General features: G+C 40.6%; 6 protein-coding genes, 2 long non-coding RNA genes and 1 other non-coding gene across 16 annotated transcripts in view; 5 read left to right on the top strand and 4 right to left on the bottom strand.

Moving 5' to 3' along the window:
- The first annotated feature begins 11,192 nt into the window (after positions 1 to 11,192).
- Positions 11,193 to 27,747, top strand: LOC127361023 (pyruvate dehydrogenase (acetyl-transferring) kinase isozyme 2, mitochondrial). Its single transcript, XM_051395590.1, has 11 exons — positions 11,193 to 11,430; positions 21,338 to 21,479; positions 23,690 to 23,761; positions 23,886 to 24,073; positions 24,186 to 24,275; positions 25,023 to 25,100; positions 25,189 to 25,265; positions 25,554 to 25,652; positions 26,556 to 26,666; positions 26,762 to 26,875; positions 26,992 to 27,747. Exons 1-11 carry the CDS (start codon positions 11,301 to 11,303, stop codon positions 27,133 to 27,135), a joined length of 1,245 nt encoding a protein of 414 aa, XP_051251550.1. The 5' UTR covers positions 11,193 to 11,300; the 3' UTR covers positions 27,136 to 27,747.
- Positions 27,748 to 31,907: 4,160 nt separating this feature from the next.
- Positions 31,908 to 35,967, top strand: LOC127361033 (uncharacterized). The gene is made up of 2 exons (XR_007884023.1): positions 31,908 to 31,985; positions 33,221 to 35,967. It is a non-coding gene; the product is annotated as an uncharacterized LOC127361033 (long non-coding RNA).
- Positions 35,968 to 39,354: 3,387 nt separating this feature from the next.
- On the bottom strand, positions 39,355 to 120,332 carry LOC127361032 (potassium voltage-gated channel subfamily C member 1-like). 8 transcript variants are annotated; one of them, XR_007884021.1, is made up of 6 exons: positions 119,646 to 120,332; positions 85,080 to 85,211; positions 82,667 to 83,528; positions 79,298 to 79,510; positions 49,220 to 58,217; positions 45,392 to 45,428 (listed from the first exon to the last, which is right to left on the bottom strand). XR_007884021.1 is itself a non-coding variant. In XM_051395598.1 (5 exons), the coding sequence occupies exons 1-5, from the start codon at positions 120,186 to 120,188 to the stop codon at positions 45,415 to 45,417; spliced, it is 1,764 nt and encodes a 587-aa protein (XP_051251558.1). In that variant the 5' UTR covers positions 120,189 to 120,332; the 3' UTR covers positions 39,355 to 45,414. The 8 variants fall into 8 exon arrangements, 6 of the variants coding, with proteins under 6 accessions (XP_051251558.1, XP_051251553.1, XP_051251556.1 ...); XR_007884022.1 differs by having other exon boundaries at positions 45,393 to 45,428; positions 47,356 to 58,217; XM_051395598.1 differs by lacking the exon at positions 49,220 to 58,217 and having other exon boundaries at positions 39,355 to 45,428.
- Positions 120,036 to 132,046, top strand: LOC127361034 (uncharacterized). The gene is made up of 4 exons (XR_007884024.1): positions 120,036 to 120,119; positions 120,791 to 120,901; positions 129,367 to 129,775; positions 131,506 to 132,046. It is a non-coding gene; the product is annotated as an uncharacterized LOC127361034 (long non-coding RNA).
- A 12,695-nt stretch (positions 132,047 to 144,741) lies between these two features.
- LOC127361036 (apoptosis regulator BAX) lies at positions 144,742 to 151,368 on the bottom strand. The gene is made up of 6 exons (XM_051395601.1): positions 151,144 to 151,368; positions 150,967 to 150,997; positions 149,034 to 149,195; positions 148,788 to 148,932; positions 148,049 to 148,153; positions 144,742 to 145,498 (listed from the first exon to the last, which is right to left on the bottom strand). Exons 1-6 carry the CDS (start codon positions 151,169 to 151,171, stop codon positions 145,355 to 145,357), a joined length of 615 nt encoding a protein of 204 aa, XP_051251561.1. The 5' UTR covers positions 151,172 to 151,368; the 3' UTR covers positions 144,742 to 145,354.
- Positions 151,369 to 161,576: 10,208 nt separating this feature from the next.
- LOC127361035 (membrane primary amine oxidase-like) lies at positions 161,577 to 167,009 on the top strand. Its single transcript, XM_051395600.1, has 5 exons — positions 161,577 to 163,143; positions 163,273 to 163,391; positions 165,216 to 165,382; positions 165,555 to 165,687; positions 165,801 to 167,009. Exons 1-5 carry the CDS (start codon positions 161,577 to 161,579, stop codon positions 166,095 to 166,097), a joined length of 2,283 nt encoding a protein of 760 aa, XP_051251560.1. The 3' UTR covers positions 166,098 to 167,009.
- A 5,260-nt stretch (positions 167,010 to 172,269) lies between these two features.
- On the bottom strand, positions 172,270 to 181,052 carry aoc2 (amine oxidase copper containing 2). Its single transcript, XM_051395602.1, has 5 exons — positions 179,394 to 181,052; positions 178,006 to 178,124; positions 176,239 to 176,405; positions 174,995 to 175,127; positions 172,270 to 174,883 (listed from the first exon to the last, which is right to left on the bottom strand). The coding sequence occupies exons 1-5, from the start codon at positions 180,952 to 180,954 to the stop codon at positions 174,599 to 174,601; spliced, it is 2,265 nt and encodes a 754-aa protein (XP_051251562.1). The 5' UTR covers positions 180,955 to 181,052; the 3' UTR covers positions 172,270 to 174,598.
- A 13,154-nt stretch (positions 181,053 to 194,206) lies between these two features.
- Positions 194,207 to 194,278, bottom strand: trnaq-uug (transfer RNA glutamine (anticodon UUG)). The gene has a single exon. It is a non-coding gene; the product is annotated as a tRNA-Gln (tRNA).
- Positions 194,279 to 202,732: 8,454 nt separating this feature from the next.
- LOC127361019 (sodium- and chloride-dependent betaine transporter-like) overlaps positions 202,733 to 203,047 on the top strand; it is an 8,443-nt gene continuing 8,128 nt past the window's right edge. Inside the window, exon 1 of the mRNA XM_051395583.1 lies at positions 202,733 to 202,883. Within this exon, the coding sequence (XP_051251543.1) occupies positions 202,733 to 202,883 (151 nt within the window). The remainder of the gene's footprint in view (positions 202,884 to 203,047) is intronic.

The following is a 203,047-nucleotide window of genomic DNA, read 5'->3' as shown; positions in this document are numbered from 1 at the left end:
GGAAGGGGGTTACGCCGTCCTGCTGCTACTTTCTTTGAAGGGTCTTTAGATTTTAACACTTCTTTCTTAGAAACAGCTGGTTGGTAGGTTGTCTTTGTGGTGGAAGTTTGACCGAATAAAGGAAAAATCAAACAAAGAGAAATTTGTCTTTGTATATTTATTCAAGCTTCTGCGCAAAAGGATCGACATCAACAAGTAACACTCAGTGTCTCCCGATGAGTCGATGAAGAGTGCATTAATACCAGGGTTTTTATATGCATAAGAACAAAGAGTTTTGATGTTCATAAAGAGATAGATGTCAGGGACAAATAAGGGAGGCATTCCCAAGTGAGGGCCCACTCCCTTCTCAGACCAAAGAAAAGGAAAAAAGTTTAGATGTTCAAGCCAGGCTATAAATGTGTCTGTCCTTGTATACAGGTGGTTATTATGTGGTTTATCAGACATGTGTAGGTTGGGCTATCTTTAAGCCTGTCATGTATTACATGAAGCAAATGTGGTTTGTCCTCGTATTAAGACAGCAAGTTAATTTGCAGTGCAGCGGAAACAGCCTTCTACAGAGTGGTGTAACACAAAGAATCACAGTCAACACAAAGGTTATATACTGAATGATAATAATAAATATTTTTTCCTCTACAGTCTTCAGCTTGTCTTCACTGGCTTCATGGTAACTCAGCTCCAATTTGTTGTGATCCAAGTGTTTTTTCATCGACTGAGTCTGAGTAGTGCCGAATCTGGGCAAAGACTCCCCTGTGTTACCACAGTATTTGGAACCCTCTTTAGGAAGGGGGTTACGCCGTCCTGCTGCTACTTCCTTTGAAGGGTCTTTCGATTTCAACACTTCTTTCTTAGAAACAGCTGGTTGGTAGGTTGTCTTCATCTTGTCTTCACTGGCTTCACGGTAGCTCAGCTCCAGTTTGTTGCGATCCAAGTGTTGCTTCACTGACCGAGTCTGAGTAGTGCCGAATCTGGGCAAAGACTCCCCTGTGTTATCACAGTAGTCGGAACCCTCTTTAGGAAGGGGGTTGCAAATGAACTTTTGTCCACAAAGTTGATGTGTTAGAAGCAGAAAATGGGCAGGTTGAGGATTTGAGTGTCTTTGACTAGGGCAAAATTGTGATTGCTAGACGACTTGGTCAGAGCATCTCCAAAACTGCTGCTCTTGTGGGGTGTTCCCAGTCTGCCTTGATCAGTACCTATCAAAAGTGCTCCCAGGGTGCCCAGCTGGTCATAATGTTATGGCTGATCGTTGTAGAACAAAGCACAACAATGTTTTTATGTATGAAGATATTCAATTACTTTAAAGTAGCTTTCGCTGGGAGACTCCCAGACACACCAACCAGGGTTTGTTAAAAGGTCTGATTGTGCTGAATCCAGCAACATATTAAACATAACTGTAGCAGGTATGATCAATAAGAATGTGCCATCAAAATGGGTTAGGGTTATGGGGTATAGAAGATGAACAAGAAATTGAAACAAAGGATGAGAAGAAGAGGTGCAGGAAAACATTGTAGGGAAAGGAAGAAATAGTACAAAAACAGACATTTAGCAGTGAGCCTCTGTGTTCTTCATACACATATACATATACAATAGGAGATTATATGACTAGGAGATGTTACACCAGACGTGCACTTATATCACACTGCAATAACCAGTGATAGGCAAGCTACTTCCAAAATGTAATATATTTCATATTACTAGTTACTTGCATTTGAAAGTGATAATTTTCTTTTATTTCTTGTCTTCCGTGAATGATTTTTCCTCAGACTCTGACACACAAAACTCTAGTGACTCATAACTTTATATATTTCTATCCATATTTTTTCTTAGTGAGGGCTTCGTTCATTACCACCCGCAGTCTCATTTATGAGTATTGTATTTACTTAACTGTTCAAGTATACTGAGATGATGTGACAATAACAACCATGAAAATCCCTCTGAAAACACAACTGACTTAACAAATTAAAAAAAAAAATGTATCATTGAATCACCTCTCACACCACCTGTAGTGTCTCATCTTAAATGAACTATCTGTGTTTATACCTTAACAATAGGACTATATCATTAGAGATTTGTTTTTACCTTGTCACTTGATTGAACAGGGATTTGCTGACAAGTTTTTGAAACGCCGGCGACTCAATTGTAGAAAAATGTTCGGCAGTTCAGGAAAAAAAATTTCAAATCTTTGCAATTAAAAAAAGTAAATTCCTCCTCACATTTTATATTGCTATACACTCTTTATAATTACATGTCTATTTGAAGATAAATGTTTTTATTGTTAGATATACACCGATCAACATTATCACCACCTGGGCATTGACTGTGGAGCAGCGTGCCTACAGGTTGGCCATCTTGGAACAGGGCTAGCAGAGGCAGCGATGCATCAACCTACGAAGGAAAGAGGAACTCCTCAATCTCAAAGTAGAATTATTCGCTGAATTTTGGACCGATTTCCAAATGTATTGATTTGTTAAAAACGTCACACATGTAGCTATGATACAGGGTGCTTGGATATTTTAAAATGCTGGTTTTACTACCCAAATACAAATTCTACTAAATGTTATCAGCAGACGAGCTTCTGACAGAAGATTTGTGAATGAAAAGATGTCGGACTTCTGTGCCGTGTATGGATGCTCTATTGAGCGGAGCATACAAACCAGATCTCGTGACAGCAGATCCTATGTCTACAACAATAATAATAATAATAATGATGATGATAGTGATATAAGTATAATAATAACAATAATAATATAATGTTATTATATATAATATAATGATAAGAATAATTATAATAATTATAATATAATAATATTAATATAATGATAAGAATAGTAATAACAGTACCAATATAATAATTATTATTATTATGTTATAATTATTATATATATGTTATTATTATACTCAAATGCAATGTATATACCCTTCAAGCAATACTTTAAATAAAGACCTGAGCACACCTGAATGTTTTCTGGGTTCTTTTCGTTCTATCTCTGTCTGTCTGTCTGTCTGTCATGTCTGACGTTTGACAAACAAACATTGTGAAAATAGCTTGACAACTGAGCGATTTATTATCACTTTTATTGTGTAGAAACACCATTCCTCCATAGATGTAATCATAGATGGATGCACTGTAGGAGCGAGTGGCCCTGTTCCAAGATTATTATTATTATTGCTATTATTATTATTTCTATATTATTATTATTGCTATTATTATCATTATATTATTATTATTATTATTATTATTATTATTGCTATTGCTATTATTATATTAATATTATATTATTATATTAATATTATATCATCATCATTATTATTATTATTATTATTATTATTATTAACTAGTGTTCTATCGTTACCTCCGGTTCACGTCTACCATGTGAACAGCAACAACACACATACACTAGGGGGCTTCAGTATAACAACAAAGCTAACGTTTCGTGAGCTCACGTTAGCTCTTCAGTAAAAAGGGACAGTTATTCTCCCTCCATATTACAACATAAAGTTCGACATCAGACTTAATAATATGAGTTCAATTCCATTTTATTTGTATAGGGCCAATTCATAACAGAAGTTTTCTCAGGACACTTTTCAAATAGAGCAGGTCTAGACCGAACTCCTTGTCAGTGCTATTACTGCATTTATGCTAACGGTATGGATCAAAGTTTAATCAGTTGTGGTTTCACAAACACAGCCAGTACAGCTGTACGGTGCTAATCAAAGGTACACAGCCTTACTAAACAAATACTAAACTGCTTTCTTAGATATAGCTCTATCGTTACCTCCGGTTCACGTCTGCCATCTGAACGGCTTCAACACACATACACTAGGGGGGCTTCAGTATAACAACAAAGCTAACGTTTCGTGAGCTCACGTTAAAAGATTATACATTTACTCAACATAGAATTTCCTAAATTCTAACACCATACTCTGTTTTATTGTATTGCCTTGCATTTTGTCCTATTCTATTATTTTGGTTATAGACAAATTATAGACCTCCTTGATAATGTTGTTACTTATGAACATATCCCAGGCATCTTTCAGTGAAACAGCTGCTGATCCAGGTGTAGGTCCTGGGCAGCTCCTCAGATTGTTCTGCCTTAAGTGCAGTAGTTGAAACCTAGAAAGAGGGTAACGCCGATCCTGCTGCTACTTCCCTGGAAGTGTCTTTGGCTTTTAACACGTTTTGCTTTGACCATTTAAGTTTTAACAGTGTCTGTGAGCTCCTCAATGTCTGTGTGGTTGTTGAGTGTGGCTGCTTGCCTGAACATATCCCAGTCTGAAGAGCAGACATGGCCTCCTCCGGCCACCGGAAAAATTGTAGTCCGTTGTATTCGTACAGTATTTGGGACCCTTTCCAAATACTGGAACAGTATTGGCCCTCTTGTCTGATGTCCTTCTGTGGCTGGGTGGTGGCTGTGTTTTGTTTTTTTAACCCACATCTTCCCATTGCCTCAATAACATGCTTTTGGAGTTTGGGTGTGCCCTCCATGCGCCTCTTCATATGTGGCATGACCAGCTCTTTGCCTAGCTCCTTGATGGCCTTGTTCATTGGATTTTGCAGTGGATCCCCAAACAGCTCCCGCAAGGCCACATCCCAGCTCTTCTCACCCCCTGCAAAGAGAGTCAAACCAATGAAGGCCATGAATTCTTCTTCATCAATGCTTCCTTTTCTCTCCTGTCTTTGTACTTTAACATGTTTTTCTTAGAAACAGCTGAAAGGCATTTGACCTTTAATTGAGGAGTTGACTCAGGGAAACCCATGAAAACATCAAGGAATTTGGCATTTTATTCGAGAGGCGGAGTCCTCTGTTGGGGGCGTAACACGGATGTGGCAGCCATCAATGCTGTCAACAACCCTGTTTAATATATAGGATAGCTGATGGTTGGGTCTCATTCCCGGTTGTCAAATATTGATGCTGGTAATAAGACTCACCAATGATTGGTTGTTTTTGTTCAGGCATGGTGGATTTTTGCAAATGCTGTTAGGATCACTAGGAGGAGCCAGAGGAACCAGATTTTTTTTCACAGATTACCTGTCTCGTCTATTACTGTCAGGATATAGACATAGAATAAGATAAAAACACAACTTATCTAGAATAAAGAGGATATTCATGTATAAAAGACAAATACTTTTAAGTAGTTACTTTTAACTCCACGCCACTTTTATGTTAATGAGCAGCATCACATCTCCTGGCAAATCCTAATTTGATTCAATCTAAATTATATCAGATTCTCCTCCACTCGCACCGGCGGCGGCCGCAGGTCTCTCCTCCTCCTGCCTCCCCTTCCCCTCATCCACCTGACAGCCACCTCTGCCATCATTACCTGCGGCTGCTTCGGATGCTGCTGCTGCTGAAGATGAAGCTCCGCCATAGCCACCAGCAAACATCTTTTAGCTCTAATTTTTTCCGCTTCTCGCTGTTCTCCATTTTCGTGATCTCCTTTCTTTCTGTATGATTGATTGATTGATTGATTGATTGACAGCCGAGGCCCAAGAGGGAGAGTAATTGGTCCAGCCCAGAATCAATCATGGCTAATGGGCCGATCTACCAGTTTTGTGTACCAATAGGTATCATGACTAATACCATTACTGATACTAGTACCATTGGTAAAAAAATAAAAAATAATGGCCCAGCCCAAAATCACCATCCAGCGCTGCCTTTAAGATACTCTTTAATATCTCTTTTCTCTTATATTAGTTGTAAGCCTTGTTGTTTGTTGTGTTACAGTTCAGTATGGTCTAAAGTCTGTTCATAGTGTTAAACTTTACATCCATGTTAAAGTGCACATCAATAATGTTAATACATTCCCATCTGTTATATTATACTGCAGTTTACTGCTTCTTTGCACTCTGCTAATCAGCATTTCACTGTATTGACAATAAGATTAAATCTAATCTCATTTGCATATCAGACAAAATTGCACTGTATATCATTCATGTACAGTACAGTGAAAGTAATGCATCTCTTAGGTTTTTCCATTTTATTATTTAATTTTATTGTTGGAATCATTTCTTTTATTATTAGACTGTAACACCCAATGGTGTCACTTACTCCTCTTCCCTCTTCCCGCTGTTGAAATATCTAAATCCACCTCCTGCAATCCTGGGCCATCTACAGTCATCAGCAGCATCAAGTGATCCTCCTGTCGCCTCCACCGCAGAAGAACCCAGTGATATAGCATCAGGAATAGAGGCTGCACCAATAGACCCTGCTGACTGTCCATCTCCTCTTACTGATGACGTACGAACAGGGTTAGTTCACAGAGGTCCATTTCAAATTGAAAACACCTTCACATTCCCTAAACAAAAGGACGGATGAAAGTATTTTAACAGACACTTAGTCAATGGGGAAAAAATTGGAAGATTCTTAAATATCTTATTTTGTGTAGTGCCTTATTTATATTGTATTTATAATTCATTTTATCACTTGTTTGTAGGCTATTTATATTACATTTCTTGTATTATGTATTTCTAGTTAATTATTTTCTTGTCGACTGTTTGGATTGAGCAACTTGTTTCTCTAAAAATAAAATAAAATGTCAAAGACAAAGCTGTTCAGTTTCTTGCGTGAGTATATGTAAGTAATAAACTGCCAGAGGAATTTATTGCGATGCAAGGGGGGCGCCACCTAAAATCTTGCCTAGGGTGGCAAATTGGTTACAGCCAGGCCTGGTGCCATGCCTCAGACAACCCATCAACCTCATGCCTTACAGACAGCCTCTTCACAACCAACTTCAGGTTTGTTTCAATGATCACCTGTTGAAAGCGAGATGTGTTGTGGAGATGGCATCCTGCAGACCAGGTGGAGGTCCATCTTTCTGAAGGCGCGGGAGGTGGACATCCTCTGTGTCCCCGAGCTCATCGCCTGCTGCACGATCCTGCACAACATCTGTCTCAGCAATGGAGACATGTTGGAGCCAGCAGATGTTGGAGGGAGCAGCAGGGGACTACCCAGAAGCAGCAATTAATTATTATGGACCAGATCATGATTATGTTATGAAATCGATTTTCTTTTAGAGACTGTATAAGATGTAAGTACAGTAACAAATAATTAACATTGAACATTTACCTACATTGATTGACCCTTTGATGCACCTTCGAAATTGTTACCTTTGCACAAAAATGTGCTCCTAAAAATGAAGCTGTACAATATTGTAAATTAATTTAATTTTCTACTGTCTTTGAATTTAAAGCTGTATGTAGAGATCATCTGAAAAATAAACGAAGATGATGAAAACTGTTTTAATATATAAGAAATGCTGAATAGTAAACATCTCAGACAAGCACATAAATTCTGAAAAAATAACAGAAAGTTCACCTCTGGGTCTCCCTAATGGAACGGACAAGAGGGGGAACAGGGGATCCACTGTAAGTCAGTCACACCGCTGTAGTACCTCTCCATCGTGCCAGGTATGAAATGAGAACAGACCACACCCACACAAACTTAATGCCTCAGACCTTGTGTGGAGAGATGAGGGGGAGGATATAGTGAGGGTGCCCTCTATTGGAAAAAGCAGGTATTTTCTCCATTTGCCATACATGGTAAAATTACATCATCTGGAAGGGAATCCCTCAGGGCACGCACTTAAAAGCCTCAGGCCTCAAATAAAGCGACAAAAAGAGAAGATGCATGTTGCAGATGCAATCTGCACATTTTTGTGTGTAGGGACATTAACAGGTCTATTTCCGGCCACATTGTTTACAATAGGCTAAAAATAATGAAAACAATTGAGAACACTCAAACATACACAACCTTGCTTAAAGCAGCAACAATATACATGAAAACAGAAAAATGTACGCTAGAAATTAAAAGGCAAAAATGTACAAATGTACGTGGGTGCATCAAAGAGTGAAGAGTTACTAAATATGCGTCACAAAGTGAACAGAGGAACCTGGAGAATTGTTATGCAGATTGACAGGCCTAAATAAAATACAAAAATTAAATATGTAAATAATAAAAGAAAAAAGAAAAAAAAAGAAATGTATACCCAGAAAATATGTACAGTATGTAGTAGGGGTGCTGCTGCGGTAATGACTCCACCTGCATGGACTCAAATGCCCCCCCTTCAACTCTCCGGCACCGGCCTGGAGAGGCTTTTAGCTTTATCCTGCTGAACAGTGACGTGTATTACAGACCACATCCTGTCATTCCCCCATGGTAAAAATGCCATCTGAAACAATATGCTAAATTACAAAAGAACACGTGAATATCTTACACCACCCCTGTAAGGTTAATCCCATCCAAATGGGGCTGAAGGTGAAGTTGCTTTGTGTGTGTGTGTGTGTGTGTGTGTGTGTGGTGTGTGTGTGTGTGTGTGTGTGTGTGTGCCTGGCAGGGGTCTGAACTGTAATGCATTCCTGCTGTTGTCACCCACCCTCGGGTGAGCTTCCAGAGTGTAAACAAGCTATATTAGAGAATGGTGAAGTGGTGGGGGTCGGTTGGTTGTTGGATGCAGAAACAAACGTCAAACGTTGATGGATTAATAACGTCTAGAACAACAATAACAAGAGGGTGAAAGGTGAAAAGGTTCCAATTTTCCAAAAATGTGTTTCTGTCTTCCTATATTGATCCTCATATAGAAAATAAGTGTATTGCCTCACCAGGGCAGGAAATTTGTGGGGTTTCTTTTACCGATCATAATTATATAGTTAGTTATTTTTAATATGTACACAGGGAGCTTCAGCTAGAATGACGCAGTGAGTAAATGCCAATGGAAGTGCAACAACAGGCTGTCACTCAGGTTACAGAGTGTTTCCAGACACTGAGCAACTGATAGTCGCTGTGGAGACATACAATAGGAAAGCTAGAGCTGGTGGATTCAATATTTTGGTTTTGATGATTAATATTTTATAATGATATTATTTTCTGCCCTCACTATGTGTGTAGATGCACAGCTGTGCAGTGAGCAGACCATATTTCTGTTTAAAGGTCCAGCGTGTAGGATTTAGTGGCAGATCACACCACCCTGCCTTCACCTTCCCCTTCCAAGCACCAAGGAGAAACTACATTGGATGTGAAACACACAAAAAACACCAACACCCCTATCCAGAGCCAGTGTTTGGTTTGTCCCTTCTGGGCTACTGTAGAAACATGGTGGTTCAACGTGGAGGAGTCTATAGATATAAAAGGCTCATTCTAAGGTAACGAAAACAGGATTCTTATTATTAACACTCATTATTTTCAGGTGATTATACAATAATGAAACATACCTATGAATAGTATATTACATTTTGCCAGTAGATCCTCCTAAATGTTACACACTGGATCTTTTAGGACTTTTTATTCCAGCTTTGAAGGACTGAAACGTGTTAAATCTGTCTTAAAATAATGACTGATCATTATTTTGGATTCAGCTACTCGAGTTAGACAAATCAAGTTGAAGTGATAACCTTTTTAATACAGAATTCTCTCTTTTTGTTACTCTCCCTCCACTGCAGCTCAGTATTAACACTGCTCAGGGGAAACAGACAGGACAACATGTACTAAAAAGACTACCTCTGGATGATATCCACTTGATTTGAAGCCTAAGCTTGAGATTAATAACCCAGTCTATACAGATTATTATTCGAGGAACATGCACTGTGCTGAGGAATGCAGTGACGTAATCACTGTGCTGTGACTGTTGCTGTTTCCCTGTCCTGTACTTGATCATGTTATTGGTAATAGTGTGTTCTCTCGTTCACTGCTGTATTATAACTATAAATATACGTGTGCGTGAGAGTGATGTAACTCTCTGTGTTGCATTAAGGACGCTGGTACACTGGGACATGCAATGAAGCAAACAACAACACTGTAAAGGTACAAGCTGTGATTTGGTATGAAAGTTACGACTTGATAGTTTCAAACTAGTGATTTACTAAACCAGGTTGTAGCATTACAACTTAAGAAATGTCTTAGCTGGTAGTAATGGAAATGTTGCTACACTACATTTTAATTTGGCAACTTCCTCCATTATTTTCTTTAGTTTTAAGTCAAACTCAAATTTCTGTTTTTAAATAAACTAATAATAATTAATGATAATAAGTTGATACGTTTTTAGGTTTTGTAAGCAAAAAGAACTGTCTATATAAAAAATTGTTAAAACAATATCAAAGTGAAAAACCTTTTTTTGAATTGCAACTGTTTAATTTTCAAGCACCAAACCAAACTTTAGTGAAGGAAGTCCTTTCCTTTTTACACAAGATATAGCTTTTGTACTTTTTTTTCAGCTACACTTTGCTGAGTAGTGGAGAATGAGGTTCATTGTCAGATTCATCAGTTTCATTCATCAGTTTATCTCGCTCCCTAGAGCTGTGGTTCCCAAGCCGGGGGGTCACCAAAGCCTCACATGGGGGTTGCAAAGCCTTGATATTATTTGTTATATCTATTTTTTTGTCTAATTCTGTGAATAAAACTAAATGGGATTGTTTGCTCAGATAGAATCTACATGGGTGAAAAACATGTATGTTAGGTTAATTCCTCCAGTCAGTGCCCTTGACCTATAGGCACAGGCTCAGATGTGGAGCTGCTATCTAGGCGCTGCACGGTGGCTGCCCACTGCTTCTAGTATTTATGATGGGTCAAATGCAGAGAAGGAATTTTCCTTACGGGGATCAATAAAGGACAACTTAACATTCAAAATCAAAACATTCTTTAATTCCTTCAAACATTTTTCAGTCTTTTTTCCATTGAACTTAAGCCGATCACTTTTTCCAAAACAGATCATGAAATAAAGTTCCACTTTTGAACGAGTTATATTTAAATTAATCTAAATTAGTGTGTTAATATCGACTGCATTTGACACCAAACATGGGTCAGGATCCTCCCTCGGAAACAGGTTGAAAATCTTTATGTAAATATATTGCGCAACAGGCTGAATCTGTTTTCATTTCTAGGCCACACAAACCATCCACCATAACAATGCAGCATTATGTGTATGTATTGATAATGAATCTGTCATTGTTGTTGTTGTTGTTGCTCGGTAGAGTTGCTCTCTCTGCTCACAGTCTGTGCTAATGTGATGATAAACTCTGAAACGTTACGTAAGCTCTGACCCGGTCACACGCACACATGCTCGCGCCCTCTCACGTCTCCTTGTTTACTATCTTCCTACTGTGCATGTGGGTGGGATTCCTGGAGTCCAATTGGCTCCCTGCCGCCCGCCGCGCCCTCCTATTGGCTGAGGCTGTCTGGTAAATAGCAGCGCCGCTCACACTGCAGCAGACTGTACACAGCATCCCGCAGACTCCTTTAATGCCAGAGGACCTTACACATCATCTTGAGCTCCCAGTAATATATTTTAAGTAGGTGGTCTTCCTGAAGATGAGCAGTAAAATGAAGTTCGTCCGGTCTCTGATGAAGACTGCAGCGCTGGCCAACGTGCCCAAACACATCGACCATTACTCCAAGTTCTCCCCTTCTCCTCTCTCAATGAAGCAGTTCCTGGATTTCGGTGAGTGCGCCGTGGTATCTGTTCTCACTGTGTTTACAGGGGGCCTGCGGTCATCTGTGCGCCCCGCTGCAGAGATTAGCAGTCAGGGGACAGAGGAACAGCGGTAAGTGATCGATAGTTACCATCTCAGCCCATCACTGAAGAACAAGCTTGTTGTTCTCGATGTGTGCAGGGGGAGAAATACTCACGGAGGGGCACATTAGGAAAGCGATGAATAGGCATATCTAAAGGAGGCATAGGAAATCAATCAATTCTAAATACATGACTTTTTCCTTGATCACTAAATTACACATTATGTTATCCGTGTTCATTTCTTTATTTTTTTTAACACGTGATTTTTAGAATAATTGTGTTCATCTGACAGCATTTGACAACAAGCTGGGGTGGCACAGTGTCCCACAGGTCCTGGAAAAGGCAGACATTTAAAGACTAGTTTTCCAATGATGGAAACTGTAAATTGTGTTTTAGCCCCTCACTAAGATCAGCTTCGTAAACCTGGGTGTGTATTTGTTATCCCTCAAACTAAAGAGGGGAGAAATAATCACAAAAGATATTAGATGTGTGTCTCTTGCGCGAGCTTTACTCGAATCAGATATGAAATGTAACAATAAAATACAACAATTTACACACTACAGAAAAGATACAGGAACAGGAAATGTATGAAATGTATCTAAAATACACAGAAGGATACAGGAACAGGAAATGTACGAAATGTATCTAAAATACACAGAAAGATACAGAAACACAAAAAATGGCGAAGCTGGGACCTGCACACACACACACACAACGCCGGTTAAACTAGTCTGCCTGTACATACATACACACACACGCAACGGCGGTTGGCGGTTAAACTAACACACAACGGCGGTTGGCGGTTAAACTAACACACAACGGCGAATGCCGGTTAAACTAACACACAACGGCGGTTGGCGGTTAAACTAACACACAACGGCGAATGCCGGTTAGACTAACACACAACGGCGAGTGCCGGTTAAACTAGCCTGCCCGTTTACACACACACACACACAACAAAACTTGACTACATCTACCCGAAAAATAACAGAAACATTATACATATATTCTTAACATGTCAACAAGTTACTACAGACAAAACAACTTAGTTTCACATACACAACATACCTAAAGAGGGGAGAAATAATCACAAAAGATATTAGATGTGTGTCTCTTGCGCGAGCTTTACTCGAATGAGAAAAGAGCGAAGAGCGCGAATTCTCCAGGTATGTGGGCGGAGACTAAAGTAATTGATCTCAGAGTACAGGACTGAGACCAGTCTGTAGATCACAGGTTAAGATTGGAAATACTTTGAATATTAGAATTTTTACATGTTAGGATTAAATAACAATGAAAAAATAAACACTCTTAATAAATGTAATAAATATTCAGCTTTCCTTTACCTGCACAACAGTCTAAAGAGTATCAATTCCCAACTTGTCACACTCTCCCCTACAACATAAATGTCGTCTCGACATTAAATCAATCAAACAATGAGAACATGACACTGGAAATCCTCTTCTGTGAAGTAATACTTAGGTCACAGTTCAAATTCGTCAGGTCAGTCTAAATACGTCAACAATCCATATTCACAGTCCAAATCTGTTGACTGGCTGCTGTATAAACAGTCCAAAAGTGTCTCTGCACATACTAATCAACAGTCCATCAGTTTCAATGATCTGTGCAATCTGCAAACAGTCCATGAAAACAGTCCATAAGTAGTTCATGGTCCTAGTCCAACATGTCACCTCTGTAAACTCAGGTTTGCTGGGATCCATACATACAGGGTGGCTGAAAGTAGTATGGTTGCAAGGGCGGCCACCATGGGACCAGTCCTGGCGCAGCATAGAAAGATAACAACTGCGGCTGTGGCTGGATGCTATGACAGGACGGGATACCCAGCTGATCGTAGGTGATGCGTCGTGGCGGGTGTCTCTCTCTCTGTGGTAGCTGATAGGTCGGTTCCTCAGGTTCAGCAACACTTGATGCAGGAGAGGCATCTGGAGAATCAGACGGATTCTCACCAGGTAAGTTCATCTCCTCCTCCTCAGGCAGGTTTTCAAGTGTGATGAGCTCCTCCGACTGATCACCAATGAGAGGCTGTGCTGAGGTGGCAGCAGGGACTGCTACTACAGCTGGCTGTGTCACTAGTTCATGTCCAGACTGTCTCTCATTAGTTACTGCTGGCGGTGTGCAGACTTGAATTGGCTCATAATGGAAGTCATAGTCATCTCCACTGTCTTCATCAGACTCTGCAGGCTGTGACACAGACTCATACTGTCTTTTCTGTTTACTTTTGTCATTTGTCGTTACTTCTGGTTGTCTCTCAAAAGGTAAGTAGTCACAGGACATGAGCAGGTTTCTATGCAGGACCCTGGAACGGCCATTACCCTTTTCTGGTCTCACTTCATAAATCGGAAGATCAGATCCCATCTGTCTCACTACTGTGTGGACTGTGTTTTCCCAGTAGTCGCGGAGTTTACCTGGTCCTCCCCTTGGTGTCAGGTTTTTTATTAGGACCCGCTCACCTGGCTGTAGCACTGAACTCCTTACTTTAGTATCGTAATATCTTTTACTCCTTTCAGCAGTTTTCTGAGCATTCTCATTTGCAATGGCGTATGCTTCCTCCATACCTCGTTTCCATCTCTCCACATAGTCTGGCTGACTGGAACTTGACTCTGTGTACAGTCCAAACAGCATATCAACAGGAAGCCTAGGTGATCTCCCGAACAAAAGATAGAAGGGTGAGTAACCTGTCACTTCACAACGGGTACAGTTATAGGCATACACAAGTTTGTTCAGGGACTCTTTCCAGTTCGATTTCTGTGCTTCAGTCAGTGTTTTGAGCATTTGCAACAATGTTCTGTTCATACGTTCCACTTGACCATTTCCCATCGGGTGATACGGTGTTGTTCTGGACCCAGCCATGCCACTGAGTTTCTTTAAGTGAGTGAACAACTGGTTTTCAAACTCTCTCCCTTGGTCATGGTGAATGCGGGAGGGAAACCCAAACTTGAGAGCAAAGTCATTGAAGATGAGGTTTGCAGCTGTTTTTCCTGACTTTGATGTGGTGGCATACGCTTGCACAAAACGGGTGAAATGGTCCACAATGACAAGGATGTACTCATATCCCCCTTTGCAGCAGTCGAGATGGAGAAAGTCAATACATACTAATTCAAATGGCTGTGTTGTCACAATGTTTGTCAAGGGAGCTCTCACTTCATGGCATGGCTTTTTCTGCTTGAGACAGGTGCAAGCTTTAGTAACATAGTGCTCAATGTCAGACTGCATATAGGGCCAGAAGAAGCGTTCACGTACTAGAGATACTGTGCGGTCAGCACCTTGGTGTCCCATGTTATTGTGCAGCTCCTCCAACACTTTTCCTTTGTACTGTTCTGGCAGGACCAACTGTTTGTGGACTTTGGTTTTCCTGTACATTAAACCATCACTGTCTATTGTCAGCTTTTCCCATTCTCTGAACAGACATTTTGTCTTTGGGCTGAATGTCTTTAGCTCTCTAGCTAGCGGTTTGGAGCCTGACAGTTTGCTCTCTAACACAGGATGGATGCATGGGTCAGATCTTTGTGCGTCTTTTAGCTCATCTTTTGGTATGGGACTGACTGATGCAGTGGTTACCTCACTTTCGGCAGAGACTGACATACATACTGCTGAAAACGGCAGGGTTGTTTCTTGAACCTCAACTGCTTGGATTGTGGCAGCGATAGCGTCAGGTGGCAATTCTTGAGAACATTCTTTCATTAGTGACTCTGCATCAAGCGGCATCCTTGACAAAGCATCTGCATCACTGTTCTCTTTCCCTGGTCTGTACTTTATTGTAAAGTGAAAATCAGCCAATTCTGCAACCCACCTGGAAGTGGTTGCGTTCACCTTTGCAGTAGACAGGATATAGGTGAGTGGGTTATTATCACTATACACAGTGAAGGTCGGAGCATAGTATAAATAATCCCGAAACTTGTCAGTGACTGCCCATTTTAAAGCAAGAAACTCTAACTTGCCTGCATGGTAGTGGTAATTCTTCTCAGCTGCTGTCAACGAGCGTGAACCATAGGCAATGACTCTCAGTTTGCCATCCTGTTTCTGATACAGTACTGCTCCCAAGCCTTGATGTGATGCATCAGTGTGTACTATGAATGGCTGAGTGAAATCAGGGAACCCTAACACTGGTGGATGGAGCAAACAGTCAATCAGCTGTTCAAGTGCCTGTTGGTGCTGGTCAGTCCATTTGATTGGCTTGTTTGAGGGCACAACATGACTCATTTTCTTTGTTTTTGGTTTTCTTGTGTTTTCAGGGACCTCTTTTGAATCAGCCTTCAGGAGGCCGTACAGGCAGCTGGCCTTTCTGGAGAAGTCTTTAATATACTGCCTGTAGTAGGTAAGTAGACCAAGCATTTTTCTGAGCTGGCCCACATTCTGTGGTCTGATGTCTTTCAAGGCCCTAACTGCTTCAAAATCGGCTGGGTCGACTCTGCTGCCCTCTGCAGAGACTATCCTGCCCAAATAACGGACTTCAGGTTTAAAGAGGGCACACTTACTTGGTTTTAGTTTGATGCCATACTCTCTGAGACGTTTCAACACTTTTCGCACATCATCCACATGTTTAACGAAACTTTTGCTGAAAACCAGTGTGTCGTCCAGATAAGGAATACAGACGTCATCCCGGAGCCCTTCCAAACATTCCTCCATACAACGTTGGAAAGCAGCAGGGGCGTTCATGAGGCCGAAAGGGATGCGTATCCACTCATAAAGTCCCCATGGAGTAACAAAAGCTGTCATTGTTCTGCTTTCTTCAGCAATAAATCCCTGGTGGTAAGCCTTCCCCTGGTCCAGGAGAGTGAACCAGGAATTACCACCCAGACTGTCCATGATGTCTTGGACCCGAGGGATGGGCTGGCGGTCGGGATGAGTCTTCCTGTTCAGGTCTCTGTAATCGATACACACGCGAAGGGTGCCATCCTTTTTCCTCACACACACAACAGGTGAAGAATATGACGAGTTTGACTTCCTGACCCAGCCCTGTGCTATTAGGTCATGGAGGTAACCTTTCATTTCCTGGTACAGTGGCTTAGGTACTGACAGGTATGTGCGTTTTACTGGTTCTGGATCTTTAAGAGAGATGGTCATTCGCAGTCTTTCAATACAGCCAATATCATTGTCTGATCTTGAGAAGGAGTGACACTCTTCTCTAAGCATCTGTTTAACTACCTGTCTCTGTTCTTCATTCAAGTGACTTACATCTACAGGTGGATCCCACTGTTCACTAGCATTACACGGGGTCTGGATGCTGGTGTGGTTCACTGTAGCTGAGGTTGAAGTTTTTTCAAAAATCTGGGCAGGCAACACAGTCACGATGGTTTGTACTGTACCAATTATTGTGCGTCCTGGCAAAACAATATCATGGTCAGCTGGGTTAACAACATCAACTGTGATGACTGGGAAAGCACCTTTCTGGACTCTGACTAGTGTATCATAGAACTCAAGACCCTCTGGCCACTGGGGGTTCAGACCTGGCTGAAACAGCATGGTCATGTCATCTTCAAAAGGCTGGGCAGCTACACGACACTCGATCTGAATGCTACTGTGCTTTGGTACTGCAACCATCTCTTTCTTTGTTTTCACTGCATACTCATCTACCTGTTCTGCATTAACAGCTTGTATAAAAGCTTTCACTTTTTTTTTTTTTAGACTTGGGAAAGCTTTTCTCACGGCACTGTACTGTTTGGTCTTATCAGTATTTGCCAAGATGTGCTCAATGACATTAAAACCGATGATGGGATGCGACAGGTGACGGCCTTTCATCACAAGCACTGGAATGAGTAGTTCTTTTGTTTGGTCCATTTCTGAGGTGAGCTGGAAGGTTGTCTCAATCCATCCCAGGTAAGGCATTTCAGTTCCATTTGCTGCAGTCAATGTCAGATCATTAGGTGAGTCCAGGAATTCTGAAACCTCTCTTAGTCTTAAACTTGGTAAGTATTCCTCTTTCCACTTTTCATCAATAATTGACACCTGGGACCCTGTGTCCCATAAAATTTGGAGTTGGTGACCATTTAAATAGCATTCAACAAGGCACTGTCTGCCAACTAGTGAAGTGACTTTGTGCGGCTGGCCGACTGGAGCTAAGAGTGGCAAATAATGTGCACTTTTGTCTTTACAGGGAGATTTTCCATTAACATTGTCAGTTATCAGGTGAGTACATTTCCTTTTATGTTCAGTCCAATGTTGTTTTTGACATGCTCTGGAACAATACAGTGTCTTTTTACAGGATGAGCATTTCTTCAATTTCTTTGGTGAGGCTTCCTTGCCACAATTTGCACATTTCTGGGACACTTTACTGGCTACGGTTAACACTCGTCCCTCAGTGGTAACCCCCTGCCATTTAAAGGGGCCTCTCTTGACGGTCTGACTCCTCTGATTTTACATCCAGCTTGAAAATGTTCTCCACTCCCACATCGGTAGCAGTGTGTACAAATTTCATCTGATCTGGTCTGCTGGCAGACAAAGCACCTCCTTGGGACATGAGCAGAGTGGTTGGTGTACAGGTGAGGGGCATACTGGGGCCGTGTTGGAGCTGGTGCTTGGGGCAGGCTCTGGCTGCTATAATACTGCTGCTGGGAAAATGGCTGGGCATAGTGTTGGGGCTGAAATGTAGGCTGCCGTAGAGTCTCTTTAATCTGGGCGATTTCTGCACTGAGACCCTTAAGAGAAGCAACACCGGTCTTAAGTTCTGCTAACTCTGCCATCAATTCAGGTGGTACTCTTATATTAGCTTCTTTCACAGCGCACTTTGTAGATGGTGGATCTTCTAACTGGACTACACTTGCACTTGTAGCTAGCTGTTGGGTGCTATACTTCTTTTTGTTTCTTCTCTCTGCCTCGTTAGCACAGGCAATGTTTAGCCTCTCTAACAAAAAGCTCATCTGAGGTTTCAGTATCTAGCAGGAGGGGCTGCATGTCTATCCTGATGCTGTCATTCTGGAGACCAGTAAGCACTGTGTGTAAACTCATGCGCTGGACTAGAGCTGGGTCATACTTAAGCCCTGATTCTGACTCTTGGGATGCAAATAATACTTTCTGCCTTAGATCTAAAACTCGCATTACAAAGCTCTGAGAGGTCTCCCTTGCTATGCTGTGCTTCTGATGCTAGCTGTTTGTAAAGCTCTGTGGCGCTCTTTTCTTGAAAGTGGGACCGCAGAATGCATCTCAGTGTGGGAAGAGTCAGGTGAGATTTTCCCTCTAAATAGCTGCGTAGTTGCGAGCCTGGAGAGATAGCTCTGATTACAGCATCCATAATCTCTATCTCGGGATAACCCCTGTTTAGTCCATTCTCAATCTGATGAGCAAGACTGGAAAATGTCAGCTTATCTCTCTGACCTGGTTCGCCTATTTGTCCAGAAACTTTGAAATCTTTACGCCAGTGTGGACTCGTCTGCTGCTGAGCACTAGCTAAGGGTTGAATGCTCACTGGAGAGCCTGCGGTGGCTTGGTGCAGGGAGTCATTAACAAGGGCATTGACTGTAGTAGTCTGCATCATTCCCAATGTTTGCGGTTGGCTTGCAAAGCTCAGTTGATCCATTTCTTTCTGTGTCTCTGTCTTCCGAATGTGGTGTTCAACATGTGTCATCTCACTATCACCCCCACCGTTGAACATCTCTGCAATTTTGTCTTTCAGTAGCAACAACTCTGACACACCGTCGTCTTCTAGCTCTGCCACTTCCTCTCTTTCAAGGTGCTTAAGAATGTGAGTCACCAATGAAATCCGGGATTTTCCTTTAATATTAGCTCCTTGTGCGCCTGATATGCTCAAAAAGTCACAGATTCCCAGTAAACTGTCTCTAGTTAGGGTCTGCAACACTCCTACTACCTCTTCCTGCAGTTCTTCCAGGGCTGACATGTTGACAGTGCAGGGGCCTTTAACTGTGCAGGAGTTGACTCTGAACTGGTGGGTCCTTACTGTCCCTGATGAGCTCTAACTGGCCTCAGGTAACGTGTACTCGACCACCAGCTTCCAGTTCTCCTTGAACAGCTACACTTTCCTCACTGCAGCCTGCCTGGGTGTAGATTGGGGATTTAGCTGGTGCAGAATTCAGCGTACAGGCTGTGGACACTGGACATCTGAGCAGCAATCCCAGCGGTGCCTCCAATATGTTATCCCTCAAACTAAAGAGGGGAGAAATAATCACAAAAGATATTAGATGTGTGTCTCTTGCGCGAGCTTTACTCGAATGAGATATGAAATGTAACAATAAAATACAACAATTTACACACTACAGAAAGATACAGGAACAGGAAATGTATGAAATGTATCTAAAATACACAGAAGGATACAGGAACAGGAAATGTACGAAATGTATCTAAAATACACAGAAAGATACAGAAACACAAAAAATGGCGAAGCTGGGACCTGCACACACACACACACACACAACGCCGGTTAAACTAGTCTGCCTGTACATACATACACACACAGCAACGGCGGTTGGCGGTTAAACTAACACACAACGGCGGTTGGCGGTTAAACTAACACACAACGGCGGTTGGCGGTTAGACTAACACACAACGGCGAGTGCCGGTTAAACTAGCCTGCCCGTTTACACACACACACACACAACAAAACTTGACTACATCTACCCGAAAAATAACAGAAACATTATACATATATTCTTAACATGTCAACAAGTTACTACAGACAAAACAACTTAGTTTCACATACACAACATACCTAAAGAGGGGAGAAATAATCACAAAAGATATTAGATGTGTGTCTCTTGCGCGAGCTTTACTCGAATGAGAAAAGAGCGAAGAGCGCGAATTCTCCAGGTATGTGGGCGGAGACTAAAGTAATTGATCTCAGAGTACAGGACTGAGACCAGTCTGTAGATCACAGGTTAAGATTGGAAATACTTTGAATATTAGAATTTTTACATGTTAGGATTAAATAACAATGAAAAAATAAACACTCTTAATAAATGTAATAAATATTCAGCTTTCCTTTACCTGCACAACAGTCTAAAGAGTATCAATTCCCAACTTGTCACATATTCAGTCCCGATACCGCAGCTTATATTATGTGTAAGCAAGTGCTGACCTGTATTGTCAAGGAAAACTCCTGGAAAAGAATTAGTTCAAAAGAGTTGGAACCCTGTGGCACCTGGGGTGTTTGTAGGGCTTCTGGCACCGCTCTAGATCCGCCCATGGATGTCTGACTGCTGTGACCTCACTGAAACCTGATGATGATGTTGTTGTTGTTGATTGAATTGCTGCTGCTCATGTTAATGCAGTTGATGGTGATAGACAGTGACAGCAAATGATGATGACTTTTGTTAGGAACTGTACGAGAAAAACAATTCACATTATAAATGTGTATCTTATTTCAGCCTTCCTTTGTATGTGCATAAATAGCTGTGAATCAAGACAACTGGTTCCTAAAGGTGCCCGTTTCCAAATGCAGCAAACAGCAACTTTTTGGTTTTTTTTGCTTGAAGTGAAACAAGTTTGAGCCCCCATTACCACTCTAATCATTTTTGTAGAATCCCTTAGTTTTGTTCTAATTGTCCACCTTTTTATTAGTTCATTACAAGTTTTGCAGAGCTTTCAACCACATCTCACGTCCTTCATCAGTGAATGGATTTCACAGCAACAATCCCACAGTGTACAATCTGGTTATCTCAGGACGGGAATTCCATACTCACTGTAGGTCACTGTGATTGTGAGCCATGTCAATTAGCTGATGAAGACTGTGAAATGCAGTAGAAAGTGTCATAATAGGCTAGTAAGTGGACTTTGAGTTAAGATTATTTTGTCACAAATGTTGTATTGGTTTTAATCAGGTGTAAACCTTTAACATTGAATTGATATGCTATGCTGTTGTGTTCTCCAGGTTCCACCAATGCCTGCGAGCGCACGTCGTTTGTCTTCCTGCGCCAGGAGCTTCCCGTCCGTTTGTCCAACATCATGAAGGAGATCAACCTGCTGCCGGACCGGCTGCTGGCCACGCCCTCCGTCCACCTGGTCCAGAGCTGGTGAGATAGTGATGGACTGCTGAATGAATACTCCCTGAATGACTGACTTATTGATCAATGGTTCTCAACCTTTTTTGGTGTCAAGGACCCCCAAACTGATTCACATCAGGACCTGTATTTGATAAGAAGTCTGAAGGCAGTCGTTCTTATATATTCTCTCATTGGGCTAACGTTACTCAGTGAAATAATAGTGAGAACCACTGGATTAATACAATACCTGATTCACTGGTGACTGATTTACTGACCTTACATCTCACTGTAAAATAACACCTTACATTTCTTTTTGTTTTTACAAAGGAAGTACAATGTGTGTTTAAAGAACCTACCAAGTGAACTTCTACATTACTAATTTTAAAATGTTAAAATGTAAGAGCAACAAGTGTAGATGTAACTTTCTACCCTTGGAGCTGTTAATGTTTTCGCTCAAGGCACAGCCTCACACTCTCCTCTGTACCGTTCAGCGCGGGGGGGGGCTGAACTTTGTCCCAGTTCCTCCTCTAACTCTCTGCCTTCCTTCTTCTTTTTCCTCTGCCTGCTTGTTGTTGCAGCTGAAGGGGACAGCACGTTCAGGACTGCAGCCTCACTGCTGAGTGATAAACAACGTCATTCACAAGAATAAACTGTGGAAGATATTTAAAGATCGTTCTCAGTTGATGAAACAAGACACTCTAAAAGAGTGGCCGACATTGTGTCTTTTATTTTTCAAAGAAAAGAAAACGTTCTGGTTCGAAGCTAATTCATTTGTTCCATCTTTTGTCATGGACAGATGACCTTTGACCTCATTGTTGTTAGTGGTTTGTAATGTTGCTGATCTTGGGAAGTTGGAGACGTTGTCACACAATAATGCAGAGAAAGGTTGATTTAGGACGGGATCGTCCAACATTCAGTGATAGAAGTTGATGTTGTTGAAAACAAGTAAAACATGTACTGCATTACCTTGCACTGTGTTTTCCCAAATCCTGAGTCTTTCTAGGAATTGCTTACTGGAAATGGTCTTGATTTTCTTCTCTTCTTTTGGGGGTAAAACATAACCGGACTGGCTGAATGAAATAAGAGTCAAATTACAGTGGAAACATGACACTTAATGTCATAGAATTTATGAGATGTCTTTCTGAAATAGCAGCTGAAAGGTCCTCTGGTGGAAATGTGATATACTCTATACTGTAACTGAGCAAGGACATATGTCACAACTACCATTCCTTGTTTGGAGCAGGAAAAAGAGGTTACTTGGGGAAGCAAATTAAAGATTGCGTATCTAGATGTTAGAAGAGTCTTCTGGAAATGTCTTCTCCAGTGTTTCATATACCACCTTCTGGCTTTTTCAAGGTATTTATTCAGAAATTAGATATTTTACTCTGACTGGAATGTATCGGTAATACATGAGAGGCACTAACTAGGACTATACAGACAGTATTTTGTTTATAGTGGTACTGAGTAATGAACTCCATGCCAAACTGATCATCATTCAAATATCACGCTGTAACGAGCCGTGGATGCCTAGCTATACATCTAATAGTCTAAATGTGGCTCGCCTTCAAAGTATGTTAGCAGTGCCCTTTTCCTCATTGGTTGTTGAAGTGCAATACAAAACACGTCGTCATGCTTGTAGATAAGAAGGCATTAGCTAAAAAAGCCAACACATCTGGCGGTTCAAAGTCTGTGGCTCTTTTAGTTTCGGTTGCAGGCTGTACAGTTCTGTCTATTTAGAAAGAGAATCAGCAGCATTCAGCAGCAATCTAATACAAAAATCTCCCTTCTGGGTTTGGATCCAGACATGTGATTTACAGAGCAGATCTGTGTGCTGTTGCAGATAAAGACATGGGAACTGATGGACCAGTAGTGTCTAATAAGAAGCAGCAAACTGCACTAACTGATTAGCAGGCTGCTCGTGATCTGCTGGGAGGTGGGTCACCTCAGGGAACCAGAGTCAAGTTGAATTGCGTCAACACACATTCAAACTACATGTCAGGTCTGGTGATGGATGGTGGTGTTTACGTTCTCCTCTCTCCCTCCTCCCTCCCTCCCTCCCTCTTTCTCTCTCTCTGTGTTGCTGTCTTGCTCGCCCTGTGGAATTTACCCGTATAACTAACAGGTTGTAACGGGTTTGTCTGCCACACTCAAGTGACTCTCCTGTGTGTGTGGGTGTTTGTGTGTGTGTGTGTGTGTGTGTGTGTGTGTGTGTGTGTGTGTGTGTGTGTGTGTTCCCTTAGGTACATCCAGAGCCTGATGGAGATCCTGGAGTTCCTGGACAAGAACCCCGACGACCAGAGTGTCCTTGAGACGTGAGTGTAAACACACACACAAAAAAAAAAAAAAACAAGCAGAGGTGGATAGGATAACTTTTCACTTCTTTTCCCTCTAACCTAACCTTCTGCACCTGTCCCTCCTGCGCCCACCAATCTCCAGGTTTGTGGAGGTCTTGGAGGACATCAGGAACCGGCACAACGAGGTGGTCCCCACCATGGCTCAGGGAATAATTGAGTACAAAGACGCCTTCGGCCAGCATGATACTGTTACTGACCACAACATCCAATACTTCCTGGACCGCTTCTACACCAGCCGCATCTCCATCCGCATGCTCATCAACCAGCACAGTGAGCACCCCCCACCCCCCATATGACACTGTCAGATTATGTCAATATATAGCTCATAAACTACTGCTACTAGCAGCTGTAGGAGGAGTAATTTACTCTTCTTCTCTTGCAGCTCTCGTTTTCAATGGCAACATAAACCCCGCCCACCCCAACACCATTGGCTGCATTGACTCCAAATGTGACGTGACAGAGGTGGCACGAGGTAAGAATAAAGAGGAGAGAGGGGCAGTGGTAATTAGGTTTATATCAGCTGACTCAAATTTGCTCTTAATCCCATTATACTTGCATTACAATCACACTAACCGTCCATCCATGATGGTCATTATATAGAATGTGTGTCCAGTAAATGCAGTATATCCAGTATAATATGCAGTATGTAAAACTGGAGAGCAATCAAATTTGCTAAATGCGCAAATGCTCTAGAGCCCCCAGATTCACAGTGGAAGCTCCAGATTCAACGCATGTTAGTTGGTTTGTAATTAAATTTTTTGCAAATCTACTTTCCTAATCTGGAACATACTGCACTCCCTAAAATCAAATTTAAAGAACCACTTATGAGCTTATTGTCTTGGCCCCCCCAAGGGAAACATTTAGCTGTTGGGTCCTTGTAGACCTCCCACCCACCGTCACCTTTGCATTAGTGTGTGTACTGTCGCCTCAAACCTCCATCTTGTTTGGTAGAGGAACAAAAGCCCTCACATCATCAAACCAAGCAGGTTACTGGGACAGAGCTTGGCAGGCTGCTCATCCAGTTTGGGCCAGTTTCAGTGTTTGAACAGAAAGAGTAGAGCAGTTGTTTGTGGTTCAACACACTTGTCAGCCATAATGTTTATACTGATGATAAGCTTGTATTTATCACATCTGTTCTGTGTCTTTATCTATCATTATGTCTGTTTTATCATATCTACGCAGGGCAAAGAATACAGTTGTTTTTGCTCTCTGTCTCTAGATGCCTACGAGAGTGCTAAGTTGCTGTGTGAGCAGTATTACCTCGGAGCACCAGAGCTGGAGCTGAGGCAGATGAATGGTGAGACGCACACAAAAAACTGCGACGAAACACACACGTAGTTTGTTAAAGTGTGTGTGCATTGACGTTTTTTTTCCCCCTCCCCTAGCCAACGACATCAGAGAGTCCATCCATATCTCATACATCCCATCTCACCTGTATCACATGCTGTTTGAACTCTTCAAGGTAATAAATAACACTGCATCTGCAAACAAAAAAACATTAAATGCTGACTTATTTAGGACTCAAAGTTTAGGACATGGGTGCAAAGACTTGAGACATTCTTATGACTTGCAAATATTCCAGAAGTGAATTTACTGACATTAGCAATTAGCTCAGTGTGGCTTTTTACAACATGTTGAGTTTCCGGTGGTATTATCTGATATTGGCTTTTATTTTAATAAAATGTAAAAAATGAATGGACCATAATGGCTGCCCAACAGCTCATAAACCCTCATGTTTTCCTCTCTGTAGAATGCCATGAGAGCAACTATTGAGACCCATGAGGCCAGCAGGACCCTCCCACCCATCAAAGTCATGGTTGCCCTTGGTGGAGAGGACCTGTCAATCAAGGTGAGTGACAGCTCCGCTCTTAAATCGTAATACGTTTTTTTTTTAGTTAGTGGCCCGCTCGCAGCTTCCGCATGAACTGAACACATGGTTAGTACTACAGTGGAAACCAGAGTGGAAACCAAACCAGAGGGAAAGCCAAAGAGATTCTGATTCTTCTGCCCCAGAATGCATTAGCAAACATCCACACAACATTAACTAAGCTTTGTAGCTCGTCACAAGTTGAAAGAACAAGAAAGGTGTTATCTGAATGCCCTCAATTCTTAAACCAAAAATAGAAACAGAGTTGGCTCAACTATAAATTTCTTTACTCCAAAAAATCACAGTAATGCTCCCAGCACTAAAGCTCTACTGAGGTAACACATGCGTTATGTATACACTAAGGTGATTATGATGGAAGCTATTAAAAGAAAGAGAGGAATGAATGCTTTCTTTTCATCCACATTCTGAAGTGACGTGTTTTCACCCATTGCCCCCGTTGTTACCCTGACTCACCTCTGTTCAGTGTCTTAATTAGGTTACATAAACCCCTTAAACCCTCATTATCATCAAAGAATCATCATCCACCCAGATTTAGAGCCCATTCAATGACATCACTAGCTCCTGGCACACCCTGCCTCCATATTTAGAGAGGATTAACTCTTGCTAACCATTGTTTCACACCTTTAAACTTTGCCCTAATGGCCTGCCATAGAAAATTTTTATTAAGGGTGGAGTCGCACGCACACACACACACACACACACACACTCTTACAGGTCTTCCTGTCTATGGTGCATGGTAACAAAATTGAAGGTATTCTCTCCAAACTGAGATCTAACTCTTTCAGACTGTATGTGTTGCGTCTATCTTGCCTGCTGAGCCCTCGCTGCTGTGTTAACCTCTCCACAATCTCCGTCTCTCTCCAGATGAGCGACAGAGGAGGCGGCGTTCCCTTCAGGAAGACAGAGCGTCTGTTCAGCTACATGTACTCCACAGCTCCCAGACCCTCCATAGGAGACAGACACAGAGCCCCACTGGTGAACAATTCACACCCAAACACACACATTCCAACACAATGCTAATACATGAGAAGAGCTAACATGTGTACGTGTGTATGTGTGTGTGTGTGCAGGCAGGGTTTGGCTATGGTCTGCCCATCTCTCGTCTCTACGCACGCTACTTCCAGGGAGACTTACAGCTCTACTCTATGGAGGGTTACGGCACTGACGCTGTCATACAACTGAAGGTAATATATACACATACATACATGAGAACCAAAACATGATGTTAGCCAAATAAAAGTATCCCTATTTATTCTTGCAGTAAGTCATCCGTGCATTAAAATTCTCCGTCTGTCCCAAGGCGTTGTCCACAGACTCAGTGGAGAGGCTGCCGGTTTTTAACAAGACCGCTTTGCGTCACTACAAGCTGAGTTTGGAGGCAGATGATTGGTGCGTTCCGTCCAAGGAGCCGCTGGACCTGGCCATCTACCGCGCCGCCAAGTGATTGAGTCATGACCTGACATGACTTTTGACACAAACTCCAACAAGCTGACCATAAAATGTCTTTTAAAAGCAGGGCATTGTGGGACCAGAACTATTACGGCGATGAAAGTGACCAATTGTGGCCAAAGAGATCAAAGAGAAGGCAGAGCATCGGCGTCCCAGTTGGCTGGGAACTTCCTTGATTGGAGCGAGTGCCTTCTTCCTGTATCTCCTCCTGCTTTCTTTACATGTGTGCTATAGATCAACGGAGAGAAGAACAAGGTTGACATTGTGAGTCAAGATGGCGGACAGTCAAAGATGCAGCGGTAGAAATTCAGAAAAAGAGAAAGAGAGCGAGATGGAGAGGTAAATTGAACGGATGGTAGGCCTAAAAGAAAAAAAAGGACAAATATGGATAATTAATATTGGGCTTACATTTATTGATAAGAGCCCAACAGTTGTCCATTTGTATGACAAATTGCTGGTCACATCTGATGAGTTCACCATTATCTGTATCTGTTCAACCAACAAATTTATCAGGATACGTATCTGTACTCGGAACGGGCGGGGCTTAAACCAGATGGGCAGAAGTAGGCGGGACTAACTGGAAGTTGTTGAAAAAGGCTGAAAATGATATGGGTTCATCAGAAGTTGCTATATTTATTAGAAGATTATTTACAGAACAGCCTCAGAGTTGAAAGTGATTAAAAAAAAAAAAAAAAAAAAGTCCAGATCTGTAGCAGATACTCATTTCAGCTAAGCACTAAACAATATGACAATGGGTTGGCAGCTCCTCTCTGTCGCTGCTCGAGCTAATGTTGGCTTTACAGACGAGCTGCTTCATAACCCCGAGTGCTGGACATCTAGATTCAGAACTTTTAATAGTTCAACCGGGAGATTCCAACAGCTATTACACTCTCTGCCAGCTCTCTGTCATTTACAATCAACATGAGCTAGCCTAGCTAACAGCTAATTGTCTTTTTCTTAAGACAACATTAAAGTAAGCTGTGTTAAAATTACGGCTGTCACGATAACAAAATTGTGAATTCGACTTCAGCCCTGAAGGCTGTGAAGAGACGGTTTCATTCTGTAAACAGTTGACGTGTGGCCGTTCCAACCCATGTCAGCATTTGGTTTGAAGCCGCTGATTTGGAACAAAACTATCAAAGAAACAAGTTCTACTTTGTCTTTTTACAGCATCAGTTTACTTTGAGCCTACATCATTGCTACTCGTAATAACAGCTGACTGATATCTCTCAGCAGCAGTAAGACGTTGAGAAGAAGGGAAGAGGGTCGTAGAATGTTCTGAGAGTATTTAGCTAAGTCTAGAACAAAATGTCTTCCAGCTTGATATTATTCCAACCCTAACCTCACATGGAAAAGCATTTCACACAAATGCTAGCAACCATTTTTGCCATTTGTATTTTTTAGTGTTTATCAGGTCCTTCAGGTTTCGAGATGCCAGCGGAAGGTTTTCCTCAATAAGTGCATGACGTTGACTGAGAAGTGTGTTTTTTCTTTTGCTGCAAGAATCAGAACATTTCCTTTCTATGCAAACTTGTTTGTTGTTTTACTTTTTGTCATGAACAAACTGTAAGTGAATATTCTCTTAAATTCCTGCTTTGTGGCCTAATTTAAGATACAGAACAACCATGTTCAGCTGCTCGGTTACTGACAATGAACAAGGATTAAGGATTATTTGGTTAGAGTTTAGCAGGTACTGTAACACTGTCAAAGAGTTATGTAAACTTGTCGTCTGTTGACAGTTCTAGTTATCCATTCATTTGCTGTGGAAGATTATGAGTGTGGAAGCTTGTGGAAGACCTGCAATGGGTCCAAACTGCGATAACTGCATGTTATTCTGCATATTGTGATTCACTGTGTGTATGTGTGACCCAGACACTGTGTTACTGTGTCATTTGAAGTGCCCGTATTCTATTGTATATTTGAAGTGAACTGTTCATATTGAAGGACATCTATTTTTTATAAAGAAAAGTTTTGAAAATAAATAAAAACAAACCTGAAATGAATTTAACTTATGTCATTATTATTATTATTATTATTATTATTATTATTATTATATTATTATTATATATGTTTTTTTAATTAGGCCTGGGATGTTATTAAAATTTCATGTAACGGTTATCTTGGCCAAAATGATTGCTATACACAATATATCACAATAATCATATCGATATACTTTATACCTCACTTTATAAAACTCACAAAGAAATCCCCTTACATTTTGTTAACAAACATATATTTATTGTTGCATCATAGATAGGTACCTCATATCCTTGTTCTATATTTTGGAATCTATACTATTTCCACACATTTCAGTTTAACTTTATTTTTGTGGGAGATACAACGGGCAGCCCAAAGCTTTAGTCATGGTGACAGGCTGAAGATTTTGGAATAAAAGGAAGGCTGTGGCCTCCCTCTTTTCCCATTGTTCAAAATAAATCAGGAAATCAATATAGGACTGTATGCGGGGGAGCCAATTATCCCGATTTCTGATTATCCTGACATTGGAAATTCAAATATCATGGAGTTTTTATCATGATACGTGATCATATTGTATATTGTCCCATCCCTATTTATTCTTATTGGTTTATATATTGTGTGATTAATGTATGAGTGTGTGTGTGTGTGTGTGTGTGTGTGTGTGTGTGTGTGTGGGTGTGTGTGTGTGTTTGCTCAGAAGGTGAATTCAGTTCTGCTGATTCAGGGCTTGTGGCAGAGCAGACTCACAGGCCATGAACTGTGCAGGGGGGAAGCAATATGAACACCGACCAATCAGAGACTGAGTTACATAACATGTGGAAGGATGTAAAGTCATGTGTGCATGCCTATCTTTGTGTGTCTCTTTGTTGAAATTACCTGGCTCACAACAGTCCCAGGGTCAATGTAGGGACTTTGGCTACCATGCCACCATGGGTGTGTTATATAATTCTTGTTTGGTGAGTAACATATAGGGACATGACCAACATTTAGTTTCACAACCCTGTGTTGGAGAATGATAAATAAATGAACCTTGCACCTTGTTTGTTGGGACTTCAGTTATCACGCAGGGTGTGTGTGTGTGTGTGTGTGTGTGTGTGTGGGCCATAGGAGATCAACCTGCTCTTGTGGAAGTAAGAGTGAAAGTGTCAGGTCATAAATAGAGTGGAGCAATGACAGTTGAGTTGTAGCTGTGGTGATGTTTAACTGCAGGAATGCTGTATACAGGTTGAGGATGAGCTAAAGCAGGTCAACCTCCATCTTGGCAGCATTTATATAAGCATAGATCTGGTCTTATTCTACAGTTCTTATTGTCGACAAATCCCATGTAAACACCAAAACAAGCTATTTGTTTGTCAGCCCCAGCACCTAGTGATTCCTACTAAAGACCTACATCATTAAAAGTAGATCACAAATATATAAAATACTTTAGTATTGGTTATTGCTCCAGGGTTGGATGGTGCTGTCAGTTGGTCAGGCCACGGGTCACTTTGGACCATAGCGAATTATCTTTAATTAGTGGATGGATTTCCATGAAATTTGGTAAGACATTCATATTCTCTCAGGATGAGCTGTAACAATAATACAAACTGTGCTATATTACAAAGAGAAATACAAAAACTTAATAATTAGCCTTTAAAATAACCATTTTAGCCTCATGTAACAACAATACTAAATGGCAAAAGCAGTGATGATTCTGAATGTGTAGTAATATGCCTTATTAAAGTCAAAGTAGTACAGCGACATTCGTCAAGGGTAAATTACACCATTCTTGAGGTCTAGTGATTTTAGATTTTTCTCTCTGTGATGTTGCAACAATAATTGTACAAACATTCTTCTAAAACAAAGACTTAAGTTTAGTTGGAAAATTCTGTTTCATACACTCAGAGCTCGAATGACTACGTATTGGTCCATCAGGCTCCAAACGGGGCTTGACTGAAAGACAATCAGATCTGCCTGCCGTGTTTGAGGTGCTCTTCCCCAGCGGTTCTCAAATTGTTTTCAATTTTCTTTTAAGCCAAATTCCCCCTGACAAAACATTTTTAGTAGAAAAAAAGGCTATATAAAGAGGTACAATACAGCGTTGCACCATCAGTGTCTGATTCAATAAACAAGCTGGTAAAATAACTTTGTCTTTAGATCATTGCAGCTCATCGAGGTAAATCCCTTTCAAGCGTATTTTTCCTGATGCTGACGGTAGGAGAAAAAATTTATTTTTCTCCTCTTCTTTCGTGTTTTCAGCTGTATTGCTGCTACTTTTCAACTAAGAATTGATTTTCATTTGCCTTTTAATATGAAAACTGGCTTCCCGCTCACAGTGAACAAACGTCATTGTGCACGTGATTGCATTGAAAATATTACAAATATTGAATAAAATAGCTAGTTTATTATTATTTATCAAACAGACGTTAACATTTTTATTTAACTTATTTTAGGAGTTATGCATGACTGATATTGTTTTAAAGCCTACTCCACAGTATCTGTAGGGGTACCACCATTTTAGGAATGCTGCTCTACCTAAAAAAAATGTCTCACACCTCTAGGTAAAATGTTTCTTTTTATAATGTCAGTAAATGTCCTTTGAGCTGGATGTCAACAATGAATGAGTTTCTAACCTCAAACGACACAGGCAGGATAGAACAGTACTAACAACCTGAGTCTGATATAACTATTGATTGTACACACACACACACACACACACACACACAAATGCAGCCAAGGCAGGTTAATGGCAGACTAGCTTGAACCAGTTGTGTAATGAGTGAACAAGCCAAAACCTTGTTGGTCCTTGTTAGAACAGAACATGGTCCAGGTTCTGCATCTGTACAGTCTCTACGTGATATCTGACAACCCCTTTTACATGAATCATTGGTAAGTCTTTTTCTCAACCCTAATGTTCCGTCTGGGGTCCTAGACACCCTGGGGTTCTCTTTAACAGCAGGAAATGTCTTATTACAAAGGAATACCTGGTTTAATATAATGTATTTCTACTGTATACACACTGCAGTTTTTGGCATTTCTGTGCTGATTTATTTGCCAGCCAGGCTGCTGCTGGCTCTACCTGACCTTAAACACAGTAACACCACTATATACCTGTAGGATAACAAACTGTTCATCTACAGGAATATATATTTATTCATGTATAGCACTTATAACATAGACAAGACATCAAATATTCCCTTGTTTTCTGTGATAATTCTTTACGTGGTCAGTATTTTGTCACATTCATCAACTTTACAGCTCAGTTTGGAGCAAAAAAGAGTAACCCCTTTAATACTTTGGATAAATGATTTTCCAAACTTCCAGTGTGTAGGATTTAGTGGCATCTAGTGGCAAAGTTGCAGATTGCAACAAACTCAACTCATCTCAATCTCTAATAAGAAAATGTTTAAGCTCAACAGTCTGTGGACCTGCAGGAACCAGCCTCACCCTGCTTAGTCAAGTCCAGTCACAGTAGATGTCAGGCTTTTGCCAGCCCAGCTTGAACACAAGTCTCATGTCTCATGCTGGAGACAAAAACAGGGTCTACGAATGTTATATTTTCTGGAAAGGAACATGTCAGGGAACCAGTAGGTCTCTGTATATAATCATATAACTTGACTAAATAATCATAACTCAAGGTCAGTTTACTAGATTTTTTGGTTTAAGTTGTTGAATAGGTGGACCTGTTGTTGCGATTTAGATTTAGAGTGCAGTATTCAGTGTCAGAGACCTGCTCTCACAAAGGGTTGAAAAAATCTGCATCAACTAATTAACAAATTATGTATTGGAAGGACACTAAAATAATAAGGACATATATGATTAAAAACAAATCCTGCCTCAGTGGCGCTGTATCACCAGCCGCTCATTATTGGCTGAGCAGTGACCCCATGTGGTGAGGTTTACACATTACCAATATTACAGGTCTATTTTTGACCAATAACAATATTACAGTTAAATACTCTCATGGTGACCAAAAATCTAATATAATTGAATGCACTTACAGTGACACATTACAGTGCACATATTTGTTTTTAGTTTTCTGTTTTACTTCCCTGCTATCTCTATTATATGAACAGTAGGTATTTGTTGCAAGTCTCTAGTATAATGTACCTTTATTCAAGAAGCTGGTAAGGAAGGCCGACTCCATGGCGGGCAGGATAGTCTGCAGACAGTGGCAGGGAGGAGGATGGGGGACAGGATCAGTGCCACCCCCTCTCACCCACTCCATGATGATCTCTAGCTAACAGGCGGCTCATGCCCCAGAGATGACTGACTACTATTTTCAACCCTGTCTCCTAGAAATTCAGTTTGTATCTCACTAAATTACTATGTTCTAAATAATTATGTTGTGGTGACAACATAATACCTGCCTGGAATCGGTTCAGAGGCAACATTTTATGAAACACTACATTACTGTACGGTCCTGGAGTCATTTCCCAATAATGTTCAAAGCAAACATATTTCCTTCAGCATTATGTTTAAGGCTTTTGAGAGTGAATTTTTTGCCAGCAACTTTCAGTTCAGGCCTGTGTGTGAACTGCTTTGAAAGTGTAACCACTGAACGGACAAAAGCATTAAAGCAAATAAGAAAAACTGTAAATACACTCTTTGTTACAGTTTTTCAAAATGCTTCACACTGTCAGCAAAACGCTAGTTGGTGTGGATCATATTTCATTGCTTTCACACGCAATGCATCAACTGTGTGAACAGGTTTGAAAAAATGAACTATGCAGTATGCAGCAAATGTTGGGTTTGTTTGTGTCCACTAGAGGGTATTGTAGGAAAGAAATATTAGTCCTACTTGATGTAAAGTGAGTGAATGTTTTCAAATGTCAAATGAAAACCATCATTCTCAATATCCTTAGTTTTAAGGTTTACACACAGACTTGAAATGTACAGCTCAAATATCTTAATCCAGTGACACGAGCTAGTCTCTGTGAATGACTTGTATTACTATTTATTATACAAATCTATAAATATGGTCTTGATGTATATTCTTGTATGCAAAACATTTGAGACAACTGCCACAACCTTAGACTCTATATAATATGAACATATACTGATGATATTGTAGTGTGTGGTGTATTTCAAGGGAAAGTTTAAGATGAAATACAAGATTACTACCAGATTGACAGAAGCCAATGAGGTGCTGATAACAACATTTTGTGTTGTTTTTATATAGAAATGTGTTGTTTTGTTATTTGTTTTTAGTGTACTTTCATTTTTGTATTTTCTGTCTGACATTAATGCTTTAATCTAAGTACATACTGCGAGCAGACTGTTGGAACTGGTTTCTGTAAGACATGAGTTAATTCAGTCAGCTGTTGATATCTGAGTCAAAGTCTGCAGCTACATGCACAATTTTTTTTTATTTTAAGTCAAGTGTTTACATGAGATGTGATCTAATACGGTCTGGATGCAGCTGTGTGAGATGGATTAAAAGTGATGAATATTTCCACGCTTTCATAAAGTTGATGGGGATGATCAGCACTTCGGTCTATCCCGGTTTGATCCATTTTTATCTTAAACTTGTTTGTTTGTTGTAATGTTCAATTATTTAAGAGTTTGTCTTAAAACTCTCTGCAGAGGCCGAGTTCAGCCTGGAAGCTGCCATTTTTTGGAAGAAGACATCCACGCTCATTTGCTTCAAAATGGAGGGCATGTACAGAAAGAATGCAGTCATAAAGTAATCCGATTAAATGGTTTTCATGGTACAATTTACACCGATTTAAAGTACCCCTCTGCAAATTATTGAAATTTCAATCCGTTTTTAAACAAATCTACATTTTTGTATTCTGTTTAGGATTATAGTCAGAATATTAGGCGCCATATAAATACGAAATGTCATACTGACAGTTCCTTAGAGCTGTGATTATCAACCTTTTTGCTTAAGGGACTACTTTTCTGTAATTCATTACACTGAAGACCAAGGCTTAAGTGGCATATTTTTTGGATATATGTATGTATGTATGTATAATAAACCCAAACAATGAACACAATTACTCCAGAAAGTGTAAAATGAGTGATCTGGATTAATTTTGAGCAGATTATTTCCTGTTTAGGCAATGTTTGTTTTTAACTATCATACTTACAGTTCTCAGTAGTAATAGTAATTTTTATAGTAGGTACTACATTTAGTTTTCTTTACAGAAGTGAACAAAATACTGAGATATGGATTTCTAACTCACCTTAAAATCAAGAAGGCCTCGTGAACCTCCCCATGTGCCTTTGGTGACCCCTAGTGGGGGATTTGGGTTTGGAACCAGTGCCTTACACAGACAAGTTAGGCTAAATGTTATGAGTGAGTGACAGTTTCTTGCAAGTGTTAAAGTGTGAAGATTGCTCCTAATGTTTGGAGATCTGCAACAGTGAGTCAGAAAATCTGCTCCAGAAATGGATAACATTTTTAAAAAAGACACAGGACACAAATGGGAAATTTTGGCATAAGCTTTTAATGTTTTTATTTAGTTTTTGAGGTTTTCTCTTTAAACTGAATTTGTTTGCTTTTTCCCAGTAGTTCGGTGATTTTTTTTATTAATATTCATCAGTTTTTTTTATTTATCCTATCAGTAAAGGAGAAGAGTTGCTCAGGTAAATCAGCATTCACAGTCAAACCTTCATACGTTTTAACAACAGAACTGTTTTTTATAAGTCTCTTTTTCACAAATGCTGTTGAATTATTACAGTTTCACCTTTTTTGTTCTTTACATGTTTCAAAAATAGAAAAGGTAAATAATAAACATTCCATTGAAATATATTTTATACAGTTCTCGATTCTTTTTATTTTATTTTTCTCTCTCCAGTGTAGTGACAATAAAATTATATCCAGCATCAGTCTTTATAGAATAAACCCCGTTCATTAATGGAGGGAAGCCTCTGGTCTTTCTGTCTCTGTCATCCTTCTTTCTTTCTCTGCTCCTTTCCAACTGTTTATCCCTGTTGTGGGACATTCAACCAACCAGTTGATTAACTGACTAATCAATCAATCTGTCAACAATGATATGAACCCCAACGCAGTGAATAGCTGCACGATGTGTTTTTTCTGTTTATGAGAATCTGCAGCAACAGAGGAATGAATATGAGTATGGACAGAAGAAGATGAGAACTGAAAAGAACAGATTCATTTGACTTCAACAGACAGGTGGAGAAGCAGGCGATGGGAAAGGGAGCGTGTCTGACAATGAAAAAGGAAAGTTTTCCATGAGCATCTGTGATTCAAGGGAAAAATGGGAAAGCAGTGTCAAAAGGAGAAAAGATGACCTGAGAATATTCATCTGTCCTTATATGGTGACAGAAAAAAATGAAGAATCACTCTGCTGGATTTCCCAAACAAGCACCAAACCCTCGACGCCGGTGCTGGGAAGTTCCTGGAAAACCGTGATTGGACTCATGAAACTGAGCCTGTTTTCCCTCCGGAGAGCGAACACTGGTTTGTGTCATAGTATGAAAAGGAACACAAAAAGTGAATGACTAGGGAGAAAAAAAAAATGTTGTTCATGTCCCACACTGCATCCCCTAACCTGACATAGAGAAAAGAAGAGGGAAGGGCGAGAACTGTTGCTTTTTTTCTTGTTTTTTTGACGGAGGAGAGGCTTCCCTTCACGTGGCCATTCACAATTAAGTTAAAGTCATCGTTTAAGTTTCCCACGCATGCATTTAGAATTTCATCTCCAAAACAATAGGATAGAAAAACACAAGAACAAGGGATGCAAAAAGAAGCTTCTTCCTCAAAATAACTGGAGGAGGAGGAGGAGGGGAGGAGGAAGAGGAGGAAAGGACAGAGAGAGAGAGAGAGGAGAGGTGAGGAGCATGGGATGGAGAAGTTGCTGCAAGAAACGCAGACTGGAGTTTTCGAGCCCAACTTGCTAGCTACGAACTGAAACAAAACATTATCTAGATTGAGCCCGAGAGCTCATTCTTCGCCTTGGAAATATATATACAAAATATTCTTTACTTAAGGTCTGCTAACTAGCTGAGATTATATTTATGATTTTAGGCTAGCTAACTTGTTTATCAGGACAATGTAGGCTAGTAGAGCTGGATGAAACCTCGCTAGCTTTGGTAAGTTTGACTGAAGGTCAATTTATTAGCTATAGAAGGCTACAACGTTTTATTCATGATTTTAGGGTAACATTAGCTAACCAGTTTATCTACACAGTGTAGGCTAGTAGAGCTAGGCAAGACAATTTTATCTTAAGGGGCACTTACTAGCTTTACTAAAGAGATTTTATTTATGATTTTAAGCTGGCTAATTTGTTTATCTGGACAATGTAGGCTAGTAGAGCTCGGTGAAAAATAGCTAGCACCCTGTTAAATTTAACTGCAGGTCAGCGTCTCAGAAGGCTATCAGTTTTTCGGGTAACATTAGCTGACTTGTTTATCGAGACAGTGTAGGCTAGAAGAGCTGGCCAAGACAAAACCAGCTAACGAAGACAATTTTAACTTCCACTTATTCATTTTTCAGAAGACCATAAGATGAAGGCCAGTGGACCTTGAGTGAAGAATACCTCGTCAAAGGTCTAGGTTAGCTAGTTTTGGCCTAGCTCCACAAGCCTGCATTGTCCGGATAAACTAGTTAGCTCATCTAAAATTGTAAAATACAATGTAATTAATTAATAAAAAAATAAATAATATATTTTTAACTTTTGTTTGGCTGTGTCCATTGAAGATTAAGTGGTGAATCCACAGGGCAGTAGAGTTCAAACTTGTACGTTTCACTTCTGACTGCACCCAAATCACTGGTATCACCCCAGATGTTTTTCCTTCGCTGTTAAAGGAAAGACATCGGCTGGGAATGTGGCGAGACGTGTAACATACAACTCACACTGAGCTGTGAAGCCATTCCTGCCGCCTTTTTTCACCCATCAACCAGACTGCTCCTGGCTTCTTAAAATACTTGTATAAAGGCCTTTAAAACTCCAATCAGCATTAAAGAAAGGTGGAGGGGTGTGACTGTGGGCAGAGCCGCTCCTCTGCATCTTGTCCTGATATGTTTGGTCGTCGTTTGGGTTTCAAGTAAAGGTTGCACTATTGGTTAGCTCAGCTGTCAGTCTTCTCACAGGGGGGCTTAGCTCAGTCTGCACAGCACGCTTACTCTCTTACACACACACGTCATTCATGCAAACACACACATTCTGACACACACTCGTACGCACACATAACCAAAACCATAGTCCCTAAAAAAGAGCTTATACCATTATTGCTCTGTCCCCACTACACTGCAGTGGAATAATCTAGGTTTCTTTTTGTCTTTCTAGAACTATGCAGCCATCACTACTTCTTCTTCTCCTACTTTTCTGTCTCTATTATGTCTTATTTATGTTGGTCTCCGAAGCAGCATGCCTTAGGAAAGGTATGGTGGGAGAGGGGTGAGGGCAGTGGATCCCATTGTGATGCAAGGATGTACCCATATCCCATGAGTCCTTGAAGCATTTCTTTTTTATACATTTAAGCACTACACAAGACATTGAAGACATCGACTACTTAAGAGTGTTATGCAGGACTCCACAGGATTGAAGATGAAAAATATTTCACCATTTTGTCATGTTTGTACCTGTGTGCTTTCTTGTTGTGAAATAATGAGCATTTGAAGCCTCTACACACAATATGATCTCCACACATGTTAAACTTTAGTAATCGTGCACTTACATGTGTCTATTTACTACAGAGTTTTGAATGGGGACAGCACAAAGACCCTGGGGAGTTTCTGGTTGTTTCTGGTCTCAACCATGCAACCTATTCTTAACAGGACACCTGTCGACAAAGAACTGACTGCTGTCAACCGAGCCTTCGTTGAAAAGTGCTGTCATGGACTTGCATTATGGGAATTGTAGCTTTTAGGCTTGACCCATGCTAGGGGCTAAGAGTCCAAATACCTTGTCCTCAGCTGCTTCAATTCTTTGTTTTTTTTAATCTGTCTCTCAGAAGACTCCCAACTTTACAGTACCCTGTGCTACATTATCTTTCCTTTGTTTCTGTATAAACCCTTACTTGCGCAGCCTTTAGGTAGCGATACACAATTTTGATTAAGGGTAATTCTGATTTGCAGTATTGTCTATTAACCGTGTTGGCTCAGTCAAATACCATTTTATTGCTAAACGTTTACATCCACTGTTTGGGACACTATAGGAGTCTTCTTGTATGCAGTCATTCTGCAGTTACCGCTGTATAACCAGGTTAAAAGTCTCTAACATAAAATCTTCTTGTTCGGCCCCACACCCCATCTGAGAGCCCAATGACATGAAGCCTGTAGCCCAACTGGTGCGTGCATAGGCTCTCTTTATGTTCACTGCATGCTTGAATACAAAAGCATTTATCGATGCATTGTTATAATCTTCATGATCATAATTCATCAGAATTGCATGTGTTAAAATATACAAAATATATATGATATGTAAACCAAAAACTACAGTTTAGCAAATAAAAGAAAATGCTGAAAGCAGTATAAATTAACAAACTTAATGACACTGACAGAAGTTGTGTTCACCTTGGTATAGCTACAGTACAGTACATGGTAGGCTATTATTATTTTTTGACATTTCTGAAGCTGTACTTTATACCTTTAGGAAGACAAGTGATATAAAATATCAGAATTGATACCTAATTTCATCCCATACAATACTATATTAAAAACAAAAAAAAAACCTGGAAGCAATGAGACCTAGTGCAGTGTGGAAGGACAGTAAGACACAGAAAATGACAGAGAAATCTACTTCCAGGCTTCAAGTAGCGTTATAGGGATCCAGATTTACATATTGAACTGATCATAATGTTCATTTGAAACTATTATTTGAAACTTTCCTGAAGATACATACTGCAGCATCATAACATCTCAACATTCCACCTCTCAGATTTTTGATACAGTGTATTCCTGAGATAGGCCCTGTTTTCTAATTGATTTTTGGCTCCCTGCTATTTATTAAGATTACCCCAGAATGATAGAGAATAGTGTGTATGTCCGAAGACAAACAAAATAAAAAAAATAAAAGATTCTGCTGTAGAGTGTGACGACATACTGTTATTTTGAACAGAGCATGAATACCAAATAGTAACCTTGTTGGTCCCCACAATGCACAATGTAATCAAACTTTATATCTTAGCAGCAGGGGGACTTAATCTGTTTCAGCCACGGCTTTTGCAGTTATCGGATTCAATTAATGGAAATGCTACAATTTATAATGCTCATTAAGCCACAAAATATGATTATGTCTGCTTTTCATACACGGTAGGACTTTAGACAAAAAAAAATGAGCTGAAACCATTTTGTGTTTTGCTCTGTAGAAAACAGATTGACTTCCTAGTGAGCTACCAGACCTTGGCTGAATCCAGATTTCTTGACTTCCCTGCACTTGCAGACACACAAACTTAACAGGCATGTTAACAAGTCCATTAGTGCGTAGAACAGTCCAAATCTGCCATTCATCAAGTGCGCAAAGGGCCTTTTCTACGGACTGTTTTACTGCCTTAGCTTAACTATGTACAGCAGCAGACCCAGCACATCTTGCATAAATTGCCTATGCCAGCATTAAGAACCATTTAGAAAAATAATTTGGGATGTGTTACAGGGTCAAGAATTCGTATCAATCAACGCCACGATACATACATGACAAGGGTGGACATTTGGATTTAGACCCTCTGAGCAAGCATGTCTACCTACCAGGGAGCTTCGCTGTGATATAGCCGTGGTTTGCCAGAATAAACTCTTTTAGTTTGATAGCCCTTATTGAAAAGCGTGAAGCGCAGCTGACGAACATGCAGATTTGACTGCAAATAGCTGGACAGTTTTCATCAAATCTTTGTTTTCTGTCATCTGTTAGCATTCTATGTAGGTTTTTTTAATAGGGAAGAAGCTATGAACGGGAATGTTTTGGTTTGATGTCCCTGGGCACAGATACCCAGACCTAAAGAGACACAAAATTACTATAAAAACAACACAATTTCTTTCTTTTAAGTAAATGTGTGTCTCGTCGTCATCATTCGATTGACCATAGGCCCCCCCAAACCCTTGGGCAACTAGGCCTGTGTCCGGTAGGGCCATTCAGCAATCCCTCCATGTCTACACAGTTTTACAACAATTTTGCCCGGGTGGTGGGGCCACATGGTCTCACAAACCAAATACAGAGCAATTAAAATAAATAAACAGCATCAAAAACTGGACATTAGTGTTCACATGAGATGAGATAATAAATTCATGGATAATAAATAATAAGTATCAGCACAATCCAAGTTGAGATAATCCAGATTCTAACAATTCACAGCTTTTTTTTTGTAGTAACACATCTGTCCAGTACCTGCTAGCTTTCAGTCCACTCAAAGTGCTTCAGCCACCTTTAAAGGCGTTTCCATTATTTCTATCTGTGTAATTCCCTCTGTTTATCTTTATCTTATCTTGTGACAAAATACTTTCCCCACCGCCCAGCAGAGCGTCCTTGCTTTTGCTGTTCCTGGTGATCAAGGTACTTGGCAAACCCTGTTTAAACACACAGAGCCAAGATGGCTGCCTCTCAACCTGGAAGAACCACCACCACCATCACCCAGGAGCTGCTGTTCATTCATCATTGCTGCTCTGGCTAATGAGCTGTACACCTGTGCATCTTCTGTCATCTCACGGAGGGAAATGACGCTCTGCTCCTACGTGGTGCCACACAATCGTTAAATGTTATTGCATATTACCTCGCAAAACCATTGCTTTCAAATCGGGTCACTTTTAAGACTAATAATTTGGAACGCCACCACCCTACAATTTGAATCATTGGCTGTCTTTGCGCAGTTTTCAGTCCTTTTATTTACAGGCTTATGGCATAGTTACTACATGTTTTAGGGCATTTCATATATGCTGGCATGTCAGCAGATTATACATATTCTGTGACAGTTTGTTATGTAAAAAAAAGTTTTATGGAATTTGAAGTAGTTTAAGTTTTAGTCAAAATTTTAGTTATAAGGATCATTTTTGATATTGTGATGACCTTTTTCTTCTCTTACTTCATTCAGTAAATACATACCCTTTAAACAACGCTACACTTTTATGTGACACCAGGAACACCACAAAGAAAGTGGTTATTTTCCTGAGCTATTTTGAAAACAAAGCATGACAGAAGGGGAGTTTTAACTGAGCGATACTGTGGCTACATTCCAGCTAACTCAAGTAAGGTTGATGAATCACCAATCCCATTCAACACACAAGTTATTCGCAAGTAGAAATGATCCATTAGTAAGAAATCCTTGAGGGACTGCCGTTCATTATGGGATCAAGTGATTCTCTGACAGAGTCAAAGGGCAGATTTGGCAAAGCTACACCATGAAAAAGCTACTGGAGAAAACATTTGCAGATGACATTCTTTAGTTTCTGTCTTCTGTTTTCCACGAAGGCCTTTAATCTCCTGAACCACATATTGTCTTTCCTTGTGTTTGTCAGGGCCATAGCTACCATTGAGAACATGTCACTTTGTCTCAGGAGTTTACATTTAACGATTGATTGAACAAGTTTTTGAGAGGCTGGTGCTGATATTTTTGGACTAAATTTGAATTTAGGCCGTAATTTCAAAAAACCTAAAGTCTGAAATATAGATGCATAGGACTAAAAACGCTGCTGTGTTAATCAAGCGTTTTCAAGTGACTTTTGGTTTTCTTTTCGATTGTTTTTAGGCAAAACATTAAATGCCTTACATGGACATAAAGTAGATTCAGAATTAAACACATGGCACCAGACCCATAATGTAGGGATTTTAAAAAAATATAATTAAAATGAATGAATAAAATGTGCAATTTGTCTTCTTATATTTTATTTCTTAGGTGGGTAAGGTGGGATTTTGACATTTTTGAAATCCCGGCTGTGGTCCATGCAAAATTAATGTAAACCTAACCCCATACCACATAAACAACTTCTAACCCGTAACCCTAACCCCATACAGCAGGAATTCATTTTAACCCCTGAGGGACAATAAAAAGTTTGATTCTTATGGAAAAGAAACAGACATAAATTGAAGCCAATGGAATACAATCCCTGGATGATGAGGCAGCCATCGTGTACCTTTTCACCTGAGGAAGGAAACAGACCAACCTGGATCACTGTATGGGTAAATAACCAATATCACTTGTACCTCCTGACTCATCCTTGACCCCAGACTTCAGATGACCTTTCTAACCTTGAGGGTGTGGTGTTGCCTTGGATGTCCAAGGTCAGGAAAAAGTTCCAAGGAAAGGGACAAGAGACATGTTCGATTCAAATACGCAAAGTCAATGACATCTCGGAGTGGACAGCACAGTTCAGTTCAACATCATTTTGATAGTCCTGGGTCCAGATTGTGACACAGACACACACAGCTGCCATTGTAGAGAGTTACGTATAAGGGTTCTGGTAAAAGGCTACAAGAGGAAGAAGAAAGAGAAGAAGAAGAAGAGGAGGAAGAAGAAGCAGAGTAGCAGCCAGGTGAGAAGTAGAAGTAGTAGTAGTAGTAGACGAACTTGTAGTAGCAGAATAAATACTTGCAGAAGTTGGGAGGAGTCTTCTTGGATTTTAGAGGGGTGGGGTCTCCTAAGATTTCTTAAAGAAAACAAAACAGGGTAGATGTTGCAACCCTTTTTTTCTTAATTATTTGTGTTTTGTCATTAAAAGCAACATTGAGAAAATCTTTTTTTTTAAACATAATCTTACTCTTTTTTTAAAATTTGTTGCATATAACATAATTTTTGTTAAGTTTTCATTTTTAAATTCTCAATTCCTAGCCCTGTTATTCATGGGGGAGATCAGAATGGCTTGCAGAAGTCATGCAGAATATTCATGCTGGTAAACAATGTCATAAAAATGCATTTCTAATTTGCAATCCTTGCCATTTTTTTTGTCCCTAGAATAGTTTCTCAAAGATGTTCTCCCGCTCCTGCTGAATACCTGCTTTCTTTAAAAAGCGTCTATCTTCATGCCCCACATCCCCAGAGGTATAGAGTGTATGGTCTGCAGAATCTCCTTCCCTCCCTCCCTCTCCCCCTCAAAGGGGGAGGGAGCTCCTCCTCATCCATCATGCCTTCTGAGAGAGCAGTTTGCTGCAGGAGATGCTGTTTTGCTCACATTAGCAGCCAGTTTGGGGGGTTAAAAAGTAGCTTTAACAACGATGATAAAGATGACTTTGCATTGACATTGCTGAGTGGAAAAAAAAATATATATTGGTCTCCCCCTTTCTCATGGGCTCCTTCCCTTCTCTCTCTCTCCCACTTTTCTTTAATCCATCCATTGTGTCTTTGACTGTCTTTCTTCGGGTTTAATTGGTTTCATTCATGCCATGCAGTTTTGCTAAAGAGGAGGAGCAGCGGCGTTGCTGAGATGCAGGGAAGGGGGAGGGCAATCGAGATACCGTAAATACTCGAGAGGGAAAGAGAGAGTGAGAAAGAGAGAAAGAAGGTCAATCACATCTTCGTTTTCAGTGACTCCTCCTTTTTTTTAAGCAGATGTTAGGGCCAGTTTTGTGTCTTTGAGGGATTTCTGTTCACCCCCAACTGGTACGTCCATCTATGTCTGTCTTTGGGTTAATTCCATTACTGAAACTAGCTCTCCGATCAGTTGAACTTGAAGTCCCAAGATTTCAACTGTCTCCCGGAAGATTCCGATGGTATCAAATAGACCGGATCATGTCAAATACATGTGATATGGCTGATGTTTTCTGATATGTATGAGTAGATTTCAGCCAGAGGTCCTGTAGCTCAGCAGAGATTAGCAGGGCAGCCCAGCGGCAACCCTGGATCAGACCCGGCCGGAGCAGTTAGACATCACAATGGACCACCCCTCACCTTGCATAGTGCTTTGAATGCCAAAATAATGGGACATCCAATTGAAATCAACAGTTGTGAATGCAGCTTATTAAATAAAAAGAGTGGTCAGAAAAGTGATAACACAACTAAATCACAAACAGTTGTGGACATAGAGGGCATCCTTGTTGCATGGTTTGCAAATCCAAGTCTGTCGTAGGCCCTCTGGCTGCTACGCTGGGAGCATCCATGCTGTGGTTTGCTCTGAAAACTCAGATCAAAAGAGGTGGAAATGTTTTTCTCTCCCATCCCGGCTTACATGTGATCATAAGCATTTTCTTCATTGCGATCGTCAGCGAGGTTTCATATGAACGCGTAACACGGAAGATGAAAATGTCCAAGCCAGTGTCAGTGACTGTGATGACTTCTACCTCTCATCTTCTTTTTTTTTCTCTTTCTCTCTATCTCCCTCATGTTTTCTACAGTGAATCCCGTTGGGGGAGATGGAGGAGCAGCGGTTTAAAGTTTATAGTTTTCCTCTTCTTGTAGGGAAAGGGGGTGGGGGTGGGGGGTGGGGGGTCTAGAAACTCAGCACTGAAAGGGAAAAAGAAAAAGAGAATTTAGTGAAGATCTGAAGTGAATAAGCAATGACTGTTGACCGTCAGACACCAGACCATGGCATAGAGTTTGATCATGCCCTGATCAAGGCTGATGAACAATTTGTTGTGTACAACCATTATAACATCATGATTTAAGTGAAAACACCATGTAATAGGTGATAAAGGCTTTAGATATTCCAGATGAAGCATTTGTTAACCAACTGATTTAACTATATCGGTTAGTTTGTTTCAGATTTTAAGGGGATTTAATAGCATCCAGGTCTGGTGCAGATCAAGGTCGAAGGTCGGTCTGCACATACTGTAAGGTGATGATGCTGGTGGGTAAAGTAATGTTTTCTTTGGTTTCATTAGAATGACATCTGCTCAGATATGGTCCTGCAGCTGGTAGCAGCAGCTGTTCACAAGTTCAGACTAGGATAGTTCTCACACAAGTTTACAGTACACATCAGTACAGGTTGCACCTCATGAATTACTTCTTACATAGAGATTAGTTGTTACTAAATCTTTACAGCCACTAACTGCCATGTGTAGCTAATGGAACCAGCTGTTAAAGCTAACTTTAGCTCGCTAATATCTGATGGTTTTAGAGTGAAGAGTAAAAAAGGTAGCCTATCTAGCCTATTTGACCTGAAACTTGATAAATGCTGTACATTTCACAAAAATAAAACAACATACCTCAAATTATGAAACCTTATGCTGATGATATTTGACTAATCGAGTAAATACCATCATGTAGGTTAGCAGAAGATAATTCCCACCCATTATAAACTGTATGAATGCTATTTACGCTGAAACACATATTTCTTCATCTATGCAGACATAAATGAAACAAATAGCTACATTTACAAAAGATATATCTTTTGCACCTCTAAAACTGTCATTTGGAAGCTATGATAGCTAGTGATGATAGACTGACTTCCTGTTTAGATAGCTGATAGCTGAATGGTCAGCACTATAGATGTTTTTACATATTACTAAGATCTTAACTAAGATATTTTTAAAGAAATCAGTTTGAAACCTAGTTGTAACTAAGAACTTACAACCCAATCCCGATCTATCAATATTCACCAATGAGATGGTTCCATTAAAGATTAACATTTTACAACTGACACTGGCAATTTTATCTATAGGACTATGAAAAGCCAGCCATCAGGAGATTTCCTGGGAAAAAATGAGCAAAGCTGACAATTATTTTACCCACCATCACAGAAAAATACAGTTTCAACTTTCATTCAGTTGTTTTGATTTCCATTTCCTCTGCTGAAAAGGTTTTCATATCTTTCTGAGGTCCAGAATGGAACCACATTAGATATGGTCCTGTTTCCCAAAAGCATCAAGAATGGGTAAGATCACTTTGTTAGTAAAACGAATATGCAATAGACAGTAATATCTTTTGGGAAATTTGAGAAAACAAGCTTAACTCAAGGTTTAGTATATAGTTCAACCACATGTCATGGTCTTCATCAGCAGCTGGAGTTGTCATAGAGTTGCAATCACGTGACCTAACTATAAACTTCCATCATATGTCAACAGGTGACAAGGGTGGAAAGTAAGTAAATGCATTTTCTCAAATACCGTGCTTAAAGGTCCAGTGTGTAACATTTAGGATCTATTGGCAGAAAGATTTTTTTCAATACCTTACACTGAGCTGTTTTTATCTACAGATGCCTAAATCTTCTGTGGCGACCTGCCTGTTGAATCACCATGTTTCTACAGTAGCCCAGAACAGACAAACCAAAACTGTCTCTGGATTGGGCCATTTGCTGTTACAATCTGCAATTTGACTTATTTCCACTAAATCCTACACACTGGACCTTTAAGTACAATTTGGAGAAATTTTTTACTTACAATATTATATTGGTACTCTTACTTAAGTAAAAGATCTGAGTACTTTCACTTACTTCACTGACAGGTGATGATGACTGAGGAAACTCCATGTGCTGATGAAGACAGTGGGATGTGGCTGAAGGCTCCAGAAAAAGGTAATATAATTTATGACATATGAGACACTAAATACAAAGCATAGTATTGTAAAGTTAACCACTAGCTATACTGACCATATGCCTGTGAGCAAGAGTGTTATTTTGTCTTTTAACTTCCTATTATCAATAAAATGTTTATTACACAGTTAGACGAAAAGATAGTCTGTAAATAAATCAGCTTCCTGATCAGCAAAGTATAAATCATCTGGTTTAGTCATAATTTGAATTTAAAAAGAATTCAGATAACGTTAATAATAATAATAATCACAGCAGCCATTTTGACATGTTGCCAGTGATACTGATTCAGGTCAAACAGAGTCAGGGTGCTGCTGTTGGACATGTTGGCTCACTGGAAAGGCTCTTTTACCCTACTACTTGATGTCAGAATGGCTGTTGGGAAAAAAATCTGTGAAAAATTCTCTGGATCCTCATACTTGAAGTCAGCACTGATATTTTTCAGCTGCTACTGCCACACACAGTAAGCTAGTTGAGCTAGATGTGAGTTAAATCATCTGGTATCTGTGGTGGTGTCAGGTCATACGGCTTCCTCAACTTACTTTTTACTTGTATTTACTATAGCCAGCAACAGTAACTGGAAGTTGTAGTACAAAACAGAAAACGAAACAAAGAAAAAATGGGCGGGCCACTAAAGGTCAATATTAATACATAGAATGTTTAGTGCTGGTTTGTCCATTGCTATGATATCAACAGATTTAATCCCATAGATGCTGTTGGAAAAGAGGCCGTGGAAGTTGATTTCATCTCCTAAATGAGATTGATAGTGTTAGCCATTGTAGAAACCCTTCTTTCTTTCAATACTGCTGCACAACCTTCCAAACAAAACCCTCTCAGGTTGTAGCAAGAACATAGATATTCAAAGACTTCTACAATGGCAGACTGCGTGTTCCTAATCTAATCTGTAGTTTCCAGTGGTGCTCCGTATAAAAGAGTCATTGGTACTAATGGAAACTGCAGCAACATAATACCGAACACCAAGGCAAGGAAATGATAGGCCAAACACACCACTGAAGCAAAGAAAAGACACATCAGTACAAAGCTCGCCCAGCCCAGCTGACATGCAAGTACACCGAGAACACAGAGCTTGAATGTGACACACACTAACGTTTCTCTCTGTCTCTGTAACTCGCACACACAGATTAAATCTGCAGAAGTCCTCGGGGGGCTGCTCAGTCCTCTGATATAACAAATCTTTGGATGCTAATTAAGAAGCTTACAAGACCAAGAGACATTAAGGTCACAAGCTAAGTGGAATCAAAAGATGTCAGAGGTCAGACCAGAGGACTGCAGCCAGCCAGGACTGGGCCAAAATCCAGACCAAGAGCTGAGAGTAGAGACATCTCAGTCCTGCACATGTACAGACCAGACCTTGGCCAAATAACAACGATTTTGAGCTTTTTGTTTAATCCCACTTCCATCAGACAGGCAGGGTTTTCTGCGTCATGTCAGTTCGTCTCTAATTCATTTAGTTTCACTCTGGTGCAGTTTGCGTTCGCCCGAATGACAAACTACAACTCTTCTGCACCTGTGTGGGATGAAACAAGGCATATAGCTAGTGTTTGTGAAGGCTGTTTGACCCAGGTGTGGTACACACAAAGGCTACACCAAAGAAAAAGGTAAGGAAATAAGAGTGCGGCACACAACACGAAAACACACAGAACATAAAACAAAATGTCACACCAACACAGAACCACACACAGGTGAGGAAACACAACACGAGGAGCAAAACGGTGCACAGGAACAACAGTGAGGTACACATTCTTACATGGGGAAGCGATTTTGCTTCGTTCTTTCTTTCCTCCTCCTCCTCCTCCTCATCATCACCACACTTTTCTGTCTTCCCCAAACTTTTCCTCCTCCATCTCCTCCCTCTGATGCTGCTCGGCTGACAATCCACTCAGAACACATCATTTCACAGCACATTCTCCCCTCCTCCCCACCTACAATACATCACTGCAGTCTTTTTCATTCTTTTAAATGTCCGTTCCTGTCTTCCTCCTCGGTGAAATCCAGTGTTTGGCCAATCTTTTTTTTAAAATCTTTTTCAGGTGCAATTCCTTTTTTGGTTTTTGCTGTGAGAGACTTCGGGATGGGGGGGATGGATGGGGGGGATAAAGTCTCACAGAAAGAGGGACACAGAGGGGCGGCACAAGGAGAAGACAGGAAGCACAGTTGGACAAGAAAAGCAAAATAGCATTTTCGAAGGAGGGGGGGCAAGAGCCACAAAACAGAGCACAGAAAAGAGAGGAGAAGCTTGACTTTTTTTTCCTTGTCTCTCCCTTTTACATACATATAATACATCTATGAGGAAACATGGGTGAACAGGAACACAGGGGGGCCAAAGGAGAGATTGAGAAAGAGATACCTGAGTTGTGAACGGATGGAAAGGAGAGAAACGTTGGCAACACGGGGCAACAGCTAAAAAACTAGCAGGATTAAAAGACTTTGACTTTTGCGGGGTGCCTCTGCAGTGTGGTATCTCACTGGGTAGTCAATGCAACCTCTTCAAAGATCTTTTGGGGCAAAAAACACAGCTTAAGATCTGTCTAGTTTCAATTGTAGAAACAAATTTGGTAAAACTATGAAGTGTTCAGCTGGTCCGAGGCTCATCCAGGAGATCCTTTAGCCATTACCACATGTTTTACATGGCTTGCTCGAGACCGGTGAAGACTCTCCACAATTTTGAACACAGACAGATCTCAGTCAAGGCTGGATTACCAACCGGGGATAGTGGGCCACTACCCCAGGCCCCAGACCTCACTGACCCAAAGGGCCAACTGTGTAGTAATAACTTTGTGATAATTTGATTAATTGCAAATTTGTTTGGTAACATGCACCACTAATCAACCCTGTGACCACACAGCAACACTGAGTTGATTTAAGTATGATTAGTGATGACAGAGCTGAGTTTATCCATGTGACATATGCTACAGATATAGACATTGAAACTGCAGTGAAAGGTGTGTATGTTGCTGGTATAGTGTCGATATGAACAGACAACTTTTTCACTGTCTATTTTCGCTGGGAACTGTGCGCAGGTGACGTCTTTTAGAGTTAGTCAGCACTAAAACTTCTTAGGAAGCTCAGTTAAACCTTCTGTGATGTGTTTTACTGTCAAAGAGGAAATAAAAGGACCAGCCAATCTAGCCAAGACTTACTGGTGTCACTGGATGTCATGATGTGATTGATAGACAAGTCACAGAAAAGTGGGATTTACATTCTGCTCTGATGGAAGTATTCCATGTTTACCAGAGAGAAGAATGATGACTCTCTTCCCCTTAGACTAACAAGTGCTTTGTACCTTCAAAAAGTAATTTTAGAAAAAAAATGGGCTCAGTCTTATAGTCGGCGTCTTATATTCCGACTGATTATGCATATGTGGTGAGTTTTCTTAAATAAATTTGCATTCAACCAAGGTTTGATCAAACTAACATGGAGAACCGGGATAGGGTGGCTTTGCTCAAAAGAGGGCCGTGGCTCAGATTTGCCCGGGGTCCCCCTGGCAGGTTAATCTGGCCCTGATCCTCATCCTTTGTGGGAGGTTGCATTGAATCATTGCATTCTCACATTGCAGAGGTATCCTTCTTCTGAACTCACTGCAGTTTAAATGCAAGTGTATAGAATAGGACAGGACAGAAAAAAATGGAAACGTGACATTGACAGGGTGAAGTCAGAAACTGAAAATGAGGAAGCAGACGAATGGTAAGTATGGACGGGGAAAATTTTGGTAAGGAGGTATCTTGGGAGGAGAAGGGTCTCTCCTCTCTGTTGCAGAAGAGGAGTTGAGACAATGATGGAAGAAGCTGGATTTTTTTTTTCATGTCTTAGCATTAGTTCACAGTTACTGCTTCTTTTTGCATATATCTGATAAGCGCAGGGCTTTCAGAACAGTTCTCTGTGAAAAGAGAAGCAAAAGAAAGAGGAAAAATAACATAAGCTACGATTGTTAATATGTTTCTCTTATCATAAGTCTCTCAAGATCGATAAGAAAGCAGCTATACAAGACCTACTAGAAACGTAACCCCTCCCCATCCTGCAAAAATAAACTTTCCCACCCCCACCCAGCCCCGTTACAGTACCTAACTTGGTCTCTTCTGACCAATAGCATCATAGCATTTTGGCATGCATAATGTCAGCCCGTCCCACCTCTTGCATTCAAAAAGGTGAAGATTTTTTGTCCTGCATGCTTTGTTAGTGCATATGTATGCGTCTAAACACACACATCCATACACACTCTTAGTAGTCTAAATGTTATATACACATTCATTAAGCTTGAGACTAAAATCTTATCAAACCCCCTCACATTATTAGTCATATCAGTATCCTTATTGCTTGCAATGGAAACCCATGCAGATTCATCTTCAACACAAACTTTACATATGTACATCATCGTGACAAAAGCGACCAATCAGCAGTGGCCTTGGGGAAAGTGACGGACACACTCAAAACAAGTGGACGTTTGGGAGGGTGAGGATAAGGAGAGGGTGAAATGACAAATGACAGACAGGCTCAGTAGAGGGACAGGAGTGTGTTCACATCTATGTATGTGAGTGTGTGTGTGGGGTGCGCGTTTGGGGTTTAAATTATTTTCCACCAGGAATATAATCCTGAACTCTCTGTCGATTAAAACCTCAAAGTCATTCATTCACACATAAATCAGGATTCAGTTGGACAGCTAACCAGGAAACAGAAAACCTTACATGACCCCAAATCAGGGTCATATAAGGTTAAAGAATAGCTTGATATTTTCTGAAAGAACACTTTCTGGCTGAGAGTGAGATGAGGAATCGATATAAATCTCAGACAGAGCCTGCGCTACAAGGAGATTATGTTAGCTTAGCATAAAGACAGAAAACGGGGAAAACAGCCAGCCTTGGCCTAAAAGTTCCAAGAAATTATGACTAACACCTCTAAAGCTAAATAACATGTATGTATGTTTATTAGAAGTGTATAGAAATCAATTAGAGTAATGTTTAAAGTAAGTGAAAATTACAAGTTGTAGTTGTAGGGGGATTTGATGTCACTGTGAGGGTACTCATTTTTTTAAACAAATTAGATAAAACGTAAAAAAAAATGTTGCATATGGACAAAGCGAGGCAAACTGTTTCCCCCTTCTTAAAGTCTTAAATTTAAGCTAAGCTAATTGCTTTCTGGCTATAAATGTAGCGCACACATGAAATTGATATAGATTTTCTCATTTAAATCTCAGCAAGATTCAAAAGAATAGCTTGATATTTACTTTTTTGCCAAGAGTAGGATGAGTAATCAATATATATCTCACGCCTGTGCAGTACTTAGCCTGCGCTGCGTGGAAATTACGTTAGCTTAGCATAAAGACTGGAAGCAGGGATAAATAACTAGCCTGGGCCTGAAAAGTCCTAAATATTTGTTGACCAACACCTCTAAAGTTCACTAAATAACACAGTGTATCTCTTTTATTAAATCTGTACACAAAAGGATTTGTAATTAATGAGCTTCAGAAGTGTTGGTGTAATATTTTTGAATTTGGACAGAGCCAGCTAGCTATTAGGTTCCAGTCTTAAATTTAAGCTAGGCTAATCAGTTTCTGGCCACAAACGTAGCACACAGACATGAAATTCATATGGATTTTCTCATCTGAGTCTTAGCAAGAATGTCAATGAGTGGTTTTTTTCCAAAAACGAATTATTTAAATACACAATTATCTGCTCCTAAGACAAAGTCATTTGGTGCTCTCGCCTCCCAACACTCCCAGCTTGAATGTAAAACAGTAACAGGAAGGAGACAACTCAGAGCACAGAGACAGCTTTTTCCTCATTCCCCACATTTAAGTGGCTCTTATTAAAGGATATTCTTGACTAAACAGAGTTCACAGAGTAGTTGGTGAGAGTTTTTCTGTTTTGGGAATCTAACACAAATCAAGAGGAATGATTTTCTGCCAGCTGAAAGCTCTTTGTTACTTTCTGGTGGGAGATAAGGAAGGTGAGAGCAAGAGATAATGACCGGGGATTTCAACAGAAACCTAACCAACAGACACATAATTACTGTGTACAAAAGCATGACACGGTAGCTCTGAAAGTAAATACATTTCTGCAACAACAGAAAAATCCAGTTTCATCATCATCATTGATGAAACTGAAAGTTTATAGTAAAACAAAAAGAAAACAACATTTATATTGAGGAGAAACAAAACCCTTCAAAACAAGAGTACACCCACTGACAGAAAGATGATATAATCATGTGATCACACACAGACTGTTAATTATAAACATCAAAACAAAAATGATATCATTATTTATCCCTTTCTTTCTCGCAGAAGCATAAAGAAAAGAAAATGTGTTTTTCCAAATTGACATTTGTGCATCTTAGTACAGAGGTAGATGCAGGTCCGGGCACACACACACAAACATCCACGTGCACTCTTGTCACGTGTGCTGCAGATACAACATATCTGAACAGAAACACACAGATCCAACCGCCGCTGTCTTGTTTATCTACATTGCATATTTCTATGTTTGTATGCTGTCTCTTTTGTCATGTTCTCTCTCTCGTCTTTCCCGTGTGGCGTTTGGTGTCCGCTCTTCCTCTACCACGGGCTGTCGCTCCAGTAGCCGTTCACAGTGCCTCCTACTGAGCGGCCGCAGCCGAAACAAAGAAGAGATGGACGGACAGAAGAGAAGGGAGGGGGGAGGGTTGGGGGGGTTTAGGAGGGGCAAAAACAGGGAAAGAAAGAGAAGCCAAAAGGGGATAAAACTAAAAATATTGCCACTGGCTGCTGAGTCACACTGGAGTCAGTGCAAGTAGTAACGCTGTTGGCGATGGTAGTGGTGGTGGCGATGGTAGTGGTGGTGGTGGCGGTGGGGATGATGGTGGCAGGATGACTTGAGGAAAACCACACTTCTCATGCTCAGGCTGAGCTGTGACTACTTTGTCAAGATAAAGAAAAACCCAACTGCCCCGCCACCTTAAAGGAAGAGTTCAACATTTTAGGAAATATGTTCTTTTGCTTTCTTTCCCAGATGTGAGACGATACCAATCTCATGTCTGGGCGTTAAGCATGAAGCTGGAGTCGGGACACGGTTAGCCTAGCTTAGCATAAAGACTGGAAGCAGGGGAAACAGCTTGCATGGCTCTGTTAAAAAATACATCTACCAACAAGTTCCGATACAATTTTTTCCTTCCTGATACCAATACCTGAACTTTGTGTATCGGCTGATTATGAGAATCGATCCGATAAATGTAAAAAAGAAAAATATAGAAGTGTTTTACTTTTTAACAAGCATATTGTACAAACCCTGTATGATTACTATCACTGTTGTATGGCCTGGCTGAGGATAAACCCTTTGACAGAGTCAGAGTAGGGCAGATCATGACTTCACTACACTGGGGGAAAAAAGCATAGGGGACCCTGCTGGGAAGTAGCAGGATCCCATTTTGGTGCTAATATGTAACATGGTATTGGATCGCTGCACAGACACGCGTACTGGCAGATACACGATGCCACATTTTAGGCAGTATCAGAGGAATTTCCGATACTGGTATCGCTATCGGAACCACTCTACTACCAACTAAACCTTTTTCCCAGCAGCCATTTTGACATGAAATAGTAAGGTAAACACAGGTGATACCAATGATGCTAATTATAGTTCTGTTCCATTCAGCTCAACTTACAGGAAAGGCTGCACTAAATGGAACAGAACCTTAATTAATATAATCGGTAACACGTGTGTTTACGCCTCCATTTCATGTCAAAATAGCTGCTGTGAAAAAGGTCTATTAACACATAGTAACTTGTACAGTCTATGCACAAACAGAAATGTAAAGAAATATGTGACATAATGTTGTCTGTTTGGGCTACATCTCAACAAACAACACTTTTCCACTGGATATTGAGCGGGTTGCTAGATAACAGGTTAATGAGCATGTGTTTTTGCTTTGTAAAGGTATGATGGTAGCAAACCTGGCAACCTAAATGTGGCAACAAGACCCATGTAAGTGCACACAGTTACTGCACCCGGCTGTTGTTATTTTCAGTGCCTATAACCACAACTTGTCTTTGTCTTTACATTTCTGTTTGTTTATTCTGGACGGATCCAGACTGGCTTCTGCCCCCTGCTGCCAGTCTTTACGCTAAACTAGGCTAACCACATCCTGACAGCAGCTATGTGCTCGACATGAAAGACATGAAGGTGGTATCACTCTCGGAAAGAAAGCAGTCTTTGTACTGTTCCTTTAGACCTTAGTTAAACAAAAGCACGACAAAGAAATGAGAAGTGATCGTCCCTTTCTTCGGGCTTTGCAGCTCAGCCTTTTGCAGACCGCTACGGTGAGAGCGCATGGATAGCAGGTGAGGAGTGACGGTGTGGTAAAGATCGGACCCTACCTCTCCAGTTTCCATGACAACATCTATACTGGAGGTCTTGGTGAGGTTAAAGGTCAGTTCATGATGTATGTTCACCTACATTTTTTTTCTCGCTTTCCTATAGCTGCTTTTGTTCATTTATTTTAAGAAATATGTTTCATGCACCAGCTCTGCAGCGTTAATCAAGTGACAGCCTAAACCAACTCTGCTTTTTATCCCACCCCGATTCCCTTCCCCTAGCATCCCATAATCCCCTTTGACAGTGATTCCCAACCTTTTAGCCGGAGACCTCTTAAAACCGACATACCGTAATTTCTTAAATCAGGGCCGTAGCTACCACTGAGGACCCTGAGATTATGTCCTCTGTGTGCATTATGGAAATATTACATATTTATAGCTTGGGGCACATTTACATTCTGCAGATAGACAGCCGGTGGATAAATAGGCAGATTATAGGCTGAATGAAATGTACCTTCTTTTCAGCATTTCCACATTAGAGTTGTACTCACAGCAGAGAAGAGAAGGCTGTGAAGCTTTCTTACCTTCATACTGGAAAATAACATTTAGAGACAATGCGACAAATAATTAAATTACTAAAATATTGAAAATATAATTATCTTTTTTTCTTTTTTATTTACACATTATATTTTTTTAGCTGAGGTGGAAATATTGGCACATAGATAAAGTGTTTCATTGTCTGACTCAATGTACACAAAGCATGTGATGCAAAACTTCACTGAACCTTCCAGTGAAGAGCTGAAAACATCCGATCTGTGTGGAGCGATGAGGAGGCTGTAACCTTCCTCACATAAGGGTTTTAATTACCTGTACAATGGATATATTCAGCTTAATGTTCAATTCCAACTACAGCAAATTAAAACAGGAACTGAAAAACCACTGAGGCTTCTTACTCAGATGTGATGACACAAATAAAAGCAGGGCGAATAAACGCATGTCTTTAACATTATTATGTTTTGGTTCTATCTGTAGCTGATGCAAATAAAAGCCACTATCTGCAAATTTACAGTATGTCTCCCCTGGTTACTTTTCAGATTTTAAAACCTTTTAGGAACCTGTAAAGGTCCAAAATCCAATCATTTATGAGAGAAAAGAGAGAAAAATGTTGTGTTTCCTGAATATATTTCACCTAATTTAATATCTCTCAGCTGCTTGTGGTTTATCTCGTGACTCCAGTGGGGTTCCAGGTTGGGAACCACTGTCCTGAGACCTACATCCCACCCTGACAGAGACATTCACACCTCTTCACACCTGTTCCCCCCACTGTCCATGGTATAAAAAATAATTTCTCATCGAATCCTCCTGCAGCACATCGTGCAAGTGTTGTTAGCAGAGTGTTTAGGGTCTGAGCAGAGTCTGAAGCCTGAGGAGGAAGCAGGGGGAAGAGGAAGAGAGGATGCTGCTGCTTTCATAAGCTGCTTATGGAGGTGATGAACTCCCTCTCTCCTCTCTCCCTGTGCTAAAGGGACACACTGTGTGCACACGTGTGTAAGAGAGGTTGTAACACAAAGAACTGAACATCTACGGCCTACATGGCTTTTTCTTTTTTTCGAAGGTGCAGAGGTGCTACAGTTTGGGGTATTTCCTTTTCGGAGATATGCTTTTGACTTTTAAGTGTACAAAAACTGTTTTTTCTGTCTACTTGTAGGTATAGCGTATGTTCTTATTCTGGAGAGAGTAAAAACATGCATGCTGCAGTAATATGTGTGTGTCTATGTGTGTGTGTGTGAATGTGTGCATTCTGAGGCTTACTATTAGAAAAGTCTCTTATTCGTAGCTACTCTTAAGTATCAGTCTTAAAGCATTGAAGTGCAAGTGCAGTCGAGATACAGGCAAGAAGTAGCACAGGGAAAGCTAGAGGTAAACTAACTCAACTATCATATCAGTCTAAACTAACCTAGACTCTATCCCTGTTAGTAAGGCAGGTGTGTTAGTGTGTGTTTGTGTATTTTAAAATACATTTGCTTAAGCGTCTATCTCAGTTTAATGGGTAAGGTTTAGCTATTCTGTGGTTTTCAAATAGGACCCTCTAGTGGCTAGAAGAATTCTTGTTTCTATCAAGAAGAAAACATGTGAGTGATGGTAATGAAAGAGCAGCTAGGATGGATCAAATGTCCATGAGACACTCCTTTCATGTTGATGCTTTTGTTTCTTTCGCATGTTCCCCGGGAAAAAAAGAAGAAAAAGAAATTCTATTTAATTGTTGCTGTTGTTGTTGACCCTTTGTTGTTTGTGTTTCCCTGTTGGCTATGCTACAAGATGGAGGGGATGGGGGAGTGACATCGCCTGAGGCCAGGCGGCTCGAAGGGCTCGAAGGTGGAGTTGGTGATGGGGGTGAGGCGCAGCGGGGCGCCCGTCATCCCGGAGATATTATTGAGGCTGCGCGACTTCTCATAACCCGTGGCTACATGAAGATGAAAGGGCAGAGGTTAGACGGGGTTATGAAGGGTCATTCATATGAGCAAATGACACAGTCAGCAGTGATGTTTTCATGATATGGTAAAAAGATGAAATGTAAGGAATGTGTTTTATTGGATGGAAATGCATTTTTTTTTTATGACAGAAAGTATTGTGATGGTATATTCATTTATGTAATGTAATGGCAGCATTGCACATCAGAAATAGCAAATATAAAACATTTGTTACAGTTACAAGCATTTGTAAATGAAACAAAGTTGAAAAAAAAAAAAAGAAAGATAAAATAACTCAAAACAAAACCAGCCCAAACCAAGTAAAATATTTCAGACCAAAGGAGGAAGTTAGAAAAAGACAGACAGACAGACAGATGGACGGAGGGACAAACAGATGGACAGACAGACAGAGACAGGACAAAACAGGAATATTGGTTACGAAAATCAGCTATCAGTTGCCACAATATCCCTTAGACACCTAGGGGTGGCGCTTTGCAGCACCGACATGAACTGTGTAAGGGAGGGGGGAGGGGGGGGAGGGGATGCACTAGTCCAGTGGACGCACACAAACCCCTTTGATCTGAAAACATCCCAAGACTTTTTTTTCTTGTACATCCACTGGACTACCTGCTCTGAGATTCCCAAAAGCACATCAGGGGTGGTACACTTTGTTCAGGAACAAGAAACACAGCCAGTCTTGGTGTTTTTAACAATTTTTGGGAAACTCAGAGCAACTCAGGTGGGTAAATCATCTGGAGCTGAGCACAGTTAGAAATACACACAATCCTGCATGTTAACATTCCAATTAAAACCCCACTGCATTGAGGACATTTTGATCTCAGAGTCCAGGTGTTTTAGCCAGTCTACCAGTAGGAAAAACAGGCTGCCATTAACAGGGAACAGTCAGTTAGACAGAAAGACAGACAGACAGACTGACTAAAGACAAAAACCCTCTCCAAGGTCAGGGTCAAGTATTCTCTTTATTTGGAGGGTCATTTTAATGCTAATCAGCTCTGTGAGGCTGTATTAGGCCACAGCAGTGCTTTGAGCTCACATGCTGTGGTTTAGCAGGTATAATGTTTATCATGTTCAACATCTTAGCGTGCTTTTAAATATTAGCACTAAACACAAACACAGTTGAGGCTGTTTTTTGCCGGGCACCTCTGATCACAACATTGGTTTCCCAACATTTCCTTTGGCAAGAACTGGAATACTGTGACATGTGGCGACTTAGTCTGCATGAACTCTTTATCACATCTTGATCATTTGATCGGCTGAAGATGTTGGTCTGGCTGATTAATTGGTGAAGCCCAGTTTTTTATTTCTGTTTTTATATTAGGACACAAACAGCCAAAGAAATATAACCCCCAATGTAAATGCAGAGAGTAGGGTCTCCCACAGGGGGGCGCTGTACTGTGATGGGCTCAGAGAGTGAAGAAGCAAATACATTTATTTTGAAGAATCTGTTCTGTTTAAAATTGAATGAGGACCATTTAGAGAATATATAACAAACCTTTTGGTATTAAGTAGGTATATTAAAGGACCAAACATTAAAAGACAAACAAACAAACAAGGAACATTGAACATTTTATTTATTGCCTCTGGGATTACTTGCACTAATTTGAACTGTCACAGAGTGAATAAAGTTGGGACGTCAGTCAGTCAGAGAAGAAAGCAGGGCTGGATTTCATAAAATAACTTGATTTTAAAAATGAAGTGTTTATGCAGAATAAAACCAACCTAGTTGAGTTTTATTGTGGCGAATAATTGTGCTTTCGATGGAATAAAAGAATAAAGCTGATGTCTGATGTGTTAAGGTTCTTCCAGGAAACCCAGCAAAACATCCAGACACAATGGAGTCAATTAATAGCTGTCTCAAAAGTAGGAATGCTAATGTGGGTAATTAGTTTGGTTAAAAAGGTGTACATTAACTACTCTGCAGTCATTAAACAGTACGAGGAGACATATAAAAATATCACCAACATCACATTCTGTAAGAATTAAGGCTCCTGCAACCAAACAGGGTAATCCATCTCCGTTGGCCAATCAAATATACGCCACAACTAATTTCCAGTAGATTATTTTGTAATGTGAATTAACTATTCACTAAATCCCTGCTAAACCCCTAACAGTCATTGTCTCATCAAAGCACCTTTGGAGTTCTCCACATGTCAACACAGTGTGCATTAGGATGTGGTATGAGTGATATTCAGTTTGTCAAATGTTTGGCGTGTTGTCTTTTAGCCTTTGCAAAACCAAAAACACCAAAAGGAATGAAACTGTGTTTAGTGTTAACAGCATGTTGGCTAACTAGCTTCATTTACTACCTAACTCTTAGCTGTAACACTTAAAAGTCAGCTGGAGATAGTGTTTGCAACTAACTCCTGTCGTAGCATTAGCATTAGCCTGGGCTAGCTAGCTACAGCTCATAAAATCTGCTAGCAACAGTCACCTTTTCAGTTACTGGCTCAACAAGAGAAGCTGATTTGTCCGTCTATAATCTAGGATCCGTTGTTTTGAGAACTAGTAATTTAGTGGTGAATCTGTCGCCGTTGTAAATTGTATATTTGCTATGTGAAAGTGGACAGCTCGACATGAGTAGCAACAGTAGGCTAATTAAAGGGCTGGGCTTAGGGAACTGTCGATTGAACTTCTTAAAATAGTGAAATAGGGATTTAAAAAATACACGTTGTTTGACTAACACACAATACTTTGAATTAATTTGAACATACATAACCCAGACAGCCTGTGCTCAGTGCCTGAAATGGGCCGGCACTTACCTCTTATCAGAGTACCACCACCTCTGGTGAGCATGGATGTACGTCACCGAGGTAAAGACCTCTTTTTACCAAGGGGTATACAATAAAAGTCTGTTTAATAATTGTCTAAAAATAACTACTTTGAAGCTTTGATGCATGACCCAGAACTCTGCGTACAGCAATGCTAGTGAGGTACTCCTAAACGCATGCACAACTGCATCTGTGTGTAAACAGAGCTATCATAATGCTGAGAAAACAGCACTGAAAATGTCCTTAAAAAGGAAAGATAATGCCAAAAGAATTAGGGTTAGGATTTGTTGCATTAAGGATTAGGGTTGTGCAGAATTTGGGCACTGGCACCTTTTTTGGTCCAATTCAGGTACAGCCTGCTTCTTAACATAATATTAAGAGAATAATATCCTCTTTGGCTGATTTGAATTTTGAATAAAACGTGTATGTCTGTGTCATATTTATCTCACCTGTACCTGAAACAACACACCCCTCTGATCGCCGGGTAAAGCAGCCCTTAAGCACTGCCCAGATGTATACCTCATACTCAAAGGACAACTTCAGAATACTGTCACTGCATTAATATAGGGTCTCTGTAAATTTCACTTGTACCGAAACTAGGTACAAAAACCCCACGTTGCTTCAGAATCCACTTCAGTTATCAGATATATATTTCCAAGAGTACCTTTGGTACCTAATCCTCGTCTATTAAGGCTACAGTCTGCCGCTACCATGATGGATTTCCCTGTCTGTAGTAGAAAATTGCCACAAATTGCTGCTTTAACAGTTTTGTCATTCCAACAAACACCTGAAAGTGACAAGTGTGGTGATGTCGGAGCTGGCGTGTTGTGATTGCTGCTTTTAGCACTTGCGCATAATACTCGTGTTGTCCTTGGACAAGTCATGGGAAGAGCTGACAATAAAATACTAAAGGGCAACTTTACCTTGCACCCTCATCACAATGGCTACAACAATAAACAACTACAAATCAATACCTACATAACCCACCAACACATGATACACCAGAGTTTTTAATTACTCATCAACACCTCTCAGGAAGGAATTTGCCCTTGTGAGGTTGGTCTGGGATCAGTTTCACCTCTGTGGAAACTTAAGTTGGATGTTGCATAAAGAGGAAATGAGGCACTGATCCGAGACCAGCATGCAAGGGCAAACTCAGGCAACAGAACTTTGTAAAATTGCCTGCTGAGAGATTTTGCCAGTTTTCTGGCTTTCTGGGACAAGATTGGTTAAGAAGTGAGTTTGCTGTTCTGCTTTATATTGTTGACCTTGGGGAGCCTTTTAAGTGTTACTGCTTCAAAATCTATTCTTTTAAGTATCAAAACTCACATCTTGTAGGCCTGGAAGATGGTGGTAAGCAACCCAAACTTATTGACACACCTTATGGCTGACTAAAGTAACAGAACTTGCCCACATACACTGGGAAATACTCGGCTCTACAAGACATTCCAGGTTCCACAGCAAAGCTTTCTTGCATTGCTCATTGTCAAAGTATCTGATAAAAACAGACTTGTGAAAATATTTCAGAAAGGTCTGTGTGGTTCTCCGACACCGGGACTGCAACAGATAGTTAGTAATTGGAATTAAAATCTCTCTCCCATCCTTCTTAAAATATAATCTCACAAATTAGATTTACTGAATATATAATCACCTTTAATACCTTGCTTGCAGAATAACTGTCAAAAGGATTTTCAACTGTGCTGTTTGTGTCCCTAAAGGCCCTGGTCCAGTTCATTTTGTGACGCAAAATGGTACTACTGAAAATCCCAGATTTTCAGCCAGACCCATTTTGACATTTTGCAGTTTACTTGCACAGTGTCCAGTCGTGGTCTATGAAGTTTGTGGTGTGAGCTTGGGCTTAATTGGCCAATAAGAAGCTGAGAACACGTTCTCACTCTCAACTTGTCAAATATGCTTCCAACAATGACGATGTACAGTAGATATGGTCCTAGCATCATTTCTGGCGTACAGGGCAAGTAAGCAACAATGAATATGTAACGTCCAGGAACACTTTCAAAATAAAGCTTGCATGGTTAACATTGTAAAACAGTTATGTATTATGTGTTAGGAATGTAACAATATACAGTTAAATTGCGATAGAAATATTGTTGATTCAAATGAGATGAAAATTATGTTATAATCTTTTTATACAGCAGTGGGCGCTGTCTACTTTTGACTTTGCTTGTTCAATGTCCTATATCAAGGTGCAAAGACATCAGTTTCACCTTCACAAAGAACAGGAAATATGCACAGTTTATACCCTACCTACCTCAGAAATAAAAAAATATTAATTTAATAAAGAAAATATATAATATATAAATATATATATATAATAATAATATGTACATACATTTTGTATATTGTCCCTGAGAGATGAAGGAATCTTTTTCAGGCAGAATTTTCTTAATAATCTTACGAAATAATCAAATTTTATCATAAAAATTGTTGAAATTATATTAAAAATTAAATCACGAACCAGGTTTAGGCACAAAAACTACTTGGTTAGATTTATAAAAAGACCGGAAGTTATGTTACGTATTTGACGTAACTCAACTACATGAATAACTTACATAATGTGGCTGATGTACCTTACATACCTTACTTTGGTTTCACATGGGACACCAAGAGCAGTCTCCTGGGTTAATGTTCTGTGTTTGTTAGAGCCATCCATCCACCCCACTATCCCCATATGCTCACTTTCTCTTTATACCACGTCACCTGACGTCGACAGCGAGTACATCCAGAAATGACACTAGAGGGACACCTACAGCGTCATATTTTGAAGCGGAGGACCACTGACCAAGCAGCAGTATTTGATGACTTGGGAGTGAGAACGGGTTGCAGTGAGATACCACTTAAACCTCAGGAGGCATTCTGGGTACTGGATACCACAGCGACAGATCTAGGTCACCATGTTCTAAGGACCTGGTTATTTAATGCACTGTATACTTGTCTGTGTGTGTGCGTGCATGTGTAGCAAATGTGGATTTAAATGCAGGAATATCAAAGTCTTCTACCAGGCTTCTGAGAACAGCAAATACTGAAACTGTCTCATTTTCTCAAACAAGTGTGTGTGTAAGTAGTCAACATGTGTTATGTTTCTAGGATATCAGTCTCAAATGAATGGCCAATGTCATGTCAGCTTCATATATGCTTTGTGAGTGCATGTATTTGTACGTGTTTACTGTGTAACAGCACACATTCTGCTCTGTTTAAATAGCTGTGTTTGCAACGTCAAGTCCTATAACCACAGGAATAAATCAGCAGCACTGCGGCTCTTAGCTGATTGGGACACACACACACACCGACACACACACACACACACACACACACACACACACACACAGAGCAGTGGCAGTGGCAGTGTTAGATTCAGTGGGATCAATAACAGTTTCTAACATACAGCAGCAGCTTATAGTGAGCTGTAATCCCTGATCAGGACTGCTATCGTCAGAGATCTTGTGAATATGACTGTGATTATGAGCACAGATCTGTCTGACCAACATGAACTACTAATAGATAAACAAAGGCCAAACACATTATTGATCAGCGCTTATATGTCTCAGTGCTTTAAAGGTTCAAATGCAGTGGCTGCTTCTAGCGTTGCTCTCACTGTATACAAAGTCAAGCCGAAAGGTGCTTCGCATCCATAATGAAGGCCTCTCTGCAGTTTGCTCTGCAGCACATGCAGCGTCAGGCAGCTACAACTACGATCTGTCACCTAATGTGCCCGATGTCGTCCTCATGGCATTTGAAGCTATTTCATCTGGTATTATCCTGGCTGCTTCAACTGATTGAAATGTATGTATTGACTGAATGGCTTTAATTATTTACTGTACTGGTTCTCAAACTATGGTACAACTGGTGGAAACTCTCTTTGTGTTGATTCTGGCCCTGTGTTTTTTTATTAACCAATTCACAGTTGTAAAAATGTGTAGCCATTACACACTAAATAAAATTAAATGTTTTCATCATCTAAAAGTCGTATGTTACGTCCTGACCTGGTGCCTGGCCAGTCTTTAATCTCCCTAGCTAGGGTAGCTATGGATTCCAAATATAAAAAAATAAGGATTTTTTATTTTTATTTCACCATCAATACTATGTTTTGGACAGTAACATGCTCAACCCACTAACAGCAGGAAAAGGCTTATTTGCTCTCTGTAAAAGTAAGTGTCCATTTCAATACGTCATATTAACTCATTTATGCTGTCACTTGTGTCAGTAGTAATTGTTGTGTTACTTCTCATTACAGAAAATAGTAGTAATGGTACTAAATGCATTGCAGTATAGCGTTTATATACAAATGTGTATAGCCTGAGAGTAAACACATTCACGCCTGGACTAGTTTTGATGAGTTTAAAGGCAGAAACGTCATCACTGGTTGAGTTAAAGGAGTTATATGATTTAGCAAATAAGCAATGCAGAACAGCAGTTCAATAAAGTTGGAGGACTTGCAAAAAACATTAAAAAAAAACTTTTAGAAAAAAGAATTTAGTCTCTAGAATGGGTCAAGCTCCAAAAAGAGAGTTAGATCCTACAATTCCCTTAATGAAATTTGAGTATCTAGTATCATTTACTAGAGCCTTCCTGCCTGGTAGATGCAGTCCACACCCCCGGTTTGTAACAAAGGCTATAATTAAACCTAAGAGGACATTATACAACTGTTTTCACAGACTGAGTGGTACTCCATGACAAGTGATCTGATCGTCATGTGTAAAATGAAGACTAGTGGACTGCCCCTTTAAGTCTCGATGTCTGGAGTAAAATAAAAACAAATAAAATATGAAAACCAGTGGGGAAAAGGAAAGACAAGAGAAAGTTAATGTACCTCCTTGGTGCAACTGCAATCAAGTCTCAACCACATTTAGCTAGTTGTTTGACTCGTGTTCTGAGTTCAAACTAAGCCTGTACAAGCTATTAAGTTAGGTTATTAAGCTAAAATAGCTCGATTACGTCAACCAATGAGATTATTTCTGCCCCAAGAACAGTTCTATGCTGCCAGAAGTCAAACTGACTGATTGATTTCTGATTGATTCTCTTCAAAACCAAAGCAAGAAGCTAAGCGAGCGCTCACAGTGTAGCAGCATATCTGTTAGCTGTGCTGTGATGGTGACTTGTTGTACATACCTCCACTCAGTCAGACTTTAGTAACACAACGCAGGGGGAGAGACTGAGGAGGATAGCCTGAGGATGGGATGGATACACCAGTGTTAGAATGGGATGGGGAGACATGAAGGAGGAGGGGAAAGGAGAGGAAAAGGAGAGAGGAAGAGGGAATGATGGGAAAAGGACGAGGAGGAGGAGGGAGAGAGGAAGTAGAAGCACAGGAGAGAATGGGATGAAAGAGAGAATGGGATGAAATGAGCTAATTATTTGTTCGGTGAATTGGGAAACTCCAATTCTGCCCAGGCAGAACATTATTAGATGTAAAGGACCTATCAGCACCACTATCTTATATTTGCATTCAATAATTAAAGATAATCATTCTAACTTTGTGTCACAAATTGAATTGTAGTTTGTTAAAGAATAAGGCTGGTGATTTTCTATATGTTTTACTGACAAGAAATCCCATGAAAAGACCATTACCAACAAGCTCCAATCCCATCTGAAGATGTAAATCTTTAAAAAAACAAATATATAATTGAAATTTTAGTCTAGTGGGACTGTAGAAATGACTGTCAGTGGGTCAACCAGTCCGCTACTTTGGTCCAGACTGAAAAATTGTCAACAACAAATTTGTGTTCCTCATTCTTTTATTTGAGTACTCCCGTTTGTTTTTGCAGTATTATTTGTACCGATTGGTTTGTTTGTGTACCAATGCTGTGACATGTGAATTCCCTGATCTACTTAATCCACATTTGGTGCTCCAGTATTTTGGGTAGCCCCCAGCCCACGTTGACTTATTTAAAGTTTTATGTTTCATAATGTTATGTGTGACTTGTTGCTGCAGTAATGGCGTGACTAACGCCACGTAACGTAATTACTTTAACCCAAATTATTAGTTTCTCTTAAACTTAACCAAGTATTTTTGTTGCCTAAACTAAACTAAAACTGCAAGTTTCATCATTACATCGCACTTCTGTATTAGATGACACAGCGATGGTACGGTGTGTGTGTAGGATTGAGTCAGAATAAACTACAGTGTGTGTGTTCATGAATGAGCATGTTACCCAATGCAAGATGGAGCTCTATGGCACAGAGGAAGAAGATATGTGAGACACTTGTTAGTAGATACATTGGTTGTTGGTTTGGTCTTTTCACAGGAAAAAGAATAAAATGCTGATTTAACAGCAAAAACCACATAAAGTCACCATGGGTTTTATCTGTGCTCGGTGGTCACTGTAAAGGATTAACAAGATGTCTGCATGGAAAGGGAGGACAGGGGTGGTGGTGGTGGTGGTGGAAAGAGCAGTGCAGGGAGGCTGAGGAAGGAGGTTGGAAAAGGGAGGACCAGGGGAAGAAAGGGGAAGGCTTGGGGGCGAGGAGGAGTACACAGAAGTGAACAACCAGGGCAAATACTATTCCAACAACAATCTGCATGCAAACAATATCAACATGTGTTTCAGTTTACAGCAAAATGCTCATTATTTTTAGTTCACTGGAAATAATGACAGAATCTGGTGACACACAACAGCATAAAGGCCTACACCTCAAATTTAAATGTATCACTAGAAACCACATGTGGATTTGAGATTGTCAAGAATAATATTTGCATCAAATACAGACATATGAATATGACATTACCAACACATTAAACCGTAGGTTAAAAGGTACATACATACATCCATATAATGTGTATGTATGTCACATGTGACATAGCTCATTCTCAACTGAGATAAGAAGAGGATAGAAAGACACAGAGGAAACACACAGACATCCACAGGAGTAGAATGTAGGAAAGAAAAGAAAATATAGAGAGTCTCATCGCTATGTCATATGAACGCAGAAACACACATTAAAGATAAACACAGATGAATACACTAACCATGAATAACACTATGGTTATGCAGAGAGAGATGCACATGCAGAATATGTATAAGGATGAAGCTGACGGATAATAACATGGTTATATAAAGGATCTAGGGCAATATTTCACTGAATGAAAAACATGGCAGAGTCATGACATGATTGGAATGACAGAAAATGAAAGAGATTATAAAAGTATAAAACTACATACTGTATTACTTATTAATTTGGTTTAATTTTACATACTGAAGTTGCATCCAGTAGCTTCAGAGACTGAAAGAGTTAATGAATGCAGAAGTCTATGGTGGCTGAGAGAGCTCAAAACACCCTCAAAACTTAAGAAAGCACGACAAATTACCATGGTGTAAACCCGTGTAACTACAGGAGTTTCTGTAGTCAAAGGTCACTTTTTTCTTCTGTTTGTATGTTCTTCACAACAGTTGCAGAGTGCTAGTTATCTCAGCCACAATAGAAACAGATTCTTACATGTTTAATGATTTACTGCTGCACTGAATGGCCCCTTCCTAAGTCCCGCCCCATTTTGAACCTTGTTTATGTTGAAAAGACGACCGCGTTGTGAAGATGGTTAAATGATAAAAATATATATGTGTATATATGTCATGTCTTAGCATTACATCATTAGCTAAAGTTAGCAAAACACTATCTAACTAGATATCTAAGAATTCATGTAAATTAGCAAGCGAATTAGCTAGCATTTTGCTAATGCTAGGTAGCTAACTTAAGATTTAATTCAATTCAATTTGATTTGTATAGCGCCAATTCATAACAGAAGTTATCTCAGGACACTTTTCAAATAGAGCAGGTCTAGACCGAACTCTTTATAACATTACAATGGCTATATATATATGTGTGTGTGTGTGTGTGTCGCTTTTATCTTTTAACCTTCTTCAAATGTGGTTGTCTTTTCATGATAGATGACCCTAGCATGTAGCTTATCTAAGAACAGGAAAGGAGGAAGTTGATCGAGGTTCTGACTGGGGCCTGCTCAACTGTTATTGGAGCACAGACCAAAAAGGGGCGGGACTTAGGAATCAAGGATCAATTGAATCTTAGTTAGGAACATCCTAACAACATGTATGCTAAAGAAACAGCTAACCTTTACCGAACTGTATAGTCACTTAGATAAAGACATGATAATTCTCTGGTTACCCCTGACAAAGGTAGAGCCTTACTTACTTGGTTATCCACATAATAATCCACATAATCGAAAAGTTCACACCTTCCTTGGTCAACACGATTCTCCTGACACCATTGTGGCTCAACTGTTGTAGTAGCACTCAGGAAATAAAATAATGTGAGTGCAATCCAATAGGCCTCAGGGGATTCTGACCACCAATAATGATTAAACACTAGCCTACAGGCCATCGATCACTGCTTGGAGAAGAGGAAAGCGAAAGAAAACCTGTCTGCGTGTGAATGAGAGATAAACGAAATGAAATATGGTATATTTAAGGTGGTACGAAATTGAGAGTTGGTAGTAGAACTCAAAGGAGAGGGTAAAAGAGAGAGAGAGAGAGAGAGAGAGAGAGAGAGAGAGAGCTCTCCACTCTGTTATGGTGCAGCATATCTCCTTACATCAATGAGCCTCTAAGTAAGACTCAAGAGTCAGTTCAGGCCATTGGTATCTGTCTGTCAATGAAGAGAATCAATACTATTTCTAATGAGAACAAGGAGGGGGAGGACAAGGAGAAAAAGACAGAGAGACAGAGAATTATGGGAAGGAAAAAAAAAATACAAGGGGAGAAGGACAGCAGTCAGAGAGAGCATGAAATACAAAGCAAGGGAGCGATGAATGCAACATTTCATTCCTTTATTCGACCTCCACCCACTCACTGATTAGGTTTCCCAACGAAAGGGAGACAGACGTGTACAGTATCATAATGCAGAGTGTGTCTACTGCCTTTGAAACTCATGCAGTCAGGAGGAGGGTGTAATGTGCAGTCTTGGCCTCTGGAGGCACTAGCGGCACTGCACCAACGTTCACTCCAGAGCTACCTCTCTGCAGGTTTTTTCCCTTTTTTTTTCCTGAAGGAGAGCAGGCAGTGTTCTCCTCTTTGCATTCCAGCAGGCAGAGCACTCTCCCTGATCATTTATCCTGCTTTGTACTGAGACAGCAAGTAACCTTAACAAGTTGCAGAGTCACAGAAAGGCAGGACTGTGGTGGGATTCTCTCGTGGAGCAGTACAACCACGCTTGAAGACAAAAGGGTTAATATCTGTTCTGGATGGCCACAGTCAAAGGTCAACCCTACTGCCGGACAAGGATGTTTGGTTGGTTCTGCTAACATTCAATTCAATGCTATCCATTAGTAGTGTTGTCTTTTGCCATTGTGACATTGTAATGAACGTTTATTGCACCCAACGGCAATGATTATAAAATTATTGCTTTGGACATTAAAGGGGAAATTGTGGCTAAAAAAAAGATATTGATTGGGTTAAGCAATTAAAAACCTTGGCTATTGTAAGGATTATGGGTATGGATGTTTTTTTTAGGTCTATGATGCGGTTCAAACTCCTAGTTACATGCCCCCCTACCCCCACATTTGAAACAAGCCAAAGACTTCACTCTATCTTTATCATCTTTCTGCTTCTTCAACCCTAACAAATTCTACAAGTAAAGGTCTATAAATCCATTGTGGGTATGTTTAGATGCTCACCAATAATCCTGTCTTAATGTCCCCATTAAAATGTCTAAAAAACCCCACATCTTTTGTTATTGTTTTGATGTGAGAGACTCCCTAGTCGAAGAAAACCACATAATGTAAGTTTAACTAAGACAATAATCTGAACTGATATCAGGATCTGTGTGCGACTGACCACCATCAATCCAAACGTCCTTCTTAACAGTCAGTTACGGTTTGGTGTGTTGCTCACTCGCTGCATTTCCCCAGTTATTCACTTTGTGCTTCTTTTTGATCGCTGAGAATAAAGAAATCAGTGTATACAATGGAAATAATTGTCTTTGCTTTCTGTAGGTTTCAATTCTTGTATCAGATTGCAGCTTTTATGAAATCTAATCCAGTGCATTGGTATCATATGAGTGATACACTTTCCCTGAGCGGACGCTAACCTCTGGGAATCTGTACGGAGGAAACTGGCCTTATTAGAATAATTATAGCGTTTGTCTTTTGTTCAAACACTTATAATGACCTACGTCTATGTTTTCCTGACAAACAACCTTTTGTGGTAATGTAAATAACGATGTTGCTATAATGCTACAGAACCTCCTCAGTAGGCGGGGGATGGTTGGGCGTACAGTTTACGACTGTGACACCAGAACTTCAGTCAGGGTTAAGTTCAGGAAAAGATGGTCTAAAGGAAACTAACAAAGTAGTTTCCCAACTAACCAACTATTGTGGACACTGGATCAGAAAAAGCTGGTCATTCAGGAACATGTTCTGTCGTTTCTGTTGGACTACTAAAAATAATCATCCTACCGTTCACGTGAACCTAAAATGAATGCGTCTCTAAATAAATCAGTGAAATAAAGTGTGTTCGCTTGTGAACATTTTGATTTAAAAAATAAAATTGTAAATCACTTTGTCCAAATGGTGTGGCAGCAGAGAATTTTCATATTCAGCCTACTGTATCGATATGAATCAATAATGCAATCAAACACCAAGCCTTGACCCAAAATCCTTTGCTGCACCAAGTCCCAGAATTCCCCTGTCCACTGTTTCCGTAGCAACAGCGGGGAGATGAGGAGAGAGTGAGAGAGAGAGAGTGGAGGGATGGTGGGTAATGATCAAAGGACAGGAAAGTAAGACAGAATGATTAGGACCAATAAAATAAACATGACATACGAACATAAAACATAAAAAATAACATACTGAACCAAAAACTAATGATTTCAGTGAGGTGAAAAAATAATTGAAAAAACATTGGCACATTTCCAACACTAACATAGATAGATAGATAGATAGATAGATAGATAGATAGATAGACTCAGATAATCAGACAAGCTGATGAAGAAAGAAAGAAAATAAGAGTGAGAAAGGTCCTCTCAAGTATTTGACCTCCTGTGACTTGTGCCCTTGAGCCAGGATCACCAAAAGGTCAAAGCATTGCATATCATACCATAAAACCATGACCCAGCCACAAACCACAAGACTCCCTCTGGCAGGGGCGAAGCAAAGCTGCTCGTTGAAGAGTTTCGCATTGATGAGGACTTTTGTTACAGTGCTATCGTTTTTTATCCGTCTTATTCATTTTCTGCCTTTTTGAACCAGAAGTGGTAGCTTGCGCCCCTGCCCTACTGCTCGCTCATACAAAAGGAGTCAGGAGAAGAAGCAGAATAAGAAGAGGAGCGTAAAAAGTTGCAGAGAAGGGAAAAGGAGCGCTACGATGCAATGCTGCCCTTTTCAGAATGCCTCCGAAGATGCTCAAGTCTTTCGTTCTTCCCGCCCCGTCGCAACCACAGATCTGATAGTGTTGGATTACAGTGACAGCGGTGACATTAAGATCTGTAATTAATCCCATCCGAGTACAGCACAATCTGTGATAATGTCAGCGAGAGGGAGGAAGGAAGGAAAGAGGAGTGTCGTAGAGGGATTGGAAGAGAGCCCCGGTGGCACTTTTAAAGCAAAAGCCTGGCGACCATTTTGAAATGTGAAACTTTTGAGGTGTGCTTGATTTATCTTGCCAAGACCAGTTGCAAATCTGAGAGGATGACTTAAGAAAAGATAAATAAAGCAACATTTGTTTTCCCCAGAGGCAAGCAGCTAATAGTTTTCCAGTGGATTTGAAGCTTTTAGAGTGCAGACAAAGCTAAGAGGCCATCACAGCACAGCGAACAGTGCCACCACTATGCTAGTCACCACAGCCCTTCGAAGTAGTTTGAATACTTACCTGAATGTGTGTGTGTGTGCTTTTTGAATTTACAGTTTTGTCTGTCTTTCTTTCTCCCTGCCTGTGTATCTATCTGCTGGTCTGTCAAAGAACCTTCTAGAGCTTTTGTGTTTTTGAACATGAAAAAAAAAACCAAAAAAAAACAAAAAGCATTAGCTTGCTAGCTAACGTAGACCTTCGAAGCACTACAGCAGTCAGTGTTCCAGCCCAGCCTGACAGAGAGAGAGTCAGACACGGCTCAGCTACAAAAGACATTGTTTTTATTCGAAAAAGTGCAATGGGAACTTTTTTTAAACCTTTTTTAGTAAATCAAGACATAAAAAATTGTTCCCTGGAGGATCCAATCATCTCGATCCCATAATGCAATGGTTGGAGCCAAGTCTGCTGTAAAAACAAACCAGTGCTCTCTGCGGGCTGCGCTGTGAAAACTGACCTGAGCTCAGTTCCAGAGGAGAGGACAGAGGAAATCGACCAACCAACCAATCAGCAACCAGCTCTCACTGGCCTGGCGGGGCAACGAGCCAACCAGTGCGCAGCAGCCGCTTTCACTCTGGCACCCGTCCCAAAACAAACACGTTTAATTGAATCCCCATTTATTTGTTTACTTCCAAAATGTTTTTTTAGACTTTTCTTATATTTTGTGTGTAAAAATACTTTTTGTTTTTTATTCCAAATGATATAATATTTGATTGATCGCAATAGGAAAATTACATCCAAACTACATTGCAGAATCTGCAAACCAAAGCAGTTTTATTGTGAGGTTTTGTCCACACAGAAAGCATAGTATGGAAAGACCAGGCACCATCTCCCCAAAAGCATTCTGGGAATAAAACCTCCCTGGTCCATTTGGAACCAGGTTGACTTTGGAGCTAAAGTGCTTTAAGGGGAGGGGGGAACGTGATGGTGAGCACTTGGTTCGTGGTGCCCCACTATCTGTAAGTACCAGAGTGAGAAGAGACCGGGTGAGAGGAGGAGAAGGAGGAGGAAGAGGAGGAGCAGGAGGAGGGGAAGACAGCTACACACGAAATACAGACACACACACAGAAAAGGACGGACGTACAGACAGAAACAAAGAAAGAAAAAAATAGAGAAACAGACAGACAAACAGACAGATGGATAGTGTAACACAGACCAACAAGAGCCAACGTACAAACGCATGACCTGACACAACCTGGGGAAGGAGACAGTAACACAACAACAACAAAATAACAACAACAGCAACAGCACGCATCAGACATGGACCCGCACTGTGAACTTTAACCTTTCAACCCACTCTGACCCCATGACCTGTTTTCCCTGGTGGTTACAACATACAGCAGGTGTAAAGAGGGAAGGCATATCTCACACACACACACACACACACACACACACACACACACACACACAAATAGTCTAATAAACACTACATCGAGTCATGCACTTAGTCACACAGTCATGATCACAGACTCACAGTGGGTTCATTTGGTTAAGTGTTGCTAGGATGTGTGTGTGTGTGTGTGTGTGTGTGTGTGTGTGTGTGTGTGTGTGTGTGTGTGTGTGTGTGCAGGGATGCGACTGTTTCCTTTACATTATATCAGCTAACACTGCTTTTGGCTCCTAAATATGCAATTAAACTCACCTATCCCACACAATCTATTCAAATATTAACTTCAGCAATCTGTGCCTTTACATAAAATGTGATGTCTAACTATTAGTCTGAGCATGAGATTAGCACAGAATGTTTGCAAGCACATCATTTTGCTTTTTGTAAAGAAATGATCACACAAAAAATAGTTTAATTTCAGCTACCAAAACTGCCTTCTTTGCTAATAAATCCATTTGCATTTCCATGTTCTGTCAGCTGTTTAAGTGGGCCACCGTTTCAGCTAATCGTAGAATACATGTAGGCAGTCTGGGATTGGCTGTTCGGTCTCCAATCAAATGACCTATAGGAATATCAAGATATCAGGATCGGATTATCACTATGGTGAAGTTGGGTCTGGTCACATTAGAAAGTGGCAAGGCATAATTTCTCTATATATCTATAATTTATTTTGATCTGGAAGCTTGATGACGTAGTGACTCCTCGCAGGGGTTAGTAGGTGAACTGTAGCTGCCGAGCTAACTGCTAAATCAGTAGCCAGCGATGATGTGCTAGTCAATAGCTTAGGCCTTCTCCACAAACAGCAGTTTTGGTTTGATTGATAGTTTTATGAATGTTTATGAATAATAATAACATAACTATACCGATGTGCTTGCAAAAACATTATTTTCTGACTGTCTGAAAATGTCCCATTGCACGTGCACAAATGTATCTGTATAGATATGATTGTAATTAGTATTATCTGAGCCAAAGGATGGATTGAAGGGTATACCACTGCAAATACTGGAGAGCTAACCTGCAACTGCAATTAGATTCATGCTACTTTCATTTGACATCACTAGCAGTAATGAGATGTAGCAAGTGAGCTAATAATAGCCTGATGAACGTCGCTGATGATAATAAGCAGTGAAAATGAAGCCTACATACAGTAGACAGATACACTCTTTCATCATGTAAATTATTATAATAATCCATTAACCAAACAGAGACTGTATTTCCATTATTATTATAAAATACCATTATTGATTGAAATGAGTCCTCTGTGAACCAAATGAAATAGACAAGTGAGTGCTTTGGTCAAGTCTTTTGTAGTGTATGGACAAAACACACACACACACACACACACACACACACACACCTTACATACCATGCATATGCCCCCCACCCTACACACCACTTTTATTCACCATATGATGCTTAACCACACTTAAAAGCTTCACAATAACAAGCAACCTGCATGCACATCTATACATTCAATCTGTGTGCATGAGTGTGTGTAAACTGTAATGAAGTCTGATACTTTGTGTGTGTGTGTGTGTGTGTGTGTGTGTGTGTGTGTGTGTGTGTGTGGACCTCCCTCTTGTCAAATTAAACTTTTTTTGTCTTCTGTTTCCTATTTTTTTGATAAAGTCTGATAAATGCACATTAACTTATTTAATTGAATCAAATGGATTTAACACATAAAGCTATAATGCAATAATCTTATGTAATGTAGTTTTGTCCAGTCTAATCACACTAATCTAGTGGTATCTATTCTACTGCAATCTAATCTGGTCTAGTCTATTCTGGTCTGGTCAAATTTATTCTAATCTAATGTGGTCTCATATAATTTTATCTATTTTAGTAGATAGATTAATCAAATCTAATCTGGTTTAGTGAGGTCAAACTGAATCTAGTCTAGTTAAATTGAACCTGTTTTAGTGCAGTCTAAATTTAATCTAATCTAATCTGATCTAATGAAGTCCGACCTAATCTTCTATAATCTAGTCCAGTCCAGTCTAGTTTAAGTGATTATAGTCCGGTCTGTGATCCTATCTAGTCTAGTTTAATTTTAGTCTAACCTAACTATTTTAATATACTGTAATGGAGTCGGGTCTAGCCCAGTCTAATCTTATCAGCAATGGTTCCCGGTGCGTTGAGGCTGTATTATTGACTCTGCTCTGTGTGCTGTGTGGAAGTTTTACCTCTGTGTTTCTACGGTTTGATCCAGGAGGAGGTGGAGTTAACACTGAGCTCCTGCTGGAGCAGAGGCCCCTCCGGCTTGAACCACTCCTCTCCCAGGGAGGATGTCACACTGCTGGACTCTGAGCAGTCTGCGTTTGCGGGTGTATATTGTGGAGTTTGGTTTTGTGTGTGTGTGTGTGTGTGTGTGTGTGTGAGTGAGTCAGGGGAAATAGCATGTGGATATAGAGGGGTGTATAGGGTGTTAAAGGTAAAAGGTTGGAGGGTTATATTTGAAAACAAAATGAATTATTTTAGTGTTAGCAGGTCAAGGTGGTATTGATTAAAGATGATAGCAAGGAAATGGAGAGGGAAAATGAATGGAAGATGAGGGGGAAACATTAGAGGGGACAGACAGTGGGGCAGGGAAATGAGAATGAAACAGGAGAACAGGGTGAAGGAAAAAGGGAAAGTCAATGGAGGAGGTGGGCGAAAAGCAAGGGTGAGAGCAGAAATGAGAAAGAACGGTGTGTGGGGAGGAGAAAGAGAAAGAAAGAATGAAGAGTTAATGAATTACAGCGTGGAAAAGTGAGAAAAATAAAGTATACAGTGAGATAGATAGAGTGTCAGAGAGAGAGCAGAACAATGAAGAAGCCTGATGTGATGACTGAGAACAGAATGACACTCATCTGATCCGCCTGTTCTGGCAGATCAGATTCAAAATACTGCAAATTGAACACATGAGGAGTTTCATTTCAAAACAAGATACCCAGACACAGACTTAAATATTTGTAACATTAAAATGTTTCAATAAAGTGCTAGTGAGTGCATGATGTTCGTACTGGAGGCTGGATATTATATTATAGATTTTTCTTAATGTCAATCAAATCCCATGAAAAGACCAAAACCAGCACAGAATGTATCACAACTATTGTGTTGGTATCAAAGCCTGATGTATCGTCTTCCTCTGTGCCATAGAGCTCCTTCATTATCAAACAGACTGTAGTACTTATTTAAACTCAATCCCACATACACTGTCCTGTCTACAGCCATGCTAGCAGCTCTGTGAACCTACGCACAGCATGCTTTGGGCTAAAAGCTAATATCAGCATGCTAACATGCTCACAATGACAATGGTACCATGCGGATGTTTAGCAGGTTAGCATGCTCACATTTGATTTTTAGCTTTAAAAACAAAGTACAGCTGAGGCTGATGGTAGTGTCATTAGTTTTGAGGGTATTTGGTCATAAACCAAAGTACTGGATACATTGAAATTAGATTGGCTAGCTTATTTGCTAGCGTTTTGGTAACATTAGCTTACTTATATGTTTATATGTATGTATATATATGTCCCTTTTATCTTTTCAACATAGATGAGCCTAGCACATAGCATATCTAAGCACAGGGAAAGGAGAAAGATGACTGAGGCTTGCTCAACTGTTATTGGAGCACAGAGCAGAAAGGGAAGGGTGAATTCACCTTGAGGGGACAAGGATGTGCGTGCCAGATTTCATGACAATCTATTCAATAATCAGTGAGACATTTTAATCTAAACCAAAGTGGCAGCGGGACCGAACTGCAGTCATGCGGACAGTGCCATCCACAGAGCAATCCACAAATACCAGCACACTCCAGTTTAAATGACTGACTTAAAGTCCGGAAGAAGATTTGGGAATGAGGCGAGGAGGAGGTGTGAACGTTTATTTGTTGTTTGCTGGCCCATCCATCCACCACAACCTCCTCTCTACAAGGTTCTGCGGTGCAACATGTCACATTTACAGACAATGAGACCACAACACATCCTTCCGGGGTTTTATGACATGGGAACAATCAACTGATGCTCGTCTTCTTTTGTCTCTTCATGGGATTTGATAGTAAAATAATAATAACACCGATGTTATCTGTATCCTAATAATCCTCTGGCACTATAATCCCACTGAAGGACACTGTTTTGAAATGAAACCGTATGTATACACAGTTTAACACAAAGAACTGTATCAGCTGTGATGGACACAGAATACAGCACACACACACACACACCAGTGTTATCCTGCATGAGTGACTGCTGACCCAGCCATCTGCAGAATGTGAATATTGCATTATTTGAGCACAATTCACACACAAACCAAAAAAAAGAGGCCGTCATGAATACTTTTGTGTTACAGTCGAGTAAATCAAGTCACTTCACCATCAGCGGAGATGGCAGTGCTGCAGCAGCCTCTGCAGTACCTCTGCAGTACAGATGCAGGATAAATGCATGAAGGGGACTTCTTCTGCTACAGCTGTAGCCTGAAGGTGTGAATGAGGAGAATCACTGGATTAAATATCAATGCCGTTCATTGGACATTGATATGTTATTTGTACCACGGGAGAGAGCTCATGGTGATGCCGAGCTGTCACTCAGAATGATGGAGGGGAGTGAGGGGGAAATGTAAAGTGTTGTGTGTTTTTCTTTTATTTTGAAATACAACTGTACACTATATATTCTTTATGTTGTCTGTGTATGATGTGTTTTTGCTGTCCACTTTTCATATCTATATCTATATAGATATAGATATAGATATAGATATATAGAGGAGTGTGGACGCAACAACATGGACACCTGTAAGATTCATTCATACATTGTTAGGTGTTCCATTACTTTGCCGCCCCCCTGTATGTGTGCATGTGTGTGTGTGTGTGTGTGTGTGTGTGTGTGTGTGTGTGTTGTGTGTAATTGGATATGTGTGTGCTTGGAACATATGTGTTTGACTGTTACATGTTTTTGCACACTACACACACTGTCAGCACATATCAATCAGGACCATGCATCTTGCGACAGACCACTGCTGTCACTCAAGTACCTCCCTCCCCCTGCTCCTCCTCCTCCTCCTCCTCCTCCTCCTCCCCCCCTCAATCCTCCGCCTTCCCCCTTCCGCCCTCCTACCTTTCCGAACGTTCCCGTCTGTTGTGCGCTGGAACTCCCCGGCGCTCAGCAGGAAGCAGGCCCGGTCGTGTGGGTAGCGCTCGCGGCTGGTGGTGGAGCCAAGGCCCCCAGTGGCCGGGCTACGCTCGTCCCCAAGGACCTGGTCGATGGTGGGGCAGTCCTCGTTGGCCAGGGCCGCCGCGTTGGCCGCTGCATCGCCATTCTGCTTGGAGTCTGGGAGAGATAGAGAAAAAAGAAAGAAGAGTGGTAGAAATGAAAGGAAAAGTATCAAGGTTGAGGACAGAGCGGAGAAAGCAACAGAAGAGAAGGAGGGAAATGGAGAAATGGTGCAAGGATAGAGGAAGGAAAAGTCGTACGTGAGAAGGTAAAGGTAAAGAGGAGAGGAAAGAAGAGATGGAGAGGAGTGCAAGAAAAAGGAGAGGAGAGGGGAGGAGAGGTTTGGGGGAAGAGAGGAGACAGGGAGAGGGGGTGGGAGGAGAGGATGAGAGAGGAGAGGAGACAAGGGGAGGAGATGGAGGGGGAAAGTTGAGAGAGAGTGAGGAGGTGGGGTGAAGGGAGAGAAGATTAATGATGTGACGAAGTAGGAGGAGCATGGGAGGGGGAGAAACAGGGACGGTAAGAGCATGAAAGTAATAAAAATGGAAAAGGGAGATAAGAGCGGAGGTGGTGAGGAGCGACTCAGAGGAGGACAAGGAGAAGGGATTTGGAGACGAGAAACAGAAGCCGAAAAACGGGAGATTAAAGGAAAAAAAAACGATTAGGAGGTAAAAATAAAATGAAAGAGGGTAAAGAGAGGATGAGAAATGATAGAAGAGAGAGGGAGAGAAGGGGGGGGTGGAGGGGTGCAAAGGAACGTTAGTGCCTTGTGATAGCTATCCTGATCACATGACCAACACACTGCAGCAGAGCAGGCTGCACACAAACACACACACACAAACACACACACACACAAACACACACACACAAACACACTTCATGTAGTCACACGCAGCATTTAACGGCACTGAATGAGAGAGACTGAACAAAGGAGCGGGAGAAGGAGAGAGAGACAGAAAATATATAGTGTGCCGCACATACACACACACACACACACACACACACACACACACACAAGAGGAGATGGATATAGGGGAAACAGTGTTTGCAGCTTTCAACAAAGCTGTCAAACCTAATCTAATATGATTTACTGTTCAACAGTTACAGATACAGGCCAGAGGGGTGGACACACACACACACACACACACACACACACACACACACACACAACACACACACACTGGTATTGGTACTAGTATTGGTTCCATGTCGGTTTCATTTTGCATTTGTTACAATATGATCAAGACTACTTTTTCCCAAAACACATCGAAAAGCGAGACTGAAAAAAGCAACTTTATATAAGAAATGTTAACTTCATTAAACATTTAATTTTTAAAGCTCTGTCATAATCATATTTATTTATTGCTATTTTAAGGCCTACAATTCAGATTATTTGATTTTTGACCCCATGGACACCCTAACACTTGACGGTGGGGTGAAAAGCCGTCGTCATAGTGACAATATACTGTTTAAATATGGCGATAAAAGAGCACATTTTCAGACTCTCCTGGAAGACTCATAGGGCTGCACTCACATTGTTCACATGAAAAGTTTTGGCCTCTGTGGCTCTCCATACTGTGACATATTTACCTTGTGAGTGTAGGTTGACATTTTGTTAATGCTGAGATCTCAGCAGAAAAGAAACAGCTATTGTAGACAGTATTCTTAGTTTCTCTTAAAGGACGTTCAACCATTGGTGCTGTGGTTTGTTCAGTCTGTTGCTGACCTTACTTTACAGCCTGACATATGGACTCAACTGCCTTTCGCTGATGAGTAGTGTTCATTTCTAAAGATGGGCAGAACCAGATGGGAGGAATGCCTAAAATGCAACAATGGCTTTGTTTATAGCTATTCCCATAGCTATGAACATAGCCATATGTTTACTATTCCCATTATAATGGCTATAAAGTAACGTTGTGAGGCAGCTGGACTCGCAAGATCACAATATCACAAGATTTAAAAAAAAACCCAGACAAACACCTAAATTTAGAAAAAAGAGGCCACAACTTGCAGAGGGGTAGTTTAAACGTTTTCATAAATTGATAAACGATTTAACCTGTTTATTTTATGGCTGTGTTCTTTCAGCGCTTGCTTGTCTTGAAGTAAATGTGTGGGGATGTAAGTTTCTCCACTTCCAAAAATTGGCAGCTTCCAAGCTGCCATCCTGAACCTCTGCGCTTGTTTCTTCTGGGTTTCTGAGTTTGTTCCTGATGCAAACTCTTAAAGAACTGAACAATATTGGACACCTAGACAATAGGAAAACAAGACATAACGACCAAAGCCAGGATAGACCGAAGTGTTGGACAAATTAAAAACTGTTGGAAAACTTTGAAGACCGCCTGTTACAAAGCTAAATTCCAAAACAACAAAAGGGGATTCGACCGCATCAAATTCTGGTTTTATAAAAACATCGTCAAATTTACTGCTTTTGCACACGGCTGTTCTGATTAAATGAGTTTATGCCAGACTACTCATAGTTATAAACCTTGAATCCTGTAATGGCACACACTGCAACTCTACACACAGTGCAGATGATGGACATGTCCATTAAAACAGCAGAGCGGAGCAGAGATGAGATGGCCTGGATCAATGTTTCGACAAGCAGAGAATACTGTACATCTATATAGACCCGATCCAGGATTATCTGAACATGTCAGCCTTGGCGGCGCACAGCATCTGGCTGTGAGAGCAAAGAGATGGATTTGTCAAGAGAATGTAATAAGCCTTTTTTTTCCAGCTTTCTCGTCCCATCGTAAATTAAAATCTATTTTAGTGTACTCCACTCTAGTAAGAACGGGGACATCAGCAAGTTATTTACAGCTTCAAAACCTGTTAGATACACACTTCTCATATCAGTTCAGCGCTTGAAATCTGACCTCTGGTCATTAGTTTGATGAGAAAGTGAGAGACTTGGACAGTTTTATGAAATCATTTCTTGTTATGGTCACTCCAGTGATTAACTGTAGAATTTGGAGCTCTATAAGTAGTAAAGAAGAAGAGATGACACATATCTGATAAGGAAACGATCCTTTCTCAGCCATGTCCAAAACAACCTGCAAGCCTGTTCACACACATCCCATGACACCCAACACACACATCTAGTCCCGCCCCTTTTTATGACTGCCATAATGAAATTCAAGGACTCTAAATTTTGGTATTTTTGAGATATTGGTTGAAATTAGATACATGATTCAGAGGCCTGTTTTGCTGTTTTCCCTCACATCCACTCACACCTGCATACACACATGATCTCATCTCTTTTAGATCACTCACCTGCCCTGTTGATCTCGATGATCTCCTCCTGTGCCAGTGGGCAGTCTCCAGTACCCATCATGCTGCCGGATCCCACCATTCCCGGCCCGAGCACATTGCCCATCAGCCTGTGCGGCGAGGCGGTTGCCATGGCTAGGGCGTCTGGCTTGCAGTAGTTGGGGCTGCCCGGCTGTGGCGCTCGGGGGATGTGCTTGTTCCTCTTCTTGGGGAGTTTCTGCTTGGCCATGGCCAGGGAGTAGTACATGCCGAAGTTGTTGACGATGACAGGCACAGGCATGGCGATAGTCAGCACACCGGCCAAGGCGCAGAGGGCACCGACCAGCATTCCCGACCATGTCTCGGGGTACATATCCCCGTAGCCCAGCGTGGTCATGGTCACCACAGCCCACCAGAAGCCGATGGGGATGTTCTTGAAGTTGGTATGGGCCGCAGCTGTCGGATCGTCTGGATCTGCACCGATGCGTTCGGCGTAATAGATCATGGTAGCAAAGATGAGGACGCCCAGCGCCAAGAAGATGATGAGCAGCAGGAACTCGTTGGTGCTCGCCCGCAGAGTGTGGCCCAGGACACGCAAACCCACAAAGTGGCGGGTCAGCTTGAATATACGCAGGATACGGACAAAGCGCACCACGCGCAGGAAGCTCAGCACGTCTTTGGCTGTTTTGGAGGAGAGGCCGCTCAGCGCCACCTCCAGGTAAAAGGGCACGATGGCCACAAAGTCTATGATGTTAAGGGCGCTGCGGAAGAACTCTGCCTTGTCGGGGCAGAAGATGACGCGCAGCATCACCTCAATGGTGAACCAAATGACGCAGACGCCCTCCACATATGTCAGCCATCCATCTGTGACAACCTCATACACTATCTGCAGGGTGAAAGAACAAAAATGAAGGGTTAATTTTTATCAAGCCTTTACTCATTCATTTATTCATTCATTACAAGGTAGCATTGTTCCACCATACAACTGTGCATTTCTGTGCTTTATAGTGCCACTCTTTTCTCACATCTAGGGTTGCAGCGGTGTACTGATACCATGGTATACTGTTTCATTCCGTTAAGGGTCATTTTAATCGATGATAATAATGTAATATAATACTCTATACAGTTACACTACTCACTTCCTGTCAAAAGTTTCTTTAGCAGTTTCTCATTAACATCATTTGTCATTGTAGGCATACGTCATCCATTAATTCCTGATAATGGGCAACTCATTGGGCATTATCCCTTACATAACTCATATGAGGTTGATCATAACTTATAGCAAACCCCTTCCATCACAGGTATTATTCAGTATTACCTCTGCTAACTCATCAAGCTAATTGGTGCTATAATCCAAAAGGGCTTCACGTTATTCATCCTGTACTGCTGTAATGACTCATTAGCTATCTACATCAATCATTGGATGGCTAGCTAACTAATTCATCTCCATTAATCCTTAGCAAACTAGTTAACAAAATTGAAGCTACGGTTGATGTAGCTTGACTAGCTAATTAGCTAGCTTTTTGTCATGCTAACATCAGTTTACTTAAGATATTGCTTTTATCTTCAAAATGTAGTTTTCTTTTCAACATAGTCAGACCTAGCATAGCATATGCTATCTAAATAAGCAGGAATCTAGGGGTGTAAAAAATATTAAAAGATATTGAATTGCAATATTTTATCTTGTATCGATTCTCAGAAACACTGTATTGATTTTTGTGGTTAAACCCCCAACCTCTAGATAGCCGTGTTGTAAACATAAGCTGAGGGCTATAATGTTACAATAAATACAAATGCCGATGCCACTGTTCCGGTTGCATAAAAAAAGTTTTTAAAAAATTAACTGAGATTTTATGACAGTTTTTTATTAAATCACAATATATTGCCTAGCGTAGAGTATCGCAATACATCACAATATATTGAATCATAACCCTTCTATGTCTTTCTTTCTTCTTGCCAATACACATCCCTACAGGAAAGGAGAAAGTTGACCGAAGGGACGGGGCTTAGGAAGGGTCAAGTACGTTAAATAATAAAGAGCCAATCCACCGTTTTACACATAAATGTCAGTTTACTAGTTATGGGCAGTACTACTCAGCCTGTGCTTTGTTTGTGTGATGACTTCTGCGGATCTGGAGGAGCTTGGTAAAGTCTAAGAAACAGTGTTTATCTTGGCTTGAGCTAGGAGACATCAAAATTAGGGGCATGGGCTTACGAATGGATGCTCTAGGTTGCATCTTGGTTTTGTAGTATAGAGCGTTTTTGGTCATTGACCCATACCAGGGACTAAAAATCAGGTTACCTTGGTCTCTGCTGCTTCGTTCTTTAATCATTAATCTTTTAATTTGTCTCCCAAATCTCACAACTTCAAAGAAAAGCAACACTGCGTTTGCAGGAGTGTCCCTTTAAAGGTCGATTCACTAAAACTTCAGTGTACCTCCTCATGTGTCGTGTTGTCAACGGTGACAAGCTCCGTTTTGTTATAGATGGTGTTGAAGGCTTCGTGGGTCTCCAGGCAGAAAGTGGAGATGGAGAGGAGGATGAAGAAGAGTGAGCCAAACGCCACATACTGCAGAAAGAAAAACAGAGACAGGGTGTTACAATTTGCACATCATCTCCTTTTATTTAACCAACACCACAGGACACTAGTCACACCTACACGCCCACAGTTTCCTGGCCAGTTTCAGCCTTTGTCATTAGTATTTTGGTGTTCATGTGCTTGCTGGTGGAGGAGGAGGGGTTTGGGCCATTGCAGCATGTGGACAGCAGTAGTTATGCCAACAGGTTGTAGACAGGGGGCGCCAATAACACACCGAGGAGAGTGGAGAAACGCTGTTAATTCATTGCAAATGTCCTGACTGCTGCAATCCCATTGATAACAGCACAGACAGAGAGATAGAGGGAGGGAGGGGAAGGATGATGGATGGGGAGTGTAAAAGTAATGAGGTACACAGCGTATCTGTGTGTGTGTGTGTGTGTGTGTGTGTGTGTGTGTGTGTGTGTGTGTGTGTGTGTGTGTGCGTGTGTTTGTGTGTGTTTGAGAGAGAGAAAATAGATACACAGTGTACGTAAAGTGAAAATAAGTGGCTACATGAACAACGAAGGAATAAGGTGCATACTACTGTGAGCACCATTATGAAAACACACACAACCTGTATCATAGGACTACAACAAATGTCTGTTGCTGTGTGTATATGTAAATCCGCCACACGTACTGTAGGTTTAGCAGCTTTTTTTCCAATCAGCACAGGATCAATGATCATCTGTTTGTCTTAGAACACCGATACACACACACACAATCTACCTTGCAACCTGCAAATAATTTATATATTTTATGAAACGTATTATCAGTCATTTTCTGTGCAGTGCTCATGTGTATATAATGAGATTTCCTTTTCTCTGCAGCATCCCCCTGCCCCCCGACTATTCCTTGCCCTCACATCTCTCTCACGCTCTGCATCCCCCCTCTCCAATGCCTCTCTCTCTCTCTCTCTGTCTCTCTCTCTCCTCTTGCTCTTTGCAGTGCGCTGCCTGGATGTGTTGGGGTCCTCAGTGTGTGTGCGGAGTAGCAATGGTCTTCTTAAATGCCGGGATAGTCTGTGTTCTCAAATCTCAAGAACATCATGTAGGCTCGTATTCAAAATCCCTTTCCTTCCTTCCTCTGATTTTTTAAATTTATATTTTTTCTATACTCACCAATTAGTGGATACACATATAGACAATAAGGACATACTAAAATACAAAAATATGAAAGGACACTGACTGGTAACGGGACAGTGTATATGTGAATAATATATAATAATACTAATAATACTACTAATAATAATCATTTTCATCATTATCATCCTTTATGCATACGATGCATTGCATTAAAGAATTTCAGAAACAACCAATTTCAAATGTAACAAAAGAGTAGAAAAATTATTTTTTTAAATGAAATATGCAAGGCAACATGAAACTCTTAACTAACAAAAGCTGGACCTTGAATATTAATGTTCCTCTTCACGGTTTATGTCCAGTAAAAGCAAGGGCTCCCTCTCCAGACTACTTTGTCTTAACTGTTGTTGTGTTTGATGAGCTCAGGCTGCAGGTAGGTACATTAGTAGAGAGACACACAGTGAACTGGTGCTAACTGATTCCAAAAGAGACAGGGAGCCAGTGTGAAGATGTTTTCTGTGTTCCCTTTTTTCTTCTTTTGGTTAAGACTCTGGCGGCTGCATTATGTGCAAGACTTAGTTATACTGCGTTTTTTAGGTCAGTCTATATGGTTACCTAGTACTGGGCTGTATATCAGATGAACCAGTATACCAGTTTTAATTTCCTGTATGATATGAATTTCATATACCGCCATACCAGTGCACGGCTGAAACAACTCCTGTAACCCTTTAATAGGCAGCCATATTGTTTTTTACCATAAAGAGTACTATGGTCGTGGTAAGCTGTGCAGCGTATATAAAGAGGGGAGCCCTCTTAACTACTCCTACTAATAGTTAGACCTCTTTAACACAACAATTAATAAACCACAACAAACAGGGCAAAATACCATGACACACAACAATTTGCGACTATTTGCTCACTATTAAGTCACTATAAACCTATATAAAGCCACACTCATGCAAAAATAAATACTTTGATATACAATGAAACTGTGCGTTGTCTGCATAGCAATGAACTGTCACACCATGTTGCTGAGTAACTGGAACATATATGGTGAGGGCAGATAATAATGATGATGATAAATGGAACATTTTGTCATAGCAGGGAAAGCAGGTGTAACTAATTCAGTAGTACCTGTGTGTTCAAGCACACGCATGCATCTATGCTCAAATGCGTTGGCCTAAGTATATACATGTGTAAGTATGCTGCCATGTATGTGTGTACATGTTTGCGTGTGTGTGTGTGTGTGTGTCAGGTCAGTGATGAAGACAGACAGATGAAGTCTTGCTCTAATCCTCGGGGAGCACATCAAGTCCCACAGCTTATTATCATGGTCTAATTTAACACTGCTATCTAGAGCTGCCCTGGATACACACACATACATACACGCACACACACACACGTTCTCGAGCATTTTCGAGGTGTTGGAGGGTTATTAAAAGCAGATACAGAAGGATACACGGCAAAAACATCCCCTCATTTAATTTTACAACTTGCCTTGGCAAGCTCATTCTTTAAATGGATGCTGCACCTTTTAAAAATCCCTTTTTGGTATACACTGTACACAAGAAGAGTATACACTGAATATACATGTGGTCTTGCTGCAGTATCACTTACCCTCTTTTATTTTGGTATTATATACAGTTTATTGATGCAGGGGAATTATCTGTGCAGCCCTTTTCCTGTCAGATATGTGATTAACATAATTTATTATGATTTGAGTTGTAATGTATGTCTACATTTAAAGTGCTGTAGAAAAATATATTGTTGATAGATTGAAAATCTATCTGGAAACTTTTAAATGATACAATAATCAGACAGGGATGTCTGTTTGTTCTGCCAGAAGCTTTAATAAATTTACTTTCTATCCTGTTTTAAGACACATTTATACCACTAAGAGTGCAAAAAGTAGAACATCAGAAGGAAGCATCCGTACAACAGCTGTAACCACTGCAGTATGAACACATTCAGTGACATTCAGCCTCTAACCAGTCAGATTACAAGACTCTATGAAGTGGTACTTTGAGCTAAATGCTAACATCATTGTGCTAATATGCAGATGCTAAAAGTGCCCTGCCTCTTTTTTTAAGAAGAAAAATATAACTAAAAACAATTAATTGATTAAAATAAATAAATAAAAAATAAAATAGTTCCAAATTAATTTAATAGTTGACAACTAATTGATTGATCAACTAATCGTAACACACATACTTGCACATGATACAGTTCACATTTCTTACCAACAAACCCACCAAATTAAACAACAAAATGTTGTTAGTTTGTTTTCTGATCGAACCCTTATCATCGGGATGACATCATTTCTCTGTGCCTTCCCAAACATTTACAAATCACTGTTGGAAAATAAATCCATTTCATGATATGAAAACACTAACGTTTGGTAAGGTTAACGCACAAAAATGACTCTGTTAAGGTTTAGGTTAAAATGTCTACCACCATTGGTTAAAGTTAGGGGTGCTTTGTTGTCATGGTTACAGTAATAAACACTAGGTTTGAGAACAATTGTGGTTATAACCCACAACACTGACTTGTGGTTGGAATGAAATAAAACGATGGTCCCCTGTGTCGGACGTTTTGCTGACCATCTACCCCCCCCGCCTCCTTCCTACACAGATTATGTTGCTAAATAATCTAGATCCTCTTTGGCTTCTGCCATAACAGCTAACTTTTTAATTTAGGTGCACCCAATAATACAGTGCCAACCTCACATGCTGCAGAATAAATAGTCATGTAAATCAAAATCTGATCTTCTAAATTTCAGGTGTACCAGTGCGACCAATGAAATTGCTTAGTTGCACTTTGGTTGCATGTCCAACTGGAGGCCTCCATTCATCTACAGGTGGTGGTAATACTGCAAAACAAAATGCACCAATCCACACGATACTTTCACAGCAGCCATTTTGACATGAAATAGTAGGGTAAACACAAGTGTTACCAATGATACTAATTAATATTCTGTTCCATTGAGGTCAAACAGAGTCAGGGGGCTGCTATTGATTGTGCTGTTGTTGGCTCACTGGAAATGCTCAGCTCCACTAGATGGAACACAACATTTAGTATCATTGGTAACACCTGTGTTTAACCTACTATTCCATGTCAAAAGGGCTGCTGTGAAAAAGATCTACACAAAAAATAAAAATACTAATGATAAACTTAACCAAGGTTAGAAAGTGCTTTAAAGAAAAATAAAATCTGATGAAAATTAACAAAAGAACAAACAACATAAAACACTGGGGAATGGAATAAAGTTACAAGGCAAGTGCAGGAGGGTAAAATCCACCCACTCTTTCCTATAAATGAAAGATGAAATGAAAAAAAAAGTTTTAGAAGATATTTAAACAATGCTAATGATGTAGCCTGTCTGACTTCAGTAGGAAGGTAACAACTGTTATGTCGACAACCAAGTCAAGTGTTTATGATTAAATGGGAATTTTGTATTCAGGGAAAAGAAAACCCTTCAGCAGAACTGGACCATCAGCATTGAATACTGAACACAGCCGTGTAATAAATAGCCCTTACACACATATATTATTATACTACCATTATAACCAAGCAGAGTTTTTTTGACACCAGTATGAATCTATTTCTGTTGTCAGATGACAGTCTGCATATGAAATCCTGTAGGCCTAGATGAGATCTTTCAGTGGGAAACACCTTCTACCAGCCAAATGCTGCCCAAATGTGTCTGGCTGGTGAGTCTGTCTGCTCTGCCAGACACTTTGGCAAGTAACCAGCCATCATTTGGCAATATAGTTGGCTGGTAAAATAAAGTGATTGTCTTAGTGGTTGATATAAGGGCTTTAGCTACCACTGTGACCAGCTGAGGGTTGAAAAAAAATGTTTGATGTTGCTTTGACTTTACAAACACCTCATACAGACTGAGACACACATGGATTTTCACATTACAGATGATAAACCAATAATACTATTTTACAACCAGCTATATGTGTATGTGTATAAGGGGCCTGTATCAAAAAGCAATATTAGTGACCTAGCCAGCTATCTTTTAGGTTGACTTTCCAGTATCATGAAGATGGTTTTAGACTGTGGTAAATCACCATACTAATATGAGCTACATGGTTAACCTTCTCCGGAGCAGACCAAAACCTGCCAAAAGCCCTCCGACTGACCACTCAGCTGATGTGAGCAGCAGGAACTGATCTACAGATCTGGAGAATCATTAGCTTTTTTTGATAATTAGGTGAGTTTTTTAAAGAATCATTTGTCTAGTTGAGTTTTTCATGAAAGTAAACTCCATTTTTGATACTACTTATGATCATCATTTTGTCAACATCAGCATTTCAATGTATTTACATTCAGTAATTACCTCTCTAGTAGTTTTCATTGTTAATGGCGGGGTCCACCATTCCCATGCTAGATTCAAATTGTCTTCACTTATGAGGAATTGCGAAGATAATCAGGTGTCATTAATATCAGCCACACTGTTTTCTGTTTATTCTTTTGAAGCTCCATCTGAGCCCGATTGAATTAACTTATTATTTAAGTTAGCTAATGCTAACGCAACAGTTCCTACTGCTGCTGCTTCATATTAAAAGCATTCAACTGGCAAAACTCTGCTGGCCTTTATTGTCACAGGAAACACACTGTATTTGTCACCATGTTTTGCGCCAATAGCAGTCGTTATCATTATCAATAAAATATCAATTTTGAAATTCTGAAATCTTAAAAACAAATTGACATTAAAATTTTATTTTATAGTATTAATTATTTATAATGTTGTTGTTATAAGATTAATTTTATACATTTTGTAATGTATATAACATACTAGATTTAGAATCCAGAATGCATTTACTTGTATTTTTAAATATATTTAAGTGACTTGTCCTGGCTGTATGATTTTATACAACCCACAATATGTGTATAGTTATTTTAGGCTCTTTTCCTGATCTCTTCCTAGCTACAGTTATCACTGAATGGTTTTAGGAGAAAACTAGAAAAATGTAAAAACAACCAAAAGGTATGAAATAAAAAGAGGTCACGATGAACAAACCCTCCACATCCTCATTCTACTTGTTATTTAACCTACACTAGAGCTCATCCTGCTCTTTCTCTTCTTCTCTACTTCCCTTCAGACGTCCCTACTTCGTCCTCTCCATCACGTTCCCTCGCTCCTGCCAGTCATACAGAATGACCTAAATTTCTTTCCATACCTCCTCCCCTGGACAATCTCCTCTCTTTCTTTAGCTTTCTCTCTTTATCTTCTTCATCACTGAGTACCTTTTCTCCCTCCTGCCTCTGCTATTTTCTCCTCTATTTCTGTCACTCTTTTTATACCTTTCTCCTTCATTTGTGTTCTTCCCTCTCTGTCGTCTCTTGGTATCGTTAGAGCTCTCATAATTCAAGCCTTGTTATTGTTCCCTTCTCAGTTCTTTCGTTCTTTGTCTTTTCTTTCTGTATGTAGGCTATGTAATATGAAATGGGTTGTTAGTAGTGACAAACCCAGACAAGTATAACCCGACTCTGCAGTTCACCCGGAGCTACTTTTTTAGCCACATTTAGCTCTTTGTTTCGTTGTGTATCTCACTCACGTTTCTAGCTTCACAGGGCAGCTATTTTCAGCAAAAAAGCTGGGTAGCACCAAACCCCGGACAGGTTATTTGAACTTACATTCATCAGGAGAACAGAAACATGACTCACAGTGAATGCTAATGTTGCTCTGTGTCTGCTGGATGTGTAAATAGACAGTTAGTCTACGTATTTTTTCAGGGATTGGTGAAGACCAAGCCAAAGCTAAAGAAGAAGCTAACGTTTCTCTGTGTCTGCTGCTGTTTAAATAGGAACTTGCTAACATGATAGCGAGAACAGTTGACCATTCCTAAGTCCGGCTCTTTTTGCACCATGCCCCAATAAACAACTGAGTAAGCCACGGTCAGCTTCCTCCTTTTCTGTACTAAGATATGCTAGGTGCTTGGCTTGTCTATGTTGAAATCACATTTAGAAGATAGTTAAAAGATAAGTTACCTAGCTAATGTTAGCACAATGCTAGCTAACCAGCTAATTTACATCAATTGTTAGTTAGCTAACATTCTGCTTACACACATCGCATTTTTAAATAAAGGAAAGGAAAAAGCTGAGCAGTAGCTAGCTAAACAGCACAGAGCAATAATTAGGAAGGGTCAATTGCATAATGATGATAATGCTTTTCTGCTCCCTTGCGGCTAAAAGTCAGTTCATACAGATATAATACTAAAACATTTTGCTGACATCTAACTACCCACCTATTAGCTTAAGTAAATAAGAGGAAACCAAGACCAAAAAATACAATAATAATGCTTGTTAAAAGCATTTAAGTGGTCCTACACAGGTTTGCTTGTGTTAGCATATCAGAATAAATAACACTAAAACATCTTCCGGTGACTCAGAAAATACTCATTACCTAAGTACTTGGCTAACAATGTCAATAGTGAGAGAGAGAAGAGGAGGGATGAAGGGGGGAGGGATGAAGATGTACAGCAGCAAGTCAGTAAGGGAGAGAGATGTAAAGAAAGAGAGGGATGATAGAGGAAATGAAAGAAGATAAGACAATTGCAACATGGGGATGAAGTGAGAAAAAACTGCTCTCAGCTTGGGATGGAGGATCAAAAGCCTCTAATTAGAGTCATTTAGCCTGGCCAGGCTTGAGATCTGTGCCCAAACTCATCACACTGATCCCACTCTGACCTATATGTCAGTGGAGAGAGGGAGAGAAAGAAAACAGGAGGAAAGGCTATAGTAACAAAACTACGGAAAGAGAAAACTGTGGTACACTAATTGTAAGACGTGACCTCCAGCTGCTGGATATACTGTGAGGAAACCTATCAGGAGTGTAAGCTGGAAAGACTAGAGGCTCGTTCAAATAGGACACAGAAGCTGATTCACCCTGTCTCCTACAAATTACTTTTATATTCTCATTTGTATTACCAAATACGTTTAGGAAAATGAAACTGCTGCATGTATGATCAGTGGCAAACCTTTGAAGAAGGTCCAACCTGGATCTACCACATGGAATTCATTGGTAAGAGTGTTAACAAAAGGCAGGACTTGGACACCAGAGACCGAGATTCACATCCTGAGTTCTACACATGGTTAGTCGGGTTGTGAAGATTTACCCAAACGAGATCAAAATCGGTTTTAACGTTCTAGATGCAACTACATCGGTACGCAGACCCCTGGATCGATCTAAATGTACCATGAACCAGTCGGTCGTTGGTTATATAATATGCATCCGTTGACTGAAGCTTTGCTGCTAACAGCGTTTCTACTCTCGTGAAAGGGCAATGTACTGGATCTTAGAAGGAAGAGATGCACACCCCTAGAGGTTAGGACTGGTTAAGGTCAGGAAAAGATTGTGGTTACGGTAAAATCTTTGTAAACTCGCTGAGCATTGAACCATTCTCAACTTCCCAACGTTTCAAGGGAATAGTTTAACATTATGGGAAATCTGCTTGTTTACTGTTTTGCTGAGATTTAGATGAAAAGATCAACACGTTAAATATGACGCTACAGCACGCCAGATTGAGCTGTTTAACCTGTACAAAACCTAAAGACTTCTCATCACCGTCACTTGTCATTTCCAGGCAGCAAGCAGAGACTCCAGGAATTGGCTACGCCAGCCAATGACTTGCAGCAGAAGCCAGCACATGTTGACTTTTTCAATATTATTTTCAATAAGATTTAAAATGAATATACCAGCAAACAATTTGCTGTCAAACTCCGGTCTGTGTTTGTTCGGAGATAATTGTGAGTAATGGATCGGTTTGGTACTTTGGACTCTCTCTCCGGTTTGTTTACATGGCCTGTCTGCTCCGTGTGCAGCTGAGTAGAGCGACTGAAACTGCTGTTTTTCCCATCTACGTAGGTGAATTCAGGATTTATTTTGACCAAACCAGACTTTGCGATTGTTGGAACAGTGGAAAGATGAACAAAGACAGTTTTATCTAGTTTATGTCCACTTTGAATGAAGTTATGATGTTACGATGATATGCAAGGTAAAATTAGCGTTTTTGTCTACGGAGCCTGGTGCTGTGTGATAGCGAGAGTTTCTTGGTAAACAAAAGGTGTATCTCTGTAGGGATACTTTCGTAATGTTGTCAGACACTTAGAATAACAATTTGAGTGGACGTAGCTTGAGGCGCCAGTTAGCTTATGTTGCGGCCAGTGCAGCACATTTCATGAACATTTTGTCATCTTATCTAAATTATTTCAACCAAACCAGAGTTAGTGATTAATGGAAAGACTGGAATGACTAACAAAGACTGTTTTGCTGAGGTTTATTTATGTCCCGTTGTTTTTGTCTGTGATGCTGGTGTTCTAGTGCAGCATCCAGTGCCAAGTACATTTAACCACAAACAACAGTGTCTTTGTACAGTCTCCAGTATCAAATGTCCAATAAGTTATGTTCCTCACTGATTTAATTTGCCAAAGTAGATTTGTTGTATAGATATTTTCTTGGAGTCATGGTTGCAAGAGATATATAAAAGTAATCCTCAAGTCAGGAAACTAGATGAAATGTTTGCACCATTTCAACAAAAATCAATAAAATAAGGAGACTGTCCTCCCAAGAAAAAGAGAGTATCAGTCGTTATGAGCAAGTTATTTTATTATAGAGAAACTAAGTCTGCATAGTGAGGAGGTCTGGGTGGATGAATGGATCGACAAAACATAAAACTTTGTTTCCTGCAAGAATCAACATTGGTCTCTGATTTTTGTGTCTTTTAAAGATCCCCTCCAGATGTGTATTAAGACATATACAAAAAGTCTGCTTGGAACAATATATAAAAAAAATATATGAAAATATAATTTCTACCTCATTAATAATCCCAGAATCTCTGATTATGCAAATGTTGTTCATTTCCAGTTTTCCTGCTGGACACAAGATGTCTCCTACTTCACTGTAGAGTCCATTCTCAGTGGATGTACACTGGTGGCTTCAAGTTTCTACATCACACTGTACAAGTTGCATACTGGACCAGGATGGACTTTCAAACTATTTGTGATATAACAAATCATGCTCGTAGGAAAAGATTGATTTAAAAGATTTAATCACCCTTAAAATCAGATTTTCAATGAGCACAGAGAAACTTTCTGATGAATGTGAAAACAGCCTTCTAGTGTCACACACTGCACAGACCAGATCAGACAGATCATTCAAACAGCACACTGTAGGGACAAGAAGAACAACAGATTTCTGACTGGAGGGGGGCTTTAATCCTGGTACCCTAACCCTTAATTAATTTTTGTGCCTAAATATAACCACACTTAAACCACAGAGGGGCAAGATCAGAAAACCTTTTTTTTTTTTTTTTTTTGCACCAGTGATGTGTACGAGTTTTGGAGGGCACAGACGAATGATGTCATCCTGCTGATAGGGCGTTAGATCAGAACGCACTAATATGTGTTTTGTTCTAGACGACAGTTACAAACGATCCTATGCTTTTGAGTTAAAAATGCGACTGCGGCCCAATGACTATACAAACAGATATTTCATTAATTACATCACATTTTCTCTCCTTTAGCAGTGACGCAGCAACCGGGATGTCCTCTCTTACACTGCAGAAAAGACACACACACACACACTGTCCCTTGGAAAGGTGACTTCACTACAAATAGCCCGGCTGAAGATTTGCATACTGTTTACTCCCCAGGAGGAGTGTACAGCAGTATGTTGGCTGGGATCCCTCCACACACACACACACACACACACACACACACATCTGAAGACTTCTGCCAAGTCAGTAAGAATCTAACTGGACAAGCTGTGTGAATATGTGTGTATGTGAGGGAGTGAGAGATGAGAGTGAGACAGGTTCAGGTGAGAGACAGCCTGTATGTGGTCGGCTTGTAGCTGTGTGTTGGAAGTGGTGCAGTGCATTAGCTTGCAGTGTGCTACAGTAGCTGGGGCGTCTCAGCACCCCTCCCTCTGTGGATTTCCCACTCTTCCCCCCTCTTGTTCCACTTCATCTTCCCAGTTTGCACTCATTTATCTCCTGCTCTTTATCTAGTCGTCTGTCTGGCAGCCTTCATCCTCACTGCAGTTCATGGTTTTCTGCATCGCTCAACCTGTTTGCAGTCTAATTCCTCTATCTCAACCTCTCTCCCCGTTGCTGACAGATGGCGACATGCAGGAGGTGTCAAAGATCAACCTCAACACAAACAAGCACAAAGGTCTGACAATACTGTAATGGATAATATTAAAGGAGCTTTGAAACCAGCAGCAGAGGACTTTTTAGGTCTTACACTAATCCGATAGTTTGGGTAGGAGATGAACTTCTCTCTCAAGCTCTCGTTTTCATTCTTTACACTTCCGTCATTTCTCTCATGTACAACTGACAGCAATGCTTTCAAGAAGAGACTGTCCTCAAGTGTCAAGACCACAAAGACACGCAAAAGACACTGAGTTCTTGGAGAGAGATGAGGGAAACAGGTGGCTACAGCCGGGAGGAGGCTGTGACTGCAGCCCTCTCACACAATTGTTCGCCACTGCCAACAGTGTGCAAACGCATGGCCAGAGTCGTGCAACCTGATTGGTTTAAAGCACACAGAGTAGGTCTGCAACTAATGATTATTTTCATTATTGGCAAATTCTAAAAGACATTCAGTTGACCATCATAGAAATCTACGAACAGCACATCAAAAAGCTGAAACAGAGATTGTTTTGCATGTAAAAAAAAAAAAAAATCAAAGTTGTTGATGGAAATTTAGTTAAGTTAAGTGCAAGCAGCAACCTCCGCTGCTGTAAAATGAGGCCAACAAGGAAGTGCCCAAAACTGCAGTTCCTTCAAGGGCCACTAGAGGCTGGCTGCAGAAGTGATTCAATCTACACAAGCCCCCATCTTAAAATGCCCAACGTTACAGCAGAAGTAAACATGTTTACAGCCTGGTACCAAAAACAGTTTTGGTCTCTAAAACTAATTTCTCTGATTATGACAACTGTACAGGGAGTGAATTTTTATACAAGTCATTTGTTTAAATTACATCAAGGCTTAAAATAATACATAAATAAGGGCATGGCTGCTATGAGTGTTGGGTGGGTTTCGTCACAGTGGGCTGGTTTCAGTAACAAGGCTTCATTCAGCCTGAATTTGTTATATTTATTATAAAATTATTTACAGAACAGCCTACAATTGAGCTTCAGAGCAGTATTTCTGATCACAAGAGTAAGAGAACTATTTACAGAATAATATTTACAAGTACAGACATTAACACATTTTACTCACTTCATGTTCATACAAAGTACATTATACAAACTGGATACTCCCTTCCTCCCTCCTCAGAAAGACGGACACAGCAGCCTACTATAGCCAACCAGCCTCAGCCTTGCATAAAACACCCAAAGCACTCTGATAGTAATTGCCGTCAGGCCTTCAGCAGACATATGCGTAAGCAAAGCTGAACTGCACTGAATCAGCAAGGAGGGGGATGGTGGTGGTAGTGCTGGTGGTGGAGAGAAGAGGATCGATGGGACTCTTTTGGATGAAAAACAAAAGAGCCTTGATGTCTTTTCATTATAAATCGATAGATTAAATCTCATCAATCACAACGCATCTCCATAAAACATAAAAACAGCCAGTCAGGCAGAGTTTGAATCTCGTTTCCCCTGCGCTGCAGTATGCCCAGGTGGTGTACGCTCGCAGGATAACTAGCAAATGCCGGAGCCCATTTAAGGAGAAAAAGACATATTTATTCCTGGCTAATTTAATCTGCTAAGCAAGGCAGTTTGTGCTCGAAAAGATTGGGCCGAGGGGGAGGGAGCGGGACCGGTGGCGAGAGAGCAGACAAGTTACAAGCTAATGTAATGCCTGGAGCTCCCCACTGTGCTATAATGACACGGACCAACGGATACCCAAGGTAGAACATTGAGAAAGGAAGGCTGGAGGAGGAGGAGAGGTGCTGTCAAAAAGCGACAGGGCTCTGGCACTGAGAGAGCCACCCATCCGTATACTGGCTACAGTACTAAAACAGCCCCGAGCCACACTGCACAACCTGCTGCTGCGTCTAAGTGTGTGTGCATCTAGATTGAGTCCACTTGGTGGAGTAGATTTTACGTGCGAGTATTTGTATAATGGAGAACATTTTGAGAGCAAGAAGAGTTATCAAAAAACAAAGGAAAAACTCAAGCTAACAGAACAATTAAAAAGCAGGAAGTCCCAGAGAGAAACCTGAAAAAGTGGTGTGAATGGATCTCCTCCTCCTTCCTCTCTTGCTCTGCTGTAGCGCTGCTGCAGGCCACAGATTGCTGCAGTGCTTCGCTCGGTGCAGAGCTAGCTCCAATACACTAAGTAGGGAGGACGTAGCTCTGCCAAATAGTGCCCAAGGCTGCCAAGGCTCAGAGTGAGGGCCAAAAGCAGCTGCTGCCAGAAAGTGAATACCGCATGTACCTGGGGGATAGGACAGGCCAGTAGGGGCGCTGTCTGGCCCTTCCTGCTGAGGTGGTCATTGATACAGAGCCCCACCCCCACTACTTTCTAATTACAGCTTCACCCCCACGACAAACAGTTTTTAATCACAGACATGCGGCAAAATTAATATTTTTTTAGACTTTTTTTAATCAAAAACTGCCCCTGTGCTTGTTGTTGCTACGTATGCACATATGGTCCATGTATGTCTCACACAGTATTATTGATGTAATATACATATAAGTTACTATATCATATACCTCATCAGACTGCATCAAGAAAACATAAAAAAGTCTTAATATTCTGAATTAAACACATTGGGGGTTTTTTTGGAGCTGATGATGGAATTAGCTAATGAGTGAGGCCATCTTGTTCCCTTCTCATCTCTGTTAAAAGCTGCACATGTAAAAATACCTATAGGGCAGGTCATACGGATCGGGCTGTAATAAGTCAAAGTATTGGACAAATTGAAATTCTGACCTCACCATGGAGCTAAATGAAAAGTTAAAGGATAACCAAAGTTATTACAAGTCACCCTGAGTGTCTGAACCAGCTAACAGTTGTTGATATATTTCAGCCTAGAATAAAGTGGTGCACTGACCATCCCTAGAGCCACACAGCTAGCATGGCTAAATAGGCTTATTAAATTTCGGATTACTCCACATTTGGTGCTCTAGTGATTATTTGGGGCAGCAGGACGGTGTATATGGGATTGCGTTAAAATAAACTACAATGTGTGTGTTCATGGTAATGAAGGAACATGTCACTCAGTGCAACAGTCTGGTTTTTAAATGTGTTTTGGGGAAAGATTTATATTTAACAAAACCGACATGGAACCAATACAGATTTTCCTTCATACTTTTTTTTGCCAGTATGGACTATGTCTTAAATTGCATTCAAAGTGGTCTTAAAAGGGTCTTAAAACACTTTAATTTAACCTGTTCAAATCCACAGAAACCCTATGCAGCCTATTCAGCTGTTGTCCATTATTTGGAATTGCTCCACATATATATTTATTCAATGTACTACAAGGAGTTTTTGGTTATGAAACAGTCTCTATATGACCAAAATAAACACACAAGACCCTCAGTGAGAAGACTCGCTATTTCCATATACAATAGTTATTCTGATTACCTACCGCCAGATCAGTAGGATTCCTCTTGATATCAATGAAAAGAGTGGGTGGAAACACTACCACTTTTGTCCATAGGCACCCCCAAAATCAACACTAAAAGTTCCTCTTAGGGGCTTTAAGAACCCTTTAAGTTGAAATGTTCATACTTAGTTACCTTTTAAAGAGAGAAGCATCCATAGTAATACAGGACAGATTGAGGATAGCTGCATGAGGGGGGGCTGGATGACTGGATGAAGCCTCCCACTGTCCACGATAATGATTGACAGCTGGGCCCCGCCTGCCTGCCCCGTATTGATGTTTTAACTGGCCGGTTAGATGAGGTCATTTACTGAGGAGAGCGCTCTGCTAAGGTCATACATTGATCTCCTATCTTTTCATGTGTGTTTGTGTGTGTCGGTATATCGGTGTGGGTGTTCTTAGCTCGTGAAAAACAGAAGCAGTCGAATTACCAATAGGGCAGTGACATAAGTGAGATCCCTGCAGATCTGAGCACAAATATACAGTAATTGTCTTTGTGCATTTGTGTGTGTATGGGACTGACAGTGAGGTAATTACAAGAGTGAGACGTTTGAAGAACTTCCTTTTGTCTTGAAACCCCAAAACAGAAAAAAGAGAACTGGCGCAGGTACAATACTGGGGATGTAGCTCAACTATCAACCCACTGACCCACACACACACACACACACACACACACACACACACACATATTCACAGAATACTGCAGAGCCCCAGAGACCAAGCAGCTGGTCGTGTTCCTAGGCTGAATGGACAAGCGATGGATGGAGAGCAGACTCAGCTATCCAGCAAACTGGAACTGTCCTAAAAATGTCAGTGTTGGTCATATGTTGACAAGGGCCTCTCGTGGCCGTTCACATAATGACTGTTGTTTTTCAGAAGCAGTGAGAGAAGGTCGGGGTGGAAGGTTGGCCGTACAAAGTGTCTGACTTTGGCACCCAAGACTGCTGTTCATAACGCGTCCCCTGCCAATATTCAACGTTTCTTTTAACCATTACCGCAATCTTTACTTTACTAAAGCAGACAGAAATAGGGAGTGCTGCACTGGGTGTAATTAAGTCAAAAATCAGGTGCTCTTCAGGGATAGTAGTAACAATAAAAAAACAATGATTGTCCAGCTTACTATTAATGGAAGTCAATGTGAATCGATCTCACCAAACAGTTTAAGGTCTGTGAAAACAGACTGAAAAGCAGAAGTAGTGAGAAAATGCAACCCATAAGCATAATTTCTTTGGTAATTGCCAGCGACAAATGAAGCGCATCTGTGTCTCAAATCATTGTCAATGTAATACAAGATATCGTATAGATAATATGACGAGTCATTGCTGTTTTCATAGTTGATTTATGATTTTGTTCTGTTGTATAGTCATTTGCAGCTTCTTCCATTCTAACAGGACAGTTTAACAAGGTGACTTTTTCAGAGCTAAAAGGTTTTCTTCCGCACAGCACCTGCAATATGACGATTACTTCTGTATTTCATCAGCTACACCAAGACACATCAGGGAATATGACTGGTTGTTTGAGTGTGTGTTCACATCTTTTGCCTCATCACCCCAAGTTTTTTAAAGATCTCATATTTTAACTTGGTCTGTCTTTATTTTCCTGTTCCAAACATCCACACAGGGTGGGACAAAAATCCTGCCATCATCTCCTTGAAGATATTAATGGTGCTGCACTCATTTGTGCATATAAAAAGCAAAAGAAATGGTTTTCTGAAGAGCAAAAAAAGAGAGTTTGAGAGGAGAGAAAGAGTTTAAATTATGCTTACTTTCCCACCTCAGCACACCTGGCCAACAGCTCTAGGAAATAGGAGTACTCTTCAGATGGTTTGTTTCGGATAGTAACAGAAAATAACAGATGCGGTTTCAGATGCTGATGTTTGGCATTCCAACACTTCATTTAAAGCATAGGGATTCCTTCCTAACCCTTTCCAACAAATAGTTCACAGGAATTTAACTCAGGAACTAAAATGCATTCCTGTTCACATACCCACAAGAAGCTGAGTCTAAAGACTGCCCAAGACTGCCCTCACTAGAAAAACGACAGTATTAGTCGTTCCTTTGAATGTAACGATATATCAAGAGATAGACTGAGATACAAATATGTGATGATTCAATTGCAAAGACATGGCAGCTTTTTGGCTTTCCTAAGTCAGAAAATCAAAAAGGCGAGAAGATGGCGAAAGATATGAGCCCGTTTTCTGTATCTTTTACTAAGAAATGGAAAGAAGAAGAATTCTTTAATTTGATAAATAAAATATGAGAGAAAATCTATTTTGTTGAGAAATCAAGTAATCTTTTTAAATCATAATTTGTCTTCAATCTCATCTGTCATAATCAATCTGTGAACCCAGCATCGTGAATTGCATCAAATCGTAACATCCCGAGTCATTTGTAGACTATTTTTACATTTTCCAGACAAGTGACCCCTGTGTGGGTGTGAGAATAATTAATGGTATCGCTGAGAAACAAAGGATTAAGTAGCATGATTTTGATACAGAACTTTAAAACCTCTAAGGGATGAGGTCAGGTTGGATGGCTGTTCATATAAAATGTGTGCCGCTCATTCTAATATTAATACTAGTGGATACTTACTTACTGTGTGACTGAAACTGTACACAAGTTGGAGCAGCCTGAGGTTTGTGTTTGACCACTGAGCAATATTAATAGTTCCTTAGCCATTAGAAAGTACTACACCCAGACCAGATACTTTTTGGGTCCAAGAACTAAGGCTCAGGAACTAAATTAAGACAGTATAAACTAGCTATGCATCTTGTTACGTGACATATCGCCTTAGAACAAACAAATGCAGACTGATCAGCAAAATATTTCCCACAGACATTTGGAAGAAAAATGAAAGATGTCCTTCCCCTTCCAGAAACACACAGAAAAACAAACTCACATGAGACAGAAATACACACAGAGAGTAAATAATGCAGGGAAGGGTAGTGGTTTGGTTTAGCCCCGCGGTCAGGACGCATTCTCTCCAAATGGAGGGAGATGTCAGTTGTCTGCCACGGCATCAAAAAGCATCCAAACTGCTCTGAGGTTTCTGGAGGACGCAGGTGATTGGCATTAGTGAGAAAAGAGGAAAAGAACAGCACAGCTTTTTTGTTCACAATCTTTCTGGTACACTTGGCCTTTCTAAGGCAGCACATTACAACCGCATCATACACTGATGTAAAGAAAGGCCTGGAGGTACATTAACTAGCTGGCTTTCTGTCTTTGACTTGGTCGGGCTGCTTGCTTACTTCCCCCTTTCCTTCCTTCCATTTTTTCTTTGTTCCTTTTCTTATGTTCTTTTTCCTTCCTTCCTTCCTTCCTTCCTTCCTTCCTTCTGTCAAATCCATACATAGGCTGCATGATAATAACGTGAACAGGGACAGAACATAGTAGAATCAAAAATATGGTATAGTATTAGAAGGAGATGTGTACGCTCATGTATTTCTGAGTGTGTGTGTGTGTGTGTGTGTGTGTGTGTGTGTGTGCGCGCAGCTATAAGTCCCTTGAGTGATTTAAGAGCAGCACAAGACCTTAGGGACGACAAGAATGAGAACAGGATAATGGAATAGGATATTATGCAGAGGGCGAGGGAAAGGAAAGAAAGAAAGAAAGAGAGTAAGAAAGAAAGAACGTTATTTCTGTTACAACACTCTTATGACTACAAACACTTCTCTTTTACATTTCTGTCACTCTGTCAGCTCCCTCTCACATACACACACAACATCACCCACTGAGGTGAGGTAGGCAAACAGAAGGTAGTGCACTTTTTTCTGCTTAGTTCTCCTGTTCTCCCTGATCGCTGCAGTGCTCCACAATGCCATTCACATTTGTCCTTGCAAAAATGTGACAACTTCCAACCGATCTCAACCCCTGCAGGAAGCCGTTTCCAGCAGAAAAAGGTTCCTGACCAAAGGGCAGACAAACAGAGTTCATGGTTTGTGAACATATTTGAACATTTAGCGAGCCAACCGGAGCTTAGAGGAGAGTCACTATGGGGTTAATCAGTCTTTTCTTCCGCAGTGAAAGGCATACTTAGTTGGCACTGTGTAAGGTGACTGACTTGAACATTCCAGTGTTCGGGCATAAAAATATCCTTGTCGGTACATTTAGGATGATTGTCCTGCTGCAATGTCCTAAACAAAAGGGCAACGAGTCCTGCACTGTTCACCTAATATGTATATGAACGCCCTCAAACACACTTAAAGCTGAAAGTCAACACTTTAACCTCGCAGTCAATGTTTCATTTCAAGACTGTCATCGCCAGGACGAGAGTCTACATCCATGCCAGCAGCTCTGAGAGGATGTGCTAAAGCACGGTGGTGCTTTGATCTGCATGCTAACATCAACATGCTAATACATTCATAATTACAATGCTGATGTTGCTAATGTTTGTACACCATCTTAGTATAGCTCGTTAGCATGCTAACATTGTCCCTGTGTTGTTGTCTCGTCACGTTTCAGGTGTCTATACTGTAAGTTGTTAGTTCCACCAAAGAGACGTTTCACCTCTAACGTCTCAAATGGTTTCATTTAAGTGTCTAAGGCCCAAAAGTAAAAAGATCTGATTTTCACAAAAAAACAAAGATTAAAAATCCAAAACATGAACGCAAACATCTGTTGAAGAAATGTGCCTTTTGGGAACAACTGGTCAAAATATCCTAAAGGCTCTTATACACTCGCCGTTCCCGACCTGTCACGTGACAATGTAACGTCAAAATGACGTAGATCTCGCTGGCGCGCCAGGATTTAGGCCTGGTCGCGCACCACTCTTTTTTTTTCAGCTGAGCGTGCCACGAGCGTGGACGAGTTCGAGGGCAAGCTTTCCGAGCAAGTGCGCCTCTACAGGCATCTGTACGATCCTTCAATGAAGGAACACAGAGATGCCAGAATTCATGGCGAGAAATCGCCATGAATGTTGGAAAAGAGGAGGCCATATGCCGGAAAATTTGGAAGAACCTCCAGGACCGATTTGGTAAATCAAAAAAGAGGTCTGCCATTGTTTACCTTTTTCTTCTTCTTCTAGTGCGTAGAAATAGCAAAGTCGGTAGCCTTTCCTCAGTTGCGACTCCACAAAGTTGAACAATATTCAACGTGGGCTCATAAAACCATGACTTAATTAAAGACACAAAAGAATACATCATGTTTTTTCTCAAATTACAAACAAGAAGAATCTGCTGATATGCTGTTCATGTTTCTTTAAAACAATGATTTGATGAGTTGAGTAAATTCTCAGCAGAACATTCATTCAACTCATCGTTTCCAGTAACAATACTTAAAGTCAGAAAAATTCATGTTCAAGTTAATTCCACTACGTTTGCAAGATGTTGTTTTGATGTTTTCCATCTTGAGCAGCTATAGTAGCAATCTTTAATGCAAACAGTGCTTACCTTTAATGCTTTAAGTACATTTTGCTGATAGTAACATGTTACCCAAGGACTTTTAAAGGTTTTTTTCCATGTGTATTAGTACTTTGGTACTCCCTTCAGCCACAGCTAGGGCTACTTTGTGTTTCGTGCTAATTAGCAAATGTTAGCATACTAACGCTAAACTAGGGTGGCGAAAATGTTGAACATGACCTGCTCCGCTGCAATGTTAGCATTTAGCACCGCTAGCATGACTGCAGACCCTTAGTGTTGTTTTAATACATTTGACTGCAACAGTTTCAAACGAGGACATGCCCCTGTCCACACTACAATGTAAAACACACACATAGCCTACTACTCACAGAGCAGCTGAGCACTATCTGATTATGTGTGTGTTTGCAAAACAGCAGTCAGCAACCTATTTCATCTCCATCATCAAATAACGCACACATACACACACACCTGCAGAGATTTCTCAGCATATTACTTAAGTGGAAACATTAAAGCAGATGAATTTATAGAGGGCAAAAGGGAACATCACACGAGCAAAAGCAGAAGGGAAGAGAGGAGAAAATCCGGGGGAATGTAAATGGTGAAAATGGAAGTGGAGAAAAACAGGGATATGGAAGGGGAGGGGGATTCTCCTTTCCCTGAGAGAATTCTCACTTGGTGCTTCTCCCCCCTCTTTCGTTTCTCATGAAATAATCCCTCCTTTACCTCCCTCTCTCATCGCCCTCTATACTTATCCTCCAGCTTCCTCTTCCTCCTCTCTTTATGTCACTTTGTGAGCGGTGTGCTGCAGCATTACACTGTTGTCATTCGGAGATTCTCTTCTTCGCTCTCATCCCCGCAGTATGCAGATATGCGCGCGCACACACACACAAAAACAATCAATCAAGAGCGTGCCGTGAGAGACTTGAACACAGCTAACACACAGCAAGGCTTTACAGAAATCATCGTATTATTGATGCAGAGCATGAGGACCGACGGAGAGGTTTATGGCATGACTGTGTGTGTGTGTGTGTGCGTGTGTGTGTCTATGCGTGAAGGAGCAAGAGACAGAAACTGCAGACTTGGCAGTAATGCTAAAAGACAGGAGGTAAAACGGACTAAAATGGACCTTCTTTCTCTCTTGCCCTCCTTTCCTCACTCCCCCACTGCTTTATGTCCTCCTCTTTATGGGAGAAAGACATACATAGTAAAACAGCACTCAGACTGGCTGATAATTCCCATGTAGCACAGAATTACTGAGCTCCTCAATGATCTGTCTTGTTTTTTATTGTTCGACATTTATTCTTATCTACCTACACTTTTTAATAAAGTAAAATACAGCAGTAACCATAAAGCACAGCCCAGTAGGCAAAAAAAAAACCTGCTTCTTTTCTAGGTAGCAGTCAGTAGTTATTCATCCTTCTTATTTTCCTCTGGATCTGTTATTGTTGCACTGCGTGCTACCTTTAAAGGAATAGTACAACATTCTGTGAAATATGCTTACTTAATATCTTGCCAAGAGCAAGATGAGAAGATCGATAGCACTCTTATGTCTGTCTGTTCACTATGAGGCTCAAGCCAGCAGCCAGTTAGCTTAGCTTAGCACAAAGAAAAGCTGACTGATTACGCAATATACCTCATTTGAATAATCCATTAAAAAAACAAACTAAAATAAATGGAAAAACAATATGCCGCCTTTGTGGTCGTCACTCTTCAGTTGCAGTTACAAAGAAATCCTTCCAACTTGCTACATTTTTGTTTTAACCTGTTATTCTTTATTGCTGAAACATCCTTGAATGATGTCTGACTGGGTTTGATTTTAAAGGACTAAGCCAAAATTGTTCAAATCGACTGTACCAGGAGATTTTGACTACAGTTGTGCATTCAGACACTGAAGCCGGTAGGCTAGCTCCTTCAATCCTAGCTGTTATTGCTTTAATCAGTTTTTGGCTTTATTGACAGAAATTGGAAAAGGATCCGTGAGATTTTGATTAAAGAGCAACATACCTTGAGACAATCCATCTAGCCAGTGAGCTGGAACAGCCCACAACAGCAGATGCTGTTGCCCCAAGAGGAGAGGAAGAGAGCCGGATAGGAGTCATGCGGGCCCAGCTCTGCTGCTCCTGGCTAATGTTTGGTTTGGACTGACATTACCAAATGGGCCCAATAACCGGAAATCAGAGACTGTTGTGCCCACATCTTTACTGAGACTTTACAGAGGCATCAAGGATGCTTGAGGCGGAATATGTTCAGAGGGTTTACAGAGGTAATGATTTTCAAGATTAAAGATTAACTTTATTCAGACTACACACAGGACAAGTGAAACAGTAAAAAAAAATTCTGTTGCATCACAAATGTAATGAAAAATATTAAATATACTTGGTGTAAAGATCATCAGTCAAACATTTATTATGTCTCTGGGACCAAATTGATCAAGTGCCAGTGGATTCCCCTCCAGGCTGCATTCAATAGACCTCTCTATAGAATAGGGGGAGGACATAGAAGGAAAGCACAGTGGTGCTTTGAGCTACATGCTAACATTAGCATGCTAACATGCTCACAATGACCATTTTTACAGGTAATGTTAAATAGGTACAATGTTTATTTACCATGTTCACCATCTAAGTTTAGCACAGAAACAGAAGACATTTAAGTCAAAATAATTCACCCAATACAAGTCAATGGAGAGTGATGCAGATGCCTCCTTGTCACTTCCCGTCTGCTAGCAAACAACAGAAAAATGCCCAAGAAACATATACTGTACAGGTTAAAGTTAACTAAGGTAAGAAATATCTGTTTTTGACCTTTGACACTGAGACAGACCGACAATATTGAGCTGACCTGACGATGGTGCTAGAGGAAAAGGATTCATCCTCTGGGGATCAGGAATGTCTGTACAAAACTTATAGATGTTGAGATATTTCAGTGTGGCTCAAAGAAACGGACCAATCGCAGTTGCTATGCCTAGAACCTCAGTGCATGGCTAAAGTGGGACAGTTATATTCCAAGTAGGCTATAGGTGTTTTACACCTGAATACCACTGACCCATTTTTTTCAGATTACTCAGTCATTTAATCCATTGTTAATATATGAATATATGATAAATATTTATGATCGCAGCTTTAAGTATAATAGTGTTTTAAATAGTGCACTTTGGTTTATTTTTCTTCTTACATTTTGTACTAAAAAATATATTTTTCAAGTGATGAGTATCTTGTTCTGAAATGAAATTCATGATATATATATTCCATAAAAAGCATCTTTGAAGTGGCTCTGCAAACCCTGTGGCCCTGGGAGCTCCTGTATGTCTGCTGTTTGCTACAGCGCCCCCCGCAGAGCGCCACCATGAACACTGCTGCAGGGTGATCCTCCTTGTGTGAAGAGGCGAGCTGTGTGAGTGTGTGTTTGTGTGTTTGTGTGTGTGAGACTGCACCAGGGGCTCGTCTCCGTGAGCGTGCATCATAGGTGCTGTAACACCTCCACCCCCACCAGGGGGACGAGGTGTGTGTGTTGAAATGACGGAGTGAAAGAAGTCTATATTTAGAGGGCAAGAAAGGAGTAGAGGGAGAGGAGGGAGGGGAGGGAGAACGGGATCGTTCTAATGGGTTTTTGGCTATTTGAGGAGGAAGATTCAGAGGGAAGCTGTTGGTACATCTCTGTTTGGTGCATTCGAGGTTGTGCATTGGTGTAGACAGAGTAAAAGCCTTATTTTTATGTCTGTTCCCAGGCTGTGGCACTACTGCCTCCCCCAATCCCCCTAAGGAGGAATTGTTTGGAAAATCCTAAGATTACGCCAATTAAATTCAGCTTACACAGCTTCTCATGGCGCACAATGAGAATATCTGAACTACTCTATTTGTATCTGAATATTAAAAAAATCAAAAATTCCTGTGTCAGTCCAGAAGTCAATGCCAGCTGGCCCTCTGTCAAGCCGTCATTTAACATTAACATTAAAAATGCCTTTAGTGTGCTTTTAATGGCACCCACAGTGGGAAGTGTCCTCTCTGTAATTCTGTAATGTGGTGTGTATGGCCAGAGGCTTTGCAGTGAGTGTTACAGTGATACTGTTGGTTTGGTCACACGACTATGAAAGGTTTCCTCGGGTCAATACCTCCCCTGAGAAAGCTCTTCAAATGTCATGTTTGTCATGAATTAATAAAGTCACGCCGACCGCAGTGTTTGCATGTGTGTCAACTGATACATTAGCACAGCTTTGTCTGTGACCTGCATGTGTATTTATGTAAAACTTCCAATTACACCTCTTTAGCTGTTACAGGACACAGCTGTAGTTCAAGTTTAGTGCCGCTGTAAAGCAGAGGTTTACCACACTGCTTTCCTTATTCCAAGTGGCTCACAGCTCATCACAAATTATGCACTCGTTTGGTTTGAGAAGACGAAGTTTAGGAAGACAGCATGAAGGCGTCCTCTGACTGGTTATAGTAAACCTGCCTGCAAGTGACAAAAGTGTGGAAGAACTTTTATAGTCAAAATTTGAACTCATTCTGGCTTTTAAATTGTTATTATTATTGACCTACTTTTAAATAAACTCCAAAAAAGGATCATTCACTAATAAAAGCTGGGTCCAAAAACACTATGGGTTGGTCATTTTACACACACTACAATACAGGTAAATTCAGCACAATGTATATTTTCAATACCACATACACATATACCAACACATGGCAAGGGAGTCATCTAGCAGTGGTTCTACTCCTTTCTTGACCTATGATCTTTTAACCCTATACTTACAACCCCTCATCACAGGTATAAATAACAGTTGAGTAAGTTTGATAGCCAGCAGGACTTTGGTCAACTTTCACCTTTCCTGTACTTAGATATGCTATGTGTTACGCTTGTCTATGTTGAAAAGACCACATTTTGAGTATAGTTTATAATGAGATAATTAGCAAGAAAACAAATTTACATTAAATCACAATATTACAAACTAATTGTGAAACTGCGGGCCCAGGGTAATCCAGCGTTGGGCAAGTTAAGCTCCACGTCATCACAGTGCTGTGACTTGAGTCAGTCAGGTAGGATGATGACTTTGCTGAAACATTTCATCGTGCTACTTTCAACCGACTGCATTTAATTTCCACGAGGATCTCAAACCTACAGTGAAACTGCCGTCTGTACACTATTTCAGCACTTCAGCTTTGGACTACGTCTGCTTCAGCAGCTGCTTCACCATCTTAAAGTGTCAACAAACGACTGTCAGAGAAACAAGCGCTCCCAAATTAAAATCACGCTCTGAAGTTGATTCAGCACTTCTTCACCTCCAGCAATGCCTCTATTTTCGTGCCACTGGTTTGTGCCAGCGACCCACATTAGCCACTTCAGTGGTAGATAGCACCACAGGGGAACAAACAGCACATGTAAAGCCTTTCATTTTTCATAGGACAGCTATGTTAGCTGAAACCTACACCCTACATCAGCTTCCTCAGCAGTGGATAGCTCATAGCTCAGCACACAGACAGGATCGTTGCAATGTGAGCACTCGAACCCAGACCCGGTGCATATATGTATGAACATTATCAAGGTGCAGTCATAATCTGAGGAACGGCAACATTTTCTTTAATTGTGTTTATAACATGAACACTAAAATATTCTTCAAAAAGGCTCTAGGATTAGAGAATCTTAAGGTACTGTATTTTTCGACTGTGTTGCATTTTGGGGAATCCCTACGTTAGTGTACATGTGCTGTTTTGTATCTACTGCAACAATGATAATGCTAACATGCTGATGGTAAGCGTGTATAATGTTTACCATGGTGACATCTTGGTTTAGTGTTTTATTATGCTGACATTTTACAATAAGCAGTACATGCACAGTACAGCTGAGGCTGGTCATAAACCAGAGCATGAATGTGACTAAGTAGCAGACTGATATTGGAACCAAATATTACAGGAAATGGTAAACTTATTGTAAATTACATTTCAGTCTTCTAAATTCTCAATTTTCATTAGTTTTTTAGTATTATATGTTTTAAAACAAATTTATTTCATTTTTTTTAATATCTCAAAGATTCCTCCGTGTACTGCTAGAGTTAGTTTGAACACAGTGTTACATGTACCTTAGTTTGAGAACCAGTGCAGTAACCCATAACCAAATATCGGAACCCATCGGCTATCATCTGACAACGATTCAGTCTCTGGGTCAACGTTTCGGGGGTTCTGGGTCAAGACTCCCTCTGCAGTTCGATTAGCAAGTTGATACACAAGAATGACACATTTCGGCTAATCTCAATAAACAGATATTTGCATATGAATGCAGATTAATAAAAAAAAGAAATAAAAAGCTAAATCGTTGTCAGAAAATAGCTGATGGGTTCAGGCCAATGTGTAGCGCCTCTTTTGATTTCCACACGGACTGTTTACCTGCATGCAACCAAAGCCAGCTCAAACATGATTAGTCAATACTACTCGGACTCGAGAACACCTCCGTGTTTCATCTTACAGGTTACCAAAAAGTGAGTGTGAACAGCAGGTTTGATTCCGGTACCTTCCGGATGTTAAGGGCTGCTGTTGTTGTTGATGGCGGGTCCATTCTACTGGAGAGCATTAAGCACCTGCTCGGGCCATGACAAATAAAGTGTGTATGAGCGTATGTATGTGGCCAGACGTGTATGTGAGTGATGTATTGCTCAGACTTGTTTTTACTTGTTAACAGGAACCTTAAGTGGAGCATATGGTGTTATTAGCTGTTATAGGGCTACGAGGAGACAGTTTAGCACACATAACAGCTGCTGAGCTGACAGCAACTTTTCTTTAGATTTCCCTCTATTCCCTCTATATGGGACTATAGAAACACTTGCAAACAAAGTGACAATAGGAAGATTGCTAGTTAATATGATTCTATTTTAGTCATGAAGGAACGATGCTGATGGAGACAAATTAATTGAATTAAGTTCAATTAAATTTTGAAGATTTGATACAATTTGAAAAGTCCAAAACTGACGAAAAACCAGTCAATAAATCTCGTGGAAATATGAATAAACTAACATTCAGAGTGTATCCAGAGCCTGATATATTGTCTTCCTCTGTGCCACAGAGCTCCATTGTTGTCCCAAAACTATTAAAAACACATCAGTGAGTCACACAGTTGCATTGGGTGACATGCTCCTTCATTACCATGAACACACACACTGTAGTTTATTCTGACAATCCCACACACACTGTCCTGCAAATACTCACTAGAGCACCGCCGCTGAAAATAGTCCCCAAGAATGCACTATTTCCTCCTGTTCGATTAAAAACTACAGTGACCAGCTGTTTTATAAAATTACTATATGTTTGGCATGTTTTTGTTACAACAATATTAAACAAACGTAATAAGTAAGAGAAGCAAACCTGCATCTGTTGGAGCTGTTTGGATACTGTGAGCATTCATTTCATTTCATGTTTATTTGATAGGGACAGATACAGTATGTAGAGAGATGCATAACCATTATCCAATGCAACCTTTCATCGCATTTACAGCTACTGCTAATTTCAAACACCCGCCTCTAGAAGGGCCTTTAAAATAACACACAAAAGAGACCTCTGGGAACCGGTTTCAGGAAGCTGTCTTGTTGCAATATCAGCCTCTTAAAGCCCTGTCCGCTCTTTAGAGCGTAAACATAGGCACCAACACAGTGAGGAGGTGAGGTTGTTCAAATCCAGGTAGAAGGAGATCAGCTGCATTTTTCACCTCCCTCTCACACATACACACACATACACACACACACACACACACACACACTCACACACATTACATACTGCACAGCACGTCACAGCAGATCATTCTGCAGTAATCTGCTGCATGTGTGAGTGTATCAGGCTTTACGAAGCTAGGGGCTTACTGCACATGCTATTTTCTATGCTCAATTAGCTCTTTTGCGCAAGTGTGTGTCTCTGCATTTAGCCAGTGTGTGTGTGTGTGTGCGTGTGTGTGTGTGTATGTGTGTGTTACTGACCCCTGCGAGGCAAGAGGACAGCGGAGATCACTCAGAGGTTAAACGCTTTATTTCTTGACATGTCATCAAATATAGTACGGTGTCCCTCTTTCTCTCTCTGCACCCTCTCCTCTTACATTCACACGTCTCTCTCTCTCTCTCTCTCTCTCTCCCTCTTAGTCTCTCTCTCCTGCGATGGGCGACACATAGAGAAAGAAAGCTCTGTCGCAGCATTATCCTGAAAAGCACAGAGGGGGAAGGGGGACCCTGGTGGATATATTGCCTATAGCGCAACAAAACCACTAGAGATGGGAGGGGGGAGAGAGAGAGAGAGAGAGCGGTGCTAAAGGTTTTAAAAACAGGAGAAAAGACACCGAAAAATGTCAGGAGAGAAAAACAGAGCAAGATTCTGAAAACAGCTAAAGTGCGTGTGATTAAATGCCATCATCTGGTTGTCACTGTTGGCTGCAGAGGTGTTGAGATCTTGCAGTGGCGTTACCATCGAGCACCGTGCTCCATATTGAAGGTCAGAAGCAATGTACCTACTCCAGAAATAACACTGGCTAAGTCATTGTTTTTGGGTGAATCGGTTAATAAATGGGGCCAGTTTCCACCCACTGACCATCTGTCTCACCTCAGCTCTTAAAGGCATAGTTCAACAGTTTGGGTAATAGACCTTTGCTGTGCTTGTTTGCAAGAATGTGGATATCTTCATGTCTGTGTGTTAAGCACAGAGCTGGGGTCTTGAAATAGTTAGCCTAGCTTAGCATAAAGGCTGGAAGCAGGAATACAGCCACTGCTTGTGGCTCCAACCTGTTTCGGTTGGCCCTTTCAGATGAGCTCATCATCCGTCATATTCCAAATGTGTTCGTTTCAGTTCATTATAAAGAGGATATTATTTAACAGGATTAATTATATAAGTGGATATTGTTTGTATATTTTTTTATATAATTGATTAGGTCGGTTTGATCAACTAGATTTACCAGTTAGAGTGGCACAAGCTAGACAATTCAACCACTCTACTATTACTAGCTATTTTATCCATGACTTTCAGTGAAGTATTTTACCTGTTCTATCATTACATTTAGCTCTTTTTTTCAACAGTCTAACGATTACTGATATTTCCACCATTTATTACAAAAATATTGACAGTGGAGCTTTAATTGACCAGAACAATTGTCCTGTCTTGCACAGTATATCCACTACTGCAGCATTTTAAATGTTGTCCACCATAAATCTCTTTGATGTTCATTGAAAGGAGTCTGATGAAACTCAACTGTTGGTTTGACACTTTTACTTTTTCAGTTTTTACATGCATGTCTAGCGAGTTAGAATTTATCTTTGATCAGATCACGCAAAACTAGTCACATCAGCGGTCACTATTGATTTAACAATATGCTAACGGGACGGAGCTTAGCTCTTTTTCTGCCTGCCTGTATGGCAGCTGTTAGAGGACATTGCAGTCTAATAATAATGAACCCAAATAACTCACACTTGTGCAACCAAGCCTCTGGAAATGAGGTCAAAATGACATTAACAGAGCCACAATTTCTGCGTGTGGTGGTACAGTAAGTGTGTGTAAGTGTGGGTGCGTGTTGCCACTGTGCTCGTATTTGTTTCTCTCCTTTGGGGAACGGGAATTGCCATCACACCCCGCTGTGTGAAAGAATGTAGAGAGAGAGAGAGAGAGAAGGAGAGGGGGAGAGCAGGAATATGTGTGTGGGAAGGTTTTGCTTACAAAGGAGCACCATTCAGCTGAGACGTCCACCTGAATGAGGCGAGCTGAGACGTACTGCCCGATCAATAAACAGATACGAGCGTCCCAGCCTGCCGAGCTCAGCAGAAAAGAGGAGAAGAAAAAAAAGAGCAGCGGGAACGAAAAACGAGGGGGTACAGAAAGTGACCCCCTTCCTGTTCTTCATCCTCCTCTACTGCTTCTTACTCTGAATTCATTTCATCACCACCCTCACCAAAAAAACACCTCCCGTCCTGTCATCCCCCTCCCCTCTCTCCGTGTCTCTCTCCCTCCTTCTCTGCAGCAGACTAGAGCGCAGTCAGCTACTACGGGGACTGCAGTGTTACGCTATAGCACAAGCAGAGAGCTGGAGAGAACGAGAGGAGGAGGGGGGGAGCAGAGGAGGGAGGGAGGGGACGTGGCGGGAGCTGGGGGGCTGAATAGCGATAATAAGCAATCCAGCACTCAGCTCTGAAATTGTGGTAATAAAGCAGCACGAGCTGTCAGTGGTGATGACGGAGAGAAAAAGAACGGGGGGGAGAGGACTGTTCAGACTGTAGAGGAAGAAGAAAGACAGGGAGAAATGGAAAACCCTGCTGTCTTTGCAAGGATGTTGCACATACTTAATGGACAGACGCACGAATTGAACAAGTGATCCAGTCATTAATTTTACATCGCTGTCTTCGAACATTTCCGTCCTCTTCGGCCGAAACGTTGGCAGGGACGAGCGGCTTCGCCCTCGTCGTTCTCCACCGAGCTAATCAGCTAAAACCGAGCCGGCCGCCTGACCTCAGCCCACCTGAGCGCGACTGCCGCTGCTGTAGCTGTGCTGCACCCCCCCCCCCCCCCCCACCCCTTCCAACCTATCTTCATGTCACCGCGCTGGCACCGAAACTATTGACTGCAACACTTTCAAAGTCACCTCAGCTGTCATACCGATGCTTCCCCAACCCCCCCACCATGACACCACACCGGTGTTCTGTTTTTACAGTCACCCCCCTTTGGTTCTTCGATCGGCTCTTTTTTGGCTGCCATTTAATTTTCTGACTTGTCGAGTTTCATGATTGAAAAAGCTGCATGGGGCATCTTAAAAAGCTAAATACGAGATGGAGCAGCGACAAAGCAGATTGTGAACGTCCCTTTCTCTCATTGCTTTGGTGTCCTTTGGTATAAACCAGCAGTTCTCAGCCTTGCTTCAGTACTGCATCCCTTCTGATGAGCTGACAGGGCTCAAAGGCCAACTGGCAACTACAGACATCCCCAGCTGCACATTTGTGACTCCACCTGTACATGAAAAGTACATGTGAACATAAACAGCAAACAGTTGTGGTTCTTCACTTATTGCTATATGACAAAGTAAGGACCCAGAGAAGTTGTTTATTGATTGGTTTTTACATAGTAGTGTAGGAAAATATCGATATACTTGAGTATCGCCATATGTTTGGGAAACTGTACTGATTCTCAAACACACTGTATCGACTTTTGTGTTTAAACCCCAAACTCAGGGCTATGATGTTGGATGTTTCAAATTCTAGTAGTATGAAAAGGTCAACTTTTTTGATGCATAATGGCGGTGTGTTCTTTATATCGCAATATATCGAATCATAACTCCTGTATCATGACTCGTATCGCATCACCAGATTCTTGCATATACACACCAGTACTTATAAATATGCAGGCACTATGGAGAGAGATCTATTTTGGAGCCATTTATGAAGCAGAAGTTACAGGCTGCTATTTGACAAATACTCGCAGTGCACCTGGGAACCAAAATAGAGCTACAGGGAAGCTAGTATAGCTGCTTCCCATGGACATCCACAGATGGATTTCAGCTGCGTATTTTAGTCGTCTGTCCCAGGGGAGGACAACCCTACTGCCATTGGACAATCCTGTAAAAAAAGCTTGCTTTCTACAATACAATACTGTCCCTGGCAACTACACTGGGTTAAGTTTACGGAAAGACCATGGTTACCCATGACACCCTTCTCCACATAGATTCGCTGGGGCGTTTGTGTGCGTCTTTGGATAACAAGAATTCCAGTTTTAGGCAAATGACAAAATTTACTTTAGGTGGATTATCTGGGCTCTGTGGACGTTGTGTGCCAGTGTCTTGAGGAATGAATGTAGACACACATTCATTCATTCATGTGTTTGCAATCCAATAATAGAGCTGCAATGATAATAAATGGTCAAAATTCTGTGGTTTCTTTAGTCCTCTATGACAGTAAAGTGAATGTCTCTGAGGACTTCACCTTTTCATTTTCTGACATTTTATGGGCCGAACAGAAAAAATTGATTTATTGAGAAAATGACTGACAGATTGATCGATAATGAAAATAATCAGCCTTAGCTAATAATGATCATTCTAATAAGGAAAACAACCAAACAGAAAATCAAGATATACAGATATTTATTGTAAATTGTCCCACAGACTGCCTGCAAAGGCTAAACATTGTGTGTGTGTGTGTGTGTGTGTGTGTGTGTGTGTGTGTGTGTGTGTAGTAAGTGTGTCTCCGATTGTGTGTCTCCATCCCAAGTCAATATGCTGTCTCTGTGCGTATGGCCGAGTCTACAGAAAATACACCTCAGTTCACAATGATCCAGGTCAGCACTAGCCTCTGGCTCTGCAAATGGCCATAGATTTTTAGAGACAATTAAGCAAAAAGGAAGGCAGGGGGAGACACAGGTGAGAGGTGGAGGACTGACCGTGCAGAGAGGAAAGGATGAAACTGAGGAGGGGAGAAGAGAAAACAATTGAGTTTGCAGATAGAGATGAGAGAAATGGGGCAAGAGGGGAAATAAAAGACAAAGAGAGGAAATGAGTGACTGGTTATAGAAATGGATTAAAGCTAAGCATCATAGAAATCTTCCTTTCCTTCGTTTGGATTGAGCGTATCAATTCTTTGAGCAGCAGTGATTAATACAGGTGATTATCTCCAACTATACACTTTGTTATGCTGCTCAGAACTAACTCGTCTGCATCTCCTTGGAGTTGGAAGGTAAATTAAAATGAGTTCTGTGGCAATTCAGCCAGGACTCTGAGGTATATTTGGTTTGTTCAGCTTGTTGGTAGCTGGTACCAAAATAATTCTGAAAGAGGAGAATGAAAATGGCCTCAAGTACCTAATGACTCTCTCACCAACACAAGCTAACATTAGTTTTGAACCACTCCGCAGCCTCAGAGCCAGGTCCAGGGGGCGCAGATTTGGCCAAACTGTTAAGGACCTCCGTGATCTTCTCATTATCGTCACGGGGGAAAGGAACTCCATTGTGGAAGAGTTGTTGCTGGTGCTCAATGTGTGAATCTGTCTCCTGCCCCTTGCCCTCTCTCTACAACACCCCTGAACCCTTGTGTTGAGGATTGGCAAGCACACCTCGCCCCCCACCCTCCGCATCACATTCTGATAGAAGACAGGCAGAAATCAAGGTTGCTCCAGTCTCCTACATAAAACCTGGAGACCTCATCACCCTACTCTGCAATTGCCACAAGAAGGGTACGCTATGTTCAGATTTTGTACTGGACGTAAGAATCGTCTAATAAGAACACAATTGCTCGGTGTTCTGGGCTCTTTTACACTGGATCCTTCAAGATATTCCCCAAAAACAATTTCTCATGCTGCCATCGGGTTCCTGCTACATGCTCTATGTGCTGAGACAACCGCACACTTTTCTTTTGAGCCATAAAGAATTCACCTCCGTGCTGTAAAGCAGTGCAGAGCATTCAACCAGCTCTGATATGTAAAAGCTAACAACAATATTTGATTCATTTGTGCTCCAGTCTGAACAAAAAGCAAACAAACTAATATCAGCCAGTTCTGATGGATGCTGGAGGAAGAGCAGTGTTTTATAACGCAAGAGTGTTTGCTCTATCATCTACCCAAACACACACACACACACACACACACACACACACACACACACACAGGCACTCAAGTACAAATACAAATGCATTCACCATCACCTGCCAGCATACCTATGGTACACACTCATGAGTAAACAGTAATGCATTCGTGTGCAAACATGCACAAAGCCAGCAACCTATGGGCTGAAAAGAGCGGTGGCTGCTGCTCACAGGGTTTTAGTTTAGTGTCATCGATAACATAACAGATAAAAGAGAGAGAGAGAGTGGATGAATGGAGGCAGACGCCAACCTTTGGATTTTCACTTTCAGTTACTGTGATGATTGATTATTGGACTGTACAACAATGTACATAAAATGCAGACTGATAGTGGAGAGAACTGGATCCCAAATTAGAGTCATTCCTAATTAAACCGCATTAAAACGGTTCAGCTTTTTGCTGTGGAAATCATTTGGCGCACAGGCAGACACTGAAGAGAGAGAGAGGGAGAGAGGAGGATGGACTGATGCGCACAGACAAATCAGCAGTGATTAAATCTTTACACAATGATATCAACGAGAGAGATTGAAGGAAAAGAACTGCAGCAGGGCAGTTAGGTGGAGGAGAGGAAAGGAGCGAAGTGATGAGCAGAATATAATGCAGAGAAAGAAAAGAGCGGCGGAAGAAAGGAACATACTGGCGCATCTCTATCCATCTATCTATCTATCTATCTATCTATCTATCTATCTATCTATCTGTCTGTCTGTCTGTCTGTCTGTCTACTTGATGAAAAACACGACAGTGAATTTGACATCCTCACAACTTTACGCGCAACAATGCGCAATGGCCCAGACTGTGCCAAACGTGGGTATGCGAACGCGCGCCAAAGGAACACAATAGACACCTGTCCGGTCACTCACCCGGGCGTATTTGGAGGAGTAGGGGTCCTCGAATAGCGCCCACATATTGGGCTGCCACACCTCCCACCACGTCGCCCTGCGGCCGTCCTCCTGCATGCACAGCCGTTTCAGGTCGCCGTCCGCCCCGCCGGTGAGCGCCGGGTCATCCTCGGGCGCGTCCGGCTCGGGGGTCTCGAAGCTGTCCAGGGCTTCCTCGGCGTCACGGTGCTGCCGGTAGTTCATCCAGCAGCACGCCTCCACGTCCGTCTCGTCGATGCCCCAGAAGGCGAGCTCCTCCTCGAAGAGCGGCCCGCAAACATCGTTGGGGCAGTGGAGCTTGCCGGTGCGGTAGTAGTTGAGGATGAAGGCGAAGGTGGCCGGGTGGCGGTCGAAGAAGAACTCGTCGGACTTGGGGTCGTAGTCGAAGTTGCTGTAGGCGTCGGGCTCGGTCAGCCAAGACAAGCGCGTCCCCGGCAGCGTCTTCAGGGTGCTCCGGTAAGTCTCGTGTCGGATCCCGCCGCAGTTGATCACGATCTTCTCGCTATCTGACGCCGAGCAAGTCATGGCTGCGCTGGAGCATGCTTCGGTCGATGCGCCCGACTGCTGCTGCTGCTGCTGCGGCTACTGCCCTTCCCCATCCACCGCCTGTCCCCGCTCTGTAAGCTTCTGTTATACCGTCCCGGCAAGGAGTCAGAGGGGCAACTGAGAGGAGGAGAGAGGAGGAGAGGAAGGAGGAGTTTGCGTATATGTGTGTGAGTGAGATAGGGGGGGGAGAGAGAGAGAGAGAGAGAGGGAGGGAGGGAGTGTGTGTCTGCAACTGTGTGTAAGACAGAGAGAGAGAGGATAGCCTATGTGGGATGCGGATTTTATGAATCAATAGATTTGCCCGCTGAATGACTGACTGCCTGATTGACTGACTGATCGAATTCATATTATGGGATCATTTGATGTTATTAAGGTTAAAACTGCTCCTTAGCAAATATATTCCCATTGTGCTCTGTTGGCACTGCCACAGTCAGATTTGCTGCATCCTTGGATTGAGCTGCAAAGAAATGAGATTTATTGAACTGAGAGAGACAGAAACAAGATGGTTCTGTTTTTTACTGCAAATGCTCGAACACCCGAACGCCACAGTCATTGCTAAACCTCCACTCTTCTGCTTTCAGGTTCCTCACCAGTTGAACCTGGCTGCAGGGACCTGGACCATCAGTGAGGTCCAGTCCTGATGTTGGGTGATGAGGTCTGGCCCACAGCCGCTGTTCCAGTTCATCCCAAAGGTATTGGATGGGGGTGAGGTCATGGCTCACTGTTACCATTTCTTTATGGAGCTGGCTTCGCCAAACCTTCACAGGGGTTGCAAGACCTTCTTGACTTTAAGGGGTGTGAGACAACTTTGAAATAGTTAGGCCCATGTCTCAGAATTTCATTGTGGAAATAATAAAAAAAAGCTCAAAATTCATTGAATTGCTCATTTTATACAAACTTGCTGCAGTTGTTGTGTTCACTACTTGCATTCATTGTACAGTTGAGTATAATATAAAATATTCCAATATGAAACATCCATAAAATGTATCACTTTATCGGGGTCGTCAGTTTACCTTAAGTCCCTTAAGGAAAAAGATTGGGAACCACTGCTTTAGACAATAAATTGGGAGAACATTATTGTCCGAAATAATAATAGTAATAATAATAATAATAATAATAATACATTTTATTTGTAAAGCACTTTTCATAAAAGAATCTCAAAGTGTGAAATATGAGTGTGAAATATGACTGAATGCTGGAGCTTTAAGATTGAATCATGAAAAAACAATGACAAACAGGCACAGCTTAAAGAATGTGGACAGACGTGTCCCAAGCCAATAGCGCTGTGTGTTATGTCCCCCTGTCAAGCATCTCTAGCGGACCCATTAGCTGACTCTACCGGGACCGGGAGCTCTCAGTGACCAAATACAGCATCCGATGCCAACGGAGGACAGTTTGACGACAGGGAATAAAGTACGGAGGTGTTTTTAGCTGGTTTTGGTTGCTGCCACTCTGGGGCTAAACGTTAGCTGCACGACCTAACTAGTGAAGGGCATCTGACATAACTGTTGGCGACAGTTATTTTCTTTTCGCAAGAAGTCCATCTGCTGTCATCAAACTGTCCTCTGTCTGTCTCAGAGGTTGCGTTCACTGGAAGGCTGCTGAGCCCCGTTCAGTTGCAGCAGCAGTTAGCCGATTAGAGGAAGAGCGGCCGGAGGATGTCAGAGGGAAAACCAGACAATATTTTCTATATAAAATATGATCCATTTTCTCCCAAATCACTAATAAAATTGTGCTTTTGTATAAATGATAACAGGAACAATGATATCTCTATTTGTACAGGTATCAGTGAGGCCCCATTACATATCTTAATTAGAAAAACCATGTCCTCTGATTTTTTTTTTTTTTTTTTTTTTTTCCTCCTGTTGCTAGCTAGCTAACTAATGAATAAATAATAGTGAGTAATAAAAAAAGAGAGCTGAGAGAGAAGTTCAAACCGCCACACACCTGGGCAGTGTTTAAAGAAGCCCTGATTGTCCAATTGTCCATTTTTTAAAGTTACAAAAGGCATGGTGATTTGGGTTTCAGGTGTCGTTAAACAATACATCAAGCTCAAATCTACTCTGGCTGAGCTGTAAAGATTTACTCTTTACCCTTCGAGAATGAACTTTTATTGGACGAAATGGCTTATATTCTGATGTCACACAAATAAATAGATAATTAAAAGTGTCATAGTCAATAAACCTTTCTCAGAGTACTGCAGTCATCAGTGTGATGACTGCTGCCTGGACTGGGGCTGTAACTAAAGATTATTTAAATTATTGATCAATCTGCTTTCTCATTCTCTATTCTGATGCTCTAGTGGCAAGTTAACTTACTATATATAACCTTTACTTTTAAAATTTTTAGTGTGTGTTCAAAATCACATACTAACGTACTGCCTACTACATACTCAGTCAGTATGTACTACATACTGCAAATGAACGATAAAGTATGCCGACTATATTCAAACATACATCTTCTCTGTATCACATGGCTGTCGATTACAAGGAGCACTGACACAGCGTTGTACTCCAGACCGATCACAACTTAACGATCCGAGCTACTGTTGAATGAAAATAATTTATCACAAAATGTAAATCAATTCCTCTTACACTCAATGTAATATTTTCCAGTATTATTTTCAGGAAAATGAACGTTAAAAAAATGGGAGAGAGGAACAGTCAGATAGACACAAGCTCACAGTGTATACTCAGATATTCTTAGTAATCTAGTATACATCCAGGAATCTTTCACATACACATATGGTCAACTAATCTTGATAAATATTGTTTAAATATCATGTAAATATTGAACATTTTAATTTACACTTTACACAAACAACACAACATACCTCAAATGATAAAACATTATGCTAATAATTAGATTACATGAGCACATAATGCAAATTAGCTAAGCATAATTGGATATTTCCCCCTTATTATAAACTGTATGAAAACTACTAAAATGTTTTCATGTATGCAAACATACTCAGCACATCTGTATTTACATTTAAATCTTTTGCACCTATGAAACTGTCATTTCTGGAAGTTATGCTAGCTTGTAATGCTACAATGACTTCCTGATTACAGCGCTATAGATGTTTCCTGCCTACCAATTAACACATTATTAAAGTCTACTAGAGAAATTATTTCTTAGGTTTTTTATGGTGAAATCCATATTTAGTAAATCAGAAACTAGCCAGTGGTTTATATGAACTACTAACAGTCGAACTAATGGCATTATGACGAACTGGAGCAACCAATCCAGCGCTGTGAGTCGGTACAGAAAATGGATGCATACATTTTACCTGAGTCAATACATATGAACATTAAAATGTACTTAATGCTGCTCATTCAGTAAAACGGTTCCTTTCTGACAGTTAAATTATTGACGTGATTATGTGTCAGCAGTTTTTTAATGTTCCAGGTGATAAAAAAAAACATCCATCACATACAGTATATCAAGTAAACATACATGTAAAGTAACAGATCTCAAAACGATTGATATACTCAACATTCTATTTAAGATTTGGTTTAGTATCCTGCATAAAAATGAGTCTCCTTTACCAAAGCTCTCGTCTGTCCTCTCTCTCTCTCTCTCTCTCTCTCTCTCTCTCTCTCTCCCTCTCTCTCTCTCTCTCTCTTTCTCTCTGCTGCATCACTCCCTTCCTCCACACTGTCTTTCAATCTACTAAAACACTTGGCTCAATTAGAGCGGAGCAGGAGGGATATGATAGAGTGTTTCACGCCCACCGCCCATTCCCCCTCTCTCTCTCTTCCTTTCCAAGATAGTCCCTCCACCACCAGTGAGAGAGAGAGAGAGAGAGAGAGAGAGGGGGGGTGGGGGGCAGAAGCAGAACGAGTATTTGCTGAGCTCCACAAAATGGGGAGAAAAGACTGCAGACCATCAGATCATTAGTACTCTCCCATTTTCTCTCTCTTTTTTTTTCTCTCACACGGTATATATTCTCTCCATTTCTCTCTCCACCTCCCCTTATCATCTCTACAGCTTGTCCCCTCGCTCTCTCTCTCTCTCTCTCTCTCTCTCTCTCTCTCTCTCTCACTAGTGCAGAGCTAATGTGCTGTGTTGGTCTGTAGCAGTCTGCAGCACTGTGCTCTGCTGTAAAGGGTCCACTACAACGTCACTGGAAAACACACACACACACACACACACACACACACAAAACACACACACACACACACACAGTGTACTATGGCCTCAGTTAGTGGAATACCCTAAACCACCCACATGCACCCAAACTCATGCTTGTTCTGGGTGAAAGCTCTGCATGGAGTAAGGACTTCCACATCAGATATGCTTTGAAAGGAACAAAATGTAAAAAAATAAATCATAAAAAGTGCTACGCAGGACAGCCACAGTGGGGGGCGTGGCCTTCATTACGACCAGAGTGAGAGAAAGACTGACCACAGAAGTGTAGCAGGGACAGTCAGCTGGTAGTCAGAGGCTCCGTGTCCACGCTGGAAACAATGGAGTCCACTGAGCTTTTACAGTCACTAGAAGCACATTCATGGCTGTTTGTATCTGTGTTGTAGCTAAGCTAGTGGTTCAACGAGGCTAACTCTCTGGTATGTGTGTCTGTGGGTGGGGGATCAAGTCCGGTGGTGCTTCTATAGTATCAAAAAAGCCCAGAACATTTAGCAAAAACTAGCATGGACTCCTGTGAAAAGCTGGGGGAGGTGAACTGCCCTCCTCTCATTAGAGGGGGGTAACACTGTTTTCTTATATAAATGTCATGAAATAAAGTAGTCCCAAACAGTCAGCTCTATGTCAGTGTTTGCCTTTGCAAGGTTCACAGTAATATGAAACAGTAGAGATCGTGCTGAGACATTTTTTGAGTCCAGGTGAAATGAAAAATTGCATTTAACCCTTTAAGATTACATCCTAGGAAATTGTACAAATGCATACATTTCTTTGTACTTTTATATTAAAATCCAAATTTTATTTATTCCTGTAAAACAAAATGTGACACACGCTTACATAAGCATGAACTAACTGATTTCAACCCATTATATCATGAAATTCATCTGTCAATCAATCTTCAACATTTAGCGATACAAAGCCAATATTCTTCCTCAACTCAGCTAACTGCTGCTGTAGCTGTCGTTAGCATGCAACCGAACAGGTGCAGTCTCCCAATGAACACAACCTCTGAGACAGACAGAGGCCAGTTTAACAACAGCGGTACCGAGGTGATGTACAGAGTTTACAGATGGACTTGTTGCTAAAATCAGCTAACTGCTGACAGTTATGTTAGATGCTATTAGCTAGTTAGGTTGTGCAGCTAACATTAGCTAACTTAGCCCAGATGTGGCAGGAGCCAAGTTCGCCCAAAAAAAAAACACCTTGGTACTTTATTCTGTTGTCAAACTGTTCTCCATTTGGTCCGGGTCTGGCTGTGCTGGTCACTGTTCACCAGCAGAGACGGACCACTATAGCTGCTGACTGGGAAAACGTAACACACTGAGCTACTGGCTACCGCTACAAGTCCCTGCCTAGCTGCCCGTTTTCACAGGAAATATGTAATATGTGGAAGCAGATGGCACTCAACTGGCACAAACACTGATTTCCGTTTCATCTTTAAGTGCGCAGTGCCTCTTCAATATTGAACATAAATTTGAGTATTCTGACTTGAAGCACAAACCTACCTAAACCTGACCACACACAGGACTAAGGATGTGGAAAACCCTGCATTTAAAAAACCCCAAAACATTGCCTGTGAAGATGAACCAGACAACGACCATGTTTTATTTCAAAACTCATTCGGCAAAACACTTAGTCATAGATATAATTTTTAGGAGACCTGTAATGTTTATTAGGTAAATTAATCAGCTGCTGCTGGTAGCTTCATACTTACAGATACAAAATCTGTCTGACAGCACATTTGATCCCCTCACAGCAGCCTTGCATAATTGATGTTGAACACATCGCAGTATGAGAGAAAGTCCGGAGGGTGGGCATTTATCTTCAACCTTTTTCCAATTTGGACAGAGGGGACATAGGAAGTAGACACTGTCTGTGGAAAGGTCATATTATTTTTAGTTTATGCTTTTATTATATTTTTGTCTTTTGAAGGAGCCCGTGGTGAGTTCAATGACCTTCAGGCTCCTAAAACCCATCTAAAAGCCCTGTTTGACAAACTGAAAATGCACTGTCAGCTTTTCTGAGTTGCTAAAAACATACACGGATATACTGTATAAGAAATATACACATATTTCTCATTCATTCACATATACTGACACTGCACTGTATGGTGAATGTTTTTTTTTGCTGCAGTGAAAACAGTCTCCCGTTTTATCTCTACTTCACTCACTACCTCTCCCGTCCCTCCCTTCCTCCTCTCTCTCTCTCTCTCTCTCTCTCTCTCTCTCTCCATCTATATGCCCTCCTCTTCCGCCCAGTTTCTCATCCCCTCTGCATTGGGAGACTGTCTTTTCACCTCCTCCTCCTCCTCATGCTCTGCGTGAGAATGTGTGATCAAATGTGAAGATCAGCTGAACTCTCTGGCTCTCTTTTTCTCTCCTGCTCCGTCTTTCTATCTCCTCATCTCTGCTCTCCTTTCCCTTCAGCAGCTTTTCTCTCCATCTGTACTCCCTCTCTTCCTCTCCTCGGCTTCATCTCCCCTTCCCTTTTCTGCTCTGTAGACTTGGTCATACTGAAAAACGGAGGAATGGATAGCCTTGTGTGCGTACACGCAATTAAAAAAAGAAATTGTAACACAAAAACACCAAAATATGAAGATTAAGTTTGGAATGTTTTGACTTAAGTGACATGTATAAATAATTAAATTGACAGAAAATAAACTCAAGGTCCACTTACTATGTTTTTTCAGGGCTTATACCTGGTCTTCATAAGTGGAAGTAGCTGTCATGTAGTCATAAACATGTTTTCACACACTTTTATATATTTAACAAAAAAAATCTGATAGATAGAAATGAGTTATATGATTATAGTCTATAATCTATACACTTTCATTCTTAATTCATATACTTGCATTGTAAACCTTCTATAATATGCTTTGATGATACTTTACTTCTCATGGTCATGGTCATAACAAATGTATAGATAATATTAATACATATAACCTCTCTTTTTTTTTGTGGGATGCTATACACTAGTGGTGGTTCGCCATTACCTGTGCTATTGTTTACTTGCACTTTGCGACACCAGGTTTAGCATACTGCATGCTACTAAGCATGTGTTGGAAGGATGTAGAAGGCGGTTCCGAATACTGCCATTGACACAGACGGGGGAAAACGAGACACAGGTTACAGCAAAGCAGGGCCATGACAGAACTTCATATTTTTTTAAGCCAGTTTATACAAACAAAGCTCTTCTTTCTTAGACACGTGATTATCTGCAAAATGATGCACATTTTGCAAACTATGGATTGAAATAGACCAAAAGTGCACATGTGTTAGGGGTATAACAGTTTTAACGTTATAGATGTGACTACATCGGTATGCAGACCCCTGGATGGATCTAAATGTACCATGAACCAGTTGATGGTCTGATTCTAAAGTTATCAATCTGTTGACTGAAGCTTTGCTGCTAACAGTGTCTCCACTCTAGTGAAAGGTTAAAGGTGAACACTAGGGTCCTGTGATGAGAGAAACGTTAGTGTGGCTCGTGAGGTCGGTACATAAACCAACGCGTCCAACAACGCCAACACAAGTTTGAAAGACGTTTGGATTCTATAAGAAGGAAGGAGAGTTGGAAAAATCTGTCCATTTGTAAGATCTGTGGGACAACAATGAGGTACAGTGGTAGCACAATAAATCTTAATACTCACCTGGTAAGACGGCATGATGACACCTATTCAGGCGATGAGGATTCTGTGGATGCTAATACAGCTAGCACAAGCAGGAACTCATGAGACATGAAGAGTTAACACTTTGCAGCCACAACTTAGCTACAACTCGGCAAGGTCTAAGGTAATCACATCAGAAAGTATTTGTTGTCTGTCTATTGGAAAAGCAATGAACACAATGACATGTTATTCTCAGATGATACATTTGCACCCAAAATGTAGTGATCAAAAATTCCAATCCAACGTCAGCAGCAGCTCGGCTCGCAGCCCCTCCGGGACGTATCTCACCTCGTACATGGTCCTATAGTTCAGTAATTAATGTTACAGCGTTTGCATTGCATTGTATTTCAAAGACAAAACATGAGAACAAACATGAGATGCAACAGCGCCGAGATCCGCCCACAAAGCTACTTGCATTTTGCGTTTGATACTTGCGTTTCAGATCGGCAAGATAGGGCCCTGTATGTATATATTGCAGCAGCTCGATTTCAGGCGATTTAATGAAGGTAAGCTCAGCAAATAGTTGTGGGTAATGACACTGCGCTCTGATGCAGCACTTAAAATACCTTAACATATCCATCCATGTCTTCAGATGCTGCAGGGACTTCATGAGCTGTTAACAGCAGATACTGTAAGAATCACCCACCTTACTACATAGATCAGTGACTGATTTACTGACTTTCCTGCTTTAACCACATGAAAGCTTTTGCTGCTTCCTATGCATTGTGTTTGAAAATACAGCTACAGTACCAGCACGAATATTGGCCCACATTCGCCAGGGTGTTAATTATCTCTTCATTACTTAGGACTGCTTCTTATAGAAGCTGTGCCGACTCACTCATAGTCCCACTCCTCTTGCAGGAAGGTCTGTTAGGAATAATATTAGGCCGGTCTCGAAAACATAAGATGGCACAGTGCAATTTCTGATTTCATTCCATATATTTAGTTTCATATTATATATAATAAGGTCCTAACGCGATCTATAATATACCTTTTTATATCTTTTTTTAAATTATTTTATTAAATTATTTTTTACTCCATGTGTCCCCTATTCTGAAAGCAAACCCAGGCCTTGAATTATAAAGAGAGGTGTTATTCAGCCAACCCTCACTGACATAAACTGGGTAGACAAACAGCACCACAAACTGCAGCCTCCAAAATGATCACACAGTTGAATCAACAACTAAAACTGAACATTATAGATTCATGAAGGGAGGTTTTTTGCCAATTAGTTGTCGTTTTATAATCCTTTAAAATACAAACTAGCCCAGCCTTTTTTAACTATGCGCCAAACCTACGGAGTTCCCTACCCAATGTTATAAGAGATACAAGCTCTGTGAACAATAGTTGTAAATTCCTCTGGAGATGGGGAGTGAGAGTCAACTCTCGGGCAGCAAACTCAGAGTCTGGATTGTTTGCTTCCTCTCCCATCCTCTTCATCATCATTATCCTCCCTGGCCCTCTTCTTGGATCTTGGAGGCACAAGGCTGTGTGCGGGCGAGGCGCTGGGTCTTCTTCCTCAGCATTGGTGTCACTGTCAGAGACAGCGTCATTCAGTTTTTCCAAGCCCCTGAATCGCCTCCTGCTCATCTTGTCACCTTCGTCTTCCTCTTTTGATCTTCTCCTGGAGCCTCCGGGTCTGGGCTAGAGTAGGGCGCAGACACTGGGTCTTCTTCTGCGATGTCAGACAATTTATTCCTGAATCGCTTCCTGCTCATCTCCTCGCCTTCCTCATCTTCCTCTCCGGATCCTCCAGGTAGGGAATCTTCTGCCTCCACAGGCTGGTCAACTCAAGGAAGCCAGAGCTTCTACCTCAAATCCATTCATAAAGATGAATAGCAGCCAGTTGATTGTCCACTACAAAATTGTATATAAAAAAGTGAATCATTTTTATGACTATAAATCCTTACATTTTACATTTGGAACATTAATGTCCATATACAAATAATGGAAGGTTAGTTGATTAGTTTATGTATTTTTATTAAGGATTTATTCATTTATCTGGATGCCTACAACTTGGCATCGACCCATTTACATGAACACACTTATAGTTGAATTGGAAGGAGAGGTATTCACTCCTTTTGTGAGTCCAGGTCAACCATTAGACTATGTGAAGCCAGCCAATTCAGAAACATTACTGAATTACTGTATATTGGACTTAAACTAAATCCAACCAGTGAATTAATTTTTCTCTTAGATAGTGTTGGGTGTTTGCAGCAGACCCATAGCAGCTTTGTGAGTTAACAAATACATTTTTTTTAACTCAACACTTACAAATCCACTCTCATTAACAGCAGAAGATTTGTTGATTTGTTGTGGCTTTGTGAGAAGAGTTCAGGACAAAACACAAGTGTAAATGTAACGCTTTAAAATGTAAGGCCTAGACCTACTTAATACTAGGAAACTGGGCAGTAAACCTGGCAGGTTTGAAGTTTTTGGTATAAGAAATACAGATTTCGGAAGAATTGTTTGCCTCAGTAGAAAACAGGAATGTGAGGCAATGTCGTATCTGTTTGAGATCGTAATATCTTATGATATTCAGCAGTAACCTCTTACACTGATATAGTCACTGTGAAAGAACACAGTTCCAGAAGGAGATAATGCGACAATACTTGAGCTCGATAATTCTTTTTTGCATTTTGGAACATTCAATATAAAAACAACAAATAAACAAACTTATTTTCAGTATTTATGTTTACAAATGTAACAAAAATGAGACACACATAAATTGATTATAAAGCACACATTTCTGACACTGGGGAATTTTGCATTCAAATGCAAAGTAAAAAAAAGTTTCAAAATATAAACAAATTTTAGAAATAGTAGAATTTAAAGAGGGGGCTATTATGCTTTCCCTTATTTTTGGGAAAGATTAATTCAGTGTGTATCTGATCCACCAAATAGTTTAATATTTTTGAAATGCTCTGCCTCTCATTCCCACAGCTAACCAAAATGTCTGGGAGTGAGTTGAGGCAACAAAATTCAAGTTTGTATGCAAATGCAGTTTATCTGTATGTATTTTATTGAGATCAAAATATGACCCTTGTGTTACTAAAGTTGTGTTTTTACAAACAAACTGCAAACTGCATCCTTATTATATATGTATAATAAGGATGTTCATCTCCATCACTGGGACTGATGCGATACGCATCTCAATGCATTGTCAACAATCTGATACATTAAAGCTATAATATGTAACATTTGCACATTAAAATGTCTATAAACACTAGAACTACAATGTATATATTTTGTTGAGTTGTGTACTTGGATTATCCCAAATGTTTCCAACAATGTTTAAACTCAGATAATGGTGTGTTTCACCGCTCGCCTGTCATAATGGCGTAACATCCTCTTTGTGCATAAGTGAGCGATCAGTTTTAGCTAGGTGTACCTAATAAAGTTGCAACTGAGTGTGAGAGAGAAAACTGATAAAAGTACTTTATTGTCTGTTTGTTTTATTTGTTGTTGTTGTTTGTTTTTTTGCAGTCAGATACATTTTGACCCAGCTACGCACAGGACTGTTTTGTTATGTTGAGCACAGTGCAGCAGACGTGCTGTGTTGGCGCTGTCCATGGTGCTGGAAGTGGTTGATGACAAAAAGGCCCAGCAGAGACTCCCGGAAGCTTTCCTCATCAGTCCTGCACTGAGGGAAGGGGAGGCAGTCTCGTCCGCTTTCAGCCCCGTGGCCACTCGTCTCCCCCGGAAAGACACAAGGAATGTGCACAACTTCTCAGCTTCCAGTGCAGGAAAGCTGAATGTACCCTTTTAGGAACTGTACGTATAAATGAATGACTTAATTTTTGCAGTAATTCCAAGAATTAAAAAAAAATCCATTCATAAATGATTATTCGTCTTTATCATAAAGAGGTGTGTATGAAGCTGTGATCATTGCTGTGCACTGATCTGCTCTGGAGGCCTGCTATTGGCTTATTCAGTGCTTGAGAGAGGGTACTGTGGGTAGACATACTGTAGTTGTCTATTGTATTGTCTTCTAACTTGAAAATAAACACAAGAAATATTGATCCAATTTCTCATGACTCATGGAGTTTAGTGTGAAACTAGTTATAATGTAGTTATTAGTGCTGCCTTTAAATTTAAATTATGACTGTATAGGCTGTTGGGTTCTAGCTGCTATTTATAAATCCATTTCTTAGTTTGACCATTAAGTTCTTCCTAAGTTGTTGTAGTAACTACTAACTAACTTCTAACTACTACACTTTTAGTAAAGACTTAAATAATGTGTTGGATGCTAGGAAACATCTATAGCATCGTCCAAGTAAGAGCAATCAACTGTCGTTGGACATTGGAGTGAATGAGAGGCCGATTGTTAAGCACTGTCCTTTAAGGTAGAAAAGCGCTAAATAAGTGGAGTGCATTTAACCTTTACCATGTAACCATAACAAGTTATTGTAGCATCACAAGCTAGCAAATATCTTTCTTGTTTTATTTACGTCTGCATACATGGAGAAATGTGTTTCACAGCAGTAAAGTTTAATTAGTGGGAAATAGTTGATCATGCTAAGTTAACTGACATTATTTAGCCTTATGTTATCAGCATAATGGTTCAATTTTTTTGTGAATTTAAACTCTTCAATATTTATTATTAAACAGCATTCATCAAATTTCATGTCAGATACGTCGACGGTATTCCATATTACCTCTGATTCAATGATTATATATCAGCAAGCTTGCATTTGCTTTGTCAGTCGCTTCAGTCAGCTACAGAACATTTACATCTAACAGTTAGTGGGAGTAAATATTTAGCAACAACTAATGACTAATGTCAGAAGTAGTTCATGAGGTGTAACCATTGACGGTATATATAGAGTGAGTCCAGTGCACCACACGAAACTGTCAAACTAGGTAAAGCTGATCAAATATTGCTTACTGCATTGCCTATTTCTTGCTTTAAATCTTTTCAGAAACATATGTTAGTGTACTATTAAGCTGTAATACGAGACTGTGTGTGAACACGCGAGCCGCCATTGTTTCCTGCTACGGACGAGCCAAAACTGTGCAGCCAATGAGCGTAGAGCAACTCAAACTCGATTCAAACCCAGGACCTTCTTGCAATGCAATCATCATATATCATGCATCCAGTTTCCTCCTTCCTGTTTTTCTCTTACACCTGTTTTTTTTGTTAACTAGCAATGACTAATGGGTCGGTCATGGCCGTTTGTTCTTGTCACACACACACACACATACACATACATGAACACGTAACTCTCCTTCACACAAGCACACACACCCACTTTCACAAACACAGACCATGCACAAATCCTCCTTGAGATGGACAATGCATTAGAACATGTAAACACACACACACATTCACACACTCAGTTAATTAAGTTAACATGCTGACTAAGGAGCTACCGAGCTCTTTGCAGTATGAGGGATAGAGGAGGGGACACGTGCCCACAGAGTACACACATACTAAGTACACACATGGACAGGATAAGACAAAGTCAACCTGGAGGGACCTGTGTTTGTTTTGACATTGCACCAATACACAGGGTGTGTGTGTGTGTGTGTGTGTGTGTGTGTGTGTGTGTGTGTGTGTGTGTGTGTGTGTGAGTGTGTGTATGTGTGTGTGACAAAATACATTATTTTTCATTACCTTCCAAAACAACCCATGTAAGCATTTTCCAATCTGATGCCCTTATAGTCGGGACGTCGTTTATCAATGCCTTCCAGAACTATTCATATTACTGTTTATGATCTGCCACTTCTAGTTGGGGTTTGTTAGGTTAAGACACAGAGGTCCTCACTCAAAACAGCAACATCCTTAATTAAAACTAATTTAAATGGGTACATTTCATGTAAGATCAAAATATAGAGAACAAAACTGTTTTTGTACAGGCTGTAAACAAGTTTATTTCTGCTGTAACAGTTTTTTCCAGTTGCTAACACACTAAGATGACATGCATAGCACGACTATTTAAACTGACAGAGAACAAAACCTCTTCTTGAGTCTCCAAAACTCTAAACACATTTTCTGCTTTACACACATTTTGCAATTCAAAATGTTCTCTGCATAAGACACAACAATCTGACATAAAGTCACATGTTTGCGATTTCAAAACACTGCCATTCAAAATGACACTACATGAGCTAATTGGCCAATATATGTGCCACCTGGCCAAACACCTCAATGGTTAATTGTTACCACTTCAATCAGGAAGTAAGCACTATAATAAGACCACAGGTGTTTTTTAGATTATATTTTTTTTCTGCAATTTTCTTTTTCAGTTTACTGTTTTTTTTTAGCATCATTTTTGTTCAATCCAATGTAAATATATCTGCTGGGCATATGTTGCACTGACTTGTTTGGTGAAAAATATAAAAATAAATGTTTCAACAGCATGTGTGTGTATCTGCAAATATTTCTGTGCATGTGAACTATCTGAAGAATTTTCTACAATTGGAACTATTTTAGTATGATGGCAAAGCATACTAAAGATGAGAGTGCTTTTCATTATGCCCAACAGTGTGTAGTTGGTTGGACAAAAATCTGGTGATATGAATGAAGTGTGTGCCATTTGGTGCAAAGGTTTGATTTTGATAATGCTATCTGTAGTTTGGGTTGCAGTGCTTCATTTTGCAGTATATATGAGGTATTTTGCAGTTTTGGTATGTGGTTTTGTGAATTGTGTTAAGTATTTTGATAAAACCAGCCTAGTTTGCCAAATTGTGTTTTAGCAAAAATTTAATATGGGCCTTAAGGAGATTGACTCACTTCTGTAGTCAGCCTCGAGTGGCCATTCGAGGAACTGCAGTTTTTGGCACTTCCATGTTGGTTTCATTTGCCGTACAGGGAGGTTGCCGCCTGAGTCAGAGGCCTTGTCAAACAATCCATCCACTATACAAACAATGATGCTCAACAATGTCACACTATATCAGTCTTTTCTTTTCACAGAAGAAAAAACATTTTTACAAGGCCAACAGAGGTCCTTGTCAGGGAAACATAGTTTGAGCCACTGCATGCCTTTAAAACAATGAAAAATGTCCCATGACTACAACCTCACTGTGTACAGTCAATGCTGTTAGCAGACTTCTCGTTCCTAGATTTGATCAGATGTATCAACATTTATTTTACGATTTAGCCAAACTAAGAAAGGAAACTGTTAAATGTGCATCTGTGTGCATTGTGTCTTCTGCATGTATGTTTCTTAGGGAGGGAAATGTCACTCTCTATTGTTTTGTTATATTACAAGTAAAGTTAATTAGAAGGATTGCGTGTTTGTGCTGTTCACCAAAAAAGCAAACAACAGAGTCATGTCTGTTGGTCAATAAGAGATCTAGCAGTAGCAGCGAGCAAACGTCAATTTCCAGCCCCACATGCCGTAGCTAGGTACTGACCAACAGCTAACGACAGCAGAATCCCTCAGTTATATTTGACACAAAATCAATATTTTAATCACCTTAATCGAGATCTTTGGACATGAGCTGAGCAGCAGCTTGCTCTGTCAGTCTGTGAAATTATAATCTCTTTAAACATAGATGTGCAAATAAATGCAGAATCTGCAGGCAACAGAGGAAATCTTGGCATCGGAGGCCTGCTGGGTCCTGTCTGTGGTTCAAGTAGTTTTGATCAGTCACGTTTGAGCGGGCTGTGGTTGCATGCAGGTAGTTTGTGTGAGGAGCAGAAGAGATGCAGCGATTATCTGACTGCAATTTAGCTTTTTATGAGCTGCATTCATCTACATTCATGTACAGATATCTGTTTATGGAGATTAGCAACAATTGCTAGTATGGAGCCATCATTAACGCTATCAGTTCCACCAGCTTTTTCTGCTATAACAAGTTAAAATGTCCGGTGTGGAAAAAGTTAGTCGGATATTTGCAGAAAAACAAAAATAGTATCAAACAGGAGCTGTGAGTGAAAGGAGAAGAGCGAGTTTGTAGCCGGTTAATTTGTGTTAATTATACAACATCCATCTTATTGATCAGTCCACTATTGGCTATTATCTAACTAGTCGACTAAAAACTCTTTGGTCAGAGACAGCCCTATAATACAGTAACCACATATTATCTTACATTCTAAATGATTACAGTAATATTGTAAACCTTGTCCAACCTTGTCATACTTGATATGATGGTCATGCAAATAAAGCAAATTTAAATATGAGAGGGAAAAAATAGTAGAGAGAGGAGAGATAGATGGGAGAAAGAGATAATGATAAATTGGTTGGTGTGCTGACTTAGCGAAATAAAACAGGAAATTAGTGTGTGTGTGTGTGTGTGTGTGTGTGTGTGTGTGTGTGTGTGTGTTTGGTAGAAAAACAAACAAAAGCAAAAAGCGCAAGAACACTGTTGGTACAGCATTCACAACGAGGGACAAAGAGGAGAGAGAGAGATGTTTTAATAATTACAGAGAGAGTGGTAAAGCGAGATGTTTTAACAGAGAGAGAGAAACAGGTGGATGCTTATATTAAAGGAATAGTGTAAAATTTGGGCAAATACTCCATTTTTTTTTTCAGGAGATCTGAATAGGTCTGAGTGTTCAGTAGAGAGCTGGAGTCAGGACGTGGTTAGCCTAGCTTAGCATAAAGACTGGAAGCAGTATCTCTGGCGTTAGCATGGGTTGCCAGATACGGACGGTGAGTTCAGGTTTTGGTTTCAGTCTCTGTAGAGGCACAGCGGTAAACGTGGCAAACTCAATGTTCTAGCAATTGACATTTTTTGTTAAAGTTTTGAGTGAAAGCTCCGAGGCAGGTAGAAGTTTCTTTGGGGAATCAGTTCATGGCTCTACTGTGGGAGACCTGATTTAACACCCTAGAGGCCATTTCATCACGTTTTGTCCACAGGCACTTTATCATGTTTTATCTACCATAGGGGCTTCCTTTGGCTGCATGTTTTCGTACATGGGGGTACCCCCCTGTCCTCCCAGAGTCCACCAGTGCCATTAAACCATTGAAGAAGACGAAACAGATTACAGTGCGTGCACATTTGAGAAGTCATTTTAATCCCTGATCCCACTCCATAACAAAGAGACAGCTGTACACACCCATTAGAAGTTCATCCCACGGGCCTTTTTCGCTCAGCAAAGTCATTAACAACACTGCTCGAGTCCAAATTCCTCGCTGCTGTCCTCAATTGAGAGTATAGACAGTCCACTGAGTCTTTCTTGCTCCATGCTGTTCGCGTTACTATTTACTGCTGAACGCGGTATGTGAAGGCACTAAAGGGCCTGCCCACGAACAATAGGCAATCAGCTGGGCCCCGATGCATAGCACCAGCTGGGACACAACCAGATGAAAATGGCACCACAAACAAACAAAAATAATGCAGAAAAAAGAACACTGTCATATTTTGTTTCGGTAGCAATATACCAACTTTTCCACCTCAGCCAATCATAAAAACTTTAAATTTTGCCATATTTGGACATTTAGAATTTCAGGCGTTTCCACGCAGGTTTTTTTACTGCAAAATTGAAAATGTGCATAAAAACAGGCTAGCTGTTCCCCCTAGCTTCCAGTCTTTATGCTAAGCTAGGCTAGCCTGACTCCAGCTGTTTACTTAGCACAAAGACATGACATTGACATCCATCTTCTCATCTCGCGCTAAGAAAGCAAATGAGTGTATTTCTAAAAATGCTGAACCATTCCTTTAACAACACAAGGGAAAGAAAGCGACCTATTACATCAGTGACGGAGGGAAGATCAAGGGCATAAAACTGCATTGTTGCTACAGAAAGAGAGAGAGTCTGTACCTGAATGTCTCTCTTGCCCTCTCTTACACACACACACACACACACACACACACACACACACACACACTGTGCAGTGCAGTTTCTCCTTCTGTTCTTGGATCTGTTATACTGCAGTGTGGTGCACGGGGACATCTAAGGGCCAAAAGCGAGAACTGCAGGAGACCAAAACACTGCAGTCTCCACTCCCCCCTCCTCTCTCTACCTCTGGCTGTCCGTGTGCCCCCTCTGACCTCCTCGCTTCCTCCCTGTTCCCCTTATATGTTGCCTCCTCTCCTCTTTGTCTCGCTTCGTTTCCCAAAGATAACACTTTAGAATGTGCCAATTTATCCTATAAAGAGGAGAGGAAAGGAAACAATGAAATGAGAGGTCAATGTCAAATTTTAAAACTGATGTAGGCTAAAATGTTTCCTGTTCAGGCATTGACTGGAGCTTTTTGTCAAGTAATTCTTGTAAGATAAAGTGATATTGTACAACACGACAAAAATGTCTTAAATGTTTCTTCTAAAAACGGAATTATTCGGTGTGTAGTAGTTACAGGAAAAAACATGTAAACCATTTTAAGCTGCTTAAACATAAAAAATTGTTTCCACACTGAACTCAACTTGAAAAATTTAGTTAAGAAGTCACTGAACTTCAGAAAATAAGTTTGATAGCTTTATGATATGAAGTTCAATCAACAGCTATTTGGTCACACTGACACATTAGTTACATTTTCCCAGTTCAAAGAGTCAGTTCTTCATTTGACATACAGACATTACAGCTCTGGCTTCAGCTTCTGTTGGTGGCACTTTGTGTTGGGTAGAGAGACAACACAACACGTAGGCCTACTTTTTCAGTACTGAGAAGTGTTTTTACGTTAACATTGACGTAAAGTAGTCCCAAACAGTCGACTCTATGTCAACACTGGCCCCAAGATTCACTGAGATTTAAAACAGCAGATGTCGTGTTGAGCCGTTTTCAATCTATGGAATGCAGATTTTGATAAATTTAGTAATAATGTCAATATTGACACCAGCATTGGTGTCTTTCATCAGAGTATAGTCATATAATTTAGTTTGCAACTCAGAAAACATGTTTAAGGGCACAGTACCTCTTTAAAGACACACAGCAAGTTTCCATTGTATCTGTTTTCTTCAAACTCCAAATAGTAGGATCTCTGAGGAGTTTGAATGCTCAAACAAGGCATGGGAGGTATACTTAATTTAATGAGTTATGTGAACACAACTATCATTTAAGGCAAAATAATTCATGTTTATAACTACTGAAATTGTCTGAAGATGAAAACATTTTAGTTGAATTAACTTAAAATGAAAATGATGAAGATGAGTTGATTTTACTTCATTTCTGTACAGTGTTTTACAGTGTATATCATGACAATGAGAACCTGGGTAATGTGGCAGCCATATGCTGCTGTAGGGCTTACCAGCATGCTGCTGTGTTGAGCCCACAAGTGTGTGGTGCAGTGGGGCTCCCTCTTGTGTTTACAATTAAAACTACACAATAACAGTTATTTATTCTCACAGTGTCCTCTTGATTTTTTTCCCTTCTGGTCCTAAAATATGTTGATTTTATGCTGAGATAGTACATCTGTAAGAAATGCAACCAGCTGTTCACGGCTGATGTTTTCAAGAGCTGTGGATTTCCAAGATGGCTGCCAGAGGGCACGTTACGTCACCTGAGACCTGCACGCAGCACAGGATGCCCCTACCACTGTTTTTCTACTGCACAGCCATAATAAATGAGCAGGGAGGCAGGCAGGACACTGCTGAGGTATTAATAATGAATGAACACAGACAGACAGAGAGAGGGAAAAAGAGAAGAACTACTGGAATCACACACACAAGCCCAGTTTCCATGACTGAATGAAACTGCAATTAAAACCTACTACAGACTGCTGCTTGTAACAAAGTACTGTCAGATACTCCGTTATAAAGGGATGTGAAGTCATCCTTTCACACTTGCTATGAGGCAATCACCTTGGTATTTAGACAGCAAGTGGTGCTTGGTTAAAAACTGGGTCTGCACCGGTGTGCTAATACCAATAATACTAATTGTAATATAAATATTAAAAATGTGCAAAATGTTGGGTGCCCGGTTAGCTCAGTGTCCAAAATCCAACCAGCAGCCCTTTGCTGCATGTCATCCCCTCTCTCTCCCCCTTTCCTGTCTATCTTCAGCTGTCTCTATCATAAAGGCAATAAAAGCCCCAAAAAATACTTAAAAAAAACAATTTGCAAAATCTTATATATATTTAAAATATACATTTAAAAAATTGCTATGCTACAAAATGATTATTATTTATTTGGTTTACCGGATGTAGGCCTTTGGCTCAGCTCCCCTACAGGGAGAAGCATGGGTCTCATTGAAATGAATGAGGCTGATCTCACTGTGTTTCTATATTGCAGAAATTAAAGGTGGGGTAAACAATTCTGGAGAAATCCAATACCACGACAAACACGATGATATAAAGCGGACGACGACACAGCAAGTAATGTAACAACCGTTAGCAAACTGTCTGTACTGTTGTTGCTGTGCAGCTAACACACAGAGAGGATGAGACGGTTTCCCAGAGCCAGCACACCAGACAGCGATACTCAAAACTCTCCTGCTCCTATAGCTAACGTCACAACAACAGCATATCTCGGAAAAGTAGAAAGTAAGCTAAATGTCCCTGGGCGTTGTGTGGCTCGGTCCGAACCACTTTGATTCCCATTTACAGAGGCTGGGCTGCAGACAAACACGGGAGATTTTTTGAGTGCATGCTGGGCGGAAAGCTGGCCGACTGTGAGGAGATATTAGCTGAATCTGAAAAAAGTGTACTGGATTAGAGTCACATACTGCACCTAGAATCCTATAACTCACCTTTGAAAGTTTTTGTTAAAGAAGCAACAAGGAACTTTCATTTCGTGTTGAGTCTGGCGGCCCCTGTGGACAAAAGCAGTAATTTTTCTACCACCTCGTTTCATTGATTTCAAGGGGAATAAGGGGTACAATCTTACTTTCTACAAGCTCAACACGTCTCCTCCACAATCCTTCCATCCATCAATCAGTCCTCTTTTGCTCATCCCTTGTTACTGGCTAATTAATAAAACTACCCTTCCCTGCTAATTGTCTACCGTTTATAGGACCACAGGAGACACCAGGGAGCGAGTGAGAGCGGGAGAGAGAGACAGAGAGAGATAAAGAGAGAGGTAGCGGTGTAGGGGTATAATTATGTTAAGCCAAATCACACATGAACTTGATAGAGCTTATTCTTAGCACGGGGAATGTAGGAAAATGACAGGAAGGAGGGGGACTGGAGTTTATTTCAGGTCAAAGAGCATTTAAGACTGATCTAATGCGCTTTAAAAGGAAGAGGGGGTTTTATTAAAAGGAAAAGGAGAAAAAGCAGAGAGAAGTAAGAGAATGAAAGACTGTAAACTGCAATCTTCTCTGGTCTCACATCCAAAGGCCTCCACACACTGTACAATTACAGCCATCTTACAGGGTCATTACATGTCACACTGAGAGTTTGTTCTGCAGACGTGGGTAGTAGTCACTGGTTGTTATTAGCCAGACTAGGAGCGCGGCTCTAGGGATGGCAATGTTAGTCTGTCTGTAGTCTGTCCATCACTTTGATTGACGAAGTAACTACAATTGGATGGATTGCCATGAACTTTGGTACAGAAATCCACTTCATGAATCATCAGAACTATGAGTCAGAACTATACAATATTAAATCATCCATATTTGCTCACTACATCTCAGACTTTCTTGTAAAAAGTTATGGACTGAAAAATATCCTATATATATGCTAAATAAATACACCAATCAGCGATAACATTGTGACCAGCTGGGCACCCTGGTGGTCATAATGGTATACAGCCCCATACCAACAAACTGTGATGCACTGTGTGTTCTGACCACTTTCTATCAGAACCAGCATTAACTGTTTCAGCAGTTTGAGCGACAGTAGCTCATCAGTTGGATCGGACCGCACGGGCCAGCCTTCACTCCCCACGTGCATCAGCAAACCTCGGGGACCCTGCCTCCGGTTCACCGCTTTACCTTCCTGGGACCACTTTTAATAGGTACTGACCACTGCAGACCGGGAATGTTATGGCTGATCGGTGCCAGAAAGTACCAACTGAAAGATGAAGATTTTCAGTATAAATTGTTCATCTTTTTTGTTTTTTCGCTGCTCATTTTTGTCTCCATCTTTGGTGACAAGCAACCACTCAACCCCACCAAAAAGGCAACAAAGGCTCAAAGTCACACTTTGAAAACATGGCTTTAATATTCACTTCATGTACAGAAAGTACCTCTTGTATTGCAAAGTGACATTAACAGGATAGAGATTCCTCCAGACATGATTTACACCATGATTTTACAATTTAAAAAGGCACAGTTTTACAAAGAGTAAAAGTAATGTGGTTTAAAAAGAAAATATAAAATAAAAAATGTAGATATATATATGTATGACACTTTTCAAAAACTGAATGCACATGAGACAGAAAAAAGTTCAACTAGTGTGGATGACAGAGGGATGAGGAACACTAATGTTTTGTCTGTCAATAATACATTAAATCATTTTGAGTAAAACTGCTGTTGTTCTTTTATTTTCCTTTTGAAAACCTTTGCGTAATTCATTGATATTGTATTTATGAGTTCATTATTCAACAATGTAAATATTGATGAGAATGTCACGTAATTTGTTGTTAGTGGAAATCACATATTAATGCAGTTTGTACCCAATGTGCAGAGTTTAGTGTCCTATATGAATGGAAATGACACCTATAGGTAATCAAAATGCTTGCTGACTAAACCACAACTGCATGATACAGAATAAAATGTGCAATGATAGTTTGTTATTCAGGCAACATTTAACACAGATACACTATTTCTCAACTAGATGGAAGAACATATTGGAAATACATTAAACGTGATGTAACACCTGAGTTCCTTCATGTTATTTGTGCTGGTGTAAAACTTGTCCTGACACAATTTTCTCCCTAACCCTTTCTTATTCCTTAATTACTGCAACCTGTTACCTTCACCCTTCAGGCAACTTGGTCTCAGTCTCAATCATATATAATATTGTCACCATGATTGTCCGGACTGTAAAGTTGTCCTGTCGGTCTATTTACGACATCTATTGCATGTCTGTCAGCCCTGAAGACGGATCTATCATCTGTTGCTCTTCCGAAGTTTATTCCATTTCCCCCATTAAAGTGTATTTTTTGTGATATTATATTATTAAATGAAACTGACTTATGTCTAAAATAGACTGACTTTGGAAAAATCTATAAAATGTGGAACTTATACACTTCTACATCATCTTACTCATACAGAAATGCTAAATTATTTTGGAAGGATCATAATTGTGGTTAAATACTTTTGAAAATAAGTATAAGGGCGCCCGGTTAGCTCAGTCGGTGGAGCCGGTTGCCCATGTACTGAAGCAGGGCCCTTTGCTGCGTGTAATTCCCTCTCTCTGCCCCCCTTTCCTGTCCATCTTCGGCTGTCCCTATCAAATAAAGCCAATAAAAAGGCCAAACAAATAACTTAAAAGAAAATAAGTATAAATGTGTATGAATATTCATGGGAGTTGTAATAAAGAGGAAGCTCAGCTTGTTACAAATCCTTATTGTATAAACAAACTTTGTCACATCTTTCCCTGTGATTTAAAGTCGTGCTTCTTCGTACAGTACAGCTAGACAAGCCTGCAAGGTTATAATGAGTAAAGGTGCCCTGATCCGGCTTTTTAAGGCCAATTTCAATTTCTAATTTCTAGTAGTTTATTATTATTTCTTAATTAACCATTTTAATTCTGCTTAATGGTCCACTGCGTAACATTTAAGAGGATCTATTTTTTAGTGTACAATCACCTGAAAGTAAGAATATTGGTGTTTTTGTTACATTAGAATGAGCTATTTTATCTAGAGGGGGTCCTCTACAGGAGCCCAGAACAGACAAACCAAACACTGGCTCTTTTTACGTGTTTCGCAGCCACCATAGTTTCTTCTACACACTTGGAAAAGGAGGGTAAAGCGGGGAGTTGCAATTCGAAACTTACACACTGGTCCCTCAGTTCTCCACTTTATTTTAATGTTCATTCATTTACTACTTTAATTTGCTAACCTTGCTTCCTTATTCTCATCACCAACGAAAAAACACCCAATCGCTTTTAGTTTGGTTGCCTAAAAAACACAATACGTTATTTGGGATTTTTTCAACTGGGATTCCGTTTTTACAACAGCAGGTGAGCCACAAACTGATTGAAACAAACGCCAAATGACATCGACATGTTTACTGTCCGTGCTTATAAAATATCTATCTGAATGTCTTCTAACATAACACCAAACTTTCTCTCTGTTTGCAAAATGCTAAAATGGGTTGCTAAATGTACTTTGGTCACCATTAATATACCTGGATGGCAGTGTTGTTGCAGATTGCAACTCCTTCAATTCACCCTCCCCTTCCTAGCACACAGGAGAAGTTACATTGGTCGTGAAACACCCCTATCCAGTGTTTGGTTTGTCCGTTCTGGGTTACTGTAGAAACATGAATCCATTGAAGGCAACCCGCAGCATCTGTCGATACAAACAGCTCATTCTAAAGTAACAAAAGTACATCGATTCCTATATTCAGCTGATTGTACACTAATGAAAACATACCCATTTTTTCCCCCCATCCGCATTCTGTGAAGATCCGCCCCTACTCTGCCTCTGACCCTGGCATTTTTTCTAAACCATCTCACTCCTCATGCCTAAACCAAACCAATGGAGGCAACAAACACTAGCCAATCAGTGGCAGAAAAGGGCGAGTCTTTGTGGAAAAACTACACGGTCACACATGTGAAATTGAGTCGCGTCCTCAACTAACAGCAAAGTTCGCCTCAACAGGCGATGGCCCTGCATGTGTGTGACTGTGCCGTGGGTGTTTAGGGGTGTGGACCAAAATTTTTTTGTATTTTACTTATTAAACTGAATATTTATCGGCACCAGGTAAAGACATAGTCAGCTGAAGAATTTAATTCATTGGTAACTTGTTTATTTGTCTATTTATTTCACACAGTAATAAGTAAGGGTATCGAAATCTGATGTGCAAGTACCCATTTCACACAGGTAGAGCTGTAAGAACACACTACGTTAGGATGGTCCCACCCAGTGTTAGCACCTGTTTACCACTGTTAAACAAGAGGCCATAATAAAGCCCACATTGGCATTTGTAGATGTTCTGTCTCATAATTACTTATATTATAATATATTATTCAGTATGGAGGGCTCCTCCCAGATACAGTACGTTTCACTTATGTTTGCATAAATAACATTTGAGAGGGTAGAAAAATAGATTGTGTTTGAGGTCCAAGCACATTTTACGATTTGACCATCTCATGGCAACATGTAATCAGGAGGTGGCAGCATCCGGCCTCTTTGTCAGACACGTTGTCATTACATGACAACGCTGAATAATAAACCCTCTGGTAAACATTTAATACTCGGCTCAAAGGCCGATTTGGTAAATGCCTAGAATTATTTGAGACCTGGAGGTCTCAGGTCTGGAGTTTGTGAGTGTTTGTGTTTTTGTGTGTGTGTGTGTGTGTGTGTGTGTGTGTGTGTGTTGTGTGTAAGTGCGCGCGCCTCAGGACTGTCTGGTCAGTCTCCAGCTGATGAAGCTTCCTATAGCCAGGCCGGTGATGAAGATGAGGGCGAGGGCAGAGCTCTGAGAGCTCATTGATGACACGCTCTGCATGGACGCCATCGCCAGATCTGAGAAACTGTTGATCTGTGGAGAGATCATGTATTGCATCACAATGGGAAACATTTATACTTTTAAATGGAACCTATAAATACTAAATGAGAGTTTGAAACATATAAATAAATTATTTTTGTAATGCGTTTCTATGACTTTAAGTGGACATATTACACTAATTTCCAGCTCTACAGTCTTAGTCTGAGACTCTACTAGAGTAGCTCTGCATGATTCATGGTTCAATAATATGCTTATTTATCTCATACTGGTCTTTCATCCGTCAGTTCAGTCCGAAACAAGCTGTCTCTCTAAGCCCCCTCGCTCCCTAAAAGCCTACTTTCGCTGAGGAACAGTGTCCTTTTAACGGTGCTCTCGATGGGGTGACAGTAGCGATGTGGGGACACTGAATTTGATGAATTTACTGTTCAGACCACAAGTGAGACAAGAATTTGGTTGGAAAAATTATAAGCCCCCTCCAGAGCAGAGTGTTTCTGGGGACCACACCAGCTGCTCTGCTTTAACCTGGGCTACTTGTTATTAACCACTTTAGCCGCTTACTGTAGCTGATTTTACGTGGTTAGCCTGCAGCTAAGTTAGCCGGAACTGGAAGCCAGAGCACCAGAGCAGAGTCTGTTAAGGTCAGGACACAGCAACCCGACGGCCGACCGTCGGCAGAAAAGCAGTCGGACTGATCAGTCGGCTCCCGTCTCCCCGAGTCGGTAAAAAAAGGGCCTCCGAACACACCAAACCGACGGCGACTGGAGCGTACGTTCAGCGCGTGCGTGAGGCGTAATACATCCCCATAACAGCAGGCGGCGCTCATCTGTGTTTAAAACCGGAAAGGATGGATCAGTCTAGACCTAGTAAACACAGAGCACGCTGTCGTCAGTCATCATCAGAGAGTGTCGATAGTAGTCGAGAAGGATCGTTATCGTCATTACTCGCTGAACGGAAAATACGATGGCTAATAATAACAACAAGATACTGGCGTTGGCGTAGTGTGTTTACCATCGTCACTTCGGGTTTTCTCGTGCACTCACTGTCAAGGGCTAGCACTCCACCAATCAGATTGGTCATTGAGGCTGACGGCCACTGGCTGATTCTACATGTCGTATCGGCCAAAATGAACGCCGACTCCGACTGACGACGGCACGGGACACACCGAACTGACTCGAGTCACCGACCTCGCCCGACTGTCCGACAATGTCCGACGGCGATAATCTGGTTGGTGTGTCCGGGCTTTTAGCAGCAGTTAATGTAGAACTAATAAGTAAATGTCCATCAATAAACTCATAAATCCCTGAGAGTTGAGGCCGAAAAGCTGCACGACATCAGAGGAAAAAACAGAAATTACGCAACTTTCCTATACAATCTCTCTGTGAGACACACAAAACCTTGAAGGGTTAGCCCTCCCGAGCAGAGCAGTGGGATAGCAGACTGAGCTCACTCATGCTCTGCCTGTAGCAGATACCAATATGAAGTGTGGATCGGTTCTAATTGCGCTGGGGTGTATTTACATTGGGTCTTATTAATTAGTTCATGCATGTAGGATTTAGGTAGGATTCCTACGGGTCTGTTTTTAATTGGGTCCATCATTTTGGACCAGTGAACGGCTCTAACGTGTTTATTAGATTTTAAAAAGTCGGCAGCGTTTGAAATGCAGTTGGTTTTCATCCTGTTGTTCTCTGTGGCTAGACTGATGCTTTCTGAGTTAATACGGTGACGCTGATGAGTCTGTTTTCGAACGTAATTTACCTTCAAACCAGCAGCAAAAAGTTTCATTTCTCACATTCACTTGCTAGCTCTTGACCACAGTTTCCTCCCTCACTCTTGTTTGCTCTTTACTTTAAATGTCAATAACCAGCTAATATCTTATCGCTCCTCCTTACATTAAGTCCCAGGATTCTATGTTCTGCCTGTCACATACTTTCCTTTTACTTTATGTACTTTTGCAAATACTTTCATACTGTTTTCAGCACAACTGTTGTTGTATGGATGTACATTAGTGATTTGTGGATATGAATGTGTGGATGTTTGTATATATTTGCCTACAAAACCATTTTTAGTCATTTATTTTTATCTTTTTGTATTTTATTTATTAAACTGAATATTTATCGGCACCAGGTAGAGAGTAGAGTAGAGTTTCAGGTACTCTCTGACAAACAAATATTGTGTTTAAAATGATAATGAAGAAAAAAAAGCTAAATTCACCATTAATATGTTGAATTTAAAGGGAATTATATTCAGGTTGGGCAACAATTAAACAGAAGGAAGCTGTGTTGCTGAAATGAGGGCAACTTCCCTGTGGGTAATTTCTTGGAGTGTGGTGGTTAAACAGCTCCCCCTACTGCTCAACCTGACATCATTCCCCACTGTGAGTAGACTCTGCTCACCATATATTTTACAATCCATTTCACTGTGAAAATGAAATAAATACGCCCTCATACACATGGCTGTTTAATCTCACACAGTGAGGCTACACAAACAAAGGTCTGAGTGTTACTACAGTGTTCCTGTGACCACAGAACTATCATGGGACAGGAAAGTGCTCTGAAAGAAAGAATGGAAGAAATGAAAGCCTACCCATCCTCCATGTTTCCGAATCCAGCCCAGTAGATTGTTCCTGAAAAACTCCACGGTGCACCTCAGGATGTCCCTCACTGACTGAGGGATATGGGCCTCCACCATCTGATGGACGCGCATGCACACACACACACACACACAAGACACACAGCCAACAAAAACACAAGGTTTACACACAAAGTGAAGCTGCTGCTGAAGCCTAAACTGAAATGTACTGAGCTACTACTTTTACCCAAGCAAAGAGCAGATATTCAGCTGCTTCATCCGGTCTGATATAAACACAATCTGCGTAGGCTAAACTGTGACTTTAACTTAAGTAGGCTAAACGTGTGATATGGCCCACTCAGTAGTCTAACCATCATCTCTTTACGTCTAGTTCCACTATAGCTATTAGTTAGCAGCCCCTCTGGTATGCAGAAAAATCCCCTTTTACCAAACACTTTCAGGATAGTACCCATTAATCATGTAACCAACCTCTATTTGCTCATACCTAAATCTGGGTGGAGCGGTTCCATTAGTATCATCCACAGTTTTGGACAGTAGACTAAAAAATAAGAACAGTGCTAAAGACTCTACAGCTGAACAGACAAAATACTGACACAAACACAAGCATTCTCATAGAGCAGCTAGTCATACGACATTGCCCACTTTTTGATGCATATCTTGCAAATATCTATCCCTGGACCAAAAACAAGGCACAGACAAAAACCAGAAAAGCGCACAACGAGTGCCAACCCACCCTGTGAGCCAGCTTGCCGGCGACGTAGAAAAGCACGGCGATCCTCTCCCAGGTGATGCCAGATTCTAACACTTTGTTTGCCACTTCCTTAAATCTGTCCGACATAGAGCCGGAGCTGGGGCAACCAATGAACCCATCTATCGCACTGAAACAGAGACACAAGAGACAATGGTCAAAGATTGAAAAGCGTCTTAAGGAACTCACTTATACAACATATATGCAACAGAAGTTGGCTGAGAGACTCACTCTTTTAACTCGGCGTCGTCTTTGACCCTGTCGCCGATAATGCGGGTTATTTTGGCCAGCTGGTTCACCACCTTCTCCTCCTCCTCCTTTACTTTCCCAGTCACTGGGGTGAGGGGTGGGACGTCCTCTCTGGGCACGTCTTTCAGCTCCTCCTGTATGACCCTGGAGGAGAACAGAATGTTAAAATACCGTCTTTTCCCCCCAAACTAACCGCTACTCACTGTACATTATGGGATTTCCACTGCAGCGCATGGCTGTCACCATATTTTTATAACGTTTTTTAAAGTAGAAATAGCAGGCCTGTCGCAATAATTGACTTACGGGACATGAGCTTGATTATTTTTGTTGACTAGGATATAGACTGCACCCCACGCTTTGTTTTAATATCAGCAATATTGTGCCTGTAAGCACCCATCATGTGGATTTGGTGAGTAGATGAGAGATTGTTGACAACCAGGCTGTGACTTGGTCCCCGCAGTGTTAGCTACCAGCTTTAACCAATGACATTTTAACTGATTTAAACCAGACTGACTGAACCGGTATCTGTCATTCTGATACCAATTATAGAATAGATGCAGCTCTCACTGACGTCAACCCTTTATTACCCACGGTGTTTATCTGAAGCACGATTCCTGTGCCAAGTTCATTAACCTGAACAAAGGAGCAACAGAAAGCAAACTAGCATGGGATGTGTCACACAGAAGGTGTCTCATCGACCATGAGTGATTGTGGTGGTAAAGAAGAAGGAGAAATAAGTTAGAAAGATAAGTAAATTTCTATTTTTTTTTATATATTATATATATTATGCTTGTATTATATACATCACATGTGCTGTGTCAAACATGCAACATGTTGGAGCTCCTCTAAAATAGTTTCAAAAAAGCATCACGAATAGTCAGAACAGAAGAAATCTAAGGTCCCATAACAAATCCAGCTCTGCGAGTGCAAAGTCCCCAGGTTTTTAGCAAATGTAAACAGGATTTCCAGATCTTTTTCTGGCCCGGGTTTGGAAAGTTTCCCCCTGACATGATATTGTTGACATGAGATGCCTTCCCAGAACCCAAAGGATACTAAAAGACCGCAGTCAAACAGCCAGACTGTTGTTTTTAAGGCTACCACTGACAGGATGTTGTGCTCAACCTTTCTCCTGCAGTGGAAAAAGCTCTGCTGATGGAACAATAGATACACACTAAAAGATGGCGCGGCTGATTTCTGTGCACACTGCCATGTTTAAGATAACAGGAAACAATCCAAAGGATTACACACTTCAGTGACGTTCTCTATTTCTTATCTTCCCTATGGCACATGAGTCACCTGACAGCAGTTACAACCCGTTGTTTATGATGGGTATCCGTTTATCGTAACACACAGCGTTCACTGGAACATGAAACTGAAACTCCTGAAAGAAGAAGGAATCTGGGGGTGCAGAGTTTGGTTGTTTGTCAGTTACAAACCTGCAGCACAGCCTCAGGTAAACAAATAACAGACTATTAATGAAAGGAAGAGTTATCTTCAGGCTTTTATGTCTGTGTTCAGCTGTGGATGTTAGATACACTGGCCTGAGGAAATGACCTGCTTTAGGCCAGTTTCATTATTACCGGTTAATGATTAACCCAGTTAATAATTTGGTTTATAATAGGTTATAACTTAGTGGGAAAAGCTAAGTTACAACATGAGAACTTACCTGTGTGATGATTAATACAGAAATATCAATGAAGTGGTATTAATAGATAATGGTGATATGAGTTGGCTGCAGTCCTAATTTCTAGTATAACAAGTCTTCATTTTAAAACAGTAACAGGCTATTTCCTAGTTTCTTCTGGACGGTTTGCTTTTATCACCAATTCTGTCTGAAGTTTGTCACTTTTGTCTTCAATGCAGTGTGTCAAACAATTTAAACATGAACAATAAGGTGAAATTCAAGGAACCTTACTCTTTGATCAGGGCCTCCCCTATCCTCTCATCTGTGGAGGAATCAAACCAACATTATGAATCAGTTAAAACACAGCGTTATGTAACATAAGCAGTGTAAATGCTGTCACCGTTATATCCAACGTATAGCGGCAGTGGGGGAAAACAAATGTTCATTAATGGGTTTTATCGAGCTTACCTGACATCCCGTTTCCTTCACAGGCCATGCTTCTTAAAAACTCTTAAATAAACTTGAAACCTGAAACCTGACTGAGGTAAAAGTGGGTCTCAGAATGAACTGTCCTCCACGAGGCGATGAAACCCGCAAAGTCCCAGAAACACACATCGAAAGTGAAGTAAAGTCGAGTTCTGCTGCACACTGCGGTGTCCCTGACTTTAAGGCGTCCGAGTAGAAACATGTGAAAGTTGGGTGCGTCACCGCCGACTGACGTGACCGGACGTGGCTGTGCACGCGCTCCATCTCTCACGCGCTCTGCAGTCAATGTCTCGGGCCTTTTTCTCCTCTGCTGAACTCGGTGAATAAAGTCTGTTACTGACTGCTGGCTACTGTCAGAGACCAGAATATCAATCTAAAGCCACCGTGTGGTGACTTAAAGCTGCACTGTGTCACTTTTAGAAAAACTACTTTTTGTCATTATTGTATTGTATTTTCACAATATCCGGATAAGTTTGAGCAAAAATGAAAAAAATAAATAAATAAATCAGAAGATCAGCTGTCTGACTCCCTTTTCTCATGTTCAATTTTGCTCATATAACATATTCATTTATCGTAATTTAGTTATATATTTTATTCATGTGTTGCCTATATGCCCTTTTGTGTCCCCCTTTTTCTTTTTTAAAATGTTTTTTTTATTTTATTTCATGTTGATTTCCAATACCTTCAACTTACATTTTCTCTAATAGACATAGTTTCAGCAGTCCAACAAAGCAACAGTTCAAAGAATCAAACATTAAAATGTCATTTTAATGAGTTAAAAACCAATTAAACAGATTACCCAAAATTTGAAAAAGCCTTAATATTATATAGATACAAACATAATACAATGTAGATATTTTTGTACTTTTCCTCTACTGCTTTGTAGAAATGTTGCAATTGAAAAAGATAAATGATAAATAATATCATCACATGTTCTACAAGTCTTCTGGGAGAGTGGTTGTTTCACATCCTACCATCATACTGAAACTTACATAGTCATCAACTATGCACAGCAGCTACACGCACACACTGGCACTGGACTAATCTAAGAGAAGAAATAGAAACTAGCCCATTGATAGTAAAAGAATATGTCATGTCATTAATTTAGACCCACCTTTTGTACACAGAGCATTATGGGATAAGCAGGATCCAGTGATTTTTGGACCTTGACCCGTACTTGGTACTAAAAGTCAGGATATCTCTGCCTCTGTTGCTCAGACAGATGTCGATGCGGAGCTGTTGAGCTCATTAGTCGCATTACAGGCGGGCAGGCAGTTAAGGGTCCATGTGGACCTCAGCACAACCTGGACTCCTGACTCCATGCTGACAAGTGTCACGTCAATAAATGCGAGATGGGACAGAGGCATGCAGCCCAGTTATTCAGAGGTTCACAGAGTATTGGCCCTAAAATTCAAGACCTCCTTGACTCTCACAGTTACAAAGAAAGTGTTGCAGGTTTGTGCTGTGTTACATTCCAGAGGAAATGTGTAACTACCAGCAGCGTAATAGTTTGGTGTGGTATCCTGTGTCAGAACCCACAGCACGTAACGAAAATGAAACAGAAGTGAAACATTTTCTGTTTTCACCCCCTGAGTTTATTGTAGGATTTTAAATTGCGTGTCATTTCCTGTGTCTGTGTGTGTGTGTGTGTGTGTGTGTGTGTGTGTGTGTGTGTGTGTGTGTGTGTGTGTGAGATATGGATTGCCTTTATTTAGTTGACACATTTCTCAGATCTGCACAAGCTGAATGAATCTATCACAGTCGAGATCATGTATAAAAATGTACTTACATAATGTACTGAGTGATTGTAGTATTTGAGCCTATTGCCTCCTTTAAAATGAGCAGACCTGAACTCCACAGTTGCATTAAAATACATTCTTTCTATCTGCTCATTTTCTTAGCTTAGCTTGAATTTCTTTCTTTTGCTAGTACTGGAACTTTATTTATTCCAATTCACTGCCAAGCTTCTGTAATGTCTGTGACGTTGTTCTGCCATTCCACATAAATGGAAATATAAGATTCCAATGAATGATGAGCAAATATTTACTTTAGCAATTCTGAGATTTCCAAACCTTTTTCTGTTTTGAAAATGTTTACCCGACACTGACTCTATAACTGATGGTTCACGATGTGTTAATTGATGAGCAAAAAAGACAACACTGTAGCTGCATTAAAACCATGTACTTTAAACACATCTTAAGAGCAATAAAAGGAAACAAAAATAAAAATAGTACCATCTTTCCACATTCTGATGACACGTTGCACTATCAATATTTAACTGAACTAAACACAATTTATATTCCAATGATGAAATATCACCTTTTGAACTTTTTGGCTTGGTGTGGTCCAATATCCACATGATATATTTTAAATGGGAGAGCAAGTCACTGTAATCTTAACTTTAAAAAGGAAACTAAATAAGTTCCTACTTTGATGTGTAGAGGTCTGCTGTTGTTGTTGTTGTTGTTGTGGGCCAAAAAACTTCAACAAAGCACCTTGAGGAAGAAAAAAGAAAAGAGCACAATGTATTTGGTTGGCTTGCGTAAAGTAAAGTAAAGAAATGTGCATGCTACACAAACACAACATTTGAGATCTGTATGGAATAATTAATGAACATCCATTTGCAGTAACAACTTTAATGCTTCATGTTAACATTTTATTTAATGTAACATTTAGGCTATAGCAGAAAATGTATGGATATATAGGATAGGATATACTTTATTTATCCCCGAAGGGAAGTTCAGTTGTCCAGCAGCTCACATTTAAAAAACATAATTCCAAATAGAAATTAGAACCAGTTTAGACTGAACTGACAGCAGAACTGATGCTGGTATCGGTTTTAACATTTGACAACAACTGCTTTATTCTGGGAGAAAATATCATTGGCATTGGCAGCAAAGGACTAACTTATTGTGTGGCTATGAATGTGTTTAGAAGAAAATGGCTGAATTCACTTTACACAGACTTTAATGTGCAGTAAACGTTTTTGGTGCTTGGTGGATGACTGGGAGTTTGGGATAAAGTGGCAGGCTGGCTGGCAGCACTACTTTTTTATAATGTAACACACATAGCTTACACATTCCCACTTACCACTGTCACCGTTGTTCTTTTCATCCTCTTCTTGTTTTTTTTCTTTTCGTGTCCCCAGAGATATGTTCGCTTCATTTTTTCATCTGTGTGTTTGACCGGGACCGCACGTCGATGCTGGCTAGTACTAAAGGGGCCCCATTAGGGAGATTCCCGACGTGTCGTTGCAGTGTCTACGGGGTTTCAAGTTGTGTCACTGATATGGAGTGATATCAGCTGTCTGTCGGGGGCCACTACTAGCAACTAGCCAGTGACAACTCGGAAAGGGCCCTGTGTGGAGCGTCTAAAGCAGTTCCATTATTTTGTCATTGACGTCAGCCGTCCCTCGGGGCCCCCTTCAGCTCGGGGCCCCCTTCAGCTCGGGGCCCTAGGCAATTGCCTGGGTTGCCTGCCCCGTTGCGGCGTCTCTGCCTTTATGGTCAACAGAACTGCCTTAAATTGAGCTTATATAGCACTTTTGCTAGCCTAAACACACTAGCGTCTGTACATTGTACACTATTATTTTAAAATACAATTTCTGACCTCAATATCAAAACAACTTATACAACTTTAAGAAAAATATGAAAACAGTTCTTGGAATATGCTGGCTCATCCTAAATGCCATTTACACTTAGAATATACTGATATTAACAAGAAATATTGTACAGAAAGGCTCTGCTATATTTTATTATTCTAATTTTAAGTGTAATTGTCAATCAACTCGGTTAAATTTGCCACATTCAGATAATTTCAGACCAGTACAAGTCAGCACATCACTACTACTAATGCTTGACTCTCACTGGCTCTCCTCACTAGTGTTTACTCCGTTCTGGAGTGAAATGCTTTGTTGAATGGAGGCTCTTTTTGCAGTCTCTACGTTTGACACTAGAGGGCAGCACTGACATTCTCCACAGCTTTGGCTCAGGTAACAGTGGACTCAGTGGTGTGCAGTCAGACATTTGGTAGTTCTGGAAGAAATATGAAGATGTGTTGTTGCTGCCTCACATCAAATATTCTACACTTAAAGTATAGCCGTAGCTAACAGGAGAGCAACAGAGAACAGCGATCAGTCATTAAGTCTTTTTTTTTTAATTAACTTTCTTTATTGGGAGCAATTTCACAGGCAACAGCATGACAGTTCTATGTAACAGAGAGGGCTCCCAGATTTAGTTGTATCTTAACTGTTTTTAGAGACATTGGGACTAATGTTTAACTAGGTAATAGGTTGACTTTTTCAGATGGTTAATATCACACGTGACTGAGCTCACCCACTCCCATGGTCTCAACAGACTTCCACAGCTCAGCTTCAGTCTGTCAGAGAGACACGACTGCATGTGCTGCAAACATCTATCCGAGCACATGAATAGACAAGCAATAGAGACTGATCACAATACAGCCTGCTGATGGATTTAACTCCAATTTACAGCAAAAGTTCAACATTTCGGTGTTTACACTGCAGAGAATTGGATCACATACATAAAACTGCGGCCTGGTTAGCTTAGCTTAGCTTAGCACAAAGACTGAAAACAGAAAGAAACAGTTGGCCTGGCTGGTCCTTGTTATCCTCGAATCATTCAATTATTTAATTCAATATGGAAATCAAACAAAAAAATAAATAAACAGAAAGACAGATAATTAGTTTTGTTTTTTTTTAATTTGCAGTCATCAGAAAGGGAAAATAGTGGGTAATCTTTTTTTTAAATCCATAACACAAGTCTTATTTTTGTTTTTCTGTTTTGTGAATTTCTGACTTTTCTTCCCCAAGAAGAAAGTGACTGACACCTCACAGGACCCGGCAAGTGTAAAGCTGACAAACAGTTAAAGACAGATTCCTTCCTTTATAGTTTCTCTTCATCTGAGTTAACCTCAGTTATTCTTGTGCACTCACAGCAATTAATGTTTAAGCTTTAAAAACTTGTTGAGACAGTCATCATGCCAACGTTGCAACTCTACCCTACTGGTTTCTTCAAGTACAGATTAAAGAATTATTAAAGATTTCACAAAGCAAATAAAAAAAGGTAAAAAAATAAAGAAAAAGAAAAAAATGTAGCCGGCTTTGTTCAGTTCTATCAAAAAGGTTTGTTTGAAATTTAAAGTTTAAAATCTGGTCTAAATTTTTGCACGATTTAATAATTAAAAATGTGTTAACTGACTCACCTCAGTTCTCACTGTTAAATGAAACGTTCAATTCTCACTGCCCAGGGAAAAACAGTTTCTTGTCAGAAATTTTCGAAGTCTGTAAAAATGCCAGGAATCGACCCTGTACGTTACCCTCGAGCACTGTGGTGGTCTAAAAGGAACAGAGGGAAAAAACCCACGCTCAAGTTTGCGAGCAGCAGAGTGTGCTTTGTGGAGTGCTTTCCACTAATACCACTTACCACTGCTTGTACTGTGGTTGCAGACCACGTACCACTCCTTGTATTGTGGTAGAAAACCACTCTTCACTAGTACTGTGGTTGTCCCCCCCCCCCACAGTACAGGATGCACCTGCACAGTTCAAAAGGCTAGAGCTGTTCTATCTTTAGCTTTCTGGGTGCAGTTTTGTGGTCATGCAAAAGATGTTTAAAAGGCAACATACTTGATATACTTGAATCACATATGAATGTATAGTAACATAGATTACAACGAACAAATAAAATGGTTATATGATAGGGTTAAATGCTCGTAAAATAAATAAGGCATACTTAGGTTGAGCATACATGAGTAATAAAATGATAATGAAAACGTGAATAAACCAAAACCAAATAAACAGTTATGTGTCCAACATTCTCAAAACATTCTTATACTAATACTTTCAAACCTCTCGCTTTCTGATGGAGACCCACATTTTATCACAGAACATGAAGACTAATCAATAACAAAGATAAAAGCATAATAAGGAAAGATAGCATCATGAAAAGGTATATACATAAAAGTAATTGCGGGCCAGTCGGCATCTTTTATCAGACAGAATATGATATAATATAATAATATGACAAAATTCCTGTCAGCACTTGACCTTGTGTTTTTGTTTTTTCTATCATTGCTTTCTAATATTAATAAAACAAATGAGAACAACAATTGCATGAACTTCTACTCCTTCAACAATATGATCCTGATCGAGAATATCAAGTAACCCAGAAACAGCGATTCTGAAGCTCTTCGTCAGAACCCCTACAAACCCACGTAAACACAAAACATCCGCTGTGGGTCAAACAGCACTGACCCACAGTTCTTAGCTTTCATTATGGAGTATGTGATAATTTGGGATTTTATAATCACAAAACGATTCATGATCCTGTAACATGAATGGTGCTCACTATTCTATACGTAAAACACCAGCCATCTGGATCCATAGTGAGCCAGAGGAAGCTATAAAAATGCATTTAAAAAAAATATGTCTTACTCACACATACACACAATCAGCTACTACAGATGTTTGGTTTTGGCCTTACGCTGCAGTCACTGACATGCTTTCTGGCACGTAACCTTCAGTTTTGGCTCTCCAATACTCTGGGACCTGACCTCAGACTATTTTCCCATAAGTACCCCGATTGCACGCTGGTGTTAAAAAAGAGCACCTACATTGCCTGCCTCCCATCTGCTTCTCTGCAGGGACTGAAGCTCAGAGGTTCCTGCTGGTTTCTCTTCCTGTCTGGGTTATCTGGAGTTAGATCCTGTACCTCTCCCAGGATTTACCATCTGTTTTTAAATGGTTTTCCTGGTTTTCTTTTTTTTGCTCTGTGTTGCTGACCCAGAGAAGGTTCGCTTTGTTCAGATTTTCCCCCTGCCTCTCAAACTTTATGGACACACCACTGTCTACGAAATGGAATTTAAAACTCCAACTCTACTCAATCCTCCACTGGTTGGCCTGAAACTGTCAAGGGACCTATTTCTCAAAAAGGATACAGACAGCTTTCGTCAGTGCTTCCGAAAACAGCTGTAGTTCTTCCACTGTAGTGTAGCAATTAGCCTGATATACAGAGATTGGACTGCACAATTAATCATTAAGCAACTCCAGAAGGATTCTTGATCTTGATGTGAAGATTAGTTGTTTTTTTTCAGCCCAGTTGGAGATGCTATGCTATGAACCTGATAAGCGATTTTAATTTAGTAAGCAATGCCTCAGTAGACCACTCTGGTCACCCTTTACTAGCTGAAAAAAGAGATTATTAGAGTCATTAGAGAGAATATACAATCTATTCAAATACACATAATTCCTACTCAAGAATTGACTAGCTTCTTCTGTCACACTGTTTGTTAGAAAACATTCTTGACACTGAGATTTAAAGGGTCACCTTTTTGGAGCATGCTCTTTAATGTCTCATTAAACATATGTCCACGGTGGAAACCCAGTTGAAACTGACTATTGCAATTGAACTGAACTATTGGCTGATCTGGAGGCAGGTGATGTACATTGTGGCAGCTATTGTCACCACACTGTGGCATTTTTTACATTTGCTGGAAGGGAGGGAGGTAGCAGAATTTAGGGTTAAGTTAAACCGTGGCTGCAGTCACACCCGATTTCACTCAGCATTCATTTTTTTATTTTAATGAGGAAATTTCTACAAGAAGTATTATTGTCAGACCCAGCCTTTGCTTTGTGCAAAGCTCAATCAGATCAAAGTCTGACATGCAAAATCCAGACAGTTAGAGAGACACAGTGGGATTGACCTCTCTTTCTGGTAATGCTGATTGTTTATACTGTGTCCTTGTTTATGCAACTGCATGGTGCAAGCACATTCATAATGACGATCAAGTGTTTGATAAGATGCTGTTTAATGTTCAACTAGTGGAATGAGGTTGTTAGCGTGTTAGTCACGCCACCAATAACTCTTTCAGTCATGGACATCTGATTACTGTATTAAACGAGCAATGTGTAAAATTTGGCCAGAATTATCATTCATTAATGTTTAAACATTTAAAAAATGAACTAACATTTCCAACCGAATGTGAAGAGACAGCAGCTATGACGTTATGCCACAGCTGCTAGTGCCAGAGTCCCTGGCTGGGGCCCTTGGTAGAGATAGCAGGGGCAGAGCCGGAGTGTCTGGAGGAGTAAACACCGGGATGTCATGCTGGATTCTGCTCTGATCCGTAGCCGAGTAGTCAAAGTTTATTTTTTAAACTTTTGGGATTAAAGGACCAGTAAGATTAAGTGGCATCTCATCACATTGCAGAACCATCTATAACTAGTACTATTGTCTGATAATCAAGACGACAGTATAAATCATGTGTGTTGATACAAAAGCACAGACTTCACATGAACCATGTCAGAGCCTTGATGACTTGCAACCCATGTAGTTTCCTAACCTGCTTTTTTTTACATGGCAGCAATTGGTCTTGGTTGTTATTAACCCTTCACACATCACATCTGGAATAAATCCAAAAGCATCATGTACTTGGCAGGAAGTTAATTTGCCAGGGCAGGCTTCCCAAATCTTAACATTGTGGGAAAGGGAGACATTAACTGTGCTGTCAACATGTTTGTCAGAACTAGATCCTGTTGATCAAAAATGCACTTGAATGTACGCCACTGATTCCCTTTACTATCATACAAACTTTAAAAAACAGACGGCCAAAAGCCTGCAGGGCTTCATTCATCCTTCCAGTCTGTATCATGGGCCTGTTCCGCTCCCCCCATATACCCAAGTTAGCTTGTGATATTTTACTATTATATGATTGCACTTCGATATATTATAATATGCACTGTGTAAGCATTACATCAAGTGAAACTATCAAAAGGTATCAAAACTAGATTGTTAAAACCCTCTACAACACGGGGCCTTAAAGGACCAGTGTGCAGGATTTACTGGCATCTAGTATCTATTTTATCAATTATCTTATTAGCCGTGGCCAGAGGCAATATGTTTTCAGGCCAGTAAATCCGTCTCATTCTTGTGAACGCAATTTCTCAGGAATGCCTTGAGGGAATGACCACTTTTTGGGGGATTTTGTGGTCAAAAGAAAATGTGACCCCAAAATAGGTTTCAGTAGGTTCCAGATTTCACATGTTTTGTCTTGGACTACACAATGATTAACAATAAAGAGCACATTATGGGCTTTCTTCTTTCCGTCTCATATTTTGCATTTGACTCCCTGCTTCATTGTGAATTTCTACATTCAATGTGACTGCAAACAATATATTGGAGTGTGCCTAGCTTATCATGAATGAGTTTCACCTACAGCTCGTGGAGATGCTCTACATACTGTATATCAGCAGGTGTTTTGACAACATCTGAAAATCTCAGCACCTGGTTGAAGTTGTTGGCTAGTATGTATTGGTTTCTAATAAAATAAAGCTCTTGCACACATAGTACATTGTGGTTGTATTGGGCGATGAGTCAATTGGCCTTTTGAACTTTTTAATGCCAAACAAGCAGTTTTTAAGGATAAGAATCTTAACTTGGAACAATAGAACTACTTGAATGTTGCTGTTAAATTTTATGATTACTTGGCATTTATAACCTACATCAGATAATCTCTACCCATATAATTTTGTCACAGCGTTTCAGACTTTCATTTGTGGACTGACCCCTGTTGTTTATTCATCAAAGAATAGATTTATAACTCAGCCATGCTGTTCAATAAAAGCCTGTAATTAGACACAGTAGTGAGTCAAACGTATTCAGGAAAGTAAAAAATAATTTGTCTTTCCACCCCTTGGTTCAGATCTGCTCAAAATTTAATGGGTTCTTCTGAATTCATCCTCTAAAGACCATGGATATCTGTACCAAAGTTCATGACAATCCACCCAATAGTTTTAAGACATACTGTATCACATAAAACCCAAAATGTCCGTACTTCATAAAGAGTAATATGATGTACAGAAAATCTACACTAAGTGAAAGTAAAATTTCTCCCATAAAAAGTGACACAATTACCATGAGCTATCCAGGCGCCCTTCAGAAGTTTTTAAAAGCAGAGATCTCAGTGGGTCTTTTATTATGGCTCGGGATTGTCACTGGAATCAAATCAGAATAGCCAAAAATGGCTCTTTTGATTTGATTCCATTGCTAGCTTAGGGAGACTCAAGACTAAAACTATAACCCAGATTTTGAAAGTTTTTTTAACATGACTCAAGTATGGCGCCTTGTAGTTTATTGCTTAAACATTCAGAAAATGAGAAACGCATACCTGAATCCTAAGGTTGTTGCTACCTATTGTATGAATTGTTATTTCCTGTCCTACCCAATATTCATCACAAAAACTTTATACATGGGTACTCTGCTATCTGTCTCTTATCAAAGGAAACACCTCACAGGTTGTAAAAGCAGTCTTTGAAATCACTGGCCTTGCCCCTTTACACAGCCTCCTTAAACAGCTAAAATCTTTCTCCTCAACCATAATTGTTGTACATCTGCAGCAAAATGGTTTCTCGAACTGTTTGGACTATCCTCAAATGCGTTCTGGCTCTTGCAGCTGTTGCCTCATTGATAGGTAACTGCGTCTTGATATGGCTCAACACTCAACACACTCCACAGTGCCCAGCTCAACAGGTAAACTCGAGCCAAACTGCGGTGCACAATGAGCGTAGCAATGTCTTTGCTGACCTCTCGTTGGAAGAGTTACTACAGGTGCGGGACTACATGTCCAAGATCCAAGGCCTCTCTTTTGATCCGGCTTCACCTCCTTCAGCTGACTACCTATATCTGATTGACCTGTCCCTGCCAAAAAAACAGGATGTTTTGCATCATCTGGATGCCAACGGACCAAAACCAGCAAGAGAGGCGACTGTGGTGGTTTTTTATGGAAGTAGGAACCAAATAAAAGAGTATGTAGTGGGCCCTCTCCCCAATGCAACCTACCACCGCGATGTCACCACTGAGAGATATAAAAGGGAGCTTCCTTTGACTGCACGTCCGGTATATTTTGGGGAGCACATTCTTATAGCAAAACTTCTGCAGGATGTACTTAAGCCCCTCAGTACTCTGCTGAATGACAGTTTCGGTATAGATGCATCTGGATACCCTCCTTTCTATGACAGCATGCCCAGAGGAGTCAAGTCAGGGGACAGACAGACCTGGTTTTCACTATGTCGAAATGAGGAGGGCTTCTACATCCACCCAGTGGGCTTTGAGATCTTAATCGACCACCACAGCACCAATTTTCTGTCCTGGCATGTGATCAAAGTTCTTTATAACGGCCAGTACTTTGAGAGTCCCACAGAACTAAAACAGCAATACGAGGCAGGAACTGTGTCAAAAGTCTTCTACAAACCTGTGCAAAATTACGCATCACTGAAACCCAAGCAGAAACCCACGGGTGTTGGACCCCAGCAGTTTTATGTACAAGGCAAGAGATTCAGTTTGAAGAAAAATCACATCGTATACCTTGACTGGAGCTTTGCCTTCGGTCTGAGCGCGCTTAGAGGCATGAGAGTTTTTGACGTTCGCTTCAGAGGGGAGAGGATCATCTATGAGCTAAGCATTCAGGAAGCCATGTCAGTCTACGGGTCTGCCACCCCAAATACCATGCTCACCAAGTTCCTGGACGGCAGCTTGGGCATTGGTCGGTTTGCGTATGAGTTGGTCAGGGGGGTCGACTGCCCTTATTCAGCCACCTTTATAGACACTTTCCATTTCCTGGACACTGGTATTCCACGCCAGCTCAGAAACTCAATTTGCATCTTTGAGCATGACATGGGCCACCCTCTACGGAGGCACTTCTCAGAGGACTTCTACAGGAGTTATGGAGGACTAGCAAACAGCGCCTTAGTGTTCAGGACAATCACAGCTATAGGAAACTATGACTACATGTGGGATTTCATTTTCTACCAGAGCGGCTCAGTGGAGGCCAAGGTGCATGCCTCCGGCTACATTGCCTCGTCCTTCACACTGTCCAACAGCTTTCCATATGGTCACCAAGTGGCAGAAAAAGTCACCGGAAATATCCACACCCATTTTCTCAACTTCAAAGTGGACCTTGATGTTTTAGGTGTGTGTCGAGATAGACATTTTTAAAATAATAATTGAAAAACCTAAAATTTTATGGTTGCACAGGCACAATAACTAAGCATAACAGCAGAAAGTGAAAATAACATACATACATATGTCCCTTTTCCAGGAGTAAGGAATGTATTCCAGACCAAAGACATGGAGTTTGTGAATGTCTCACTGCCCTGGATGCCTGAACGCTATGCCATGATCCCTAAGGTGGTGGAGAAACAGCTGCAAACAGAGCAGGTGCAGTGTTACTTCAGTATTTAACATTCTAACCATGACAGTTCCTTAGGGCTGCAAGCAAATGTGCCGCTTAGCTGCACATATGTTTTTAAATTGATGTTTTTAACCAAAGGAAGTACATGGCTTCAAGTGCTACATTCAAAGCTTATTTGTTCAGGGATAATTGTTGGACTTACATCTGAAAAAGTTCTACATCTTTACCCAAATTTAGTCTACGTCATTTGGGCTGAGACAGGTTCATTCTGCTGTATTTGATGCTTTGGCAACTTATCAGTAGGTCGAAGTAAAACAAAATGGAGACATGCAATATTTAGAGAACTGTGACACTTACACTTACGCATACCAGTGTTTTTGTACTTAAGTTCAGCAATTAGCAAGAAAAGTTATGTGAACCCACATAACTTTTCCCCACAACAAACCATTTTTATTTTATAATGTCTCGTATTGTTTTATTGACATGCATTCCAGCAACAAGGAAGTTTTATCTTTTAACTTTATGTCTACACAGGGAGTGGGGAGGTCTTATACCTTGTGTCTACATTGTAATAAATATCTAAACCAGTTTTATAATCTAATGTATGGCGTGAAGGAGTGACAGAGCTTCTACAGCAGTCTGACAAACAGCAGCACCAATTAGGTCAGCTCTCCCACACTGTACCGGATCAGCTGGTCATGTTTCTGTTATGATGACCAGTCATGATGTGTTGGTATTTGTGTTTTATATATCACAACAGAAGATAATACGATTATTAGACAACTAGGTTTTGTGCTTGAGTGTTTTAAATCTATATATATATAGTCTAAAAAGTGTGAACTCTAACATATATATGGTTGAATTTTATTTAAAATAAATGCTCCTGGTTGGCAGGGTCACATGAAGAGCAGGCTGAAAGTCTAAAGACTGAGTCCCTTTTTAGCTGAGTCTGCTGCTTCCCCGCACACATGAATGTTTCTTTAAGACTTGTTATTGGATGCAATGCATTTAATTCTGATAATTCAAAGAGTCATTTCACCTGCTAGCAGTTAGCACCATGAACCAGGGGCGGATCTAGAGGGGTAGTTTGGTGTCTAATGCTGTCAAATTTAATAGAAGCATTTTTATATAATGTGTTATAAAACGGAAATGAACACATATAATTTAAATATGTGTTATGGACACATTTGAGACTTAATGATCGGCTTAGGTTCAATGAAAAAAAGACGTGTTTGGAAAAATGTTTGAAGATGTGGAAATAACCCCTAGATATTTCTATTCAATGCTTTAGTAATTTGCCACAATAATGTAATGTGTTTGAGTTAAAATATCTTCAGTGGGGGCTTTTCCAAGCAAACATTGCTATACAGTATGTGATCATTAAATCAGCATATATCAATGTTTACTTGGAAAGCCCCTAAATATACATACATGATTGTTATATTGACCACTCCTTATGGTCTCCATGCCAACCATCTGCCCCTTCCCCAGTCGAACCCAAAATATGTCATGGCTTTCAAAGAAATATGCCAATTCATAGTTGTATTCCTGTAAATCAACTTACAACCTGTATAGCTTTGTTAATCACATCCCCGCTGATGTTTGTAACTACTGGGGGTGAGCCTCCCACAGGTTATTCCCTCCAGTTAAGTTTCATCACTGGCAGGTAAAAAGAACTGGCTGGAAACACCAGTGTCACAGAGGTAGGACATGTCTGTCTGCAGCATCTAATTGAGACTATGAGGGACAAGGACACAAAACTGGGAGGAGGTGTGGAAAACATCAGAATATTTTTTTATTGGTCACCTACAGGATCCATTACTTGCCATTACTTATTTTTGACTACACAGGAGGCCGCTCTGCGACATGACACCAAGACTCCTCGCTACCTCCACATTGCTAGCCCCCAGAAAAACCGTTGGGGTCACCAGCGCTCCTACAGGCTGCAGGTCTTCAGCTTCACCGGGGATCACCTCCCAGAGAACCAGGCAGAGGAGAGGGCTATGTCCTGGGCCAGGTGAGAGACCATGCTCCCTGTGAGGCCATTGCAATTTGATCTCAGACAGGATGTGATTCATCATCAGTTTGTGCCCCCCACTCTGTACTGTGGCTTCAGCCTAAACAGCATCTCCACATCATTATCTAGTCTTTTCCTCTCCCTGGAATCTCACTTACGTGTATTTTCCCAGGTATAAGGTTGCCATCACCAAGCAGAAGGACCTTGAGCAGAGCTGCGGCAGTCTGTACAATCAGCACGACATCTGGAATCCAGCTGTTGACTTTAGCAAGTACATTGAAGACAATGAAAGCATTGTAAATGAGGTGTGTGTGTGTGGGGTGGGGTTTCTTTTGGCAACTTTCCTCAAATCTGAAAATTAAATTAAATCAAACATATAATGTACTTTCCTCATTACTCATTTATTTTTTGTCCCTAGGACCTGGTTGCCTGGGTGACCACCGGCTTCCTCCACATCCCTCACTCCGAGGACATCCCCAACACAGTAACGGTGGGCAATGGGGGCGGGGTCTTGCTGCGGCCACACAACTACTTTGATGAGGACCCGTCCATCCACTCTGCCGATGGGGTGTACTTTGACCCGGGCACAGAGAACAGCTGTGACAACAACAGGATGGCCTGCCTTGCCCAAGACCCCTGCAGCCCCGTCCTGGAACCTTTCACTTACCATGGCTTCGATGTAAGCTCTCAGGGAAGCAGAAGAAGGAGGACTTAAAATGTGATTCTTCCTTTGTGTTGTGATTTAGATTTTGTTTTTATGAAACTACAATACAATCATTTTGATTAATATATTTAGAATTTATTTTAAATATAAAAACAGTCAAATGGAACCAACCTAATGTGTAATGAACTGAACTAAACTTATTGCTTGATGAAAATGCAGCTTTAGTCTTGTTAAAGTAGCAATGACAGCATACAAATGGACACGAGAATGATCACCGTGTATCATTCACTGTCTAAATTTACAGTCACATTACCCTTTATGTAAGCAAAATGCTGGCTCTTCTTACTATTAATCTGCTGATATCAGGCCAAATGCATATTATTTGCTTCCGCATATCCCTCCAGCACTTTCTCCTTATGATTAACTCTTTTGTGTTCATGTCTGTGTTTTACCAAGAGTAGCAAAAGTCTGTGAGAGTCCCCTGAAAGACTCCACAACCTTTTCTACCAACTGTATAAACATTTATTACAAGTAGTTAATTTCTTGATGTAAGTAATTGTAAGTAATACATCTGGGAATTAGACAAATATTGAGGTTGGGAAATACAAAACACAAAATAAAGCACAATACGACAAACTGTTTTGAAGTAGCGAGGACAATTGCAGCCCTCCAATGAGGATGCCGATAAGCCTTGCATTGGCCAACCATTGTGTTCAGTTTCATTCCTCTCCAAAACAGTTTTGAGGCAAAAATGACAAGCTGTCAAGCTACATGGAAAAACAACAAAAACTTATGTGGTTATTTAGTCACAGTACCACAGGAGCAGTTTGTGTTGGTCCAGGGTGCTTGATCAGTAACAATGTTTAGCAGCATAAATTTTAGTCTGGTCTGCTCGAGTTGACTTACCTTTGCTATGAGTTATAAGTTATGTAAAAGTGCAATTTTTAATGATTAAGCAGAGGCCTAAATAAATGGATATACTGTAACACCAGACTATATCTCAATTATATACAACAATATTTATTTTTCTAAAAACAAAACTGGGCAGTAAGAAAGTAAACCATCAATAATCAATAATGGACATGGAATGGTGGAGTTGGACAGGGGAGTGGGGGGCCACGGATTGTGTGTTTTACAGTAGCTTTTGCTATATGAAAAATTTGAATAATATCAACCATTCATTTACACCATATTATCCTTTTCTCAGTGATTTAATAGATCTGTTTTTGGCATACTAACAACTGTTTTCTCTGGTTGGAGAGACTGCCCACCAATTGCAGCTTTGTAGGCAGGATTATGAATGGCGATGTTATCCTCAAACGGCAGTAAACATTCTTTTGATAATAGCACGTGAGCTGACCACCCTGAGCATGACGTCAGAGAAAAATGGTAAATATGGTGATGACTGATACTGACTGCAGCATTTTACTTTTCTGAAGCCGTGAGACAACGTTTGTAAGAAATTAGATCCTGCAGCAGCGTAATGTAGAGCTGTAGGTCACAGGCTCAAGATAGAAGCTATCTGTTTGTTGTTGTTGCCTTTGTTTTGCTCTCTTTGTATCAAGCCCACTCTCACGCTCACTGTTGCCTATTGTATCTGATTGGAAACCTCACATACACTGACACGCATGCACGCGTGCACACACACCCACACCCACCCACACACACACACACACACACATCCAGTGTTACAGGTTGTGTAAAGAAACCAAAGTGCCTCCAGGAATTCAAGGTCTTGTCAAAAGGCAATCCTCAGTTGAACTCTGAAGTGTGTGAGTCACATAATCAGAGACTATAACCTTATTGGGCCTTTATTGGAAGAGGGAATGAAAATCCAATGATTTATGATTTGTAACATAATTCTCCTGCAGGATTCTTATTCTCTCTGGCTAAATTCTGCATGTCTGCTACTGTATGTTTGGTTGTGTTTGCCTGTTATGTCCATTTATCTTGGTCTGACAGAAATGAGACCACTGGAAAACCTGACAACTGTACCACCTAATATTCCTTAAAATGAAACAAAAGTGTGTCTATGGTAAGTAGGGATGGCGTGGAAGAGGTTTTAAATGGTTTGTTAATCCAAATGAAAAACACATTTTCTCAGTACCATCTAATAGCCTTGCAGACAGTTTTGGTTAATGATATCCAGATTTGTGCCTCCACCCCAATGCAGTGAAGTGGAATTTGATAAATAACATTTAAAGGGACATTGTGTAGTGTTTTAAGTATTTTATTAGCTAAAATCAATGTCTTCATTCATAAATGTGTCCTCATTGATGTAAAATTACCTCTACCAATGATCTGACTTATCCTTGTAAGCGAAGAATTTCTTATCTGTATATCCATTGGACGGGCAAGTCCATGGAGGCTTCCATGTCGTTCCACCATTTTGAAAAACTATAATCGCCGAGGGGGACATAAAGCACTAGCTTACCTGTCTAGCTAATCCACAATGCGTTTTCGTTCAGAGCCAACGTCACGTGACTGAAACCAGCTATAACTGAGAAGGAGATCAGTGAGAGGCGCTTGTCACTGCCCCGGCACATTTGAAAGTCTGCACTGCACTTTAGGTAATAATGGAGGATCATCCTTATGCCGAGCCACAGGAGAAGGAATCCTCGTCGCCAAAAAAGCGAAAAGGGAATTAAAAAGGCAACGTGACCGGCAAATTCAAAAAACGAGGGTAAACATCGGGGTAGCTTTTCCCAGGTGGAAAGAGCTAATGAAGGAGAAAGACTTTCAAAGGGACGCTGAAGTTGCCTGCTTTCTCCTCGACAGGTAGGCTTCTTGGTACATAACGGCTACCGTAGTTGCAATACACATTTGAAAACGCGAGGCACTAGAGAGCACTATTCGTTTGAATGCAAAATACAATTTCACCGCTAGATAGGAGAAATTCCTACACAATGTCCCTTTAAGGAATCAGCAGCAGCATCAAACATTTGATATTTCACCCTGATAATTCACATTACGCAATCAGAATGTTCTGTGATTAATGTTGAGGGTGTGTTTAAAAAGATTAGATTGGCTGCCTCACTGACAGGTTCCAGATGTTTTAAACTGTAACATACAGTTTCTCCTGTGTTTTATGCACCATCTAATAATGGTATGAGAAATAGAGCGGGGCAGGCTGGCCAGTGAACTTGAACTTAAAGATTAAGTGCTTGTTGAGCATATTTTAAGTTTTAGTTTTTGTCCAGATATGCAACCCTGTTAGGGAGTAGAAAAACTTTTACGCTACTAGTTTAACTACATTTTCCAGTAGCTTTTGGGAAGTGTAGTTTATACAAAATCATGTAACATTCACAATAGAGAGATATATTGATGAGCTAGTCTTGTGCCAATCACTCTCCATTCTTACAACTTCTTGCTGCAAATGGGTCCAACCAGTCAGACACTAAGAGACAAAATACTGCTTTAAAGCTGCTGGATCAAATCACTATGTATAATGTGACAGGAGCGTGCAGTCCCCTCAGCTCTACGGTGCCCTTTCACCTCTTTAGCTCATTGTTTTTGTTTTACAGCCACAAATCCACCCTCATCAACCCCACTCCAGCATCCACAGGCAGCTGTTTTCAGTAAGGAAGCTCTGATAAACAGTGTACACTACCTGCTCACTATATGCAACAGCAGACAGACACTAGCAGAGACTAGCTGGTGAAAATAGTGGAACATTTAGCAGAAAAAGAGCCAGATATTTCCCTCAGGAGTTGGTGGAGACCAAAAACAGAGCTAAAAGAGAGTGAATATTGGACTTACATTCATCAGGTGGACACAAACACAGCTCCAAATTAATGACAATGTTGCTCTGTGTCTGCTTGATGGATCAATTAATGCAGGTTGTTTTAGCTTCAACACAACTCCTTCACAAATAAATAATGTCTTCAAACCTACACACTGGCTAACATGGGAAGCAGCACTTCCAAGATGAACTTCTCGTCGTCCGTGGTTTCAAATCTCCTCCAACTGATTGATTTTTGGCCTGGTGTCACAACATTGATGGAATTCAAATGGGTGCAATTCATTTATCAGTAAAGTGTATGGAACTACATTACACTGCAGACTGGAGTCTCTGTAAGCCAACAGTTTTTTTTTTTCTGGTGCAAAGAATAATGTACAAAATAAAAGGTACATCTGTTTTTCTGTTACTTACCAGCAAATGTTTCTTGGTGTGAAATAGCTTCAGTGTGTGATTTTGGTTCGTCTGGTATGTTCTTTGTATTGTGTGCTTTTGTTTGCCTGGTTATGTCTGTCTCTCTTTCTCTCTGCTGATCTGCGGGGTCCATTGCAAAAGAGATCTTGACTGCTCGACCAGCACTGAAAGTGGACCAGACAGCTGCAGCTGATTCAGATCTCTGCTGCTAGAGTACTCACTAAGACCGAGAGAGTATATCATATTACTGTAGGCCTCAGATCTTTAAACTGGCTTCCTGTGCGTAAGGGAATGGCTTTAAAATTCATGCTGTTTATTTATAAAGCATTGAATGGTTTAGAGCCAAAGATACGTTTTTGATCTGCTGCTTTGTTATGAACGCCACTACATTTTAAATTAAAGCTGGGACTATCTATTCATATCTTGCACTGCCCTGCAGCTGCACTGTATCTTTTATTCTCTTTAATGTTTCATCATGTTTTAGCCAATTTCTATCTTATATTTTGTTTTGTTTTACTCTCATTAAAATCCTTACATTGAATTACCTGGTTGTTGAAATGTGCTATACAAATATGAATGAAATACAGTTATGTATTTCAATAACTAATATCTCCCATTAATCATCTCATGACAGCTCATGCTGTTTACATGTTGATGCATAAGTAAACAATCTAATAATGTCATATAATAAAAATTCAGTCACTGGGGACATTTTACTGCACAGCCACTACTTCTACTAACTACATTGGGTTGATAATAGTTCTGTACTTTCACCTAGGTAGGATTTAATACAGGACTTTTACTTGCAATAGGGCATTTTACATTGTTGTATTTGTAGTTTTATTAAACATCTCCTCCAGACATGTATTAAGACATATATACAAATACCCTGCTTAACAATAATGTGTGTCTGTATATATGTTTTTTTCTAAAAATAAAATTTTTATTTTCTCATTAAAATCCTTAAAAGTTAATCTCCTCCTTCTACCTCATTAAAAACCAGAATCTCTGAATATGCGAATGTTGTTCATATCTAAAGTTTTGCTGCTGGACACAAGATGTCTCCTACTTCACTGTAAAGTCCATTCTCAGTGGATGTGCATTTGTGACTTTAGGTTTCTACATCACAATGTACAAGTTGATACTGGATCAGGTTTGACGTCCAAAGTCTTTGTGATGTCACAAATCATGCTGGTAGGCCCCGCCCCTTAAAAATCTGATTTTCAATGAACACAGAGAAACTTTCCACTGAACAGCAGATGAATGTGAAAACATCCTTCTAGTGTCAAACTCTGCACACACATAACAACAGCCCACTGTAGGAACAAGAAGAACAACTGATTTCTGAGTGGAGGGGGACTTTAAGTAAAGGATCTAAGTATTTCTTCCACCACTGGTCTAAGGGGTATGACATTATAATGGACTGGAATCAACAGCAGTCTGTTTTTGTCTGGTTTTACTTGGTCTTTTTTGTTGGATTTTGCACGGGAGCTCTGCTGTCCTTTGTTTTTTACATCCGGCCATTGCCGTTCACCGACAAGTTCAAGTCGCAGGAAAAAGAAAGCCTTAACATTTCACTCAATGTCTGAGGAAAAGAACCACTTATCATATTTGACTTCACCAAAGGGCCACACACACACACACACACACACACACACACACACACACACACACAAGAAACAGTCACTGAACCTTACATGCACTCACATCCTGTCCTCGGATCCTGTTCCCATGAAGTATGTAGAGTGTATATGTGTGTGTGTGTGGCGGTTTTTTACCCTTACTTTGCTGGTCAGGTTTCAATTTCTACCCCATGTGCTAGAGTGGGACCTAAACATCTGTGTGTGTGGTGTGTGTTCTCAGCATCTTCTATTTTGTGTAACAGTGCTTTAAGTAGCCTTAAATATCCTCAAAGCAATACTGAATAACAGTAATATTTGAATCAAAATGTATTTTTCTACAAAATCTTATGAGAATTTTGTTTAAATGTTTATGTATGTGTGTGTGTGTGTGTGTGTGTGTGTGTGTGTGTGTTTTGACAAAGGCCAAATGCAGCAGACCTCCGGACCCTTTCTTCAACAAATAAATGCTTTTATTTTTAGAGGAAACATCAACAACAGCAACATTTCTCAGAATGCTGCACTGTAAAAACAATAGGTCAAAACCTAGTGTACGTATGGCTGGACCATGTACGGCCAATGTACTCCTGAGGACGTAATTGAAGCCTGTCCGCCCCCCGCGGTAAAGCTTTGTTTATGCTCAATGCAGTGTTCCACACAAAAGCGAACCATGGCAGCTCAGGTTGTGCACCTGCCAATTTTTGATTTGAAGATTAGAAGAGTTCGAGCATGACATTAGTTCATTATAATACAACTGAGAACTTCACTACCACAAATTCCAATAAAACCAAATAAACTACGAAGTAAAAAAAATAATTTTTACTATTAATATGTCAATTTGTTTTCAAATGCTTCAAAAACCGCAGATTTTTCTGAGTTATTATTTTATATTTAACTAGCAGAATCAAATTGCTTACAGGATATTCAACCTTTGTTTCATTCGAAAATATTTGTTCTTCTAAATACTCGACTTCTTTCTTTACAGGAATTGTATAATGAATATATATGCAGTTACACTTAATTACAATCCTTCCTCTTTCAGCTCAAGCCTGTGCCACAGTGTCTCACATGAGCATAAACAAAGCTCACGCTGAAGTCATAATTCAGGACTATTTGCTCCTATTCATTTTGAAAGAGCAACGGCCAATGGTGTAACTTCATCACTCAGTCAGGGACAGTGTCTATAGGGCTGGCCCTGCTGTGCTGCGGTCCAGCCAAAATTCTATCAATTAAATCAGATGTCCGTCAGATATTCAGCAGTCCCAGCCTCAAACCACATCAAAGAGGGATCCTGCTTTGGACTGAATGATCATATTTATCAGTGCACACATTTACATACAGCTGACGGTACAGTGTCAGCTTACAATCTTTACATCACAGTTTATATCACAGTGGTTTGTCAGTAAGAAACACAAAGAGCGAAAAGCAGAAATGTCTTGTATGTAACAGTGTAAGTAAAAGTAAAGTAACACATTTCCTACTAAAATTTACCTCGAGGAGGCAAAGCCCTTGTTCCTGTTAACCTAATAATAACTACAACTTTTTTTTATTATTTTAATTCACAGGTCCTATAGTCTAAAACCTGCTAACAGGTTTTGCAAGAAATAGGTCATAAACAAACATATTGAAAAAAATTCTATTTGGATCTGATGATGCCACTTGTTAAAGGATCACCAAGTTGGCATTTATGGAGATTCCTGAACCTCAAATAAAGTCATAAAAGGTCTAAAAGGATCATTTTGAACTGCTTGTGATAATGTAACATTGTAAGACATGAATTATTTACCTCAAGCATGGTTCAAGTCTCTGACTAGAAACCAAAGGCTACATGGAGGATAGGAAATTGCTTTAAAAGTTTGACATCAGCAGCTATGTAAAGTATTCATGATTCATAGTTTAATGAGCTAAAACATGGCAGCCAGCACAATGGACCTCGGCACATGCCAACCTCAGTTGCAGCCCAAAGCACTGCAACTTCAAGGAGACAGTTTCACTATAATAATAATAATCATAATAACTTCAATTTATAGACTGAAAGCAGGGGGTTATGGTCTGTGAGCACAGCTTTGGTTTAAATACATAATGGCACCAAACTTGGCAATATCACTGTGAAAACAAACTCTTCAAAACTGTACGCTGTTTGGACAGAGACAGGCTAGCTGTTTCCCCCTGCTTTTAGTCTTAATGCTAAGCTAGGCTAAGTACAACCTCTCTTTAAGAAAGTGAATTAGCATTATGGTTGCGCGAGTGTGTCAATACCCATACTCATAAATAGAGCACCTTCGTTTTTTTTCTTCTGGTAAATAATTATCTTATTCCTACGATCAATAAATGATGATATGAAGATCAATTCTAAAGCTGTTCTGTGAATAGTTTTCTAATAAATATAACCAAATCAACCCATATCAATTTGAGCCTTAAATCAACAATTTACAGGTAGCCCTGCCCACTTATGTTTAAGCACCATGCACGTTAGCTTAAGCTCTGCCCATTCCAAGTACGGATACAAATACATATGATTTAGTTGGTACAGATAAAAATACAGATCCGTATAATGTTGTACTTGCTCATCCATAATAAGCATATTTTCCAAAATTCCTTTAAACTTAAATTATTGCTAGGTGTGGCTTTAAAACACACGTAGCAAATAATTTGCTGTCCCATACTGCCTCAGTAAACACTGACACAAGCATCTTGATTGATTGTTAATAACCCCAAACGCATCTCTGTGTTCATCAGGGTTCTTTAACTATTACCTAGCAGTCCTCAGTCAATCACAACTAATCCTCAAACTTCATGACTCCATCGAAGCCATGGTAAGTGAAGGGTTCCAGGACGGGGCTGCAGGTGTCTTGGGCAAGGCAGGCCATCCTGTTGTTGTCACAGCTGTTCTCTGTGCCCGGGTCAAAGTACACCCCATCGGAGGAGTGGATGGACGGGTCCTCATCAAAGTAGTTGTGTGGCCGCAACAAGACCCCGCCCCCATTGCCCACTGTTACTGTGTTGGGGATGTCCTCGGAGTGGGGGATGTGGAGGAAGCCGGTGGTCACCCAGGCAACCAGGTCCTGCAGGCACATTTTACACACATCATGCAAATTCCCTCAGCTAATATAACATTTTCATATGTTTGTATTATCTTATCATTATTTTTACACGCAGATTCCATCTCAACACACCTCATCTTCAATGCTTTCGTCATCTTTGATGTACGTGCTGAAGTCAACAGCTGGAGTCCAGATGTTGTTTTGACTGTACAGACTGCTGCTGGTCTGCTCTAAGTCCTTGTGCTTGGTGATGGCAACTTTATACCTGGAGACAGACAGAAGAGGCACAGAGAGTGAGATGGCATTGAATGGCCAGCTCAGCCATGCCTTGTGGCTCATAGGGGATTTCAATGCTAGCATCAGACAGGAACGTCGCAATTGAATGATTATGCAAAACCACAGATATGTTCAATGACAACATTTCTAAAATTCTCACTTTCTTCAATATCTAAGGTTAGCCTGTCAGCTGCAACCCAGCCACACTGAATAACGTTATTGCCCCCCCAACGCCAACAAACTATAGCATAAGTAAAAACGAAACGTAAGGTCAGCAAACTCACTCAGTAATGTCTATCTAATCTCTATTAGTAGTGTAATGACAATTTTTAAGAACCTATACAACCCTTTGACCTGGTCATTGTAAAACCATACGCAACTGTTAAAGAGGCTATTATATGCATACAACCTTTAACCCTGTTTCTAACTACACTCTATGTCCAAGTAAACAGCGGGATGTTGAGACTTCAAGGCAAGGACATGATCATCTCACCACACTATCTGTCTGTTTACTGTCCCAGGACTCAGGAATGTGTAACTGTGTTAGAGTGACGCTCCAACAGGGATAAAACCATACTGCTTCTGCCAATCTCGGCTCTTTTGGACTTTCACATACGAGAGTGTGTGACGGTTGCGTTGAGACCATTCATGGATGACTTGAATAAACCCCTACAGAAAGACAAGCTCATACTTTGTATGCTTTATTAAACAAATTTCCACCGCAGTAGAAACTGAGCATGGTCAGAAAATTAATAAAATCTAGGATATGCATTCTGCCATCAGGCAGCACATGTATCTTCCTGTCTCAAAAATCCACACAGAAACACAAACATACAGTCTGACCCCAGGACTTCCCTGTTCACAGGGGGTCTCGTCCTCTCATTGTTACTTTCCGGTGAGACTGCAGAACAGGTACTGACTGTGATTTTCAAAACAATTTATTTACCAAAACATTTTATCCTAAGGTAAAATTGAGGCTGCTGGATCCTATATTAACTCCTAATAGTATCTGTAAAACACTCCTAATAGTATCAGTAATACATACATTGTCTAACACAAATTCTAATATTAAACGAGCAGTAATAAACTTCTGCTCTCACCTGGCCCAGGACATAGCCCTCTCCTCTGGCTGGTTCTCTGGGAGGTGATCCCCGGTGAAGCTGAACACCTGCAGCCTGTAGGAGCGCTGGTGACCCCAGCGGTTGGTCTTGTTGCTGGCAATGTGGAGATAGCGAGGAGTCTTGGTGTCGTAACGTAGAGCGGCCTCCTGCAGAAGTGTCACAGTAGACATTAGTCCCACAACCCTCAAAAGCTACTTTGTTTACTGAGCACTGGTAGATTAAGATATTTTAAATTTTACAGTAACTTTGAGTACATCATGGGTTACTGGCAATAATTGATAAATGGGTTATAAAACAGCCTCTTGAGCTGCCTGGTATCCTGCAATATCACCACAATAATAAAACATAACAATAAAACATAATAAGTTGTACTTATTAAATCACTGATTAATGGAAGTCCAACTTGAACCACAATAAGTCACCCTTTTATGCAAAAAAGTAGAATTACTGCACCGCGGTTGTATTCCACCAACTAGTCAAATTGCAGTTTTACATCCATGTCTGTCAAGATTCATAAGATATGTGGTGAAGACTTTGAAGACATTCTTTTTGGAAGTCTTCAATATATTGATGGTACATGTATGATTTCAGTGGACATACATGTTGGAACTGATGAATGAAGGGTTATCATAAATGTAATAGATAAATAGGTACACATGTTCTTGATAGCTATATAAAGATGAATTCTTATATATAGCTACAAAATGTGGTGCTCTTGTTTTCTCCTGCATTTTCAGATGTGAAGCCTCTCTGTAAGCTCTAGGTGAAACTCACTCACCCAGGTACAGGATCACTATTAGCTAGGCGCACTGCAATACGTTTTTTCAGTCATGTGATGCTGATTATGCACAGAATGAGGCAGTAAGTACTAGACTAGTTACATTAGTTGCATTTTGAGTTAATCTGCATTAGCTGACGCCTGCGCTCACACCCTTTCTTTTGGAGCACTATGCTACAACACTGCATGGGACTGTTTTCTTAATCCCGCTACCACTCACTTCCAGTGTTTTCTGACCATTACCACCCGCTCTCACTTTGTGTGTGTTCCACTCCCGCCTTCTCTCGCAAGCATTCTGACCATTACCGACTGCACAACAGAGATGTGGTGTCTTTTCATGTCCCACAGATGAAAAGACATTATTTTACTGCACTAGTAACAACTTAGAAATATCTCCAATCCTCTATTCAACTTCATTTGTTGACTTCATCTTTCTGGTTGGCGCAAACAAAATCCCTGACAATTTTTTTTTTTTATATTTGATGAGATTTGCGGATCCCAATCCCAATGCAGTCCTCTATCTTCTACTATAACTCACATGCATTCTGCTGTAAATGTTTGTCACCATCGTCTTTCCTAAATGTAACATGTTTCTCCTAAATGACAGCAAATCTGATCTAAAACTCATACTGGCTATTGTATAGAACAATGCAGTTGAATGACGTCACTACCTGAAATCTACAACATAACCCTATGTATTTTTATATTTCATCAATTAATAAAAATCCATCTAAAACAACACGTTACTGGCTGAGATAAGCATGTATATTAGATTGAATTTGCATGGAATAATGGGATTATATCTGACTTTTCTTTGTTCTGATATCAGCATTATATACTGGCCATCTGTCACCCTGGTTTCTAAGTATTGGCATTGGCCACTGAACATATCCTATATCTGTCAACCAGTATATGAAACCTAAAGGCAAGGGAACATTTGAAGGAAGTGGAAGAAGATGAAGACAGACCTGTTCTGTTTTGAGTTGCTTCTCCACCAACTGAGGGACCATAGCGAAGTGCTCAGGCATCCATGGCAGCGACATATTGACATATTGCATGTCTTTGGTCTGGAAAACATTCTTCAATCCTGCAGAGGAAAACATGGGAAAAAGTTTGCAATAATATTTGTAGTTTCTGAGCCAAAGCAGAACTGCATTTAGCGATGTTGTTGAGGGAAAACTCTCACTTAATGATCTAGTAGTTGTAGAATATGGACAAGCAGAATGAGCCATTAATAAATGCTTTATAATAAAGAGCCAATATGCTACTAATATGCATGGTTAATAGGTGTACTAGGGCTGTGCGATATGGTAAAAACATCATATTGCGATATTGAGACAGATATTGAGATATGATTCACAATTAGTGTGGCAATGATCAATTTGGCATCATAAATTTAACTTTAATTGAAAAAAATCATGAATGTGATTTGTTGGGGTCTGTACCCAACAAGCAAGTTTTCTTACATCTGTAGAACTTGATTTGTAGCCCACAGCATCTCTGCAGCCCTATAGTGCTTCATAATAATTCTGTTTGTCACACATTTTACCGTTTTTAAAACATCTGCAATTCTGCGATTGCACTTATCCATTATGCAGCCCTAATGTGTACCTTAATATAAAGTCTTATATATACTTTTTTTCCCTTATCTATGCATATTTTGCATATCTATTCCCACATTAGTTTCATGTCAAACCTCAATGGGCACACAGCCCTTTTTCACATCTAGTCCATGTTGTCACAGCAGCCTCTGATAACAGCAGAATTATCATCACGGTCAACAGTACTTTGGCTGCTTGCTTTGGGCAAGCAAGGAAGAAAAATCCATCACTGGTTGGAGACCAAAGCCCAAATTTGTTTTGTAAAGAATCTGCCATGGGTATTTTAAAGTCCACCTCCAGTCAAACATCAGTTGTTCTTCTTGTTCCTACAGTGTGATGTTTAAATGCTGTCTGAGCAGAGAGACAATAGAAGGATGTTTTCATATTCATCGTAGGAGCAGCAAAACTTTAGAAATCAACAACATTTGTATATTCAGAGATTCTGGGATTTATAATGAGGAGTATTTGCCTTTTTAAGGATTTTATTGTGGAAATTATACTTATTGTGGTAAAAGCAGATTATTTGTATTTCGTCTGAAGGGGAATAAGACATTTAATGGAAAGGTTTCTTGTAATAAAGTGATACGTTTGTATGATGTAATAGCATGAAAATATCTTGTTTTAACCTGACAAACATCCTGTTATAACAATAAACCTTCCCGTTATAAGATGATACTGATCCCCTTCTTTTTCTGGTGCGGCTGTTGTAGCTCTCTGCCCTGCACAGATAAACAGGTTTAAATGTAGCCACTCACCCAACACATCCAGGTCCACCTTGAAGTTGATGAAATGGGTGTGGATGTTCCCAAGCACATTCTCCGCCACCTGGTGTCCGTGTTTCAGACTACCCTCCACCAGGTAGGAGGAGGAGATGTACCCCGTGGCGTGCACCTTCGCCTCAACTGAGCCGCTCTGGTAGAAGATAAAGTCCCACATGTAGTCATAGTTCCCTATAGCCGTGATGGTCCTGAACACCAGGGCGCTGTTCACCATCCCTCCGTAACTGTTGTGGAAAAAGTCAGAGAAGTGCCTCCGCAGGGGCTGGCCCATGTTGTGCTCAAAGATGCAGATTGAATTCCTAAACCGGACCGGGTGTGGGATATCGATGTAGCGGTATGTGTCCACGTACTCGGCTTCGTAGGGGCAATCCACGCCACGGGCCAGTTCGTGCGCAAAGCGCCCTATCCCGATGCTTGTGTCCAGAAACTTGGTCATCATCATCCCCGGAGTCACTGAACCGTACACCGACATGGCCTCCTGCACGCTCAGCTCGTACACAATCCTCTCGCCCTTGAAACGCACATCAAAAACCCTCATGCCCGTGAGAGAGCTGATCCCGAAGGCGAAGCTCCAGTCCAGGTACAGGACGTGGTTGTTGCTGACGCTGTAGCGCTTGCCCTCGGCGTAAAACAGCTGCGGGCCGATCTGCAGAGGCTTGTGCTTGGGTTTCAGCGAACCGTAGTTAGGCCCCTTCTTGTAGACTATTTTCTTCACAGACCCCGCATTATATTTTGATTGAAGTTCTTCTGCGGTGTCAAAGTACTGGCCGTTATAAAGCAGCCGCTCCACTCTCCAGCTGGACGCGTTTACGCTCTCGTGGTTGAGCAGCAACTCAAAGCCCACCGGGTGGATGTACATGCCGTTCATATTCCTGAAGAAAGATATCCAAGTCTTTCTGTCCCCGGATCGGACCCCGCGGGGCATCTGCTCGAATGCGTTCAGACCCTCGTGCCCACTCACGTCGAAGCTCTCTTTCATGAGCACCCTCAGTTTGGAGAAGACCTCCATTTCAAGAAACTGGAAAAGCAAAACGTATTCCCCGATGGTGACCGTGCGCGCGGTGATAGGCAGGTCCATTTTGTATCTCTCCTTAGTGACATCTCTGTGGTATGTCGGGTTGGGAAGAGGTCCCACTACGTACTCCTTAATGTAGCCACGGGCGCCGTAGAAGACCACCGTCGTCGCCTCTCTTACCGGCTTGCGACCAGTTTCCAGGTCTAAGTAAGCCAACACGTCCGCTTTCTTGGGCAGAGATAGGTCTATTAAAAACAAGAAATTTTTCGACGGCTTGGTGATCTGGTTGGTGGATATGTCCAAGTCCTTCTGCTTGAGCATGTACTGTTGGACCTGCAAGTACTCCTCCTGGGTGAGGTCAGCGAACACGAGGCTGCGCTCGTCGTGCTGGCCCCGCAGCGGGTGGACGCGCTGAGCGGAACATTTGGGCGCCCTGCCGGAATGGATGCCGATCAGGACGATGTTGAGAATGATGGAGACGAGGACGAAGAGGATGAGCGCCCATTTCACTAGAGAGTTCATCCTCCGCTCTACCGTTACGCACGAGTTTGGAGAAAGGGCAGAGAGGAATGAGCTCTGGGCAGGAGCGAGCAGTCAGACCGTTTAGGAAAGGAGAGGCGCGCCCCTAAACTCTGCCGATTCCCACCCCTCTCTGCATGGATCCCACAACCCCTGCTCCTCCCTCCCTCTTTGAATGAACAGTTATGGAACCGTTTCATCAAACCTCTGTTCAGCTACACAGGCCAACATGATTTTACGCACGCTGTTAAATGTTTTACGCACGCTACATTAAGTTATCGTGGCGTCTCAAGTCTTTTCTGAAGTTGAAATACACTTTATCCTATACATACAAAGTTCCATAAACACAAAACAAAGGGATTTTTACGCACACATTCTTTTCTTCTTTTTCATTCAACTTGACTTTTTATTTTTATTTTGCTATAATGGCATCTCATGAACAGTACATTTGTGTTTCTAAAGAATATAAAGAAGGCAAAAGAACAAGAAAAAAACAACAGGTAATTGAGAAGATTGGACATGAATCAATCAGCAACACTGGTAAATACCCATATACTTGGATTTTCAGCAGGTTTGGGGGTTTAGTTACTCTTTAATAATTGCTTAGAGAAGGGAGTTATTTACTTATTGACTTTATTCTATTTTATTTATTTACTTATTTTTGTATACTTTTCTATTTTTTCTCCCATCTATCGTTTTTCATTTATTTACTTACTTATAGTACACCTTTGTTACTTATGTTACAAAACAACGAAGCATTGCATAAACCAAAGATGGTTGTATTTATGATATACTGTTTGCTTCACAATAAAAAATATCTGAAACATAATAATCACTTATAGAACTTATAATCATGATTTCAGTTGACTAAATTAACTGATCAGATTTAATTATCTAGAATATGTGAGCTTATTCCCACACACTTTCCACTTTTTTTCTGATATGAGAAGAGTTTCATGATGGAGGCCTCCTGATATATGCACTCCCTACACCCTTTTTGTATTAAGTACCTAAGTAATAAAGTTCATATGGAAGATCTTTGTTTGGAAATCTGACTGAGATAAACACTACTCAGTAATACTTATTGCTAACTAGCACAAATGGGAGGACATCATTCTGTTGCAGACTGAGAGGAATGAGGTTGTTCTGCGGGTAGTTCAGTGTCCTCTGACTCCTAGTACGTTCAGTCCATTAGTCAAGTCAAATCCAAATTTTATTTATACAGCACAGTACCACAAATCACATATTTTTGTGAGAGGCTCCGCAGTCTGGACAGTGTATGATACACTCCTTAAATTGATAAGGGGGAAATAACCCAAGAACCCTTTAATAGGGGAAAAATGGAAGGAACAACTGAGGGGAGATCCCTCTCCCAAGATGCACAGATGTGCAATAGATATTGTATGTACAGAATAGACCAACATACTAAAATTACAGTATGGGCAATCGGACAAAATTATAGAAAGACTGTAAATATATGAAAAATGGATCCGGGAGACGTCAAGCAACTTCAGGAAACAGACCTGAGCCATACAACTTCCTATCCACCATGGAGACCTGGAAGAGGACAGACTGCACAAATGCACAAGAGGCAAAGTTCAAGCGCACCGTTCACACGTAGGAGACAGGAAACACAGAGTGAGAGAGAGACAACATGCACACAACACAGAGAAAGAGAGAAAGGGAGAGGTAGAATCTCCTGGAGGTAGAGATCCAGATCAAAGCTGACAGCCAGGGGAGAGAGAGAGAGGTCCCGGGGTGGCTGATGGTCCAGCACAGAGGAGCCTGAGTGAAAAGAGAGGACAAGGAAAGAAAGTAAGGAGAGAGCGGGAGAGCGGGAAAGAGAGGCACACAGCTGTGCTTGTTGGACACAAACAAACAGAGGGTCAGAGAGATGCAGCGGTTTTCAGAAAGTTTACAGCTTCCTCGCTGGAAGGACAAACATATACATAAATAATAAATATTTATATATAAGTACTAAGGGTTCACAGACCCCAACAGAGTCAGAGCAGTAACGTTCACTTTAGTACAAAACTAACGTATATAGGCATAATGTTGACAGCTCAGCAGACTATTATTCATGAAATAAATTATTCATGTTTTTTATGAGGAAGTGTTGTACTGTGAACAGGTGCCGATTTATACCTTTGCCTGTGCCCAAATTAAGTCAGTACCACCAAGGTGAATATTGTCACAAAATCACTTTCATTGCACTCGCTTTAGTTATTACCGTGATGTAGACTACTTTTAACGCGGTCTCACCCCTGAGTCGTCAAATACTGCCGCTTGGTCAGTGGCCCTCTGCTTCTGCGCTGTAGTTATCTATCAGTGTCCTCTTCTGGACACACATGCAGTCGAAGGTGATGTGGTATAAAGAGCGAGAAAGTCTGCATAAGGAGATGGAGAGGTGGATGTCAGTCCTCATTTCACTGAGGACTGTGTCCTGGTCAAAATCTCAACTGAAATTCAACAATACATGCAAGAACTAAATAAACATATGTAAACCATAATGACATCTAAAGCAAAATAACATAAGATAATGCATGCGATGTGTGAAGTCATGTGATAATATTAGTCCCGTGCATGGCAGCATGTAATCCAGCATGCATGGCAGTGTCCAGTTCATCAAAATAGGGACACTTAATGGGGTCTGATCCGGTCTTCTTATTGTTTTTGAGGCTTGAGTCTTCGCAGGTAGTCCAACCTTTCTTTACACTTGGTCCAATCTCCGAAGTCCTGTACAGACAGGCACCAGAGCAAGAGGTCTTTGTAAATTTCCCAAACTGTGTGGTTATGCACCATTTGATCAAATTGCTTTTGGTAATGTGGTTCACCCCACACAGCAATTAAACTGAGCGTCTCTTCGCGCGTCCAATGCTGGGTTTTTTTCTTTGCAGCCATTGCTGTTGTCCAGGAAGCGGATGTTACGCATAGATTACGCAGAGCCTTGACATTATATCCGGGGGATAATGTCAGTAAATTCGAGTTAAAACACAGACTTCGCTTATCCCGTGCGAATGCGCCGCACGAAACACAGACGGGGTGGGGTAATTACTAAATCACATGAGGTCCCCAGGTAATACTAGTCCCATGTGAATAGGGCTTTAGTGGGGGAACTTGAGATCCTAGTATCATTTTGCAACTTAACAATATAACACAACACGTGTTTGCTTTAGGCCCGGGCAGGTTAGCCATGCAGTATTAGGTTACCATGGTGATATACTGTGGTTAAAATATTGGTGAGACCAGTTAAACCTAAAAAGAGCAAACAAGACCACTGATACAGGCCCCTGGTCCAGAGACAGGAGCATTGTCCTCTGCAAATGCACCTTTCTGACTTTTGACAAAAGGGATCTTCTCATTTTCAATCCACTTTTCTCCTCTGTTGTTATTTCAGTAAAACAGTTTAAGGTGTCATGCTTTTGTGCATGTTCCTCTGGATCTTTGTTCTCTGCTATCTGCTTGCACTATTGAATGCATTTTCCTTTTATCTAAGAGGTGTTATGTGTCTTTAATGCATGTCCTTATTGTTCTGTCTCTTTGTTCTCACACAAATCCCATTTTAAGGTCACCATTTGATTCCTTTGTTGCTCTCTCTCTCTCTCTCTCTCTCTCTCTCTCTCTCTCTAAAGAAGTGTTACCTGTTAGTGCTTTTGTGGTTCCATGCCTCATTTCAAACTACTCTTTGACTTTAAGATAAGATACGATAAGATAGAGAGACTTTATTGATCCCACACTGGGGAAATTCCCTTGTTACAGCAACTCCAGAGGTATAGAAAATAGAAATAGGGTTGTATGTACACTATATACAGCATAGGAGCCTGATTTGTGACATCACAAATATTTATGAAGCCAGTCCTGGTCCAGTATGCAACTTGTGCAGTGTGATGTAGAAACATGAAGCCACCAGTGCACATCCACTGAGAATGGACTCTACAGTGAAGTAGGAGACATCTTGTGTCCAGCAGCAAAACTTTAGAAATGAACAAAATTTGCATATTCAGAGATTCTGGGATTTATAAAGAGGTAGACTCTAGAGTATATATGTTTTCAAGGATTTTAATGTGGAAATTATACTTGTTTGCAGAAAAAAACACATCAGACGCACATTATTGTTCCAAGCATATTATTTGTATATGTCATAATACATGTCTGAAGGGGATCTTTAATTAATAATTAATAATTATGTAGCTCCTTTTGGCTGGGCTCTGCCTATCTGGTTGGCCTGAGACGGATGCTGACATGAGAACAACCCTCTTTGGTTGGCTGCCGTAAATATTTAAAAGAATGCTGAGAGGAAGAAAAGGGCTGCTAATTCAACACACACACACACACACACACACACACACACACACACACACACACACACACACACACACATTTGGGAATGTTTATAGACTGAGGGATGGATAACTGTTCTGCTCAAGTAGTAAACACACACACACACACACACACACTGGTTACACACTTGCACAGACCCCTGGATCTGGCACATACTGTTTAAATTAACACACGTTATGGTCTGCACTATTTCACAGAAAGACACACACGTCTGTTCCCACTTAAGCTTTACAAATGGATGTTTAGATTGACCCTGTGGTCTCCATACATTCCAGCTTTTTTCTGGACAGAGTCCCAGTTTCAGTCTCAGCTCCAGCTGCCAACTCTTCAGAGATCTCCTTCTATACTGGCAATGCAGTGTGTATCTGTTTGTTGTCTCATTCTCTCATGCATTCAATTATACTTAAATAGTTTGGTTTAGTGTCATGTCCAACTGGACCTGTAGCAGGATTTGGATTCACCCTCACAAATACTATAAGTCCCCACTGCCTCATCTCTGTATGTAAAAAAAGCGAGCCTCGGTCAATGAACAGAATGCTGAAGTTCTCTTCCCCCCCATGTTTGTGCATTTCTGTGAATCTGGTTGTTCTCCCCAAACCTCCTGTGCTTTTCATGGATTTCACAAGTTATATAATATTAAGGTCAATGGTTTTCCTACCTGCGAAAGTTGTAATCCTTAAACATCCCCTCCATACAGGTATTCAGAAATATATACAAATGTCTGTCTGTTTATAACAATAATGTGGGTCTGATGTGCTTTTTCCATGAAAAAAGACAATTTCCAGATAATAATCCTCCCTCTACTCCTTCTACATTAAAAATCCCAGAATCTCTAAGGAAGCAAAGTTTTCCTGCTGGACACAAGATGTCTCCGGTGTTTACTGACATCTTCAGTAAACACTGAAGATGTTACCATAACCATGACTAGCATGGCACCTCATGGCACCATTACATTATAGTCTGGCCCATATGCAGGATCCATGAGTGACTGTGGGACCCCAGACATGGCAGTTACAGTTGACAAAGGGCTCCTTGTGGACTATCTGGCTTCATGCCTGGCCTGCCTTTCTCTCAAGAAACACCAAATGAGTAGGGAGGATATCAGGCAGACTCAATCCATTGCATGCCTGAGGGTCGATGTGGAGAGGTGCATCAGGAGGGTGAAAGAAAACAAACATTTTGGCAAAGCCATACCACTTTCTGTGTGTGGAAGCATTGAGGAGCTGTTCAATGGGGCTTGCTAACTGGTCAACTGCCAGAACTGGTAAAGGTGTGGGAAACTGGACAATTAATAACTCTGTAACATTTAGGAGGGAATGGAATATAATATTCATAACTATGTTTTCATCATTTTCGCATCATGACCATTGGGATTTTGCTGTCTTAGAAGGAGCTGTTTTTATCTACAGAGGGAGCGGGTTGTCCTCCACAAAACGGGAGGGTTACGGGAGGGACTACAGCTACCCAACACTATATAAAGCAGTAAAAATGAGCTCAACTTTAAACATCTACAACAGTAAAATGCAGCATACATATTAATGCAGCAGTAATATTAAACCGAAAACATCAGATATTAATAGTAAACTGGCGGGAACATTTTAAGCAAATGATCTGAAAATGAACACAACCATTCACCAGTGCAGATTATACAGTTTTATGTTCTATGAAAGTATTTGTCTTTTTGGTTGTGCTTCCAAGGAAAGTCTCCCCATCCTGTACTTATACCAGGTGTACTTCAACATCATTATCACATGTAGAAGCAGCAGACCAGGAGCAGGGCTTAGGCTTGCCATACAGAGGGCCCACTAGAGAGCCTACTAACACAAACATCTGCAATTATTCTAAATAACAGAAAGGATACCATGCTTTAATAGTGGGAGTTCGAAACCAGTTATTTGAAACATGCTCTCAGTCTGCATGGTCCTGATCGAAAACATTTAGTTCTGGCTTCTGATTGACTTGTAATCACTGGTTACCTACTTTCGGCACAGCAAAACCCCAAAACATTAACCTGATTGAGGCTTTGAACCAATTCTCAAAGAATGTGTAACTGTGTTAGAGTGACGCTCCAATAGGGATAAAACGATACTGCTTCTTTCAATCTTCACTCTTTTGATCCTTCACATATGAGAGTGTGTGACGGTCTCATTCATGGATGACTTGAATAAAACTCTACAGAAAGACAAGATCATACTTTGTATGCTTTATTTTATACAAAGGTTTAGGAGACTGCCACCTAAATGCTACCAAATCCTACACACTGGTCCTTCAAGCACCAAAACTACTAGGTTAGGTTTAGGAAAAGATTGTACCCCTCAAAGCAACACTGACTTTTGGTTTCAAATGGGACACAAACAGCGGTCTCCTCGGTAATCGCGTGTTTTCCCCCTCCATGCCTGGACTTTGTCTGCTGTTATACTGTACTGTACCTTAATATAGCAGGCACCTTTCATTTCTAGTCGAGGCAAAATGTGACACGCTGTTTGGCGTGAGACTGAGCTGTTTTATGACAGACTAAAACCAAACCAACTCATCATTATATGGTGTCTGTGGTCTCATTGATGTATTGTAGATGTACCGTACAAACTTGTGTTGGGGAGAAATTCTTTAGTAAAAGTCAAAATCACGTGACTTTGAATACAAGTTTATTTTATTGTGCACACAAGAGAGAAAAGCTCTTACAACAAATAGAGCAGTTTCTGAGCTGACCTTAAGGAATTTTCCCTCCTTTTTATATAATGACTGAGATACACACTCACACACAGCCTTGACTTTTACATGATTTGGACACAATCCCGGCATTAAAAACTGGTTCTAAGTGGTTACTGTAAACAAACACACACTTTCTATCTATTCAGCTCAAGATAAAGATATTATGTCAGTTCCCCAACTTCCCAGAGAGCAAACATCTATATGAATATATAGATTTTTTTACAGGAACTAAAATTCTACTGGAATTCTACTTTTTGATTAAAATAAAATCAAAATTCATCCCACTTTCATCAAACAAAACCTTTATATAACACTAACAGCATGGTAATGTTCTCAGATGTGTGAATGTACAGAAAACAGCACCAGTGGCCGCTGACTGAACCCTGATCCCTTCCCTGATTAATGAACAAGAGTAACAAAGAAAACATGTCAAACACACACACAGTTCATTCCTAAGATTCCCTACATCTTCTTGATGTGATAAGCAAATCTCTCCTCCCATCCTCCCTCCAATTAATCTTTTCCATTTTCCCTCCACTGGTTAAGATGTAACTGTATATTTTCATTGGATATGTTATTTATAACTTTTCAGACTTATTTTCCTTTGGCATTTTGCCTTAATTTCAATATTTTATATTTATATTAAATATCAAATCTTTTCTTTATTGTGATATTAAATATTAAATCTTTTAAAAGTAATATTGGCCCTGTGTAGGATTTTGTGGCATCTAGCGGTGTAGCAAATCCATGGCCTCACCCTCTCCGTCCCAGTGCGAAGGACAAACTACGGTGGCTGAAAAAGGCGAACGCCGCGTCTGTACTCAATGTTCAGTTTGTCCCTTCTGCTGCTGTAGAAACATGGCAGTTCAACATGGTGGACTCCATAGATGGCAAACAGCGGAGTCTATAGATAAAAACACAACAATTATTATTTTCAGTTGTTTATATACTAATGAAAACATACCATTTTATATTACACACTGGACCTTTAATTTTGGATTATGGACACTTCAAAGTGCATTATCCTGCTTATAACCTGCTTATACCATAGACCATTAATATGTATTTTTATGTGTTTTTTGCAATCTAAAAGGTAAGTATCTGGTTCCAGAGGGTTTGACTAATAGCTGGAGCAATCATTGCCGTCCCATATGCAATGGAAGCATTGTTCACAACTCCGGGAGATAGGACAAACCTTAGACATAATTAGCGTTGATATGGTTTTACGTAATGTGGGATTCAGAGTGGAATATAGTGGAGTTATTGTGTCCCAGCCACCAAACGGTCCTTAATTGACTGTTAAGCTCACACATGTTGACTGGGGTCTTCTGGTAAACATACTTGATAATGGACTTCAACAGTAACTGTGACTTAATTACTATTATCTTCAAAAGTAGTCATTCAAGGCATATATTTATTTAATTATTTGCAAAAAACGCCTTTTATGAATTTGGGCCCCTTGCCCCTCTAACATCCTCTGCATGTCCCTTCTTTCCACAGTGGAAAGAACTGGGAGAGAACAAAAAGATATACAAACAAACTGTGTCCAGTAGATTTATATCTATGATGTTGTAAGCTGAAGCCGTGTGCTTCAGTGTGCTGCACTCCTCCACTTTTGTCCTTTTACACAGCAGACTGCAGTGTCTGGTCTTTCTCTGCAAGACTTTTGTCATTTTAACCTCACAAACCCCCCGCTGCTGATTCATATCAATATAACTGTTTACTTTTCAGTTCATTTCCATCTACAGATCCATTACTATTAGGAATGCTGGTGAGATGATCAGGAGGCATTTATCTGCCTTTACACGCTGTGACAGGAAGAGGGAGCTGCTCTCATTCAAGAATGTTGCCATGGCTTTTAGAGTTTGTGCGATGGCAACAGGGGAATAATCCTTTCCAACATTTTTATGGCTCCATGCAGGTAACAGCTGTGTTTTCTGGTTGCACGTGTGTTCCATCCTCATGAACGTGATTGTACAGCTCTTCAGTGCTGCCGGATTTGTGTGAAGCATTCACATTTTAGAATTTGTAGCTTCTAACCAACAACATCCAGGGCTGAAAGTAACAAATTACAACTGCTCACATTACTGTAATAGAGTATTCTTTCACACCTGTAAATTTACTCTTACTCTAATCTACTTACATATTGGGTACTGGATAGGCCTACACTTTATATTCAAACCTTTCATCTGCATTTTTGTGGCCAATTCACCAGGCAGACACAAGGCAGAATTACCTGCCCACTTCCTTTCGTCGCCCATGTTAACCAACTGAGCTGTTCAGAGCTCCATGTCTGGCTCGTAGCAGCAGTGACTGGTGTCACTTCTATTTCTTTCCATGTGCACAACAGCACAGTCAATGAAAAAAAACACTGCAGTAGGCACAGGTTTGGAGATGTGACCACACTTAACAGAACATAGTATGCTTTTAACAGACTAAATTCGTCTTTATTTGGACATTTGTTTATAAAACAGATTGCCTTAGTTTGATCCATCTGTTACACAACTTCAAAGGCATGCATGGTATAAATGTACACTTAAAATACATTCATACACACACACACAGAAGTATACCGTGCTGACCCATGGAGATCTGTGGCTGAATACCCATCTGCTTATACTGGAACCTTCCACAGTGACCTAGAGGGTTTTTTTTTATCTACTACATCACCTTTTTTGGTCTTTGGACTGGTAACCAGAGAAGAAGAACAAGGAGCAATACTTCGAATATGTCCCACAATTCACTGCAGATTGTATTGTATTACTTTATTGTATTGTATTACTTTATTAATTCCACAACGGGGAAATTCCCTTGTCACAGCAGCATTTTACGTGAAATAAATAAATACAGATATAAAAAAACTATGGTAAAGTGGTAAAGCTATGGTATGGTGGTAATTTGAAAAACAGAAACTACAACATTGATCAGGTGTTGTAGAGTCTGACAGCGGCAGGGATGAAAGCCCTGCGGAACCTCTCCTTCTTACACCGTGGGTGTAACAGTCTGCTGTTGAAGGAGCTACTCAGGGACCCCACAGTGTCAGGTAGGGGGTGAGAGGTGTTGTGTTCACTAACATCCTCCTCTCACCCACTTCCTCTATGGAGTCCAGAGGACAGTCCAGGACAGAGCTCACTCTCCTGATCAGTTTATTGAGTCTCTTCCTGTTCCTGTCCGTACTGCCCCTCTCCAGCAGACCACAGCATAGAAGATGGCTGAAGCAACCACAGAGTCATAAAAAGTCCTGAGCAGAGCCCTACTTACTCCGAAGGACCTCAGTCTCCTCAGCAAAAAAACAAAAAAACAAAAAACAAAAAAACATGACCCTCACCGTGCTCCCGCTGTCCTCCAGGTGTAGCAGGGATCTGTGCAGCAGGTAGATTACTGCGTCGTCCACCCCAATACCAGGCTGGTAAGCAAACTGCAGGGGGTCCAGCTGTGTGCCCACCAGTGGTCGAAGGTGTCTCAGGATGATCCTCTCCGTGGTCTTCATCAGGTGGGAGGTCAAGGCAACCGACCTGAAGTGGTTAGGCTCCTTGTGGCGCGGTGTCTTCGGTAACGGGACCACACAGGAGGTCTTCCGCATGCTCCTCCAGTTTCCTCCTGTAGCTGTCCTTCCCCTTCCTGATGTTTTGCCAGAGTTCCTTCCGGACTCTGCGCAGCTCCTCTTTGTCCCCCGAAGAAGACCCTCTTCTTCTCATTCAGCAGGGCCTTAATCCCGGAGGTCACACAGGGTTTGTTGTTGGGAAAACACCTTATCAACTTGGAGGGCACAGTGTTCTCCACACAGAAATTAATATAAACATGGTTTATACTGTCTTTTCCGCTGCTTTACTCCCGCTCTGCATCCTCTTCTCCTTCGCTGTATCTCCAGCCACTCCGCGCAGCGAAGGGGTCTGTGGGACAGGGCTAACAGCTAATCCCGAGTGTAAACAATGGAGCCACGGTTGAGTGGGTCTCCCGACGCTACAACAACAAGTGTGCATCCATAGCTTCACACTTGCTTAAAGTTTGTCATTTGTCGATGTGAGCAACAAAAAGTACACTAAAGCACTATATATTTTTAAAAAAGTACACTAAAAACACTAAACACTAAAAAGATCCACAAAGTTAAGAGCTGTTCTGACTAGCTGCCACTCATGCGGCGCTTGTCCCCTTGTTGGAAGAAGTGCACAATATTAAACAGATGTAATGAATATAAGCCCTTTGCTAATGAGCAGGAACCTCTGTCAACGTCCTCCTTTCCTGTACTTAGATATGCTACATGCTAGGCTCCTCTATATTGAAGGCAGCACATATATAGTCACATTTTAGCTTAGCTTATGTTATGGCAGCTCAATAACTGGATCGTCTATCATTGTCTATCTAATCAGATGTAACTAGCTATCAAACCAGCTAGCTAGTTAGTTATTGTTTTGCACTGTCTGCAAAACTAAGTAGCAAATAAGCAGCTGACTATCTAGTTAACAGTTGATAGAGATTAGCTAGACTTAGCTAGCATTTTTCTAACATTAGCTAACTTAAATTGTGTATATATATGTAGTCTCTATATATAGAAAGTTGAGGTATTGACTGAGATCCGTCCTTAGGGACTACGGAAGGGTCAAGTGAGAAAGGGTAATCAAAGGAACAGTGTGTACGATTTTAGTGGCATCTAGTAGTGTTATATTTAATACTTTGAGTACATTTTCCTGATCATACTTACTTTTCAATGCAGGACTTATACTTGTATTTTACAGTGTGGTATTAGTACTTCCTCCACCACTGCTCACAGCTGCTATGCTCTCTCTCCTTCTTTCTCTCACACGAGCACTTGACTCAATATACACAGCGAATACAGAGTGAATACCATGCAATATTGATTCACACAAACAGTCAAATACCACCATAGGGCACACACACTAAAGTAGCTCCTCCACCAGGTGAAGTATCACTCTCATGTTACAGGAGCATCCTCCTCCTTTATCTGTTTCAGTCGCCTGACAAAGGAACTAACCGCCTACCAGAGTTCACTCGTTTTTCCTTGATCGCGCTATTTTGTACCAGACTATTGTCCAGCTTAATGGTGGGCTATTGTCTAAGCTGGCTGTATGGAGATGATTTAAGAGTGGTTTATTTTTTTTTACTTCACTGTATTCATACAGCCAGCCAAACTGCACTGCATGAAATCACAGAGCCCCTTTATTCACTACCATGACATAGTACAGTCTCATCCAGCTGCAATGGCCACTCAGTAAGCACACATTCTGGTGACAGATTTTTTTAAAAAACCCTTTATGTCAGAGAGTTTTCTTTGTTCTTGTATTGATGGTATTTGATTTATGAATATTGGCACTGAGAAACAATAAAAAGCAGAGCTCTGAGCCAAGTGGACTGTTGTGCTTATTTTGGTAAATGGTAAATGGACTAGTCGTAGTCTTTCGACCACTCAGTGCACTATACACTACATGCCACACTCACTCCATTCACACACTGATGGCCAACTGCTCACCAGAATGGAAAGTAATCATTCATACACCGATGCACTATAGAAATCAAGATCGACTTATTTGGGATTTGGGAGATGTAATGCTCCGTAAGATGTACTGTAAGCACTGATCACAGACACAGAGCAGATACAAAATCATTGTATTTAATCAGGAAATAAAGGACATATCCTGATTGAAGATTAGGGTCTATGTGTATGAGAATGTGAGAATACTTTCAAGACGTTTATTTATATACGTACGATTTGATGACCAACTTTTATTGATTTGTTTGATGTACTTACTTCTGTATTCATTCATGCATTTACTGAGTAGAATTCTTCCAACCAATGCAGCACCTTAGAGCACTCAGCCAACTTGTCCCAAAAATACTTGGACTCTTTCACTTGGGCCACCAAGTCACTCCCAACCCCAAGTGAAGAATCCACCGTTGTCCGGCAGAGAGCCGTGTTCATGAAAAATCACAGAAAATGATCCACAATTATTCCAGCAAAAGGTAGGGGTAGCATGTGGAAAGATATCATGGTAACCTTGGATAGGTTGACAGTGTTGACCCTTACAAAAGCAGTTGATAGTGTATTTTGTCATATGAACTGGTGACCTTTCTTTCTAGACATCTGGTCAGAACATCCTTGGAAGAGCTTTCATTGTCATCAGCCTCAACAAGGCAGCACCTTGCTCCCCCGGTTAACTCTTTTACCTGTCACTGGCATTAAATCAAGTTCCACCGAGACTTGAACTCGGATCACTGGATTCAAAGTCCAGAGTGCTGACCATTACACCATGGAACCACAGGACATGCCTGTCAAGCTTTTGCAACATAATTAGAGATCAGGTTTTCAGGCCAGGTTAAGCGTTGTAAGGCTAAAAGGTATGTAAGACATGAGAAAAATTGGGTCTATTTCGACAAACTTACAGCTATTTCGTTCACTGACAGGGAAAGGAGCATTGCATGTTTAACAAATTCATTGTGAATCCATTCATCAATGGGGTGTGCAGGACACAAATTGAACATGTCCTCATACATGAAGATCAGATCTTATCCTGCAGTGGACAAGTGATAACAACAACAACAATAATGATAATAACAATAGTAGCAACACGGAGTCATGGGTCCGGGTCAGAAGTGGCCGACGTTCCCATATTATTCAGGTGTTGTTCATGTTATTGTAGTCTTTATTTGATAAACATAGGTTACTGTTGTAACTGTAGTCTTTGACAGTGTTAAGGTGAGGTTAGTTTAATGTTATGCTTCACACAGACACCGTCTTTGCATGCAACTAACTCCCTCTTAACGGCACCGTTAATTTCCGATGACACACACATATACACACCTAAATTCGACCTAAACTTCAGCACACACATGAGGAGAGGGAACTCAGACCCCCCCGCTTCTCCATACTCTTTGTCTCTCACCAACACATGTTTCATGCTCAGCCAGGGGTGGACTGGCCATCTGGCATACCGGGCATCGTCCCGGTGGGCCGTTGACCCAGTGTGGGCCGGTCCGGTCTGCTTTGTTTTTTTGTTGATTTAGCTAACCTAGCTAACAGCTGCTAACGTCAGCAGTCTCTTGTTGCCATAACAACAGTAAACATTGACATGGACTAATGAGCTGTAAATAGAGATGCAGAATCAATATTGTAAATACAGATGAGATACTTTGAATTTTAGCACAAAATACAAGAAAACCTATAGGAAATAATTAGTTTAAATTGCAATATTTGCCATTGAATTTATTGTAATATTTCAATTCATAGGGTTAGGGTTATTGACTTAATAATGTATCCATGTCCCTCTCAGGTTGACCACTTGACATGTGAGAGCCTGAGGAGTTGTTCCCCCTCGATCCATTTTCAAGGACTTGCTCTCTTACTGCCTCCACTTCACCACTTTCTGGCTACTGAGACGTCCCTGATTTGTTGAGTATGTCATGTGTCTTATAATGTTATATGAATTCATACTTGATTTGTGATGATGACTTAATAATGTTTCCATGTCTCTTTTAGGTTGACCACCCTATATATGAGACCCTAAGGGGTTGTTTTCCCTCTGTCCCCTTTTGAGGACCTGCTTTGTCTCCTCCATCATTCACTGGGCCACTTTTGGGTTCCTGAGCTTATTTCATGTGGTGAGAGGAATCCAATATGTGTATGTTTAAAGGTTTATGTGAAGAAACATACTATTTGTGTGATAAAATGACAATTGGTAATTCATAAATGTCTCTTTATATTCTCTGCTACCATCATCTCCTGTCAAACAGGTTTTCCTGACCTGCTAGAAGTTCTTCTATGATGCTTGAGAGAGAGAGAGAGAGAGAGAGAGAGAGAGAGAGAGAGAGAGAGAGAGCTTCATCTTGACTTTGTGAGTTTATTATGCAACTTGTTTTGTCTCAGATTGAAACAAAAGGTTTGATTATGATTATTTCCTGGTTGAAGATTTTCATATTGATGATTGTAATTTCAAACATCTGCATATCTTTTAAGTTCAATTAACAGTTATGCAGGTAGGCCTTAGGGCTCTTTTGAGACTTCGGTCATCCTTCATGACAGATACATTTGTTCACTAAGTGTCACTACATCACAAAAAGGCTACTTGTCAGTACACAGATACTGAGTACAAGTTCTGTTTGCTGTTTCTTGCAGGTCATGAATTTGGTGAGGAGTGGAGCTGGCTGGCTGCGGACGAGGAAGTAGGGCAATATATACATGTGCACATACACGTATATGAGAATGCATATCTATTCAGACCTGTAATTCACGCCTTAGGCTTTTTCACACTGCTATAGATAATAATTTTTTTTTCAATTCTCTATTTATGGTTTCACAATGACTGAGTCACCGTTAAAACAAATGAGTTTCAGCTCTAATGCTGCTACTGTCTGTAATATGTTTCTATTTAGATTATTTGTTTGATATTTTGTTATTATTGTCCGAGTCTGGTTTTAACTAATGCTGGGCTTACACCAAAAGATTTTCACAGTCACAGACTAAAAACTGAAAGGGTAGCATGAGGGTTCTTCCCGTTAGTCTCGTCCCACCCCTAGTCATGACATAACTTCTGTTGTGATTTGACACTATAATGAATAAAGACTGATTGATTGATTGCTATAGCTGTCAATTTTAGTCCTTGAGTTCATAGTTACGTGCTTTATTTGTTAACTGCTATCAAGGAATATGACTCTCCTTTGTAGTATGCATGAGAGGAGATGCTGCGAGATTTGTGGACTTCTATGTAGTGTCTGCTGATAATGTAGTGGGCTGGTCTGGACAGAAAATGCCAGGGAAGAATTTTTGTCCCAGTCCACCCCTGTGCTCAGCTGAAACATTTGGTCAGAGGACAAAGGACACATACCTTTTCTGGAGTGCAACTCTTCATGCGCACACACACAGACACACAGACACACACACACACACACACACACAGACACACACCTTTTTCCTCTAGCTTAGTTCCTTTAAGTTAGTTCATACATTGTGTGCTTTTTATCTGTTTGGCTTTAATTATCTCTTTTAATAAATGCTTGTGTTTTTTTTGTGAGGCTGATCAATCAATTATTGACTGTCGTTTCCCTTATTTAAGGGTGGTGCCCCGAGGAACTTTAATATTAATTAAAGTCATTTTCTATTATCTTTTGATCATTAATAAACTTTCATAACCAAAATGAATTGATTACACCAATATAGTTAAACCACTGTTGTATCAACAAATGGTACCACTGTGATTTATCATAGCGCCGACACCAAACCAACATGCTGCATCTAATGTAGCCTATTGATAATAACGTCTGCCTGTGTGCCAGGTGCACCTTTGCTCTAAATTCTTGCCACCGGTATGATTAATGTCATAATCCAGGTCCTAGGCCATGACAAATACTGAGGAGGACACAATAGATGGCGAGAAATTAATGAATTTATTATAGTAACTTAAACAACTGAGGTAATAAGTACATGATGTGTAAATGTTGGGATGGAGCCAAATGAGAGAGAGAGCCAGAGCGGTTTTTATCTTTCATCTGGTTGGCTGCTGATGGTACCTTCAAGGACACACAGGAAAAACAATAACTTGTCCACCACATTATATTACAAAGTGATTGATTGAACTGAACTCTATATGCTAGCAGGGTGTTTCAAATGAGCTAGCTATCAAACCATTACTGTATATTAGCTAGCTAGTTAGTTATTGTTTTGCTTTGTCCCAAAACATTAGCTAAGTAGCTAATAAGCAGCTGACTAACTAGTTAACGGTTAATGGAGATTAGCTAGTGTTTTGCTATCATGAGCTAACTTAAGATGCGTATATATATATATATATATATAAAATTAGGTAGGTAAAAGAGCCATAGAGGCCAAGATCTACAAGAGTAGATCTGATCCAAGGTGCAAACTATGCAAAGATGCCCCTGAGACAGTCCAGCACATAGTAGCAGGGTGTAAGATGCATGGCTGGAATAGTGTACAGGAACATCTGTACCCAGTATGGAATAGAAGTACCCAAATCCCAATGGGCCGCACCACAGAAGGTGGCTGAGAACAACAGGGCCAAGGTGCTGTGGGACTTCAGCTTCCAGACTGACAAACAGGTCCTGGCCAACCAACCAGACATAGTGGTGGTAGACAAGGAGCAGAAGAAAGCGGTGGTGATAGATGTGGCCATACCAGCAGACGCCAACATCAGAAAGAAGGAATACGAAAAGGTTGAAAAGTACCAAGGGTTGAAAGAACAGCTGGAACATCCAAGGAATAATATCAGAAGCCTCAGTCCAGAAGAGCGCAGTCCTAGGAACAGCTAAGATACTGCGCAGAACCCTCAAACTCCCAGGCCTCTGGTAGAGGACCCGAGCTTGAGGATGACACAGATACCACCCCAAGAGGGTGAGAGTGTTTTTTTTTAATATATATAAAACAAGCAAAACAAATACAACCTATAATGCCATAGACTTAAGATGTGACTACATATATATATATATATATGTAGTCACATCTTAAGTCTATATATATAGAAAGTTGAGGTTCTGACTGAGATCCGTCCTTAGGGACATAGTAAGGGTCAACAGTGTGTAGGATTTTAGTGGTTACACTAGAGTTACATTTTTTACTATTTGGGTGGAGTTCATTTTACTCCCTTTAAGTGTAAAATCTACACTGAAAAAAATGTAAATATTAATTATAACAATTAACTACAATAATCTCAATAATTTTCAAAAATAACATTTATTTTTGCCTTTTCATGTGTAAAACAATGCACAATCTTATCGTCATATAAATCATACAAATTAAAGGCAAAATGTGCTTTGAAATGTTCATCAAATGGCTTGAGGGAGTGGTTTTCCTGGCATGAAATGAGATGCTTATCCATGACACGTGATGTAGAAGCTGTCGATCCAGTTCTTCTGACACCCAACCACGAGGAGGTATGGTCGTTGATCCTGCTGGTTGCGGATATGATCCTCCAAACTGTAGCATGACTCAGGTTGAGATAAGGAAAACTATATTATTGACTTGATTACTCAAACATCACCCTGGCTAGTGTGAGAAAGGAAAGCCTATGAAGACAATTTTATTCACTTTAACAATCCTAATTTACACACGTGGCTAAGAAAGTGATGTGACAAATTATTATAATCATCTTAATAGTTTTTGGAGACTTTGGTCCCCCAGGTGGTGGTGAAAGAAGATGTATCAGCAACAACAAGGACGCAATTTCTTGTAGGCTGAGGACAAAAAATAATCTCAAAACTCTTCAAATTAATGAGAACAAAGAGGCATTATGAGTCCATCTATTGCTCATATTCATTAAAACAATCAGATCAACTTTCAGAGACATACAGAATAAACCAACTACCACTACAAGAATTACTTTCAAATTTCAAGTAATTCTAAACATTTAATTCCAAACTTACCAATCTTTTGGTATCCAGGAATCTTGAGAAGGTGGAGAGGATATCAACATTTCTACCTGGGTCATTAACAAGCTTCTGAAAGGTCTCTAACCTCTTCTGCAGAATCTGGGAAAAAGAGCAATAAAACATTAAGTCCAGGTCACACAGACAACCAGATACAACACACTGTGACACGTTTTTGTGGCCCCTGTGGCCCCTCACTGTATGTTAAACAGTGGTGAAGGCAAAAAAGGGCTAGCAACTAGCTCTAACCTCAAACAAGACTTTATAAAGTAAAAATCAAAGATTTCATTGTTATTGCTTTGAGCTTGCATGGGAATTGTTGTAAAGAATCACTGAAGTTGGAATGGTTTAAGTTAGTGACTAACGGTAAGCTAGCTGCCATAGACTGCTAGCTAAATGTTAGCTAATCATCTGGAAAAAATGCTGTTCAGTCCTGACAACAAACCGGGCTTTGTAAGTAACAAATTCTCTGTGGAAGTTTTATTATACATACTGCAGTTCACAGAATCAATTGTTTCAGTAAGTTTGACCTAATTGCACTTTCTGTGTAGAGCTGCAGGAGTGGAGGGAAATGGTGCCAACTTGTCTCCAACTGAAAAAGTGAAATGCGTTTCTTCTGTGAGCAGAGTTTATTTATTATTTATTTATCTATGCAGAGGTGGGCTAACACCAGAGAGGGTTTGCTAACACTAATATTATCAACTCTGTCGAATAATGCCAACACTGAACAACATTTAAATCAGAAAGTGTTCAAATTACACTTTGGGAGTGAAAATCCTCTCAGAAATGTTTAACCCTGAAATTTCAGCACTCCAAATGTTGCTGTGTATTATAAGAACAGACAGACTAGAAAGGGATGCACTGCCAGTTAGCACAACAACTCAACCCAGGTTTACCTGATTGTTTATCCTGCAATTCACTCTCATGGTGTTTTTTGTCTGTTTTCATGACCAGAAGGATTGTTCATAATGATGCTAATTAAGACCGAAACATACTTACCATCTGAGGATCTCAGGCTTTGACATTCAGTAAAAAAATGTAAATGTCTTCTCTAACTTATTTTGATTTAAATATTTGTTTTCTAAATTATTATTATCAAATGATCATACTTTATATGTAACAAATGCATTTAATATTTATTAGGGACAGAGCCAGCGACCGCTGGAGGTCCCTATTGTTTTTGCTTGATTTCCTGTTATTATTTTTAGCGCCTTTGACTGCGTTTTTGCCCCCCTGAACATATAAGAAAACTCACTTTTATTTGGCAAAGAGGTCAGGCCTGGTGAAAAATTTGATATTCTATGCGTCGCTTTCGGGTCAGCCACTAGGTGGCGCTACTTTCATGAAAAGTGCGTTTAGGCTAATAACTCCCGCATCGTTTGTCGCACATTCAAAAACCTAATATCCACGCGTTTGGTGAATGGAGCTGAATCTTCCTATATAGGCCACGCCTACTTCCGCCTATAATTTTGTCTTCGCTATGTCCATAAACTACTTTTTTGTTTTCCTCCAATGCTCTTTGTCAGATTCGCACTAAATATTTCACATAGCATCTGGAGACCGTCCTAATAAAAAAGTAATTTGAAGAATTTTGATATTTAAAAAAGTACGCACACTATAAAATTAGAACTTCCTGTCGATTTTTCATCAAAAAAGGAAGTGAACTATTTCTCCACATTGGTATGTCCGATTGACACGAAGCTTGGGTACATAGTTCCCCATGTCTTCCTTAGGCATCGTACACAATTTCAGGCCATCACCACAAGGTGGCGCTATTTAAAATGAAGAAGTTTATATCTCATCAGCACTTGTGATTAAAATGAAACTTGTTATGATGCTTGCCCATTGCTCTCTGAGGCTAGCTAATAAATGTGACAACAATCCGCCACTAGGTGGCGCTCTGGTGGCATGGTAAATCACTGTGCGGAGACCATAATAGGTATGAATATGAAATTCACAGGGCACGTGTAGACTGGTGCCTGAAGCTCACATACCAAAAATCGTGTTTGTCATGTTTGTAGCATCACCTACAGGATTTAAAAAAAGCAGCCCCGGCTACACGTTTTACCGATATATATGAAACTTGGTAGGCACGTGAAACGTGCCGAGATCTAGGAAAAAGCCTCCTGGACCCATACCCCAAACCCCAGGGGAAGTCGGCCATTTTGATTTTGATTTTCACTTTCGGCAAACTTTTTGCGTTGTATTTGAACAAACTCCTAGGGAATGCATCGGATCTGCTTCAAAATTGGTCTGTACAGTCAAAGTATGTTGCTGATTAAAAGTTGTGCTATTTGTGCATGTACGTTGAAGGGCGTGTCCGTGGCGTGCCATCAAAGTCAGCCATTTTGAATTTTTTGGTCATTTTCTGTGATTTTTCGTGTTGTATTTGAACTCCTCCTCCTAGGGAATTCATTGGATCTGCTTCAAAATTGGTCTGTACAGTCGAAGTATGATACTAATTGAAAGTTGTGCTATTTGTGCACGTACGTTGAAGGGTGTGTCCTTGGCGTGCCGTCAAAGTTTTGAATTCAGCCATTTTGAATTCTGTGGTCATACAAACTGTAGATGAAAAGTTGTACTATTTGTGACTGTACGTCAAACCACATGCCAGTGACGACTTGTCATATTCAGCAGATTCACCATAAAACAGTACTCATAACTTCAGTGTGCAATGTCCATATATATTCTGTAACAGTCTCGCCCTGAACACTTCCTCATAACTTCAGCGTACGTTGTCGAATCTCAATGAAACTTCATGTGTTTGATAAGAGTCCCGCCCTGAACACGTCTACATGACAATATTCAGACATAGTGATAGCGCCACCTACTGGCAACAGGAAGTAAGCGCTGCATGGTTTTGATTTACATGTAATGTTCATGTTGTGGTCCCCACGTGTTACGACGGCACGTGACGCGGCCGCAGCACGCCCCAAGTTGCGTGGAGTGTGAGGTCCCACCCAACGCTGCTTGCAGCTTTAATTTAATTTATTATTCTTATTCTATTTATCTTCATATCAATTTTATATATATATAAATAAGTAAATGTTCAGAGTATTTCTCCAAGCCCTGGAGCAAAATCAACACAAGTAAGATTGTATTAGATGAACAAGATGAATGTTAGTTACACACATAAAATGAGATGTTGAGCCAAATAAGCAAACCCCATCACCTGGAAATGAATCAACTAATTTGAATCAGCAAGCAGAGATAACAAACTTCTCCTAGCAAACATTTCCTAGACCTGCTACACCTGCCCCTTCAGGTACATCCTTGGGAAACAGTCATCCTTGCATCTACCCATTGTGACTCCCAGCTGACAGGGGTGTGCACAGTTAGTATGGATCAGGCACACACAGAGATGCAGACCAAAGTGGAAAAGAGGGAACAATGGAAGAAGAAAAGGGAATATATTCTGACATCAGCAGGCAACATGGTGGGCCTGGGCAATGTGTGGAGATTCCCCTACCTGTGCTATAAGAATGGAGGAGGTAAGCTGGTACACACTAAGTCATTATACTGTAATATTTGACATAATCACACCTTTCATAGAAATCACTAATGGGGTCTTCACAGGTCCGTGTATGTTTTGGTCATTGGATTTTCCTTTCAGAAACGGGTATTAAAAAACAGAAAATGAGTGGTTATTTGATTT

The sequence above is a fragment of the Dicentrarchus labrax genome, unplaced genomic scaffold, assembly GCF_905237075.1.
Source record: "Dicentrarchus labrax unplaced genomic scaffold, dlabrax2021, whole genome shotgun sequence".
In the NCBI taxonomy this organism is placed as follows: Eukaryota; Metazoa; Chordata; class Actinopteri; family Moronidae; genus Dicentrarchus; species Dicentrarchus labrax.
The sequence above is the reverse complement of the archived record's forward strand: the minus strand, read 5'-3'. Positions and strand labels throughout refer to the sequence as shown.

Excerpts from the sequence above, each read along its gene's own strand:
- aoc2 (XM_051395602.1), bottom strand. The coding sequence starts at position 180,954 with ATGAACTCTCTAGTGAAATGGGCGCTCATCCTCTTCGTCCTCGTCTCC. Across the intron at positions 178,125-179,393 it reads GGTGGACCTGGATGTGTTGG|GATTGAAGAATGTTTTCCAG; the intron begins GTGAGTGGCTAC and ends TTTCCTCTGCAG. Across the intron at positions 175,128-176,238 it reads AGGGCTATGTCCTGGGCCAG|GTATAAAGTTGCCATCACCA; the intron begins GTGAGAGCAGAA and ends GTCTGTCTCCAG.
- LOC127361032 (XM_051395593.1), bottom strand. The coding sequence starts at position 120,188 with ATGACTTGCTCGGCGTCAGATAGCGAGAAGATCGTGATCAACTGCGGC. Across the intron at positions 85,212-119,645 it reads ACTCCTCCAAATACGCCCGG|TATGTGGCGTTTGGCTCACT; the intron begins GTGAGTGACCGG and ends TTCTTTCTGCAG. Across the intron at positions 79,511-82,666 it reads CATCGAGATCAACAGGGCAG|ACTCCAAGCAGAATGGCGAT; the intron begins GTGAGTGATCTA and ends TATCTCTCCCAG.
- LOC127361036 (XM_051395601.1), bottom strand. The coding sequence starts at position 151,171 with ATGGCCTGTGAAGGAAACGGGATGTCAG. Across the intron at positions 149,196-150,966 it reads GGGGAGGCCCTGATCAAAGA|GGTCATACAGGAGGAGCTGA; the intron begins GTAAGGTTCCTT and ends GTTCTCCTCCAG. Across the intron at positions 145,499-148,048 it reads TTCGGAAACATGGAGGATGG|ATCAACAGTTTCTCAGATCT; the intron begins GTAGGCTTTCAT and ends ATCTCTCCACAG.
- LOC127361035 (XM_051395600.1), top strand. The coding sequence starts at position 161,577 with ATGGTTTCTCGAACTGTTTGGACTATCCTCAAATGCGTTCTGGCTCTT. Across the intron at positions 163,144-163,272 it reads AGTGGACCTTGATGTTTTAG|GAGTAAGGAATGTATTCCAG; the intron begins GTGTGTGTCGAG and ends TCCCTTTTCCAG. Across the intron at positions 165,688-165,800 it reads ATGAAAGCATTGTAAATGAG|GACCTGGTTGCCTGGGTGAC; the intron begins GTGTGTGTGTGT and ends TTTTGTCCCTAG.
- LOC127361023 (XM_051395590.1), top strand. The coding sequence starts at position 11,301 with ATGAGCAGTAAAATGAAGTTCGTCCGGTCTCTGATGAAGACTGCAGCG. Across the intron at positions 23,762-23,885 it reads GACCAGAGTGTCCTTGAGAC|GTTTGTGGAGGTCTTGGAGG; the intron begins GTGAGTGTAAAC and ends ACCAATCTCCAG. Across the intron at positions 26,667-26,761 it reads ACAGACACAGAGCCCCACTG|GCAGGGTTTGGCTATGGTCT; the intron begins GTGAACAATTCA and ends GTGTGTGTGCAG.